At 31.2% G+C, this 288,358-nt stretch overlaps 13 protein-coding genes and 2 long non-coding RNA genes across 24 annotated transcripts; 8 read left to right on the top strand and 7 right to left on the bottom strand.

Annotated features, from left to right (window-relative positions):
- Positions 1–18,736: 18,736 nt before the first annotated feature.
- LOC126835138 (uncharacterized) lies at positions 18,737–20,463 on the bottom strand. The gene is made up of 3 exons (XR_007685165.1): positions 20,352–20,463; positions 19,695–19,746; positions 18,737–18,886 (listed from the first exon to the last, which is right to left on the bottom strand). It is a non-coding gene; the product is annotated as an uncharacterized LOC126835138 (long non-coding RNA).
- A 21,357-nt stretch (positions 20,464–41,820) lies between these two features.
- LOC126835947 (mucin-13-like) lies at positions 41,821–42,878 on the bottom strand. Its single transcript, XM_050568848.1, has 2 exons — positions 42,369–42,878; positions 41,821–41,835 (listed from the first exon to the last, which is right to left on the bottom strand). The coding sequence occupies exons 1-2, from the start codon at positions 42,876–42,878 to the stop codon at positions 41,821–41,823; spliced, it is 525 nt and encodes a 174-aa protein (XP_050424805.1).
- Positions 42,879–56,164: 13,286 nt separating this feature from the next.
- Positions 56,165–59,580, top strand: LOC126835918 (protein lin-32-like). The gene is made up of 3 exons (XM_050568798.1): positions 56,165–56,279; positions 57,569–57,978; positions 59,179–59,580. The coding sequence occupies exons 2-3, from the start codon at positions 57,632–57,634 to the stop codon at positions 59,429–59,431; spliced, it is 600 nt and encodes a 199-aa protein (XP_050424755.1). The 5' UTR covers positions 56,165–56,279; positions 57,569–57,631; the 3' UTR covers positions 59,432–59,580.
- A 205-nt stretch (positions 59,581–59,785) lies between these two features.
- On the bottom strand, positions 59,786–63,789 carry LOC126835919 (GTP-binding protein SAR1a-like). 2 transcript variants are annotated; one of them, XM_050568800.1, is made up of 6 exons: positions 63,654–63,789; positions 63,447–63,555; positions 61,681–61,737; positions 60,537–60,656; positions 60,167–60,465; positions 59,786–59,961 (listed from the first exon to the last, which is right to left on the bottom strand). In XM_050568800.1, the coding sequence occupies exons 3-6, from the start codon at positions 61,721–61,723 to the stop codon at positions 59,845–59,847; spliced, it is 579 nt and encodes a 192-aa protein (XP_050424757.1). In that variant the 5' UTR covers positions 61,724–61,737; positions 63,447–63,555; positions 63,654–63,789; the 3' UTR covers positions 59,786–59,844. The 2 variants fall into 2 exon arrangements, with proteins under 2 accessions (XP_050424757.1, XP_050424756.1); XM_050568799.1 differs by having other exon boundaries at positions 63,650–63,782.
- Positions 63,790–66,746: 2,957 nt separating this feature from the next.
- On the bottom strand, positions 66,747–91,666 carry LOC126836165 (protein dopey-1 homolog). 7 transcript variants are annotated; one of them, XR_007685293.1, is made up of 26 exons: positions 91,183–91,666; positions 86,729–86,819; positions 80,665–80,851; positions 80,368–80,533; positions 79,046–79,411; positions 78,831–78,972; positions 76,815–78,326; positions 76,635–76,755; positions 76,299–76,428; positions 73,337–75,553; positions 72,885–73,068; positions 72,675–72,805; positions 72,446–72,599; positions 72,255–72,380; positions 71,941–72,195; positions 71,754–71,877; positions 71,479–71,650; positions 71,181–71,392; positions 70,940–71,092; positions 70,599–70,794; positions 70,464–70,475; positions 69,968–70,135; positions 68,179–68,346; positions 68,005–68,110; positions 67,265–67,509; positions 66,747–67,090 (listed from the first exon to the last, which is right to left on the bottom strand). XR_007685293.1 is itself a non-coding variant. In XM_050569332.1 (25 exons), exons 1-25 carry the CDS (start codon positions 91,236–91,238, stop codon positions 67,318–67,320), a joined length of 7,341 nt encoding a protein of 2,446 aa, XP_050425289.1. In that variant the 5' UTR covers positions 91,239–91,666; the 3' UTR covers positions 67,107–67,317. The 7 variants fall into 7 exon arrangements, 6 of the variants coding, with proteins under 6 accessions (XP_050425289.1, XP_050425290.1, XP_050425294.1 ...); XM_050569332.1 differs by lacking the exon at positions 66,747–67,090 and having other exon boundaries at positions 67,107–67,509; XM_050569333.1 differs by lacking the exon at positions 66,747–67,090 and having other exon boundaries at positions 67,107–67,509; positions 69,968–70,132.
- Positions 91,667–92,102: 436 nt separating this feature from the next.
- Positions 92,103–92,977, top strand: LOC126836167 (CDGSH iron-sulfur domain-containing protein 2 homolog). Its single transcript, XM_050569340.1, has 3 exons — positions 92,103–92,363; positions 92,451–92,536; positions 92,611–92,977. The coding sequence occupies exons 1-3, from the start codon at positions 92,267–92,269 to the stop codon at positions 92,800–92,802; spliced, it is 375 nt and encodes a 124-aa protein (XP_050425297.1). The 5' UTR covers positions 92,103–92,266; the 3' UTR covers positions 92,803–92,977.
- On the bottom strand, positions 92,918–103,139 carry LOC126836166 (uncharacterized). Its single transcript, XM_050569339.1, has 3 exons — positions 102,722–103,139; positions 95,451–95,844; positions 92,918–93,051 (listed from the first exon to the last, which is right to left on the bottom strand). The coding sequence occupies exons 1-3, from the start codon at positions 102,792–102,794 to the stop codon at positions 92,964–92,966; spliced, it is 555 nt and encodes a 184-aa protein (XP_050425296.1). The 5' UTR covers positions 102,795–103,139; the 3' UTR covers positions 92,918–92,963.
- Positions 103,140–107,374: 4,235 nt separating this feature from the next.
- Positions 107,375–115,384, bottom strand: LOC126835272 (uncharacterized). 2 transcript variants are annotated; one of them, XM_050567747.1, is made up of 3 exons: positions 114,594–115,384; positions 112,770–112,925; positions 107,375–111,922 (listed from the first exon to the last, which is right to left on the bottom strand). In XM_050567747.1, the coding sequence occupies exons 1-3, from the start codon at positions 115,045–115,047 to the stop codon at positions 109,965–109,967; spliced, it is 2,568 nt and encodes an 855-aa protein (XP_050423704.1). In that variant the 5' UTR covers positions 115,048–115,384; the 3' UTR covers positions 107,375–109,964. The 2 variants fall into 2 exon arrangements, with proteins under 2 accessions (XP_050423704.1, XP_050423705.1); XM_050567748.1 differs by having other exon boundaries at positions 107,375–111,919.
- Positions 115,385–124,648: 9,264 nt separating this feature from the next.
- On the top strand, positions 124,649–125,968 carry LOC126835523 (uncharacterized). Its single transcript, XM_050568179.1, has one exon. The coding sequence runs from the start codon at positions 124,651–124,653 to the stop codon at positions 125,113–125,115; it is 465 nt and encodes a 154-aa protein (XP_050424136.1). The 5' UTR covers positions 124,649–124,650; the 3' UTR covers positions 125,116–125,968.
- A 4,906-nt stretch (positions 125,969–130,874) lies between these two features.
- Positions 130,875–131,878, top strand: LOC126835522 (succinate dehydrogenase [ubiquinone] cytochrome b small subunit, mitochondrial). The gene is made up of 4 exons (XM_050568178.1): positions 130,875–131,055; positions 131,134–131,234; positions 131,308–131,510; positions 131,582–131,878. Exons 1-4 carry the CDS (start codon positions 131,016–131,018, stop codon positions 131,757–131,759), a joined length of 522 nt encoding a protein of 173 aa, XP_050424135.1. The 5' UTR covers positions 130,875–131,015; the 3' UTR covers positions 131,760–131,878.
- A 101-nt stretch (positions 131,879–131,979) lies between these two features.
- LOC126835520 (set1/Ash2 histone methyltransferase complex subunit ASH2) lies at positions 131,980–136,042 on the bottom strand. The gene is made up of 10 exons (XM_050568177.1): positions 135,779–136,042; positions 135,207–135,405; positions 134,828–135,006; positions 134,585–134,757; positions 134,259–134,427; positions 133,754–134,143; positions 133,538–133,682; positions 133,310–133,439; positions 132,822–133,088; positions 131,980–132,757 (listed from the first exon to the last, which is right to left on the bottom strand). Exons 2-10 carry the CDS (start codon positions 135,383–135,385, stop codon positions 132,659–132,661), a joined length of 1,731 nt encoding a protein of 576 aa, XP_050424134.1. The 5' UTR covers positions 135,386–135,405; positions 135,779–136,042; the 3' UTR covers positions 131,980–132,658.
- Positions 136,043–136,459: 417 nt separating this feature from the next.
- LOC126835541 (coatomer subunit epsilon) lies at positions 136,460–139,274 on the top strand. Its single transcript, XM_050568205.1, has 7 exons — positions 136,460–136,658; positions 136,734–136,843; positions 137,260–137,423; positions 138,235–138,384; positions 138,508–138,643; positions 138,730–138,954; positions 139,012–139,274. The coding sequence occupies exons 1-7, from the start codon at positions 136,652–136,654 to the stop codon at positions 139,123–139,125; spliced, it is 906 nt and encodes a 301-aa protein (XP_050424162.1). The 5' UTR covers positions 136,460–136,651; the 3' UTR covers positions 139,126–139,274.
- A 28,527-nt stretch (positions 139,275–167,801) lies between these two features.
- LOC126835728 (uncharacterized) lies at positions 167,802–169,974 on the top strand. The gene is made up of 4 exons (XM_050568495.1): positions 167,802–167,905; positions 168,610–168,681; positions 169,025–169,208; positions 169,544–169,974. The coding sequence occupies exons 2-4, from the start codon at positions 168,619–168,621 to the stop codon at positions 169,834–169,836; spliced, it is 540 nt and encodes a 179-aa protein (XP_050424452.1). The 5' UTR covers positions 167,802–167,905; positions 168,610–168,618; the 3' UTR covers positions 169,837–169,974.
- Positions 169,975–179,143: 9,169 nt separating this feature from the next.
- On the top strand, positions 179,144–180,558 carry LOC126835729 (uncharacterized). Its single transcript, XR_007685244.1, has 3 exons — positions 179,144–179,241; positions 179,955–180,026; positions 180,393–180,558. It is a non-coding gene; the product is annotated as an uncharacterized LOC126835729 (long non-coding RNA).
- Positions 180,559–184,336: 3,778 nt separating this feature from the next.
- LOC126835644 (uncharacterized) lies at positions 184,337–287,643 on the top strand. Of its 2 annotated transcripts, none has more exons than XM_050568369.1 (7): positions 184,337–184,614; positions 222,317–222,430; positions 270,070–270,272; positions 277,411–277,624; positions 278,368–278,545; positions 285,328–285,473; positions 286,892–287,643. In XM_050568369.1, exons 2-7 carry the CDS (start codon positions 222,361–222,363, stop codon positions 286,996–286,998), a joined length of 918 nt encoding a protein of 305 aa, XP_050424326.1. In that variant the 5' UTR covers positions 184,337–184,614; positions 222,317–222,360; the 3' UTR covers positions 286,999–287,643. The 2 variants fall into 2 exon arrangements, with proteins under 2 accessions (XP_050424326.1, XP_050424327.1); XM_050568370.1 differs by having other exon boundaries at positions 285,328–285,464; positions 286,892–287,641.
- Positions 287,644–288,358: the final 715 nt, after the last annotated feature.

The following is a 288,358-nucleotide window of genomic DNA, read 5'->3' as shown; positions in this document are numbered from 1 at the left end:
TTTATAAGGGTGTCGTTTTTTTTTTTCTTACCAAAAGTACATTAACATTTTTGTATCCAGTCATATTACACTACTATAATATGGAATCTATAAACCTGCAGTGCATTTCATTTTTTTCATTTAAAAACTCATCAATGTAATAATAACGTTTCTAAGTACTATTATTTGCGTAGTAACGTCGTGTCTACGGTTTTTCTCTTCACGGTTAGTTCCACGGTATACAGTGCAGATAACACTAAGGCTTAGCCGGAAAATCCGCGGACAGGAAATTGAAAGCGCAATAAGACATAATATAACGAATTTCACAGTGAACACACAATGTACGGCCGGAGGTATGAAATGAATGTAATAACTTTGGCCGCGGTAAAGGAAAAGACAAATCATAAATAATAGGGAATTATCCGAACGCTAGGTGACAGATATTATATTGTGTGCGGCCAAGATGATTGAGCAAGTAAAGTAGCTTAGCGTACGGCATTTTTATACATCATCGCTAACCGTAAAACGTCTACTACGCGGATTTATCTTTTTCATCCGTAAAATGATATACAGTTATTGGACAAATATTACCGAGGAAAACGCATTAAAAATACATGACTATGCTATATTATGTCTCGTATTACTTACACAATACACAGAGACCGGATATACGTACCACTCGAAGGAGATATTCTTGTAGCTATATAATAATTACAATACAATAGATCAGAGCTTGGTTTTTTTTTTTATTATATACTCCATTTTTAAAAAAAAAACAATAAACACTAGCTACAAATACGTTTCAGCCACTATAAATTATAATGTATTCATCATAACTTTACCGTGGTAGTTGTTTACAAATGGAAACATAATGTAGAAATGCTTACAAAAAAATAACAGATACATATTTTTTTATTTTATTCCCACTAAACAATTGAAAAGCAATAATTGAATTATGACTTCTCTGTGAAAATAATAATAAACGGCAGAGGTTTGTTTGATATGCTCTGCTACTCCTAATAATATAATGGCTCCTACTGACTTGATAAACATTTAAAAAATTGAATCGATTGTGCCAGGTTACAACAACAGGTAGACATTACTTTTTCCTAATGCTGATTGTAAGATAAAGTGGCTGTGTTGATACACTCGGTTGGGTTCCGAGTTATGGTCTTGATCAACTTAATTAAAAATCTGCTCTTAAAAGTTCGTGAGCTAATACAGCTTGGTATGATTGATTTGTGGAAACCTAACCTTGCTGTTATTTTTATAATATAATCGTATAAAAAAACTAAAAAAAAGCTTGAAATTTCATCATGTTTTTTTATCAAAAAACGTTTAAGCTATATAAAATTTAACGGTTTGTACATTTGTACATTTGTACAATACATTTGTATTTTAGGATCCAATACGAGGCTGTAGTGAATTACTATATTGGTTTCTAAATGTACAAAGTTTTCATTTAGTTGTGTAATGAAGAAACTCCATAGGTTCAGTGGATGTGCGTCAGCGGTATGGCGGTTCTGGGAAGTGTTCTGTTCGTTTTACAGACGTTGCTTACCGTCAGTGAAAACTGAGAAAATTAAATTAACGTGATTAAATGGGATCCAATTAGACGGAGGAGAACTTAGACGGCCGAGTGAGCTGTGAAAGAGGTAAGACCGAGTGAGCGCAATGGGAATTTAATATGAACGCGCATTAATTAATAAATAATAAAAAAATAATATCAAAAGTTGAATATTCTGAAGAGCATTTTTTTTTTATTTGCGGCAAACAAAATGAATAAAAACAAATTAGTTTCTTTTTTTCTTAATGAAACTTACTGGCGGAAATTCAATTAAGAGAAAAGGAAGACGATGAGAAAAACGAAAAAAAAAACAGCAGACAGGGTAGAGCGCGACACCCACGTTGGCTTGCCCTACCCCGCTAAAGACAGCCGCGCCGGCCAGCAACATCTGCGGGGTTCTCCTTCTCCAAGACGTTCCGCTCCGGCAGATCCGAAATTAAATTTTACCCGTGTCTTCATCGAGACCAACGTAAAACACCGATTGCTTAAATTTCGCTTAATATATTCCGAGTGCGAAACTTTATTATTTGCCCGTAAACAAACAGAAGGGGAGGCAGAATAGCACGTGTACCTCTTTTCCCCTCTTTGCCGGCTCCGTCGGGTCTGCGCCATCAAAAAAATATAAAAAGCAATTCCACATCCGCACCGACGTCGCGCCGGTTGTCCGTGTACCTTATGTCGTATTATAGTTGGAATAATTTAATAAATTAATATTAAATAAGTAACAAAAACAAAAACCGACTAATATCCACAAAATACGCGAGCGAACGCTTCACAGTCTAGAGTGACCTTAATTCGTTTATGGTTCAATGTGGATAACCACTTTGGATGATTCGTACAAACCCATCGCCTTAAGTGAACCGCGTGAACGCCATTTCAGATACATATTATCAGAGTTGCTCGTCGAAAAGTTTATGTCACTTCTTCTTCTTAAACTTCTCGCGGTGATTTACCTCAAATGATTATCACAAAACAAATTGACTTCTTCTCTTGGTCCCTCAGCATATTATGTATATGTATTTTGATTTACTCTGTATGGTAGTCTATTGAGTACATAATATACTTAACAAAGTATTGATATTTAAAAAAGTAACCAAGCAACCACGTTAATAACTCTACAAATATATTTATTTACTGTACAAGTTTAATAATAATGGAAAACATTTATTCAATACATCACATTATGTAAGCCGGAATAGGAAAAAAGGGACCTCTTGTCGCGATAACCCAAACCACAGGAGAGGCCAAAGCATCAATCCGGTTTGGAAACATATATAAGAAAAAAAATATGTCATCTGCTTAAGGGCACATTATTTTAATTTTTGGTTAAGTATGTAAAATACAAAGTTGGCTACATTTCAAAGTTTTAAAGCGTTTTTTCTCCAAAAAAACCGTTTCCCAAAAATAAATTCAAACAAATATAACTCGGCCAATTTTCAAGATAAAAGAACGATTCTGGTCACAAAATGTTCATAATTTAGTGCACAATTTAAAATAATCAAAAACTTAAAATTTTATTTTTTACGTATAATTTATTAGACTCAGCGGTTGTCTGCAAATCCTTTTCAGTCAATAATAAATAATATATTCAAACGTTTTTCAGGAAAAGTCTTAGGTTTATATAACCATTAACCATAATAGTCAAAGGCTTTAATTACTATATTTTATAATAATTAACAGGCACTTTGGGATACATATAACATGATATTAGTAATATGTTTATGGCATTTATGACCGATTAGGACCAAAGTGACTATGAAGTAATAATAATACAATGTAAACGACTATAATTTCTAGTCGAGTAAAATTTATTCAAATCGATTAATGATGAAAATCATTAAACAATCTGTATCAATATTATGAATGGTCATTAATATATTTTTATGATTGTAACCGTATTAGTCAAATTAATACCTACAAAAAGTGAACAGCGTTTTGTCCGAAAATAATGTAGAAGAAAATAATACACTTAATATAATATAAAGCTAATACTTCATATCTATTTATATTACACGGCACATCATTCTAATTTTTTAATTTTAAAAGCTTCGCTCTGTAGTTGCTTCTGTAACAGATATTAGCAAAAAAACACAAGCTGTCACACTTTAGGAAATTTAGCCGCTATTAAATAGTTGTCATAGGCAGAATTGAGTTAACAAAATTTAAACGCCAAAAGAATTGAAGCTGAACAATTAGGTGAACTAAGTCTGTTATCATCATTATAATGATTCGCTAAAATTAAAACTGCATCTTTAAGATCACTTTAATTTATAAATGACACAACAATTGATAACATTATATTTAATGGTTATTTTTATTGTAACTAAAAACAAAGAGAAGCAGCTGATTAGAGATGAATACTAAGAGACAGAAAATCAGCTGATTATATCAAACATATTCATGGTCCATTGTGTTGCTTCAAGGTAAAGATTGGTATAATTATTTTTTAAAGTTATTAAATATTATTATAGAACAAAACAATATTGCAGTAGTCAAATAAGCGTTTAACTTTATATTAGCAATAATAGTTTTATAATTTTTTTTTTTTTTTAACTAATACTTTAGAAATAATAAAAAGGTAAATAAAATTATTGTGAAAATCAAAAATATTATTATTTAATCAAATTATTGTACATGCGCCCGGCAGATAGTGCGGTGGCCGACGGAGACGACGTGGAATACAGAAGGCCCTACAGGTGGCTCAACTGTCGAGCATGTCAGTAGATGGCGCTGATGCAGCTCAGTTCAATCGTAGGCAGCCGATCGCACGGATCGATTGGTGTTACTTAATTAAAGACCTTTTGTACGGACCTTAACTTTGCATAAAACACTAAATTAAGGTACAAGCCGTACGCCAGAAAAACGGCTGATTAACGATGGGACATCCGGAAGTAGATTAAAATGCGTGACGCTCCCGACATTCTCTCGTATTGATTACCGGACTGAACGCAACACAAATAGCAGCCGATTGCACTTGTAAATTTGCATCAGTAGTGGTTACAACTTAACCATTACAAATCATATGATGAGGCAACCGACATGATCCTTGATGATTCTTTAAACGTTGCGCCAATGGGAACTTCTCCAGAGGGTCCCATTGGAAATCTGATGCTCCTACTGATGCCAAACACCTGGATGTTGATAATATGTATATACTAGTATTATTAATAATCCTCTACGTTCCACAATTTGAAGTAATATATTAATTATGTCACAATTTTAGTATTGTCTGTGACGAATAAAGCATTTGAATTCACATTAATATTTTAGTCTTCGAAAAACTTAATTTTTTCGATGGAGTACTATATAATTTCTTTTTCTCCTGACTGCCTTTTGTAACCATTGTTTTTTCGAGTTACTTACACTAATAAGAACTGTTCCACAATCACCTCGAGACTGAATAATAATTAGTGTTCATACTAAACTCGTTTGCGCGAATTCGATTACAGTTTTATTAGCTGTGTAATAAATCTATGCATGCATTGTTTTTAATCAGTATCATAAAGTACTAGTAATTCTGACCAAGAAGTATACGGTTATTGAGAATTAAGCGCGAGGCGTTAATGTTTTTCAACAAATGTTTTTAAGCTTTCGTGGGAATGACGGCCACTCGTCCGAGGGATGTTTTCTTTCCAGAATGATTGACAAGTTTGTATGTCCATTAGATCCATTATATTGTATACAGGTTTTTGCCCGAGCCGCTGGGTCGACGTGAGCTGGTTTAGCCGAAATCGCCCCTACGGCGAATGGACGTGGACGGGGCGGCGGCAGACGTCGTAATCCGGACGAGCCCGACTTAAATGACAACAAAACTGAATAGACCCTAAGCCGGCATTAAAGTTAAACATACGCAAGTTTTAAGTCCTACGGTTTAGACGAGATAGAGCAAAACAACCAGACATACACATATACATATACCTACTACTAAAATATAATAATACCGCATTAATAATAATTAATAATGTGAATTATTCTCTTTGTCATTGTGAAGTGTTTTTTTAGATAGTTTTATTTTTATAAAGCGTATCCTAAGCTCGACCGTCAAAACGTTGAATTAGCACCACGTGATTCGAAATTAACGGCACCATAAAACATGGGTCGTTTATTGTGTAAAAGTGGTGTAACTGAAAATTTGTTAAAATATACATATTTTTGCTCAACGGAGTCACATTTATAGTATACATATCTATCATTATAAAAGAGAAGCAACTCCAATAAATGCAAACATAGAAAACACTAAATGAATAGATACTTGTATTGTTTTTCATACACATTGATTTACAAAAAACTAGTTATTTCAAAATTCAATAAACTATCCATATTAATTTCAAAAACTATATTATACCCGATGAGGCTGTTTTCGTTGACACGCTTTGTCAAATTTTTCGGATTATCCAACGAGATACTGTTGAACCAAAAAATAAAATAAAACCTTAAATCAATCTACATAATATGGTGATCGTCACAAAATACAAATATACCAAAAAAATCAAACAAAATAGAACAACACCAATCGATTGAAGTTATACTGAATATTCTCCCCGAGATAGTTGGAAATGAATAGCACACGTAGGACTACACTATTGGTGTTATATTATATTATAATTCTGATAAGATAACTGCAATTCCTAAGGTTTTGGAGTTATTTAAATGTGTTTTTATAATTGCGTTTATTGGTCTAATAAAAAATAAAAAATTAACCACATTTTTAGGTCGCGCTCTAAGGAATATTTTCCTTGGTAAAATAAAAAAATTAAGAGTTATTTTTTTTTATCATACAGGGGCATGTACGATTGAGCATAGTGGAGAGACGGGAAAGACGATTGGAGAATTAAGAAATTATTATAATTAAAAGTAATAAAAGCTGTTTCCGGTGTAGTGTCTATGCGGAGGTTTCCTCAGTTTTGAAGGGGAGAGTGTGAATTTTTTTCAACTTTGATCTTATTTTGTTTTTTGTGCGCCCAAAGCCAAGGTACTTGTTTTTGGCAGACCTTGAAAGACGGTATTTCGGTTTTCCGCAAAAACGCATCAGCTGCCCGTCGCCGCGCGGTGCATCGAATCGGATGGTGCGACCGGAACGAATTTCCACAGAACGGTTTTCTATATTCGTCCCGGCGTGACTTATGAATGTCAGTGCGGCTAAGTCGATCGAAAAACACCGCACAATAGTGCCGTCAATCAACGAGCACCGTGAAAAATTTGCTGGCCAACAAACAAATGCGTTGAGTGTTTGTCAACCGAGAACACCTGGTAGCACGGCAGACACACCCCGAGCTGCCCAAACAATGTCCACGTTATCGGCGAATCGCATTTACAGAAAAACATCTTATCTGTTTGTACGCTGGTTTTTTTTTTTTAGAAAAAAAACACATTTTTTTATGTAGAAAATGAATCGCTAAAGTAACCGCCTAAACGTTTGTGTTTCACAACAATTTTTGCTCTTCGTTCACCGCGGTACCAAATATGAAATATATTTATTTTTGCCATCATAGACACACTCGCGAGCTCGATAAAATAGACTGTACTATCTTCACTTTTTATAATTTTGACCTCTACGTTCTCAACCAGCAAAGTCCGGCTGACAATAGAGTCTGATTTTTTAAGTAATTCAAGCGGTGTTGTTGAAACATTACCGTTCTTCTTTGCTGTTTGAGAAATAATAAATCTGTTTTAAAAAGTGTGTTCCCAGTGAGCATTATTTATCAACGTGTGATCAATAATTGAAGTATGTACTATAATTATTTCTTAGCAGTTATTGTCACATATGGTACTGAAATAAACGGTGAAAATCTTTGATCTGTGAAATTAGTATATTTTTATTGTTATTTGTTTATTTTTATATTTTTCATTCCCACGCCAATATTAGGTAACCCAATGTTTTTTTATCTGTGATACCTACCGTGATTAGACCCAAACTCCGAACCGATAGATGCTGCAATGCTTAAACCAAACGATCCTGACCAATCCTAAACGAACGAAATGACTTTGCCGATTTTGTCACCGAAGCCCTTTTATTTATGCCTATTACAAGTATTGTCCATTAGATACGACCGCCAGTGGAGACAACCCGTCTTTGTACCTGAAAGTGATCAATACATCAGATAACCCCTCTGACCGCTTGTGGTGATATTCAAATTTTCTTTACCTTAATTATTACTTATATTGACCGCAAACGCACACTCGTGGCCAAGACTCGGTCAGAGGGCACCAGACAAAGATATAATTATTGCTGCTATTATTGATAAACGTTATGGCAGTTTCAAGAAGTTGATATTGACGCTATTTCTCCATCTTAACACTATCATCCGTCCAACTCTAATTAATATCTCATCTTGTTCTATTTTATTATCATCCCACGTTCATTAAAATGATAAGTTCTAATCAAATTTTTTATCGTTGCTTGTTTCTTGAAAACATAAAATATTAACTCTTTCTCTTCTTTATTTTTGTTACATTTTTTTATGCCTTCCACGTGTATCACAGACAAATTAAAACCAATAAAGTTTTATTAGGAAATCCTAACTGCCATCAGAGCACATCTAACCGAATTAATACTCACCCCATGGGTTAGATGGCAATGCGGGTACGGTACGGTTTACCATGTCATTCACAAACTTGTACCAAATTATTGTTTAATTGTTTGTCCAAACAGTTTTTTATTATTATTTTTTTAGTAGTTGATAAAAGGAAAACTAGTAATGTCACACCCTAACCATGTGGTAAGTACTTTTTTTTTTTTACAAATTAACAATGTGTATCCGTTTTTAAAAACTGAGATCAAATGAAACAAATTACATTGTACGATATTACTGCCGTTTTATTTCCCCCAATAGTAATAAATTGTAATTGCATTATTTTTTAAAAGTTTTTATGTGATAATAATGTTTTTTTTTCTCCAACGGTTGATGAAAAAACTGTTATGCTATGATTTTCCCTTTAATATAGTTCAGTTTTAACAAGAACAACTACAATTACTGTTTCCCATTGTCAAGGCAGCATATTAATATCTGACAATATATTTTATTTTGATTAATCATTAAAACTTTCTTAATCACGAGTAGCCGCTTAATGTTAAACATTAATCAGAAGAATGCTCAAATAAGTTTTTTATGCTCAGTTACACTAATGCTTAAATATCTATTCTTACTGGTAATTGATTTTTGCTTTCATTGTTTTAACTATTTATTATACATTGCAGTTAATCAATACATTGTTCAATTCAAATTTTTAGTAGATTAAAGTCAGCCAAGACTAAAGAGAACTCTTTTTCTTTGTGATTAATAATGTATTAAAGTAAATGTATAATTAAATAATTTGTCTCATATTTAAACCATCTCGTCACACTTGAAATGAATAAAAAATATGTATCGTTGACATAATTATTAAGTATAATATTACTTGCTGACACATTTACGAGGTACCCATAGGCATGATAAATTACTCTACAATAATAATAATATATTACCCATGAGAAATGTGCAAACGTTTTTCTATTATTATAAATTGTTATGCCTGTATGCCGCCTGGCAAATCAGAGAAATCTCATATTTTACAAACTTTAAAAATATACTTTTAAATTGAAATATGAAGATGCAAACATAATTATTATATAAATAAAACTTCATCTACTATCTCATACACTTCATCGTTTACAACTATGTGAGTTGAAAACATGAAGTTGAAGATAGAAAATTATTTGTAAATCAAACGCAGCTCAAAACCATTATTATTTAAGTAGACAATTGAAATTTTTTTATGGCTTTTTCAACTTTCGTAAACTTCTTTTCATTCATATTATGTATAAATAATAATTTATATAATCAAACAACTGACATTTTATCTAATAATCTATCCAAACATTAAATGTTTAAAATAACATCATATAATATACATGCTAATCGAATGTCGAGTAGCTCAATGACTTAATATTAAAAAAATTTTAAACATTTATTAGTAAATTATTAATTTATTATCAATTACCATATTACTAAAATAGCATGCTATAACTTTGCAGCAAATAGTTCACAACACTAAGAATAGTTATAATGACTGTACAGGTAAAAACAAAATGTTATCAAAATATCGGTCTCCCTGAACATGAAAATTTAATTATAACACTATTTATGTAGTTGTCATAAATTCTTGAATTGAATGATAACAGTGGCGGCATCTATCGTTCGATACCGTCCGAATTTGTTTCCATCTCCGCGGACAGAGCCATGGCGTTCAAAAGCTACTGTATACTTACTGTAAAACGGAGCAGGCTTTATGCAAAAAAGATACAGCGAAGTACAGCTAGACGTATCCAAACGGTTTCACGGCGTCAGAAGTTTTGGCGTATACCAATTGTCAGAGATACTAATACACTGCGAGATCAAGTAGTTAAGCGATATGAGCAATTTATACATTTGGTTTTATTAGTTGGGTATGCAATATATATAAGGAACTAGAATAGAGTAAGTACGTTGGCACGATAAAGCGCGGTTGAAGTGACAGCAAGAATTTAAACGGTGTCAATTAAAGTGAAAACATAATTTTATAGTATTTTAGGGACTTGTTGTGGCACTGTGGACATCTCGAACTGTCACGCAGCACTTCAAGTTAAGCTGTGTCCGTTGATGTTTGATCCTGGATGGGTGACCACCGGGGATTTTTAGAGGTGACCCATAAAAAATGACTTTTGTCCCCTTTCTGCAGTCAACGACTCATTTATTCTTAATTAAAAATTACACCTTCTTTTCGTTTGCCTTTATCCCGACTATTGGGGACTAATAACAAACGTAAGAACGGGGAAATATAATACTAGAATATTCCTTTTAAATAAATCGTAAGACCTACATATTTTTTTCTGTAGCAATCATACATGGTAGTATATTATGTAGAAAGTGTATGCGTTTTATCGTGTTGTATTGATTTGTTTTTCCTTTCATTATTTGTTTAAATTGGCGATGACATATTATTTCAAACAGTGGTTTTTCAATATCAAAATACAGCAAATACTCGAAATCAACTATGTTCAATATTATAATATAATTCAAAAAGTCTTAGTGTGGAAAATTAAAAATAAAATAATGTTAATCACATATTCACAGTACCCAGACTTTATACAAGGCGATTCATTTGATGTAAGACACTTATTTTTTTGGAAAATATGAATATTTTGGAAATTATATTTTTTTTATACACGTAGGTACATATTTCACGATATTTTTCAACACTTAAAAAATGTTTACCTTCGTCCCTTGTACGTGAAATAAGTATGGACTCCGTTATTTTTTTTAATGGAACATGTGTTTTTAAATTCCACAAATATGTAGATGAAAAATTTCTAGGACAAGGCACCCTTAGCCGACCCCAAAGTTGAGACGAAAGTGAAGGAGAAGAAGAAGAAAATGTATTTCTCATATGAGACAAAAATCAAGGTATTTTTTTAATATTTAAGTTGTATATTTTGAGTTGTATATTACAATTTGGTCCAGGTTCAAATTATAACAAACCGTTAATATTTGTGGAGCAGTCAGCTGATTGAATGGGCACGCGTCATGTGCTGGATTGGCATTCGACAGATATTCTCTGCAGTATTCCATCCATCTATTAACAGCCTGATTTGCAAGCAACCTAAACTGCTCTAACGATACATTGTCTGAAAAATCGCAAAAAAGTAAATTAAATTTAAAATTTCAACATATACTTATTTTTTTAGAATAAAGATAGCAGATCGTCAAAAAAATGAAAAGTAGTTATGGACAAAACTATACAATAATACACCATATTGTAAAAAATTCAAATAAAAACTCTTACTTGTTCTATTAGATATTTTTTGTTAACTCACTTTTGAATATCCTAATACTTTATTCAAGAAAAAATTGGCCGTTTTAAGCAACTTTTATATTTTATTGTATTTTTTACAATTTTAGTTTCTTTTATTCAGATGATAGTTACGAGTAATTTTACACCGTTTTGTTAATTAACAAAACCCGGGAAAATACATTGTAATATACTTAAATTATTATTTAAAGATATTGTTACCGAGTGCATTAAATCAATAATTGTTTTATCAAAATAACATACAGCCCTAATACATTTATGTTGAATTTAATTTGTAATGTATAACGACCTTTTCAGAAAAATCACCACCTATCATTTAAATTTATACTGTTTTCCAAATTTTTTTATGATTAAAGTTATACTTGAAAGTAAATATATAAATGATTTATTCCAAAAATTGTATGCGGTGGAAAAGCGAGTGGGTTATAAGTTATAATATATATGAAATTAAAATCATTAGCAACTAACTACTTAAAATATGATAAAATATATTTAATTAAAAAATAATATTGTACAATATTTATATAGTGAATTAAAAAAATTCTCACACACATGTTCAGAGCATATATTTTGCAAATAAACTTTTATTAGGGGTTTTTAATTTTAAAAAATTAAAAAAATTCTATATACACCTATGTAAACCTGTTGCGTTGTATCCACATAAAAAGGCGTATAATCTACCCTCACACACAATTATTTTAACTTAAACGTTAAATATTGTAACAGTATAATTATTATTATTATTAATGAATAACATAAAATGTTGATCGCTCTGCTCAAACAGTACTAATAGAAAAACGGAAGCTCTAGTCGAGTTCCCTTGATAATATGAGAGGAAGGTCTAAGTCATAGCATTGATTATGTATGTCTATTACATAATCAATGGTCATAGCTTTGCATCAACAATAAATAATTTTTATAAAATTAAAAATTAAAATGTCTAATGGTTACCTAGGTCTGGAATATTATTTGTTGCCGCTAAATTTTCAAGTTGCGGTACGGTTATGTAGAAATGCGTTGCCATTGCGGATCTAGTACTAGATATGTTGCCCAGGCACGAAGTACCAACTGAAAAGTTTTTTTTTACTTATTTAATAAATTTCATTCACAAACATTTTTTGCAGACTAGAGAACAATATGCAATTAACAATCAAACAGTTTGTGTATGTATTATTATGTACTATGTATTATAATTTCCTGATTCTGGAAAAAATCAAATCTAAAAAACTTTTGTTTTTTAACTAATTTAGAAACTGTTGTAATTGTAATAGAAGATATGTGTACTCCACATTAGTTTTATAAGCCTAATTGTGCTAGTACACAATATACAAATTGTACAAATAAATTATTTTAAACGTTATTTCATTGTTGGCTAAAGTTCACAAATATTATTTAGTTTAATGGAAATCACTAAGACAAAAGTTATGCAAAACTATACCCAACACACTTAAAGACTTTTAAAATAAAAATAAAAAATATTAGTACCTATATTAAATCGGACAGTGATGAGGCTAAAAATGATTACACATTTTACGTGTGTTATAAATGATTTAACAAACAAATAATGTTTAACACTTGCTGTGCAGGTGTCCCACAAAGACATATCAAATGAAATCAGTTTTTATTCTGCTGAGTTTTTTTTTTAAATTAATTTATATTCATTTGTGCTATAAGCACCATAGTTTGTATTAATTTTATTAATTTTTTTTGTTACATTTTTGAAAATTTCAAAATCAACCATTTTATTGAGAACAATTTCCAAAGCTAGTCAAAATTTGTCATGTCTTTGTGGGACACCCTGTATACCTTATATTAGAAGGAAATCATTTTAAACTAATAGTTTTAGTCAAAACAAATTATTTAAACTCACTTGTGAATTATTTAGTGTTATAGTGGATTCGACAAACATCAAACAAGTTAGAAGCAAAATAATTGAGATTTTGAAGTACATTGTATCTATCTATTATAAACCGATGTTTAACAGTGTAATAAAACTATTACTTTTACTCTCAACAGTTATAGGCTTATAAAGGCCAGTTTTATAAGGAAATGAAAATAAAATCCAAAACAGTAAATAAATATATCAAATACGTTTCCGACAAGTATCCAACTGTGGCATAGGTGCAAAAGTCTATTTACACTGTTTTTATCAAAAAAAAGTATTGAGGTCATAATGCACAAATGTGAAAGTATGGCTTCCTGGTAATACCTGACAAAATTATATAGGCGCGACATATTATATTTAGTGAACTTCTTGCCATCTTATATTCAAATTTTGCATTTTTTTAAAAACAAATTAATGCCAAATTGGGTACCCTATCGTACAGTTAAATCCCTCATGTCTTATTCAAGATTAACTGTATAATATGCACAAAGTCTATTCAAAACAAGTTTTCCAATAACATTATTATTTTAGGCCTCAAACTAATATCTTCTGTTGTTTTACGCTTGCATGCATAGTAAATAATGTGTGTCTATTATGTCTATTGATAGCTACCCGGATATTTTCCGGCAAAAATACTGTATGATTTCTATCGATATTTTGTTTGTTTTGTATGCTTTGAATTTCTAGTAAATAACCGTCTTCCGTATTAACAAACCGCCTGTGTACCCGGCTTCGCCCAGGAAAAGAAAAACCATTGGAACAATATTTTTTATTTGCTAAGTTATACCACGACCTAGAATAGATTGCAAAAATAAAGTCATCCTTCATATGAGTATTAAAATGTTGAATTTACTAATAGGTAAAATAACCACAACAATATTTGATTAATTATACTTTGAATTTGTCTACCCTATATAGATAACCGTGTTGTACTCGTTGTAAATTATAATTGAAGGGCACAGGGTAAAAACGGTAGTTGTGACATTATGAAAATTTTAGAGTATAGCAAAAACAAAGTTCGTGAATTTCTCTACCTCTTACATGAAAACAAAAAAATCACATTAAATGCCACTCTAATGATAAATGTATTTACTTAAATAATCTTTTGACATAAATAAAAAAATTATTGGCATAAATTGAAAAAAACTATTAATTACCTCTCTGGAATCTGCAATTGGGATTTTTGTCCATTTATTCGTTTAGAAAATGACTGGCTTTTTTTTACATGAGTCAGGCACTCTTGACGTATATGTAAACAGGAATCGTTTAACCATACGCGTTTAGGCGGTGCCAGTTCTTGTGTTCAAAACTTTAAAAAGTTCAGTTTGAGGCCCCTGGATACCGACCGTTTTTTTAGCCAAAACACATAATTTTTGGTCCATCGCACAGACTGAACCAGTGATCCGATAAGCAATCTAAAACCAGATATGAAGTCGTCATGATGTTTACTTGAGATCACTTTTTTCAATTTTTAAGTTTAACCCTTTCCAAATTTGATAAAATGTTCAAACGTGTTTTATGCGTAGTAGGAGTAAGATATCAAAAATGTACGCTGATCGATCTCAAGTAAACTTCATGAAGAATTCAAATCTGTTTTCAGATTACTTATCCCTTATTTGATAAACTTGTTTGACCCGTTTAATACCTTTCAAGTTATTGACTGGGCCATAGTTATCGATATACCATATATGATATAAATGATAGATGTCCAAAAAGTCCGGAAGAGTGTAAATAGAAATACTCGGTATTCGTACTTATATGTACAATAAGTCTAATGAAATAGTACAAATAATAGTACAAACAAGCTATAGTACTTTGCTGCACGACATGCATTTACCTGTGTTTACACACTGTGCTGGTTTTATATAAGGTTAATACAAATTAAAATGGAAAGTTTTCCTAAAATGAAGCGATTATCAAAAATAAGAAAAAACAAATAAAATATTAAATCACTCCTCAAATGGAAAAATTATAAAAACTCAATAAGTCAAAATAAGTATCAATTACGATTATTTCTTACTATTTTTAAATTCGTACGTACATAGGAAAATTCTGATGCTTCGACGTCGCAGAGCGAGTCTTGTGAAAATGAGTAGCAAGAAAGCAGTAATGATCAAAGGTTTGACATTACATTTACTATATTTTTCTGTGATTTTATTTATAATAAAGTAAAATTAATTTAAATAATATTTTATAAATGGATAAAGTGGAAGTATTCGTACATTCCGTATTCACTAATAAAAATAATCAATATAAATTTGGAAGTAATTCTACTATTTTTAAAAAAGTTATGAAGCATCGTAATTATAAGTTGAAAAATGTGTACAATTTTTTGGTATTTTTCTCGATTTTGAAAAAGAAGGAAAGACTTTTTTTAAGTTTTGGTCCAATAAAGTATATTTCAGGTACGATTTATAATCTATACAGTTGCATACTCGAAGAAATTGGTTCAGCGGTATCGTGTGCCAACAGTTAACAAAACTAAATAAAAATTAAAAATTAATATGAAAAATTAAAGTATCTTCGGCCATCAAAAAAATGATTAAAAATCAGTGTCATACATAAAATGATCTTCTTTCTTTTTGCTTTCTGAAAACAATTTTGATTTTTTTTTGTTATAGAAAAACACTAAAGTTGAGTCTAAAAAGTTGGTTTTTTCGTGTTGCCTACAAATTTGTTTTATTTTACGTTAAGACTTTTAAGTACAACCACAGTTAAATGAAGTGCGGTATGACATACCACACGTCACTAGTAATGTTACAAAAATCCACGTCACTAGTGAAGGGTTATACTAGGCAGCTTTTTATAACTTATAGAGTTGTGAAAGAATCTATTCTAATGATAGGTACTTGTAGTTGTCAAGTTTTCATCAAATGGTATTTATATTTCCTAACCATAAGGTGTCTAATGGTGATCCAACTCCATTATACCAACCCCTTATGTTGGTTTATTCACGAGCTACAAGATTGAAGGCTGGTAAGTGGTATAATTATTTTATTTATTTAAGTTCAATACATACATGTAATATGCATACGGGCAGAGGCTCAACTTTATTTATGAATAGATAATATAATGTGTAATGTGCAGGCGCGTGGCGGAGTGAGATAAGGCGGCAGTGTATCAACGCACGGTCGCCGGTTCAAATCTCTGCCACTGGCGGTTTGTTCCTCAGGGCGGGCAACTGTCTGGGGGAAAAAACAGCCACCTGCACTTCTCTCTGGGGACTTGTTTGATAGCGTTAGGTCGGCAGCCAGCTCTAAACCCAAAAATGCCAAATCTAAGACCGTCTAAGCCCCGATTGGCGAGACTAACGGACGTTAAACGTGAGAGAGAGATAATGTGTAAGAACTAAGAACTAAGTCTGTATTAGGTGATGTTAGTTTCTGGCGAACTGAGCATATTTAGCACGTACTTACCTATGCTAAAAGTAAAGATTAAGAGTTTATCTACACATTAGCATATGTTTTGTAACGAAAATGATATACGATTTTGAAAAAAAAGCCCATGATCTATAACTTGGTCCCTAGTATTATTATTGAAAAAAAACCTACATTAACCTATATATAAACTCTTAATCTTGCATTTTGGTTCATAGGTAAGTATGCGCTAAAACTGCTCAGTTCACGAGGAACTTGCATCTTCTAACACATATTTTACGCGCTGAAAAAAGTTATGTAACGCCGTTGTAATCCGTCCAGCGAAGATTTTGTTCAGGCTAGCTCTTCAAAATATTATTTTGTCGATTATATAATATTTTCTTGGTAGAAAAAAACAATTTGACCGTCGCCGGGTGGTCTTATTGCTATAATTTTATGACCACTGATAAGAGTGGTGCTGTAGCGGAAATACAACGGCACGCACATTAATGTTTGTTTACACACTAACACAAGAACAGACACTTTCGTACACGCAAAAAATATTGCCTATACAAAACTCCTTAAAAATGGTCGGTATCCAGGGGCAAAATGTTTTAAATATTACTGTTATAACTATAAACTCTTATTAAATAATACAAGTTAATTTTATGTAAATAATAATTATATACACAAACATTTAAATATTGATAGAAAACTGTGTTCTTTTAAGCCGTTGTATTCAAAAAAACGTTGTATCTTGTAAGCATACTCCTCTTGTGTGAAAGAGATGGCAGTGTCTTAAGTTTGATCACAAGGTGGTTGACACAAATAATTAGTATTCATTTTAATTTTCTATATAAATATATTTAATCATTGAATTTTGAACATACAAATTATAATAAAGGTTAAACTATTCTGGGTCATTCCACGTGAAATCACCTTTTAAGGACCTATATAGAATGTATGATAACAATTTTGAAATATAGTCGCACACCCATTAAGTGATTTCACGTGAAATGACCATTGTACAATATATTTTTATAATCGAAAAAAAAAATACATAATAAAAATAATGTAAATATCGTTGTTATAATTCAAAAAATCAAATCAATAGGTCACAAATGTTACTTCAGAAGGTTTAAAATGTTAAATATTATTTCATAGATATTCTATTCGTGTATATTATTTGTTTAATTATCCAGTATTTGAATTTATAAGAAATTAAATATAGATAAACAATTTTTCCAAATAAAATTCATATTAATTTAACATTTCAAAAAATCAAATCTACGAGGGAAAATCACATTTCCAAAATTTACAACGGCTGTTTTAATTTAGAATAAACGATTAAGACGATTAAAACGATTGTTACACGATTTATTGTTAAATTTAAAATTGTCAAAAATGGCGGATAGTTTTTAGACTTTTCTATAGTGTGAGATTTTGGGTAGTACTAGTATATTATTTAATTATTTTGTATAGCTACTGAAGATTTAATAAATATAATACAGCATGTAATAAAATATTTGTTTGTATACTTCTCAAATTTTCAATTACATTTTGATGAATACTAAATAGTAAAATCTAAAAAAAAATGATATTAAATCACTTTTAAAAAAACGCTTTGATGCTTGGCAACAAACACACCACATTCACAGTGACACACATGTTTTAGGCGAACTGTATAGGTAAACTCCATCAACGCACGTTAAATTGCATCATTTAGGAGTTAAGTGCTCGTTCTTAATTATATACCTAATAAATATAATACATGGATAATATTATTCGTCCTATAAATAACATTAAAAATACAGAATTCTTGATTTTTCTCAATATGGAATCAGTAAAATTCATAATCAATGAAATGCCCTTAACATGTTGTCATTAAAACTTATTACAGTTCAATGTACACAATAACCAATATGTACTGTATTTCTCAATTATAAGTATGAGGACTGGTCGTGTATGTAAAGTTGATGGTTGACCGACCTCATAGTTAAGACGAAGGCGAAGGAAAAGAAGATAAAGTATTTCTCAAAAGAGGCGAAACAACAATCGAGGCATTTTTTAAATATTTCAGTTCTATATTTATAAGTTGTATTTTATTACAATTTGGTCCAGGGTTGAAATTATAACAAACCGTTAATATTTATGGACCAAATGGATTGTTTATTTGGAGATCATAGGATGAGTCGGCATCCTCTTCGATGTCACCATCCACTTCGACAGACTCTACGACAATCGACTTAAACTGCTCATAACTTATAACGTCTGAAAAATCACAAAAAAGTAAATTTAATTTTAAATGTCAATATATACTTAAATGTTTAGAATAATGACATCAGAAAATTAAGAAACCAAAGTTATTTATGAGACAAAACTATACAAAAAACACCGAATTATAAAAAAACTCTTGCTATACTTGACATTATTCTATTACTTACTTTTGAATATTTGAATACTTACTTAAATATTTGCAATAAAAAAATACAAATTTCAAATCACCAGAATAATGTAAAATTCATCTTGATATTGTAGTACTTTATTTTAGAGAAATTGGATGTTTTTTTGTTGTAAACGATATTTGTTTATTGTATTTTTTAGTCAGATTTCTTTTAATAATAATATACTATTTATATTTCACACAGTTTTGTTAAACAACAAAATCCAGAAAATTACAATATTTAATGAACAATATATAAATAAGAGGTTTTTAATCTCAGCAAATTTGAAAATTTTGATACACACCCATGAAAAGTTGATACATTGGTATGAGTGTATAATCTATACTAAAACACAATTCTTTTTACGTTAAAGATTGTTTTTGAAATTGGTAAAATATACCTAAACAGTATTGTTATTATTATTAAATAATAATAATAATTCAGTTTTATAAATTGATTTCCATCTTTTTTTTATTGTTCCAAAAATTTGGATCACTATATGCCCAAACAGTACTTAAAGAAAATCGGAAGCTCTAGTTGAGTTTCCGTGACGATATGGAAAGGCCTAAGTCATAGGTTTGCGTCAACACTAAAAAACGATTTTAAAATAATAAACAAAAATGTCTAATGGTTACCTTTTATATTTGTGTTCTCCATTCTTACAAGGTCATTGTATAAGTCGCGTAACTGAAAAGTTTTTTATACTATTTTTATTATTTTTTACAGACTAGAGAACAATATAAAATTAACAATAATTAACATGCATCATAGGATAAAACTAGCACTAGAGTTATAACCAAGTGTCCAGATAAAGTTCCTGAAAACAAATCATACAAAACCACATTTATACACTATGTCAGGCCCCGGACGCTTCTGTGATATCACGGAAAATTGTAGATTATATTAAAAACTTGTTTTGATCATCAATAGTTATGATAAGATTTTAATTGAACCTCTTTATGCTAAAATAAAAATAACTTCACAGAAAACAATGAGTACATAGTAAAAATTTGACTTGTGTTATTAATGATCTAGCTAACTAATAAAGTTTAATATCTTCTATATTGGGGCTAAAAGGCCGATTTTTTATATTTGTTTCCCAAATTTACTTATTACTGTTTATATTGATACTCTTTTATAGCATTTTCAAATGAATTAAAATATTCCTGGTCTTTTGATCCCTACTATGGAGGGGCCTCATAGTAAAAATTTGACTATATTACAAATATGAACTAGCCAACAAAAAACTAATACTATCAGAATAACAGTCAAAACAAATTATAAAGACAAACCATTTCCTCGCTCACGACAACGGATTCAGCAAATATTAAACAATTTAGTAACAAAATTAAGACCTTGAAATGCATTTTATCTAACTACTAAAAACTTATATGTAACTGTGCGATAAAACGATTAATTTTTACCTCAGTTGTATTAAGAATTAAAAAAAAAATTCAAAACAGTAAATAAATATTTATAAAATATGTTTGGCGATATGTATTCAGGCTGCTTCATTATTGCAAATATCTATCAACACATTAGTAACTTCCATTTATTCATATTATATTTACTGTACATAATTTATAAAAAGGTATTTTAAAAAAGGGTATTTTAAAGGAATTATAGACTATATAACTGAACTACTGAACTCACCTTTAATGCTACAGTGCAAATGAATTATGAAAAAAAAAATCAAGGTATAAAAAAATACAGTAAATTGATAAAATTATTAATATCTCAGCGTACAATCGCCAAGAAGAAAACCATACTGAGCAAACGTGATCTTTCAATCGAAAATTTAGATCGCGGTTAGATAGCATTTGCGTTCGCCCAAGGGAAACCGTACCTTAATCGTCACAATTTCATTATTTAATTAGCATTTAAAATTTGTTTTCAATCTTATGTTTACACATAAGCTAACAATGTATTGTCTTGCCAACAGGTATTTGTAGTTTGTTTACATTGCTACAATCATTGGATAAATACTGTATTTTATGAAAACATATTGTTGGTTTTTGTACAACACAGATATTTTAACTAAAATTCAATATGCAAGCTAAATTATAATATGAATGATAAGAGACAAGGGCCTTGCGTCCAGAGCATTTACAAGGGGGGATATTGTACGAAAATCCCCTCACTTACTTCAAGTTGAAATATTATATAATTGATTAGACTGTAGAGACAAGGGCGGATGCTTGGGGATGGGGGCTAATTGTGTTCAAGCTTTTCCCATACGTACTTGAACTGTGTGCATTAAAAGTGTATATTTATAGGCTATAATTTTTTTTTAAATATAAAATATTAGAATATGTGTTGTTTTCTCTATAATGTAAACTCTAGTTAGGTTTTTTGTCCTTAAGTGTTAAAATGTCTTCAATAGGAATTGTAGCCATTTGTAGGGAAATCGTTATGATTTTTTTCTTTTTTTACTTTTTTAGAGCCAAAATTATGCAAATTATGTTCTTAAGTCGTTAAAAATTATAAGTATACGATCTTTAGAGATATTGTGATATATTTACATCACAACAGTCGTTGTAAAAAACAACATGTTAACTTTGCTAACAACATGTTTGCATAATAACCGCGCAATTTTTAACAATACAAATTGTGGCAAAATATTGTATTAACCCTTCAATGCGCCGTGTTGCTTCTGAGCAACAATTTAAAAATACGGTTATAACACTTTTAAATTATGTACATAGTGACACCAACGACATCTATGGGAATAACATATGTACTATTAAAGTCGGTAAACACATTGTGGCGGATGCAGGCAAAAGGTTGCCCGGCCGGTGTCCGAAGACATTGGGTCGGTAGTTGTCGTGTGCGTATTTATATGTGCGCTCTGGGTGACTGATCACATGCGAGAAGTTCGCTACGGTTCGTCACAACTACCGAGATCTGGCGATCTGACCATGTGTTGAGGCGGTATCGATGCTGACAGCTAGGTTGCGCTAATTGACTGATTGGGACAAAATTGAGAATGAATTTGAACATTCTGATGATGAAAATGATTTTGATAATAATGAGGTACAAAATACATTTGAAAACATTAGTAATGTAGAATTTATTGATGACGATTGAATGACCTTTTATAATCAAAGAATACAATCGATTTATGGGAGGTGTGGACACATTAGACAGCTTAATTGGTCGAAACAAAATTCAAATGAGATCTCGAAAATGGTTTATACGGTTATGGTACCATTTACTTGATTTGACTACAGTCAATTCGTGGCTGTTATATAAACGTGTGAGAGAAGAAAAAATGGAACCCATAAAATATACTTTGGCGGACTGGAGAAAAGAATTGGCATTTTGTCTAACCAAAACAGGTGTTATAAAAAAGACTCGTGGACGCCCTTCATCACTTGAAGGAGAACTAAAAAATGTAAAAAAAAAGAAGACCTACCACTTCTACTCCGAAGGATGTGAGGCAAGATATGTTAGGCCACTGGCCAAGATTTCAAGATAAAAAAGGACGATGTAAAATTCCTCACTGTATTGGCACTACATTTTGGATGTGTTCAAAGTGTAAACAATATTTATGTCAAACCAAAGACAAGCAGTGCTTTGAAGACTACCACGTGAAATAAAAATAAGAGTTTTGAATTTCATGAAATTAATTTTTTTGTAATATTTTAATTAAGAGAAAAGTAATTAAGATGTAATTAATTAGTAAAGATAAGTAGTATAGATAGTAGAGAGTAGAAGATAGTATTTAAGAGAAAAGTTTGTTTCATTTCATTATAAGTAATTAGCGCTCACGCGCGGTGTTGCTTAGAAGCAACAAATAAAAAATGCTCGATTTGAATATTAAAAAATAATTTGTGAATTTTATGAATATTTTTCCCGAATTCCTGACTCATTATTTAGTTTAAAAACAATATAAAAACATTTTTTAAAAAAATTGCGCATTGAAGGGTTAAGTTTTAGAAAAAGTATTGTTAGCTTTTCTGAAAAAAGCTCGACATTCTATCTAAAAATGCTTTTTAAGTGTAATACGTAAAATATTACTGATTAGACATATCAGGGCATTTGCTATAATTATTGAAACATCGAGATTCTACCGTGCAAGAATTAAATTAGGTCAAACATTTAAACAGAAAAACAACTGCAAAACAAAATATGTTAAGAAAAAACACCTCGTTTTCGATAACAAAATAAATAATAGAACCATACAATTTGTAAAGTACGAAGATCTTATAATATTCAATGTTTGTGATACCTATAGGAATTCTCCATTTGTTTACATTACAACAGTCTGTGTGGAAAACAGCTTGGGTTTGATATACAATACTACAATATTGGATTAAAGTTTACATGATAAATGATTTTACAAAACTTCGTTGTAATAAGTTATAATTATAAAACATTTTTGATTTAGGAAAACGCAATACATTAACGGAATGTAAATTTTAAAAAATAGGTACATGCCAAAGTTAATATAACCACAATAACGTTCTACAATGCATTCAAACATAAGCATAAAAAAAAATTGTTTACAAAAAAATAGCTCGTATTTTCATTTGTATATACTGCCTCAATCGAAGCAGATGACAATTTACCTTTAATAAAAAAACTACAATTTATAGAGTTGCTATTCGTAGACAACACAAAAACACACATTATGGTAAAACCAAAGCATCTCTGATTTGCATCGAAGCTAAAAACTACAATAAAATTATACACATTTTCTTGTAAAAATTGTGTTGCACCAATCGAGGACAAAGTTGTCCTCGGAGTTGGCCACAGGGATATAAGAAGGTATATATGTTCTAAAAAAGTTCTAAAAAATTATGGGCGGTTAAATTACAGAGTCGGGAACATGAGGTGTTTTGGATAATTTTTTTTAAAAATTGCCCTACCTAGGTCAAAAAAAATTTTTTTGTTTTTAAGGATCTATATTAATTTAACATTTCAAAAAATCGAATCTACGAGGGAAAATCACATTTCCAAAAAGTACAACTGCTGTTTTAATTTAAAATAAGCGATTAATACGATGTTACAAGATTTATTGTTAAATTTAAAATTGCTAAAAATGGCTGATAATTTTTAAACTTTTCTATAGCGTGAGATTTTGGGTAGTATATGTTTTATATACATACATTTAAAATAAAAAATTTGAATTATGAATACTTAAAATATGTTAAAAATATATAATGTATTGTTATAAATAATAATAAATCAACTTTTATGGACTATGGTTAGATAAATATCTAACTAATTTTTTAACCTTTTTTTTTTTAATATTTAAATAGAAAGGGGAGATTTCAAACAAAAATTTAGGTTTGAACTTTGATACCACCAATTACAATTAAAAATATAAGAGTACCATTAGCAGAGTATTTAAATACCAACTAATTTGTAAAGTTTTTAGTAATTTTTTTGTTTATTGTAAAACAAAATCATAAAATCAACAAAATCACAAAAATCATATTACAAAAATGTATATACAGGGTCCGGCAAAAAAACCTCCCTTATTTAGAAATGGCTATCGATCGATAGCTGTATACATGCCATTTTCTTCTGACCTAACCTAAACCAATTGCTAGGAATCATGATGAGGGAGAAGTCTGGTTGGAGAAGTAGACAAAATAAAGGCCTCTGATTGGCCGACCAACTAGAGCGCGGAGTCAGTAATTAAAAAACACATAAATACGGCGACGATTTTAAACCGACACATTCCATCTCCAGCCACCGAAACGTTCAATTCAACACTTCAATCGAATTTGGACAAGTCGGACTACTGGACCTCTTCAACCAAAGACGATCTCGCCATCAGCCAAGCAGACAACGAGTTCATCCGCCATATAGCAAGCCACCGACGTTTACCGAAGAAGCGTACGCGACCAGCCGGACGACACCGAGAGCAGACGAACGGCGCCGACACCACGTGAAACCACGCCACCGGCCATCGACCTTCCGAAGACCGCCGCACGAACGCGTCCATCAGCGCCGCCAACTCAACACTCGTCGCCGACACGTACTAGCTGCCACGACCGCGCCGCCGACGCTGCCAACACCAGCCGCCGCACATTCGAATCGTCGTGGTCCTAACCACCGAAGAGCAACGCGTGCATCTAGCATTAAAACAGCCGTTGTCACGGCTACTTTAATCGTCCGTTCCAAGACGCTAAATAGGAGATAAACGCCTTCTGGTGTAAAACCCTGGTTACGGTAAAACTAACCATCTCTCGGTCCTACTCCGACCATAATAAATAAATCTAGTCCTAAAACAGCCGTTTTCACGGCTACTCTCTCCGTCTGGTCCGAGACGTGAAACCGGGACCACACACCTTCGGGCGTAAAACCCTGATTACGGTCAAAACTAATCATCTCTCGGACCTACTCAGACCATAATAAATAAATCGAGTACTAAAACAGCCGTTTTCACGGCTACCCGCCCCGCCTAGCTCCGGCGTAAAATCAGCAACCTCGTGCCCCGGCGAAGACAACGCGGAAGAATCGACGTACCACCGAGGACCGACCGCGCAGGCGGGCCTTCCCGCCACCGCCGCCGCCGACCGCCGGTCGTCGACCTTCAGAGACCAAGGCCTGAATTCGGCTGCCCGGCGTCGTCCCCCGGACCATTCTCACCTCCACGGGTAACCAGCAACGGCTGCCACGCTATCGTCGCTCCTCCCATCGAACAGCAGCGAGACCGCGGCACACAGACCGTCAAAGAACGGAGAATTGTACGTGTTTCACTGCCGCCGCCGGGCTCCGGCAAACCAACACCGGTCATCGACTTTCAACGACCAAGGCTCGGACTCGGTCGTCTTCCGGACTCCTTCCATCACCGCGGGCTATCAACTACGGCCGCAACGCTACCGTCGCCCACCGCATCGACCAGCAGCTAGACCGCGGGACTCGGACCGTCGAAGAACGGGGATTTGAACGCACTCTACCGCCGCTGCAGGCCTCTGACGAACGACCGCGTCCTTCCGTCGCCGGCACCCAGCCCCAGCGTTGTCCGTGCCGAGACGATAAACCGGCATTACACGCCTTTGAGCGTACATACCCTGGACAAGGTAAAAAACTGACTATCTCTCGGTCCAACTCAGACCATAGTAAAACGAGTATCAAAACAGCCGTTTTTACGGCTAACATAACCGCATAATTGTGCGTGTGCCCCGATAGGCCGGCGCTTATTTGAGCGTCGCTTTAGGACGTATAGTCGTACGTCTTGACCCGCAGATACTAACGCTTATTAGAGCGCGCCCCCGTAGGACGGCGCTTAATTGAGCGACGCTCGGCCGCATAATCGTGCGTGCCCACCTCCCGCCGCTACCAATACCGTAAGCGGATCCCCGGGCGATAGGCTGGGCTAGAGGGCTTAGTTGAGTCGCTCTAACAGTGAGGGTTGCATAGTTGTGCAGACCGCGGGCGAATTAGGCGACCCACCAACCCCACAAATGTAATTCCCAATACGATTCTCGAACCCTGACACCAAATGTAAAAAACTTTGTAAATTATATTTTATAAGAATAAATTAAATAAATTGTTCGGAAAAACAAAATAGAGTTTATCATTGAACAAAAGGAGTTAGGTCCAACGGTAACAACCGGAGGACCGCTTCAGTGTTGTTTTATACAGTAAAAATACAACTCAGCAACACCGATAAAAGCCTAAGTTTTTTAGCACTAGTTCAAATAGTAATTTACGGTTTGTGCGAAGAACCCAATGTATAACAACATGTTTTTCTAAGCTCGTGTCGCTATTATCGATACAGGGTGTCCCGTCATGATTTAACATGATTGAGAACAATCTAGCCTGAAATGCACAAAATATTTTTTATCAAGCAAATTTATGATGGTCATTGTAAGACAAGGAACAAATTAACTTAGATTAGACTTTAATGTATTTCGATAACAAAATAGGTATACTAGTTATTAATTGTATACTATGTACAACGCGAGTATGAAGTGTTCACAAAAACTAAACGCATCTAATTCTACCGGGTGATTGGTTAACTATGGACCACTCAATATCTTAGAAGATATTAGACTTTTTTAATTTTTTTTTTTTTGTACTATTATAGTTATAAGGTGGGACAAATTTAATGTATTTTTCAAAATTTTAACACCATCCCTTATGCGTTAAAACCATATCAACTTTGGATTTTTAAATGGCAACCCCCAATTTTTTTTTGATGATCGTGTTTATTTTTTTTAAATTTAATTTTAGGCGTAAAAACTAGGTAAATTGATTGAGTAGTTAACGAGCTACACAGTTTTAAAATTAAAGGAAGTATAAAAAATAAATTAAATATCTTGGAGACGCTAACATATTAAGGTGAAACTTGACTGCTCTCTGTTATTATTTATTGACAATTAACTTTGACAATAGCTATAGTAGCGTTTAAAAATTATTACCGTACCAAACACTATTTACTTTAGGTAAATAATTCACCGATAGTAAATAATAAAGATAACTGCCATATCGACTGACAAATATACCACCACTACACACTTTTACATTTATTTTGTAAAATAGTAGGTATGTTTAATTTGTTATCAATACCTTGTGTATATTTTTCCAGCATTTAGAAATTATTTGTTTTGGTTAATTTGACACATTTTGTTTATTCATGCGATTTGTACGTCTTAATAATTAATGTGAATACCGAGATGGAGTTTTGCTCAAGTGACAAGTCTAGAAAACCTTACTTATAAAATGTATGCTCATCAAATATCAAAATTAAAGGTACTTATAATAATAATATGTTATTTAAAATAAATAGAGTAATTTGAATTATGCTTGATGATATTTTAAATAAAACTTTTATTTTTACAGTATTATGTCTGTTCTGAGAAACTTATAAATGTGTAGTTTTGTGTTTTAACATATTGGTATCTGAATTCAAAGAAAAATTATAACATTTTTTATGAAAAAATTGAATCTTCAATCATCATTTACTGAATCAATAATAGGTAAGATAATGTATTTATTGATATAGGTGTATTGTATAAGTACATTTTTTTATTAGAAAAATATAATTAATCATTTTTTATTATTCATGAACATATAAAATGTTTTTAAATAATAAGTTTTTTTGGATTACTTATGTTTATCATACTTAATATGTTTTATTAAAATGCGTTACTTAAAAATTAACGTTTAACTTAAAAATTATCATACTTGTATAATTATAAAAAATATGTGTAAATACTGATATTTGTTGCTTAACCATATAATTATTTAAGTACCTAAGAAACTTATTTAATTTTTTTAATTATATGTTTCAGTATGTTCAATATTAATATGGACTATCTCAACTTAAATTGATATTTGTTGTTGTCTACAACTACACTACTACCAACGTCAAATTTGGTGTACTATATTATTGTAGTCAATCAGTCTAAACCAATTCCATCAATACATTTTCGAATGTTGTGGTATTCAATTTTCAGTAAATTTATAGGTGTTTTATTTTAAGTTAAAATATATAAGATCATCAGTTTGCAATAATTTAGTTAATTTCTATGAATTCATCACTAACAATTTATTATTATTTTTTTTTTTTTTAGTTACTGTGGCACACTATTGCAGATAACGGTTTTCCATTAAGTCAGTAAAAAGAATAAGATGGATTCACAAGTTCAAATCAAATATTAGACAACTATATATATTTAGTTATTCAGCTAAAAATGTAATTCAATAAAATAATTTAAAAGTACTTTATCATTTTGAAAGTGACATAAAGTTTTTAAACTCTAAGTATTTAAACACACATATACTTAACATATCTATAATTATTATACATTATTTATTAATTATTAATGATGAATTCTTTATTTAATATTAATTTAATCTAAAATGCTGCTGAGAATGTTAATATTTCTAAAATATGTTATTGTCTTAATCCAAATCTTGAAATTATTTTCATGATGGCATAGTTTTGGCATTAGCTATTACAGAATTTATTGACAACTTTCTAGTGGTTTACGATTAAGTTTTTATAAGTAATAAAGTAAATAAAATTATAAAACACAAAATAGAAAAAAAAAAATGTTAACTATTGGATTAAGTGTAAAAAAGTAAATTGAATGAATATACTTATAAATATTTTTTAACTTAAATATGTAAGTGGAGATGGATTTCTTCTAGTGGGAAATTATCAAACAAACTTTACCGTCCAAGGTAACTTCCTATAAAGATATCACTATATACAGCAATATGTTGTACCTCTATTATTTACAAGTTAATTATAGATATGTTAATTTTATTTAGTTTTAGTTTTTCAATATGATTTAGCAAATAAAAATGTTTATTCGTATCTTATAAGCGTATTATTTATCTTGTTACTTGTTTTTTTATTTTACTATTATCATAATAAACATAATATAATATAGTATTAAAATGTTTGTTAGTAATATTATTATTGAATTTTAAGCTTATGACTGTTTAAAACTTTTTTACACTTAATCCAATAGTTAACATTTTTTTTTTTCTATTTTGTGTTTTATAATTTTATTTACTTTATTACTTATAAAAACTTAATCGTAAACCACTAGAAAGTTGTCAATAAATTCTGTAATAGCTAATGCCAAAACTATGCCATCATGAAAATAATTTCAAGATTTGGATTAAGACAATAACATATTTTAGAAATATTAACATTCTCAGCAGCATTTTAGATTAAATTAATATTAAATAAAGAATTCATCATTAATAATTAATAAATAATGTATAATAATTATAGATATGTTAAGTATATGTGTGTTTAAATACTTAGAGTTTAAAAACTTTATGTCACTTTCAAAATGATAAAGTACTTTTAAATTATTTTATTGAATTACATTTTTAGCTGAATAACTAAATATATATAGTTGTCTAATATTTGATTTGAACTTGTGAATCCATCTTATTCTTTTTACTGACTTAATGGAAAACCGTTATCTGCAATAGTGTGCCACAGTAACTAAAAAAAAAAAAAATAATAATAAATTGTTAGTGATGAATTCATAGAAATTAACTAAATTATTGCAAACTGATGATCTTATATATTTTAACTTAAAATAAAACACCTATAAATTTACTGAAAATTGAATACCACAACATTCGAAAATGTATTGATGGAATTGGTTTAGACTGATTGACTACAATAATATAGTACACCAAATTTGACGTTGGTAGTAGTGTAGTTGTAGACAACAACAAATATCAATTTAAGTTGAGATAGTCCATATTAATATTGAACATACTGAAACATATAATTAAAAAAATTAAATAAGTTTCTTAGGTACTTAAATAATTATATGGTTAAGCAACAAATATCAGTATTTACACATATTTTTTATAATTATACAAGTATGATAATTTTTAAGTTAAACGTTAATTTTTAAGTAACGCATTTTAATAAAACATATTAAGTATGATAAACATAAGTAATCCAAAAAAACTTATTATTTAAAAACATTTTATATGTTCATGAATAATAAAAAATGATTAATTATATTTTTCTAATAAAAAAATGTACTTATACAATACACCTATATCAATAAATACATTATCTTACCTATTATTGATTCAGTAAATGATGATTGAAGATTCAATTTTTTCATAAAAAATGTTATAATTTTTCTTTGAATTCAGATACCAATATGTTAAAACACAAAACTACACATTTATAAGTTTCTCAGAACAGACATAATACTGTAAAAATAAAAGTTTTAATTAAAATATCATCAAGCATAATTCAAATTACTCTATTTATTTTAAATAACATATTGTTATTATAAGTACCTTTAATTTTGATATTTGATGTGCATACATTTTATAAGTAAGGTTATAGGTTTTATAGACTTGTCACTTGAGCAAAACTCCATCTTGGTATTCACATTGATTATGGATATTTAATATCAATGTTGTTATTTAAAACACAATAAATGTTGACAAGTTCATAGATCTAGTAAGTTATGATACTATATTATTATAATATACTATAAAAATTAAGACGTACAATTCGCATGATTAAACAAAATGTGTCAAATTAACCAAAACATATAATTGCTAAATGCTGGAAAAATATACACAAGGTATTGATAACAAATTAAACATACCTACTATTTTATAAAATAAATGTAAAAGTTTGTAGTGGTGGTATATTTGTCAGTCGATATAGCGGTTATCATTATTATTTACTATCGGTGAATTATTTACCTAAAGTAAATAGTGTTTGGTACGGTTATGATTTTTAAACGCTACTATAGCTATTGTCAAAGTTAATTGTCAATAAATAATAACAGAGAGCAGTCAAGTGTCACCTTAATATGTTAGCGTCTCCAAGATATTTAATTTATTTTTTACACTCCCTTTAATTTTAAAACTGTGTAGCTCGTTAACTACTCAATTGATTTACCTAGTTTTTACGCCTAAAATTAAATTTAAAAAAAATAAACACGATCATCAAAAAAAAATTGGGGGTTACCATTTAAAAATCCAAAGTTGATATGGTTTTAACGCATAAGGGATGGTGTTAAAATTTTGAAAAATACATTAAATTTGTCCCACCTTATAACTATAATAGTACAAAAAAAAAAAAATTAAAAAAGTCTAATATATTCTAAGATATTGAGTGGTCCATAGTTAACCAATCACCCGGTACAACATTGATTAGTCAAAGCTGCTCCATACAAAGACAATAACAAAATATAATAGTCGGTATAATAGGGAAATAACTGGATAATAACTCAACAGTTTAGAGGTTTTTAAAAAATAATAAATCCAGTTGCCGTTTAACATCCAAGTAATTCTTAAAAGTTAAAACGATTTTATTATTTTCGCCGTATATCATAAAATCTTGATCAGTGGCGCCAAACTAATATTTTATTGGAGGGGAAAAAACATATTATGGGCAACCACCTCAAGGTTGAGTTCTTAATCATCGTTGAGTCTGTTTTCATGACCCAATGGCCACCCACCCTCCCCGAGAAGAAGGTTCGGCACCACTGATTCGGATTATTTTCATTGAAGTTCAAAACCCAAAAACTGGCTTTTACAGTTTTAAAGAAAAGCCAATTTATTTTCCTATCAACTGTTCATTGTCTTAAATTGAGCTTCTAGGCCTACAAGAGACGAATAAGAGAAACCAACTTATTAGAATCTATATGATAGTATGATATTTGAGTTATTAAAATATACTGATGGGATACCCTGTATCGATAAAATCGTCGAAAAATATGTTTTTGGGCATTTGTTTTTTTGTACAACCGATAAGGTATTGTTTTAAGAATCTGAAATGTAGGCATACCGCAGATTTTTATACAGTAAAAAAACAACTTAAAAACTCCTATAAAAAAATATAAAAGTTATGTCGAATTTCAAGTTTTTGAAAATCCATAATAGTATTCAAAGTCCACAATTTTTCGTAATAAAGTCTAATTTTGTGTTATTTCATCATAAAAAGACTTTTAGAAAGATTTGTTTTTACATATGTTATAAATGTTAGATAAAAACTTCAGACTGAATTTCTAATTATTAAAATGATGTTTATTTTGTATTGTAGTGTTGCAATAAAGTTACTAGTATTATTATTAATAAATTTCTACTCTTAAGTCCTAAAAATGCACCTATTTAATAAAAAAAAAATTCTATCCCTACCCAGGGGGCAGTGGGTGGTCAACATTTGAGTTTAAGGGCACATGTGACAAGCCTAATCGAGGTTTGTTTAAAAGTTTCGATTTGATTCGACTTGGATTTACGGGATTAAAGAAAAGCCTAAGTTATATCCTATTAATTGTTCATAGTCTCGAACTGAGCTTCTAGGCCTCATAAAAGACAAATAAGAAAAATCAACTAATTAGAACATATATGAAAATATGGTATTTAAGCCATTAAAATATACTGATATTATAATATTATAATATACAGAATAACCTGTATCGGCTTTAGTGTCGAAAAATATGTTTTTGCGCATTTGTTTATTCGTACAACCGATTACAACCTAACCGATATGGTGTTCTTTAAAGTATTCCAAATGTAGGCATACCGCAGATTTTTTTACAGTAAAAAAACAACTCAACAACACCAGAAAATCAGGTCAAATTTCAATAGTAGCCTTCAAAATTCACATTTATTAGTGTCACAGCCACTTTTTGGGTTATTGGAAAATTTACTACAGACTTTCTTTTGCATATGACATATCATGTTAGACCTATCCTAGAACTGAATTACTATTTATTAAAATTATGTATATTTTGTATTGCATTAAACTCTAAAAATGTGCATCAATTATTAAAAAAAAAAAAAAAACCAGTACAGTGGGGTCGGTGCATAGTGGGGACGGAACATAGTTGGGTCGGGGCATATTGGGGACGGGGAGGTCACAGGTTTACAGGAATTTTTAAATCTGAAAGTGATAAAATCACTTTCGAAAAAACGCTTCGATGCAAATCGGTAGTTAGTATTTTCAAGCCAGTACAGTCCAAACCAAGCACAGTATAAACCAGCAAAGTTAGAAAGTTTTAAATGAAGGTTCTGTATTTACAAATGAGCATCAAAGCGTTTATTTGAAAGCGATTTTATTCAATTTTGTCACTTTTATTTATAATAATTCTTGTAGACCTGTGACCTCTCCGTTTCCTCATTGCTTTGATTACATTATGCCAATACTCTACTGTACTAGTCCTCTCGGATAAAATCACAAAAAGCGTTTTTTCGAAAGTGATTTTATCACTTTCAGATTTAAAAATTCCTGTAAACCTGTGACCTCCCCGTCCCCAATATGCCCCGACCCAACTATGTTCCGTCCCCACTATGCACCGACCCCACTGTACTGGTTTTTTTTTTTTTTTGCAAAAACTTAGTGGACCAAATAACACATATACAATGTCTTGTTATATTTTGTTGGAATGGTCGACGATTCATGTTCCAATCGTTTGTACTCCATAGTTTAAATTATAATCGCTTATTCTCAATAAAATTAATATTTATGTATTATATACTTCCATTAAAGCAATCTCACACAAACTTTTTATACTTCATAGATTATATTATTTCAAAGCTATATTATACTTCTCTTTTAATAGATTGATAATGTACAAAATAAAATGCAACTAAAAAAACCTTTTCATAGATCCTTAAAATGTAAAGGGTGGGATAGTGAAACGGGTTTTCCCATTTAAATACATTAGAAAATCGCCGTTTTGCTGCCTCATCCTGTATATTAATTTCTTGTTATTTTCTAAAGAAAAATCGATTTTCTTACATTTAAATTAAAATAAATCGTAAACTGATACTGTGATGGAGAAAACAATAAATTTTACCTACATATATTACTTATTAGTTAAATATTACTAACGTGTATAGCCACTAGCGGTCGGCTGTTGCCTGTTATTTAACAATAACCTTTTATGGAGATTTTAAAAATTGTGTTTTTTTAATAATAGCATAAGAGCAGATCATGATGTTAAACGTTCACGAGATTTGATCTAGTCATAAAGTAATGTATTATCATTTATGACTTAATTATTATTAAAATGTATCTTAATAGTAATAGTACATAGTAATAAAATAATGAAATATTTTACACAAAATTAGAGCTACAAGTTGATAAACTAAAAAATTAAAATTAGCACGAAGCAGATTATCTAATATTAGACAATTTAAACAATCAAGCGTGAATCTCTTTAAATGAATAACAGTATAACAATATACAAAACATTAGTTTTCCTTAAAAAATATTGTGTAATAAAATATACATTTTGAGGCGGTATACTGCATAAAAACCAACACTTAATCTGAATCCAAAAAAAAAACAGTCCTCTTCATTACTTGCAGGTAGTTGGACCTTATATACTCATAGTTGACCTTCGGTAAGGTTATATAACGCAGGCTATAAAATAACGAGATAACGACAGTGGTTTTGTCGTATCAGAATCATTAAATGTCTTAATAAGTACACGGATAGGTTTTTTTCCTAATAAATCGATTGTCTACTATAATCAGCTGCACGATTTAGTCGTCAGTGATATCATGTAATAAACACAATATTATGATACCGATCATTGGGCCCTAACCTAATCTAACACGGATAGACGTTACCAACTGAGTTATTAGTGTCTGTTCGTTTCTCACATCTGGTACACCGGGTTTTAACAGTTAAAAAAAAAAAAAAAAACAGCAAAAAAAAAGCCCACATCAGAGTAAAACCAATACCTTCTCGCTTTGCATCGAAGCTAAAACATTTTTCTGGATTTTTGTGTAAAAGACATCAAAAGTGGTCAAATTATATGTTTTTTGGGTCGGTGATTACGAATTTAATATCAGTTCTCAATTTTAATCATCCGGAAAGAACTTAAGTAAAAAAAAAAAAAAAAATTGAATTTGTGAAAACTTTAAGTAAAAAGTGGTACTTGAGCACAGAACCTAATAGTATCATTCTGCATAGATATACATAAAATTGTTTTAATGATTTGATCAATTTTTTTTAAAGATTTTAGGTGTTTTTGTTAAAATATACGAAATCTGCGAAAACACAGTTTCCCGGCAATTAAAAAAAAACTATAGTGCCGAATTTTTTTCCCGTTTAATATGTTATGGATACATATGAGTCCCAACTACTGGCAAATTTTCAACCCAAAAGTTTTAAAATTACGGCTAAAAACCCCGAAAAACAAAAAAACTTGTACCCCCCCCTAGAGGGGTGGGAAATGGGTATAGTTTAAGTTTGACACTACTGACGTGTGCGGGCATACCAAATAATTATTCCTTATACATTTCAACTCGATCCGAATCTTTTTCTCGAAATTATAGCCAGTAAAAATTTCTAACTTAAAAACTCGAACGGTTTTTTTTTGTTTTTTCAACTTTCGTCTGTGAAGAATTAAACTTTTTCAACTTTTACCCCTTAAGTACCAACTAGATGAAATTTGCGATTTACAGAGTTGCTACTCGAAGGAATTGGTCCAGTATTAAAAAAGTTACAGTGTATACAGATAAAAAAAAAACACACACCAGAGTAAAACCAATACCTTCTCGCTTTGCATCGAAGCTAAAATGTTTACCTTCGTCCCTTGTACTTGAAATAAGTATGGACTCCGTTATTTTTTTTAATGGGAACATGTGTTTTTAAATTCCACAAATATGTAGATGAAAAATGTCAAAACAATTTTTGCGTTTGAATTTTTAATTTTTAACAACTTATTCGCTTACGATGACTATAAAGATTTGAATTTGTATTTGTTCGGTGTTTAAAACAGTAGCATTCATGTTTAACAATAATATTGACACCCGTCGATAACAATGTCATCTGCGTTTGTATTTGAAAAACCGCTGGTCAATAGCTGGGGGTTCTACTGCGTCTTAAAGTAATGTCGTTATAATACATGGTAAATATAATGATTAGTATTCTTTATAAGATGCTTTATAGGGCTTCTCACGACTCACGAATAGCCTAAGTATGACTCGAGATAGTTACTTCAATAGAATACAGTGTGATGAAAATAAACTAAGGGGAAAGATGAAAAGGAAAAAAAGGGGTTTGATGCGATTGAGAATGATATTCGAGGATTTTCGGTATGTGTGAAGTTGATATGGAAATCGTGTCGAGTAGTGGTTAGGACAAGGCACCCTTAGCCGACCCCAAAGTTGAGACGAAAGTGAAGGAGAAGAAGAAGAAAATGTATTTCTCATATGAGACAAAAAATCAAGGTATTTTTTTAATATTTAAGTTGTATATTACAATTTGGTCCAGGTTCAAATTATAACAAACCGTTAATATTTTTGGAGCAGTCTGCTTATTGAATGGGCACGCGTCATGTGTGGGTTGGCATTAGTAAGATATTCTCTAGAGTATTCCATCCATTATTAACAACCTGACTTGCAAGCAACCTAAAATGCTCAAACGATACATTGTCTGAAGAATCGCAAAAAAGTAAATTTAATTTAAAATTTCAACATATACTTTATTTTTTAAAGAATAACGATATCAGATCGCCAAAAAAATGAAAAGTAGTTATGGACAAAACTATACAATAATACACCATATTGTAAAAAATTCAAATAAAAACTCTTTCTTGTTCTATTAGATATTTTTTGTTAACTCACTTTTGAATATCCTAATACTTTATTCAAGAGAAAATTGGACGTTTTAAGCAACTTTTATATTTTATTGTATTTTTTACAATTTTAGTTTCTTTTATTCAGATGATAGTTACGAGTAATTTTACACCGTTTTGTTAATTAACAAAACCCGGGAAAATACAATGTAATATACTTAAATTATTATTTAAAAATATTGTTATCGAGTGTATTAAATCAATAATTGTTTTATCAAATAACATACAACGCTAATACATATATGTTGAATTTAATTTGTAATGTAAATTTATACTTTTTTCCCAATTTTTTTATGATTTAAGTTATACTTGAAAATAATATATAAATGATTTATTCCAAAAATTGTATGCGGTGGAAAAGCGAGTGGGTTATAAGTTATAAGTTATAATATATATATGAAATTAAAATCATTAGCAACTAACTACTTAAAATAGGATAAAATATATTTAATTAAAAAATAATATTGTACAATATTTATATAGTGAATTAAAAAAATTCTCACACACATGTTCAGAGCATATATTTTGCAAATATACTTTTATTAGGGGTTTTTAATTTTAAAAAAATTAAAAAATTCTATATACACCTATGTAAACCTGTTGCGTTGTATCCACATAAAAAGGTGTATAATCTACCCTCACACACAATTATTTTAACTTAAATGTTAAATATTGTAACAGTATAATTATTATTATTATTAATTAATAACATAAAATGTTGATCGCTCTGCTCAAACAGTACTAATAGAAAAACGGAAGCTCTAGTCGAGTTCCCTTGATAATATGAGAGGAAGGTCTAAGTCATAGCATTGATTATGTATGTCTATTACATAATCAATGGTCTTAGCTTTGCATTAACAATAAATAATTTTTATAAAATTAAAAATTAAAATGTCTAATGGTTACCTAGGTTTGGAATATTATTTGTTGCCGCTAAATATTCAAGTTGCGGTACGGTTATGTGGAAATGCGTTGCCATTGCGGGTCTAGTCTTGATATGTTGCCAGACACGATATACCATCTGAAAAGTTTTTTTTTACTTATTTAATAAATTTCATTCACAAACATTTTTTGCAGACTAGAGAACAATATGCAACTAACAATCAAACAGTTTGTATATGTATTATTATGTAATATGTATTATAATTTCCTGATTCTGGAAAAAATCAAATCTAAAAAACTTTTGTTTTTTAACTAATTTAGAAACTGTTGTAATTGTAATAGAAGATATGTGTACTCCACATTAGTTTTATAAGCCTAATTGTGCTAATACACAATATACAAATTGTACAAATAAATTATTTTAAACGTTATTTCATTGTTGGCTTAAGTTCACAAATATTATTTAGTTTAATGGAAATCACTAAGACAAGAGTTATGCAAACTATACCCAACAGATTTAAAGACTTTTAAAATAAAAATAAAAAATATTAGTACCTATATTAAATCGGACAGTGATGAGGCTAAAAATGATTACACATTTTTCGTGTGTTATAAATAATTTAACAAACAAATAATGTTTAACACTTGCTGTGCAGGTGTCCCACAAAGACATATCAAATGAAATCAGTTTTTATTCTGCTGAGTTTTTTTTTTAAATTAATTTATATTCATTTGTGCTATAAGCACCATAGTTGGTATTAATTTTATTAATTTTTTTTTGTTACATTTTTGAAAATTTCAAGATCAACCATTTTATTGAGAACAATTTCCAAAGCTAGTCAAAATTTCTTATGTCTTTGTGGGACATCCTGTATACCTAATATTAGATGGAAATCATTTTAAAATAAAAGTTTTAGTCAAACAAATTATTAAAACTCACTTGATTATTATTTAGTACTATAGTGGATTCGACAAACATCAAACAAGTTAGAAGCAAAATAATTGAGATTTTGAAGTGCATTGTATCTATCTATTATAAACCGATACTGAGCAAACGCGATCTTTAATTGAAAATTTAGATCGCGGTTCGTGTTCGCGTTCGCCCAAGGGAAACCGCACATTAATCGTCACAATTTCATTATTTAACTAGCATTTAAAATTTGTTTTCAATCTTATGTTTACACATAAGCTAACAATGTATTGTCTTGCCAACAGGTATTTGTAGTTTGTTTACATTGCTACAATCATTGAATAAATACTGTATTTTATGAAAACATATTGTTGGTTTTTGTACAACACAGATATTTTAACTAAAATTCAATATGCAAGTTAAATTATAATATGAATAATAAGAAACAAGGGACTTGCGTCCAGGGCATTTACAAGAGAGGATATTGTACCAAAATCCCGTCACTTACTTCAAGTTGAAATATTATATACATTTTTAGACTATAGAGACAAGGGCGAATGCTTGGGGATGGGGGCTAATTGTGTTCAAGCTTTTCCCATACGTTCTTGAATTGTGTGCATTAAAAGTGTATTTTTATAGGCTATAATTTTTTTTTAAATATAAAATACTAGAGTATGGTTTTCTCTATAATGTAAACTCTATTTAGGTTTTTTGTCCTTAAGTGTTAAAATGTCTTTAATAGGAATTGTAGCCAATTGTAGAGTAATCGTTATGATTTTTTTCTTTTTTTACTTTTTTTCTTATAATATTCAATGTTTGTGATACCTATAGGAATTCACCATTTGTTTACATTACAACAATCTGTGTGGAAAACAGATGGTTTGGATGTTGGTTAAAAAAGTTACAGTGTATACAACAAAAAAAAAAAAACACACATTATGGTAAAACTAATAGCATCTCTACTTTGCATCGAAGCTAATAACTACAATAAAATTATACACATTTTCTTGTAAAAATTGACAACTGTCATTATGTTAAAACATAAAAGATTATAATACAAACTAAATAAACAAATGCTCTAATTAATGTATCTGTAGACTTTGTATGGTGAATGTAATCCAGCCAGTTGCATTTATTTTATTGGACTAGATCGGTCCGGGCTGTGTAGAATCGGACTGAAAATATTTTTAATTACTAAAATAAAATTATTCTACAATGATATAAGTAGGAATTACAACCTATTTATAAATGTACATTATTATACAATTATTCGAATATTGGAATATTTAAAAAAAGAGGTATTCTATTCTAAATTACAGCCCTATTGGATATCTTGTATTCTAGTTAACATGTAATTTTATAATTATTGTGTTCATACATTCAGATTCCCTTATTATCTTACATTACAATATAATATAAGTTCAAACAACAAACTTATTTTTCCAACAACAGAATACAACAGTATTTTATGTAGTTAACCCTTCAATGCGCAATTTTTTTAAAAAATGTTTTTATATTGTTTTTAAACTAAATAATGAGTCAGGAATTCGGGAAAAATATTCATAAAATTCACAAATTATTTTTTAATATTCAAATCGAGCATTTTTTATTTGTTGCTTCTAAGCAACACCGCGCGTGAGCGCTAATTACTTATAATGAAATGAAACAAACTTTTCTCTTAAATACTATCTTCTACTCTCTACTATCTATACTACTTATCTTTACTAATTAATTACATCTTAATTACTTTTCTCTTAATTAAAATATTACAAAAAAATTAATTTCATGAAATTCAAAACTCTTATTTTTATTTCACGTGGTAGTCTTCAAAGCACTGCTTGTCTTTGGTTTGACATAAATATTGTTTACACTTTGAACACATCCAAAATATAGTGCCAATACAGTGAGGAATTTTACTGATGTGTCGTTTTTTAAATGACCGATAAAATTACAAAATAGAAGCATCAAAGCGTTTATTTGAAAGTGATTTTATCCAAGAGGCCTAGTACAGTAGAATCTTTATTCTAATATATTTTCCATTATGCCTATGCATAATGGAATCAAAGCAACGAGGCGACGGAGTGGTCACAGGTCTACAGAAATTATTACAAATAAAAGTGATAAAATGAAATAAAACCACTATGCCCCGACCCCACTGTACTGGTTTTTTTTTAAATTGAAAATAATATTTTGACTGATCGATAACCAGTTTTGTATAACTTATTTTAAAGTTAAAAGAGCTTTAAAGTTAGAATGGGAGGGGAAGTGCGGGTGGGAAATGCGTGCAGATAAAAATAATACTACACTCCACCTTTCCTCCTGCCCTAATTTTGAAACTTCAACAACTTCAAAAATAGTTATCCGAAACTGGTTATCGACCAGTCAAAATTCTTAGTACATTATTCTCAACATACATAGTTAATAAAATATATACGTTACCATTAAGTTTCAAAAGTTGCTATCAAAAAAAATAAGTTGGGAGAGGGGTAAAAACAAAAAAAAATGTGAAAAATTGAGATCACATTGTAAAAAAACAATATGAAAAAAATATATTGTAATTTCTTATTAAACCCTATGAGATATGAGATATTGAGTGGCTCGTTATAAAAAAATCACCCTGTATTTTAATAATAATTAAAAGTCATGAATGATAATTCTTTATTTTATGACTGGATCAAATCTCGTGAACATTTAACTTTATGATACTGCTCCTATACTATTATTAAAAAAACACAATTTTTAAAATCTCCATAAAAGGTTTTCAACCCACATAAATACAAAGAACACAGCTAATAATGATAAATTTGCTTTTGTGGTTTTTTTTTTTTAACTCCTTACTATTAAAAATACTATATAATTATATAGTAGCTATAGTTGCTCTTAAATGTGAGTTTCGGACCCTTAATAAACACATAACTGCGAAATAAAAATAACATTATTAAGATACATTTTTTATATGCATATTAATTGCATATTTTGGTCAACAAATATCTGATTTACTATCTGTCGAATGGCGAGTTTATGGAAAACAGAACCTGATCAATAAACGAAGAAGAGTAGTTCTTGTTAATCACCAGGATTTTATTGATGCACTAGGTGAATATTATATAAGCATATTACTTATTAATTTATGTCAGGCTGCACAAAATATTGATAATCTTCTATATAAATGACATTAAATTTACATCATGATTCTTCATCATCTTCTCGCCTCCCCTTCTCTTCTCGAAGTTTCTTTTTTTTATTATCTTTTTTTTTAGGCGGTATCCCACGACACGTATTAGGTGCCTTATTTCTGTACGATTCAATGCACAAATAAGTCCGTATTTTCGTCCGTTCCGCCGGGTTTCCGGATTACATTTCTCGATTTGCTGAACAATAAAATCAAATGTTTGCCCTCGATCGTAAATGTTCGGGACAAACAAGTGAAAATTTTCTTCAGTAATTACATTCCAATCTGCACTCATGGCCGGTTGAGGGGCGGTCCCAGAATCCGTTGCCGTAGTCTTATCCGGTTGAGAAGTCCCGGAATACGTGGCCGTACTCTTAGCCGGTTGAGGGGCGGTCCCAGAATCCGTGGCCGTAGTCTTATCCGGTTGAGAAGTCCCGGAATACGTGGCCGTACTATTAGCCGGTTGAGAAGTCCCGGAATACGTGGCCGTACTCTTAGCCGGTTGAGGGGCGGTCCCAGAATCCGTTGACGTAGTCTTATCCGGTTGAGGGGCGGTCCTAGAATGCATTGCCGTACTCATGGCCGGTTGAGGGGTGGTCCCAGAATCCGTTGCCGTAGTCTTATCCGGTTTAGAAGTCCCGGAATACGTGGTCGTACTCTTAGCCGGTTGAGGGGCGGTCCCAGAATCCGTTGGCGTAGTCTTATCCGGTTGAGCGGCGGTCCTAGAATGCATTGCCGTACTCATGGCCGGATGAGGGGCGGTCCTAGAATGCATTGCCGTACTCATGGCCGGTTGAGGGGCGGTCCCAGAATCCGTTGCCGTAGTCTTATCCGGTTGAGAAGTCCCGGAATACGTGGCCGTACTCTTAGCCGGTTGAGGGGCAGGTGCGGAGGTCGATGTCACTGCCGACTGTTTTGGAAAAAAAAACATTATTATACTTACATTTTTATGTCTTATTTCTGGCACATAACCGATAAGAGATTAGAGATAAATGATGAGGGATGGGGTAGGGGTGGGGGTGTGAATGGATTTGGGGTTAAGGGTAGGGGTTGGAATGGGAGTGGGGGTAGTATATTACTTTGGCAAATAAATCGAAAAAAACTGTCACAAAAACACATAGGTATTACATATTATATGTTAACAGCTTGCGTACTTTTCCGCAACACCACGTGATACATTTTTAATAACCAAACATATTCGTCCGCGAATCGTAAGGGAAGCATTTCATTTTATGATAATGGCCTAACAAATTATATTTTAAAACAAATTATTGACCACATAATAACTCTTTGGAACATATATTTAACTTATCAATTACTTCTGGAATTTTCCCACACGTGCTTAAGGAAACTACTATAATCCCAGTTTATAAACCGGAGAATAAAAATATCTGTACTAATTATCGTCCGATATCTCGGACTTATACTTTATCCAAAGTATTGGAAAAATGTATAAAAATAAGATTGTATGTGTTTCTGGAAAAATCGTCTATTTTTTTTGAAAGACAATTTGGTTTAAGAAATAATAAATGTGCTTTTAAAGCGTTACAAAGTCGAATAATTTCTATTTACAAAAAACTTGATGAGGGTGACGTTTTAGTACTTGGAATTTTTTAGATGTAAAAAAGGCCTTTGACTCAGTAGACCATAATTTGTTACTAAAAAAATTAGACACATATGGCATTCGTGGAGTAGCGAATAATCTTAACAAAACTTTTCTAACAAATTGCACACAGCGAGTTAAATTAAATAATACTCATAGCAATTTTTGTAGTCATATCAAATCTGTTGATTCTGTAAAATACCTTGGTGTGACTATTGATCGATATTGAAAATGGGATATAGTTCTTCTAAAAAGTTAGAAGCATGTTCTATATTTTCAAAACTCTAAACAATATTTTATTGACCAACACCACGAGAATGATTTATTGTGCAATTGCTCAGTCAGTTTTCTCTTATGGAATTGCTGCTTGGAGAGGAGCTTATGATGCGCATTTAAAAAACTTATAACAACGATAAATTCCTTACTCAGGATTGCTTTCAAAAAACCCTACTATACACATACAAATATTATATTCAATACCTACAATTTACTTAATCTAAAACAACTCCATGCAAATTAAATTTTACGTAATTTGTATTACTCCAACCATAAAGATTTTAATTTTAACCATTAATTTTAATCTAACCATTTGACGTGTATTATATTAAAATTGTTAAAAATGTTTTTACAATTTTTAAATGTAATAGTGAATTTTGTAAAAGAAATCCGTATTATATGGGTTTGAAACTCTGTAATTCTTTGTGTATTGATATAAATAGTTTCCATAGTTTTAACCCTTCACTGCACAATGTTCCATAATATGGAACGATTGTATTTATTGTTTATATCTGCTCATGCTATACATCTTTGTATGCACAATGTTCCATAATGTTCCAAATTCTTAAATTAGCGTTTTCCATGAAACCAAAACTCAAAACAAATTTATTTTTATTTTTTTAAGTAGTATTAAGTACATTTATAGCATATGGTTAAAAAAAAAATTATGCAGTGAAGTGTTAAGTTATATAAAAAATATTTCATCTATAAATTACGAGTGTCAAAATTTTGAAAATGTATGCTTACACGCTAACTTACTTACTAACTATTACAATCTACTTCTTTTTGTTTTTTATTTGTTCTTATAATATTGGTATATTATACTGTTATTTTTCATTTGTAAATTATCTAAATATTGAAAACAGAAAAATGTATAAATTTAAGACATGAGATATGAACTCTTGTCTCCTCCACAAGCATCAGGCTTTTGGAGACAAACTTTTTCCTTTATTACTCATGTATTGTAAACTATGTATGTTCTGTTTGGAAATAATAAATAAATCATCATCAAATCTTAATTGCTAAAAAAAAAATAAAAAAGATAAATAACTGAAATTAACATATATAAAATTATAAATTATTAAATAGACATATAAATAGAAAAATGTGCCTGCAACACACGTATCTAGCTCTAAAGGTGAGCTTCCAGGCTACTTAGCCAATCTTGGGCCTCACTGTTAGGGGGCATACCTCTGCAACGTGTTTGATGTTTTGTACCTGTCCACACTCGCAGAGTGGTGTATCTACAATTTTCCAATTATTGTAAACGAAATTACAATTTCCCTGTTCTGTTCTGATCCGGTTTTGAGCGGTCCACAACACGAGTTCAAATCCTGGGCCTCTCTGATTCGGATCATTGACGATGAGGCCATTAACCACGTTTTCATCTCTCCAAATTTTCTTCCACAAATCCTCCGGATTATCTGTTGTGCTGTCGATAGACCAAATAGTGCGAAAGTCATTTGCCCTACACTACCAGCTTGTTCCGGCTAGCTTACTGATTATATTGCTTCTTGTTTTTATTTTGTTTTTTACTCCTTCTAAATGTTGTTTGAAGGTCAAAGTCCTGTCTAACTTTAATTCCAGGTATTTCGGAGAGCCTTCTCATTGTATATTAACTCCTGAGCCTCTAAGTTCAGTTTTCGTTAGGTCGAGGAAACCCGCCTCTGATTTTATTTTCTTCTGAAATCCGTTTTCTACATGCGTGACAAAACTTGCTCACAACAACTTTTTCCTGATCTGAAACCTGCTTGTTCCTTCGGCAGATTCTCTTCGGTTTGTGTTTTGAACTCTTGTTAACAGTACTCTTTCAAACAATTTATATACCACTGATAATAATGACATCGGTTTATAATTCTTTGGGTCATTAGTAACAATCTATATAATATATAAAATTCTCGTGTCACAGTGTTTGTAACAAAACTTCTCCGAAACGGCTTGACCGATTCTTATGAATTTTTGTGTGTATATTCAGTAGATCTGACAATAGGACGTTAACTATTTTTCATACCCCTAAGTGATAAGGGTGGTCCACCCCAATTTTTTTAAATTTAATATGATTATCGATAGTATCAATAGTTATGAAAAATTACACCGTAGATCTATCTACGGTGCCATTTTTCATACCACAGGGATACAGCTGATTGTTTGTCTAATACATGACCATGTCTAATACATATATACCCGGGAAACGCCGGGTCGGGACAGCTTGCATAATTTGCCACCCTCCATTAATTTCGAATTTTTAAGCGGCATTCGTTTTGAGAAAATCGCAACTTTCAGAGACAGAGACAACCTTTTAATAGATCAAAATTGTATAAAGCCGGTGTCAGATGCTGTTTAATTTGTACTTACCGAATACCATCGGTGGTAATACCACCCGCCTATTGCGCCGGCTCCAAACACCGCCGCTCCTCCAGCCACTATCTTCCAGTTCACATATTTTAACATTGTACTGAAAAATTATAGAATTATACTGACGTCAAATATTAGATAACAATCAAAATCACACAAAATGATTAATACATAATCAATATTTACCTTAACGACAATTTGATGCCACAGTAACATCATACAAGTTTTTTTCAGTCAGAAGTAAAAATTAAAGAGGATATCTTATGAAACTAAAAAAGAACCGTATACATTTAACTAGTTTTTCAAATTAAATATAATCCCATGTACGTCCAAATACGAAAATGAAAAAAGTTTATAGCACACATTAAATCCTTACAGACAAGATAGCTTACCATATGGAAAGAAAACGACGAAGCTACGCAGGGCCGTATTTAGGAGGGGACAACAGGGGGCTGTTGCCCCGGGCGCTGATTATTAGAGGGCGGCTAAATTTTATTATATTGCATTAAATTTGTATTATATTATAATAAGGCGTTTTTTTTGTTGCCCCAGGGTGACAAATTCCTAAATACGGCCTTGAACCTACGACTGTACTTGAATATTGGTTAAACACTATAGATGTAAAAATAAGTGAAAATTATGATTCAAAGGCTGGTTTCACAAAGACAAAATACCAACGACACAATATTACAACTAGAAAATTACCTAGAATCCTACCAACAGTATCAAGATTTGTCAAAAACATATCAAGACTCTCAAAAACTAACTATGGGCTTAATTATCCACGCATACTGGTTAGGCATTAACCAAACATCATTAAAAGAAAATCACAAATTGGTACTTTTTATAACTATAGAGTAAATTGTCTGTTTTTAGATTACTTGCGCAACAAATAGATTTTAGAGATCCGTATGAAAAAAATCGATGCTATACAAAAATCGTTTGATGACAATAAATCAATTTTATTGGAAATGCGCTTAATTTCGTTGAAAGATCTAAGCAAAATATTCCACAGAAGGCTGTGGAAACCACGACAAGAGATCATGTAAATCTCAACGGTATAATAAATTCCAAGTAAGTTGAAACGTTACTGAACAGTGTACATTGCAAATTAAATGCATAATATTGTTGTACAAAATTTGTGTACATATTTAAACAGTTTTACAAATATTGTGTTGTAAAAAAATAGACTAAAGAGCATATTCAATTTTATCACTTTTTTTATAATAATTCCTCTAGACCTGTGACCTCTCCGTCCCCTCGTTGCTTTGATTCCATTATACCTATACTCTACTGTACTAGTCCTCTTGTATAAAATCACTTTCAAATAAACGCTTTGATGCTTATTTGTAAATACAGAACGTCAATTTAATACTTTCTAACTTTGCTGGTTTATACTGTGCTTGGTTTGGACTGTACTGGCTCGAAAATACTAACTATCGATTTGCATCGAAGCGTTTTTTCGAAAGTGATTTTATCACTTTCAGATTTAAAAATTCCTGTAAACCTGTGACCTCCTCGTCTCCACTATGCCCCGACCCCACTGTACTGTTTTTTTTGGATCGGTGATTACGAATTTAATATCAGTTCTCAATTTTAATTATCCGGAAAGAACTTAAGTAAAAAAAAAAAAAAAAAGTTGAATTTGTGTAAACTTAAAGTCAAAAGTGGTAATTGGGCACAAAACTTAATAGTATCATTCTGCATAGATATACATAAAATTGTTTTAATGATTTGATAAATTTTTTTTAAAGATTTTAGGTGTTTTTGTTAAAATATACGAAATCTGCGAAAACACGGTTTTCCGGCAATTAAAAAAAAACTGTAGTGCCGAATTTTTCACCCGCTTAATATGTTATGGATACATATGAGTTCCAACTACTGGCAAATTTTCAACCCAAAAGTTTTAAAATTACGGCTAAAAACCCCGAAAAACAAAAAAACTTGTACCCCCCCCCTAGGGGGGCGGGAAATGGGTATATTTTGAATTTGACAAAACTGACGTGCGCGGGCATACCAAATAAATATTTCTTATACATTTCAACTCGATCCTACTCGTTTTCTTGATACTATAGCCAGTAAAAGTTCTAACTTAAAACTCGTACGGTTTTTTTTTTTGTTTTTTCAACTTTCGTCTGTGAAGACTTAAACTTTTTCAACTTTTACCACCCCAAAGTACAAACTAGACAAAATTTGTGATTTATAGAGTTGCTATTCGAAGGAATTGGTCTAGTATTAAAAAAGTTACAGTGTATACAGCGAAAAAAAAAGCTCACATCAGAGTAGCTTTGCATCGAAGCTAAAACTACTCTACCAAACCGTCCACTAAATAAGTATTTAAAAAATAAAACGAAACGACTATAAAAGCTAATTTGTATGGAAACACATTTTACATTAACTACAGTAACGACTACCTGTTTCATATGTCCGCTTTAAAAAAAAATGTTAACACAACTTTTGTAGATTATCACTTGTAATTATTTAATGTATTACATCCAAGGCCGTGTTCGAGTATAAAAAATTGCCCATGTTAACAGTTAACATAACCTAACAAAAGCAAATAATATTAAAACACAGACTTTTCATTTGTTTTATCTAGAAATAATAAACAAAGCCATTAATATTACGATATAGGCTCTTTTTATTACCAATCCAATTATTATTATTGGAGTAATTTGTAATTGTATTATTATTTAATCATGCTTAACTTATATATTAGTTGGTCTATAGTGTACCTAGTCCATACTATTGCATTAGTAGACATATTAAGGAAAAAACATCCGGGATAATTAAGCGTGTCTTGTGTATAAATAATATCAAATGAAACACCAAGAGCATTGTAATTTGTAGTTAATTCAAATCTTAGAATTTTATGTGTGTCTAACATAAGGCCAGAGAAAAACATAATATTTTCTCTGTTGTTTATTGAATACATTGAGTACATTTGCATCTATCCCGTGCTGCCTAGTCCAAATTCAAAGGTCATTAATTCAAGGTGGTAAGATTTATTGGAAAAATTATATTATAGTTCAGTGTTTTTAAGGCGAATTACGGATACCTGAATAAAAAATGTATATATATATATATAAACTCTACATTATTAATAAAAAATCGAGAAGGGGAGGAGGTCGCCCCCCAATATACGCCCTTGTTACCTATACTACCCGTTGAAATTGTATATTGAATTTTTTTTTTATTATTATTATTGTTTTTTATTAGACGCCCAACTCGTCGACCAAATGTTGGTGTACGAGGGTTGTAGAAATGTTTACGAGTTCGATAAATAATTGATTTCGTCGTGGCATCCGGACGATGATGTGTTGAAATTGGATATTATACATAATAGGTAACTAGCCCGATACGGTTAATACACCAACAACAGTTACACCTATCTGTTCGGAAGAGTTGCACGGACTGATGACTTGATGTATTAATACAATTATTATTATTGTACTCAAGAGTTCAGTGTAGTATAATATTGACCATATGGCAATTACAACAAGGCGGTCCCTATTTTTCGTATTCATTGGGGTGTACACACATAACAAAGTCGAAAAGGTATCCATGGGTATTTGCAACGAAAACCAAATGACGCCCTATTTAAAAAAAAAAAATAAAAAAGCCTCTGAAAGCACCTATTTAGAGTTGTTTAATAGCAGCACAACGGATAGTGCAGTACATTAAACGAGTGATGAATTGAATGAAAACCGACGACTGCCGGACATTGTTATGTCGATTAAGGTCCAAGCGGGCCCCAGTATAGTATTCAACACTAAAAAATTGTTTATAACATGCTCTCTATAGTGCGTTCAGTAACCAGAGTTGGACATTATTCGGTTAAAAATAATAATTTATTATTGGAACAATGTAATTTATTCGATTGCGAAAAAAATGATGATTAATATTTGTACGTTTGAATGAAAAAAAAAAAATTAAATAATATCTTGGTGTATATTATGTAGCCTTAAGTTATAAGATAGTATCTTAAAAGTTACAATCTGATGTGATTATTGTTATATAAGTTAGTAAAAGAGTACTCTAAATTAAATCTAGTAAACGCTCCTTGTATTTAATCTATAATGCACAGTATCAGTACAAGTTCAACAATTTAATTGTATGTTGTTACCTTATGTTGAGTACGACTTATAGGTGAACTATTACAAATAACTGCTAAATAGTAAATACTAACATTGAACAACCATAACCATATGCTATAACCGTAAACGATACCTACTTTTATTTAATTATATATTTTCTACTTTTGACGCGCCAATGAACGGAGTAATAACTTACTTTCGTTTAACCGAACTGACAACAGTATTTTACAATCGTTTCATTAAAAAAAAAATATATATAAATGTACATAATAAATATAGGTATAAGAATACAGTCACATACTTTTTATTTCAACCATTTTTAAGCAGTTAATTTGTGTTAAAAATATATATTTAATACATAACAATAAATACTTGAACCAAAAAAAATTGAGAAATACTTAGGGGATTGCATGCGGTCCGTTTTTGTGACGTTTTAGACCAAAGAGCCAGACAAAATGTCGACTACTTAGAATGGTCCGATTTCAATTATGTAAAGATGTTTCTTGGGCAGCTCTATTAGGTTATATAGGAAACAGATTTTTAATTTTTTGCTTTTTTGTCTGGACTTCTGGTCTAAGGTAAACCAAAAAGGCTTTTATTGAGTTTCATTTTTACGGGTATTTTATAAGTAGTTATCTGTAATTTGGCATTTGCACAGCTTATGAAGTTGACTGAACTCGATCAATCAAACTTACCTTAAACTTTTATACCTCGATAACAGATCAATTTAGTTATGTTAGCAAGGTATAACCAAAATATTGAAAAAGTTTCGTATCTATGATTTGGCAGCGGTTTTTTAAATTGTTTTACATTTTAACTTTTAACACGCAATACAGATCAGAAACGCTTGTCTAATATTTTAAGTAAAAAAGTGTTACTCAGTATATTTATATACAACATAATAAAATTCATATTCTTAAAATATAAATATGATGTGTGGTTTATACGTGTAGTTTATATAATATTATAATCAAAACAATATATACATCGACCCCACTATACCGGCTTTAAATAAATAAAATTTAATAATATCTTTGTTATCCATACTTACTATAAGAATGATAGGCCCCGTTAGTTGACCACCTACCTATTTTGAAATACTCCAATTGAAGGGGTGAGTGGACAAAGATGTTAACTGTCTATTTCAAAACTGTTCATGAGGCAACATTTTAGTCAATATATATAAATATATTCAAAGGCTTAAAACTTTTTTTAATTTCTAAGCTCAACACACATTCAATTGTTAAAATATTTTGCTAAATTGTGTAATTTATCCTAACATTTTCATTCGTTCAAACTATTTTTATAACAACTATTCAAACCAAAAACTATTTTACCAAAAATGTCATTCAACACCTTTGTCCTCCACTCACCCCACCCCTTCAATTATCGAAATAATGCTATCATCTCCGTCAATTCAACACGGTATTTTACTAAAACTATAATAATTGCCTCGTGTGATTATATTATAAATATCAAGTAGGTGTACGTTTATAATACATATGTGTGGCGTCAAATAGCCACACACTATCTATAGCCTCGTTCCTTGTAGGGTTCAAGGATCGCCGTTACATCTCCTACACGGTTTTTCGGTTAAAATATTAAAACATACACACAACATACATTATTATACCAACGACACATTTTAATTTATACCGCAAAAAAAAAGTGTAGCATCAGGCGCGTTTTGATGAACCGGTTTTTTCCTCGGGGCACGCGTCGCACCAGCTGCCACCCCCGCCACCACAGTCATTATCATAATTAGACACATGAATTATACATTTATATGGTCAAAAAATATATAGTGTGCACGTTAAAAAAAAAAAAACCAATGAGAATCTATAGGTATAATACATAAGCTTATCTAAGGTCGATCGAGGAGCGACGGTTTTATAATGACATGTAGGCAATTATTATTTTTGTCTATAACATAAACCGCCACCGTACGCCCACCGGCGGCAACAGGATAAAGATGGTTTTTTCGGAGGGAGGGAAATGTAATATTAAATAATATCATACGCGGTATAGGTAACAGTGTATATAAAACAATAGGGACCAGGCGACTCGTGTTGTGTGTGTGTGTGAAAAGGGCATTTAACTAGATGTAATAAATTGCCAAAGAGATGATACCTGCAGCGGTTTTCGCCAAATATCGTTAACGGGTGCATAATAGCTGTTGTGGGTTTTATTGTTCCATATATAATATACGGTTGTATACCGTCGTCACCAGTTCGTGTTTAAATAGATTCAGGTTAGGTTAAAGTACACCGAAAATCCTTAGCTTATTTTGGATTCGGTGTTAGAAATATTATCATGAAACACGTCCTCCTAAAATGATTTAGTCCACGTTTGAAATCAATTTTGCTGGAAAAAATCCATTCTATTTTCTGACGGGCTTTTTTTTTATATTAATTGTTAATAATTAATAAAAATTAATAATTTTACTTTATACTCACAATTTTTTCTTTTTATATCTACTATAATATTCATGTATTATTATATTAAAATTGAAACATGTTTTAAGTTAACTATTATTCTTTTTTATGCATTTTCCTAACGATTTTACGCTGAAAATAGCTACTTGTTTTTTTTTATTCAAAAGTATGTATAGATATTTGTTTAAAGTACCTATTAAAAATTACCACTATTCATTTTTAAGTTTTGTAGTATCTAAGGCTAGCTATTATTATACCGAAATTTGTTACACGTTCTTTTAATATTATCGGATTTCCCTTTCTTTTTTTTTTTGTATCGGCGAAGAAAATTAAAAAAAATTTATCTACTTCAGTCTGTTTTTATGGATGTACTCCAAGTTACACCACTGATCAGATTAATATACGACTTAATAATTAAATAAATGAACACTCTTGGCATACTAATGAACACAAAAATAGGACAGCCAAATCTCAACCGTTGTCATCCTCCAAATATGATCTATGAATAACACAGACAAGAAAACACATAATTAAAAAATCAAACATCTAATAGATGGATTGTATTCGTAATACAATAGTTTGATTAATTTTTTTCGATGGCAACATTGTTTAATTTATATTTTATTAGTGTGGTGAACGAACTACGCCATTTATCTTAGAAACTATAGTTAAATACCAAGATGGATATCCTAAATTTGAAACATAATCCAAATACTTGTTTTGTGAGTGCCAATATTTTTCTGTTTTGATTTTAAGAGCAATACAAGTAAAAACTTAGATCATCGGCATATTTTTTATACAGTATTAGGCACATTCAGTATTAATACTAATGTTTTTTTTTAAGACGGTGTCTACTACAATTGCCGCTGAAATATAGATTACATAATAATAAATTATTAATAACTGTATGATGTAAATACTTTTACTGAAATCATTGTGTTAATTATATGAATATTCTGTTATTATTATTATCAATTAAATACCTAAATAATTATTACAAACATGTTGTGATTACTAGGGGAAACCTCCATTGCGAGAACTGCTTAAATAATTATTGTAATCTACGTGATACAACTCCTATTATTCCGTAAAAAGTAATTATTATTTACATATTGTGTATACCAATATTTATATTCTATTCGTAAATCTCCTAATCTTGATTGTTACGAACAAAGTCCATAGTTTTTTTTTAAACATACTAATAATAATATGCGAAGTAAAAAATATATATATATATATGAGTCACAACTCACACCGCATAGTAATAATTATCATAGGTAATAGTTTATAGAACCTAACCCAAAGTTTAATATAAGATAATAGTATTTCGCCTAACGTTGTGTTGATCATTCCTCATATCGATTAGTCCTAACAACATTAGACATGCTGTATATTATAATTATTACCTATCAATTTTTATCGGTTCACAATAATCGCATTACATCAAAGTTTAAGAACCTATTTTGTAATCATTTTATGTACACACCAATATTAATTTAAGCTTTATCAACATTTTTTTTTTTTTAGAAACGATCAAATTAAAAAAATATATATACCAAAGCTCTCTTCTAAAAAGACACTTGAAAATTCTCTTGAAGTAGGTGGTGCGAATTTTATTATAAAACTACGTGACCAAATACACGGCGCTAAATAATGTAATAATATGTACAAACTAAATACTGTCTTGTGTCACGCATATACAATACCTATAAGCGTGTTACATAAATATATTATAACACTGTACTTCACAGAAAAAAAATTGTTCTATCGAGATAAGCAAACGATCTGGCAGCGAAACTAATTAATATATTACTTGTTGACACGTTTATAACAGCTGTTATTATCAGATTTAAATGGTGAAGGAATTTAAGAGTTTTAAAAATTAGAAATATAAGCCCAATGGCGCAACTAGAGGGGGCTAGAGAAGTTCAAATTCTTTTAAACTTGTACAGGCTCTTAAAAAATGTCAGCAACCAATCAGGCACAGTCCCCGAGTAAGGTTTATAATTTTTACTGAAATTCTGGGGGAGCTTTCAAATTTTTTAAAACGTTTGAACTTCCTTAACCCCCTCACTAGTTGCGCCAATTTGTAAGCCTGCGGGAATATATTTTTTTAAAAATACCTATTACACAAATTCTTGGTTAAATAGACAATTTTAATTTTTTACAAGTTCAAACTGTAATATTAATCAACAATAATACGTATTTACTATTAAAAGTATTTTTTACTTTTCCATATTTTACTGCCTTTCTTTACCTATTTAAAACAAAATCCAATATTGGTACTTATCACTGGTGCGTATTTTCCCCAATAATATATTCATTTGAACATAATAATATGTGATTATATTAATTATCATTGACTAATTTAAATCGTCCACTATGGAGAGCTAAAATAATTCAAACCCGATATCCGTCTGTTGCCCGGGGTTTGCCGATAAATAAGCCAATTAATTAAGATCTCGTTTAAGTAGGTATATAATTATTTACCTACATTTTTTTTTTTTTATATAAAATATTACTTTCGGTACCAGCCAACTTGTAGGTATAACAATAATGATACACACGTTGATATACATATTATTTTAGGTAGGTACGTTGTTATTAATGAAGACGTTAAGGTTTTCTGGTTTGAGTTTTGATTTGGGTCTAAACTCATTTTTCTCTGCCAGCAAACAGACAAGGGCGGATTCGTATAAGGAGGGTGTTTTTCGCGCAAAGTATATTATTCTGGCCGCGTACCTCTACCTTTTACATAATATTCTTCTTAATAGGTAGTGTATAATATATTTCCATGTACAGGACCACTGCGCGTCGTATATGCCAACATCTGGCCGTACATTATAACATAATATAAATAATTATTATACTATTGCGTTTTCGGCACGGGATAAAAATACAATACCTATATAGAGGTAGTATACGGGGTCTCCATACCGATATAATAATTATAATTGACGGTGGTGAATGTATGCAAAATAATATCTCAACCTTCAATTAAACAAAAAAATTATATACAATGAAAACATACTTATAATAATTGCAGTCACACACACACACACACACACGTCTTGGCCGCGCACACTTAACAAGTAAGTACTTTTGGGTAAAGAAACCGTTAGACCGTTTGAAATATATTTCTGTTTTTTTTTTACTTTGGGGGATGAAGTCACACGACGTAGGAGGGGTTAACGTTGTATTATATGTGTATAATAATTTTTTGTAATGACCGTCCAACGAGATAGGAGATCTAAGCGGCTCGTGTACAGATGCCATATGTTGTCTGTGGCCGCGCGTGCCCTTCAATGAGCGTTTGGGACTCGTGCCATCCGGAACTCACTCCTCTCTTCCGCGCCGTGAATTGCAGCTATACACAAGGGTAGACGGCCAGCGACGTACGTGTGCACTCGCCGCCACAACAGGTATTTATACCGCCGGTTTCGATCGGCCGTCGCTCGACAATCAATTGATTTACTTGTAGTGTTAATATAATACATTTTTATTTTTAATTAAACTAATTACACATCGGACTTCGTAAAAAAAAAAATCTATTTTTTACTTTAAATTAATAAAAAACAACCAGCATTCGCATAGAGTATTATTAAAATTAAAATAATTTAATTGTAATAATAAATAAAATTGCATTATGCAATTGCCAATTGTATTCGGTTGGCCTGAATTACAACTAAAAATGAATATTGTAATTGATGTTTAATTTTCATTCGAATAATTTTTTTTTTTTTTTAAGAGGTCATTTTACACCTACACATATTTTTTGTAAAAAAAATCCGGTTACTACACCTATCAAATTGTATATAGACATAATTAATTTTAGAGTAAAAAAAAATTCAACGGTGGGTGGGTGTAATCCTTTACAATTTATACATGAGCAAAGATTTTGGGAAGGGAGGGCTTAGGATACTAAAAACATTTAAAATTTATTGATTTTCAAAATACCTACATTTATTTTTTAGCGAGAGATTTGTTTAAATAAAAATTAACGTAACGCTAATTTTAAGTTTTTAATGTTTTTTAGGCAAAGAAAATTTCTAAATTATCTGGTTTAGATAATTTGTTAAATTTTTATCAATAAAAATAAATTAATAAAATCAAATCAAATTTATCTAAATAATAACATATATATTTTCCCAGATTAGGATTCATCAAAATATGGACTATAAAATGTACTTTGATTCTTGTTAAATAATAATGATAATAATAGAAATGGTAATTTTAAGTTCATAAATTATTTAAACAAACGTTAAAATAAATAATTATTTTTTCACTTCAAAAATTGAATTTGATAACTTTTTTATATATTACAATACATTATATAATAAACAAACGGATAACATGTAGTTATTTTTTAAAACAATTTATTTGAATTGTTCAAAAAATACATTATCAATTTAAAATACATTTAAATCAAATATTTTTGAGATTTTATAAAAAAAACAATTTTTTATTTACAAATTATCACTTGTTATTTAATTCAAAATTGCACCCATTTTTTGGCAGTTCATAAATTGTGTTAAGTGGTAGTTTAATTTAGATTTTTTGGAGGATAATAACAAAATGTAATGGATTTTCTTGAAGTATTTTACAATGTACTAAAATGTTTATTTGCAGAATTTTTCGCTATAAATATTTAGACAGTTAAATATAAATTATTAGTAAACAATTTGTTTTTCTGTACAAATATCCATTACAGACTAAACCGTCGAGCAATTAAAATTGCACCGGGTTCGCAACATGCAAATGATCACGCGCAATAATGGATCTAGTGCACACGTCTAACACACACGCTGGGTTTGGCGGCGGCGGCCGTTACGGACTGCAGTTGTTGGCCAGCGATTCTCATGCACACTCCGACGGTTCGGCCGAATCGCCGCAGCACCACCGCGACGCCGGATCTACTGCCTACTGGAACTGCTGGCAACAGTTGTCCGTAGCGGCGGAACAGCATCAGTTGCCGCCGTACGGAACACACCCGCAGCACCCGCCGAGCATATTCAACGTCGATCACTGGCACGACAGTCCTGGCCAACATTCAGACACTGCTGTCCAATCGCCACCTTCCAGACCGAACAGTGCGCCCGAATGGGACAGCTCATACTTTGGGTGGGTACAGTTTGTTTTTCACACTATATTTTGGATATTATATTACAATAAAATATAGTTCAACAAAGAATCCATATGGATCGCCTAGTTCAGAAAAAATAGGTACCTACATGTCTTGAAGAGTAAATTTTACCTAAAATGCATACAAGTTATCTACAAAGAAATACCATGTTTTGTGTGAAAAAATATTCTCTTTTTTAAGTTTTGTTTCCAACATCTTTCAACCTTTAAAAATTAGGTATCTAAGTTTATTATCGGCTTTGTAGTATTTGAAATACATAATTGGGTACTATCGTGCTCCAACTGTCATGGTAACCATTAAAAAATATTCTAGGGGCTTAGGACAAAGTTTTTCCCGCCCTTGTCAATAACATTTCCACCCCCTTCGTCATTAAGTATTATAGGTACAATAGGAAATTCGATTAAATATGTATTAATCATTTTAAATAATATTTTAAAGCCACAGTTAATCATGGTCACAGTAATCATAAAAAAAAATTGTCGATTAAATAGATGCTAATCTAATGAATACAAAGAAATGTTTTAAAATCCAACATTAAATATAGGTACGGCTACAAACAGTATAACAGATAATTCTATTTAAAAATATTTGACAATTGTGCAGAAAAGTGTAACGCAGCCAAGAAACATTATACATTAATTACTATCAAACAGATACAATTATTTCGAATCGCAAATAACAAAATAATTTTCAGTCCTGGCTCAATTATGCCGTACCCCTCCACAAATTTTTTTTTTTTAATGATAGGTATCATCTGTTAAGTATCGAGTAATAAATAAACAACCCAATATCAAGATTATAATAAATACACAAATTGCCTTCATACCTAGCAATTTATATGCATACATTAATTACTTTTAACCACTTTTTCTAAGTGATTTCATTATCACAGTACTGAACGTAGCATTGATTAGGTTGTAAGTATTAGAATACTTCAACAATTGAACAATAAGATGTTAAAAACGTATGCCTATACAATAATACCAAGTAAGTACCCACTTATCGTGTTGCACCGATAATATACCAAACAAACAAATTACCATACTTCATTCTATAAGCCATTGTTCAATATTTATGAGTTTCATGACATTTGCACCCGCCCAAGTGTTTGGACAACCTATTGTTTTAGTTGTTTTCTTAAAGAACTTATCAGTCGTTTGCAATTTGTTGTACCGTAGAACGTCAAATACCCCAAAGAGGCCAAGTAGCAGAGAATCGCTATCTCCGACTGTGGCCCGGAGAAGACGACTGGCCGCTAACGCCAGGGAACGCCGTCGGATGAACGGATTGAACGAGGCATTTGATCGGTTACGCGAAGCAATACCAACTACAACAGAGGACGACCACAAACTCTCAAAATACGAGACGTTGCAAATGGCTCAAAGTTACATATCGGCATTATGCAATTTATTGGAACATGTTCACAAATAAGACTATTAGAATTAAACCGTAATTTAATTCTCGATTGTATAATTTTTACACATGGTTTTTTTTTCTAGTCACATAACACAATATTTATAAAAAAAATATATCTATTATACCTAAAAATAAAACGATTGAAAAAAATAATCGATTATATTTATTATTATTAACTGTACACCTAAATAAAAAAATATTATGTGGTACAACAAAACATGTGTTCGTTTCTAGTATAACATACATTCAACACTAGAACTGAAAATCTTTTTTTTTTTATACATAAATAATTATTTGATTGTAGTTTAAGGCATTATATATTTGCATAATTTATACTATTGAGGGAACAAATACAGTAAAAAAGAATAATTAATTTAAAATAAAAATATATTTGTTGAAAAATATATGTAAACAAAGTCGATTGAGACTTAATCGATATATTGTGCTAACCATCTAAATCCTTCTCCGTAACCTTGGCGTTTTAAAACCGAACACATAAAAACTTCTAACGGACGTCCCGGCAATTCTGTTCGAGCCACTCGTCCCTAAAAGCGTACAATCAATTAAACTATTGTTTTATTTTTTTCGATGGCGAAGCCGTAAGGGTAAACACTGTACGTAAATTCCCATTTTTCTATTATGTGTGTACTCAGTAAAAATGTTAAGGTAATCAAAAGTGTATACCCTACGGCCACACCACTCTACTAGCCAACATCGGCCTAATGATTATTATTGAAAATGTTCACACACCTTTCCTGTAGTTTGGTTCAAAGCAAAAACAGATCTCAATTCGGGTTCAGTAATCGCTCCTTGTCTGTCGATTTTATTGCCCAGAACAAGCACCGGACAGTTTGACAAAGATTCATCGAGCAAAAGCGAGTCCAACTCTACTTTGCTCTCCATTATTCTGGATCGATCGCATGCGTCAACCAAAAAGACAATTGCGTCTACAGCCGGGAAATAATCTTTCCACACTCTTCGAGCTTGAGAATGGCCGCCCAAGTCGAACGTTGTAAATTTAATATTGCCGACTGATAATTCTTCAGACGCTATAAATCGATAGAAAAGATATGTTTAGTTAGTCGTACAAATTAATGTGCGATTGTATAATGTCAAGTACTTGGATGTAATGTAGGTGTGTGTTGAGCTAGACGGTCGTCTTTTAGCATATGCAACAGAGTAGTTTTTCCGGCATTGTCTAACCCGAGGAAAAGTAATTTTCCTGATTTTTTCCATAATCCTGATGCAAAAAAAATATATTATTATTATAAATTAATAGCAGACGCGTATACAAGGGGGAGGCCATGGTAACAATGCCCCCCCCAAATCTAAAAAAAAAAGAGGCTGGTGAAAATTATTATAGGTATACACTATAAATATAAAGTAATAATACTATATTTAACTTTATCTTATATAGGATAATATCAAAACTTGCACGAGAAAAACATAAAATTATTCTTATTACATATTCCTATATTTTATATAATATTTTGTAAAAATGATATTGGTTTTCGGTCAATTCTAATTAAAATTTGTTTTTGTTTATTTATTACAGTAAAAATTTTAATTATTTATTGAAGTTTACTTTTTGGAACTAAAATATAATGAAAATTAGGGCACCAATAGTCTGCACGTAATATTTTCAATTTTGGTTTACTTTAATAAATAATTTCGAGGTAAACTTCGTCTCAATCATAATTATCCTGATTTCAAAAAATGTTAACATGTAAACCCTGATATACTCTATTGATATTATTTGATAGCCTCCCCCCCAATCAGACATCCTGAATCCGCGCCTGATTAATAGAATCAACTAATCATTTGAAAAATAATATAGGTACAATTAAATTATTGTAATAATTAATACAGTTACATTGACAAACTTTTAAAATAATAAGTCATATAGGCAAATCAAAGATTATAAACGAATAATGATGTGAAATGAATGGACAAAAGTTAAAAATAATAATGTCACACATAATATGTGACAGTATTTTAATACAATACAAATTTATTCAAAATAGTCTATTGGATTATCTCTCAATAAATTTACATTAATAATTTTTTTCAGAGTTTAATTGTAGTTCAATAACAAATGATCAGTTTTAAACAGAATAAATATATGTTTTTTTGTTAAATTTGAACATATCTTGGTTTTAATAAGTATAACCTAACAGTTATACGTATAACTGATGCCTAGTAGAATTTATGTACAACATTAATAAACAATCTTATTTTCATTAATTAATTACTAAAAGACTTACCTAAATACCCCAAGACACCTGTAACCCAATCCCAAAGAAACATTTTCTTTCAGTTACCTAAAAAAAAAAAACAATATTGTTAATAAAGTATGCATTAAACAATGGTTTCAACAGAAAAATAACAAACTAATAAAAGAATCTAATAATAGTAAAAGAATGTACAATTCATAAATATTTACTGACATTAAATGTATAATGTTTCTTTGTATCAGTAAAATATATCCTATTATATAATATAGAGACCGAATATGAAATTATCAATGTTACTCATATTCTATTTAAGGACCGAAAAAATTATATTTGTTCCTGAGCAAATACTAAAGGGAGTTGAATAGGCACTAGTGCAGGAATTAATTGCAGGTCACTACTGATATATATGTAACACCGTGCAGGCGGTGTAGTGATGAACGTCTGCTCTTTTCTTAAGCCTAATGCAAATCTATGAAAAAATTACTATATTTGAAAAGAGAACTGTTTTATCAAATTTATTAGTGAAACACTAATTAATATTAAAACAAAAAAATTTATTTTTTTAAAATATAAATTTCAAGAAATATATAAATAAGTAAATTTTAATTTTTTAATTCTTTTCATTAGGTTATTATGCTATCTATAAAGTATTATATTTATAAAATTATTTTATTATAATACAATATCATTAAAATAAATTATTCGTTGACTAAGTTATGTGACCTTGTGGGCTTACAAAAAGGCACCTACTTGTATAATTTGAAGAGAAGTATCGTACTTCGTCTGGTTCGTTTTCTTTATGGTTATAAAGTAATTAATTTCTGGGAAATACATTAAAATGAAAATAATTTAAATGTTAATCCAGACATTAAATATTACTACTTACTAGAAAAGAAAATAGCTAATGATTAATGTAACTATAGTTTTGCCTAGGCTATAAGAATTCAATATAATTTAATATTAATTAGGATGTATTAACTAGTATAAATAAAGTAGTAATATATTGTTTATATAGAATTATTGTTTGTTGTTAAATAAGTAAGTCGATAACATAGTTATACAACACTCTAATTATTTGAAAATATTAAGGTACATTAATAATATAATATACTTAAAATTAAATTAAAATAAAATATAATATTTTAATAAAACCACATATTATGTCAGATGAATACATGAAATGAAACTAACTAGTTTAGTCAAAGTGGTTTACATTGTAAGACCTTCATAACTAGTTCCATAATATTATAGCTAGGTAACTAACTACTAAGCAATGTACACTCGTTATTAAAGTTTCAATGTCAAAAATAAAAAATGTAAGTATATAACTTTTCTGTGAAAAAAAGAAACAATAGTAATTATCTTTAGGAAATTGTCTATGTCTTTATGTATATTACGAAAAATAAATAATTCATAATTGCAAATGCTATCACATGTATATAATAAATGTAATACAACAGGGCAAAATAGATGAGAAGTTATATTTTTAACATAATACCCAGCAAGAAACACAACATACATGCAAAATACCTATTATTTATATTTTAAATCAAAATGTGCCATCATGATTAGGTACTATAACATATTTACACTGCGAAAAAAGTGAAAGACAATGAAAATTAATTTGGACTAATAAAAAAGTATTGATTTAATAAATTAAATTATTAAATAGTATTCGAGAAGTGGCATTGCCCTAGTAAAACCGATTTTGGATTTAACGTTGTTACCTTACTACTACGTGTATTATATACGGTTTAATAATAATAATTATACAAAAATGATACTCGTTCACATACCTTTTGATTATAAACTTTAATTAGTGTCACAAATTTTGACTGTTCATTTGAATTAAGGACATTGTAAGTGATGCCTATCGTGATGTTCTGTTGGCTGTACTCCGTATCACTGCAAAGACAAAGCGATGTAATGTATTTTTACAACACCGAAAACAATGACATTGTTAATAATTATTACTAAAAAAACACATATTATAATGTACCTACTACTGCGAAAACGTATGATTAGCCAATAACGGGCAAAGGATGACGGCTGAAAACTGAATGAATGACTGATGAAGTCACACAGACATTGAAAGATGGTATGACGTGCGGTGCAGGAAAAAGTGATTATAATTTGATATGATGTGGTGGTGGCGGCGAGAGGGGGTTCCAAAGTGTCATAGTCACATCGTTGGCAACGATTACCGGAATAACTAATGTCTTTGGATCTATTTGGTTGGAGTGCTGTCGTTTTCGGACATATGTCGGAAATGTCTACGTGTGAACAATTAGTAGAGTGTACGGGCTGTAGACGTGTACGGTGTAAGACAAATATAATTAGCCTAGTTATTCTACAAAATCAATCTAAATTTGTAATTTTTTTTTATTAACTTTGAACTTTTATTTATTTATTCGTATGGTATTGACTATGAACCGCCTAACTATGACAATAATTTGTTATTTGTAGTATAATATATTATTATATTTAGTCCTAAAATCTAAATGGACTGTAAAAGCTGTGAAGAAGAAGAAGTAATATATTATGTATTATAATATTATCATAACAGTTGAGATATTAAACTATGAATTTTTTTTTTAAATACAAACGGTTATGAAGATATTTAAACTTCCATTTTTGTCGGAGAACAAATTTTTAAAGTTACTTCTTATACTTATTTTTTGAAGCTTCGAGGGATATACTACAGACAGAAATTAAATTATTTTTGGTCGCATAACATTTAAAGTTATAATCGAGTAGGTCATTTGTAGACTTTTTGCACAACGATCTATATTTATCTTGCGTACGCCGTGTGACAAAAGGTGTGTTTTTTCAAGAATATTTTTTTTCCCCATCGACTATATAGCTTAATAGAAACACTGATGTGCTCATGTACACTTACCTCGCTGCGATATATTGTTCTTTTGAGATTGTAATCAAAAACGTCATCCGGTAATTTTAGATCAAACGCGTAATATGTGCGACAATAGTGCTTTTGGCAAGTGAAAGAATGGCGCGTTGAAATATTTGTATCGTTTACTTGGCCAACATTTTTTTGGAAAGCGATTGCAATAAATTTCGACGTCACCAAAAATGTCGGTTAAGTGAAAATATTTGTAATTTGAACTCCAAAAACTATGTTTCGGGGTACCGTTTACATAGTAGAATACCCATATTTGCTGTTTATTCAAAAGCCAAATTCGTTTCATTTTCGTTTTCTAGAGCAGACTGCAGTAGCATGTCATCTGTTGAGGTTAAGGTGTTGCCTTAACAATTAAAATCGTCTATAATAATAATAATTAATAATTATATGTATAGTCATAAATTATTCACGACAAATTGCCGCTCGTTTAGGGTCTGTTTTTTAAACAAAATAGTAAACCACCTAGCTTATTAGCAACGCCAAATTTGAATTTGATTTCGATATAAAAACGTTTGTGGTACTTTAAAGCAGGTACCTACGTGCGCATTGTCGATTTGTAAATTTCAACAACACGTTTTGTTTAATTATATTTACACGGCGGAACGATGAATTATAAATACCAACTCGACGTGATGTAATGTAAGTCATAAAGCCACCTGCGCTTGTTTTTTCATTTTTTTATTTAGCATATTATATTATTCAGTTTTACCAACTACCGAGTATTATGGTGTTGCTACGAGTCGACGTAAGGTGTTCGCTTAACATTACAGAGGAAGTATTAAGTATAGAGTAGTATAGATGGAGTATAATATCTAAAGTATAGAGGCCATTGCTTTCAACAGCATAACAATATTATACGTTTTAATTGTTATTAAACACTGAAAATTCCAAAACGGTTATTTCAAAAAACTGAAATGGGTAGGTATAATGAAAATACCGAGTTGAAAAAAATGATCAAAATAATATTGATACAAGTTAATAATTTATAAAAACCATAATGACAATAAGTCCGGGGAATACAATAATAAAAAAAATGTATTTTGTTTTAACAAGTTATCCTGTCCGGAACGTTTCATTAACATAGAAAAAAAAAATTTTAATCTACTTACTTTTTTTATGATAGCTAAAAAGAGATTTAATTGTTTACGTTTCAAACGAAAGTATTGTTTAATTTATATAAATAATATTAAATTGGTTAAAGTAAAAAATGTAAGTTTTGCAGGAACTTGTTTTCCTGAAAGGCCATAATTAAATTCTAAAATCATAATACTAACGTTCAAAAGTATTCAGCCTTGGTAAATTAAGTCAGTATTTTTGTACACCTACCTAAATAGTTAATACTAACTGAATCGCCCATTGCCAATTTATTCTTTGTGTTAGCTAACTTACCTGTAAATTGATTGTACAATTCGAGAAAAATATTTTATTCCAGAAAATTCCATTCAAATACATATATTAGATGATCAAATTGAAAATATACATAATATAGATCATTTTTGATCAATAAACTCAAGTTTACTGTTAACTACTGTAGTTTACCAGGTTTGTTGCAGAGCTGAGAAGATATTGGTTTAACAGGTTCTTTTTTCACTTGTGTTAAATGACTTCACAAATTGAATAATTAAACAGATCGACACAGTGATTCCATTGTAAGGCAAAACGGACCTTTTTCGAAATACACATATTTTTTTTTAGTAAAAAATTTGGGGGTAATAAAAACAATATTTTCTGTTCATGTGTCGTATTTTGTCAACATTAAACATCATTTGGTTATTAATATTTAATATTATATTAAACCCCATTATGTTTTTTTTTTAATTTGCAACTGATTCGACAATAACATTCAGCCACTATTAAGCTTGAGTGTTATTAAGGTTATAGCCAACACATGGCGCAATTTCAATGTAATCGCTAAAATTCAAAATAATAAAAGGGTTAGTTTAAGAACTATAAAATAGTCATCAGTATTGATTGTGTGTGAAAGGGCTGGTAATTTATGATTCACTGTGTATTGAAAAAATATAAGTGTAAATTTGTTCAAGAAAAAAAGGAATGATTGTGTAAAAAAACTATAATTCTAATGAAACATTTGTAGAAAATATACGTATAGACCATAGATTGTTTCATAAACTGAACATCACATTTATAAAAAAAAAAAAAATAATAATAAAACCAATTGATAGAAAGCCATATTATTATTTATAAATATAACCATTTAGAACTTTTTAACATATATTGATATATTATCAGTTTAAACGATTATAAATGACAATTGACAATACATACAAACTAATCGAGGTCCTAAACATGATAAACTTAACAACATTAACAGGTAACATAGAATTTAATAAGTTAATGTTTCATGTGCTCGAAGCAAGTGTATTTTTCAACAATAATTTACTAAGTAGTGTTAAAAAAAAAAATATATATATATATATATTATAATGTTATGGATTGCAGTAGGCATTTTTAATGCGTATTCATTTCACTAATTAAAACGGAATGATCGTATCACCAACTCTTAAATAAAAAAGAAACAAAACTTCAACAATCAGAAAAACCATAATAATAATAATAATAATATTTCATGACATTTAAACAATCATTGCAAAAATAACAATATTTAAAATTATTAATTTTTTTTTTTTAATATATATATTTTACGTTTTAAAATAACTTAAGTTTTCTATTTACATGTACAACATCATCACAGTTTGTCGTAGGTACAGGCTGTCTTTTACATTTGCCTATCTGGACGGTATTGGCTCTAGGAAATCCAACTCTAGCTCGTGCTCTAGTTGACTAATGGTACTGTTTAAGGACGGGTGGGGTTCACCGGTGCTCAAGGCTGAAAAGAACGGATGCAGGTCTTGCAGCGAACGTGCTGACGAACCGGTCGGCAATAATGTATCAGGATATGCTTCTATTGGACTTCCGTACTATAATTGATTAAAAAAATAATACATTAAAAATATTCAATAAAAAGTTGACTGTATCAACGAAGTCACAATCAATTTTTGCTAAAAAATACATAACAGGCCATTACATTATTCCCATCTAAAAATAATTTTTTTTTTAATGCTATGGTGGAGAATGCACATCAACCTAATAAATGTCTCCGTAGAATAGTCTGGCGCGATTTTGTTTTTTTAAGCTCTTGTAATAAATAGATTGGGTTAATTAAAAAAATGAAAAACACATTATTTTTAGGAAATTAAAATTTGAATAACTTTGTTCCAACATTTGTATCGATTATTTAAAATATTGGAAATTTTTTTAAAAAGTTGAACTTGTATAGGCTATAAAAAAACTGAGATAGATTAGCACTAGACTAATCTATGGGGACTTTTAATATGTTAAAGTACATACCTCTAACCAAGCACTTAAAATCAAATTTTGATTAAGATTGTTGTCTGCTATTTACTAAATTTTACCTTCGAATCCATTATCCTGGCTATCCTCATTACGTGGGGAACAAATTCTACTGAATTTTGCTCGTTTGGTGTGAATTCCGGTCGCCCGACAAAAGCCCATTTGTACCTAAGCACATAATTCATAAGTGACACCACTGTATATTTTTTTATGAAAAATTAGACAAATCGACTTACATTTGAAATTGAGGTAGAATATCGGCGGGAAGTTGAATGGCGACGCTAAGGAGCTTTACTGCAGCCAACTGTAGCTGTAACCATTGAGGATTACCGGTAGCATGAAGGCCGTTGTTACTATTCACAACCCATGTCCAATCGAGACCCGACAATAGCCGTATATGAGAACTGAAATTCAAAAAACCATGTAATACATACATCTACATAAAATAGTAACTAAACGAAAAGACTTTTTATTACATAATAACTTTTTATGTATTTTTTTTTTTTTATAATCAAACACTATAGTCTAATTAAAACTAATTCAAAAACTTTTAATGATTTCTAACAAAAAAATCTTATTTTTAACAACTATAAATAAAAAACATACAAATAGGTTTTGAAATGAAAATATGAGAGTACACAAAAGGTTTTTGACAGTCTTTCAAGTTCATTAATGTTCTATAAAACTTGTTTTATACAATAATAGACTACCGGCTATTTATACTGTATATACCGTATTGATAAAACAAGTTAATCGATTTTACTACAAACTTATGCAAATTACAATTGACTATGTTTGTCAGTATATAATTTATTATGTTAAAGTAAAACATTTTGCACTCATTGTTATTATAACTGTGACATTTTTTTTTTAACAAACAAATAATAAATTGAACTTCATGCTTTTAATCAAATCACAAACAAATAATCATAAAAAAAAAATCATGCACTATGCTATTTGCTGCAACCATAAGCGTAAATGGTAGATCTGCGATAAAGTAATAATGTAGATAAAATAGTATCTAACTTAACAAAATGTCAAGTCAAACGTTTATAGTACGAAATTAATATGTATATATGAGCGGGTTTAATAATTAGTGGCAATAATTTATTGTAACAATGTACTCATTAGTAATATTAGTTTACATATTACCTTAATACTTTAATATAGTGCAAACAAATTCTTCAAATAATTTTATTTTAGTAATATATAACTGAAAAAGTATTATGTAAATAAGTAGTACGTCAATAAAAACATGTTTGTTTTTCAATGAATTCTAAGGTGTCTACATTTTAAGGGTTAACTCATTAGTTTACTTTCTCTTTCACATTAATTATGAATTGCTGTTATAACTTTTAAACATAAACAATTAAAAAAAAAAATTATTTTGAAATTAACTTTACATTTTAGGCAGTGGCATAGTTGTAGGGTATATGTAGTGAGTATTCACATCCCACATTTCAATGTACTCGTGTATTCAAAATGAGTACCTCAAAATTGTGTACACTCATACATAGAAAAGTGGTTGGTTAGGTTACATTTAGAGATGTTCTTATACCAGAATAAACAATTTAGTTGTTATGTAAGTGTTTGTTTGCGATTTCAATTAAGTTTCGAATAGTAAATTCTATGATACTATATCTGTAAATAAGTTTATTCAATTAGATATTAGAACTCTTTGGATGAGGCTACTAAAATTATTACTCATTTACAAAAAAAAAATGTAAAAATACCGGTAGCTAATTAAACTAATATGTAATGACTACTGACATTGTATATATTTTCCACACACCAAAATTAAAGTTATTGATCAAGGTCAAGTCAATATTTTTTTAATTTATTTTTTTAGTTAGAATGCAATTAATTAATAAATACAATTTAACAACATACAATCGATTAAGTGATATTCTCATTTCAACAATAACAAGTGAATATTATTTTGAGTATGCTTTTATAAAAACTAAAAAGTGTTCTTTTTTTTCCTCATTCGGTGTTTTTTTTTTGTTCATCATTATTAGAACTTACTTTTCTATCGAATGGTTGGCAATGACAGTAGATTTTCTAGAATTTGCTGAACTCTGTTTATTTTCCGCAGCTTGTAAATTATATTTGTTTCGTTGATTCCATTTTTTCCGCCTCCTTGATGATGTAATCACTTTAGGAGAAGTCTCGGCCATATTCAATTCTTCACTGCTATAATAATTAATGGGAAATCAAGGAATGGATACATTGTGGGTTATTGGAAAAAAAGAAACACTGATTAATTTTTACTGGTTTTTCCAAACCATTAGCCTTATTAGTTTTAATTAAGTTAAATTATGTTTTTTTTTTGTAAAAAAAAAATTAGGTAGGTAAATAGAAGAATATCAGTTAAAGACACCAAAAACACATTAAAAAGCAGCGACATTGACTTAACCTTGGTATAATAAGATGTTACGACATTATAATGAATGAAACTACATTAGGACACTCAACATAAAAGCATCATGACAAACCAGCAACAAGCGTACTTAAAACATACCTGGTATTTCTCCTGCAATAAGCCAAAAAATGGAAGAACAGCCAAATGCCCCAAAAAATAGTACAAATGTTATTTTTTGAAAATGAAAATTAGAATTATTTTCTTTTTGAAAAGAATTTGATAGTCTTTAAATACCTGAACTCTTCTGTGTCCGTACTCAAGTTGTGCTCAATGTGAATCATGACTTGAACCATTTCACTAACAATAATTGGCCACATGGAAGTTATGTGATGGCCGGACATCCGTAACAATAAAACCCTGAAGCATAGGAACACTTGAGCGTGGATACCCGGGCCCGAATTCGGCATTCGAAGCGTGTCAACGAGTCTTTCTACAGGTAATAAAGAATATTCAAGTTAAATAATAATGTTCTAGTTTTGTTCAGTAGTGTTGTCCCTAGAGTAAACGCAGTGTGCATCTGCCTCGAGGTACACGTGTACCGTGGCTAGTGTACACAACTACACCAATGTATATACCTTGTATTTCAGGAACATGTTTATGGAATTGATCTTTTTCACTACACAGTAAAACAAACGCTAACCGCTTTAATAATTGGGCTCGCTGTTCGTATTCTTGTTCTCTATTGGAAAACAAATTCAACGAGTTTGCTTGACTCATATTCACTCGACCTTCAACAATCAGAGACAAATTACATACAAAAATCAATTTAATATAAGTATGTATGAAAATTGATATTAAAAAAAATTATAAACATACCCATAAAATCTCTGAACGTCGTTGTATCTTGCGACATTAAATTATCAATAATAACTTTCCAATACTGTAAGCTGCGGTCTTCCATTTGGAACAATGTAGAATCAAGAAGTAACTCCATTGCGTCTTTTTTCCAAGCTTTACGTGTATACTGATAGGTACTTATACTGGCCAAAATTTGAGAACAAGCAAAGAAACTTGGCATATTTTTATTTCTAAATTATACAAGACAAAAATAAAAAAATTGATGGTTTATAATAATATTTAATTATTTAAATTAAAAACATTAAAGTTAACTTACGTATGGTTCCTTAAGTAAGGCGTTACATTGTACATTACCATTGTAAGTATAGTACACACTCTCTCTTTTTCTTGATTACCAAATGTTATATCTAAAAGAGGGGCGAGGAGTTGTGCGAGAACATTTTGGGCTGGTATACTATACTGGGCGTTAGTTCCACTACCACTTCCAACTAAAAGTTTGTATAGTATAATAAAAAAATTAGAAAAGAAACAAACAATGATTTAAGCAATTCAATATTATCAAGTAATACCAAACTGATTATTAGTAATTACCTTTGTCTATATCTTTTTCAGTTATAGCCGTAGATAATTCGTCTTCCCTCACAGACACATTTCTTCGTAACCACGAACTTTGTTCCAAACAAGCACCTGCTATTTGTGAACAACTTTCGACCATCTAAAAAATACAAAATTTATCTTATTAAACTATATAAATAATTATAAATTGTTTTCAATATACCTTTGCCGTGATATCTTGGAGTTCTTTTTGATCTTTACGTTCGACCAACGGAGCAGGAGCTCTGTGTACAAATTGACTTAATACGGACAACAACATAAACTGAGAAGGTGGCGACAGTGTTAACCCTTCTTTCAGTAGTCCAAGAAGTGAAGGCCACGTTTCAGCCAAATAGTGACAGGGAGCAAGTTGTACGTAATGAATAAATAGTTCTAATACACTGACTTCAATACTAATCTGAGTATCTTGCTGACCCGCCTGACAAAAAGAAAATAATTAATACCCTATTAATAAATAAAAAGAATAATTATTCTCACTTGACTGAGAGACGGTTGTTTAACAACTTGATGAATAGTTTGTATGAGAGAATCTAGCGGCATAGATTTTATAGAGCTTAACAACTGAACTAGTATTAACTGCATTTCAGTTGCTTCGGGAATAATCTGCATTAACACAATTAAATGAAATTCAATGTATTTATTGAATTAAAAAAATATTTTATTCTTACCGATGGAGACATAACGGATGAACGTGATCGTCTTTCTTTCCACACAATTGAGAATGCAGTCAAAAAGCTGTTTCCGTGGTGTTCCGCTATTGGGCTTAATAATTCTAATAGCTGACCTTTTACTAACCTAGGACATCCGGCTACATTGTTTTCACTTTAAGAATAAAATATTAATACATTTTAGAAAAATAAAATTAAAACAAGAATGAAATTTAATCATAATACGTACCTCTGTTTACCGGTACACAAAGCTCTCCACAATAATGAGACACTTGCTACTATTCTCGGTAAGCTGGCCAACAGAGATCGCCTGACTCCCAATTGTGGTTCACTTTCGTCATTTAACGATTGATCTTGTAGCTAAAAAGTAAGGAGGAAAACGTTAAACTGGCTAAAGAAATTACTAGTAACAAAAAAAAAAAAAAAATGTAATAATTACGGTTAAAAGAGGAGAGGGTATAAATACATGAACGAGATTGTTGAAAAGTTGAGCTGGGGTATTTGAATTTGCACCAGAGTTTTGATCTAATGGATTATTAAACGGTTGTCCGGTATCAAGTAGACAAAAATGACATAGAATAGTAAGTGCTTCTAGTTGTGTTATCGCATAATCTGCTGGTAATCTACAAAAAAAATGATAAAATTATTAAACCTTATCATTATTTTGTATCCAGACTTTATAAATTTAGTGGCGTAGTCATAAGGGTGTACACATAATGAATATTGTTTCCCCCTGAATTTCATCGAGTACATGATTTTCCTACACACAGTATACACATGTATACTGTATGATATATGTATATGTCATATTGTTGTTTCATTTAGAAACGTGGCAAGGTGAGTACACAAACCGTATACCCTTACGACTACACTACAATAACTAATAGTTACCTCAAATTAACATTTTTGCTACTGTCAGCGTAGACGTCAGCTAGAGTTTCAATATTTGCGCACAATTGACGTACAGTAACAGTAACGACATTAACTAAAGCTGGCCCCAGATATGGTAATGCAGACGTCACAAGTGTTGTCCAGTTGATGTGGGAATGTCTCATACGAGCAGATGGGTGTAAAGCAGCAACTAGTGCGGTTACAAACATGGGTTGCATAGGAATCGGTCTACCAGATAAGTATCGTACGTCGGTTCCTTCGACATTATCAGCAGATATATCTGTGTGAGTATCGGACAACACATTGTTACCTCGATGCCGGCTGTTGTCTACTTCGTGCTCTAATATTATTAACGATAGCAAAAGTTGCAGTAACAAAGCTTGGAACGCTTCGGATTCACGGTTCATCCTACCCTCAATAGCTCCTTGGTCAGTAGGATCGTGATTATTGAATGATAATATTTCAGCTGTAAAGCTGGTTGCTTTGATTTCCGGACCTGAATTTTCTAGTACACTACTCAGCAAACAGTGCAAAGCCACTTTTTGGGCCTTACATCGAGCGAGCAATTCCGCCAAATAACAAGCCAGGCCGCGGCCGCTGTCCCTTACGATGCCACTTAATTCCAAACATATCAGACTTAATAGTTCTACACTGGACATTTGAACTTGACGATTGCCGGCAATGTCTTCTTGCGTAATTTTCGACTGACCCAAATTAGGATAGTAACTTCTTATGTAATAAAGGCACATTGATATAAGCAACTCTAGGTACATGCTGTTTCCTCGATTATAGGGTATTCCAGTCATATCGATTTCTCCGTGAAAACCTCTGCCAAACATTGACTTTCTGTGTCTAGAAAGAAGGTTCAGTATTTGAGATTTCACTGGAACAGAAGTTGTAGCGGCTGCACACAAAAGTGCACGAGCGTTTGTTTTCAACATATTTGTCAATGTACAAAAAGCGTACAATGTCCTTTGGACGTCGTACACTCCACAATATAACAACAAATGAGAATGTATATTTCTTACATTTCCATCGATATTATACTCTGGGGGCGCTATAGAAATATCTTCCTTGATTGATTCCGAGACTTCAGTCAAATCATCTTCTTCTTCGTCATTCAAAGGAACAATGGTTTCATCGACCACTGCGTCTAAAACACTATTAAGTACGTCCCGTATAACAGACATTTCGTCAGATTTAGAAGGGTCAAAATATTCATCGGCTGGTGTTGATTCGTCTGTGTCTATTTTAATTTGTTCATTTCCGCAAAACGAATAACTTCTAACTAAATCGCTTTCATTCTCTAAATTGTAATGACCATTCATATCGGTCGCCGAGGCTGATGTTCGAATATTGTTACGATAAGTTTCGCCATCAGTTACTCGGGCAAATATTGTGTCGGATATTGACGACAGATGTAATAGATCAATAGATGACATCATTGTTGTTGAGTTCATGACTGGGTTAGTTTTTATCGAATCAAGTGATGAATATGATCCTGTTCGTTGTACTGATTTTTGAACATTTTTACTTTCAGGTTTTCTCTTAGGCGAGCGACGTACAGTGTTTTGAACGTTTGATTTAAATCGTTTTATTTTATTCAACATTTCTAATGTGTACTGGGTACTCTCTTTTTTTTCTTCGGAAAAATCTTCATCAAACTCATTGCTATTGGTTACATTAGGATCCACAGAAAATGGATTGACAAAAACAGAAATATTTTGAAGTAGAGACATGTTTTTATGATGAGACTCTGACATTTCTGCTACTGATGGTTCGTACCGTGTCATCATTTGACATTTTTTGACAGTTACATAACGATTGAAGAGATTAGATGAATCTTGATCAGCTAAAGTTGTTATAGCGAAAACACGTTTACTTCGATTAGGAGCCACAGTTGTTGCTTGTTTGCATTTATCAGCAACATGATACATAGTGTTTCCATCAACTGAACTAATGGCATATATTTTGGCGGATGGGTCGGTGGAATTGGTATCGGAATGATCCTGTGCTTCGTTACATTGTGTTGGAGTAACTTTAGCATGAAGAACACTTAATCTTGCTGTACAGGGGTCGAGTAGTAATAATATAAGAGGGTCTACCAGACGGCCAATGTCGCCTCTGTAAAGCGAATGTAAAAGCCAGCTTTCTGCTTCTACTTTTATTGCATTTCTTTCACCCAATTCCAAGTTATCTAACATTTTTAACATTGACCTAAAATCATATAGATAACATCATATAAATACTTGGGACATAAGTTTATTTTTGGCATAAATGCAATTTAGCTTCCACTCCCAAGCAATTTTTTTCTATTTATGACAAATATTTTGTACATGAAAAATACAATATTTTGGTTGCTTGTAACTAGCTTGATTACTTTGCTTGGTTGTGGTTAACTTAAGTTATGAACCAATAACTTAAAAAACTTAATTTTCCAAAAAAAACATTTAAGTTAAAAAGTATCAAAATTAAAATATTTTTGAATTTTTGTTCCTTGCATAATATCAATAAATAAATGTTTCTAAATTCTTGATATAATGCAAAAAAAAACTATTTTGAGAAAACAAACAAATAATAGATAACTTTTGCCTCAACCAAAAACATTAAAATAAAAAAACAAGTAGATTGAAAATAAATTTTTCATAATGTTAAATTATGACAGTTATTAAATTTTTAAGAAAAAGCCAGCATTTTTACTTAAACAAAAGTTAATCAAATTATAATTAATATTGTATTTTTTTTTTAATGTCTTGCTTATTACTTAAAAGTATGATTTTCAATTTCTTCTCATATTGTATTTTTTTAAGTTCTTTATACAAAATAAGATATATTAAAAAAAACATTTTTAAAATTTGACAAAAGTAATTTTGAAAAACATGTAGATAAATGAAAATAAAATATCTTGGGTGTTTAACTGCATTTGTTCCGTATTTCTTTATTAAATACTTAATTAACTTACTTATAAAACATATCGCTAACATTTTGAGAATTTGCTGCCAATTCTCGACCAACATGCCACAAAAGAGAAAACTTCCTAAACGAATTCAATTTATGAAAATCCGAAGCCTTTCTGGATGTTAACTCTTCACCTATTTAAAAAAAAGAATGTGTATACTTTTAGAATGTTATTTTTTTTTATATACAACTGATTGATTTTAACAATGCAAAAATGTGTCACAAATATATTAATTTACTGTAAATTTAATAAAGTTATTCATGAATAAAATGCATAATTGTACATCTGAATGATGTTATTTGACTTAAAATTTATTGAATAATGCTCATCTCTGCTTACCTATACAGTTTTCAACAATATCACTAGAATGTAAAGAGCTCTGTAATAGGTAAAGCAATTCAACGCAACGGACTTGATACAGTGGATTTGCTAAATGAAACCAAAGCCAATGGGCAATAACCTAAAAATCATTAAATATTTTAATTGAATTGAAAAAATTATTTCAAACAAGTTACTCACGTGAAAAACATTTGTGTGATTTTCAATGTAATACAGTTGTACAGGTTTCAACAATGGCAATAGAACTAATGAAACTACGCCGTTTCTCGATTCGTTTGATGTAGAACGCAGTTGCGAACTACGACAAAGAGCCACTATATCCACTAGAGTGCCAATAGTAACTAATTGTAGAGAAGGAGCTGTATTTCCCAACCAACAGCAACACACAATGATTAATTTTAACCATTCAGGAAGTACATTGTTGTCCAAATCTTTCATATCAATGTTACTGATTAGTGACGGAGTGGAGTCGGAAAGAGGAATTGCTTGAAACGTTGATATATCAACAAGCACCCGACAAGCCAACATTACAGGTTTCGTCCATTCAAGGCCAGCACTGCGCTTATTATTTAAAATAGTTAAAGGTGATAGTTCATCGGCACCTTCGTATTCATAGTTTTCGTCAACTGATTGTTTTTGGGTGTTAAGTACAGTTTTTAAAAGTTCTTCTAATTGCCTTGCTCTATCTTCGGCGGTTGCTTGGGGGGACTTCACTTTTAATGCATCCATTAATACTGATAAACCTTTAGTTTCACCAATGTTTGCTCGTACACCATAGACGAATGTGACGAAAAATTTCTCATATTGTTTGACGCATGATTTGTAAATACTTTGTTGTTCCTTATGATTAAAATGTTGTACCATCATAGCAGAATTAATCGAATCACCATCAAATACTCCACTAGTGGTGTCTGAATGCAAATCTAAAGAAGGGGTGTCTGCTACGATTGTTGATTCCGATTGGAGACTTGAAGTGTCTGACGCAGTCCTAGATTTTGGAGATGGCGCTCGTTTGACTCCACTTATTTTTGGCACTTCCACGTTTAACTGAACAATTTTCCCGGGCTCAGTGGCTTTCTTTGGTGGTTCAATAGTTTGATCCATTGAACTGTACCCTAAGTCTGTCTGAGGTAACAAAGTCGGTTGGACTTTAGAGAGTATTTTCAAGAACAGCATTAACGATGTGCTAGCCTGATCCGCAGTCAACATATCACAATGGTCCGTCAACGTACTCGCTATATGGATGAATAGTTCGAGCAAGTGTTCACTAGGAGTTTCGGTAAACGTTTCAAACGAGATAGCATCTAGTAAGAAATCTGTTAACGAACAAATTTCAATCAGGGTTAAGTCACCGCTACCGACTGGTTTGACGGTACCCAACGAGCCTTCACATTCCTCGTCTTTAGTCAGCGACTGACACGCATTAGAAAACATATTTCCCGTATATTCCCATAAATATTTCGGTTCTAAAGAGCTAAATAATAAATTTGCTGATTTGATTAGCTCTGACGATTTGTCAATTTTAGTATCTTTTTGACAACATAAATATAGAAGTCTAAACACCTCGTATAATATATCGTCTAGAATTACAGGACCAATTTCAGTTTTATCTAACAAGGATATCAGTAGTCTGTATGGACGTAGATCGTGAGGTTGATTGCCCGTAGCTTCATGAAGTTTGATTTTAATAGCCTGAAAAAAAAACATGGTATAAGTTTACCTAAAACCAGTGAAACACGTTATTTTTCAATAAGCAAGATCTCTTGAAGTGTTAAGATTTTAACCAAACGTAACACTTATTAACGTAACACGCCTTATTTTTTCTCATACAGAAATAAAAATAAAAATGTTATTAAAATATTTTTTTTTAATATTTAAAAAAATAATTATTTGCAGAATGAATAAATGTTTTAATTATATTTTAACGACATTTATGAAATATTAACCCAGCAAACAATATGCTTAAGTATTAAAAAAAAACTTTGGATTTTGAACATTTACATTATAGCATTAATACTTGTTAAGTATTTTTATTAAAAAACACCTAAAAATAATATTATAGACAATTTTTTATAATTAGAAATAGTAATTGCCTTGTACGGCCATAAAAATAATATAAGGACACAAGTATAATTATTAAAACACTGTCTACAATAAACAATTTATAGTAGGTAATTGTAATATATAGTAACAAACCTGTACAAGTAAGTCTCTGGAATACATTTCAAAATATTTTATAGTAGTGAACTGTCGTGCTTTTCTTAATACTACCAATGGATGCTCTGGACTCAATAGAGTTAAATTAACTTCGTTTCCAAGAAGCCACGCATACAACCGCCTAACAAGAAACAACAATTAGATAAATCACATTTTCGACATAAATCAAAATGTATAATAATCAACAAACGTACCTATTTAAGGACATATCTCTACGAAGTATAGTTACTAAAGATGCTGTGACAAGACGAATCATATCGCTTCTAGACAATTGTGTATTATGCATTGGAAACCCAACTAACAACAAATCTAATCCACTTCTTTGTACTAGAACCATGGAATCTTGTACACAAGCACATATGGCTGTCACCATCGTGTCAACGTTAGTGCCCATGATGTGACTTTGGTTTTCTATTAGTAACTTTCGGTCAAATCGAGATAATACATATAATATTGCTGGGAGTCGGACGGCCAGATTGTTAGCCAAACATTCCCAAAGGTGACTAAAAAATATCCGAGCACCGACACCGGCACATACGTTGTCCAAAAGACGATTCGTCCTGCAAATTGAATGATAACAAAATGTGTATTATAATAAATGTGGGAACGGTGCATATGTTGGTGCTGAAGAATTTCTCAGAAATTATCATAACAACTGTAAGTGTTAAAATCACTTTCAAACAACAGCTTCAATGCGAAAGTATAGATGGCAAAAACAGAAATAAATAAATATTACGTCTTAGGTGGAAATGGGAGGAGAGGGGCCTAACCACCCAAATATTGCTGCACTCTCTCAATTTTGTTTTTGTTTATCTGTAACATTGAATTTAAATAATATGAATAAAGTTTCCTATTGGGGGAAAAAATAAGATAAATTTAAATGTTTAAATTTATTCCTCCTTATAAATAAAATTTCTGCAATAGTGACTCAATTTTGTCTATGTATAAACCATTGTATAGACAATAATTATTGTTATGAAAATCATAATGTTAATTAATATAAACTAATAACTATATTAAATTGTATAGAAATTATTGTGTTTGTACATTGATTTGGCTTATGCTTATTAAAAAAATTGAGTCGATACAAACTTTTGAAAAAAAAAAAACAAAATATTTTGTAGAGCCATACTAGATCTACCTTCAATCAAATTTTCAAATCTCAAAGTTGTTTTCTTGGTTTTAATTGTACATTGGTAGTACAGTTACAATATTCGACCATTTTTCAAAAAGCATACCGAATTTAAGTTATAAAAGCGTACATAGATTTTAAAGGGAAAGAGGGAACTCTTTTCATTCGTGACCTTATGAAGTACCTACCCTTGGAGGACCTGATCTGATCTATAGATACATCAAGAAATCGTTCCTGCGGTTTAAAAGATATCGCTGGCCTAGACACGCAAATTTTAGAATACATTTAAAAAATATCAATGTACATAGTTTTAAAACCGATACCTTTTCAATTTCGCATCGAAGCTATTATAAAATGTTATCATTAATCGTTTTTAACGCTAACCTATCAAAAAAATCAGAGCCTTCCTCAAGGCCAAGTAAAACTCCACTGAGAAAACCGTTCAACCCGGGTATTAATCTTTCGCCCAACGGTACAAAATGATTTTCGTAGATGTTCAAAAGATCTGGCCTGACGTTCATGGCCGCGTAACCCATGACTGGAAATAGTCCTATAACAAACACGTTACGTTAGTTAATAATGACAATTGTTGTCAATGTAATTACTATAATTGAGTCGTTGTATCGTTTATGCGATATTACGTGCTAATAATAATAATAATAATATGTTCGAGAGACAAACCTGCACTATAAATAAAGAGGTCTTGGCTCAGTCGGTTGGTGCCCATACACTTGAATATGATGTCATATGTTTCTAGAGCCTTCAAGTGAACCCCGGACGGCAGAGCGTGATGCATGCATTGTGCTAAACGTTTGCTGATCTTTATGCCTCTCGGGACCACTGGGTATCTGGTGTAACTTAGGAGTACCTATAAATACAAAAAAATAAAACGTCGTTACGATTATACATTGACATTTGCGGGCAGTTTTATATTGAATTGCATCGTCAGTGACATTTCGAGAGAAAACAAAATTGCCGCTAGCAACGACCATATTGCCAAGAAAACACAATTACATTAATAATAAGTAGGGCCCGAACTTGACGACCTAAAAATCTTTAAAAAATACACTAAAAAAAAAAATAAAAATGTTAAAAACGACTAAAAATATTGCTTTAAGAACCTTTATTTAAACTGTTGAAATAAAATTAAATAAATATTTTTTTACGAAACTAAATATTAAATAGTTTAAAAACGATATTTCAAATGAAAACTATACCCCAAAAAACTAGATATAATTATATCGCTTGCGAAATCGGGATCCGCATGTAGACTTTCTAGATATTTCATTTTTGGATAATTAATAAATTTAATTAAAAATATATTTATAAGTATGTTTCAACTTTTTATTTATTTATTCATGATATACAACTTAAAAACTCTGTAGTGAATGAACTAAAGTTAGTAAACTCTTCACTGTACTTCTACATGCTAAGGATTCTAATATGACCCTAAACAACAAAATCCGTTCATCGGTGTCGGAGATCTGCAAGTGGAAAGAAAAATAGCTAAACTTGATTTTTTAAAAATCAAGAAAGTAACCTGATAACGTAACTCCAACAAATGTTTTGGAAATCCAAACCGAAACTGTGCACACACAAAAATAAAAATTATATACAAAATAAAATAAAATATATAAAGAGAATAATGTACCTAATTAAAAAAAAACAAGATTACACATACAATAACAGTCCCAAATTATAACCTATTTGGGTCAATTATTTTAACATACGAAATAGATAATGAATCATTGTGTTGAAAATAAAAACCTCCTCGATTCCAATATTCAATAATTACTATGTTTTAAAAATATGGGAAATAAACTAGAACACATACTTATGTTCAAAATACCATTCAATACGAGCATAATAAGTGTGTTTAATTGTAGGCTTAGAAGATATCGACAAATGTAATTAACGACCTCCTAATTTTCAGATGTATTATTTTGTCACTAAACCATCTCTGTACTCCCTGGGAAATATTTTATAGAACATTTTCTAGTCATAATACATTTCTAGAATTCCTAATTAATACCCAAGTCCTAAATTTATTCAAATTCCCGGTTGAAATACAATGACGTCAAAAGCTTAATACTTAATAAAGTTATAATGATAATACAAATCAAAACTAATAAAATGTCAATAAAGATATTTTTTAATAAAATCGGATATAAAAATGGTATTTTAAGTTGAAATTGAAAAAAAAAAATATTATAGATTTAAGTCAAAACCCTACAAAAATAAAATATATAATGGTATTGAATACTAAAATCTAAACTCAACGCGATGAAACAGTATTGTAACATTATTATAACATAATATAAGAATATTAAACAGTACAGTAGGTATTTGTCATATCATATAGGTAATATTGTCTTTAAAAAATGAAAAAAGTAATAATATAATAGCGACTACGTAATATATTATATTTTATTATTATTAATATAAAACAATGTGTAACATCATCGAAGAAACGCCAATCATTCACTTTTAAAACAATATTGATTTCGAGTTAGGCGTGGCTCCAAATTTTATTTCTAAAAATATCCCATCAAAATCGAGTAGCCCGGTAGAATTTTTTTTGGCAGCGAGGACCTTAATTTTGCCATTTAGCAAGTTGTTAATACACGCGCCAATTTTTAAAAAATTATGAACGCTCTACCAAATATTTTCTGTCAAAAATATTTAACTTTATTAAAATAAATGTAGCCAAAAAAATTTTAATTTTAATAACAAACATTAAATTGTTAGATATAAAATATAACATCTAACTCGTATAAACTACTAATATATGTATACTATTTTTTAAAAAAAATTTTTAGGGATGAAAAATGTGTAGTATATTATTACGTAGACATCGCAAATTGGGTAGTTTGTCGACGACTTCATTAAATTACTTGGAAAACGTTTTGCAGTTGGCAAAAAACCCAAATCCGAACCACCCAGCAAAATGTCGGTATTTACCCTTTATATACGGGGGCAAAGCGGTATGCATACCACAATAAACTTAACTGGGTTGAGCTTTTTTTTTTTTAATAATTATTATTTTTGAATAATTCCAATGTATACAATGTAAATTCGAATACAATTCAATTTTTACCCAAATCACAATAAATAAATAATAACATTAATGATAACGACAGCACTTCGTGCGATGACGGTTTCGATAGCGTGACTATTATAATATTATATACTATATATCTACACTTGGGGTCAGGCCGGTCGACCCTGAAATGTTCTCCAAGTGATAGTTTAATAACTGCCATAATATGACTTTATTATTAATAAAGTATACATTTGTTTACGGCTTTTCGTATACATATTGAATGACATCTAATAATAAAAGGTCGTAATTCAAAAATTTAATAATAAAACAATAAAGATAGCATCCCCAAGATCCGAGTGTGAAAATTATGTCGGTAGTCGAGCGATGAAAGGTCGAATAAAAAAATGCTCGAGAAAGTAATTTGATAAATTGCCAAATTGTCGACTATATGATAACTCTGGGCGGTACCTTGACTAGGGAAAAGGTTTGTTTTAAATACATTACTAATGCAGTTTACAAGCATGTATTAGTTATTACACATTATATGCGAAAACGACGTCCCAGAACGTTGCTAGTTGCTACCATGGTGTGTACGATAATAGTATGAAAGATATAATATATTATACGGGACAATTTATCATAATATCCAAGGTTATTTTTGATAAGAAAAAAAAAGACGAAAAAAATCTGTGGGTGGCGAGAGACAGAGGCAAAGGAGTATAATATTCAATTTCATTTTAGATGTGAAGGCTTGTAATAAGAATCGGTACAAGGTGAATGTTATGTACACTTTTTTTTTGTGATTTACTTTAATGTACTATAAGTAAATTTAAAAAACTCCCGAGCCGTCACGTGCACTTAAAAGTCAACGTACATATCAAAATATAAAACTTATCATACAAGTACATAAAACGAAATAATACTGGTCACGGAATGGCAATTCTGATAAAATATTTTTGTAATGCAAAAAAACGTATTTATTTGCAGGGTGAATGGTTTTCACTTTCCGATAGGAACGTACTTTGAAAGCATTGGCGTTAGTGAAAAATTATAACGCCCTTTAGTATCTAAACAAAAAAAGCCATAGGTTACCAATCGATTTCCTATTACATTGACCCCGCAAAGGCACTGAAAAATTATGTGTTCCTAATAAAATAGGAGCTCTAAACAAACACAAAAAATAAAATAACACACTATGTAGTGCACATACCAAACTATAGAACTATAACATAAAATGTCGTCTATTAAGCGCCTACTCAATCCGAAAGGGACAAAATATCTAGGTAAACGTCAAAATATAAAACAACAACGTATTAATGATTAGTACAAGCTTAATAATTTTTACCAAATTAAATTCTAGAATAAACCAACTTTAAATTACGGCACAATTGTTAAAACAGTAATATTAAAACTAAAATGCAAAAACTTAAAAAATTTTTTTTTTTTAATCACTAGATTCGAATTTGAACAATTCATTTAGGCATCCACTACAAAAAATTATCATTTAAGCATTCAAGTTGAAATATCACAAAAATTATTTAAAATAAACAATACGTTAAATGATTTTTATTGGTGAAATGTAATAAAAAAAAAACGTATTAGATATTTAAAAAAAAACATTTTTAAGTTATAAGTTTAGTCATGAGTCATGACCAAATGTGAGACATAATATATTGCGTGTAAAATACTACGAAAATGAACTCATTGTAGCTCTGTCATTACTGATATGGGAACTTTTGTTCCAATATCTTATTTTTTTCTACGGAAAACAGTACCCACTTACAGGAAATCAAGATTACACTTGTACACACACACACACCTACATTAAATATATATACGTCATGTAAAGGATAAAACGGAGAAGAAAAACGGTACTTTTTTCTTGTTATTTTGTTGAACATTTAAACGCACAAATCGATTGGACTTATTGATTCAATACATAAACTGCTTTAACTTTAATATTAAACGGAATAAAAAAAATAAGCATATTATAATAAAAACTATTGTTAAGTTGTCAATAATACATTTTCAAGTCTTTTGTGTAAACAAATGGTAGCAAAATGTCAATACTAACCTACGGACGATCAGAGCAGATAAAGCGTCCCCCAAAATAAATCAAGGACACACTTTTAAAAGTTATTGTTACGATATTTTATTGTTGAAAACACTTATGATCAGATTTAAGGACAACAAAAAAAAATTCCTTGTTTGCCAATCGCCATTACAATGTTCAAGCAAGAATTTAGTGACATATTTAGTGACTTATTGTAAATATCTATAAAAAAAATTTGTTATACCGTTTACAACATTTATCCTTAAATAATATGTAACATAAACGTACAGAGTATAAATATGAAAAAAGTTAATAAATTATATTGTTACTCAAGTTAAAACATATAAATTATACAAGTCAGTAGCCAACGATGGTTTTTATAGCTCACCATTGAAGGAGGGAGGAAGGGGCGAATTTTAAGCCAAAACAGACTCTTTTTTTTTTTTTTTATAATACGTATAAAATAATTTTTTTTTCAAAATAAATATTTATAAATTATAACTAATAACAATGGGCCGAATTCGATAAGTTCACGTGATAACTTCAGAAGTATAAGATAGTAAACTATCAGATCAACTATCTGTGCTATACGAACGTGCAAATTATTTTATTAAATTATGTTATTTGTAAATATTATATCAATAAACTCTTCCTTGAGAAAATGGAAACATTATTAATACCTAACGAGTGTAAAATTTGTAATAGCAATGTTGTATAAAAATAATTGTTTACGGAAATGTCAACAAGATGAATAACACCAACCACGAGCAAAATATGTTGTATACTCTTTATAGTCCATGTCATATTTTCTGCGTCTTACTATTAACTATTATATTTGTACTATGATTGTAAATAATTATACAAACGAATTTATAAACAATTATTTTCTCTTTTGTTCAACACGTTTTGCTTTGAATATAGTTTGGAAGCAAACCAATTACATTTTGTTTCTATCATTTAAACACTTTAATAGCAGACAATTTATACTATAATGCCTTGCGTTTACATTGTAGATCGATATAGTATTCGTCTGGTATTCCTTAAGTGTACAGGCGAATTCGAGAACATGCGAACTAGGGTCATGCAAAAAATGATATTCTGTTTTTCCAAATAAAAATCGCTTTTGTACCATAAATGGATATTTAGGATTTTAGAATCATCTTTAGTTTACATAAAATATTAACCGCATTATTACAATAAACATTGATATCCATCAAATCAATTAATATTGTCTTATTAGTACGTTTGATAGCTTTTTTTCGTGTGGCTTCGTCATTTTTAATATTTTATTTGCAACAATCAGATATCTTAAGTCTTAACAGAGTAAAAATAGAGTCTGTTATTTTCTTTGACACTGGAAAACTTGTTTCAGATATTATTAAAAAATTTGGTTTTATCTAATAGAAAATACGATACCAACATTTTTCGATTTTTTTATGCTATCAATTACTATGTTAAGACTATCACCACTCTGGAATACCTGTTTAAAATTAATTTGTTTTATTGTAGTGTTTAATATTCATGATTAAGAAGTATTGTATAAAATCGTGGTAAGAATAACTACATACCACATACTAATGCGTAAAATAATAATATAGTATAAATTCAATATTTCAGTATTAAAAACATTATATAAATATAATATTTACCTTGTTAAGTTTCCCTAATGCTGATATTAAGTCTGCCCATTCACTCGTATACTCGAAACTTTTCAGTGCTTTATCAACAGCATTTACATACCTAAAAACAAACACATGCATAAGTACTAAATTTTTTTTAACTACCTTTTTAAAAAGCTACTTTTTTAAATCAAGTTTCAACATATGAATATAATCGGATAATAATGGTAATACTACATTGTATCTTAGTACTAAGTCAATATGAATAATTTCAATTTAAAAAACAATTGCTGCAATTAGAAAAATTATTAATATAACCTTGAAATTTATAGTAAATAATTCTGATTAAAAACAATATAGAAAAGATCAAAACTTCATTATGGTAATGTGCAACATAAAATAATGATTTGAATTAAAATTATGTGTACTTGAATTCTACTGAAAATAGTATGTAAATAAAATAACAGCAAATACTGTTTTTTTTTCTTACTAACTTTTAATCAGTAACGTAACGTTCGTATGCGCTAATCCAACATAATTATCTAGGATTTTAAATGCTTTAGATAGGATAATTTTTTTGTGATTTCTTTATTTAAATATTATATTTTGACAAATGACGTTAAAACAGAGTTGTATATTAAACAAGCTGATGTTATAATAGTCTTATAATTACGATTTTAGAAACTGGTTAAAAATATAAATCATTGAAAAATCAATTTATATAACTCAAGTAGTAGAATAATAGTTAAAAAAAAAAATTGAAAGAATTCTGACAACTTGAGAATTTGCACTTGAGTTTTAATATTGAAAGACCTTCATCATGAAAGCAAACATAAAATATAATGATAAAAAAAATACAAAATTATGTAGGTAATAGAGCTTATTTAATTATTAGAATTATACATATTATTACCATTGAGTTAAGTATTATACAGTAAATATATATTTGAGAGAAGTACTATTTTTCCCCTTAGCCGGTTGCACTTATTTTTTCAACTAATAGTTATACATTATCAGTATTCAAATTGAAAAAAAAAAAACAAAGTAGAGGACCGCAAGTAATATTTTACAATTTTTGTTTGAAACATACAATTATAACACACGACTTTTGGGGAATTTTGTTTTCTAGACCCTCGTTAATGGTGCCCAGGTTTTCTTATAGATACAAACTTGGACTCAAATCACTATAGTGTACAGAAGCAAAAGTTATTATTTCCATAAGAAAACATTGAAAAATTTAATATTTACATTTTTAAATTTGATAGTGTAGTTTTCTATACTGATCAAGATGTATGTACATCTGATGTACAAATATTATAGATAAAAAGCATTAGTTTTTCAATTATAGCGCTTTTTATAAGAAATACCTATAATACGCATATTAAATCCTACTAAAACTGCATACACTGACCACTATGGCGAACTGTTTTCTGGCAGCTGTACAGTGTCTATAACTGAGTACCATTTATTGTTAAATTTACATTTAGCTAAGCAAGTCAATTAACTTTTATCGCATATTTTTAGCTTTGGTGCGGAGCACAGAAGGTGTTTTATTTTTAAACACTGTAAATTGTGCTTATCGGAAACAGCTTAAGCATGCCTAAGATGGTTAGGATAGGTTAGGTCCTTGGAAGGTTTTCTAATAGATTTACTATCCTGGACGGTCATCTGTCTATCGCCGGAGAGAGGTATGGCAGTTCTTTTTACCAGACAGCTTTTCTCCCAGCAAATAAACAGAGCGCCCTTGATCAAACTATCAACAGTGAGCGCCAAGCACACTTAGCCAATTATTCCCCTGATAAATTAGTTTCTAGACAGTGCATTGTGTTTATATTTCTGATAATTATGGCTACGTCATTCCAGAATTAGTTTTATTGGCTTTTACATTCCTATGAAAAATTATTTGAGGGATTCAAAACAGTGAATTTCAAAGATAGTAGAAGAACTTAACCTTTGTGTTCTCATATAGTTCTAGCACTGGATATAAGTTTTATTTCCGTTATTTAAGACACACTGTTAGAATTACTAAAAGTTTAAATGATTACTTATAACGCTATTTCGAGACGATATTTTATAAGTATGCTATTTTTATGGTTGGACCTTAGGCTAAAGCTACCAAACTTTTCTTGCTAGTGGCATAAGGTTTCAGCTCATCTTTATTACATAAATCTTAATACTATTTAGTTATCAAGCTTTTAAATTAATATTTCGACTGCCCCAACGAAAAGGGTCGTATCTCATTTTTTGCAACTTTTCAGGATGAACCAAACAAACATTCAAATTTAAATTCTTATTCTGTTTTCAAACTGATATGTTAAAAACACAGTAACAATTTTAATTTGAATGTTTGTTTGGTTCATCCTGAAAAGTTGCAAAAAACGAGATACGGCCCTTTTCATTGGGGCAGTCGATTTTAAGGTACCAAAAATTAAGTGCTTACTACATATTATTTACTACTTTTCACAAATCCTAAATCTAAATGATAATTAAAATATTTTTTTAAATAAAAATAACAAATATTATATGGTTGTTACAAAAAAATATTTAATTAGGTAAAACTTATTGTATTTAAGATCAGATGCCACGCTAAATAGACCTTTAAATGAAATATGTTTTTATGTTTATCATAAAAATGACTATAAGGAGTGTTTTGTTTAAGTCAATGTAAAACAAACATAAGATTTTATACACCTATATTTTTTTAAGTTTAAAAATAGTTACAGTATCATCAAGATAATATTACAGTATTCTGCTATAAATTCGCCAGCTGATACAACAACAATTATAAAAAATATAATACGGGACATTCAATGTTTTTCCTTTTCATTTGGTACTGTAATAACCACACATCAGTAAATTTCTAATTAAATAGTGTATTTTATTTAGGAATCAGACGTTTTAAAATGTCATCTTCCAAAATTCATAAATCTAAGATGTTTTTCAAGCTATTTATTTATTTAATAATTTATTATTTTATTTATTTATTGAAATTTTAGCATATAAACAAACTAAAACATCTTGATACTTAAGAAATAGCAGCTGCTACATACCAAGATGCAAAATTGTTTTATCATTCTAAATATTATAAACATAATATTTTGCTACCCCTGAATAATTTTTATTTGTCGAAAAGAAGAAATGTTTAAAATTCCAGCCTTTGAATTGTTTTCTCTGTTTTTTTTATTAGTTACAACTGACTTAAAATTAGTCAGTTCAACAATAAACGCTGCTAAAAATGTATTTATAAAAAATCTTTAAACCATTGTTTCTATCAATAAAAATTAACAAAATCAAATAATTAGTAAATCATTTTGAAGGTGAAAGTGTCAGCTTTAAGAATCTTTTTTTTTTAATTAAAAAAAAAATACTTTTGAGTTTTAAAATTAAATCAATTTTAATGAAAAATACATTTTTTATATGTTAATCAAATGGTTAAAATATGGTTCTATAGGAACATTTCTTCTTTTCAACAAATAAAAACGATTTAGGGGTAACAATAAACAATTTTTTGTCTTGGACTATAATATATATATATGAATTTTTTAAGAAATAATATACCATAAGCAATACAGAATTTAGTTTTAGATATTATCAAAAATTAAGTAAAAACTGTTAAATAAGACTTTTCCTATGTTTTTTTATAATATATTCTAAAATATACAAAATTGAACGAGGGGGGACTGAGAACATTATTTTTTTGTAAAAATTGTAGTGTACCCTACTAATTTTTATAAGTGTTGGTTTTTTTAGGGGTAAAATAAATGTCAGGTACACTTTTTTTTTTAGTAAAAACTTCACCTACTTTTTTTCATAATTCGAGCACTGAGTATAGTACAAAAATAAATATCATATAAAACAAAATAGTAATTATATATTTGTATTATGGTCTTTTGTTTTAAGAAGCATTCAATGCCAATAGTAGTTAACAATGGATGTTTTTTGCTTAAACAATATCACATAAAGTAATTTTTAGCACAAACTTTTTAAAAAAAATGAATAATATTACTTGTTAATTTTATTACAAAGTTAAACAAATTTAAACATAACAATGTAAATTTATGATTTTACAAAGTTAATATATAGTTGGTACTGGGTGGATACCTTAAAGTTTGAAATCATTTAATTAATCTTTATCATATTGAGTAATCAAATATTAGGTGTTTTGAGTATGACTCATACACAAGCATTTTTTGTTAATATTTATTAGCCAACATATTTTGAATATGATATAGATATTCCTATTATTTCAAAAGTCATTTGTTATAACAAATACATCATCACAAAGTTGGTTTAATATATATGTATTGGTATTGTTATAATTAGTCTCACTACTTATAACAACTTCAGTGTTCATAAACTCACATGTAAAAGAACACAATGACTCATACAATAAGCACTCAAGATTGTACACAGTGAGTAATATTAACGGCATCAATTTGTGTCTACGGAATAGCTATATAGTACGATGCAATAAATTTACTCACATTCGATATTTTGAATCCTTCATGAGATCAAACTCTTCGGTGGCTATAGTCCCCATGATGAAGACCAGTGATAAATATTCCGTTCAAGGGTTGCAATAGAACAATACCGTTACAGTGTATACGATAATTTTAATAGTGCTCAAACGATATTATAGAATTACATTGTATCTTATTTTGTTTCTGTCTTTCATGTACATTATCAACAACAATTACAATAGGTACGTTTAACAGAAGCACAACACACCATCATTTTAAAAAAACGTAATCAATAAAAAAAACATAGAGTCTTTTGCTGTAAATTTCGAACTGTTACAAAGTAAAATCAACAATGAAACAATAAAATAAAAATAAAATAAATAAACAAACAAATATTAATTTAAACGAATGTTTTTTTTTAAATATAATAATTTAAGATAATACTTAATCCTTCTTATTGCACTTGGTCAGTACTGCTGTACCGTGTATTAGGAATAACTAGTAAACTTCTTTCGTGGTGATTCTCGAGTTGATGACAAATCAGCTGAAAGTTGACTACAAGATAAAGTCCCAGTGCTACCAACTTAATAAATATCGAAGTGTATGAGCACGGAAACTAGTTATAGTAATCGATTAAGAATAATAGTTAATTGTACTTATCTCTTCTTTTACGCATCCTCTCGTATTATTAAAACTATTGTGTGAACATTACCATTTGTAAAACAAGTGCTACTCCCTTTTTAACAATAAATGTAACTATGTTATTGTGATTTGAACCACGAACATGCATACTATTATTTGAACTTTAATCGTTATCACTTATCAATAGTACTACGCATAAAAAAAATCAGCCTTGCGGGCTGCTGTTGCCACACTGTATAGTGCTGATAACTCGAAGCAAAACAAATAAAAAAAAAGTCAAAAACCCATCTAACCTAACCATGGTCTGTGGCCAATAAGCGATCACATTAAAATATCAGGTGATGACCTATGTTCAAAATATTATTTAATTTTTTTTGTAGTTTAATTTTGTGTTTGTACTAAATTGTTAGCTAATAATATTTATAAATTTGAATAATTGTTGAGTAATTATAGTTAATAATAAAAAATGGAGATAACTTCCAACTTGGTGAAAGTACATTTAGCCAATTATTTATCTAACCTACCATTGCCAAATTCATTTGTTGGTATTTTTAAATTAGGCAGTAAGTAATAGCTTATAAGTATTATAATGACACAATAAATGTATATAATTAAGTTGTACTATAACTGTTTTGTTGTTCAATTTTCAGTCACTGATATTGTAAAGCTAATCCCATTTTATGCCACAATCGGGGGCGTGTGTTACGTCTCCTATAGATTCATTCGACCAAGAAATGTAAGTGTATCTAAATCTAAAAGAATGTTCTACTGTTTATTTTTATTAAACAGATATCTTTTGTTTTTTAATAGCCTGTTAACCCAGCAATAAAAAAGGAATCTCCTAAAGTTGTCGATGGCTTTGACATTGAAGAACTAGGGGATAGTACTGCATTTTGTCGCTGTTGGCGTAGTTCTAAATTCCCTTATTGTGATGGTGCCCACGCTAAGTACAATATTATGCATCAAGACAATGTTGGACCGTTATTAATAAAAAAGAAGTAAATTTGGTTTTCTGTTATTAGTACTTGTTACTAAATCATGTACCATCTTTTTAGTTTGTTACTTAGCTTAGTTCTAAACAGTTTTTTTCGATACAGTTAAAAAAAAAAATTGTTAATTTTGCATTTACTTATGTATATTTCTTTATAAAAATAATCAAACAATTATTCATGTTGAACTTGATGTATTAAATCATTCATTATGGCTTCTTCACATTCCTCAACTAGTAATTCTCGGTTGGGCAGTTTAAATCTAAAAAAAAAATAAAATATTATCTTATGTACTTAGTGTTTAATTTGCATAAGTACACATTACGTTGTATATAATATAATTTACATAATTTTATTTTAAGCATATTATGATTTTTATTTACGAGTTATATATTACTGTTTAATATTTATTTGTACTTTTTTTACAAGTAGACAATACTTTCATATCCATCAACCAATATGTGAGTAAACTAAAATAAGATCATTGATAAAATAAATATTAGAAGATAGAAATTTCTATTTCATGTGAAATTACTATTTCGCATGCATTCAAATATGCCAGAACTTAACTAATTATCCTGGTATTTTTTAAATCCTTTAATATCAAAAAGTCAGCACAGTGGGGACAGAATATAGTAGAGTCTGGGAGGTCTCGGGTCTTTGGGAGTTATGAATTAAAACTGATGTAATGATAACTTTTAAATAAGCAGTTTAATGCAAAACTGTAGATGAAAAACTATTAAATATAATCATTATATATGCCATAAATGTGTTTATAATTGTATATTTTGATTATTATTCCTTAATAAAAAAAGCAAGACAAAGACATTTTAAATAAAAATAGTAACGTATGCATGTTAGTAATGTAAACTAAGAATAATCAACTGAAATTGTTGACTAGTCGTTTGGAAAATTTATAATACTGAAAAAAACTAATAAATTAAATTTACAAAAAAAAACTTACTACAATTTCAAAATATAGGAAGTCTGTTAAATTGACAAATTTAACAGATTTTACAAATTGGTAAAAAGTTGTAACAATATTATGTTTTGGAAGAAATCACGTATTTAATTTGTTTAAAGTTTTTTCGGTTTCTTTAATAAGTAAAATGTTTGACAGCAGATTTATGAAAACGTTGTCTATGTTGAGAGCCACTCTAATGTACCTTTAGTCTAATTTTCAGACCTCGAGTCCAAAAACTACGACTAAAATAAAAAAAGGTTTCCACAACTCTTAAAGGAAAGGTTCAATGATATTTTCTTGATTTTTCACTATTATATTGGTAGTACTGTATCTAATAAAATAATATTCTACATAAGTTTAACACATGTGTTCCAACTAAAAAAGTTCATAGGTTACAAACAAAAATTAACGTTTTCAAACTTTGTTTTGTTTCTCCCTGAATATTTCTCAAAGATGATATACATTGCACACCTATGAACATTTTTCAATTTATTAAGGGATTCGGTATGGGCAAGTTTTTCCAAAATCTTAACTCAAAAATAAGTGTATTGTTATAAGTATTAAAAAAATATTGGTCAAGTACCAATTTGCTCAATCTTAAAATTTTAAAGACGCTTAAAATACAGTATTATAAATTAATTATATTATTAACAGTATTACTAATTTTTAAGTACAGTAGTGTTAGTCAATTAAATAGAAATAATAAAAAAAAACTTAAAGAAATGTTACAATCATATTTTAAACCTTTCTCGGGCCTTTATTAGGTCACCTTTACATTATTAAATGACGTCCGAATACAGGTGTGTAAGCAATTTGCCTACACAAAACCCCGGTGTATCAACAAGTATTATAATATATCTGCCGACCCCCAGCCACGTGGCAGACTAGATAAGATTTGCATCAGCATAGAATAAACGATTCACAATTATATTTTTTCAATAATATATTAAATTTCTAAGAAATTTGGTCTATATTAACTAAAAAGTTAGTAGGCAATACTTATTTAACGTTAGTATTTTATATTCATACGCTGATTATTTTATGTCTGTATTTTGTTACAATAAAATATTTAATTAAAATTGAATTCTTCTATTTCGATAAATAGTTCACTTATACTACTAATAATCGCCAAAACTAATTTGACTCAATACTACTAATAATGAAATGAAAACCTCTAAGGAGACTATCCATGAAAACTGGGAGAAGGTGACGATCGAGGAAAATCAGAAAAGAAATTTGAAACCGGACCGACGGGAGATTTATAATACGAATTAACGGTACTGACAATGAGAATCGGAGAAGGGCTGAAGAAAAACAGAAAGGAATCGCATGATCTTATACTAAAATATTCAAGTTGGTAGGTGACAGTAGCGAGAAACAAAGTGACGTCACAGCAAGACAAAACAAAGTGGAATTCCAGGTATTCTGTAAAATAATGTCAGAATTTATCAACGTAAACCAGGGAAAGTCCCGGCTCGTCAGAGTTGCGAATTTTTTAGCCATTAATTGCAGAGTCATCCCAACGACGAGTATCGTTATACTTAGCCCAAACGTGTTATAAGTTGGACAGAACATCGTGTTTTTTTTTATTTTTTATAATAGGTACATAAATGACAACTAGTGTGACAAGTAATAATGCTGTCGGAAATGAGTAGCCTTATCATTGCACTTTTTATCCATAACGTCCTAAAACTTACTTTTTTTGTTGTTTTACGTAATACGTGTAACACATTAGGAAAATGACAGCTGTTGATAAGAATCCAATGAGAATGAACCAAACCGAAGATGTACTATTGTCAACAACATTATTGTTGATTGTGTTTTCAGTGTAATTTTTAGATATGCTGAACAAGTTAATTTGTTGTGCTGCCCGTGCTGGAAAATTACCGGTGACTTGTCTTGTATTGGCCTCTTGATCTTTTCTCGTTGGACCATTCGTCTGTGACCCGGGTGTTCCAAAGTAAATAATTGGAGTTTCCGATAAGTTATTAGTCGTGTCTGACGCTTGGTATATTTTTATTCGTCCTTCCGATGGGAACTCTAATGGAGGCGTATAATTGGCATCCGGAGGAGCAACTGTGCCACAGAGTACTATTAAACAAAAACTGCATTAAAATAATATAACATATTATCACCGTATAATAATAATTGCAATGCTTTGGATTTACTACAAACGAGATAATCCATGAGGGATTTTTGGTTTATATTAACAGCTTACGGTATTTATATGTAGATATATTTGACATGCTAGTTATTATTAATTTGAATATAAAAATTCATCAAAATAAGTTTTTTGCAGAATAGTTCAATTTTAGTAGGGAGACCAAACGTTTAGAAAAAAATAAGCTCATTTTTTATAATTAAAAATAAGTGTGTTATGCGGCCTTGTTTAATCCTGCGATTAGAGATTGTCACCCTCAATGTTTTTTGGGTAAATTGCTTATACCAGGGCTATACCCAGTTGGGTGACACTACTGACATTCGTGTCTTCTAGCAACTTATTGGGTAAATAATTTTTAAGACAAATGTGTAGTAGTGAAACTTCAAAAAAACAATATACTTAATTTAAATATTTCAGCAGGCTATAATTGTGAGTTATTTATTTGTTCCTTGTTTTTTCCATAAACTATATACCACTATACTGTAGGATGAAAAGTTAAGTGGAAGAGAGATTCAAATCCAATGAATAACTTAGAAACAAAAATATTTGTCGAAAATGTAGCAAGAGAATTAATTTAAAAGCCCTCCTTCCTGAAGCTACCTATAGCTGATTGTTGGTTGGTATCTCAAATAAACTATACAAAGTTATTATTAATGTTTGTTTGAAATAATTATTTAGACAATTACATTGATGTTAGCGATGATAAGCTTACATTTAAGATATTAAGATTATTATAAATTATAATAGATGGCGTTCCAACAATAAAATAAAATTTGGGTTGTATTAGAGTACAGGCGACAAAAACATAACGCGTTACACTAAATACCATAATCAATATTTGTATTGAAGATTGAAAATTGGCTTTGTATGTTGAGATTAGATTTAGTAAGACATTTAACTACTTAAAAACTATTATCGCATTCATTCGCAGTTGCCATTAAATACAAAAATAGTATGATATAATAACATTTTTGTTGATATGTATTAAAAATAATAACGCTACTAATAAAAACAATGTAGTTAATAATAATATAACGAGTAACTATGACATTGCTTGCAAGTCCTCATGCGAAATCACGTGTAGCATAAGTTTTTCTATTTTAAAAGCACAACGGTGGCAGTGGTTTTGTATTATTGAGACGTATTATTTCACTTGAGTTCTATCAACAAATATAAAACAGAATAAATTTGTTATGCTTTTTTCGATAAATAATAATTCGATTTTCAAATTTTAGATACAAAGACAGTGTGTGATCTCAGCACACTAGTTGTATTATTGAAAACAAATTAAATAGTTGCTCTACATTTACAACATAAGGTCACTATTATGTAGGTATAAAAATTCATTAACCTTTGGGTAAAGCTATACTTGATTTTGGTTATGAAATAGATCTATGATAAATTCATATTTTACATTTTTCTATTTTGTATTGACTTTGAACAATGCTTTTTTATGAAGTACCGTTAGAAATTGAACTATGTGTGTAGGTATATACATTATACACATTATACATTAGGCGAAATGATGAGACAGCGACCTTTTAACTCACTGTAATAAGTGTGTTAAAATCAATATAATAACGCTTATTAGTTATTTTAATCAATTGACCAATAAAATCATTATGAATTATCATTTTATACGAATGAAAATAAATATGAGCATACGATTATAGGTTTACACTGTACAACCGTAGTGTCCGTGAACTCGACTAAGACCTTATTTGTATACATAGTAAATCCTTTTATAGGTGGATAAATATACACCTAAGTACACAACAAATAATTAGATTATACAAAAAAAATGTTTACACAATACATTATACTATTACATGAATATCTTTTTAAACTGTGCATTTTTTGTATACATACTATGGTAGTATAGGTACAGTTTCTATGTTTGATCTATGGTACCTGTAGGGGTCAACAAATATTAACATTAAAAATACTGTAAAATTAATTGGTAATTACTTTTTTTTTAATTACATATTTTTGAATAACATATAATATTTTTAAATGTATTATTCATAAAAAACGATGCAGTGATTTGCAATTATTAAATTGTTAAATTTTTAATAGAAAAAATTAATTATATGTCTTGGAATTAAAAATATAAAAGGATAAAAAAAGTATTTAACTATTGGCGAGTCATTTCTCGTTATCTATTTGCATTTAATCATAATAAAATAGTCAATTATTAAATAACCGTTTAATTACTAAGATACGAACTATCGCACAATGTTGACACTAATTATACGACAAATATAAATTAAAATAAAACATTTTTCTTCAAAAGTAAATTCTAAAAGCTATGACGTATTTTAGAAATATGTTATCAATTCCTATTTGGAATAATATATATTTTTGATATAAATACAATATTAAAAAAAAATTGTACAACATGTATAAATAATTAAATAAGATAAATAATCATAAAAAATAAAAATCATGCCAAAATTTAGGTTAAAAAATAAAGAATAAAACAATTATAAATTAACAAAAATGGAGTACGTTTATTGCCTAATAAATTTACAACCGGTTAACAATCAGTCCAGTGGAAAAAAAATAAAAAGTTATTAATAACTATTACAACATTTTACAGGAAAGCAGACTGAAAATTATATTGTCAATGTATTTTTAAATGATGATTATCAGTTTTTTTTAATACTTCTTTCAAAAATCGTCGAAAAATTATAAAACCAACACTTATAAATAAAGATCTCACTCATAATTTGTGTAATAGTACCTAAAACATGTTTTTGAAAAAAAAGTCACTTGCATGCCCTTTTGGTTCTCATCACATGATACATCAGTTTTACTCGATAATTTGAATAATATATATTACCGGTAAACTATGCACGTATATCATTAAAAATGTTACTATTTAATTAATGTATGTAACTACACCATGTAATATGGATGCAATATTAAATATGGGTACATATATATAATATATATAAATATGATATAACCTATTATCATATTGTTATTGTTCTTCTAAATAATGATATATAAGAGATACAGAGATGATATCGATATAAACTTGTTTTTATGCGCACACGTGTGGTCTAGTAATTAAATAAATTACATTTATCAGCTTATTAAATGTTGAACACACGACATTTAATGATAATGACACTGTACCATTTTTAAGAACCTCCTTGGCTTGACTAATACATTTTGTAGAATATTTCATACTAAACAATTTTATATTGTTAAAAACTGCATTATCGTATGATACAATTTTACCTTTTATTTGATACTTTTATGATTAGTTATTATTTATGTAGTTATTAATGAATAGTTATGAATCATGTTGTAGTCTTTACTTTATTTTATCTTAGTAAAAAATATTATGGTGTTATGCTTATTAAAACAATAATTATAAAAAGGATTATTTATACAGTTAAAAAGTATTGTCAACCCCAGCTAATGTAGGTGGTTTATTTTGTTCGACTCTTTATTATATATTCATAAACGTAATAAATAAAGGTTTATTTATTTTTAAAACATAGCAAGTATGTTGTATGTCTTGAATAATATTTATCATTTAAATCTATGTAAAGTAAAATATAGATCTTGTAAGTTCTTATTATATTTACGTAGATCAATATAACGTAAGTACTAAGTAGTGAAGCAAGATGTAAATTTAAGAAAGACATTTGTACGCATCGAAGATGCCTAAAACCTGAGCATCGTTTATTGACTTAAGTGAATTTTTACTTAATAATAATTATCTTATAATTATATTTTTTACTTTGCGTGTAAGTTGTAACTAAACCAATAGGTAGGTATCGCACTTTATTACATTGATAACCGTGTGTGTGTGTGTATTATAGACACACATGATGCATTTTTGTGGGGAGCTATATACCTTACATAAATTGTGAATATACAGACTTGTGGGGAGAATTCCTTACCTGTGTATTATGAACGTAGAAAATGTGTGTATTCTAATAGGGTTTGTTTTAATTTTCCGTGGATAGTTTTAAGACTCAGTGTCTTAAAGTTTGTTTTATTCAGTCGTATAAAAACCAAAATCCTATCAACTCATCAATAAAAACAGATATTTCTGATATAAGCTGCAAAGTATGTTATTCGGAGAAAAAACAATAATCTGTTCATTTTTGCTTATTAAAATGTCATTATTTTATAGTTTTAAAGTCGACATGTTATAATTCATTATTATTTCCTAACTTATCTAATTGGATAACGTACTAAAAAAAATGTATGTATAGATTCACGCTTAGAAAATTATCAAATCCAGTAAAACTTTTATAGGAAATATTTTTATGTACAAATAATGGAAGCAAAATATTATAAAGGTTTTTTGTTAAAGGGCCCTATTATTTCAAGTTATTAATACATGAAACTATTACGTTACAATGAGCATCTTAAAATATGTATAATGATTGTACATCTAAATCGTTACATTTTTATACATAATACTTTGTAATAGATAAAAAAATGCATATAATATGCAATGTGTGTTTCTACGCAAGGTACTCTTTAGAAAGAAATGTTTGATTAGAAACGTCACGTCTTAAGGAAACGTAGAATAATAAATACCTATTCATCTAATACTTGTACTGTTTGATGGTTAACATTATAAAATATGATCATTCATAACCTTTCGACATTCTACATACATTACATTGGGGTTCTAGGTCATGTACACATTTTATTATTTATTTGTTTTAATAAAAATAAGAATATTGAAAAAAATAAAACTATTATCAAAAAACATAATTTAATAATGTTTCTTACGTTAAATTCGCCGTTTTCGAGTGTTGATGTTAAATATAAAATACGATATATAAATATAGTTTGTCTATTTTTATGTATCTATTAGAGTTAGAAATCAACAGAAAATCATATTTATGTACCTACCTACACAAAATCATTTATCTTGTGACCTATGCACGGTTGTTAAATAGTTGACGTTTACACAAAACGAGAGCTAAAAGTGATTATAATAATTAAGAATTTGATAATAACATAATATTATAATGTACTGTTTATTGAGAATATTATCGTAAACTATTTTTGTCGTTAGTTCAACATTTTCGAAAACTTTCGTGATCTCTAAATTGTGATTTATTAGTATATAATCGTATGTAGTCGGTTTAGTAAACGCCTGCCTGATGCAGATCCATAGTCAATGAATCACGTTGTTTATTCCATTCTAATGGAACATTTTTGTATTGTAAATACCAAAAAATAATTAGGTATTAATGAACACCAAAATAAATGCATATCATATTACTAAACACTGTAACTATTATGAAAAAACCTAATATTTGCGTATTTTTTCTAATATTTATATATTTTATAGAATAATTGAAGTTGTATTACCGAAATTAAACTGTTTATTTTTATTAAACTTCTTTATACTTAAATTATTTCTATTATTAATATATAATGGAATAGTATAATTGTGCGTAAAGACAAGAAGAGTAAACAATTGATTTGGATAAATATAATAGATGAAAGTTTTTTACATTGTATTACATTTAAATTTATAGAGCGTTATATTTTCTCAAAGGAAAATCTGGCGTAGATTTGATAATTTGAGAACGTACAAAGAACTATGTATAATAAGTTTGAAGTTGAAATGACTGCTATACATTTTTTCGAATATTAACCATGACAATGATTTAGAAACCTAACTATGATAAGCCATAGGTAATTATTTTAGCTATAAACAATCATACATCTCCGATAAGTAATCTGGTTAAATACCTAACCATGTGTTTATATTTTGTTTAATGGTCTACAATTTTTTATAATTTCAACGCATGTAACATTTAAACGTAAAACTTAATAAAACTTAATGTTAGGTAAATAATAATCAGCTTTTCAAAAAATATTTACCTACTTATTTCTATTATCTACCTTATTTTTTTTTTCGATTGAGTTACATTTATTTAATTTTGTTTTTGTTAAAATTAGTTATTCTGTAAAAACTAGTTAAACAAGATTTAGAAGTATGAAATAATTTTTAATCGAAAAAGCTGTAAAAATGTTGCAAATTACATCAAAGTTGACTGTATTGATTTCACAATTATATATTGGGAATATGGCGAATCGATCGAGTTGCAACTATATATATATATATATATATATATATATATATAATGAAGTAGCATGTCATATGAATTATATATATACATACAGATTCTTATACTAAATATTTTAACCAATCACCTTGTACATTTATTAATTATTATGTGTATTTAAACGGTCGATGAGGTCACGAGCGATTTTGACCAGGCGATACGGGATACCGAGATAACTGTATTTGGAATGTGATTGCTCAGCGTACACATGTTCAACAATTAGTATACCAATGTTCTTCTAAATGGTTCTTTTACTAAATTAAAAACGTGAATTACTCCAAAAGTAAACTGAAGTAATTGATGATAATATCGTAAAAATAATATAAATTTTATGTCTATAGTAGTAATATATTATGTCAACGATTTCACTGCGGTCTTTTTTTTTTTAGCTTCGATGCCAAGCCGAGTAGGTGGTTTTTCTTTTAGTATGTTCGTTTTGTTTTTAATTGGTTATTTTTTGTACATGCTCTGAGAAAAATTTAAGACGTGAAGATTTTTGCTGTAATATGCGAATTAGTTGCGTCATGGTGTGTGTAAAAGCTGATTCAACACACACAGACATATCCCGTGTACAACATACGGAAATTGAATATTGTACTTAGTTTTTTTTTAAATTTATAAGTGTGGTCGAGAAAAACAAGCCATCCGAGTTTTAATTACTGAGAAAACAAAACGGTTGTGTTGTACTTACTGCCATGATGAAAACACAAAACAATGCAGGTACATAGTAACGTTGTAGACCGACTGGATATTGGGTCGTGCATATTTTTTTAAAAAAAATTTCCGATATTAATTTATAAATTTAAAATTTTAATATGTTTTATATTTCGCCGCAGTGTTTTATGGTCGACACTAAATTTTTAAAAACTTCATATTTAAAGACAGCAATGTTATAAAAAAAAAACTGTACTGAGGTATAATATAATATTGATGCGAAAAAAAGAACAACACTAAAAATAGAAAGAAAAAAAAAATTGTATTATTTAAAAAATTATTCTCCAAGAACTACGACACGATTTGTGTAACCGTTCGGCAAAACCGAAAGAAGAAAAAGAACATGTTGATGGTGTTCTTGAAAACTGCCGCCAAGTGAAAAAAAAGAAGACAAATTAACAGTCAGGCCGTATGGACGAGAACTAAATTTCTCCCACCAAGCTAATAAACAAAAGCCGTGAACTATTGAATTGGCAGCTGCTGTTGCTGTTGCTACTGATTACTGAGAATTGACAATACCTACCTATATAGCGACTGTTCATATTATATTTCTCGTCTCCTGGCTCCTTATTAACCCGTTGGTCTCATTTGCGATGCGATCTGTAGGTATATTAATTACTATGGCGGTTCGTTAGCACTTCCAATTCAAACAAATTAACCGATTTTGTTTAAATGAAAACGGGAATATAACAATTTAAGTACTGCCAAAGAGGTTTGTTTCTTGCGACGCGACGCTTCGAAAATAACTTTTAGAGTCAGAGCAAATTTTAAGCTAACTCTTTACTACTATAAAAATTGATAAACGTGACAAAAAAAAACCCATCTAAACCAAAAAAATTAAACGTTTAACATGTATATTATGTAAGTGCTCCAAAAAAAAGTGCTACTGTCTGTTTATTGTCAGTTCTGTCTTCTGATCACAAGATAAAACATGCCGGAAATTTATATACCACTTACATTTGATTAAATATTTTATATTTAAAGGGCTTCACTTGTTTGTATTGATCTACAATTAAAAAAGTATGTGAACCTTAATCTAATAAAAGTACAAAAATCCGACTACCGAATAGAGAGTAAGTAAAAATAGAAAAATCTGTTCCAGTATTTTCAGTTCCATAATTAATATTACGTAGTTCAAAATACCTAGTTGAATGCTATTTTTGAACAAGATAATAATTATAAAATGACAGATAATTCATCTTTAACATTAGTATATCACGAATAAAAGATATTTTTTTATCGGACGAATAATTTTAGTAACTACAAATAAAGTATAATTTTAATATCAATTATTACTAATATTATGTAAAATATAATCTTCAGTAATTTTACATTTCTTTATGAATAATAAATAAAACAAAATATTTTTTTAAATTAAAATAATACACTTATTTTAAATATTTTAGATTATATTTATTTATTATCTACTTACAAAAGTATATAATATCTTACAAAAAATAAATAAAAGATAACAAATAAAGCCAAATATCTGCAAATAATTATGTTCAATAAATAATTAACGAGTAATTTAAAATTCATAAGGAATTCGAAATTAATTTGTGACAATTAAAAGAACTATAAATTATTGAATAAAAATTAATTTTTTATTTATTCCATTATTCGTGTAATGCCTAATTACTAATGTTTGAAAATCAAAACTTATTTAATATTTTATTTTATTTGTAAGTATTAACTATTAAGTTAGTAGAAAATTTAGTATTCATTTTGAAAGTACAACTTTTTATAATAGTAAGTAATACGAATATACCGGGCTCTAGATGGACACCATATAAAATGGAATTAGGAGTTAGTTTTTTTACTTAAAGTTTTATTTTAATTTTATTTATTCAATTCCTAACTTCCAGAGAATTAATTTATATATTAGACTTCAGTTGTAAATTAATAACACAATTCTGGGAACTTCTTTTCTCGAATTCCAAAGGTACTAAAAAATGAAATTAGAGATTACTTATTTTGTGATATTATATTAGAAAATATATTAATAAAAATAAGTATCCCTTTTATTTTTTTCGAAATTCAAGCATCTATCTAATTAATGTTTTCAAATTGCATTTATTTTATAATAAAGAACAGGTATTATAACTTTAAAATTATTATATTTTAATATACTCCGAAAAAAAATAATCTAATCATAATCTAAATGGATTTCAAGGACATATCTCCTTTTTGCAGTAAACAATGCCTTCTTTGTATAAAATAATAACATAGTTTTTTATATTCCATACTTGGAAGTAATTTCATCATTTTTTTATAAATCAAAAACACAGTTTTATTCGAGGCTATTGCAATATTCTTTTATTTGTAACTTCTAACGTTTATTATACTTCTGATATGTTTTATTCAAAATGGTTATGTTACAAAATTGATTTACCATACCATTTTTAGATAATATATCTGTTTAAAAATTATGAAGTAATTGAGCTGCTGTTATTTTATTTTGGTGCAAGCATGTATTATGGATTTCAATATTGGCATATCATACATCAAACCTTTTGACTTTTTTCATTTATTGACATTTGTATTAAATTAAGTGGGTATTTTGTCTTAATAAATGTTTCTAAAAATCTGTTGATTTATGGAATGTGTAAAACATTTTCAATGATTTTGTGAAGTCCACCACTTTGCTGAATCTAATCGTTTCTTTTGTACATTTCATGTAAATCGCATAAAGTGATTAGGAAATTAAAGGTTATGATAAGATGGCATAATAGGCTAAGAGTTTATACAGGGTGACGCATAATGTAAAATCAGAATTCACGGTTTCGATTACCGAGACTGAGACTAATATTGTTACATAAGTTTGTAGATTGCTCAGTTTTCTAATTTTTTTTATTTTATGGGTATTGAAACAGATGCGACGTTGTTGAATTTAGCCTTGCAAATTTCAAGTAAGTTAAAATCTACCTACTCTTAAAAATTGGAAATTAGAAAAACAAAATACTGGAATCATCTCGTTTGCCTCTTTAGCTACATTAAATTATTATGTATCTATATACCTAGTATAAAGTGTGGTTAATTAAGGACAAATAATTAAACTTACAACGAATTGCCTTTTAGATGATAAACATACCATGCAGTGTCAATATAATAACTGATTAACATTTATAGGTGCGCAATATACCTTGCAGCAATTATTTTTTTAAACAATATATTTTTACTGACGTTAAACACGCAACACGGGTAGTAAACAAAAGCAAAACAATAGCAAACGACACAGTTGTCTTATAAACAACAAAATGTCGACATTTATTGTGATTAATATTTTATCTCTACAAATATGATTCCGCTATTGTATGGTAAGCCCTTTATAAACTCTTCAGAGTTTAGTGTATTAACACTTTTTGCAGTTTGAGATGTAGAGTTATAGATAAATATAATTGTACAGTTTTATAATATAGATTGACACCATAGTTTCTCATATTCATTTTACCTATACAAAAACCGTTCGCTTCGCTCGTACTAATGAGTGTAAATATGTTTTAACCGTAATATTTAACAATACAATATACCTAAATTAAATACCATTTTATTACCTATTATTATTGTTTTGAAAATGTTAAAATTGATAAAAGGTTCAAACCCGGCGATACTAGCCTGTTTGTTAATATTGTGTAATGGCCGTAACGGATTTTTTTAATAAATCCTCTGCCGAGTTTAAACGTATTTAATTTTTAATTAAACAATAATCAACGAAGCCTAATGGATTCAATACCCGTTAAACTTTGTCCGGTCTTGTGTAAAAATAATAATTTTTATTTGAAGCAGATTATTCAAGCATCCATTATTCCTAAAAAGTGTTTAAGAAGTACGCGCTATTTATTTTTAGAGATGTTGATTAATGAACTTACCGCCTTTTCTATTTTTAATCTATTGCTGATATTGAATTGCTTAAAAAATGTATTATTTAATGTGTACAATTCACCAACACTAGTACGGCTCGTAAGTCGTATCATGTTTTTACCCATTTTTTATGCCATCTGTCTAGACGAATATTTTATACTAGATTAATATTTCAATTTTGATAACGATGATGATTATAAATAAATAATTATAAATCAGTACTTGACAATTTTTTTTAACAACAACATTTATATTTTCTTAGAAAAAAACAAAATTATGCACAGATCATATAATTGAAAATTAACTAAAGTTCAAATTATTCATGGCGGTCGACTAACATTTTACATTAAATGGTAAATAATGTAAATTTATACTATAGATAATCTAAAACATTTTATTAAAATCTTTTATTGAGATTTCGGTTAACAATATATTTATAATTTATATAATGTCATTTTTTTTCTACAAACAAAAATAGATTTGGCACCAATCATTATACATAATTTAAAAGTTTAAAACAAAAATAAATATATTTGCATATTATACACAACCCACCAAAAGTTTGAACACGCCTATTTCTACAAATAAAGCTTTCATTTTACACAATTTTTCTGTATTTGAATAATTTATTTTTAAAAAAATTGTAATAAAAAAATGGTTTTTATAATAATTAATATTTCAATAGCGTATTCAAACTTGTCGTCGTTGGTGTAGATATAGGTATACATATATATATATATATATATATATATATATTATTTACTATACACAGGAATTTATATTTGATAAAACCAAATCATTTTAAAACCATAAATTATAATAAATATAATTTGATTTCTATTACTTAATATCTTAATAATTAAAATGATTATTCTATGGTATCTTAATTGATTCTGGAATTTGGGATGGAGTAACCAAATCAATTTTTATTCAAAACCCATTTTTTTTATAACAGTAGCCCTCTTTGTGAGGTGCAATAATAACAATATTTTCATAAATTCTAAACAGTTAATGAATAATTTTATCTACAAAATCACGGTAAAAATAATTTCTACTAAATAATTTAACTTTCTTATCTACGTATCTTTTGATCTATATACATGTGTGTTAGTTTTGTGTTTATGTATTTATGTCTTTAGTATATATGTTTAATAACAACCATACGTCCGACAAAACAGTAAAAATTTGGATGATCCGATAAAGTCAACCCTTTATTTTATATTATAAGCAAAAAAAGAAAATAATTATTAGAAAAAAACAATAGTATTCCTTCTAACGAGTTTGACCCTAAACTATCACTGGTACAGATGACACTCGTCAGAAGAGGACTACATGTTTTTAAATAAAATTTTATCTTCGTGAATCTACATACATCATAACCATTTTATAATTATATAATCTTAAATTTTAAACATTATAATTTAAAACGGAAAACTACAAAAACTGGCCGTTTCACATAAACGTTTAACCGTAGGTATGTACAATAATAATATAACAACAACTCTAATAAAATAAAAATAAGTGCCTTTTTAGCTATCTAGACGTTGAACTTGTTTTAAATTTGGTAAACCATTAATCGTATATTCGATATGATTACAAGTAAGTTATAAGGATCTACAGGCGTATAATAAATACATTTTCACAACCCTTAATTTTCTTCACAGTCTGTAAGTATTTAAGTTTATAAAATATAATTTGTTTTTTCTTTAAGAAGTATAAACGAAAATGAACAATATTATTTGGCTTGTCTTTCAGACGTCGAAAATCTCAATTTTGAAATAATTCTTGTTTATCTGACAAAAAAGGAGATCATTACTGGTATTGAAGACAAAATATATTTAATCAAAAGTTCTTAGATTTGGAACCATTTATGGTCATAACTAATTTTTCGATTAAAATATCTCAATTAAAAAAAAAAATACTAGGTTGAAACCTAAGCTAAACATTGTTTTTCTTAGAGACGTGACGACATAGGAATTTAATAATTTCCTATAAACGATTGAATACAACCAAAAAAATGATAAAATAAAAGTTTTTAAATTTTCTGCGTATAGAATAACAAGCAAAAATAGAGACGAAAGCTTAACACAACTATAAAGGAAGAGCGATGGGGTGAAAAAAAAACAGCCACATATTGTTATCCATAAATCAATTATGAATTAATATTGTAGTGTCGGTTGTACTTTGGGTGTCTGATATCGTCAATAAATAGAAGAAAAAAATGGATTATCATAGTCATTCTAGTGAAAGAGACATATGCGATTAAATTGTCTGAATGCACCAATTCTTATTAATAGTAATAATAATAATAGTAAAATAGTAAAAAAAAAAAAATTTTCTCGGCTTAGCGAAATCAGAAATGGACATAGTAGTTTAAATACTTTTCAGTAATTTGTATTTTGTGTGTCAATACTTTATATTTTAGGATACAAAATACTTTTTCATCAATTTGTTATTACCTATTTATAATGTATTAAGTTTTACGGTGTTATATTATAACTGAAATTATATTTATTTGGATACTATCCATGTTTAATAATATACTGTTACATTAATGGATTCAAATAAGGTTCATGCTTCGGATTACGTATAACTTAATTAATTTTCCTAAACCCTTGCGCGCAATTGATTTTTGAATGCTTGCAATACAAGGATTTAACGTTTTTTTTTTTTAAAAAAAACATGTTTTTTGGCTTATATTTTTTACGACATTTTTAAAATAAAAAAAATATTAATAATTAGTATTTTTTGTAATATTAGCAAAACAAATTTTTTTTTTACAATATATTTATAAGTAATTAGTAACATTTTTCACGATTTGTTTACACAAAATGTATTCCTAATACAATACTTCAGAACTGTTGGACATAAAATCAAATTTTTTCTTATCGCTATCTAGAACTTATTTTTTTTTATCGTCAAATTATTATTTGGTAACCCGAAAACTTAACTATCATATTTTTTAGTATTAAAGTCTTAAAATATCAAAATTATATTACTTAAAAAAAGATCCTTTTAAAGCAGCATGTACGTTTTTACCGGATTAATACATACATTCAAAATTATTTTAGAAAAATCTATATGTTTAGCGTAATCCGAAGCTTTCGATTTGTTACGCCTAATTTAATTCAACTACAAAGTATTATTTACTTTATACAACTGATATTTGTAGAGACGATTATTATTAATAAGTATAAATTATAGCTTTATTTATCATTAGAATTAAAAGTATTTTGTATTTGGTTAAAAGAAAACTGTACTATAATTGCCCATTCTCGTTGATACGCTTATCAAAATTACTGGTTTGTTAATTAACACATCTTACTATTTGTCTTGGACAACATCACTTAAACGGCAGCTTAAACATTCATACCGTAAAACATGACTGGGTTCTTTGGTGGAGGTGGTGGTGGCGTTTGGGCGACAGAAGATATATTGTCGTGGTCGCTAAATTCTTGTGGTACTTGCCTACTCCGCGTGGGCGACGTCTGTTTAAACAACTGTTGTTGATGTTGGCTTTCGATGGCAGATGTTGGTTGCATGGTCGACGGCGGCGGCGGAGGCAATTGGTAGAACCGTGTAGTGGATATGGCCGCTGTCTGGGTGCCGCGAGCTATGACAAACTGTTGACCGTGGTGGATGCGTGCATGGCCGTGCTGGTGGACGATGTACTCGTTTGGGTGCCGGACCACGGGATGGCCAGCGGCCGCTGCCGCCGCGGCAGCCGTAGTCAACAGATGGACTTGTACGGGACCGACGGCTTGGTACGGCACTCTGATGGTCTGTTGTTGGCCATGAGTCACTCTGATGATGGACCGCTGAGCGGCGGCCGTCGCAGCAGGATACGACGGTGGCGGCGGACGCTCACTCTGGATACGCGCCTTCACCACGGCCGTCGGCTGCGGTGGCGGATATCTTTGAGGTACGAAATCGGGTTGGCCGTCAACAGTCGGGTAGTAAGGCCTGTTGGCCGGTCGCTGTTGTGGCGGTTGATTTTTTATCAATATCTGAGCTGAAAATCCCGACCGGATGCCGTGCACTTCTGGTCTCCTGTTGAACCCGTAATCGTCGTTCTCGTCGTCTTCGTCTTCGGCGGCGTTGGAGGCGTTCGACCCACCAGTCGGCAAGTATCTCTTACGGATTTTGTCTAGTCGGCCGCTGTCTTGTTGAACAAAAGCGGCGAGTTCTTCTTGTCTCTGGCCAGAAGCCGACGGCTGTTGTTGAGTACCGGCCACCACATCCGGTTGCGGGGGACACTGCTGTGGCTGTTGCGGCGGCGGCGACTCTTGCATGATCGGCGGGGAGGGATGTACGTTGCCGGACACGCACGCCGTGGCCAGCGTGGTCAAAAAAGGTTTACCGGACGAGTTGGACCGAACCGGAGGTGGCGGTGGCTTTTTGCCGGTAGAGGTCACAGTCGAGTGTCCGTCGCATAGGTCCAACAAATTCGGCTTGTTCGAAGGTTGCTGTTGATCCGGCGTACCATGGTCGTACCGATTACCGCCGCTATTGCCAACCGAGTCGGGTGGTTTTTTATACGCCGGGCCAGACGTCGCCGTTGCCGAAGATTCACAATGCAGCAATACGGCATACGGCGGGTCTGGCCGTTTGTCCGCCTTCTTCGCGGGGTCTTCCTGATCCTCGTCGCTGTCACACGTCAGTCTCCGGATCTTCTCGATCAGCGATATCTCCTTGGCGTCGCCGAAATTATTTTTCTTGACCGACGTGTTCCGGCGCAACGTGCTCCGCTCAATGGTTCGGCGGATCAGATTGCTGGAAGTGCCGGTGTCGTCGTCGTCGTCGCTTTGAGGCTCTTTGTACCCGTTCAACGTACGGCTGTCGAAAGCCCGCAACGAATCCTCCGTAATCAGGTACTTGTTCAACAGTCGGGCGTCGTCGGTCTCTTTGATGCGCGTCGGCGGACAGACGAACTTTGTGCTCGGGAATAGTTGACGAACAGCCGAATTAGGATTCCGGTTATTGTACACCATCGTGTTATTGCCTAGCCTAATTATCACGTACCCTTCGTCCGCCGGTACCGACGACGCACCCGGTCCTGCGGTTTTTGACGCGTCCTCCACAACCGTTGCCGCCGCCGTCGTTGGCTTAGCCGCCGTAGCGTCTTCCGAAGCACCGTCTTGCCCAGGCCTTTTGGTCGCCTGCACGATTTGTCTTTCCGTTACCGTGGTCATGGTAATCGTTTCTACTATACATCTGGGTTGAGCCGTACTCGTGTTTGTATCACAGACTGTGTTTGGTTTCGGTTGAACAGCACCTGACGCTGAAGACGTCGCCTTGAGCTGCGGTTGTTCATCTTCTGGAAAAATAAAATACACATAACTTATTGTAATTTGGAGTACATAATATTTTAAGTTAAGACTCAAAACTTAAATAATCTACCGTCTTACTAACACGACTGACAAGTATTGTATAGTATAAATAATTATTGGTGTTCGGTCAAAATGAGTCAGATTTTTGTCGAAAATGAGGGCTTAACTCATCCGGACGGTAAAGTCTAACATACAAGTGACTCAAAATCCAAAAGAGTTAAGTCATTTTGGTTGTTAACCATTTTTTCCTCAAAATATTCCGACCACAAAAACGATAATAATTTAACATTACTCGAAAAAACATGGATTTGTAATAAACATGGACATTTAGTTATTATTTTGACTGAGCACCCAATTGAATAGTGAATTGTGCCAATAACAAATACACGATTAACCGTTTTTTATTGAAAAAAAAAATAAACGAATTTGCGTGTAAATTTCCGGGTTTTCAATGAAACGTTTCACCGTGTAACCATTGTACGGTTTCCGCTGTAACTTGTGGGTTCGCCGTTTGAATAATAAGCTGTCGACTGAAATCGAAAAGCGTAATACAAGGCTTTTGTAACGGATTTTCCCCGAAAATAGGTCACGGGCCGGGTGAACTTTCTACTCAAAGCGTTCCGATACTGTTAGTACCTTAGGGACGGATAAGCCAAAAAAAAAGAAACCTTCGCAAGAGGATAACGTACGCACACAAACACACACCCTCATATCCACATTATAATGTGTAATATGTATATTATTATTATATTATGCGTGTTGTGTATGGTGTGAAAGAACTGTGTCTACCGTTTTTCTTAAGTATCCTAGTCCCAAGTTTTGTTGTATACGTACTAGGCCGAGGTGGCGGTGTGCTTTCTGTATGAGGTTTGTTGGTCTCGCCCATGTAAGACGCGGGACAGCCGACTGAATAGTAGGGCGACATGTCGGGATGCTCGTCGCAGCAACGGTCTGTCACGTCTGAATTGTACGCCGCGGTCAACTCATCATCTGTAATACAGCAATTTTATTTGTGATTAGCGTTGAACATAAAAAAAAAATATAATAATAATTGAACACGTGGAAAACAAATGAGCACAACTTGTGGTTTTGGTTGAGTAATAAAATATTAAAAACCACCCTTTACCACAATCAAATAATAAGTACCAACTACAATACGGACTGAACATACATTAGTGTTGAATTGGTTCTATGTCTTATAGCAAGTATTGTTTTAGTTAATTTCACATTTAATCGTGAATATTATGTCCTCGCTATTCTCTCCCTTCGCCTATCAGTCAATTCTCATATCAATAATCTTTAATCTGTAGATTTTTGATCAATAATCTCTTATCAGCTGATTCTTTTAAAATGAATCGCCTCTCTTCCCTTCCCCCACCCCCACTCTACTCTTCTTCACTCATTCCTGTTCATTGAAATGATAATCTGGTGTACGTTCAAAAGCCTAAATATCTTGAGCTTAATATTCCCTATGGACGTTTCACTATTACAACGCAGTGTATACTATTTTTTAAAAATATAATATAGTATTTGGATAGTAGCATGGAATAAGTAAAATATAGAACTTTATTAAATTTTGGTTTAAATCATATGAACCTAACGAACATTTAAAAGTGCATAAAAAAGTTGAGCATATTGATTTTGAATTTTTGTGTATTTAATTATAAATGTTTATGTTGTAGTTAAATATTGTCGTTTCAAGCCATTTTTTTTCAAATATATTACCTTCTAAGATAGTAGATACTAGTAATATTTTGTACTAATAAATAATTGTTGTTATAATATAACCACCCGCCTAAATATGAATTCCATTTAATATCATTCGCTTGATAATTAGTATTTTCAATTGAATGTTATCAACATTTTTATAGCCCTGCGAAATTTCTATTATTTGGATGGATCAAGATTTTAGTTTGTAATTTTATTCAAGGTAATGTACTTTTACTGGGTACTATTATACAAAAATGTAGATGCATTGATCGATATTATTTCTTTATTCATTTACCATTAATCTGCCCTCCTAACATATATAATACAATAATACATTTGGAACGTTGTACTTTTTTTTAAAGGCACGTTCAAACTTATTGTGGCCAAACTGTTGCACGATCACTACCTATAAGGTTTATGCGGTTTTATAATAATTTTCCATACGCATTACGGTTGCAAAAAAAAAACACAACATCTAAGTCGATTTTAGCTTTGTTTCGATTTTTTTTTCCGTTGTTCCTATTGCAATCGAAATATGGGCTGGTGTTTTTTTTTTGTAACAGGTTAAAAAGGAAGTCAGTGTGACATAAATGAGTGGACGATCAAGTAGAACAATGTAATGAGAATGGAAAATCAATTACAAGACGAGATGTCGTCATTTGTGTAGAACAAAACGGAACCGCTACGTTGTTTTTGGTCGTCGGTGGATTTTTTTAATTTGATTTTGTGCCAGCAAATCTTTACGGCGTCCATTGTCGACGACCGAATCCAAATCATGTTCACTACACACTTCCACTATGGGAAACGCGTGGAATCCAAATCTAAACGGTTTGTGTGTGTGTTTTTTTTTTTGCTGTGCGCGCCAAGAAGGAAAATCAATTTTGTGTTCTGCGGTCACGCTTACCGCGCAATAGGAATACACGGCAAATGTAAATACTCGACACTTACCGTGGCGGTCGTACGACGAGGGCATGTGCCTGGGACAACCGTCTTTGTAGCCGTCCGGCGGGCTGAGCGTGGCGGGCTGTTCCTCGTACGGGTCGAACCGTGGCCGCCCGCGGGCCTCTTCGTCGTCCAGCCACGGTTGAAAGCAAGCATCGTCGCCACAACTGCACGGGTGCTGCGACCAGAAGTCGAAGTCCTCCTCGTCGAAGTCGCAGTCGTCGTCCCTAATGACGATCACGTAGTCCGATTCGAAAAACGTGTTCATGTTCTCGTTGAACTGCACGTGCCGCTTGCTCTTCGAGCCGGACGACTTGCGGCCCGTACCGGTCCGTTTTAGCGCCGACTTTATCGGCCTGGGCCCACTGCCACCGCCGCCGCCGCCGCCGTTACATTGGTGTCCGTCGTCCGCGCCGCTCTGTGCCTGTTCGGCGGCGTCTTTCTTCTTTTTCTGTTTCATCGTCGAGGCCGCGTCGTCGCGATCCGCGTTTTTGGCGGCACGATGTTAACAGCTACCGGCGCGCACACCTTTTTCGCCAACACATCCTCGCGGTCTTGACGATCACCAGCTAGCTATACCCGAACTCGTTCATCCGTACACGTTCCGGACACCAATCGGACCGCCGCAAACGGTCATAATATTAACGGACGGTCGATTCTGACAATAACGATGCGGAATCGCAATATGCACTATGCGAAATCGAATTATTACAAAAAAAAACGTACGTAACGCGCGCGTTCGTTTACTGTGCAGCTTTACGCGAACGTGAATGTGCAAACGTTTTCGACGGGAGTGAATCATATGGCAAACAGGTCGATAATGCCGAGCACTCTCGTTAGGGACGCCGCGACGCCACCGCCGCCGCCGCACCAACCCTCTGGTCGCTCGTGGAAGCCGCACCCTTCCACGCGCCGCCGCCCCCGCGGCCGATCGCCACCCACAAACATAACTAACGGCGGTAGGCATACTACAAAAAAAAATTGTACTCGCGCCGCGACCCCGAAAGCACCGACGAGTACACGTACAGTGTGGAGAAAATAGGAGAACGTGCCTTCCTTACACGTATACAAGTAACCCCCGCGACTGGTGTAGCTATTCACGCGAACACGCGACTTTTGAGCTACTGGTTGGCGCACTAAAACTCGTATTCGATGGCGGAGCTTCGTGCCGCGGAAACGAGACTTTTTTTTTTTTTGCCAACGAAACGGAATTATGGCACTGCGATCAACAGTTGCTTTATATTTATATTCACATTATGTAGGGCAGAAGCCGCAATGCGGCGAATTTGCAAAAAAACGTTTATAAATTAACAATAATAACGTTTTATATAGTTTCAACAAAACGAATGTCTTCTTGTTGAATCTAGCAATGAAAAGTCTAAACTTTTTTTTTTTTACAACGTTTAGCATTAACGACTGAATTATTGGAAAAGGATATTGCGATGCGGTCGTTTCCCATTGAGAAAACGGCATTAATTCTTCCTAATGATTTGAAAACGTTCATAAGTTCTACAACCATTATTTATTTTTCTGTGTTATTATTACTTATGAGTAAAAAAAATAAAAATGATGACATCACATTTAAATACAAGTGTTAAAAAACTATTTTTAAAAAAGGTTAAACTTAAAATATAATTTGTTGGTTAATAATAAAAAAACAAGCCGGTGAGAGAACCTAGATAAAGTTCTCATTGGTTTAAATATGTAAAAAAAAAATTGTCTACGATTAATGTTTAGCCAATAATAGAGAATATGCGTAGCTATGTTTAGATGGAGAAAAAAAAGGTCCTTATTACTGAACTTATAATGACACATCACAGCTTAACATTTAAATAAGAAACTGCAAAAAATTGCCTATATCTAACCCCTTAATAAATTAGAGTATGGCATTCTCTTCAAAGTTCAACATTTTGAAATATACCCGAATTAGTATGAATTATTTAAGGTAGTCCTCACTATGGCCAACCTTTAACTGCAAGTTTTACCATAGTACTGTTAATATGGCAATATCAGTTTGATAACAGTTTATAATTATTATATTAAAATGTATAATCGCGATTAGGCGTGAAATAAAATACAAAGTTAACTGTTTGCTCAGTATTATTTTATGAATGTTATTCCTTACATGTTAGTTAATCTATAAATAGGAATAACTATTAATTTGTACCTATTACAAGTGACATAGAATATGAGTGCATAAAAAAAACAATAGAAAAAGTGTAGAGTACTGCAGAGTGAATAACACAATGCGCAAAGTACAGGAACAGTACATTTATTAATTAAGTATAGTTTTTACACGATAGGTGCGTATATGAAAATGATATCATTTATGATAACCAATGTATTTTATTGCTTGTATTATGTTTCTGTTTACAACACAATAAATATTTTAAGCTAAGTAACACTTGCATAATTGAATTGAAAAAATAAACATTTTTTTAAAAATAATTTTGAACTATTATTTTTTTTTTTTTAATTTAATATATTTATTTTTTATTTCTCGTATGTTTACTTTCAAAATTATGCCCAAATAAATAAATCGCACAAAACAATAGCTCGAGCCAGTGATTTTATTGAGTACAGGGTTTTTGTTTTTATAAGATTAGATAAGAATTCTTATGACGACTCTTTGTAGAGTGTTAAAATAAAACTGATCCTTTCTATATTAAATCAAAATTTATCTAAATAGGTAATTGCGTAATAATTGATGTAAGCTATAAACAAATGCACCTCGCCGTTTAATTATTTTATCAATACATTCTGACATTAAATGAATATAATGCACACAATAACATGTACCTCAAACGATCAACATACCTGTGTACAAATATTTTATACTATTGTTATGTTCCTCTATTAGTGTTATTTTTAAACAATTGACACAACTATATACTAATCAATCAGTTAGGTGACGAAGAGGTTAAAAATTAGATTTTAATCCGGACAATAACAACCGCGGTATTCTAATTTTGTCGACTTTATTTACAAAGCACATGCCACTTATTAAATATTTATTTAAATGATGTCATGCATTCTGTTCATTAACACAAATATTAACTTATTCAATATATTATATTAGTACTGCAGTATGGTCCAATGATTGGTTATTAATCTTCAATAATTCAACTCTACACCAAAACTTCTGTGTTATTGGCTGTTTATGGCGATAATTCGACGTCTGCCAGCCAATGGCAAACGTTATACAAACTTACCTATACAAAGTGCAAACAACGATTATTTTTTTTAAAAAAAACATATTGTTTTCAAATGTCAAATGGCTGATTAGATCACACGAAACGTAAGATATCCCTCACGTCTTGTTGTCACAAATACAAAATGATTACATTGAGCGAAAAAATACATTTTTTCTGCGACATAAAAGTTATCTACGATTTTAGTATACACCTAAATTACACATACACAAAAAACAGTTACTTTGTTTAGATTGACTCTGGTTTTCGAGATAAACTTCATGTCAAGTGATCTTGTCCAGTGATCCAGTGTATAATGAACGAATAGTTAATAAAATCTTATCGATTTTGTCTCAGGAACCGATTAGGTATATTAAACAATAATAATTTGTATTTTGTTTAGCCCTTATGCAGTCTATTATTATTGGTGCTCTTTATCTCATAAACTAGAGTTAATTCGGTTAATCTGATATATTTTTCGTACTCAGCAGTATAGAATTATCGGTTGTCATTGTTGTCAAGAATTGTCTGTGCCTACTTATACAGGCGGATATTGTTAGAAGAGAGTTAGGCCGGAGAATATTAACTAGCCGTGCGAAAGGCAGCAATAGTATTTATGACCTAAATAGTTATAAATTATTGTAGTAACATTTAAACTGGCTTACTATAATACATACAAAATATGTTTTTGTTTTTACAAAATAATTTAGTAATGACTAATAATGTCCCAATGAAAACCTAATAATAATTCAGACATAAAAAATATTCATATTTTCAGTTTGGTGATTTTTAAAAATATCATGTTATGGAGAATACATTTTTCAAAAATATTATTTACAACATGTTGTTTCAATATCATAAAAATATTTCCAGTCTTACTTATATTTAATATGATCATATTTTCCAATATTCAAACAACATGTTGTTCGATTATATTTTTGAAACATTTGCCTATATCCAACACATGATTTCATAACATTTTTAAAACTTGTTACAAAATTTTGAAAATATAAATATTTGTTCGCTGTGTGGGATACAAAATGTCTTGGGTCATAAAGAGCCATTGTCGGTTTCACACAAAAATTAAGTTTACACCAAGTACATTATGATAATACCTACGTTGTACATCATTATAATACCACCCTTCACATTGTACAAAAAAAAATGGCTTTTCCGGGAAACCCTGCGAGTTATGACAAAAATTTGTAAACGAAATTAACACAGAGCTTTGAGTGGATAATAAAAACTTTAAGGCACAACCAACCGAGGTGTGAAAACGGTAAATAATTACTAAACCACGTTATCATCTATTATGGACCGGCGTCGACCGTAAAAACTTTTCCCCTTTTTCCGGCAGAAGCTGTTGCCATTTTCAAGGAACACGGTAGTGCTATTCCACATGATATGGCCGGTAATGGAAAATCGTGTAATATATTATTCACAACAGGGGAAAAAAATACAGTCATGTGCATTTTGTGTATAACCGTTAGTCTCGCCTGGCCGTTATAGCTATACATTACATTAAAACGATGGCTTCGAGCACACTTTCTATAGGTCCACTTTTTCCAAAACACACTTTTTCATACCAATAGGTTGGAAATTGAATGCATTTTTTTTTTTATAAAAGTTCTAAAAAATGTGCTCTTGTGTCCGACGACGAAGACTGGCATGCCGCCAGCACATCTGTTAACTGAAGAACAAGGGAAAACCCACCCCCGAAGATGTGGAAGACTCTCTGTACTGGGCTGAAAATCCCAACCCAGTAGGAGGTACGGTACCTCCTTTTGGGTTCCTCAGGTACCTAGTAACTAAATAGCAGCAGAATGTTGATGGAAGACATTATTACTTATAGTAGGCCAATATGACAGCCAAGGAGAAGAAAATTATGAAAGATTGATTTGTTCATCTATAATTAATAATTAATTAAATTTATCAACAAGAGTGAACTATGTTAATAATAATAGTATGTTATTCATTTACAGATATAAATCAGTTTGGTTTTTTTCCGTCGATTCAGACTAGTTAGGTTTATATGGTCCATCTTCAGAGGTGGTCTTGGTTCGTTCATGTAGTTATTATAAATGATCTAGTTCGTCGGTTCTTAAGCTTTGGGTTCAGTGAAATTACCGAAATACTTGAAGTATGTCAAATTTTAATGTGAATTGTACAGCTGTGAGTAATTTTACGACCATCATGCGCATGTCTAACATATTAAAAAAAACAGCTCTAAGTAGAAAGATAATTAACTTCACCTACTTAATTTTTAATAGCGGGCAACACTTTTTGTTTCTTCACAAAAAAAATGAGTTCTCGACTGTCTTACATTTGGATTAAGAGGATGTCTCAAATGTATACAGTTTTGACAGTCTATGGTGGATATATTTACCTTTCTTGGACTTTCTTTAGGTTTTGTCTCCATCAAAATAAATACTCGCTCTAAATACAATATCGAAAGTACGTAGAGATGTTTAACTTGACCACTTAAGATAGATACCGGCTAGTGGTGCTAACCTGAATAAAATCGGCCGTCCGGTAAGTAAAAACACACGTTAAACGCGAGTAACAACTTAGTGAAGATTAAATTAAGAATTCGGTATTTTTTTTTTTTTAATGGTTTTCTAAATTAGGTCCCAAACACGTGTAGTATACTTAAATCGGGAGGTTAGCTCATTTTAAAAAAAAATATCTCTCCATCGCACGCACGTGGCGAACAAAGGTCGAATATTGTGATAGCATCATATGTTGTTTATTTAAATAACAATTATTAACAAGTTAACCGAACACGAAATGTTAATACATATATTTTGTCCAAATACCTATTAACGAATCTTGAATGTTGTTATACTTTAATCTCATTCGCCTTGAACTGTTCCAGTGTTTCCGAGGGTTTATTCTCTCTCTAACCGACGATCTCGCATTTATCTTATCTATATAGCTGCTGCGCTGCACGTATCCACCGCATTAACAGCTGCAGCCAGTCGTCACTAATTAATGTGCCATGGTCGACACACGCTCGACTACTCGGACTTAACGGCCGGATTTAAGATTTTGGATTAGACTACTTTTGTCCAGTCCCGGTCGATAAATTCCCAGAGCCGCAATCTCCAAATCCCCAACATACAAAACCGCATGGTATACGAAATAACATAGGTACTATTGGACATTGAGTATTCACTACAGAGTGACGAAAAAAAAAACGAAAAAAATACTGTTACACATTGTGTTACGATCGAGGTTAGAGTTGGCTAAGGATTTGGTTTTCGATTATTTTCACTTTTGCTGCTCTCCAACTAGGTCTTAAATATCCGGTATCGTAGGAACGCCTGTGTACAAATGTGTAATTATGCGGAAGCACACGACCAAACGTTCATACACATAACAATACTACTAAAAACTTGCTGAACAACAGCTAAGTATTACAAAATGATCAACCCTCAATTAAACGACGACTCTTAGCTCTTATTCGGTTTTGTTCGCAGTAGATTGAACATTACAGGAAAATAATTGTACTTTGCCAGACGGACACAGAGTTCACTAGAAATCAATAGTATTTATTACTAGTTCACTATTACTAGGCATCGGGCAAAAAGGCGCATCCGCAATGATTTTAATATGAAACATTTCATGTTAAATTTTCAAATGTATAATATAATTTATACAACTGACAATCGAACTGAACCGCCGAAAAAACCTACTAGTAAAATATTTCTTCGCGTACATAAAATGTACCAGGAAATAAACTACTCAAATATAAATAAGAGTATTAAAATTTATCCTTTATTTGAAAACAATTTTTTTTTAGTGTACTTACTAAATAATAAATCATCACGGCGAACGTGAATCTCATGGAATTTTAAAATCGCATTTTTTCAAAGTATTTTCTCGACGATATCTTTTTTTTTTACCTGTATTTGTTTTACAAATTTTCCAGTAGATATTGGAAAAAAAACATTAATAAGAACTCGTAAAATTTTTGCTAAAAATCACTTATACTCTTTTGATTCTCATCGCTTGCATTGTAAACGACGTGTGCTATTGTTGTGTTCAGGTTGTTTAAATGCTGAAAAAAACACCTATAATAGCACAGAGTAATGTTAACATTTTTTTCTTTTATACTGAAAAAAAAGTTCAGGCCTCTTTATTAAAACAACAAGACGCTGAAGAAAAACACAGGGACTTGAACCTCATTAGTCATCGGGTCACAAGGCTGGTCGTTTACACTATATGCGTACCACATTGTTGGAATGTGTATACCCGATTCATTCTTTGTGTAAAAGCGTCGACAACACAAAACATAAATCATTTACGCGCTCATGCTACAACAATATAATAATAATGTACTGGTCGTGTGCTGCAGTATTTGTGGTGTATATACCTATGTGCATTGTATTATGTTTTTCCCCATTGTCATAAACGTCAGCGATCAGTTGCATCATTATGAAAAGATTATATTTCGATCTGCTTCCGTTGCCACTGCTTTCAAGTCTCTCGAGGCTGTCGTCGACGAACAGTCTTCACTCTTCTAAATAACAATAATAATACAATCACACGAATAATCTTTTTTACACTTTATTTTTTAGCAATATTTTCTCGCCCTAAAATCTATTGGCCTTAATAACAATATACATATTTCTCGAGTATGTACCTCGCTTTTACCAACCGCCTCGGTCGGCAAAAAAACTGGTATTCGGCTCTTTCTCTAAATTTCCATAGGCGTGAGAGCCCTCTCCCCGATCCCCTTAAAATAAGATTATAATTTTTTTAATTTTTTTGCTACTTGAGTTTTGTCAGACATCATCACAAAGCAGTACAATCATACCAGGCCGAACGTGCATACGTGAAACTAGTAATAATAATTATAATTTTCTAAAATATTTATGTATTTACCGAACACACGTGAAGAGGTCAAAAATCGTTTAAAATTTACTCTTTACTTTCAAGTCAATATGATCATAATTGATAAAATATGCGTCGTATCATTAGTATTATATTATTGCTGCTGTTGTTGTTGTTGTCGTTATTGTTCGTCTTATTGAGAAATAATAAACAGACGACACTAAACCAAACACACTGTTCATATAATATTGTTTATAACGGTTTGATACTGTCCATTATTCGGTATTATATTTATATATGGGCGACGTCCGAAAAGGACAAAATAAATAATAAATAAAACCATTTCCCATTGATGTCATATACGTTTGATAATTTAAAAAAATAGAAAATTATTCTGTAATTCATGTAGCTTATACTTTGAGGGAAAAATATAACTTATAGGTATTAATAGCGCATTCTGTAAATATAGACATATAGTACTTAATTAAAAAATAGGTAGATAATTGGTAAAAATAATGGAATCAAATCGAACAGGTTCAAAAGGCAGCGGTTAAGGAAAACACATTAAATTGAATAGCATCTGTAGCTTGTACTATATTATAGATAGTATAACTATGATTCATAATAAACGTTGAAGAAGAATGAAAAGTGAAATAGTATTAATAAATCCATTTAAAATTATCGGATAATTATTATCCTACCTGACCTAAGCCTTTTTCTACTTAGAAAAACAATTAACGACTAAATAGCATAGCTTTGAACCGGATATATTTAATTGAGGTACCGGGTTTTGGTTGTTTTTATTAAAGTCGGGTTCCGACTATCCTAAATAAAATGAATTGATTATCAGGTTTTCAGAAATCATGTTTTAAGTCATTTCTGGCTATGTTTTATCTTACAACCTAGTCATAAAATCCTTTTAAAAATAAATTTTGCTAGTTTTTTTACGCACTTGCCGTCACAAGATGACTTCTTTAACAGTATTTAATAACAGACAGTTATTTTATTTTTAGTCTCTAGGTCAAGTAGCTGTTAAAAAAAAAACTAGTTGGTAATTAAAATTTTAACAAGCACCTAATTAAAATTTATAAAGATTAAAAAATAAATTTAAGGAAATAACAAAATGATTATGAATCTCCTCTTATGATAAGGAATTTAAGCAGTAAGTCTAAAATTAGGGCTTTGCAATTTCATACAATCATAACCTAATAAGAATTCTTTTTTGGTACTTATATCTATCGTATATGCATGATCTATACCTATAATTATAAAATATTTCTTTATTGTTTACAGTATAAAACTTATTTTTCTCCTAAATTAAATTATACATCTTCTAATTTTTTGCAAATTGTCAATAAATTACTTAACAATAAGTGTGGGGTTTTTTATTTAATCAATATGATCTTTTGATAAAATCAAATAGCTTGATACTTCAAGCTTCAAACACTATTTGCAGTTAACTTTCAAGTCGGAAATAAAGTTTGTTAATTATTTATTACGGGACCAACTAGTTGTTGAATTTTAGTATTTAAGCATTTTCAATCTCAACTTAACACACTAATTGTACAGTTATTTAAATAATTTAAAGTACCTAGTCAAATAAAAAAAATGTACTTAAACAAAATATTATTTAAAATAATTATAAATAATAAAAAAACGATTGTTGTAACAATTATTTTTTTTGGAACAGCCAATAAAAATGTACTTAAAATATATTTTTATTGTATTCAAATAATTATTTGTTGAACAAAAAAATTCTTCGGGTTTGATGAAGACACGATAGGTCATTTGTGGAGAAGCGACCGGCCGGATTATGTATGGGATGAGAAAACGGAAGGACTGTACTGTGTAGATGGTGATGCCCGTTGCCCTCGTTTTCCGGTAAACCGGTCACGGGTTTGTGGGTCAGCGTTGCCGTCCTTGGAATGTGCCTTTCGCATGTGGCCGACGGGTCGCCCGGAACCGGCTTGAACGCGCGGCCGGCGCGCTGTCCGGCCGTCCGGAGTGCGGAGTTTGTTAGTGTTTTACTGACCATCATGAGGACGGTCGCTAGTGCTCTTCCACGACGGTCGTCGGCTCGGCCGCCGTCGTTGCCGTCGTCGCGGCCGTTGTTGTTATTGTTTGTGACGGTGACGGCGGTGTTGTCTTGCGTTACGGCCGACGTCGGCAAAGATCGCCAGGTGTCCGACACGCGGGCCGAGGGCCGCGGAAAAATGAAGGACATGATGATGAGCCCGATGATGCTCATCCCGCAACTGATAGCGCTGGGATTCGCGCCCGTCGTGTTGGCCAACTTGAAAATGATGATCATGTCCGCGATGATGATCAACAACATGGCCCTGAACGCGGCCATATTCATGACCATCCGGGACTTCGTTTTTGGGCCGAAGCCTGGACCCAGTGTCAAGTACGTCAATTACGGTTACGGCGGCCACGCACGCCACACGCACAGGCGGCGACGGAGAAGGCGAGACGCAAATGCGGCCAGAAGACAAACATGATTTGTAGTAGTGCGCCGCGTTCGAAAGACTCGAAAAAATATTTTTCACCAGGTGTCTAGTCCATGTTTTGTTTTTTTTTCTTTTGATTAAAACAAAATTGTTTATTTATAAATAATTATAATAATAATTAGTATTTATTAACGAATCGACTATTTTCATCCGGTCGCGTGTCATAATATATTATAATAATCATTTTACTATAATATACAGCTACTTGTATGTGTACAAATTTTGATTTTTAACTAATTATAAAACATGGAGATTGTGTTATGTTAAAAAAATCCATTTAAAATTGTTTAAAAACAGAAGATTTTAATAATAAATAATACATAATTTTGTAAATACCGTCTATGGCGATAACGAATCACCTCGCAATTGCTTGTCATCGTGATAGGTACCTACTGTATAAAAAGTTTTTTCAAATGTCCATCACATTGTTGTAATAAAAGTACAAGAACTAATTATACTTTTAATTTATCAAACGTAACCTTCGATTGCGTGTTATTATATATTGTAAAATAAAAATGTTTTTGAATGTTTAAATGCAAATAAAAACGAAATTGTTAAAACATCATTAAAATTATTAAGCGTTCGTTACAGTAATGTTTAGAATAATGTTAACGAGTTTAAAAGAATTAGGTTTATTCCTCAAAAAGTTGAAAAAACTAGTTAATAGTTTTTGTTTTACTTTTATCATGACGTGCATTTTGGTATAACGGCTAAATGAAAGTCAACAAAGAAGATGATTGACAAATGGAAAAAAACCACAACCGATCTAGGATTTATCGAAGGTATGAGTGAAGTTGTTTAGTTATTCAAATTATGATTAATAGATTATTTTTACAAGATTGTTTTACGAGGATTTGCTTGTTGTAATTTTTTTGAAAAAAGTTACCTAAAATTAGTCATTTATGTTAACTTTTTATAACTCAAAGTAAAAAATCTAAAAAGATATTTTTTTTATTTTTTGAAATACTCAAAAGTGTCAAAATGTATTTAAACGATTTACTGAAACAATACATAACGATAGTGATCTATGCAAGGGCGCCCGCAGGGAGGCGCAGGGGGACAACTCCCCCTCCTAACTTGTCTACAAGTTAAAAAAATGTATATCCAATATCTAAAATTTGTAAAATATATTACAACATCATAGGCGGCCCCAACTCTAAATTTACAACTGTGGGCGCCCTTGGATCTATTTACAATATTCTACATTGTGCGCTTAACATGGTTCTTTAGGCAGATCTCATGTTTATGGTTAAGTTTTGGCAACTGAAGTCGTGGACTTTCATTTTCATTAGAACGCACAGGTTTATGCCAACTGCCGATGTACCTTATAAGGAGCATAATTTTTTGAAAATAAACATAGGAGTTATGTCTGACATTTTGGCATGTTAAAATCGTTGATAGTTTCTAATTGAATTCGAAAGTTGTTAATCGTTTTGTTTCAAAATTCGCAATAACATATTTTGTCTCGTTCGATTACGAACTCGACTTTGTGGATTACACTAATATATTTCGATTTGTCTATTAGTTATAATGCACTCTGTACATTAAATTTAATTATTATCACGTAATCCACACGAAGATTAAATATTCCAGATTACTGCTTGGTTAATGGCTTTATAAATAAGATCAAGATTCAAGTCCCTTTGTAGGTCGTATTCGTCGAGTGGACAACTGCTTCTTATCACTGGAATGAGTTGCCGTCCTGTTGTGTAGTATTGTTCGCCTAAACAATGCTATCATACCTACAATGCCACATGTATTGTAAATAATATTTGTATTATTATACAATTTCAATTTTGTTTTGTTATAAAACAGTTATAAGAAAAATTAGCATTCGGACGTCGAATAATAGGGTGTAGCACAATTTCCAATTACTATTTAAAGGCAACCCTTTGAACAATATCAGCGGGGCGATTGGGGAAAAAATAACAATTATTATTTATTTTTTATTTTTTAATATACAAGGAGCTTGAACGATAGTACCATATTATAGTCTAATTGGAGACTTATCGCTCTGTGTATGAACTCTGCAGTGAGTTCGAGAAGTCCTTACCACCAAACTGAACGCGTGCGGACATAATAATATAATATTATGTATAATTATCTGAACAAATTTAAACCGCATCATACCTTTTCAGCTTGTTTGTGAATCGAAGCTATGATTATACTCGATAAAATATGTCCGTATACGTTTCGTCGATCAAATAATATTATATATTATATAGATATATGTATATATTATTCGGCTTGTTAAGTATGGTATAAGTTTGGCCTCTTTTCGCTAATCGCTAGTACACCTACATAAAATAAAGTAATAAAAATAACAGCAATCAGTACATAGCTAAATAGTTCATAAGTCTCCAGTGTTATGATAAATAATCCACTTTATTATGAATTACTCTAACTACTCTCATTACTTACCTACCTATATAATTAAAATGTACAGATCGAAAAATGTGTCATTGTGTATCATATAGAAAAAAACTAATATGGTAATAATTATTAATCAGTGGCAATTATAATATAAAAACAATTACATTTTTCTCACGTAATAAAAAGTTTAGTTTGGTTAAAACGAAACTTGTAAAAAAAATTCTCAACTCGTTGAATGAAGAACACAATGTAACAAGACTAATTATTATTATTTTTTTTTAAAGTTACCCACGCATGATATTGCCTCGCACGCGGGTGACACGTTTACTTGCTTTTTTGGTGGCATTGACAGAGAAAGTATTTTTTTTTTGTTCACTCGTTGAACACAATAAAATGAAACATATTACATAGGTAGATAACAGGGCGAAATAAGAAGAACAAAATTGGTTTTCAGCTAGAAGTTTATATTATTTGGGGCGACCGCAATCGTTTACCACAATAGTAATAATATAACAGCCTAACACATTAACAATATAAACAATTTATAGATTTTTTTTCTCCAAATTTCGCATATGGTCACTGGTCTATGATTTTCGTTAGCGTGTCAATTTGTTTTTTAAATCGCCTGAATAAGTGTAAACAACCAAATCAAAATATGCTTTAGTGTTGAAAATAGGAAATTTCTACTTATAATATGTTCCGAGATCAATTCTGAATTTAACAAAATAATAAAAAAAAAACTTAGTTAAACAAAAAATGTAGAATACTATTCTAACGGACTGGACACGCTGAAAATACCACATAACGTTGTAGTGGTTTGGACAACTTTAATGGTGATTTAATAAACAACTAGATGTAATAAAGAAAATCTAAGGCCATAATCGGTTTTGGTGAAAACATACAAAAAAAAAATGTAATTCAGTTTTTTTTTCTTCAAAAAACAGTCAATTTTTGTACGGCTATGTTTTTCCAAGATCATGAAGTTAAAACATAATAATTGGCTTACTACTGTGCCATCTATTTATTATAAAAAAAACATTTTTTTCTTCAAATAAGCGGATCATCTTATTTATAATACACTTACATATTTTTATACACAGGTATAATATGTTAATTTTTAGTTTTGACGTATTGAGGTTGATGAATTAATTAAATAATGAGCTCGTTTAAACTGGAAACGGTAATCACGTAAAATACTGTTAACTCACCATACAGAGTGATCTATTTAACACTCTTTTCTCTCAAAATAATTGCATATTGTAGTTTTTCTTTTTGAAAACATTTGTGTCTGTCATTTTCTAATGTCATAAAATTACCAAATATTTATCTTTTTAGTATTTTCTGGAGCTTCATCAACTTTTAAAACTTAAATGTATATTAAATTTAATTTTAAAATGATGGTTTTAATTTTAGAATAATGTTGATTAGTTTAAAATATAAGACGGGAAGAAGAGCGGGGTACAGGATTTTTTTCAGCGCGCATTACAGCCTAACCGCACACCATCTCCACCCTGTATAATATGCTGTACGATTACAGTAAGACATAGATTTTTTAATTTTTCGACCACTATAAATAGTGTATTTATTGTTTAAAACACAAACTTGAAATAGTTGTTATTGTAATCGCGTTATTGTCGTCACACACCATTATAATATGCCTGAAGCTTTTTTTTTGTTAGGCACGTATATCACATTCAGTAGAACATAAAAAAAATATTGTAATTTTTTTTGTATCCAATATGTGGTATCTGAATCCTAGTTTGGACTTATTATTCTCGATACTAAAATATTTTTAGTCCAACGTATAGTCATATCCTAATAGATACATTTTTATGTCATACCCAAATTATTAAGAGTAAATGTTATCACATAAAAATACAATCTGTTTATAAATTATTGAGATTAATAAACTAATTTTTTGACATACTTAATATCTATGACGTAAAATTCAATTAATATAATAATTAATAGCGATGTAGTATAAGAGGATTTTTTTTTTAAATAATGGAGTTTTGTTTGCATCCGGGTAATTTACAAGTAATGTAGATGGTTTTTAGATGTTAGAAAGTATGTTAACGTAATATTTTAAAATATCCGTCCAATTAAATTTGATAGAGAAAGAAAGAGTGAGAGAGATGTAGAGATTTCCCTAAGCAGTATATTATTCAGAACTTGTGGGCGTTCTCACAAGTTTGGCTTAATATTTACCGAAGTACAGTAACCTATAATTCTAGCATTGACCATTGTTAAATAAAAGTTAATTTTTAAGCTTACTAGGGAAAACGTCCATTAGTAACACATAATAAATATTTGCTATTTAATTTATATCAAATTTGTAATCAATATTTTTTAGTCGTATCTAGTGCTACCGATGAACGTTGACAAACCAAACAAATATCATTAATCTTTTTATCTAGAAGGGGTAGAAACTTTTACCTTTATTTAGATTTTTTAGGTGACGTTTTAGGATAATGTCTGAAAATTAATCCTAAAATCTAGAACGAGGCTAAAATATGTATAATTGTCTCAAAAATCTGTAGTTCAAATATTTTTTTATTAAGGAAAACCAAAAAAAAAAAAAAGGGAAAAATTACCTTCACTTTGAATGTAATCAATTTCTAGGTTGTGTTGTGTGAAGCCTGAATGAATCAACGGTCAAGAACATTGAAAATATTTTCATTATATTGTTAATTACGATGTATGGATAAAAACGGCATTCAATTATTATGTACAGATGGTCAACCCTGTTGAGAAGTACCTACGTGTATTGATACAAAAAACATTCAACAAATGGATTTTTCTTAATCACGATTTAATATAAAACAACAGTGAACTATAAGTATTAATTGTGTTTGCAATTTTGTTTAATATGTACAGCAGAATCTAACCTAATGTCGGAAAATGGCTTTTTGGCAGTAAATTCAAATTTTAAAAGTTTTTTTACTGAGTTTTGATTGGGTAATCTTGGCTACTTGAGAGCTGCTAGTTGTATAACTCGCAGATAATATAACAGCTGGTTCTTCAGACTTCCAACGTGAATATCGTTCATATTTTTAAGCAATTCGCTGTGTTATCTTAAATCATGTTATTATAACTATACAACCAAATGCTGTTACCAGTTACCACGGCGGTGAGAATTTTTGTTTTTCCATTTGTGCTCATGATAAAATGAATAGGTATGTCAGCAACTTGTGATAACTACAAAATGGCCGCCGGTTTTCTCGGGCGGCTATGTAATCCTTACGGGAGCAACCATACTTAATAAATTGATAACACAAGTGCTAAAATACATATTTGTTTTGTCATGCTATCACTACAAATGTCTGACATATTCTTAGTTTGTTAAACATGTTATCTATTATAAAATCATATGATTCTTATATTTTGATATTTTTTTAAGTAAATGACTTGATTTTTCACAGAAAGCTGAACGTTAAATTCCAAATTGCTTATTAATTAAGTTTTTAATTGCTTTATACAATTTCAAATTTTTACGAGCACGACACGACCATTAAATAATGTTGGGCCTGAAACTTTTACGTCAAACCAATAAAATATGTAAGTCAATTTGTTTATTTCTAGACTACCTAGATATTATTATACCTAAGATAATGTGTTATGTTTTATTCATTAAAGGTGTGGGGTTGGCTGCTCAAAAGCAAATATCATTTTGCATTATGCCGAGTTGTGTCAAAAATTTCACTGCCATAAGTCAATCGAGCAATAAAACAGTAACTGTAAATATTCTTACGTTATTTGATATTCTTAGATATGAAAAATATCCAACACTATAAATACAATTTTTTTCAGAATTCTTTGGCAATCGCTCCAATGTTTTCTCGTTGTGCTGGTACTGCTGTAGCGGCTAAATCTGAAAAAAATTATGCAAATATGTGGAAAGCCGAGCGTATTGTGTCTATCGCCTTGTTACCGTTATTTCCAGCAGCTATAATGTATTCGTCTCCCGTTATAGATACATTATTAGCCTTGAGTATCACTTTTCATTCATACTGGTATGTTAAAGAATGTCTTAAATAAACTATTCTTTTTTAATATAATAAATATTGTTTTAAATTTAAAATAGGGGATTGGAGGCTTTAGTAGTGGACTATCTACGTGTGCCAGTTGTTGGTCAAGTAGCTAACAAAGCGGGTAAATTAACAGTTACATTTTTGTCTATTATCATGCTTGCTGGATTTTTGCAGTTAATTTTTAATGGCGACGGTCTCGGAAACGCTATTGTTCAGCTATGGAAAGTATAATTCTTTATGATTACTTAAAATTATCATTATTACAATAAATTGTTGTAATAATATTTTGCTTATTGTAGTAATTTTATGTAAATATATGTATTTTAAATAAAAATATGTTAATTTCTAAATGGTCATGTTTTTTTTATTGGAAATATTAAATATAGACAGATAATAAATGTACATAGAATAGAACATTGTTAAATAGTTTTTATGAAATTACATTTACAATTATTATAATGTTATTAATATATTGATAATACTTCTACACTTAAGAGGATGTGATACCCCCCATTTATTAAGAAGTTAGGTAAAGACAATTTTTTGCAAAATCTTTATTTAAAGCTTAAACTGGAATGTGTAATTATTAGGTTAGCAATTAGGACTATTTTTTTGTCTACCGCAGCATCTTTGACAGCGATTTAAAGCATTTTTTAAATTTTAAGATAGCTACGCAGAATGCGTAGGTCCATAGTTGTTTAAGAGCAAAAACACCTTCTAAGAAATCGTAAGGTAACAACATTGAAAAAAAGTTATAGTAATTTAAAAAAAGTTATGACATTATCTCCAACATTTTGTTTCTGTTATAAGTATTTTTTAAAATAATCAGGAGCGAGTAAAACGCATTCTAATAAGATATGTTTTAGCACTGGAAAATTTGAGTATAACATCCTCTGAACTACTTACAGTTTTCAAATGGTTTTCATATAGCATAAGCCATCACTTTGATCATCATAAGTTATATCATAATTTTAACCATTCATAATAGAGCAAAAAAAAAAAAAAATAAATTACATCTTTTTAATTATTACAAATTTTTACAAGTGAATAATTGAAAAATATTTTCTTAACAACAATTATGTTTATTGTTTTTAATTTAAATACAATTACTTATAAAATTACTCTAACGTTTATAGGTCACTCAATTTCAATTTTCCTTCGTTCATAGTTAAATAAACAACGTCGGCCAAAGTTTGCTCACATATTGCTTCGCCAGCTCTCTCCCACATCTATAAAATAAATATTATTGTACATAAATAAAAATTATCACAGGTTGTATACAAATACACATACTCCTTTGTATTTAAACTCATCAGTTTGCGGTGGCGGATATTTAAAATCTGGTCCAAAGTTCACGGAAACTGTACAATTTTTGTACAATGATACAGTTGGAAAATATTTTCCTTCATACAAGTCGATTGCGCCAACGTTTAAACGTTCACCATTTTTATAATAAACTATTTTGCTGCCGATAAGTGGTTTAAGACTTTTTAATGCATCACGGCTACTATCTTGAGATTGTTCTTCATAATACAAATGACTTTTGAATTTAATCAGTATCTGATAAAATAATAATATACATTTTTTTTTTTGTTAAAACATTAATATGTGAATATATAAATTTTAAACAGTGCTGTAGTAGAGAATACACCTTGTGTTTCATTATGTACTCTATTGGCGGGTACACAATTATTGTTACAAAAACATTTGTACGTAAAAAAACAGGGAGACAAGGGTACACCCTTACAACTACACTGCTGATTATAAATTGAACAAATTACCAAATTTTTATGAGTTGGTGGCAGCTGTAGTAGATCATTGGGTAAACTTATCATAATGCCTAAAGTGTCTCCTTCGCCATAGCTATTACTAAAGTGCTTTCCTCGACTTTCATGGAACACCGTGCCTTTTCTTTTTATCATGAAATATATATATATATATATACAAAATTGATTGAGTGCAATATAACAAAAGTAAACATTGAATGTTACTAAAAAAATTAAATTTACCTCGACCTCCATGAATATCCAAATTTATCGTATCCCAGTGGAGCTTGTATATTAGCAAATTCTTGGCTCCATCCGATTCGACACGCTGAATTTTCAGGCATTTCATCAACAGTCATTTCCCAATACCAGTTTCCACTGCTAACATCTAAATCGGAATAAACAACAATTTTTAGTCATACTAAAATCCAAAGCATTCATAAATATGACATCACTGACAGTGGGTAGCTCGAATCATACAATATCCTTTTTCCCCGGTAACTGACAATCTGTCTTCGGAAACGTGGAGTTGTGGAGCACGATCATGTAATGCTAATAGCACCTGGTTCGGACACAATGGACGGTACAGCCAGCCAGGGATCAGTTTTCCAGCCGACTCGTTAGATTCATCGAATTCTTGCCTGAACGGCGCATGAGGATCGGGCTCCGCCAAAATGTATTTATAACCGTCTTTGTTGAAAGGATGTTCGAGTGGATACCCGTGTGCAGGTAATTTAATGTTCGACTGGTCGCCAGCACTTCTTCCTTTTTTACCACTACCTGGACCACTCGTTCCGTCACCTAATGTTTTTCGTTTAGCTCCACGACCTTTGAGACCACTCGTTATGGCTAAAATTTAATAAAAACAAATTGCACTTGGTACAGCTGAATAAGATTTAGATATTTTCAATTAATCTAACTAAAATAATATATTTCATTATTGCTATTGTAATATCATATTTACCAGGTTGAATTCCGGTTTCTGTAACTTTCAAATGACCACCTTTGATCATGGCTTCGTAATTGGGTTTGATTTGGGGTATATCAATTAATAATTTGTAAGAGTGACCGCCATTTTCATCGGTTTGTACTCCAAATAAAGCATCCGTCTCCTTTATTAATGATCTGGTAATCTAAAATAAACAAGTATATTTATTATAATCTATTACATAATATTTCATTTTTTTTAGAACTGTTCAATTATATTAACATGCAGCAATTCAAAAGGTGAGTTTTTTCATAAAAAAGACTATAAAAAGAAAAAGAAGGTGAGTTTCTAATATTAGTTACTGTCGAATGCCAAGATTGTGTGACTCTTCTAGCCGTCGTGGTCATACTTTCCCAATGTGATTCGATAAATGGAATGATGTCTTTGTCCCTAGAAAAATACACCTGAGGGTTTCCGTTTTTGTTACTTTCTTGCATAAGATTTCCAATCGCCGTTACACACATTTGCGGAAACACTAAAACACAATATCACATTGAGTAATTGGAGTGTAAAAGGTAGAAATTATTCCAAAAGAGAAAACTAACTAGCAGGATTTTTTTTGAAACTCTCAAGTCCAGTGGTTGAACAGTTTTTGCATACAAATATATAGTTCACCATAAAAGGAACCAACTTTCCCAGTTGATAACCAATACACGATTCATGATACCAACGATTGCAATTTGCACATAGCAACTCGATTATATTGTAGTTCCTGTCTTTGTTACTAGAAAATAAAATAATTTTACAAACAATACTTCATATATTTTAAATTTAGGTTAAGAAAAACCCTCCATAAGTTAGATAGGTGTGAGTCAAATCAGACCATTCCAACAATATAATACCGTGCACCAAGTTGATTGCCGAGCCTTGTACCCCGAGATCTCGCTAATATATGATGTGTAGCGTTTTTTGTTTTTAACTTACCAATAGCAGTTTCCAACATTTGTGTTTTCCACAGCTTTTTCAATAACCGGCGACGGGGTAGTACAGTCTTCTTTTTGAACACCATTATTGTCTTCGTTCTCTTTTTCATTAGTCGAAACAGTTTTGTTAGGTATGGTGTCTGTAGAACCATTTACTGTTTCCATAACTGAATTTTCCATAGGTAATAAAGTGAGAAAATCTATAAAAGAACAAAATAAAAAAATACAATTTAAGTAGTAATAATTATTAATTCAGGAATGCTGGCTATATTATAGAATATAATGTACCTAGATTATAATTGCAGTACAAAACGATATTATTCTATAAAATATCTACAGATAAAATATTTCTAATATTAAAATCTAAAACTAATCTCACAATTTGTTATGGACTTTTTGATTTAAAATACTGTTATTAGGGGGGTTATTTAAAGTAATGTTCTACAAAAATTAAATTATTTTTTACAATCTGAATATTTTTATTAGAATTGTTCAAGACTCAAGTAAGAATTAAGATAAAATGTTTACATGTTATATAATAAGTTATTTTCATAGTATAATTAGTATACTTACTGAAAATTAAAAAGTCTTGGATTCTCCTAGGTAATGTTTGAAGTAAAACTTGTAATAAGTGTAAGTGACCTAAAGCGAAAAACTAAAAGGAAAGTGTTTAGTTTTATTATTTTACTTTCATCTTTTATTATAAAGGATAACTTTATAAAGAAAAAAAAACGCTTGTGTAGTTTTTAAATGTTACTTAAATTCAAATCGTTGTATTATCTAAAGTTTGCACCTGGCGGCTAAATAGTAAATAATACTCGCTGGTTAATAGCTACCTGACTGTTGATTCTGCTAACGCCCTACAGAAAACACGGTTGCAAATAATTTTTATAATCAATCGCTTAATTGGTTATAGTCTATTTGTGCGACAGTATAATACATCTAATACGACAGTTAGGTATCCATATCAAATTCAAAGAAAAACAAATTTTTACTTCTGCAAATTAAGTTAAATAAATGTGTTTATATACCATCAATAATTATGATTAGACTTATTTAATAGAAAAGGTGTTTTTTTAAGATTGTTTTTAATTGTAAATGAGCTAAGGGTATTTTACCCTGTATTTCATTATAACATTTTGTTGTCTGTTCGCACATTTTGTGTTTGGAATTTATGAACTGACTAACATATTGTCACCAATCACGAACGTGGTAAAGTGATAACTGATAAGTGATAACACAAGTCGCCAATTAATAATTTTACAAATAAGAAATTTAACTTTGTAGTTTGTAGTCTGTGGACTAAAGTATCTAAAGTACAACCTATTATTACAAAAAAAAATAATATTTGATATTTTACGAAATATTGTTAAATATCAAGTTTTAAATAATTTAAACAATAAATATACAGTTTGTGTCAAGTTTCCTGTATAAAACCGAAACAAAATGACAGGTGGCTAATTTTTTTTCCTCTTTCATAGATGTGTACATTATTACATTTATTAGATTTTTTGTCTCTGATTTTCAGATATTGCAAAACAAGCTGAGTCGTACGAAGCAAATGAATTGTTTGACATAAAAAATTCTTACTATATTGGAAATTATCAACAGTGCATAATCGATGCTCAATCGGAACCGGTACATATTTCACACCTCTACTTAATTACACCTCTTCTCTTCTTATTAGGCTTGAAATAGGCCAGTTAAGTCCTTCGCCACTTCTACTGTGTTCTTCCACTATTCTCTATTAAATGTTACTCGTATATATCCAGAGAAGCATTGACTCAGTATGTGTCTTTTTCCATGATATCATACATTCTCTGATGAACCTACCTCTTGGTCTTTTCCCGTTATTTTGTTTTCTGTCACCTTTTTTTAAGACAAACAATTTCACATACATAGCTAATTGTGTATTACTGTAGGCCGTTGTTAGTTCTTCATTTTTTAACCTAGTGGATTTTGTTTTAATGTTACTTGTTTGCCACACTATAATACAACTAAAAATGACACTATTAATTTAAAAAGTTGTTTAATATAATTTATATTTTTCACAGCCAAATTATGGAAATTTACGTTTGCAGCGGGACATTTATATGTACCGTGCATATTTGGCTCAAAAGAAGTACAACATTGTCATAGCTGAAATAGGAGCTAATTCGCCAGCAGAACTAAAACCATATCGTTTGTTAGCCGAATATTTACAAGGCCAAACTCAAAAGTAAATATTGTTGTACCGGCTGATTCTTTTAACACCCTACACCAGTTTTCTCTTAAAATAATTGATGATTTGTAGTTTTTTAGAAATATTTTTGTTTATGCTTTATTAGAATATTAATTAATATTCAAGTTTACAATATTTACATATTTTTCAGTTATTCCCACTTGAACAGATTGACTTGTCTGCCAACGTTTCAAGACACTTGCACGTTCCATCTTCAAGGCTTTGGTTCGATGTTGCTCGTACCGTGTTTGCCAGTATACTCAACAGGCAAACACAAACCACAGCCTGAAAATAGAACATGCAAGTGTTCTGAAACGTTGCCAGACAAGTCAATCTGTTCAAGTGGGAGTAACCAAAAAATAGGCAAATACATTACCCCATTCAAGTTTCAATATATTTTTAATATTCAAGTTTTTACCTTCAATGAGTCTGTAATAAGTTCGATTTCGACTTCAACTATGACAATAAATCTAAACTTTGGTCTTGATGTTTAGTGTTTAAAGATAATTTAGATTAAGAATAAATAAATTATTTATTATTATACTGTACTTAGTATACAGCATAGATATTTGTATTTATTAATTTATAATTTCTGTTTTTGTTATGATTTCAATTGTCCTTAAGGGCGTAAATAAATTATTATTACTATAACACAATAAAAAATGTTAAAAAAAAACTACAAAATTGAAATTATTTGAGTAAACTAGTGTAGGGTGTGAAAAGAACCATCCGGTATAATAATTAAAATACAATATTTTATTGTTTGAATTTAGTTAAACTAAATATTAACTATAATTTTTAATTTCAGAAATTTAATACTACAAAAATTAGAACAAGAACTAGAAGCCATGTATGAAATTAATCATTCCCTCGTTATTGTTGCCGCTACAATTTATAACCACGAACACAATTACGAATCGGCTCTCAAAGTTTTGAAAGATGACGATACTCTCGAGGGGTAGGTTAATTTGTTTTGTGTACAAAAGATAATATATAATCATATATTATCTAATATCTATTGTATAATATATAATATCTATAATACATAATTTTCTATTTAAACTTATTTTGTTTGCTTTAGTATGACATTGTCTTTAGTCATATACTTGAGAATGAACCGATTAGATTTGGCTACCAAAGAATTTAAACAGTTGAGAGACAAAGACGAAGACGCAACATTGACACAAATGGCTCAAGCCTGGTTGAACTTAGCAATAGTACGATTCGATTTTCTTATTGTCAAAAAATAAACAAAATTCTAGTGTTTTAATGGATAGTTAATAGTAACTGTTTTGTTTATAAGGGTGGAGAAAAATTGCAAGAAGCATATTATATATTTCAAGAGTTGACCGACAAATATGGAATCACTGCTTTGCTGTTAAATAGCCAAGCCGCTTGTTACATCGGTCAAGGAGATTATAAAAAAGCCGAGATCACATTGCAAGACGCTTTAGAAAAAGATAGCAACAACATTGATTCATTAGTGTGTTCTATATTTATTGCCGGTCATTTAAAACTATCGTCCGACGTGAGTTAATTATGCAAATACATTTTTATGAACCGTTTTAACTTATTTCATTTGCAGGTTGCTAAAAGACAATTTAATATGCTGAAAGACTCCTTTGCAGATTCTGATTTTATCAAATGCTACAATGAAAAAGAACTCGAGTTTGATTCACTGTCACAAACCTATCAATAAATTATTTATTTTATGTCCGATCTATATTTGTACTATTATTATTTATATTATTATACTGTATGTTTTCGAAAGAAAATGTTCAATATTATAGAGTAATTTATTAAGCTAATTTATAGTTTTCAGTTAATATATATTAAAAAGGATATTAATTTGCTTTATTTTATGAATGAAGATAACGTTTCTAAATTGCGAGTTTTATTTTAAAACTTTGTTAAAACATTATTCGGTTATTGTTATGAATTATTAATAATTTGAGTTATTGAATAGATTGGGGTTATAGTGTAATGTATCGTTTTTGATAAAATTTTGTCATCAAGTTAAATGAATTTTTATGCAGTTTTGGCTAATTAATAAGCACTGAAAAACGGAAATGACATTGGTTAGAAATTAAAAACTGCACTTAAAGCTTTTCTTACTCTTTGGGTCCTAGTTCTTAATTCTATTTCCTCTCCCAAGTTGGCTCGTTAATACTTTTCTACTGTGTAATGATTACATATTAACACGGATGCTTCGACGAGGAACAGTAAAATGGTATTTGCTTTTACAATGTCGTTTGTTTTTTTTTAGTTTTGGTCTTAAAATTAAGAAGATTTAGTGTGCACCTAGAACATAAAAATATTTCAAAAAACCGTAGTAAAACATTTTTTTTTATTAAGGAAAAACCTCAAGAAAAAAACTAAAAACAAAAATAGGTACAATAATTCATAGAATATTCAATATCGTTTGGTATGTACCTACATATTTACTTCTGTGATTTTTGTTGACATCAATTACTGCGGTTCCCTGGAATCACTTTTTTCTAAAAACTACAAAAGCTGAACATGAACTAGGGTTTGACCATTGGCAACATAAAATATATTATTGGGAGTACATCCAACCTCAATGGATTACTACAAAAGGATATCCTTTAAACCCTTTGTCGCGGTCTATTACGTACCCATCTTGCCCTAGTGCTTTCCTTTTAGCCAAGCTCACCACATTTTAAATGAAACAAAGACTTTCAGTAAACCGAGCTGTACATTTCTCGTTTTTCCAGGTTAAATATTAGGTACCATCACAAAATACTATTATAGAATATTTTTTGTGGAGAGTGCGCTTTCCTCCTTAAAATCACAGCCAACAAATCTATAATTATTGTATTACAAAATACAATAATATGTACTTAGGTACTTATAACTGTGTAATAGGTGTGAACAAATAACAAACTAGCGCGCAACAACAGCGTAGGTGAAATCCGACAGATATAAAAATATAACATGAATATTAATTCACTACGATAACTATAATAATATTACATAGAAAATGGTCTCTTGGTTGTCACAAAAGACAATCATATAAAATAAATAAATCCTCGTTGATTTAAGTGAAAAAAAAAAATCTATAAGTCCTCTACTATAATAATAATTCGGAACTGCCTTCGTGGAACTCTTATGTATTATTCATAGAGTGAATAGCATCAGTTGACTTACATTACTTTGATAGTACAATAAAGTGAATTCTAGGCCCTTTATACGGATTTTATATCTTAGTCGGGGAGGTTAAAGCAATAGTAGCTCATCAATGGTATATCACATACAATTTATTACAGTACAATATTATAGGGGTGTAATAAATAAAAGTATTGCCAATTAGAGTTGCTATCACGCCTATCATCAATCTTATAAAATCGAGAACATTTTTTTTTGCCAACTCGAACAAGTTGTTTTTTCCAATGTAGGTATAATAAAAAAAAAGCAGTATAGTCCTAACCAAGCACAGTATGAAAGTAGTAATTACCAAAGTGGCATGTAGTGTTCACGGATTCGCAGCGAACCGTTTTCTTGAATGTTGTTTTATTATTGCATCCAAATAACTTGATTGCAATTATATGAAACTAGTGCTGTAAAAAATTTGATACGCTTATGTTCTTTGCTCAAATGTTGTGACACTAACCACATTATATAAGTTTCCTTTGTGCTTAACAGTATAATATTATATTTGTTAGAAAAGCCTAGGCCGGGAGATTGACGAAAACTCACTATTATTATTTATCGTAAAATTCGTTTTCCTGTAAAATCTTTCAATTTTAGAAAAATGGCTTAGCATATAGCTTACATATAGGTATATGACTGCCAAAAATGTGTGTATTGTACGCGAATCTCGTTTCTCGAAACAGCTATGCAAGTTAAAGCGTCTATATATATGTATATATACATTTTAGTGTACCGCTACTACCTATGTAAGATGTGACTACATTTTAAAATAAAGTTTTTCCTTTGTTCCACTATTCTAAATTGGATATTTTTCATCGTTAAAACTTTACTGTTAAAACTTTTCACAGCAACCCTTACTCTTGGGGCCCTAGGAAATTAAAAATGTAAAACTCCAATTATATTTCTCTAATTTAGAAGTGTAAAGCTACAGTAACGATTTTTTATAAATAACATTTTAGTTTAAGTGTTACAACTTTGCAAGAGTTTGATACAGATTACCCGTTGGTCGTTGTTCTTTTTCGTACCTTTTATATCTGAAAAGCTGATAATATATTAAGGGGCGTCGCACCGCCCATTTTTAAGGAGTAAAGTATAGGCAATTTTTTTACAAAATCTTAATTTAAAGGTTAAACTGTGATGTGTAATTATTAGTTCAATAACTAGGACACTTTTTTGGTGGTTAATTTATTTTTTGGGCTATCACAGCATCCTTGAAAGCGATTTAAAAATGTTTTTTCATCTCTACATGTTTAAGCAGACTGAAAATAACTCGCTCAATTTTGGTTTTATAGTTTTAGCACCTATTATAAAACTAAAAGAAAACAATATTCCGGAGGGCAAGACGGTGCGTTTTTTTCATTATTCCAAGTATAACGCTCAATACATAGTTTAGAAATAACGACTATTTTAACATTTTTAAATGACTATAACTTTTCAAAAAATGATTTTTTTTTTTAAAAACTCACCATCTTGTCCTCCGGAATATTGTTTTCTTTTAATTTTATAATGGTTGCTTTAACTCTAAAACCAAAATTAAGCGAGTTATTTTCAGTTGGCGTAAACATGTTTTTACCACTGAAAATCACCGGTGCGACGCCCTCTTAAGACTTTCAAAAATTATTTTTTTTCTTACTTTTGCCGTTATTGGTTTGAACTCGAATTTGATGTATGTTTCAACTGTATGACTCTATCGCTAAGTCCATGGTTAGTGAATCATTCCCTGTATACTATAACAGCAATGGTTTATTTGAGTTATCGGCCACTCAGTCGCTGGCCTTCGAAATACACGGATGTAAATCATATTGCCTATCTACCAAGTGAAACGGCACCATCAAGCATTTTTTTTTACAATATTATGTAATATAATATATATTTTGTTTAGTCCAAACAAAATGTGTTTTCTGCAAATTAATTTTCAACAAAATTGTGATATAACTATCACGTTACATAAATAATAAACGATTCAGATATGGAACATGTTTGTTGAATCTTTAAACTACTCGACGACTGGAAAGGGTAAAAATAATATCTTTTTTTTTTAGCTAAGATTTGTTTTATTTCAACTGAATTACAAGAGCAATCATATTGATTAAGTGACATATTTTACTGTATTGCCGGTTATTGCAATGGTTAGATTAACAGTTGTACGCTCATAATGATTTTTATATCATGATCAATTTTAACAATTATTTTGAATAGTACATTACAGTAGACAATACTGCTCACATTCTGAATTTCCAACATTACACAGTTTACTTACTCATTAGGCACTTAAATACATATCTGCTCGGTTGCATGAAAATTGGTAAAATTAAACAAAATAAAATCAATAAAACATACGTAATTATCATTTGGTGATATTGACTGACACCAAGAGCTGAACTTATTCAATTATTAAGAGGCTACATTACGGTTTGACACTGTACTTGTATGAGATTGGTGTGTTTGTGTGCAATAATAATATTATACTCTTTTCCAAACTACCATCGAGGTAGAGTATCAGGCTCGTTTTTTTTGGCGTGGTTTCCTCTCTTATAACAGCTTTGCCGACAAATCAAACGTTTCACTTCCACGTTCGATGTGTCGCTCAAAACGTCTAAGAAGGCCTAGTCCACGACTGAAAATACATTTTTAAATTAAATGTTAACGTTCATGTAAATATTTTAATTAAATTAATTAAATTTTACCAGTTCTATGCCACATTTCACATTATCACTGGTCTTACTACCCCAGTCTGTATAACGGTTTTTTACGGTTTCTCCCATAACAATTTAGATCCCATTAATCTGGAGAGTGATTTATTTTGCTTGTGTTGGCACCTAGATATATACTTAAAATCGTTTACTTCTGCTGTTTGAATCGATTTTTTACCATCACACGCTTTAGAAGTGATCAGTAAAGGTAAGTCGTCCAAACGTTTAACACTAAATTGTCTTTTGTTAGACGCAGAAGAAACCCGAAGTGTCTTGGTTATCTCTGTTGCTACTATTACATTTTCTTATTTAAGACTGCAAACTTCATCGGTTGCTACCTCTGGAAACTAATAATTTTTATGTTAGTCAATATGCGTTTTACAACAACAAACATTTACTTTTGTCAAGTCTGTTATCTGTTGCTAAACCACTTATTTTCTTTTTTCCCCAACACAGCTAAAATATTTTTAAGAGTTATATCAATTGACTTGGTGGTAGACACACCCTATATCTACCTATACGACTCAAATAATTAATACATTTGGCATAGGCAGCTGTTGTATACTTACTGATAACATACGATGTGACGACCCACCATTGTCCTGAATGTATGCACTCCGGCCACTATGTTCTTGCTTGGAGAAAGACCACAAACTAGTACATAGGAAGTACAAAGGAACATGGATATTTCTTAAGATACAAAACAACGCACGCGCGCAAAAAATTACTGAAAATTAGGTATTTGGTTTATAATACACTTACCTTACATGGACTTATGGAGTCCGGTGGTTGCCCAAATGTATACTTACCATACTTGAATATTATTGCAATCGGCGTACGAGTTGAACTTTATAAGTACAGTTTTCCACATTAAGACGTTGCTCGTGTCTTACCGACGACACACTATTGGCCCCCCCCCCCATTCCTTGAATGTATACACACTGTTCTTTCCCTGGAGAAGCAAAGTAAGCAAGCCTAAGGCCAGTAAGTAACATGCTAAACATTACAGTCGCGTGTTTTTGTCACTCTGTCAAAAAAAGTTACAGTGTATACAGACAAAAAAAAGTCCACATTATGGTAAAACCAATAGCATCTTTGCTTTGCGTCGAAGCTAAAATAGTTTTTTCTTTGTTGAAACAATGGTTTTTTTTTATAGAATTTAGATAAAGCTAGGCAGGCGTAACAGTATAAGTTGGATATTCTTACTATAATAATAACAACACTTGGAGCTTTCATCAGCGTATACCGAATTATGTAATAGTATTTATTACAAAATCAGAGATAAAACAAGCTAACATTCCCCTAAAGTAATCGAATTTAATAGTATTATAGGTTTTAAAATTTAACACTGTAATCAGTGTCTATAGTGCATAAGTGCATCTGAGTGTGGTTTTTTAATTTTAATTACATGAGTTTATTAAACTTAGCTATGTCATTAATATTTTTCACTATTAATCAACTTCCTCCGGCAATTCATTAATGTGCACTATGCCATCGGTAAATTTTATTTCAAACAAAACAATACAAAATATTTTTGTAAGTATAGTCAACACCATGGCTATATAAAATACAATACATCCCATGAAAAAGGTAAAGCTTAAAAGGTTTCATTAAAGAGAAACGACTTTCTGAGTAGGATATAAAGCACTATCTCACCTAATAAATAAAGGTTAGCGGTAGGTAACGTGCGAAATGTCATCCAGGACTTAGGGCCTTTAACGGGTGCAATAACAACACCGCCTGCAATGAATTTATCATAATTCTTTATAGGGTTATGTGGTATTATTGTAAACACATGTCCAATAGGTTAAATGTAAAAGAATTAAAAAAAACATCCACACTTTTTTTAATTTGATTATGTGTATAGCAAATAGGGGTCAGACTCCCGGATTCGTTGTAAGACACTATTTTTAAGTCTTAAGCAACTCCAATATTAATAAACAGGTGTTTAGATAGAAATAGTGTACAAAACGCAATTCGTTTTAAAACAATACTAATAGAAAAAACCATTTCTTCAAAGTTTTTTTATTCTCCATTAAGTTTTGACTTTATAATAAAATTGTTAGTAAATATTTTTAACATAGCTACTTGGCTACATATTTTATTTAAATGTGTAGTTATAATTATTCGAAATTTACACATATAGACTATAGATAGGATAATTTATTTAGAAAAATTGAGCATAGTCATTACTCATTACTCAATTTGACTATATGGTAGTTCTTCTTATATCATTAACCTGTTACAGAATCATTTATTTGCAAGTGATAATGACTTAAACTGACTTGAATTATAATGTCTTGAAAATTATAATAATTCCTGAAAAACTGTGACCTTTCTGTATCAACTGCGCTGGTTATTTTAGTTCTTTGAATATAACATAAAAAAAACAAAATTGAGTTAAGACTTAAATTGCATTGCTATTTAATGCAGTTTATTACACAGTGTAATTGTAGTTATTATTATTTTTAAAAAGGATAGTAAATGTTGGACGTTTCCAAATGTATTCTTCAGTTTCTTTACAGATAATTTTTTTTATTATTATTATAATTACTAAGAGATCGTGCTCCGATTAATCAATAATTTAATTTTTTAAGTATATTATATTATATGTCTAGTTAAAATGTTCTTATTTTTATTCCTAGGAATAATAAGTTTTTAACTTTGACGGTTGAAGTATATTAAACATTAAGTTTATGACAAGTTAATGTATGACATGTAATTATTTTCTTGTCGAGATTATTTATAATTATTTGTAACCTTAGTTTACATTAATAAAATATGTTAACAAACGTCAAAAATTCAAAGTGACACACTGTGTTAAGTGCTAACTGAATTAAGTAATAGATTATATTAAAAATAAAAAAACACATTATATAAGACCTTAAAATATTAACCAGAAAATTAAATTTTTAATACAAATAAAGCAAAGGAAAAGAGGATAGGCATCTTGACCCACTTTTTCTCAAATTATTGAAGAATTATGTAACAAGATAGTGCTTTTCAAGTTTTCTTTTCTCTACCTCGTTCTACAGCCTCTACAATGTTAAACTTAAATAATTATTAAAATTAAATTCTTATTACAATGAACACTTAGGAGTCAAACTCGTTAACTTAAAACCAACAATTATTTGAGATTTTCAAATTCTCCACTTAAATGTGCTAGTTTTTTTTTCATTCCATCTAGTGAATGTTTTCATACGCCCGAAAACTGTAACCCGTGATTTACTGGACAATCAAATAGTAATGTCTAATTTTAATATTAATTTAATAAATATCTAACTGTTGAATAACCAACAAACCTCGGCACACCAACTAAAACTCTTCTATGACATCTGCCAAAATGTTCCCAACAATCCCAGGATTACCTATTTCAATGTCAAAGTATTTCATCTTAATAAAGCAGTCACGTGTTGATTTTCCTTCCGGTTGTAAATACTAAAGGTATCTCCAAGTACTATAAACTAATAGTATATTTTATCTATTAACTATATTACCTAGCAATATCATAAATAAGAAAATTCCATCATCCCATCTTAATATTTTATAAGGGTGTACGTGCGTTAGTATTTAATTGTATTATTAAAAAACAAAAACAAAATGGTATAACTACATTGAAATCATTTAATTTCCAGTTATATTAAAAATATAGTATTTATGAGAGTAGTTCTGTTTTGTAAAAACATACATTATATTATTAGTTTTTTAAGTTATACTTCATGCAATTGTTATATTTTTGAAAATACATTTTTTTATGGTGAACGACATTCCACTCAAGTTTTTATTGTATTGTCCATTCAGGACAATACCAGTGTTATAAAATTGAAGACCAAAATAAATATAGGTCCGTTTGTAAATTCCTAAGGATTTTGAAATATGAGACAAATAAAAGGAAAAATTGATCAGAATTAGGTTCAATAAATAAAAGACGTTGTCCAAAACAAATAGCAATAACCATAACCAAGTCAGCATTTATTAGGATTGTAACTCTTGTTCACTCATCCCTTTTGTGGTCGGTTAAGGTAAAGAAGCATTGAATTTCCTACACAAACCATAGAATTATGCTATGGATTATAGAAAATTATTTCCTTTACGTCTGCACCATCGTTACAATAATTTATACTTTTCGGCAACCGTTAAACCAAAATTGGAATCCCTACTATACTATCCATATATATAGAAGGTTGTGTTCATTTTGGTTCTTCTATTGTTCGTTGCGTATATGTAGCAGTGCTATTAAGTATTAAAGTTGTTACCTATATAGTATATAAAATAATATATTCACTATAATGTGCCTACAATGAAAACATTTTAAAACACAAGACACTATTTAACAACATTAATTACCATTCAATGATCTATTTTATAGTGGTAAATGTGTGACAATCCATTGTTAAAATACAATTTATAAACTCTCACAATTATTTGACAGATTAAAATCGATATACTTTTGTATTTTTCTTTGAAAATGTATTAAAAAAAAAACGCCTAACTGGTTTTTTCAACAATAATTTACAGTAATTATTAGACACATTTCCTAGTGGTTAACTTTTTCTATTAGCATTATGAGTAGGAATATTAAAATTACAAGGACTTCAAAAATGTCGCAAAAATTACGTAATATTTATACTTTTGTACGTGTAAATGACAGATCTCGATAGAAGTTCAAAGTATACTCAAACTCATGAAATCAACGAATTGGACTTGATAGGTTTAATTTTTAATAGTGTATTGGAGTATAGATTCAAATAGAAGTTAAAACTCTAACAGATACTACATATTATTGCATTTCCCAATTATCTTACAGTGCATATATTTGAACTCTTTATACTTGTGTATCATATTACTGTGTCATCTGATATTTAGTCTAAATAATAATAATAGTTTTGATAATGTTAGACCTTAAAAGATTGATTGAGATATTTGCATTCGTCATTGGTTTACAATTTATATGATATAAGATTTTACAAAAAATCCATACATTTAAGTAATCATTATAGTACATATTAACATTTAAAAACACAAAAAAAAAAAAAATTTGTTACAATAAATAGCTCGTATTTTAATTTGTTTACACTGTCATAATCATAGCAGAAAATTTTGATTATATTTGTTTTAAAAAAAGTAGGGGTTTGCATTTTTTAAAATCAAAAATAGATGTCGAGTTTTTGAAGAAGGGAGGAGATACAAAAAAAAAATGGTGGACAAATAGTTTGTATTTTATATACAAAAAGGTTATTAAACCATTTTTTTTTGTAAAAACTTAAGTAATTGTTGAGTACATTAGTGTAGAGCGTTAAAATAATCACCCTGTATATCACACTATGCCTTTGGTGTATGGAAAATGTATACTTGAACCCTATAAAATTGTTTATCATATTACGGTATCTTCTGGTCTCAATACACATCGAAAGATCCTTTTTCAATACTTATGACATAAGTTAATTTTCTACGAAGAATGCATTATTCATGTTGTGTACGAATATGATGTGCGTACATAAATGTGTTGCCAGAAAGTGTATACGATGCTCAATGAAGGGTCAAACGTTTCATATTCACTATTTTGGATTAATGATTTCTCTAGAGTAACCCGAAATACTGTATTACACTTCACGTACTTAACCCACAGGATCATGATAATGTATATTCTAACGTGATGCGAATTCGCCATCCAATTTAAACGCTTTTGTATACCCACCTACATCCAATTGCTATAACATCGGTGTGCTGTGTCTATCATATATTATGCTTAAGCTGCTTTAAATTTAAATTGATTTAAAAAATATAATATTATTGACTCTTGTCAATGTAAAAAAGCCAATTGTATTATTTATATTATATTTTACAAAGTTAATTATTTATTTATTTTCAATAAAAAAACAATTTCTGATCTATACAGTTGCTATCGTAAGTCCAGAGACAATACAAACACATCATTGTAAATACAATACCGTCTCAGCTCCGCATCGAAGCTAAAATAAAAAAATAAATCTACTCGGTAGATTAATGATATATATATTATAGAAATCTGTATGTATACTCACTTGTACGTTATACTATATTTGTCAGGATTATGTGGTAAGTAGTTTCTGCGAATGACGCATGTAGCACAAACAGAAAATACCTAACGAAATAAGTGTAATTGAGTTATACTACAAAAGCGTCCCAGATTAGACCTTTGCGTTTCATAGAGGGTCCGAAACCCCATCAAGGGTTGTGTGTACATTTCTGTAGCTAATATTTGGACGGCAGTTATAATTATAATGTACATTGTGCCTTTACTCAGTTATTAGAGCGAAAACTTGTATTAAACAGTTATCCAAATTATTGTCGTCGGTTTCTCCTAACTCAAATCCCAGTAGCTTCTCTTTTCTCACAGTCTATGCTACAATAGGTATGCTTATAAATCTATTTTTGAAAATGTAGTAATGCGATTATCGTAGGTAGGCATGTGCTTTAAAAGGTTTTATTTTGTATGGGACTAAAATAAATTATTCACGTATAGTATTCTTACCTTAATTGTATGAAAATATAATAGTAAACAGGCTGTAGTAGTAATTTAAGTACAATCATTTGCACTCTTTGTATAGGCCAAATATAGAAAGAAAGAAAGAAAATCGTCGTGAAATGGCAGGTCAAATGAATATAGCTGAACAAAAAAAATCATCACTTATAATAACTTACTTTCATGAGAATATATATAAATATTGATTTTTATACAAAATTGAGTTTTATGATGGAAACAAATGCGACGAGTAATTGTAATTTTGTTCAACTTTCTAAACAATTTAACATTCTACACAAACTTACAAAATACACCCGTAACGTTTTTGAACATAGATTGCTCATATCGAGGATACTGACAATAATATTATAACAAATGAAATATTACATTTTTGTTTTTGTTTTATGTAGCGGTCTAAAAACAAACTTAGAAAAGCCATTAATGATTTATCATTTTGTATGTCGATACATTACGGTAATGGTGTTTTATTAATTCTCGTTAAGGCAGTGGCAAAAAAAAAATATATGATATTAATATGATATCTACTTAGTGTCTCACGCAAACATTTTTCCTTATGAAATATTTTTTTATTTTATTTCCATAAGGTGATTTATAATTTTAATCTATTTTGATACATTTAGCATAATATGTGCTATAATATAAATTATAATTACACATATTACACATAAATATCTGAACTTAAAGAAAACCACCCGGTAATGACACTTACATACATATTTTGCTCTTATTTATTTAAGATCTCACGACACCATTTGCACTTTAAGTTCCTTTAAGCTTAGATTTTTTTATCGCCTTTTTCTGAAATCATATAAACGTATAAGCTATAATATAATATGATATAATCGGCTATAAGATCTCGAAAACAAGTCTCAATTAAGAAGGAAGACGTGGTGATCATTCATTTGGAAACAAGTAATGGCCAACATAGTTTACACCGCAGTACTGTGATTTATCAATTACGCATCACAGCAAGCTCCCTAAGGATGTTAGTTTCTTAATTTTGTCTATACTTCATCAATGATAGTTTTCTTGCTTTGTGTTAGTTGCGGCTTTGAAAGCAACAAGGCGTGTGTGTCTCTTTCATAAAAGCCCTTTGGCATTTGTCCATGGCTGTTCGCTATTCGACCGCGGTGAAAATATATTACATCTGAAATTGTAATTACTTTTACGAGCTGGAATTATCGTTTTTTTTTGTGTAGCGTTTTTAAATATCACCTGCCGGAGACCTTACAAGATAAGTCATGTCTAACGTTCACGTTTATTAACTATAAAAAAAAAACCACCCTTAAATATGTGTGGGAACCATCGGGGAAAGTGCCGGCGTGCAAGTTGCTGATAATAACCTTCAGCGGTGGCGGAGAACACCTGTAACGCGATTTAACTCAGTAATAACACGAACCGTTTGGCTGTCCGACGCACAGTGGTCTGAAAATTAAATTTAGGTGGCAAAAATGGGCCATTAAAAATGTACAAAATATCAATTTTTTTTTCCTAGGATCTCATTAGTATATGATTACTAGTGTAAATATAAAATGTCAGCATAATAACATTTTTTGAACTGGAGATATAGCCAAGTGAACTAAACACATATTGTTTTTGTCTGTTATTTTGAAAATAAAAATGCCATAATTCATTAATTTTTTTGGCTATTGAAATATATAAAATAAAAAAAAATAAAATGCTTGATTGTTAAGTAACATATAAAGATTAAAAAATTAAAATATATTTTTTTTTAAGTCTCTAACGGTTATGAATTATAAAAAAATCGAAGGTTTTTTTTCAAAGTCTTCAGTTAAAATTTACTCAATTTTACCCTAAACCCAATATTTGCATTTTTTAGAGGAAGTTCTCAGCTATAAGAATATGTAATTTTTTATTGCATCCCTTTACATCTCCAACGCACACAAATCATATTGTCAGAAAAAATGGTGTTTTTTTAAATTTTTATTTTAAAATTTTTATAGAAAATTAATTATCTGTATACAATTAAATACAACTAAATAAATATACAATAACAAAATATGTAAAATTGCTATTTACAAGTACTAGACGTGATGGTTTGTTGAGGGGGTAATCAGTAAATATAAAGTTATATTGGGAAATCGAGTATTTCATTTAACTTATTTTATGAAATATTAGTTTTGGTTTAAATGCTTATATTTATATCAGAAAATGAATGATTCAGTGAAGCATATTCGTCGTTGTTAATTATAATTAATGCAAGAACGTCATCAGAAAATTCCTAGGAATAGTACCTAAGATTCGCATGTACCTGGAATATCATATACATAGTATAAAATACAGAATTTATTTAATATAGTCAGGCAGATCAAAATCATCAGCTGAGTGCACGGACATCATAAAAAAGGGCATTAATGTCAGATAGAAAGTGATTATGTGGCAGAGTTTTGGTCATTTGCGGTTTTGCAAGAATAAGAGTAGTGGGTTTTGGGTTTAGGTCGCAAGGTAGTTAAACTGTATTGCATGACGATAGCCAGTACCCCAATGACATTATTTGGCAATAAAATTAACTGCATATAGCGTTTTTTTTTCAAGTATCATTTATCATGTAGTGTAATAAAATTAGAAAAACCCGTGAAGCACTTATAAAGTTATTTATTATAAGAAATTATTAAATTTGGTTGACTTTAATGGTATCGAATAAACATGACCCTTTTCTATCCGTCACTCTAATCTAATTTCAAAATGCCCATGATTGTATCGACTGATCCATTTAACGTACGACATTCAATTTCTCGATAAATGATTTTAGTTATATAGTTTTTCTTTTTAAAAATATTTGTAGGTATACAGGGATTGTACAGTGTTATAAAATCGTCAAATATTTGCCTTCTTAGTATTTTCCAGAGCACTATTAACTTTTGAAACTTAAACGGAAATGGCTACATTTAATTAATTTTTAAAAATAATTTATTGGGAATTTTGATTAGTCGATGACAACTTTTCAATAATTACTTTTTATGTTATCGGTGTTTAATATTTAGGACGGAAGATGGAGTATAGTCAAGTAATGTGAGCAAATAAAATGAATACTTTACTTCCGTCTCAAACTTTAAACTTTAACAACTTTAAAAGTAATTATTCAACATTGGTTATCGATCAATCTAAAAGTTCAGTTATTTGTTTTTGTTTGTTAATTATGTACTTTTCTATTAAGATAGGATATCGCTCTGAACAATGCTAAAAAAAGTTAATATTTGGTAATAATATAATATTGTACAATAACATGTTTTCAAAAAGAAAAACTATTAAATTGTAATCGTTTTCCGATTATATGTCTTACGTTAAATGGATCACAAAAAATAAAAAACAAAATATATATTTTTATATAAAATTAAAAATATTGGCTACTCAAAACAAACAAAAAAAAAAAATCATCAGTTAAATTAGTTTTTGGAAAGCGCGATTGTGTGGAAAATATTAAATTCTAAGAGTTGTACCCATGTGTACTGTATATTGTATACAGAGGGTAGGTAAATTTGGTTAACTGTGTTTTATCTCTCATACGTGACTTGCAAATAATATAATTATTTATTATTTAATGGTACAAAAAAACTCGGTGGGGTTAAAACACATAACTCCCGCGTAAAAAAATGATAAAAAAACGTTATTTGTTTTGTTTCTATAAACTCCACATTTCATTATTTCCTATTCGGCAAACAAATCGGTCATATAATATTTGTATTTATTAGAAATATTTTAAAATGTATTGGATATATTTTGTTAGCCATATTTTCTACAAGTACTATGCAGATTTATTAAAACGCTGCGTTTTACACATAGTTAGAAGATGATTTCACAATTCTGATGGAAATTTAAACAGTATTTATTCAATCATTTGAAGGTTATTTCAAAATCCTAATAATTAATGGTTTAACTTGTTTTAAAACAAATTATGAGTGTTAAGAAATACATTTAAAGGGAACATTTACACAAAAAAAATTGTTTTCGTTAAATTTTAATGGACTAGTTTTATTATATTAACAAAAAAAAAACGTTAATGTCAATACAAAATATAATCTCGCTTCGCAACCTTTAAAAAAAAACATTATAGACTTAAAGTAATTAAATGTTATTTTATTGGTTAGTTCAAAATTCCCAAAGCTGTTTAGGTATTCATTAATTTTTATAAAATTTTAATTGTTGACCATTATATAGGGCAAAAAAAATATAAAATTATTCCATGGCAATGGGGTCGGTTAACTACCCATAATGCATATCCCTGAATGTCTTTTTCACTCTGTTAGCCCCTCTTTGCTGCTCATCGATTCGCAAGGGTCTGTGACACACAGGACGATTTACAGTTATAATAATGTGCCTATAATTTGTTCTCTTGGATATGGCTTTATGAAAAAAGAACTTTAATGGCCATTGGACGCAAAAGTATTAGGACGTTCCATATTTTATGAACCAAACATTTATTACGTTTATGTTTTTTTTTTGTGTAAAATTGTTTTTTATAGGTATAATATAAATTATGTAATCTATCAATATTTTGTAGTAAATAATAAATAAAACTTAATTAAAATATAATGTATATTATGAAAATATTGAATCCAAAATCATTGAATGATATCATGAAATAATGTACAAGTAGGAATAATAATGTATTTTTAAAAACATGCAGCAAGAGGCACTCACAGGCTATTTTGTAAAACGCAGTGGTTTTTAAAAACTTGACAACATGCTAAAAAAAATATGCACGGGTTATCAACTTTTGAAATAAGTAATTCATTTGTTTAATCAATAATTTTCTATTTAAGAAATGAAATACAAATAGTAAGCTGTTTGTGCTTGTATAAATACAGAAACGGTTCTTCCTCTGAGTTTGAAAATAAATCTGTTAATGATTTATCTGAGCAAAACCACTTGGTTGGATTAGTTTAAAAGTTCTATAAATCAAAAACCAGAAAAATATAACATCAAAAAGCAGCATTGAAAAATTTGATTTGAATTAATAAATGTCAAGATAAAATAACTACATTTTATATTGAAAAATTATATTTTATCCACAAAAACAATCTCTACTATTTCATTATTTATATTCTACGATCCCATTTCACTCCCACATTATTAGTACAGTCTGAATTATTAGTTCTAACAAATTACTCCTCTCATAATAAAAAAGTTTATAAGTCGTTTATGACAAACGTCATTACAGTGACTGGACCAAGTTTAAACTAAAAACGCATTCCAGTAGTTTTTTATCAGTTTGATTTAGAAATACATTTTTGGAAAAATTTCGTTTTTGAGAAAAGTTCTTGTTAAGATTTAAAAAAAAAATCACTGCACAGTTGGTATCGAATTTTGCATTTTGTTGCTAAGTGTTATCGACAATAGCAGTATTAATGACTTAAGACAACTGTACATTAATTATTGAAATGGGTTTACTGGTTACACTTTTTTAAAACAATTTTTAACCTATATTTTATAAAAATGTAAGCTGTTTTAGAAAACAAATATTTTCAATTTGGTTTTCGCAATTTTGTGGGATTTTCTTGATTACACAATGCAATTTCGTTGTTATAATTTCGCTGCTGCGTAAAATCATTAGTCACTCGACCGAAACATTGTTTTTTATTGCAACGGCTCTAATATTTCGCCACAGGGACCGGACTAGTTAAAACGCTAATGAACAACAAGGGTCACGTTGACTGTGAAAATACATTTTCGACTTAAATTTTATTTTAAACATTATAGCAGTTTATTGCGCTCGAAGTTCATAAAGCGTGACACCAACTGTAGTTGGTCATTTGTCCTAAAAACAAAATTGTGAACAATTTATTCGAATTGTTGGCAATTTTCGGGGTAGTTCAAGAGAAAATAACTAGATATTGTTCATAATTAAATTGGTTCAAAATGTATTTACTAATTGGACATTGTACCCGAAACTGTGACGTCGTTTAATTGCACAAGTGCTTCTGCGTGCAAAGTTTAACTGCATTATTATAATAATTAAAATAGCCTGTTAATTTTACTGTACATACAAATTAACGATAATATTACTATACGCCTCCCCTAAAATCTTTACTTTACAAACCAAAATAAAAACATTATATTTGCAAACGAATTGGAAAAATCAAATGATCTATAATTATCATTTGAAATGTTGTGTTGTTTTTTTTGTTGATACTTTAAGTAGTTGCAGTGAAGTATTAAAATTTGTTTAGTGTCACCTGTTTGTAATAATTACTATAGGCAAATCGATCATTGAAATTTATCATTGGATAACATGTTTTGTGGTGAAAACGACCTGGCGGAACTGTTTGAATTAATAGGGTTTTTTTTTTTTTAAAGATTTTAGAGTTGTTTTTCAAAATCGATATACATTAGCATTAATGTAAAAGTTTGCGACTGTGATAACATAATTTCATTATTAAACTTGGTTGTGATTAAATATTTATTACAGTAGTTAGTTACACTTATATAGGTGAAGTATTGCCGTACAACATCCTTGTTGCTTAACACTTTGCGTTCCACGCTAAGTGTTCCGCATCGGCCAAGGGAAGTTAAAGTTTAACTTTGACCAGTACATTCTGACATTTACTAATTACATATTTTAACGTGATTTTCGGCAAGCCTTATCTACACTACAGTTTTGCACTTAGCCAGTACACTTTGGCCGACATTAATTTGGCAAAAGCTACGCAGTCGAATAAAGAACTATATCCGAATGAAAGGGTCAACGTCGACGATGAAACACATTACAAACGCCTTGGTATTCATGAATAAACTTCCGGAGCCTACTATGTTTTATTTTGGTAGCATAATGTGTTTTCTTGTAATAAATTAAAAAAAAAAGAAAACTTAGATTATTTCTTAAACCGATATCGAATTGCAGTATTTATCAATAAACAAAGACCTACTTTTTAGATGATGATTACCCAAATATCTGGTTTAGTTGATAAATCAGTATCAACAAAATATTCTGGTAATCTAAAAAAGCCCGGTGAAATAGGGATAAAAAATGTTATTTTTGAAGATTTATTGAACGTATACGATTATCTGACAAAAATATTTATAAGACAACGTATTTAAAGGATTTTTATTTATATCCGACTAAATATTTTTTATAAAATGGTAATCGATAGTGATTTTACAATCTCGAATTAGATTTAATTGAAACCGACAGTTATGAAAATCGGTACACGTTTGTTAAGTTTAGTTACTGTATAAACTTTTAAAATCGAAATAAACTGTATATTTTTCAAGTTGTAGTTCTTAAATTTGGAAACGCTCTACTTTTTTTTCGCTTGCACAACCCAGCAGTTGTTTTTTTTAGCACGAATTCAATTGATTATTGTTATTATTATTATATTATATACTACCGTTTAACGTCTCGTCAACATTTTGTAATCACAATGTTATGTGTAATAAATATATTTTACAATAACAGAATAGTGACATTCAACTGACATATTGTGTGTTTCTTTAGTTATAATTTTACATAAGCATACACAAAGATACATAAAGATGACTCAAGCTGACCATTTGTTACCCAATCACTTCACATGCATTGCACGTTGCGTTAGTATAATGTGTCTATATTGTGCTACCAGCTACGTTAACTCAGCTATATATAATCAAATTAGCATTAGTAGCTTCCAACTGCAAACACAGCTTTCGTTGAATCTAAGATACTGTAGGTTTCATACACTGAATAGTTAAGGAACAGATTCATTGAGATAATAATTTATCTAATTACCCCTGTCTTGAGTTTTATAAATAATCTTCAAAAGTAATTTGGATCTTACACATGATATCAGGTTTGACTAAAATTAGAGAAGCTTAGATCCTGAAACTTAACTACCTACAAAGATCCGACTGCCTTTTCATTTACAGTTAATTAAACACGAAAGCAATAAGAGCTAATAGAAATAACTTGTACAAACTGTAACGCACTATAAAAACAAGTAACCTACTATTGAAGTCCATGCAAATAATTTTGAACCATCTTAACCTTACTTAATTTCATTTTCATAGCCGTTTAAATATTTGAATTAGTTAACCTAATGGACATTTTGGAGACTAATGAAAACTGTAAAAGATGATATAATATTGCTTTCAATTTTTGAACTATTTATATGGTAAATGTAATCTGTGTTTTAGATGTTCAATGTCTTCATTCTCTGTAAGAATATTCTTTTCCTTCAGACAAAAGAAATTAAGTGTAAAATATGATATTCCATAAAAATAAAAGTTTATACCTTAGGTGTCTGTTTTTTTTTAAAACAAAAAAGGTTCTTTTTATTTTTTGATATTCTTCCTAAACAAAATACTTTTTAAACATACCATTTTAAAATCCTTTTTTTCATGTAACAGTAGGATTCAGCCATAGAAATTGAAATTTTACTTAATTGTTTTTATTCTGGTAGTGTTCAATACTCTTTAGTATGATAATATTTTAAATCTAATTCGACACCTGTAACTCACAAAAACATGAGCCATATATAAGTAGATATAATATTATAGCAAAACTATTTAGTAATTAGTACATCTTATCAAAAGAGTTTATTATCGAAAGGACAAGATTCTCGCTATATTCCTTGTACAGCTGGTATATACGAGTAGTTGTTGACTTGCTGTTGATCATTGACACCCTAAAAGCATGACTTTATGAAAACTACATTATTGGGTGAAGTTCCCGGCAAAGTAAATTTACTTACCATCGGGAAGTTTCTTTTGAATATTAGTTGGGTCTTAATGTGAGACACCGTGAGAGTTTGCGCTGTTCAGGAACATAATTCCACAGTATACTTATTACTTAATAGGTAATTGTACTATCTATAAAATAATATATTGATTTCTGATCATTACTTGTAAGGTTTTTTCGTTATTTTTTTGTTGCGTATTTTAACAATTGGGATTTTTTCTCTCAACGGGGAACTAGAATTTAAGCAAATACAATAATTAAATATCGCTTTAGATAATTAAATACACTCTCAGGGATGTATTAATTGAAAGACAATGTTCACGATTTCGATAGTAAAAAAAAAAAACGAGATTTAAACGAACGAGGGGAGAACTAATAAAAAGTAATAAAAAGAAAAGACTCGGTGAGTTGGAAAGTTAAATCGTTAAGCAGTAATCTCGCTCTAAGTTGGCGAACAAGACATTTTAAAATTGCCACTTACTGACGGCCAACAGTGGTTTGAAACAAAACTTAGTATTTTTTTTATAAATATACCTTCTACCATTGTTGTTGGTGTGCTCCATATCACTTAAAAGCTAACGGTATAAGACTGTCACAAAAAACGACAGCAGTAACTATAGCTGTTATTGTACACATTAGTAGTGTAGTGCAACGCCTTACCAGTCAGTTAGTTGCCGACTCAGAAAGAAAACAATGCGTACACATCATGCAAGTAGATTTATCGTCTCGATACTTCTTGCGAGGTGGCTTATGTGATGTCGAGAAGCCGAAAAGCGCCTATATTTGCATTTTAAATGTATTGCATATTCGTATATAAACACTAAAACCATGTATATATTTTCATATTTTATGGAGAGGAAAAATGAAAAACCGTTGCGATATTATTATTATATTTCTTAGTATCTAGATACAGCGCCGTATATATCGACCAAATGTGTTTTATTTTATTTGTTTACAACGAATAAAATCGTCAGTAGGCATATTTCCGGAATATGTTTCACACGGGCTATCCAAAAATTATTAAATTCAATCAGCCCATTTTGTTGGACCGTACCGTCCAGAGAAACCCATAAGCAATCTAACGCGCCAAGGGAGAATTCGCCTAACCGGAAGGGCAGAGGCGTGTGACGCATACGCGATATACCTACACACACGGTGGCTTGTCCGCTGAATGAATTATATCAATTGGAATTGTCCGTCAAACCGAGTCAATAAAACCTCGACGGATAAAACAATAAAAATTATATATTTAAACTTGGATTCACAGTCGGGTGTGATTTATTACTGAAAAAAAGCGACATAATAAATACTATACACAACATTATCAGTCAATCGACGTGGGCGGTTTTTCGTTTACCTATATACATGTTTGTAAATTCGTCTGTTTCGAATTTCATAGAGGCTGTGTTATATTTGGATACTTGTATACTGTATAAAAAAAAAGAAAAACAGACACAAGTCTCAAAAAAGAAACGGCTTATATAGCGCACGGGTCATTAGGAAGTGAAAAATCACGTTTAAGCGAAAGGAGTCATTCAGGATTTCTTTCCTTTGGTTTTTGGCCCTAATACCATGTCACGAGGTAGAACAAGGGAGAAAGTCGCCGTAAATTTAAAGCACAGCAATCCGCATCAGTATCATGTGATAATGCGACAGTGCGTTTTAGAAAATGAACATTGTGTCCAAAAAGGAAAACAGATTCTTTCACGCGTGATATTCTGAGTATACAAACTATTATTTTTATATTTAATCTAGAATAAGTGCTAAAATACAACACTGATCTCGAGCAATCTCAAGTAGTGTCAATATTTTTAAACAGAGGACAAAAACAAGTTTGTACTCCTTACCAATGTTGGGCATTATATCTATGTAATAAAATGATCTTTACTAAACATGTATTTAATTTTAATTGATGAACAAATTATTCGACGAATATTTTTTCATTTCAAGTACAAATTTCTTTTTATTCTATCTTTGTTTACTGGTTTTTAATTTGTCAACATTGATTTGCTATATTATGTTAGCGAAACCCCTGCCGCTGGCTATAGAGTTTTTGTTTATTTTTTTAGGTGCAATATTAAAATTTAAGAGCTGGAAATTAGTCTGAAGATAGGTCTAACATATACCTATAACATGCGTAAAAAAATCTATAGTCAAAGCTTGTTTTTATAAAAAAAATCATATTGTCATATTTGTCTACATTATTAAACGATACAAAACGTGTCGACGGGTTTTGTACAATACCGAATTTTTAATTAGAATTAAAATGTTAGTTGAATATATACAAAGACAGATTAAAATTATTAGGTTCATCACTTTCAAAAATCATTTCGATGCGAATCCGTCGATAGTAAGTTCAAACCGGTCAGTCCAAACCAAGCACAGTATAAATCCGTACAGTAAGAAAGTACTTAAGTGAGGTGCAGTGTCCACAGATTCGAATAAAAAAGTTTATTTGAAAGTGTTTTTATCACTTAGGTATTCTTGAATAGTTGTGACCTCTTTGTTTCCATTATGCTCCGCCTACTATGACCCGACCACACAGTACTAGCTTTTTTATATTCTAGGTGTGAATCATATAAACAAGTTTTGTTTTTTTCATAGAGCTTGCTGTTTAGTTTATAAGGTATATACATTGTAGAGTAAAATATTCAGTTGTTTTCTGTTTGCTATTTTTTTTTATGATACATTATTGGGCCATAACTGTTCAAATAGACTACGATTTCTGAAAAACTTGTTATTGTAATAGACTCACAGCAGATGTTCTTTTAATATTTGTTTTCAGACTTTAGTCCTGTACCTACTATACATAAAAAAGCGTAATAAAGAAAACATTTGTACTTCTTCTAGGAGACATAATAAATAATAAGAATAATAATTAACAATAAATGTATACTCTATTATTACTCTTTACTAGCACCACAAAGCACTTACTAGACAATAATTGTTACTGATTGATAGACATGTTGATCAAATAAATTAACCTAGCGGTTTTTAAGTTAGATACAGACAAAAAAAAACATTAGTTTTGAAGTTAAAAATACAATCTAGAGCACAGACATTAATTTAATTATGTATTCAAATAATAAAGTATTTAATTATGTATTCAAAGATAAAAAATTAAAATTCATATTTGTTTAGTTTATTATAAAAACATGTTATTAGTTGAATAACACATGTGCACAGTATATCGTAGTACAGTTTAAAATTGTTTAATCTGAATGTGATTTCATCACAATCAAACACTTTGATGCGAATTTAGAAATAGTAAGAATTCAGCACATTTAAAACTGATATTAATAATGCTCAATTAAAATGTCCACGCGATCAGACCGTTTTTCACGAATTTATATCGAATACAATTTAAAGAAAACAAATTTGCAATTATTTATTTATTTTTTTTTTTTTGGGGCCTATATTTTTATGAGTGAAGAAGTGAACGTTTCAAATTTTACGTTCCCCTCCCCAAAGCGTAAACTAGACACAATTATTAATGCTTGATAAAATTGCTGATCAAGTAAACTAATCCAGCGGGTTTAAAGATAATTACAGACAAAACAAAATCAATAACAAATAAAAGATAAAAAAATAATTTAATAGGTTTGCATTTATTCAAAAACAGCGAATATTTTTTATATTTTATTCGTTATAAGAACTTTTTATCTAGATAACTATTTTGCCCGACACGGCTTCATACCACTTATTTATTAAGCTGTAGAGCATTGCCCGTCTTTCGTTAAATTATGACTTGAGGGCTAAAGCTAAATTTAATATCTTGAATACATCCTAAATTGTTGGCTTATCATGTAAATCCACTACCCGAATAATATTAATAACTGACTAGATAGCTTTAAACATAATATTAACTATTAACAATTAATCAATATTTAAATGTATGAACAATTAATCATTTTTATTTATTACAAAATTTGTATTTAATCTAATCTATTTCGATAACCGAAATTATCCGGATGTCAAATAAAATTGATATAGGTGTTTAAAATTTTAAAAACACTGTTTGTATCAAATTTTACATCTTAAAGGCAAGATTTAGTAAAAAGTTTTCCTAGATTTTTACAATGCTTAGAAGTATTCAGAGCGAATGTGAATGAACAACGAATAAGTATTTAAATTTTTTGAATTTCAGTAGAAGGTAAAATGTAAGTGTTGCAATATAAACGCCATGTTTGCTGTACAACTGAATAATATGACATGTTAAAATTAAGTAACTCGCATAAGCTGAATAGGAAAACATGATACCATTTTAACACGGAAGGAAATGCGAAAATGTAAAAGCTATAGAAATACTAATGCAGTACACAGAATCAAAATAATTTATTAACCACCATTTGATTTCGCTTTTTATCTCATCATAATACAAGTTTTCGAAATATGTCAAACGATTGCGAGAATTCAATGTCATTTCAACAAAATATCTAAATTTATATTCAGTAACATTTCTAAAGTTTACATTAGTAATTATTTAGGTTCTAGCAGTTTAACAATGAAAAACATTTTAGGCTGTTCGCATGAAACGACCGTTAAATTTGTTTACTTGCTGTTCTTTATTAGCCTTAAGTTATTATTGAAACTTATTAACTATTTTATTTTTTATTTATATCATTTTTACTATTAAAGATACATATTTATAGTGTAATCATGTCCATAAAACATATAACAATTATGGCGATTAAACTATACCGTTAATCTGCACCAATTAATTTTTAGTTATAATAATTTAATTAATCAGCATTATTTAATAAATGTTAAGTAAATACATAATTGATTTAGTTCCAAGATTATAAAAAATACTTGTAAAAATAACCGACAACCAAAAACTTTGTTTTTTAAACGTTTTTTAATTAGATCCCCCGTTCCAATAGGCTTGATCCAATCTTATTTTACTGTTTTTTTTTTATAAATACAAATACAATATTTCTTCTATTCTGTATTTTAATAGATTTCGGAAATATATTTTTAAAAATATGCAATTTTCGAGTTTATTAATTAAAGTTTTATCAGTTTAATGTTGTTTCAATTTTAAATAAATTGAATACAAAAAAGAGTATTTGCAAACATAGGTTTTCAAAAATAAAAAAATGTAATTCCATATCAAGTTAGTTCGATTTTTTCTCTTGGTTAAAAAAATGGTCGTATTGTGTTCATTTTAATATTTGTAGTCATTGTCTGTAGCTTTTGTATACATTGTTTTTCTAAAATTTAAAATTTTTCTTGTAAATATTACCTGTTTTGTGGTTATTGACGTATTTTAATGTAACCTTCGAATATTTACAAAACACACATAGTTTTGTCTACGTATATTCAGGTGTGTTATAGTTAAACTCTTAAACTTAAAAAAACGCCAGTACAGTGTCTTTGCGGCATCTTACTTGCAAGGTTACATATATAAATGTTTTCAACAGAATATCTGATAACACATTCGGATTCAACGTCCAAAATCCTTAAAGACATATATCAAACGGGTAGAAAATGTTTGAAATGATCCCCAGCAATAAAACATATCGATGTTAAAAATATAACTGTATGGTAATACTTGACGATCTTAGGCGATCTGTAAACCACGGTTATCAACTAGATAACTGTCTACTAGTAAACTAAGGGTGTATACTGATTACTGTACACGACTTATTGATAAGTACACCTAATATATTGCAGAGAATGCCTCAATTTATTATGCCATTTTTACAGATATTGTTTTAGAAGAACACAATCATACGAGATGGATATCTAAGTCATATGTTCTGTGATCTTTTCCAATTAATTTCTTTAAAATTTAACGATATACCAAACATTTAGAATCATATTATTAAGAAAAATCTAAACAATTGACAAACACAAAGTATAAATATATACATATTTGTATCCACCATTGTAGTTGGTATTTTATGTAAGAACTTTGATACTGCTTATGTATTAATTTCATACATTTTTATTAGCGACAATGACAAATAAATATATATAGTTATTTTTGACGTTATCATTTAAAACTACGGACTGAATGTATCTAATGATTAAAACTGCTTCAAATGTAAACAACAATCAAAGTTAATGAGGAGTTATAATAATACCGAGCTATCTTTAGTTTTTTCTAGGTTATTTAGCTATTAAATATCACAGCACATGCTTTGAGTCGCGTAGGAGTAGGTAAAGAAATCACATTTTACTGAGTTTACCTCTCACAGCAGGTTTGACGCATTGCACCACAATGGTTTTTTTTCAGATTAAAACTTATGATCACACGGCATTTTCTTTTTCTTAATAAAGTATAGGTTGGTGTTTCAATGTACCCGTTGTAACTATAATATAGATACAAAACAACCTATAAAATTTGTTTTATTCTTATGCTTAGTATAGCTATCATAAACAAAGTATTTGCTGATTTTACCTACAGATTTTAATATAGTCACAGCACAGTATTTAATTATCACACCTCTGCCTGCATCTTAAGTGGTTAGAATAGGTAATAATAGTGCAACATTTGTAATTCAAGTGATAAAAACCAATAGGGTTACGGGTCACAAAAAGCTGTTGTCAACATTTTGATATATTCAATAAAACCCAAATTAAATGGGAAATCAAATTTTAATCATATTAATTAATTTCTAGGTTGCTCTGCGAGATTGAATCAACAGTCAATAGGTGTTTGCAAAATAGTTTCATTATGTTGTTAATTACAATTTATGAGAAACAGCGGCAACAAATGATTATTAATTGATAACCAACTATAATCGTATCCGCCTTAATACTATTTTAAGCACATAATTGTCATTACAATGATTTTGTTGTTATTTGTACTTCTGGAGATTAAAGCATATTTTTTAAAATGACTTTATCAATTTCATATTCAGTTATAATTATTTTTGTAGTTATCTTATCCTCTTCAGTTCAATGCTGTTTTAAAGAAAATATTGGAATCCCATATTATCATGTTAAAAAATTTAGCCATTGTCGGTAACTCGCATACTTTGTTTTGTTAAAATTTAATATTTTTTTTTTTTACAAATATTCGTCGATATTATCTGTTTTGTGGTTATTGACATATAATGTAACCTTCGAATATTTACAATAGAAGCATACTCTTGTCTATGTATATTCAGGTGTTAATGTAGTTAAACTTTAAGGCTTAAAAAACGCCAGTACTGTGAGTTTGGGGCATAGTGGGACGGGGGAGATCACGGGTCTATAGGATTTTTTTTTAACCGAAAATGATACAATCGTTATCAAATAAACGATTCGATGCTTATATATGTATATATTATAAGATATGCACAATTTTTGCATTATTTAAACATTATTTTGAATTAATTTCTTAAATATTTCAAGGTGACTCATAAGATAATACATTTTAAAAATGTGGTTATATGTTATGAATTTACGTCGAACTGGCTGAATACTTAGAAAAAAGGCCGTCACAAACAGCTGTCAATCAAGCATAAATGTAAATGACTCTTTAAATGTATATTTTTAGTTCATTTTTATATAAGAAGTCTAATGTGTAAATTGAGTTTTTACAATATTTCTCGCATTTCTAGACACACTGTTCACTATTTGACGTAGGTGCTTTAATTGACTATTGTTCACAAATACTTTTATGTCTATTATTTTCATACATTTTGGTTAGGTTAGTTAAAATATTTTTCTCTCTTAACCATTGTTATTGATTGTATAATACATTGAATTTTTTTTCAGTTTTTTATTTTAAGAGTTACTAGAACAGTATATTTCAAATATTGAATTTTTTGTGTCTCTATAATATATATTATAACATTTGTTTCCGTAGATTTTGTTCAAACTGCATTAACTCCTAACCTTTTAAAAATTATTACTTATTATTCTTACTTTACTCATATTTGGTTACACATTACATTACTTTTAGTTCCCACTACAGCTATAGCTTAAACCAAAAAGAAGGTGAAAATGTCTATTTCAATAAATTCAAAATTTTTTTACAAACATTTTAACACAATTTTTCGATTCTTAGGTATATGATGGTTTTTTAACAAATATATTTTGTCATTATTGTTGCCAATTGGCATGTTATTCAATTGTTATTATTTGAGTTCTAAACAGCTATAATCTTATGTAACACAAACATTTCACTAATAATGTCTTATTTTTTTTTATTATAAAACGAATGAACCAAATCTTTTTAACCATTTTAATTTTGCCCTCGATGCTTTTTATGCTCATAATTCAGATCACTACGTACTCAAAATCTGCGGTTGATTGGGCAACATTTTTTTTAATGTATAAAGCAAAGTATATGATTCCAAATCGTACAAACAGTTCGTTCCAGGAACAACAATACTTTATACAGGCGTAACTTAACTTTAGCATATTTTTAATTGAGTTTTATTTTATTTGATAAAACCAAATGCAGTCAAAACTAAGCCACCAAAATATTTTACATTTCGATTTTTTTTTTTTACACGGTTTTTCAATATGTTTGTGGTGTTCAGTAAAAACATGTTTATTCGTTAAAATCCTATCAAGAAGCATTTCTATAAAGTATATTGAAGCAGATAATTTGGTATCGCTTTTATAAAATATATACTGGTAAAAAATTATCTGTTGCTTTTTTTTTTTCAAACCGACAAATTCGTACATAGGTAACCTTCATATTTTTTGGTTATTATAAAAATATGTGATTATTCAAACAATACACGCGCACATTATTTTTCTGTTTTTGTATTACAACTTAAAACATAACTACAGTTATTTAAAGTTTATCTTTATATAAAATAAAAATATTGTTGATTAAAAACATAAATGTTGAATTTATCCAATACAATGCGAAATAATACAAAAAACTCACTTTCTAACGATTCAAATAATTTATACATATTGTATCATTTTATAAATCGCGCTGAATTTCTGACGAGTCTTTTTAAAATTATACCATATCCAATTTTACATATTTAATACTTTTAATTTGTTCTCGATACCTTTTACTGTAAAAAACTGGTTTAAAATTAAATGTTATTTATCATTAGTCTCTAGTTTAATCAAAATTGATATATTTTTTTCGATTTTGGGCTCGCGGCAAAATGGGTGCGATATCAAAACATTTATAGGCGTGTCAGATTTGAATAAAAACCGCATTGGAACAACCGGACCAAGGAAGGGGGGGGGGAAATGAAGAGCCATTTTACCGCCTACAACAGAACCTGATTGGTTTCCGTTAAGTTCTTATACATCTGGAATAAAGTATGTTTATCCTATGTAAACACAATATTGCAAAAAAAAATATTACACGCAATTTAAGAAAATGCGGCGAGTGTAGGAAAGTGGCCAAACTGACTACATAAAGTCAAACCGAACATAAACTGCTTTAGTGTTATTTTGAGTCACTTACACATAACTTGTCCAATAAAGTTTATCAAACAAATACGGAGTAAGTAATATTTAAAACTATTTTTCGTCGATGAAGCTTTTATATTTTTTTGTATTGTCATTATAGAACCTTTGTTCTGAAGTTAACATTTACACACTGTGATTTATCTGATGTAAGACACTCATTTTCTTGGAAAATATGATATATTTTGAAAATTATTTTTTTCCCATACTTTAGTTACATACTTAACTATATTTTCCAATACTTAGAAATCTCATTTCTCGTTTATGCGTAAAAGAGATATATAAGTATAGACTTCGTATTTTCAAATGGAAAAAAATGTTTTTAATTTCATAAATATGTAGAAAAAAATTGGTAGGGTTCGAATTTTTAATTTTCATCAATCTCTTCGTTTGTTCTGACATTGTAAATATTTGGATTGAAGATCAATATTTATTCGGTTTGACAACAGTAGCAAAATAACTTCCCATTAAATAGTAATTTTCACCCCGTCGGTAACACTGTTATCTTTATTGTGATTAAATTCAACGTAACGAAAAAATTGGGAAAATGTAGGTGGGTAATTACAAGAATTAAAAAATCAATGTTTGATAAATATTGGTACCCTGTCATTTTATTAAAAAAACTCTATGGAAATGGTTAAATTTGCGATACTTGCTCAGGATTTTTATTTCATACCACCATTATTAAGTATGTTTGTCGATTAAAAATAATAAATATAAATGGTTTCTTTTTTGTTACAGGTATTTACCATGAACTCAAACATGCGTCATCGTTGTGTCGTGTTATTTGCAATTTTTTTCTTTGGCCTCATTGTAAGTGATAGATTCCATTAAAACATAACAAATATGAATATTATTCGAATGTATTAAACTATTGGTAATTGTTTTGTGTTAAAGAAACATACATTTTTTCACTAGGTTTTAATAGTATTAGTATCAGCTGTAACTAATGACTGCAGTCATTTAAGTCATAATATATCAGTCACTGGGCAATTCCCACAGCCTCTATAAGTTCATAACAAATTTTCTTTGACCTATCTTCGCTGAAGCTGCAAAACTGTTATACTTTAATACAACTGATATTTCAGAATAGTTGTCAAGAACTCTATGATACTACTAATAACACTAATACTATGAATGTATGTATGTCATTCAGATTTCGTTAGATGCGTCCCCGAAGCCGGCTCCGAAAAGCGCGGAAAAGCGAAAAGAGGGGTCCTCTTCAAATGCTGCAACGTCCGAGAAAGAGGAGGATTCGAAGGCTATAAAGAATTTGGAAAAAAATATTTTATATCCACGTTTATACAACTGTTTTTCAGATAACAAAATTAATGAACCCTGTGAGTATCTAAAACATTATTTCGGTTTATTTTTGTCTAATCGAAAATAGGAAATTGATCAATTTTTATTCAAGTGATCAGATTTCCGTTCTGTGGACTCCACTGCTTTCTGTTTTTTTTTGGTTTTTAGGAAACCTATATTTATATGAGTAATTTCGGATGAGCATTTTATGGCACATTTCATTCGTGCGTTCAATGCATATTATTAAAAAACGATACCCTACTATCTTAAATAGGGCCCTGAATCTAGCGATTTCTATTTGATGACACAGTTTACTTATAAGTTATACAGTAGTACAACAGTTTTAAAAATGTTGTTTAATATTTGTGAACAGCTGAACGACCTGTATGGAAACCAATCATTCTTGTTAAGGTTTTAGCTGCACAAAGATTAATATTAACCGGCCAACAAGACGAAATAGACCAAGCGACTCTAATATTAAGTATGGCAATACAATCTATGGCTATGGGTGAAGATGAAGTATACACTGATAAGGAATCACTGGATCACAATTGGTCAAGGTGGGACGAAATCCGAAAAGATGAAAAAGAGAAACTTATAGTTTACATGAATAATGCCATCGGAAATTTTGTAAGGGACTTAGGAGGAAACAGAAAGAAAAGATAAGAAAGAAGAGAAAAATAAGAAAAAAAGTGGATAAATTCAAAATTTATGTTTTTAATCAACAGTATTTAAGATAAACTTTAAATAATTGTATTTATTACATGTTATTATTTTGTCATATATGAGATATTAAACGTCAAGTTGCACACTATTTAACTTTTGCATTTTAGATTTTGTTCATTTTTTTTTCATACGTAGTTTTATAGACGAATTACTATATTGATATACCAAAAATCATAATCTAGAGCATATCTATTAAATGTGTGACCTAAAAAAAGTGTCGTTACGCCACATGGGTATATTGTCATAACCGAACAAAGATAGTGAAAAACCACTTACACGAAAAAGTGAAAAATACAGCCGGCTACAACTTTGGAGTTAGACTAGGTTGCATAGAACGTACACTTGCATAAGTAAACGGATAAGAGTAGATGAAAAACAATAACAATGAGACGCTAAAACAGTACTGTTAGTTATTATAGAACAATTATATATATATTATAAATTAGTCGATTATTTTTTTCGTAAAAACTAGACAAGCAAATACTTGTATATAGTTCCCATCTACGCAACACAGTAAAAAAAAGGTAGACTTGTACTTTGTGATTCTAAAAAAGCATCTTACGTTTCTAAGGTGTACGTTATTGTTTATAGAAACAATAACATTGGCACTTTTAGTACTACAGTCAGAGATGGGCAAAATGGATACAATCCGTAATCGATTACAGACGGATTACGGATTACTCGTAATCCACGATTAATAAAAAAACTGGACTACATTTATTTCAGTAATCCTACATTTTTGGATTAAGAATTAAATTTAATCCAGTAATCCTTAGTTAACGGATTACGGATTACATTATTAATCCAGTAATCCCTAGTATACGGATTACATTATTAACTTAGGATTTTTGTTTTATTCCAATAACCCAAATTTAAAGATTACTGTTTTTTTTTCATTCTAGTAATCCAAAACATTGTACTTAAATAATATATTTTTAAATTAAAATGTATTTAAATATTTTTTTTCTTTTATGCAGAGCTGGGAGGTATTGTTTTTACAATAATGTGTTTTATTTTTACTAGGAGTAAAACTAAACCACTGAGCCGATTTCTGCATACATAAGTCTAAAGATTTCAAAATTTTAAATATTAAATGTTAACTTGATTATGGTATGATATCATACCATTTCAGATTATAAAATTAAACAATAATAACAAAATTATTTATATAAAAAATTTAACAAATTGACAAAAAAAGTGTTTAAGCTAGATAAACTTGAGCTTTGTTAAAGTACCTACTAAGGCAGAGTATACTAATTAATTATTATTTGTAATAATTAATTGCCATTTTGAATAACGGATTACCGTTGAATAACGGATTACGGATTACTGGATTACTTCTAATCCATGATGGAATAATTGTAATCCGTATTCGATTATTTGTAATCCATAATTTCGATGTATTGGAACAACGGATTATTTTTAATAAACGTAACCCGGGATTACTTGGATTAATTAAAAAATAATCCAGTAATCCGGGATTAATAATTCTGCCCATCTCTGACTACAGTTCATATATTTCTCCAGACCCCGCTTGAAGTTTCATGTTAACAGGCGAGTGGATTGTGATAGGTTTGAAGTAAATTGCAAAATTATAGTAAAAGTGCAATATTAAGTTAAGTATTAATATAGACATTATTTAAAAAGGCAAATGTGAATTGGATGACACTTAACATCTAGTAGAATAATAATAAAAAATTAAAACAACGGTAACAGCAATAACAACAAATTATTTTATGATATTGCAGAGTATTTACTATTTATAATGACAATATTAAAATATGTTTATTAAGATTTTTTACCAAAAAAACTTTGTTTTAAATTTGAACACACTAAAGTAAATCTGAAAATTAGTATTGATACGGTAAAAATAAAAATAAAATGTTTAAACTGACTTTAATTAAGTACTTAAGAACATTTTAGCGTGGAAATTTTAGCCTTGGCCCTCCAGCCCGAAAACGACACTAAATAGTTACACTAAATAGCGATACTTAAGAGGACGCAACACCGGCCATTTCTAAGGAGTAAAGTATAGGCAATTTTTCGAAAAATGTTAATTTAGAGTTAGAACTATTAAAGTTTATTAATACAGTAATGAGGATACTTTGTTAATTGCCATTTTTTTGTCAGACTATCACAGTCATTTCTATAGGATCAAATACAATTGTTTTGCCATCAAAACTGCTTTGCGCGGATTAATTTTTCTCAGTTTTTATACATATTTAAAGAAATAAATTCATACATATTATTTATGACAAAATTATCTATGTTCAATCTTCTGTATTGTTTCGATATATCTAATACAACCAACGCTATATCATTTTTTAAAAAGTCAAAAAAATCCTATTTTTTTTTGGAAGAAAATAACGGGTGTATGTATGAAGTCCTTTTAAGTATGCCATCGAAACAATAACGAGTCGTCGTTTTCATGCAAACGTTTGGCCAGAATATATAATTAAGACTATATTATCATCAACTAAAATCACAAGAAGATTATAGATCAGAAATAATCAATATTCAGGAGCCAGCAAGCTAAGGCATGTTCCATGTTTTTACGTTTTAGCCGTTATGCTTTAAGTAGACTGTAACTTTTTTTTAAAATATTATTACGTAACCTGATTTCGCTCACCTTTGTCTCGTTATTATTTTTTAAAACTTAAACAAAACAAAGTTTTAAGTTGGATGAAAATAAAAATCTTATGGAAGTGAAAGTCTGACATAAAATAAATTTATGACGCTAACTCTATCTGGACCCCTCCGTCCTTTATGGCTCTTGAACGACGTGGGGAAATTGATGGAGCTCCTGCTGGTCTGCCGGCTGGAGAAACATCTGGATGAGAGAGGCGGACTCTCCGATCGACAGTTCGGCTTCTGGAAGTGGAAGTCGACGAAAGATGCTGTGCGTATGCTCCGGGATGAGGTCCGGACAGCGATCAACGCGCGTAAAGTATGTGTGGCCGTCAGCTTGGACATGAAGAACGCGTTCAATTCGATTGGCTGGCGCCACATCATGCGGGCCTTACAAGAGTGGGAGGTGCCGCTGTACCTGCAGTGCATCTTTTGGTCCTACTTCTCGGAGCGAACAGCCAGGATCGCGTGCCCAACAGCCGATGGCGGCGAAGTCACTGTCGAAGTATCGCGCGGCGATATCCCGTAAATCACTGAACCGATTTCTTCGTGTAGCAACTTTATAGATCAGAAATCATACCTGAAAGGTACTTTACAGGGTTAAAATTTTTAAAAAGTCACCCCTTCCCCATCAAAATCGAGAAAAACACCCAAAAAACATTAACAAAACAAAAAAATTTCATTAACCCTCTCCCTTAGAAGGGATTGAATTTTTTCTTTATTTCTCTTTTTCAAACAAAGTTTTTGAGATTTAGACCTGAAAATTAGACCGAAGGTAGATCTAAAATGGAACTATAACATATAAAATGTTCTCAAAAATCTGTAGTCAAATTTTTTTTTATTAAGGAATAACCCCAAAAACAGGGTAAATTTACACTTTGGCCGTAGTCAGTTTCTAGGTTGCTACGTGTGAGTGAATCAACAGTCAACAGGTTGAAACGGCCCAATAGTTGTATAAACGGTCCTTTTCAGAACCAACACATACAAATTAAGTATATCGTGGCGCCGTACCGTACAGTAGACAAAATAAAGGCCTCTGATTGGCCGACCAACCAGAGCGCGGAGTCAGTAATTAAAAAACACATAAATACGGCGACGATTTTAACAACCGACACAACACACATTCTTCTTGCGTCTCTCGTACCGATCACAAGTCCTCTGACTAAGTCTCGCTACCACAGTGCCGCATCTACCCAACTGCTGAGGGACCGCGCTCTCTTATTGCCGCAGTATCTTTCGCACCCTATGCTGTCGTGGAGCCGCGCATCCACATTACCGCAGCACTACCCAGTAGACCGACATCCCGTCGTCGTCGGGCCGCGCCCCGACATTGCCACGACACACGCCGACTCTACGCATCCGTACACTAAACCACCGCCGTCGCACGCTTCTCGCGTTCGCCAGGGCTCGCCCCTGCCGACGGACAGTGTTATCTGTACCTCAGTTCCGCTAACCACGATGGGTAAACCACGCAGTGGGAGAAAGCGTAAAACACCTCCACCACGTGACTCGCCGTACACGACCGCGAAGAGAAACATTCCGCCGTCGGGTATAAGTGACAAACGTAAAACCGTCTCAACCTCGGAAAAACCCGTGCCGTTAAGTGACACCGCACAAAAACATCCGAGTCCAAACCACAATACCAATACAACTCCAGAAGTATCAGATTCTGAATCTACCTCCGGAGAATCAATTATGTCGACTTCATCTGGCAAATCCAATGCAACTCACCCTGATAATAAACCGGTAAGCAAACCTAGTTCACGTATTCCACCAATTTTTGTACAAACTCTACCTAGCTGCCCCTGGCGCACACTCGCCAAGAACATGTTTGCAATACCCGGCCTAGATCAGGTCACGGCAAAAACCACCTCAACACCATCCCAAATACAAATCAACTGCCCAGACGAATACTCATTCAGAACAGTACAATTGTACTTGTCAGATAACAAAGTCAAGGCTTCATACCACACATTTGCTCTGCCGAAAGACAAAAACATCAAAATAGTTATAAAAGGACTTCCACTAGACGTCACCGAAGACGAACTTAAGGATGTATTAAACGCATCAGGTTACGTAACTAACTTCGTCAGAGCGTTCTACAAAAACAGCAAAAGAATCCCTATTCATATGGTTTCTCTGAAGAGAACAGCAAACGTGAAAGTGTCACCGACATTTTTCACCTCAGAGTCAGCATAGAATCCTACAAAACATCGGGACCAGCTCAGTGCTTCGGCTGCCAACGCTTCGGACATTCCTCTTTACAATGTGGCCATCCTCCCAGGTGCGTTAAGTGCGGAGGAGACCACCAAAGCAAGGAATGTATAAAAACCAAAGAAGAACCACCGACATGCTGTAACTGTAAGGGCCAGCACACGGCTAACTACCGGGGCTGCCCATACTACACCGAAACGAACAAAGCCACCCCCACGAAGACCGTCCTAAACCAAACCAATCAAAAACTCGTGGCCGACCGTTCAATATTACGGAAACAAACCCACATCAAGCAAGTACTAGCCATACAGACACCGCCAGTAGCTCAGGTACCGCTAGCTCCACTGGTACAACAACCACTCCAGATACCGGCGACCCACACAACAACCATGACCTACGCCGAAGCCACAAAACCAACCCCACCAACGGAACCCGTCATCCAAGCAAATGTAATATTAAAAATAATAAAAGACCTGCTGACAACAGCCCAAAAATGTGAAGACGCCGCATCTAAAGATGCTATCATAACAACAGTCATGAAAATATTAAACGCCATACCAACAACTCAAGATGGATGAACTAAAAATACTATCATGGAATTGCAACGGGATTGAACAAAAAATACCTAACTCACAGCATTTGTCAATGAAAACAAAATTGACTTAATTTTACTTGGAGAAACCCGTATCAGACCAAAACGCAAATTGACAATCCCAAACTATTTTACATACAGAACCGACCGTCCGAAAGTAACAAACGCACCAAACGTTGGAGGTACAGCCATACTTATCCGAAAAAGCATAAGCCACCAACACGTAATACTACAAACTAAAATGGACTCCACAACAATACAGGTTAAAATAAACAATAAGACAGCGCAAATTTCGGCCGCATACAAAAGTCCCACTGCCATACTCTACGTTAGCGACCTGGACACGCTGACCAACCACGACGGACCCTTCCTGATAGCAGGAGATCTAAATTCAAAACATCCGAGCTGGAATAGTCGGTTAGCAAACACAGCGGGAAGAAAACTGTTACGACACTCTGAGATAAACAAGTACGCTATAGCTGGTCCTGACTCACCGACATACTACCCATATAACAAAAAACACCAGCCAGATATGTCTTAGACATAGTTCTATTGGACCTCCAGTCAGCCCAGTACAGAATAACCAATCACAATGACCTCTCATCGGACCACAACCCGATACAAATAAACATTAAAGGAAATCCACTCTCAAATTACCCACCAAAAACTACAAAGAAAATAAAAACCAACTGGACAAAATTTAAGGAGGAATTAGCACGAAAAACTAAAATCGAACGAGTTAAAACACCGGCCGAAGTAGACAGCAAAATCGAGCAACTAACCAATTCCATCCAAAAAGAAATAAAGAACGCCTCCTTCACAATTAAACAAACAAAATCAAAACCAAAACTTCCGGATGAAATATTACTCGAAATTGAAACAAAAAGAATACTCCGTAAAGTGTGGCAAAATACGAGAGACCCAAACACGAAAAAACTGTGTAACGCGCAAATCAAATATGTCAAAAAACTACTAACTGAACATAGACAAGAGGCATGGGACAATTTCACAGAAACGTTAAATTTCAAAAATAAATCACTCTATCAACTAAACCGCCGCCTCCTGAACAAAAAACCTGCAGATACTCCGCTACAAACAACAACAGGGGTCAAAATATATGAAGCAGATGAGAAAGCAGAACTATTCGCGGATACAATGGCAAGCCAATTCACAAACAACCCGGGAGAAGATATACGGGAGGTGACTCAAACGATAGCGGAAGTGGATCGGGACTGCACCGAAATAACTGACTATATCTCACCAAAACAAATCAAAACCATTATCAACAAATTACCAATTAGCAAAGCACCTGGACATGACAATATATCAAACTTGGCCTTAAGGAACTTACCGGACAACATAATAACTCAGCTATCTTACATATTCACGGCAAGCATCCGAACAGCCTATTTCCCAACAATGTGGAAAAAGGCCATAGTAGTAATGATCCCAAAACCAAATAAAAACCATTCAAAACCGGAAAACTACAGACCGATATCGCTTCTGACCTCCATATCTAAAGTCTTCGAAAAAATTATACTCGTTTATCTGAAAAAACACATCAAGCCGAGACCAGAACAACACGCGTTCAGAGAAGGCCATTCCACCACCACACAGCTCGTCCAACTGCTTCAAGACATCCAAAGCAATAGAAACAATAAGAAGCGAACCGCAGCAGTATTTTTAGACATAGAAAAAGCGTTCGATCGCGTATGGCATCAGGGGCTAATCTACAAACTAAAGACAAACACACAATTGCCGATACACATTATAAAACTAATAAAATCATTCATAACAGGGCGGACATTCCATATCCGTGTAGCCGACCAAATATCTACATCCCGCCACATCGAAGCTGGTGTACCGCAGGGTTCGTGTCTGTCGCCAATACTGTATGTACTATACATTAACGACCTACCGCTAACCGCACACTCCAAGACAGCAATATTCGCGGACGACACCATGTTCCACTCATAATATTTTCATTACCTTGAAGCAGTCCTCCGGATTTTGGAGTGGTTCCTTCCACTGTTTTTGTTTTTAATGACTCTATTTCATCTTTTAAAAGTTTGATCTCTGATTCTCGCTTTGCTTTTTCTAATATTATGCTTGTGTCCGCATCGTTTATATTTTGTTTCAGTTCTTCGTGTATATCATTAATCATCTGTCTTAATTCGAGCACTTCCTTTTTTAAAACACGATTTTCTTTCTCTAACTCGGTATTTATAAATTCCAAGTGATCTAATCGAGTGGACACTTCTTCCTTAGATATATCCATGTCGACTCCAGACCTATTCAAGCTATTCTTCTTTCTTGTCATCTTATCGGGTCTTGGTTCGAGCTTTTCGTTGGGCGCCAGTTGAAGCGGTCCTCCGGTTGTTGCCGTTGGACCTTACTTCTTTTGTTCAATGATAAACTCTACTTGGTTTTCAGAACAATTTATTTGATAATATAAAATATAATTTACAAAGTTTTTTACATTTGGTGTCAGGGTTCGAGAATCGTATTGGGAATTACATATGTGGGGCTGGTGGGTCGCCTAATTCGCCCGCGGTCTGCACAACTATGCAACCCTCACTATTAGAGCGACTCAACTAAGCCTTCTAGCCCAGCCTATATAACATTTTTATAGACAGAAATCAACCCTTATCGTATCCACCCTGCACAAGACTAAATATTAAATTTTAAATATCTTCTAAACCGCTATAACTGGTTTGAACATACTATCCACAAATTCGCATCGAAGCGTTTATTTAAAAGTGATTTTATCACTTTCAGTTATAATAAAATGTGTAGACCTGTGACCTCTCCGTCCCCACTATGCCCCGACCCCACTGTACTGGCTTTTTTGATTTCGTTATAACATTATGTTAGCATGCATATCTAAATTAATATGGAGGTAGCTAGATGAGAGATTCCAAAAATCCCTCCCTAAATTATCTTGCAGAAAGAAGAAAAAATTACATAGACCTAGAAATATCATTGTATAATAAAAACCAAAAATGATTCGCATAGATCGTTTTTTTATAATTTTAGAAAATCTTTAACAAGTCAGGTAAGCCATGAAATTTAGGAAAACCTTGTGTTTTTTGACGTTAGGTACACATTATTATAAAGCAAGTTTAATATGAGTAGGTATCTTAATAGTGTTTACAGTCTTTTAAATGTGTACACATTTTTTTTACAAACGGTTAGGTACTATACTGGCAAAAAAATTCGATCAACAATATTTTAATTAAAAAAAAGTCCTACTTTTAAATGACAGTTTACTTTTGAAATCGATGAAATATTTAAACAAGTGCGCCGATGTGCGAAATAATACAAAAAACTCACTTTCTAACGATTCAAATAATTTATACATATTGTATCATTTTATAAATCGCGCTGAATTTCTGACGAGTCTTTTTAAAATTATACCATATCCAATTTTACATATTTAATACTTTTAATTTGTTCTCGATACCTTTTACTGTAAAAAACTGGTTTAAAATTAAATGATATTTATCATTAGTCTCTAGTTTAATCAAAATGGATATATTTTTTTCGATTTTGGGCTCGCGGCAAAATGGGTGCGATATCAAAACATTTATAGGCGTGTCAGATTTGAATAAAAACCGCACTGGAACAACCGGGCCAAGGAATGGGGGGGGGAATGAAGAGCCATTTTACCGCCTACAACAGAACCTGATTGGTTTCCGTTAAGTTCTTATACATCTGGAATAAAGTATGTTTATCCTATGTAAACACAATATTGCAAAAAAAAATATTACACGCAATTTAAGAAAATGCGGCGAGTGTAGGAAAGTGGCCAAACTGACTACATAAAGTCAAACCGAGCATAAACTGCTTTAGTGTTATTTTGAGTCACTTACACATAACTTGTCCAATAAAGTTTATCAAACAAATACGGAGTAAGTAATATTTAAAACTATTTTCGTCGATGAAGCTTTTATATTTTTTTGTATTGTCATTATAGAACCTTTGTTCTGAAGTTAGCATTTACACACTGTGATTTATCTGATGTAAGACACTCATTTTCTTGGAAAATATGATATATTTTGAAAATTATTTTTTTCCCATACTTTAGTTACATACTTAACTATATTTTTCAATACTTAGAAATCTCATTTCTCGCTTATGCGTAAAAGAGGTATATAAGTATAGACTTCGTATTTTCAAATGGAAAAATATGTTTTTAATTTCATAAATATGTAGAAAAAAAATTGGTAGGGTTCGAATTTTTAATTTTCATCAATCTCTTCGTTTGTTCTGACATTGTAAAGATTTGGATTGAAGATCAATATTTATTCGGTTTGACAACAGTAGCAAAATAACTTCCCATTAAATAGTAATTTTCACCCCGTCGGTAACACTGTTATCTTTACTGTGATTAAATTCAACGTAATGAAAAAGTTGGGAAAATGTAGGTAGGTAGCGTCAGTTACAATAATTAAAAAATTCAAATGTTTCATGAATATTGGTACCTTGTCATTTTATCAAAAGAACTCTATGGAAATGGTTAAATTTGCGATAATTTGCTCAGGATTTTTATTTCATTCCACCATTATTAAGTATGTTTGTCGATTAAAAATAATAAATATAAATGGTTTTTTTTTTGTTACAGGTATTTACCATGAACTCAAACATGCGTCATCGTTGTGTCGTGTTATTTGCAATTTTTTTCTTTGGCTTCATCGTAAGTGATAGATTTCATATAAAAAATAACAAATATGAATATTATTCGAATGTATAAAACAATTGGTAATTGTTTTGTTTTTAAAGAAACATACACTTTTTCACTACGTTTTCATGATATTAGTATCTGTAACTAATGACAGAGGTCTTTGTTAGCACGCAAACCATTTAGGTATTTTAATATATCAGACACTGTTCAATCAGTAATTCCCAGAGCCTCTATAAGTTCATAATACATTTTCTTAGACCTATCTTCACTGAAGCTGCAAAACTGTTATACTTTAATACAACTGGTATTTAAGGATATTCGTCAAGAACTCTATGATATTAATAACACTAATACTATGAATGTATGTATGTCATTCAGATTTCATTAGATGCGGCTCCGAGAAGCGGGGAAAAGCGAAAGAAGGGGTCCTCCTCAAATGTTGCACCGTCCGGGAAGGAGGAGGATTCGGAAGCTATAAAAAATCTGGAAAAAAATATTTATATTCCACGTTTAGACAACTGTTTTTCAGATCTCAAAAAGGATGAACCCTGTGAGTATCTAAAACATTATTCCAGTTTATTTTTGTCTATTCAAAAATAGGAAAAGGAAATTGATTAATTTTTATTCAAGTGATCAGATTTCCGTTCTGTGGACACCACTGCTTTATGTTTTTTTGGTTTTTAGGAAACCTATATTTATTTAATGAGTAATTTCGGATGCGCATTTTATGGCATGCGTTCAATGAATATTATTAAAAAACACTAAAGATACCCTACTATCTTAAATAGGGCCCTGAATCTAGCGATTTCTATTTGATGACACAGTTTACTTATAAGTTATACAGTAGTACAATAGTTTTAAAAATGTTGTTTAATATTTGTCAACAGCTGAACGACCTGTATGGAAACCAATCATTCTTGTTCAGGTTTTAGCTGCACAAAGATTAATATTAACCGGCCAACAAGACGAAATAGACCAAGCGACTCTTATATTAACTAACGCAATACAATCCATGGCTATGGGTGAAGATGAAGTAGTCCCTGATAAGGAATCACTGGATCACAATTGGTCAAGGTGGGACGAAATCCGAAAAGATGAAAAAGAGGATCTTATAAAAGATATGCAAAAGGCCGTCGAAAAATTTGTAGTGGACTTAGGGGGGAAAAAAAAAAGAACAGCTAAGAAAGAAGAGAAAAGTAAGAAAAAAAAGAGTGGCTAAATTCAACATTTATGTTTTTAATCAACAATATTTTTATTTTATGTAAAGATAAACTTTAAATAATTGTATTTATTACATGTTATTATTTTGTCATATATGAGATATTAAACGTCAAGTTGCACACTATTTAATTTTTGCATCTTAGATTTTGTTCATTTTTTTTATACGTAGTTGTATAGACGAATTTATTACAATATTGATATTGACCAAAAATCACAATCTAGAGCATATCTATTAAATGTGTGACCTAAAAAAAACATAGTAGAGTGGGGAACCGGCAATACGTCGTTACGCCACATAGGTATATTGTCATAACCGAACAAATATAGTGTAAAACTACTTACACGAAAAAGTGAAAAATACAGCCGGCTACAACTTCGGAGTTCGACTAGGTTGCATAGAACGTACACTTGCAAAAGTAAACGGATATGAGTTGATAAAAAACAATAACAATAAGACGCGAAAACTATTCGAGGTTAAATTAATTTTGAGTAAGAAAAATAATTAATAGCAAAACAGTAATGTTAGTTATTATAGAACAATTATATTATAAATTAGTCGATTTTTTTTTTTGTAAAAACGAGACAAGCAAATTCTTGTATACAGAGACCATCTACACAACACAGTAAAAAAAAGGTAGATTTGTACTTTGTGGTTCTAAAAAAGCATCTTACGTTTCTAAGGTAGTACTACAGTTCATATATTTCTCTAGACCCCGCTTGAAGTTTCCTGTTAACAGGCGAGTGGATTGTGATAGGTTTGAAGTAAATTGCAAAATTATAGTAAAAGTGCAATATTAATTTTAGTATTAATATAGACATTATTTAAAAAGGCAAATGTGAATTGGATGACACTTAACATCTAGTAGAATAATAATAAAAAATTAAAACAACGATAACAGCAATAACAACAAATTATTTTATGATATTGCAGAGTATTCACTATTTATAATAACAATATTAAAATATGTTTTTTTAAGATTTTTTACTAAAAAAACTTTGTTTTAAATTTTAACACACTAAAGTAAATCTGAAAATTAGTATTGATACGGTAAAAAATGAAAATAAAATGTTTAAACTGACTTTAATTAAGTACTTAAGAACATTTTAGCGTGGAAATTTTAGCCTTGTCCCTCCAGCCCGAAAACGACACTAAATAGCGATACTTAAGAGGACGCCACACCGGCCATTTCTAAGGAGTAAAGTATAGGCAATTTTTCGAAAAATGTTAATTTAGAGTTTGAACTATTAAAGTTACTATTACGACACTTGATTTCGCTCATCTTTGTCACGTTATTATTTTTTAAAACTTAAACAAAAGAAAGTTTTGAGTTGGATGAAAAAAAAAATCTTATGGAAGTGAAAGTCTGACATAAAATAAATTTATGACGCTAACTCTATCTGGACCCCGAGCTCTAAACATATGAATGATAATACAGCTATTATTTTTTTCATAAATTAAATGACCCTTCTTTTTTGAATATTAAACTAAATTTAAAACATAGACCATGTTAAAAGTAACTGAACAAAATCCAAGTAACCTAATCCAACTTTGTATTTTGGTTGATATGACATTTAATTTTTTTTTAAACAGGGATTGAAATGTTACGTAGCTAAAATTTATATTATTTCTTATTATTACAAAAAATGTTGATTAAAACGAATAATTGTATGATATTGTCATAGCTTAACTGAGTTTGAGTTTGTAAAAAAAAAAAAATTATTAAGAATATGTTTTAGCTAGTTTAGGCGTTATGGACGTATAAACAGTTCGTTCACAAAACACTATTATAGGCGTTACTTAACTTTGGCATGTTTTTAATGGCATTTTTTTTAAATTATTGTATTATATTTTTGGTGTTAAGTAAAACATGTTTATTCGTTTGTATCCTATCAAGAAGTTAATTAAACTACGCCTAAAATCTGCTAACTAAGCGTACTTTACTATGGTTCCATTGTTCAAGTCTAGGTTACTATCAAGAATGTCCAAAGAGAAACTGTACACTGTTTATTTAAGACCAATTGTTACGTAAGGCTGCAACACATGGGCCACAACAGGAGGAGACTATAATAAATTCGACGACAGTGAGCAAAAATGGATAAGGAGGTCAAATAAGGAACTAAAGAATCTGTATAAAAAAGAAGATATAGTGGAGTTTTCAAGGAGTTCTTCAAGACTTGCTTGGGCTAATCATGCATGGAGAGCTGATGGTTTTCTTATTAAGATGGTAATGGTAAATCAAACAGATCGGAAAAGACCAAGGGGACGTCCAAGGCAATGATGGCATTACTATATAGTATATAGTATACAGGGTGATTCTTTTACCATGAGCTACTCAATATTTCATAGGGTTTAAAAATCATTTTTTTTTTATATTGTTTTTATACAATGTAATCTCAATTTTTCACATTACTTCTTTTGTTTTTACCCGAAACCGGTAATCGACCAGTCAACATTTTTAGTACTTAATTCTTAATTTAAAAAGTTTATGAAATGTATGCGCTACCGTTTAAGATTTAAAAGTCGATATATACCAATTAGTTTGGAACGGTGGTATAAACATAAAAACTCGAGGAAAACCGAGATCACATTATATTACACTATGACAAAAAAAAAAATGAGTTATTGAATTAACCCAATGAGATATTGAGTGGCACATGATAAAATGACCACCTCGATCACTATGTTAATATATGGTTTATTTTATAAATTGTCAATATATTTTAGTAGCCAAACTCGCCGGATCACATCTCGGGATTTATTTTCAATGAAAAACCTAAACTGTGTCGGTTTTCAACTCAAGAATTGAGATTGTCTGTAAGCTTAAAAAAAAAAATACCGTTTTCTTGTAAACACAAACACGTTTTTACATTGCGCCCTGTCCAGCCGTACAACGGTTGATTACAATATTGGTCATAATGGACTTTCAGCTGGAACTTGTGCTGCACAGCTAAACGACGTCGAATTTTTTTCTTCTGTTCTAATTGGCCGTGTGTCGGCTGCGTTTTTTTGCCAAAATCTCTCGGCGAGAGCGCTCCGACAGGGATGGAAAACCACCTTATAGTTGCCGTCGCCGTTAGACCAGCAGTGACTAATTCGGAGCCACCGTCGCTTGACTTCGGTAACGTTGCGCCGACCACATGTCGTATCCCGACCCGGAAGTTTGATCCACGAGAACATAATTATACACCTTTACTTTCTACTTACTTATTACTTGTTCACGATTTGGATTTTTGACGATTTTTCGCTTCAAGTTCAACACCCGCGTTTTTTTTCGGCCGATAACTTTGGCGACGCGCGAGTTTCACGTTTTGTGCCGCTTATTAAGAGCACAGTATACATATACATACATACATAAATATATATATATATATATACACCGTAAGTACAATCATTTATTATTAAAACTAATTATTGTAACGATAATCGATTACGCACCCATATAACGCGTATTGGCCGCGGCGGATAATGCAATTTCTCGAATAAAATATTACCGTAATATAATATATATAGTACATATACAAGGTAATCCAGTCAATATCTCATAAGATATAATAAGATATTTAATTATTTTTTTCATATTGTTTTTATACAATGTGCTCTCAATTTTTTACAATTTTATTCGCTTTTGCCCCCTCTTAACTTAGTTTTTTTAAAGCGACTTTTTTTTTTAAGCGAATCCTAGGTACTTTTCTCTCAATATCATATTGTGTAAAATAAATGAATGTATATTAAATATATATACAGGGTGGTAATTTTATCGTCAACCACTCAATATCTCATATAGGGCTTTATAAGAAATACATTTTTTTTCCATACAATGTGATCTCAATTTTTCACAACTATTTTTTTGAATTTACCTCCCTTCCAACTTAGTTTTTTTGATAGCCACTTTTGAAACTTAAAAGGCAACGTATATATTTGATTATTTTTTTAAATTGAGAATAATATACTAAAAATGTTGACTGGTTAAACAAATCACTTATGAACAACTATTTTTTTTAAATTTTACAATATTTATAATTTTCGTGTCAGCTTATGTGACATGTTATTCTCAAATCTCTGGTCTTTAAAGTAGTTTTTAGTAACGACAAGAATCAAAACATATTCAATCATTATTGCCAGTAAATCTATAGAAATCAATTCAATTTTTGAAACATATTATATCATTATTCATAATATTTTACCTTTAACCCCCACAAAGAATATATATATATATGAAACGGCGACATGGATTTTTATACGTCTCGTGCAATATGTATTGTTTTGTTGACAGGTGCGTTTTACTGTGCCGGTCGAATGGACTTTTAACCTTTTGCCAGTAATGGCCGTTATTATTTAAGCTTGTTTTCCGACCGTCGTAGCGCTCGCACTTAACCATGTCATAGCCGCATGACGTTCGTATAAAACAAGCAATCTTATGTAGGTAAATGATGTGGTCGCCTATATTCTGCTGTTTTTTTTTCTTCTTCCAAAAACGACAAACGAACCGAGGACACGAGACGAGAGTCTGCGTGGCGCATGTTATACCGCTTTTGGGAATATGGGCGGACAAAATTTTACTACATGTATATAAATATACTTACATATATATATTTTTTTGACGTTAACGCTAAAAAATAAAGTCCATGTCAGAATGGTTTGGCCAGGGTTCACGTTTCACGGTGACTGCCAGTGGACTCTGGGGAATCAGCGTCTTTAATTATACTGTACACGTTCTCATACCGGGCATATCGCTCAAATGCAAATTAACGTTTCGGCGTTGGCGGCGCCAGTCCAACGGTAATAGGCGCATAATGTAATATCTCTTGCTGTTTAAACGTCTCGCTCCTCTTGTACATTAAACGACCGTGTCCCCAGAACCCTGCGACACAATTAAAACGTTATCGTGTAATTAAATCGCAATTCTTACCGAGTTAAAATACATCATTAACACGCAAGTCGTCCGCCGTCACGGCCAAGGAATCTTTGGCCGTACACGCTGATCAAACAATATGTATTCTAAGCAATCCATAACAATCACAAGTCCATAAGCTCAGTAAACGGATCTGTCAAAGCCACATAACTGTGTATTAAAAAAATGAATAAATACAAAGTACGATGTTAATCTCCAAATGGAATGTGCAACGGTTCCTTTGGAGCTAAGTGCGTCCGCAATGTCAACATGACACCAATCGGTTGAGATTAACTTTAATAGGGTCGAAAATAGCGTGGCAGTGTTAAATGTTAATAAACGGAAATTGCATTCGTTTTTTAGCTTCAATGCGGAGCTGAGACCAAAAAAAAATATCATAAGCCCTTTCTCCTAGAAGTAATAGAATTTTTTTTTATTTCACTTTTTCAAGCGAAGATTTAAGGATTTAAGTCTGAAAATTAGACCTGAGGTAGATCTAGAACTTTAACATGTACAATTATCTCATACATTTTTTTTTTTTTTAAGAAAAACCAAATGAAAAAGGAAAAATTACACTTTGACCATAGTAAATTTCCAGGTTGCTATGTGTGAGTGAATTAACAGTCAATAGGTAATGAAAATATTTTTATTATATTGTTAACTACGATATTTGAGTAACTATTGCAGTACATTTTTATAGACAGACGATTAATCCATATCGTTTCCACCCTAATAATAAAATTTAATTTTTAAGCACATAATAATTTCATTAGGTTGTACTTGGCTTTTATCGATATTTGTGTTATATATATACATATATATAAATTTATCGCACACTTACAAGGGACAAATACTAGAAAATACTTGCAGACCTTTGGTTACGTTTAAGTACATCAATGATGAGTACTAACAAGAAATCAAATGACATTAGTTATGAGAGTGTACATGTGGTGATTATATTTGTCAATTAGCTATGCATTTGCTGAATTATTTATGATTGTATAATTCAAATCTAGTGAATTCCATTGCTCACCTCTGAATAACGTCTAATGAATTGGGACACATGATGTTATCTACCTATACAAATATAGATAGATACCTGGTTAATTATTTTTATTTGGATATCTTCAATTCTTAATATTACTTATTTTGTATTCATTATATACTCATATATATTTTAAATATTATATTTGTTTAATTTCTTTTTGCTTTTTTGCGTCAGCGGTCCCATCGTAGTTGGTTTTTTTCCCCAATATTCCATAAAACGAGCAACCGGGTTTTGTGAGTGGTGTTCAAAGTTGCAAAAATATGATCTCATAATAAAAATTCAATTCAATTATGGAGTATTGTCAGAGCTCTAATATATATATATATATATTTTTTGTTGGGGTTCATTAAAAAACTGGTCCCCGCAGACCAAGTGCGAATCCAGAATTGTTATTTTGGGAGATGCGAAAACCGTTTCGGTATAATTTATGCTACAAAAATATGCACGGATAATTTGAAGCACAAAATTGAAATATAATTAACAACATGAAAATAATTTTTAGAAAAAAATATTTACTAAAATTAATTTTTTTATATTAACTTTAATGAGTGCAACTTTGGTATTTACGCAATTCGTGTACATCTTACTTTCGCGGAAACATGAAAGAAGAGCTCTAGTTAAAATTAACTTTAGTCCGTGAACTCTTAATTAATACAAAACATACAAAAACTTTAATGCCTATTCGACAAAAATTACTCAAGTATGATACAGATGTATTCAAGCTTGTCCACCGGGACGCTCAATTTCGTTTCCATCTGATTAACTTCCGAGACCTCTCAAAGAATGAGGTAGAAGTATAAATTACTTATAATTACATAACTGTTCAAATTATGTTAATCAGTTTCTTGTCAATTTATTTTCTTATTCAAAAGTTACAATTGTTTTAATGATACAACCGTAATAACCGCAGCTTAAAAGCCAAGTGGGTCAAGTAAATTTGCCAGATTTGACTATACATATTAGTTTCTTAAAGAGATTTAAATATATTTAGTGTACATCTAAAACGTTTCCAAGGAGGTTTTCTGGCTTTAGACCGTTGTCTTCTTACAAATTGATTACACAAATTTAAGTAATTACTATTTTTACATATTTTTAATTCGACGACGGGCTATGGTGGTGACCATTTAGTTCCAGTACTACTGGCTACTAATATATCAACAATAAGCCAAGAGCCTCAGCAATTGTTTTATTGTTGAAATAACAAGTTGGAAATCTGTTTTATTAAATTTAATCGGTTATAACCCGGATAACCCGACAATACTACCGATTATGACGTGTACTCGTGATTTTGTTTTAATTGATGCTAGGATGGGCTGATCGGCTTAAGGAGATTGTCAAAACATATTGAAACGTTCTTATGTACGCCGGCCCAAAGGTATACATCACGATATCTTCCTAGTAGTAGTGATAATAAACAATATCCTTAACAAACAAAGGAATTTTTTTTTTAATTTCGAGTGGGTTAGTTGGTATTTTCTGTGCCAGTGCCAGCTGCTGTTGAATGGTTTATCGAGAGTTGGCCGTAGAACGATGGAGATGGCCGCGAGAGACGTGAAATTCCACTTAGCAAAATGGACAAATCTCTCTCTCTCGAAAAAAAAAGTATGCGCGTATCCATTGGAGAAAAAAAGCAGACATATCCGACTCATTTGCCGAGCGCGTGCATAGTGTGGATATCCATTTGCCGTTATTAATGATTCACCCTGAGCCGGTTAGGACTAGGAGACAAGTTTGCAGACACGGCTCGACGGGATTTAACCGTTTCGGCAAACGTACACGCATTACAGTATTTTAATGTGACGCCCTTTGCGATAATTTATGTGCGTCGAGAGTTCGCAGTATTATCGCGTTGCCGGTTCGATATCAATTTCACATCAACGGCCGCTGTACTTTTTCGCCCATCAATAATACATATATATATATATATAAAGAAAAATAAATATATATGTTTGTGTACGTTCTACATACTTTGGAAAATACCGTCCTTCCGCGTTAGGCGTCGTAAATTACCCACACGCGACGTACTTAAAAAAAAAAAATATACACATTTATAGGTGTGTATAAAATGTACAAGAAAAAAAAATACACCGTACAGATCTACAACGATATCTACACCTGTAAATCGCCATGATAATGATAGCGCCTATACCAAGTACTCATCGATTGAGTTCCTTTGGTAGTTATTAATAATATGTTTAAATGGGACTTAATTATATTCCGAGGATCAAGATTTGTCGACGACGGATGCCGGTCGCGGATCCGTGATGTCGTTTAAAAAAATTGTAATTTTGCTAAAACGAGCAAATGGCCTATTTAATAACTATGCGGCACTCGAGTTGTTTTTTTTTCTCGAAAGCCACACCCTTAATTAACCCGTATGTTCAACTTGAAAACGCCCAGGACTTTGTATTATATTACCACGAACGTACAATATAGTTACTGCACTCTAATTGGTGGCTGTTTCATGCCCTTTGAGCTCCAGGATTCGGGCTCTTTTGTTGCCGCAATACGATTGTAGTGTATTGTAATACCCAGTATATACAGAAAATAGCTATTGTACAAATATTATAGGAATTCTTCAAAGTACACGCGTTTTAGTACAGCGGTACCGGCTGTTCAGGCGTAAACAAATTATTGTTAACATATGTATGTGGTTACGGCCTATGTATGAGGCGCAAAAAGGATAAGGCGTTGAACCCGCGACGTGCATTCAAATATTGTTCGTATGGAATTGAATAACCCCTAGACCGCAACTGCGGAACAGAAATTGGCGCCTACGCGAGTCCTGAATAAGAATTTGATTTTAAACAAATTATTAAAAATATCAGCTATACTTTCAATGGAACCTGTTTGATGGTCCAAATGAAACCGCTTTGTCAGTCGTCACGATAAATCTTAATTTGATAGCGTTGCTCACCTATTTATTTATTAAGGTTTTCTTTTTTCGCCGTTCTTAATTACTCGCGTTGAACTGTTGATTTTTTTTTTGCTGCAATATCTGGCATTCAAACCGCTGCCGGCGGAATCCTAATAACCAACTGAATAAAACCCCGGGTTCGGACGCTGGTGGAGAATAAGTAATGTCGTCCGGACAATAGAGCCTCGGTTCACTACATGATATGTGGTCCCGCCCGTCGAAATCAAGACATGTGCATCTTATCTCTATGGTCCTGCTTTCAGCTAAGCCCCGGCAACAACGGCACAGATCACGTGGGACACGCCCACGTCAGCGTAGCTCTTGTATTGTATAAAGTCAGTTTTGAACATCTTCCTATATTAAATTCACGTTCTAAAGCGATACCCGGCGGTGCGTGGCGCGTTACAAGTTCAAAGACGGGTTTCCGGTAATTGCAGCAAGTCTAGTGTTAATAGGACAGTGGCGCAAACTTGCCATACTTGACCGAGGGGGGGAAAAATGTTGGTGACCTATATCTGGCCACTCGACTACGGTACATACACAAAAAAAACGGAAGTTTCCACTGTTTCCGGGACGGTCCGAGGCGGTAACGTCGGTTATTTATGTGCATTGTGTACCTCTTGAAATTAGACACGTGAGTCCGGTAAATTCTTATACCACTTAATAATGGAATAATTACTCAACCGCAGAGTTTGTACGTTTGTAGGATAATAATATTTATAACACAAGTATTGGGTTTTATTAACAATCTTGTTGCGCTTTATTGTTTTAGCTTCGAAGCGGAACTGAGATCATTTTTACAATAATGTGTTTCTATTTTTGGTTACGGACCTACGATATTTTCTAAACCTATTTCCATAATATGTACCGTGTCTATAAATATTATATATCAGAAATCGTATCCAAAGAAATTTTATAAGGCTGAACATTAAAAATATTCACCCCGTCCAAAATCAAGAAATGCACACAAATGTTTACATATTTTTGCACTTAATTTACGATAGGTATGCGATTTTCTTTTTTTTTGTAAAAATAACCAAATTTGTACAGAATATACCATTACAATTGGTTTCATCGATATTTAATATTTATACCTACCATCGACAGACTGCATCGAATGAAATCCTGTGACACTCCGAGCTGCTTCCGTTACCGCTACGTGCAATATTTCTATTTGCTGTTTGGTATTCGATATTTTGTTATAATTTTAGTTTTGTACGTACTATGATAATTTCGAATTCAAATATTGTACTGAACTCTGATGACTATAGCTGACTGTGTCTGTTGTCGAACCGCGAAACACGAAGTTTACCTAAATTTTTCCGTACAATATCAATTTGACAGGCTCGCTACTGGGGACAACGATATTATTATCTGAAATTCGCCACTTAAGTGCCGTTAATTGCAACCGTACGACCACGAGTCTAAGCGAGGGATTTCAGATAAATAATCTCACACCCTTTGGCCGCCCCGGTGTAGGCGTGATTGGCGGATGTTTGAAATTAATCTTTGGTGAGTTCGGTAGTCTGAAACGTTGGGATTGCAATTTCCAAGATGATGGCGGTCGCGGTCTTGGTCGCTATAATACGACCGAATAACGTTAAGACGGCGGCAACTGCTGGGCTAATACGATTATTTATGTGCCGTTGCATTGAGAAACGCGGCCTGCGGTGTATGGTCTGCCATGGTAATAAACGTGAGTGCTTTTAACGACATTCCGCGGGTAATTGTTTGGAAAAAAATTCGCGGCGCCGTCCCGGCAGGTGTCCGTGGTGCCCGGGTTCGTCCAAAAAAAAACCCACAACAATGCACGTGTAGTGTATAAGACATATACACTATTATATTCTTTGTTTGCCGAACTTTGGCGAAGAATCGAACCAACGGATAGGTTGTATTCCGAGGCGTTTACCAACCAACTTGCACTGAACTCACTCAATATAAGGAACGCGCGTATTGCCCGTAGTAGGCTGCTAGAGTTATCATCATATTTTCATCACCTAACCTAACATTTTAATATGTATCATGGAAAAGTAATGTAGAATTTTTACTTCCCATGAAATCGGTGCACAAAATGGCTGCCTGGCATAATAAAATATGTGCCGCCGGTACACAAAATCGCGTACAAATGTTATTAATCTTTGCACTATATACTATTAGGTCATCACAGAATACATAATCCAAATGAAAATTATTCGAATAACTATCAAACATGAAACATAATTCAATAAATGTTGCAAATTTGAGTGATTTTGGTTAGAAACAATTTCGAAAAATTATGACATAATATATATATCACATATAAAATAAAAAAATTCTGAAGTACATATCTTTTTACTAATCATTCAAACTAGATTTCACTTTTTTTTAATACATTTTCTCACCAATTATCCGAATACATTGTGGAAAAATCATTCGAATAATTTTGAGATGACGATCGATGCTCTGCAGATGTGCAATGTCAAAACACAGAAAAGCCGCACAATACTCGTAGTGGAATTGATTTTTTTTTTTAATAATAATTACAAAAAGTCGTTTTTTCTTTTACGTTTATATTTTCTTTGAATTTTAATATTTTAAGTTATTACGGAAAAAAACTGTTGGAAACAAACCATTGTACTGCTCTACTTCAACTTTATTTCCAGTATAGCAAAGTTAGTTAAAGCTAAATTTTACATTTTTGTGGCTGTAAGTATTTTAATTACTCAAGTTGGACATATATACATAATTTAAATTGTTTTTTCACGCTTTCCGTTGGCTATGGGACAGATTTAGTTAGACGAAAAAGAGCTATTCAAGAAAATACAATATCTTCGTAGAAATATTTCAGTAAGTATTATTCACAATTTCGGGCTAATATTTTTTTAACAACAAGAAGTAGAGAAAAACAACACTACCGCCCCGAAATGATCAAATGACAATATATTTCACTATTTCGCCAATTTATTTCGCATAGAATATAGAATATAATGTATAACCGATTAGCTGTAGTGTGCTCTTCTCTCGGGTACCACCGTGTGTGTGTTGGTGATCGATTTCGGACGTTAAACCCACCGGCTTGACGTTAAAATTGCTTTCGTATTAAACGCACAAGACGTACGCGCGTACATGTCGCCAAGAGATAACCGCAAGATCAGCGTGGGATTCGTCGAGTGCGGTGATGAATACCTAGTCTGTGTACACGACTAGTTATAGTCCGGCACGGCCTACGACGGCTTCCTACGCCCAGTTGGTTGTTTATCTGGCAAACATTAATTTCAACCGGTAGGCCGGTGATAATGAATGACAGCTATTGGTTTTGGCCCGGGTGCCGAAATAGAGATATAGGTAATTAATCACCGCGGACACGACCCATCACACGTAGGCCGGACGATCGGGAGGATAATAATTATTATTATTATGGGTTTTCGTCAAAGTCAAATAGCCGGGGTTAACCCTTTCGCGCCCCCACCGGCACCGAGGAGTGGTCGGTCGGTCGCTTGTAAAAAACGTGTGTCCGGGCAGGCACTTGGCAATAAATATGTCGGTCCGGTCCGGGCACACGGCGGCGGTATAAAACCGCTGGAAAACCATTAAAAGTTTAACGGCCGGACTTAAATCACGGACGAACCCGTCGACACACGCACAAGATAACAATTTTGGCCCAATTCCATCGACCGCAGCAATACTGCACGGCACAACGAATAAATCGAGTGCGCGACCGAGGTTTTTGTTCAAATTGAAAAACATAGCGATAGAGTGTACACATATTATATTGGTCGTCCGATCTACTCAAAGTTATGCCGGGGGTTAGGGTTGACCTCATAATATGTGCAAAATTGCCAGAGTTCCGCCGGGGAGAATGTTGTTCCGCACGTACCGCAAAACGCGTTACCGCATTAGTATCATCTCGGTAGTAGCCATCATACCACAATGATTATATTGTTATATTATTACAGTGCAGAAAGTCTTCTCGTGAGCTGTAATGAAAATCCGGACCGTCTTTTATATTATTACGTTGAGCTTCTAGCAAAAGACAAAAAGCCAGCACTGCGAGACTGCAGAAAGTAGTGAGCTCGGTGTAATCCCAAGACTGTAGGAATTATAACTACAGAAATCGATAAGACCAATCCGAGAAAAAAAGCTTAAATATTAAACAGTGTAGTGAGAATATCTTCAGATGCCTAATAGGTCATTATAACTACTAGTCGAGTTAAGATTATTTAAAAATTAATTGTGAAATATCACTTACCTAATATCTAGTGTCTATACTGAGAAAAAATACACTAATAAAAGGTATATATTAAAAATAACTTCATTATTCATCAACAAAGGAAGGTTCGTCATGATCATTAACACATCAATGGTTTTCAAAAACTTTTGTTAATGCTTTGGGTTATAGTTTTTATGTATAATTCTTTAAAAATACAATATGGTCCAAGTAAATAAATAAGATTTTACTATTTTTAGATAGTTGTGCATACTGTTTCATGACCATAATGTCTAAAAAAAATTGAATTTTTGTAAATAGTTATTGGCTGTTATCAAAATGTACATAAAAATATTTTGTTATCTAGAACTTTAAAATGAAAATGTATTAAAAATATAATAGCACAAACAAATTAAATTACTTGTTAAATAAAGAATATGTAAACCAACAAAATTTGAAAAATTTATTTGTCTAGAATAGTTTTTTTTAAAATTAAAAATAACTTTGTAAGCTATTTAGATTTTAAACCTTAAATTATTTGAAAATTACAATTTTGTATATTGTGTTTTTTGTTAACATTACCAAAATAAGATATGATGAGTGTATAACTTAAATTATTTAATTAAAAAGAAAATTATAGATATGTATAACCTATATAATACATTGTACAACAAACATATATAATCTGTAAAATTTGTGGTTTCTGTGAAATTCCTTTTATTGAAATCCAAAATAAATTTTAAATATAATATATGATATGTATGCTGTTGGTTTGATGGAGTCCATTTAAAAAAACTGAATGACAAGGGTATGACTTTCATTATAATTCTATACCATGTTGGGTGTAGTTTAAAATATATATATATATTGGGTCGATTCTGTTTTTATTTGTAATTTCGATTATAAAATACAATGATAAAAAAATACATTTGAAAAAACAATAATACTATTGTAACCAAACATTCTATAGTATTATATATTTAGGTTTTGAATTTGTAACATTTGATTCTTATAAGCTCATTTATAAAATATCTAAACATTTGTGATTTGTATGCATATAATACATGTACGTTTAAAAAATATATAATATTTTTGTACCCATAATATATAGTATATTATATTTTTTTCTAACCAACAATACAGTATACTATTTTTGCTTGTGTTTGGATAAAACTCCTAGAAATATAATAAAATAGTTTCATATAATTATGTAAACCAAAACGTTTTCTATAAGTTGAGTACTTTGTAATTATTATATTATTCTTTAGGTTTTTTAATAATATTGTAATATAAAGAAAAGTTCAATAATTAAAAACCATCGTACAGTATTGTGAAGGAGAGAAGTGAAATGCAGAGATGATGCGGCCGTTTTGCTTATTTAAACTGTGTCACTTTGATTGACATTGTTAATAAAACTTTTAATGAGTATTTAACAGAAAAGTTGGAAAACAATAGCAAATATTTTATGCATTTTCTTTAAAATTCTTTAAATTTGCCAGCTTTATTTAAAGAGTAACAAATTGTATAGATAGTGTTGCAGACATTAATAATACACCATCATACAGTACATATATAAATAAAATCTAAGTACAAGTTAAGGCAACCATTTTTGATTTTTTTTTACTTGGATTTTGGTCGGCTTACGCAAATACAAATGGGATATTGGTAGTCTGATTTTTTTTATAGCAACAAAACAAAAAAATGGCATAGTATTTTACAAAAACATGATATGGAAATTATTATGACAGAGCGCTAACTTGGAAGCTGAAAGTGCCAAGCATTCTCTAGCTTCTCTCAGTTACGCCCACATATATTAACTCTATAACTTTAAGCTTTACGACACACGTCTAAGGAGGTAGGCGTGACATCGTATCTCCAAGTACGGTGTAGAATGTCCAACGTCATGCGTAAAATATGTATTTTATATATTATTATTATTATTTTCCCAACAAAAGCCGCGTGCTTACGACCAGACCCTAATGGTTAACGGTGAATTAATTAAATGCAGGAATTTATTATATATAATTACAAGGCGTTATGGCGGAGTCTTGCCCTTTACTTACAAATGCAAAAATAAATATTAGAACATGGTGAACGCTACACAGTCCGTCATCGGATCCGTGTACAGCTTGTGAATAATATAAACCGTTAATTAGCCGTCTTGAGTGTGTTTGCTCTGGAGGAAAGCCTTTGTGATCTAATAATTAACGAAAATGGAATACCGCGACTAATTAGAGAGAACACAGTGATGCGCGATAATTATTGCAGCACTTATAATGATGTCGGAAATAGGTCCAATCGTATGGAATAACATATTAGCTGTTCATACAAGCATGAAAATAGAAATTATTTATTAATTTTAATTTTGTGCAAGTACCGCGTTTTGAACCTTAATGGGTTTCTGGAAAAAAATTATGCCAGTCGTGTTGCATATGATTTTCTTATTATGAAGAGAGTAATTGATCTGTTGGTAAAAGATTTAGAACTATAACACATTCTATTATACGAGCTTTTGAATTTGCCCTCTTATTTTTCCCCCATGAATAGCATGCCTTATTATTATTTCACTTACCGGTTTTTATGAGTTTTGCTTGAATAAAAAAAAATTACACATTGTTACAATAGAAGTCAAACCCTAAAGCTATAAATTACCCCTATTTACTAATATGTGTATATATTACATAAAATGTCGCTCGAACCCATATTGCCTCCGACCAGATGAAGCAAATTAACAGAATGGAATCGATTATTATTTTATGCACTTTAAAAGACACAAAAGGTTAATTAACATAGCATAATCAGCTGTATGCACATATTTGATGACAGGTCATGTAACTAAAGTTGAGTAATTTCATAGCTTGTAAAATTATTATTTTGGTAATTTTTTTCAACGACTAGCTGAAAGTGCCGTTTGAAAACTAATTAACTAATTAAAAAAAAATCGTTATCAAGTTCGTCGTATTTTGTAATGAATTTAACATTAACTGATTGTGTTGTACATGCTATACACAGTGTCTGGATAATTGTAGAGTGATAATATGCATATAGTTGGAGTCGACCACTTCGTTATAATAGTTTTAATTCATAAACGAGACAAAGATATGCACGGATAATGATCACCGAGGCCTAAAGAGCAATGACGTTAAAGAGGATGATTGCTGAACAGTCGTTTGATTATATAATGAAAGCATTTTCAAATGACTGACCAGTTTTAAATACTTGTTGTAGTTGCTTACTGACGTCTTACAAAGAACTTTTAACAAGACTGAGTAAAATTCATTCTGTCAGATCACTTTCTAACCCAATTAAAACAGCGTAACAGTGTATTATTGTATACACTTAGTTTTATAAACATTTTTACACCAGGGTAATATTTGAAAATATGTTTATAATAATTATTAAAGAGTACAATCCGTAATTAAATAACTTTCTCGCATTATAAACAATCATCATTCAAAGTTTGTTGATTTATAACTAAATCAAGCACATTTTTATGCACTTACTTTACTTAAAATTTAAAGACACTTTAAAAAAAACTCGAATAATTATATACGGGTTAAAATGGACTCAAATTTTGAAAATTGTTTTTGCAAACTACCATTAGGAAATTAATATAAACAGTTATACATCACTAACTGACATCAATTAAGACAAATGTAAATAAACTGGGCAAAAATGAATGTTTTTTTTTTCATTTAAAACTAAATAATAATAATCGTGGTTTATTATGTTATAATACATTAATATATTTTATCTCTGTAAGCTTTTAATTGAAATTCATTCTACACTGTTAAATAATAAATCGTTATTGCTTATTAAAAAATGTATTTACATTTCCGTAAACTTTTTTCTAATTACAAATCGGTTTAATGATTAATAATTATAAAATTAATTTTACCTACGTTGTCTACGAATCATATTTACCCACATCTCATTGTTTTAATGCGAACCTCTAGCAAGCAAAAGAAAATACATGTAAGCGGGTACAGGTATAGCTTAACAAAGGTTGTATGTGCGTAACTAATCTGTTTGCAGCCGAGACTATTTTAATAAACGCTTTTCGCATTGTTTTCAACGGAATCGACGGGAACTAAATTCCATAAAAGCCGAAGTTGTTCAAACAATACACACATAAGGTCGACAAACAGGAACAATAATAATATTTAATTGTTCAGAAATAATTTTCAGTTTTAAGCGCGTACAATATCAAGATTAATATTGTCCTATGTAAACCGTCATTAATACCTTCTGTTAGATCGAGTAATTTCCATTAATTAGTAAATACAGCTCAGTCGTTGACTCCGTTTTGGATTTTGTTAATGATTATAACGCTTGTCGATCGCTGAAATACACAATGATAATATGAGATAATATACTGTACCGGAAAGGCTACCACGTTGCAGGTCGACAAAAAACATATTTTTCTATTTTGTCGAATAGCCTGTGTAGTTCTTCGAAAGAAATACATACAATCGAAAGCGTCCCCAAATGTCCGGGTAGTCGATTACCGATGCTTGTACTATATTCGGTTTCTGTCTTACAATTTGTGGAACAGTCGGGTCGTTAAAAGAAGAGTGTAAAACCCAATAGCAGTTTTTTTAGAACTATATGCGTGCGTCACTGGTCCCGATTTTTTTTACTCCAATAAATATGCAAAACTCCTCACGGTTTATATATATTATTTTTTTCACCCCATACATGCTTATCGTCTCGAGTCGCCCCCCAGACATTATATTGAACTGTTATCGATGCGATCTACCGTATAAACAGTGTAAGATCACGAAGCGCAGATTTTCGATAACGCACTATTTGTATACATTATACACACATGAACACTCGTGCGAGTTAAGTATTTCTCGTGCATAATACTCATGCATAAAAAACACAGAGTTGAAATTATACAATAATAAAGATTATATTTCCAACGGAACATTTTATATACCCGTTTTATTATTATGTGTAGTCAATAAAACTATAAAAAAAAAAAAAATAATAAAAATAAAAGACCAGTCCCGATCAAATGCAAGTAGGTAGTTAAACTGTTTTGGATTTCTATAATATTTTTATATTAGTAATTATCCATCAGCGTATTCGGTCAGCTGTACAATCTTTGTAAACTCTTTCTTTAGCAGGATGAAGTTAATGTACTAGTATAAATTTAAATAATACTAAGTTAAGGCACATCCGCTTTAGAACAAGGTATTTATGAATAATTTATAAATACATTTTTCTTGTAGTTAGTTGTTTACACCAACACCAAACGAACTTGCTACTAATAATTAGATTATTTTATTAAGTTCGAAAAAAATCTAATAAATGTATTTAAAGAATAATTGATTGGAAAGTTTCCTAGAATCTTGATTTGACGCATTACATCGAGTCTGTACTTCAAAAGTTTAAAGTAATAAAGAAGAGTAAAAGTTTTCCGAATCAACCTTTGGTCTCGCAAGTCGCTATTGGTTTCTTCTGAGATATTTCGGGCGTGAAATTTTGGAACTTTTATCTAATGTTTTTTTTTATACAAAATATGACGTGAACAAAACTTAACTGCTTAACTTTTTCGACGACATGAACGGCTTATCATGACTTTAAAAAAACGCTAACCAGATAAAACACTAAAACGTACAAGCTATAAATATGAATTAAAACGTTAACTAAATATGACAATTTATTCCCGCGGGAAGCAAACTTCCTCTATTTTCCCTTTTTTTCATATATGGCACTACACTACAGCGGGCTAATTACTTTTTTAGAGTGCTTAAATTAAAAAACAAAATATTATGTAAGCGTTCTTAATTTGAACGGTATTCTACGATAGCAAATCGTCAGCTATTGTAAATTACTAAAAAATAACTTATTTATAAATATATTACCTATTTGACAATCTTTAAAGCAATTCAGTAATGTATTTGCATATTAAATAACATGTAAACAATATTTATATAAATTTAAATATGAAAAACAGTGTACTGCGTTTACAGTGTAAGTAGTGCGGATTTAGATAGATTCTGTATGTACATTTTTCAGACCTTTTTGACCCGAGACAAGAGTTACAGAACCGATCGGATTTGATTTAGATTACAAATACCCAAGAAGGGTTTAAAGTTAAAATTCCGCTTGAGCATGATTAACAGATTCCACACAGCCATTTGATATATAATGCTCAATACACGCTTTGTAAAAAAAAAATAATTGAACTATTAATCAAGACCTGTACATCGATTAAGGATTTATCACACAATAACCGTTACCGTTCAAATTACAACGAATATGTATCTATTTAGCATACAAGATACGGTTGTTTGCAGACGTTCATACTTATAAAGTATAGAAAAAACCCCATAAACCTATTTAACGTTCTCTTGTGTATGCCATCGGTCATTCTTTCAACGCTTTAATTAAATAGACGGTTATCCATCTATTTTATGCGTATATTATAAAGTAAATCCGCTTTGAACGTTTAAAACGGAAAACATTACATATTTGGGAATCGCTAATTTGTATGATTATATGATAATAAATAGCAAACAATTTGAATTAATAAATACAATAAGACAGCTGTTAAAAATGTTTGCAATTATTTTGATTTGGTCAATCAGTTAAAGTATCATCAATGACCAATGTGGTTTTGTTTTAACATAAACCATAGAAATGTGTACGTTGATTTAAAAAAAAAAGTTTTTTTTAAGAAGACGACAGTATGAACTTTTAAAAGTTTTGAAAGAAAAATGTTATATTTAAGTGAATACCACGTTGTTGAATAACCTATATATATGCTATAGCCTTATACTGTAATTTTCTCATGAATATATTATATTTTATAAAACGCTAGTCGATATCCAAAAACATGGTTTGTATCATAAGCAGTACAAAAAACGAGTCAGCTAACTTCAAGAACCAAAATAATATTTTTGATTTATTAGTATTATGTTTTTCGTGCAGTGTATTCAAATTAGTTTAGTCCCGTCAAAATTCCAAACGACAAAATTTGACGGAAAACACATTTTTTGGTTATAGATGGCCGCGGTGCGCATGTTATAAATTCAGAAATTCATTTTAAGTGTGTTGCCAACCTGAAAATGATTTTATTCGATTTAAATGAGCTCTTAGTCAAAATCTGAAATCCGATGAATTTCTAATTTACCTCCACTTGAATAGTTGTAAGTGGTGTTCCAAAGTAATTAAAACAAACTATGTAAATACGTCCTTAATGATAATAATGATGTATTGTAATTATTTAGGTTATGTTCAAGTTCGTCATTGAATACATAGGAAATCATACGCATCACTTATTAACATAGAGGACTGACATTTTTAAAGTATTTTTTCCTACACAAAAATATGAAACTCATCATTTTACAATCAGAGTTTCAATTCTGTTGCTAAAAAGTTTCGATTATAAATAAATAGAGTATTTATATATTTTTTTCTTAAATTCGAATAAATAATTAATCATACTTTCAATTAAAATGCAAATTACCAATTAAACTTCTGTGGATATTCGTTTTAGTTCAAAAACATTTAAGTGTTATTTTACCTATATAAAACTATTGTATTGTTGTTATTATCTCTTGTGAACCTATTCAAACAATGATATTTTTGCCCGGAAGACAGAGTATAGAAAACAATATCACACACGTATCACACTAGGACAACGCGATGAACCAGGAGAGTATTTTTTTTTTTTTTTAATAATAGTGTATATGTCACACCTATGGGCGAACTTCTTCCTAGACAAACACCGTTGTTATACAAGGGCGGCCGTACGAGGCATAGACAATTGGTCGGGATAACGAATGTTTTTTTCCCCCCCATACAGCCGTGTATGTTTGTTTATACGGGACGTGTGCGCGTTAGTTGTCACAAAGGTTTCTGGATTAAAATAATATAACATCTACATATTATATTTATATAACATGTATGTATGTATTTGTTCGGCTGTTGTTGTCGGACGGACATTCCCTTAGAAACCAAGACGGTCATCGTTAGATAGCCCGAGACGTGCGTGACGTGCACATCGGTCGCCTTATTATATTTTGTACACAGCAATATGGGGGATGTGAAAAAAATATATAAAAAATAAAAATGACCCAGTACGGTCTACTCGAAAATAACAATGTTCCGTCATACACCGACGATCTGCGTGCTCCATATAATGTACACGAAAGATGCGGAAATTATATTATGATGGAGGCAAGGAAGTTCTTTTCTTTTTTTTTTAGTATCGTTGCGGCAGGAAGCGCTATAATTGGAAATTAGACGGCCGGCGCGGCGTAAGCAGAATACCTAGCAGATATATTAAATATAATAATATGATATTTTTCGAGCAAGTCACAAAAGAAAACGGCAGTGTATAGTATAACATAAGGAGGGGGGGGGAGGGGTGAACGGACCTAGCCAAAGACGAGGATTTTTAGAGTTTAGTATAGAGATTAGTATAGAGCATTAAGGCTCCGACCGGGGTAGGCAAAGTCCGTAATAGCAGCAATGCGTCTTTCCGCTTAATCGGAATGCACTCAAACCCTGCTGGCGCGCATACTTGGAAGTAAACAACAGCCGTTGCGTTGGTTAAGTCGATGCCGGCATACCTAACTCGGCTAGAAACAGCAGCATGTATGTATGTGATTAATAATATAATTATAAGCAGTTGGGTACGGTATAAGGCGAACGAATCAACTAATACAATGGAATTTTAATAATACCAAAACTAAATTGCAAAATTTTCGATAACGCCTGAGAGAACAATATTCAATTGTTGTCAAGTTTGTGCAGAGTAACGGTCATTGTTATACGTACACTATACTATATTGAATGTTTTAATATTTTCACCGAATTACATTAAAAAAAACATTATATAAATGTTGTTATGTATGATAATACATTTAGAAATTATATGACAATTTTCCATTTCTTACTTCAAAAATTAATATAATTGAAGCAATATCGGTCGATCAATGCGTAGGAATACTTAATTGGTTTGAAAAACAACAAATTAAATTATTACGTTCATTCGATAGTGTAGTTTCTCAGTAAATGATGGTTTGTACTTACTATGAAAAATATATAAACCTCGATTCGAGGAAAATAATAATATTGGATTATAATTTCTAATCAAATTTCGCAAATTAATTTGCAGTTCCAAGTATGTACTAAATGATAAAACACATTCATATTTCAATCCATATTTTATAATGGTAAAATATAAATTTTAATCAACTGATTATTATTTTTCACCGACGACATATATATATATATTATATAATATTGTTTGTCAAATTACCTTGTTAACCGTTTAAATTTTTTAGACTTTGGTAAAAATAAATCTAATAACGATACTGGCGGATAACATAGTTATATGTGTTCATTTTATAAATATAATCTGAAACGGCTGCTCGAAGGACTAATACTGAGTAACTTCCAGTTTAATTGTTCTAAAATAATTATATTGCATTTTGTACGTCTCGTGTGTATTAAAATATGCGTGAAACATATACGGTTTACTCGGTGACAGTTTCACCAGCAACAATTGCCATCGTGAGATGGACGTGATAGCTGTCCTACATAATATTTTGATTACATTATATATTATATAAAAGCCAAGTGACCGTGCGCGTCATCTATGTTAACGCTTGGTTCGCACGCGGGAGTCCATGGAACGTGTCCGTTTTTACATGTTATTCAAAAAGTGTATGTGACAGTGCAGTGACATTGTAAAATACTAATAACATTGTTGTCATTCATACACGTGCAGAGCCGTGTCTTGAGGGGACCTTATATAGACTTTTGAACACCTCATCGGCGCATCCAGTCTTTGTACGGCAGGTAAAAGTCTCATATATATATATATATATATATAATAAAATATTGAAGGAAAAAATCAGATTTATTAAAAAAAAAAATGCATAACGGCTAAAGCGCGCCCGTCAAACTTGATATACAAGAAATAAGATGCAACAATCAGGCTTAAGAAGATTCGGTGATTTTCATGTTTGGTTTTGCCGAGATTACATTTGCGTAACGGCAATTTTGCATTTAAAACATAAACACGTCTCGCAGTGCCTAAATTTATAAACATGGTTTATTGTCTCGGTAATGGCGTTTTCACGGCTCTTTTAACATTAACTTGATTAGTGGCGCGCTTCGTTTTCTTTTATTTATATACCCGTACAACGCTTGTGTACAGCCGATAAATTTTCAAATGTTTTAATTAAACGATTAAATGAAAAAAAAAATAGATATTGCAACGGCGCCAACGTTGTTTGCGAAAAATTCAATAACGCCAAATTAAATTCAACCACACACAGGTCGAACACAACTCGTTAAACGCAGTCTATTCCACGAGTCACGACGTTATATGCACCAAATGTAAATTAATCAAAATGGCTGTCGTTTAAGTATATACTTATAATAAATTATGTTTACTGTTGCTCATTAATAGTATTACGAGAATAACATTTCTACTTCGAGTACCTTTTTAAGTAGATAATAACGTCGTTAATGTCTTAAGCTGTTTAGTTTACAAAAAAAAAAAAAAAAATGATATTAATCAATAAAATAACAAGACCATTTGACGGAAACTCTCGGCTGGAATATCGACATAAAGTGCGAACCGAATTAATGCGAATTTAAGTTTGTTAAGCTTCGTGTGATTCGGCCATTTGAATATTTTGCTCGTTTATAATTACATTTTCCGAGTCATTAAGAGTGTTGTGAATCAGAAAACAGACGTATACATAATTTTGTTACTAGACCGTATACGGATACACCACGGATTTTGCCAAATGAATAAAATGCAAATACACATACAGACGTAAGCAAACTATATAAGATGATTGCTAGTCGATAGACAGTTTAGAAGAGAAATACTTTTTGAGTTATTAGTATTTAAAATTATATAGGAGAGGAGAGAAAATACGTGCGGACAGAAATAACAGCCTTCCTCTTCTTCTAGTATCATTATCTTTTTAATTGGCAAATATATTATGTAACATGCTGTTTAAAAATAATCATTTTATATCACAAAGGTTTTATGTTAAACTACATATATTTTTGTATATACATATTATGTATACATTTATATATTTACATATTTGTATATACATATTTTCAGCGAAAATAGATTTTATTTTTTAAGTAAAGGCTACAAAGATCATTATCCAGAAATGTGAAGTCACAGTTTAACTTTTGGATAAAAAAAAGAAAAGAAAAAAGTATTATTTCATTTAAAAAAAATTATGACTCTAATACAAAATATTGATCACCCTGTACATTATAAACACTACATACAAATTAATTACAAGTTATGATAGTTATTATATTGTAATAATAATTTAATTTAAATAATATTTATTCTTAAAAAAATGGCAATCGTTGTACCACCAACAGCATTTACGGGCATTCGTGTACCCGAATTGCCTACACAACACGCCGTGTTAAGCGATCAACGTTTTTTACACGGATTAAATAAAACCGGATAGCGCACTCTAAAAAAATCCAAAAAATGTAAACAAACTTTAAAAGTCTCAGGTCAGTGAGGCCAAAACTTGAAAAAAAATAATCCTTTCGTTCTACAGTGTGTAATCAGAGAAATGTTATCAAGCATCAGCTGTTATGTTATTGTTGTAATAATAAGGTGTACAATATTTTCGGCACTATAATTTTGTCCTAGCGCATTAAGTTTAAGCCAATCAAAATTCGTTTTTTGAAAATATATTGTTTTAAGCACTATCTGGTTTTTTATATTTTTAATCTGTGGTTTTTAGGCAACCGTCCAATTCGCAATAATCAATTACCGCTATAGGTAGACGATATTTAATTAAATAACAAATAAAACAAACTCAATAACGTAGTAATAGTTGAAGTAAAAATAGGCAATATTTTTTATTCGTCCATTTTCCAACAACATCATTCGAATAAGAAGAGATCCATCCCTCTTATCCCATATCAGCATTATGTAAATATACATGTAACCTATTTTGTTTTGGGAGGAAAGAAATATCCCTACTAAAAACACCTCGTCGCGTTTTTCTAGCTTTTGCAAACGCTTTTTATCACGGTTCTAAGCGGATTAAACCCAACGACACAGCAAAAGCAAAGGCCGGCCTTTAAACCCTCTGGTTGAAGGTTTTGCGGAGGTTACTCGGTAGTGCGTTTGTGAACGGCGGACGCTGACCACATTTTTGTACAACCGTGATTTCCAAAACGAAATTAGTCATCAGCTTTTGCGCTGTGTCCGGAATGGCATTCATTCGACACCGACAAGGTAAAACCTAAACTTTTCGGGTCGACTTTAACGCGTAAACTTCTATTTATATTATGTGGATTGGCGTCAGCTGCGCGTGATCCGACGAATTTTCCACAAAATCCATTTGGCTTACCCAAATGAAGGGCGGCGAACACACACACATTAAAAACTTCACCGCTGCAAATGGCCTTTCCTAGATTACCGGGTAGGTTTTTTTTTTTTACACTGCCGACACACAACATTCGCTATAGTCAATACGAAAAAAATACAACTGCGATTCCGAGAGGAACGGTTTAAAAAAAAAAAATCTGCAAAAAACTTGTTATCACGGTCAGCCCGCAGCTGTTGCTTTGGCGTGCAAACAGCGGGAAATGTCTAAACGGATACAAGAACCGCCGCGCCCACAAGGAAAACAACTGCTTTTTGACAATAGTAATTTATCAAAGACAATCTCGCCGAACGCCTCATTTGCGTCGCTAACAATCTTCTTAATCCGTTCATTCGGTCGCCCGTCTTCCGTATCGGGGGCCGTTAATTTTCATACGACTCGTTCGGTTTAAAGTCACCGACATTTCGTTATCATAAAATACCTTATAAATCCCCAAATGAATGTATACTCCAAGTACAATTTGTTGTGCAACCGTAAAGCTTTTAAGAAGATACACTCGTCTGAGTATCGGTTTTTATTTCTCGCTTCAATCGAGTTAGATCTAAAAACAACGGTTACGTTTCCCCCGGAATAATAATTGTAATTGCCACACATTATAAATATGCTGTTAAACTAAAACTACTAAAACGCGAATGACAAAAAAAAAAAAAAAGGTTTCCTCTCTAATTATAAATGCGTAATTATTAAAGACACCTTATAGTAATTAATAACGCTCTAGCAAAGTGGTATAATTAAAAATGTAAGCCGATGGTTTTTTTTTTTTTGTAATACCTAAAAGCCAGAAGGCACAAAATGTTTTTATGTCTTTGATGAAAAATGTGTAAAAAGTTTGTGTAACTACTTAGTCTTAACAAAAGCAAATACAATTTATTACCCTATTAAGAGGAAATAGCAATTACATTTGCAGCTTGCTACATCAATATAGAAAATACTTTATTCAAAATATTATAATATTGAAAATTGTCAATTTAAGTTTTTATTTGATCATAATCAACTATATGATAAAATACAGAAAAGAAAATGCCGTTTTGCTTATAATACAAAATTTAATATCATGTCTATTTCCATAAACGTTTGATATTACTTACCATTAAACTCTTTGTTCGTTTCAAATTCAGTTATTAAAATGTCAAGTCCATTGTTCGATGTCTGACTAGAGGAACTTGTTGTGACTAATTGACAGTAATATCTTTAAGTAAAAGGCTAAAACAATATTACAGTTACATCGAACGGCTAACGTACAGTAGCAAAATGTCATGTACATTATTAGAACTTTTGTCCAAACCTTAAATTGATCAATGACTGTAAACAATCTGAGGAAAACTTTGTTTAGAAAACTTAAACCTTGTTGAAATTGATTACATTAAAATAGTATCTTCTGTTGATATTGATCTATTAAACTAATATAGCGCTATATTCCAACTTTCATTTCATATATGTATTTAATGGGGATAGTACAATGTATAATAAAGTCAATAACACTAATATTGAATTAATGTAGTCGTCAAACATACATTTTTACTTATCATACAAATATATTGTGCATTTTATTTTATATTGCTACTGAAATAATTTTTTAAAGATAAAATTTTAGATTAAATTTACAGTAATTTTTAGTTTAAATAGTTTGTAAAATCGAGGTAAACTAAAAATATAATTCTTTATTTAAGAATCCGCTTCTTATAATTTAGTAATTATATTACTTTTATTAATTAAAAACAAAAGACGACAACTATTGTTTTTAACCCGACAAATAAGAAGATTAAATTATAAATAACAGAATTTGTTTTCCGTTTAACTAAATAATAAATTCCATTTAAACTCTTATAATTTTACTTTGTTATTAAATGAAGAACCATTCTTACTACTTTACAATATTCTTAAAATAAATATGTTTTCTCTTATTGCTTTATAAAACGAAAAGTTTTCACCGTCTGTCATAATTTTAATTTTGTCATTATGTATTTCGAAAGAATGATTTTTGACAGTTGTCCAAGTACCAGCAAATTTGTTTGTGAATTCGACAGGATATACACAAAAGTACCTCGTTGACAGTTTTCATCATTTTAATAATTTCGTTTTGTCAAAAGTTGCATAAAAAAAACTGTAAAAGTATACCACTGGCTCTTCTGGTATTCTTGTGAAAGTACGACAAAAGATGTTATTTTATTCACGGTCATAGCTGTAATCTAATTTTATTGAAATAACAATAAACATGAACCGGCCAGAGTCGAGTTTAAACTTAACATTAGAGTACTTACGATTAATCGTTTTAAGTGTGTACGCAATTATAATGTCAGTCGAAATTTAAATTTCAGCATTTGTCTAGACGATTTTTAAACTTAGATTCTTGGGCATATTAGCGCATAAATTATCTATATATATACCGTGCGATTATTGGACTTCTAGAGAAAGTCTCACGACGTTATGACTTTTTGTTAATGCGAAAAAAAATACTTCTAGCTTATTGAATTTTCTCGCGTGGTACGAACATAAAATGTGTTTACTTAAGAAAAAACTGTTTTTTCTCTCCCCCTTTTTTTTTATTACTCTTGCAAGGGATACACCGTTGAAACGGCGTTTTAATCGAATTACTTTTGATTTTATTTTCGTGCCATAGTATTCGGCAAGTGTCGTCGGCCCTGCTCGACCAGTAACTATAAATTACACCCGTTCGGTCCGACCGAAAACAATATATAGCGCTGTACGGCTTTATATACACACCGCCGTTGACCAAGGATGGCGCACGCATCCGTTAACTTTGTCCCTGTATTTTTGTGTATTTACAAACGAAATGGGCACTAAGTAATCAAGATCGATTGATGAGTCGACGCCACAGGACCGCGAGTGAAAAAAGCTAGTCTCAGACAGAGAGCAAGAAAGGGCGGACACGTGTGCGACCATATCTTTTGGCTAGAATCCAGTAGAAATCGTTGTGATCGAAGATGACACTGCACGGGGGTGGAAGTCCGTCCAAATGTGTTTTCCTTGTACTCGCACCGAAGGTCCATTGTGATTAACAAGTCCCAAACTGTTTTTTAGAGGACTCTTTCAACGTGGTCAATGTATGAGCGCGATAAAGGGACGCGTTTTAACAACAATATCATAAGCGACCGCAGCGGTCGTCAGATGACCTTATACTATATCTAAAAATATATATTATACTTTATACAATAACGGTCGATCGTCAAGACCGCGGGTATATAGCATGTAGTGATGGGAATCCGAAAATCCGGTTTTTTCAAAAAAACTCTTTTTAAGTCATTTGAAAATCATATAATTGTTAAATACTATTACAATATAAAGATGTGTACCTAAGTAAAATTTGTTGATAAAATTTTAAAAAAAAAACTCTGAACTTTGTCTATAAAATGCTTTCGGATTTCAACAAATCCGAAATTCAAAAGCAGTTTATCTCTTTGGTGTTTTGTTTTATTTTCACATATTTATCAAAAAAATGTTACTTAGATATAGAGCTTTATATTGTAAAATTATTTAACACTTATATGATTTTTAAGTAGCTTAAATAGCGTTTTTTTGTGAAAATCCGGATTTTCCGATTCCCATCACTAATAGTATGATCAATTCAACAATAATAATATTATGACAATATATAATATATTTCTAGAAAAGTAATTGTAATTTTGAAATTTTTCTTTTTGAATACATTTTTGTCGTTGTTATACTAAAATTGTATAGAATGTCCAAAAATGTAAAGCTGGTCTATAACTTAACGAGATAGTTTGTTAACTGTATACCGCCGCGCCGTCGACTAATAGTGAAAAGAACAATAATTCATTTCTCTTTTAGTCTTTCCGTACATTTTGAAATATTTGTTCTTTAAAACGTAGTATACTAGAAAAGTTTTACTACACATGACATGTCCGTCAAGTTTTTAATATGTTTCCACTGTTTGTAAGCCCATTGTGTGTTCTCCTCTTCAATATGTCTTACGCACATTCTGATTACTACATAAGTAGAATTGCATAAGTAGAACGTGGTTCATTTCTATTTGAACACAAACTCAATTATACGCTTTACTAATAAATATAAATTATTTTTTCCAATACGCAGTGAATTATTTTGAGTTGTATTTAATTTCATTATAGCTCTAAGTACTAATGGTTGCAAAATACTTGAAAATTACATTGTTCTATACAAAATATTATTTTCATAATCAGTGCGTGGAAAATTAAATGAAAAATATTTTTTTGAAAATCTTTTATTCAATAAAAAAGAGACCACTCAAAATCCTGATTGGATTATAAGTATAATTAATAATGCTCTAAGTATAATAAAAATAACGATGGTATTGTTAGTGCACTTTTAATACGTTTTATACTCATAATATTTTATTTTATTTCTATGATTTTTTGAGTTTTTGAAAAAAAAATTGACTTATCTGTATCACCAATTAAATTATTCTAAAACAGAGGATTGAAAGTGGGTATTATTGACTCCTTATTTTTTTTTTGGTCATTTTGGCCTAATGACAATTTTGTAATAACTGAAATGAGTTCATAGTGAACTAATTTTTATTAACTAACGTGAAGTGAGGAAAACTTATGACTGCAAATGATAACCGTCCCAGATTTCATTCCTTATCCACTTCTGTTCAAATAATCAACTTACAATATTACTTTAATTTTAAAGCAAACAGTTCAACAATTTACCTGATATAATGTACAGACAGTTTCAATACGAACAGATAAAACTTTATGAATTTACAGTTACAACTTAAAAGATATCAATGTAACAGTTATTTAATTAGTGAAGTTTAATATAACAACAATTTACAAAGATAATAAATATCAAGTTGAAGGAAATAATATTAGGTCACGGTAATTTTAACTATTCGACAATTTCAATTTTGTCTGAAAGGATATAATATATAGTATTATGTTCGTGTTTAAATGTCACATAGTTTCTAGAACAATAAATGAATTGGAAAGAATATTAAAATATAAAAGTAAAAATGCCGTTTGTGCTTAGGTAAAAATTTATAGGGCAGTTTGGATGTGAAATTAGCACTTCCAAAATTGTTTGTGTTTCATGCCAAAAATGAAAATACACAAAAGTGATTTTCTAGTATTTCCATTGTTTAGATTTATGGCTATTAAGATAGCGTCTAGTAGATTTATAGTTTGAAAACAAATAAATTCCAAAATTCCTAACACCTTTTGACTAGAAGAAGTGGAAATTTAGAAGGTAAAATTAGAAAGTATCTAAAAAAAAAAAGTACCTATATATTTCATAATATCCTACAACGCTTCCTTCTCAGATGATTTACCGCTAAACTAAGTCAATTTTTTTCGGTTCTGCGTGAAAACAAGTATTTAATCAAATAAAATTATGTATGATATATTACTTAGACCCTAAATTGATTTCACAACTTTTCTAACGTATAGTTTTATTCTTACTTGGCGAAATTTTACACTGAGTTTGCAAAGTATTCTTGTTGGGATATAACTTATTTTTTATGCAGTGTATAATATATTATCTCGCTTTTTTATACAATTATATTATATAATATTTCTATTGAATGTCATTGTTTTGGAAAACTCAACCTCTTTTCGGCGTTTTAAGTAGGATTTCAGTCGTTTGCGCATAATCCACCGGTAATAGATGACACTAGGTTTATTTAATTTAAAACTGGGTTATTGTTTTTGTGGCGCCACGCATGCACGGCAACCGCCTAAACTACTGGCACAGATACACTCCACCGGCAATGTTAACCGGCCGCTTCGAGTGTATGATTTACAATCTCAAACCGGCCCGTTTAGGGTTATGACACGCTCTATGGCCGCTCTTATAATATACCATAATATTTTGTGTATTATAATGTTTGCACAAAATGTGTATTGTATTTTCGATCCTATCCAAATCGGGTTCAGCGCTATTCCTGTAAATTTGTCAGCCATACTCGCGGTTATCACGAGTCGTCTCATCTAATCTGACAGCGACGATTAATTATTTTTTTACAACCACTCGGTTCGCAATAGCTAATACCGACATTATCGCCGCATTCATATCGAAATAATTGAGAATTGACATGTTTTATTATAATGCTCGCCCGCGGTTTCAACGGAGTTTAGCGACCAACACGTCTACCGTGCTGTTGTTAACATAGTATATACACTATATATAGTTTTTGTTTTCTCAAATCGAATTACCGTTACTAAACGAGCGAAACCCCGGGGAGGGACTCGAGTGTTTTGTAGTTCTTCACTCGCCGTCAGTTTTTTTTTTTTTTAATTAAAATAAACCGTAAATGTACGGTGCTTAGTGTCTGTAATCCAATGAGAGTACTTAATTAAACATGCAGCGTCGGCGGCGAATCCGAGAAGGGCAACTGAATTTAACATTGGACGCCGGACCGCGTTGTTTAAAGCACAGGCGCTGGTTGCTGGTGTGTTGCGGGCCGACCGCCAACCGCCTTCAAGAGAGACCCAAACGCGTTTAGTGCGGTAAACAAATATATTATATATATACTCAGCCTAAGTATTGCAGATGGTAACAGGAAGCGGGCAAAGCCACGAGAACATGTTTTTAATTTCTAATAACAACGTGTACGTTGTACATTATTTCCATTGGGTTTCTATCCGACAACGATGACACGGCGATTCACTATGGATAGTACACAAATTTTTCCATAAAATAATGGCAATGGTGTAATTTTTTTTTTTTTGTAAACATTTTTGTTTATGTAATTTTACAAAATTAACAAAAAAAAACATACTAAATATTTACCCTTTTTAGTATTTTTTAGATCTCTATTTACTTTTAAAACTTAAACGGTAACACGTATATATGTTTAATTAACTATTTAAATTAAAAATAATTTGCTAGAAATGTTGATTGGTCAATAATAATCGGTTTTGAATACTGATTTTTAAACTTTAGTATCTTTGACAGTAATTACTTTCAAAGAAAGTACCAATAATTGACTTATCCGACCGAGAATTGATTTATATAATAATACGACCAATATGAGCTTATGGAATTCAAATATGGGGACCAGCTAAAACTTCAACAATAAGACCAATACAGGCGTTCCAAAATATATCACTACGAATGATTGAAAATGCCCCTTGGTACATAAATAACATTAATTTACATAAATACTTACAAATAGATACCGTTACCGAAATTGCCAAATCATATTACTTCAGATTCCACTTAAAATTCAATTTAAACTCAAATCCCCTAATTAAACGTATGCACACGACCAGTATCTCTGGTAACCCCCACGCAGACTAAAACGTAACTAGAATAGAACATAAAATAAACAACTTAACAAAATAACTTAACTTTACACATAGATGTGTTACCAATGGGTGGCTTTCTTTTCAAAACATTCAAACTTTGTAGTATATTTAGAAAAAAAACTTACTGTACGTCATATTTTTATATAGATTGTTTTTTGTAAAAAAAAAATATATATATATATATATCTTAACATAGCTACGCATATTTTCTATTATTACTAAATAATAACCGCAGACCGTTTTTTTTACAATTATAAAATAATGAGAACTTTATCTAGGTTCTTTCATCGGCTTTTTTTTATACTATTAACCCATCGTTTACAATTTATATTATAATGCTGAAGTTTTTTTTTACTGTTTTTGTATTTAAGGTAAAATTTAAGTATTCAAAAAAAAAAAACCGACGAGAGAACCTAGTTAAAGTTCTTCTCTTTTTAACGGCGTCAACACTTTTTTTCTATGACCATTTCGCTTTGATGTACACACATTTCCATGAACACGTTTTTACGATTAATTTTAATGGGTATAACGTCCTCGTAACTAAATGAGCTCTGGAAAATAGATAACAATTCGAATATTGTTTAAGTTTGTAAGATGACATAAACTAAGTGTATCCAAAGAGAAAATTTCAATTATTTTAAGAAGAAATGAGTGCCTAATCCTTAATGAATCACCCGTATACCGACCCGAGCCTTTTTGAAGAGAAAATAATATTCATATTTTATTGTTGTGTCGCGAATCATATTAATATACTAACAACACAATATTTCCATTAAATTCTGAACGCCATATGTGTTCTTATTCCAAGAGTCTTTGCTTTTACTGCCATCAAACAAAACAATACCTTCTCGGAATCGCCTTTAAGTCAAAATTGTCATAAAGAACGTACGCGAAAAGAGCGAAACGTAAAAATTAGATATTTTATGTACATTTCCCATTCTGTCCAAACGAGGATTAGCCTTCGCGCGGAGTACGTTACCAATTAGGCACGTTCATTTCTAATTATTGTCCCCAATTATTTTTGCCAGGGTCTATAACACTAGGCCGGGGTGTCGTTGTAAGGATATTATCGTTCATCGGGGTAGGTAATTAACGTCACAAATGAAAAACTTATTTTTCAATACCAAATAATGTGTTCTACGCTGTAGTGATTTTGCCCGACCAATACTATATAATGACACTAGAGTTCTATGCTTTTTTAACGATCATTTTATTGGCTATTGGCTATGTTTTTTTTCTTTAAAACCCGAATCTCAATCCCATTCATTAACGACTTTGCTTTGTCTGACCTAATGAGGAGAGAGTTTTTTATTAAATACTTACAAGGTTTTAAACTAAAATTAATTTATCATCGTTAATATTATTGCTTGCTTTTTTTTTTGACAAATCAAATTATTCTTCTTTAATGAGTGTTTTTTGGCGCAGACAGTTACAATAGCTTAACGCAGTAAGTAATACCACACTCAAAATATTTTGTAATTTTCTCTATTTAATAACAATACATTTTAACAAATTTTACATACATAATAACTGTTTACTTCTTTAAAAAAAAAAAAAGGTAACACTCCTTTACAAAATTGGCACAGTTTTTAATAAAAATTATAAAACACAAAATAAAAAGCAGCGTTCACATCACCTTTAACAAAGCACAAAGTGTACGGTATTGAATTTTTGTGGGTTTATATTCCGAACGCAGAGTATAAACCCAACCTGGGGGGGGGGGGTGAGTTTTGTGGCCGAAGGGATGATACTGGAAAACGGTGTTGGGTGATTTCGGAAAACAGCAGCGATAAAATACAATTTCGATTCTTGTCGACGCCATCGCGGTGTGCTGCAACCTATTATCGTACGCTATCGAACAGTGGAAACGAACCGGCTTGCTAATTAAATTATTACCGTCGTTTATTGGGATCCGCTCACTTTTATTTTTCCGGCAGAGGGGCATGAGTTTAAATTTATCGTTTTTGGGGGGTGCTCCGAAACAGTATCGTTGTTCTGGCAGTGCACGACGTTAAATGTACACCATTGTACACCTATCAAAACGATCCAGCCACAACCGTGGCTTTATTAATACCGTTCGTTATTTTCAAAATATCATTTTGTTTTTAACAGGTAACCAAATAAGTCGGTTGCGTGCTATTTGGATTTTAAATGGTGTCTTTTAAATTGCGTCCCAATAGAGAAATATGTTTTACTTAAAATATGTTAAATATCATTTTTTTATGATATTTTTTATCACAGAAAAAGTACTGTTAATATAAAATTAGGATAACACGTCCGTACACGTTATGTACAATAATTACAACTTGCCAAACAAGTTGTAAAGCCTGCGTTAAAATCCCTATTCAAAAACAGTGACGCTTTAAACGCAAAACAGCGGTACATACTGCCGAGGTATTTAATTCAATTTTCCAAAGGTTTTACCGGGAATACTCACTCGTCAAATTAAGTTCAACGGAAACCATTTAAGCACTGCCAATTATGTGTTTTTTTTTTTTAATAAAATAATATTACATCCGGGGCTTAAATTTGGAAAACAATTGTATTTTAACGTTAATACAGGCGTTTAAATGTTATCCAATTGTATTGTTTAAACGTTACATCATTCAATGTTTAACCGAGGGTTAAAAATATAATATATTTATTATAATACAACTATAACCAACCAAAGTAGGTAACAATATCGATTGTATATAGTAGCTATTGTTCTAGGAAAAACCACTCCAAAATGCTTTGATCCGTTTATGCCCAACGTTTGACTTTATATCAAACTAGTGTATTTGTATATATTATAATACATGTTTGATATCAAGTTGAACAAAGTTGATACAGACACTAAAACAGTAACCAGTCTGGTGTACATGGTTAAATAAACAATTGCGAATTTCTTAAATTTAGTATTCACATAATATTATATCCTAAGAAAGTGTTGTACGAACAAACAAAAAAAATCAACGTTCATAATATTATTGTAAGAGAATCACACAAAAAGAAGTCATCAATTAAACTTGCCTAATAATGTATCGGCCCGCCATGGTAATATAATATATTAAAATTGTACAACTGAACTCTTATTACAATATTGAGATACTCTTAAAATATATACGTTAGTTCTCTCTTTTTTACAGACGAATTTTATTTGTATGGATTTGGAATTCGAAAAATATACATTACATTTCCGGGAAAAGAACTTCTCGGTTGATTATACTTAGTTTTTTTTTTTGTCATCTAACTTTCGAATATCTGTACAAATATTTTGTTTACCTTTAGTCTTTATTCAGGTTCGTGTTATAGCGTTTTGATCGATTTGTGTCGTACCCTAAATATATATATATATATTTTTTTTATTAGTTGGAACCTAGAGTAGAAAACCCGAAATGTGTGAACGCGCTCGTAAAATAAGTTTGGCTCATTTTGAACCATGCGATATTCGTTTTTTTTATTTTACAACAATATAAAGGCTTAACTTTACTTCGATAAGAAATCTTTCGCCGGTTTCTTGCATGAATTATACCCGAAAAATAATTCATAACTTTTCGTTGTTTACATTTAAAGCGTTTTCAAAAGATTTCTTAATATTTCCGTCGTTCGGCATTTGTTGTTCTGTGAAAATAAATACTGTACTGGACGTTTTGTATAGGCATTTTCTGCTAATTTCACGGAAAATATTTCACATTCCCTTTTAATAAACTCCCATAAAAAAAGCGCTACACAATATTATGTGTTTATTGCCATAAATAAGTAAAAGTGGTCTTTGCAAATGCGAAATTCTAAGGAGTTGACAAACGAAAAGCACTGTATAACACCATTTGTAGTACAGTATGACGTGTACAGAGGAGAAAGAGAAAAAGAACGACGAAGCGTAAAGCAGACGGCCAATCGTACAAGTTAAGATTCGTCATAAATTAATTCAATAACAGTCATGTCGCGCTCAGACAATTTCAAACAAAACAATCGCATAAATAAAAATTATGTAAGATACTCAAATACTGTGTACCACCACAACCGTATTGTCAAAACATTATACATCAAATATCTTTGCGATACGGAATATAATACACCAATATTGTACATAAGTATGTTTATTTAACTGCACAAGGCTTAGACGTGTGTTAAAAATGTGTTTCAAGCACTCTTCCCTCGATAGGAGTACACGTGTTCGTGACTCACGTCACCTGCTCGAGGGGCCTTCAAACATAAGGAAGACGCCGGAACCTTTTACAAGTGAATGCGGAAGAAGTATTGCACTTTTCTGCGGCGCAGAATACTCGGACGTCAATGTTGTAAAATGTATTTCAACAGCGACCGAGCCATATAATTTATGCATCGAGATAGACGCTGTAATTCACTAGAAATACAAAGTTGGTTTTTTGTGTAAAAAACTTGCGAAAAAGAATATATTATTGTAGGCGGAAAGTCGCGAGAAAAGTTTCTTTTAACTATTTTTTTTTTTTTGTAAATTACTCTTTTTTTTTTTTTAATCAAAATCTAAGTATAAATCAAACGAATTTCGCACATAGTTCTTATATTAAGCGTCGTACCACTATCGTTAAAATGTGTATTCAATTCTCGACGAAACCGTTAAGAACTTTATATAGCTTTGTCGTGTTCAATAAAAGTGCAATATAATAATGGACATACCACCAGAAGCACTTTACCGTCGACTGCGAACTCTGATAAGACACAATACAACCGCTCTTGTACTTAAAAAAACACGCATGCAACTGTAGTACACTCGCCGTGTTGTATAAAGTATTTACTTTTTGCGTTGAACTTAGCTAATCAAAGAAGTGAACCAAAGTGGATGTTACGAAGAAACGAAACGACTTACCGGGTTTGCCGACATATTCGTTTGTATATTGTTCCATCTTCAATTAAGAATATTCAATTAAGATGTGTACGCCCGTGGCTGACTGTTGGAAACTTTGATTAACAATATTTCTTCAAGCACACAACTGATTGTACTTGTATAGCCATACTTGTGTGTGGAAGGAATTGTTCAAAACTTCAAAACGAAATATGTGATATTTGACAAACGTGCGCACGGATAAAATATATTGTCTCACCAACAACAACAATTATTGTAGTTCTATTGTATATATAAATATAGTTTACAATAATCAGCGTTTTAATCAACTATGTTTATCTTTTCGGTACATTATCGTTTATCTATTATTCTGCTGTATACTTTATAAGTTTACCATCCAAAATTAAAGCACACCGTGTTTTCAAAAGGATTTATTTTACCGCAGTACACAGCCCATTAAACCAAGAAGGATTATCGTCCCTAAACCCTCCCATCTGTATTACATTTTTTTAATAGCCGATGACTTTCGAAAGATCTAATCCTTAATAGTTTGTAAAAGTAGGTATTCGATAATTCCACGTGCTTACCTTACTCGGTCCATTGTTTAACTCATCGGCTAGCCTTTCTTCACTATATATTACTCGTACGCTCATGAAGATTATCGTTTTCCAAAAAAAAAACCATGTTTTTCTGGAATAAAAAAAAAAAAACGCCAGATTTTTGTTGTACTCTGTACAATAATCTTTTTTGACCTTCATAAATTGCATCGTCCGCATGACGCAAGAGCCGTGTGGGTCGTGCCGCCCAACTCGAATATCGAAATCGGACCGAGGAAATAAAATATGAATAGTCGTGGGGGGGGGGGGGTGGAGCAGAATATAACTAACCGAAATATTTTCCACTCTACACCGTCGCCGTTTACACGACCCTTTTGACCGAGGAATACAGCTGCTGCTCCTGTGTGTACACAAAAGCGCGCGTAACGGCACTGCGCGGGCATGTGTGCGGGTCGACTCGGGCGTGCAGACCTAACCGGGAACATCCAGAAAAGTTACGCTCTCCCGGCGGATGGTTATGTTTGAAAAAAAATAACGGCGCGCGACAACGACTTCGAAACGACTTTTAGCAAAGGCTTTTGCGACCGAACCATATAAATGCGTTATGGCCGCAATCAAAAACGTTATGATCAGCACTTTGAATTCGGAAAAGAATACACGACCTCCAGAAAAAAGCCGGAGGATGTGCGCGGCTGTGACGATAATGGCAATATAACGTACCGAAAAACGTTTAAAGTTGAGAAAACGATAAATCGTCACGGGTCTTGGTGCTGCAAAGGCGGCGGAGGCGGACGGCTTTTTATTATTTTATTTTCCACAACAGATCTGGGACGCGCGGAAGATGACGTTTGAATTTTGTTTCTGAGAACATATTTTATGGCTTGTAGTTTTTGTACAAAACACACTGCTGATAAATCTTCTTTTTTTAACATTCCCCCCCCCCAAAAAGTGTTTTATAAAATAATGCGTGCACGCAACTTTAAAGAAACAAGACAAGAGAAATAATATTCCACTTGAAATTGTCCCGAGAATGTCGTCCGGGTTATCGATGGATATTCACTTTTATGTGGACGGAAATAAAATATACATTTTCTAATAATTTAATTATATCCCCAATCGTTAACGTGTAATATAATAATACAACCTATATTCTCTCTCTCTCTCTCTCTCTCTCTCTATATATATATATATATAAAACAATATTGTTTACCAACTAAGTGCACGAAACGTCATCACAATGCTATAATGTCGTTTTACTGATAAAAAGAAACGCGCAGGAGACAAAAATGTTTTCTCTGTGTTTTCAAATAATCTAAGCTTCGAGTCAATCTATGTTTTTTTTTATTGAAAGCCATTCGACAATATTACGGTAATTCTATATTACTCTATATGTATTATGTACGCCTTTATAAGTTTCTTTTGGCTATAAACTTACCAAAAAAAAAAAAACCGTTTGAAACGTTATCTCTATTTGCTACGACATGAATAAAAAAACCGCAATCGTATGATGATGAAAATGCGTTCAGGTCGTAGTATCGACTGCCCCACGTTATTCCTACTATATAATAACATAATATTATGTTTACTGGTTCGTTATCAGAGCATCGTACATGATCCTCATACACAATCATCCACATAAATTCGTACGCAATACATTATTTTGGAAAAGATAATATTATACTGCTTGTATATATAGGAATAAAAAAAGCAATTTACATTGGCATTGAACCTAGAATAATTCTGTCTCGCGTGTAATCGAACATTATAATATACACAATATGTATACAATACACATAAAACCCCTATCGTGATTTTATGATGTAGAAACTAAAAATTTAACTCATTATTACGCGACAATTATCTCAGTCTATAACTCTTAAAATTATAAGATGCCTTTTATTGTCTTCAGATACCGAGTTGAAATAGTATAGACATCTTTTTGAATTCAGCTGAATACTAAGATCAAGGGATGGGCTACATTATACATTCATTCACCTCTATCTTACATCGGACAAACATTTATTTTAAAGCAAATAAATATACAATTTTGACAGTATAAATTATATTCTCTACATATTGTGTAACAGAGGTATCATTCTACAATTGATATGATCAAAAACTCGATTTTAAATTAATGGTCTATGCTCCCTCTTGATTATTTCATTTTCCCTATTAATAATGGGACAAGTATATAAATATTACTCCCAACCGGACTTATACTGAAATAAAACAAAAAACATTAAAATTCTAAATTGTTAGGACAGAAGGGGCAATGCAAAAAATACGATTATGCATTATTTACACATCTTGGGGCTACTTCCATTTGAGGAGATTGACTGATCTACAACACCCCACTCAAGCTTTATTAATGTGTTAAATAATTTTGTTTTTAGCAATTAATTGTTTACATTTTGGTAAAAAATTATGGCAAATACTTGTACGGTAAATTAAACCATTCTTTTAATTTTTTTAATTTTAAGGTTAAACGCTTAATTATACTTTCTTAGCGAAAGCAAAATACAAAAGGATTAATATGGGATCGTTTTCTTCTGTCCGAATACCTGTTTAATTTGCTTATGTAGTATTGGTAAAATAATTTTGTATATATTATTTTGTTAAAATGTTGTCACCTACACTCCAAACCGTCGATTTTCCATTTTTACCGGAAACGTCATATTTGATATAAATACAACAATAATGATAAATTGACCGTAAAGTATTAGAGAAAGTTTTTAATAATTGCGCCAACCGAAAAACAATCGGGTAAAACGTATGTAACAACTTGATAGCGGACCGCTAGGGGTGCAATCCACAAGGGTGGGTGGGAGAGGGGCTGAGGGTGAGAAAAACGAAATTTTTAAGTCACGGCCGTGCTTATGGTAAACGACACGTTCTTGACACGACGTCGACGACCTCTCGCGCCGGTTAGGTGTGCAAACGAAAAGCGTCACACGAATGTTTCTAATGTGTTTTAACAACATATTGTGTTTCAGATGGAGGGAAAACTTTAAATGATTGCGGTCATCATCTGGCAGTGATGGAGTCGGTAACAACGGCTACTGCGGCGGTATTCGCCGTAATTCTTTTATACTTCATTGCCGTAACCGGTAAGTTTGTCGCATATATTTTATCGTTGAGAGTTGACAATAGAGGTGCAAAAAAAAAAAAAATGTCGGCTGGTGTTATTATATTTTCTTTCTATTCCCGGCACTATATAGGTACCGCGCGCTGTATATTTTTACCTTATATATTATTATTGTATACAATTTTTTTTCGCAACCCAGCCGTCGGAAGGCGACGTGACAAGACGGACAAAAACAACGTGATTCGGTTGTGTACATATACATATATATATATATATATTTATTTATATTATAAAATGACATAAAAAAAAAAAATAACGCATAACCTGGATTCCGCGTTCGGTTGGAGGAACAGAAAAAATTGGATTTTTAATAAACAAAAAAATTATTTACATATTTAATATACAGCGTGATTTTTTTTTATCGCGAGCCAGTCAATATATTGCAATGGATTTAATTAATAATTTAATATTTTTTCATAGAGTTTTTTCATATAATGTGATCTCAATATTCCATACATTTTTATGCTCCTATCCCGTCCCAAAATAATTTATTTTATATCGACTTTTGAAACTTATTCGGTAACGCATACATTTCGTTAACTCGTTGAATTGAAAATAATGTACTTACAATGTCGACTGGTCGATAACCAATTTTGGATAGTTAGTTTTGGAGTTATTGAAATTTTTAAGTTTTGGCCAAGAGGAAAGGTGGAGAGTATTATTATTTTTATCTGCGTGCACTTCCCCTGTCAGTAAACATTTTTAGTAAGATATTGTTTAACTAAAAACATGTTAATATGATAATACATACGTTACCATTTAAGTTTCAAAAGTTGATATAAAAAAATTAGTTTGGGGGGGGGGGGGTCGAAAACATAAAAATTTGTAAGATCACATGGTTTAAAAACACAATATAAAAATAAAATGCAATTACTAATTAAACCCTATTGGATATTGAGAGACTCACGATAAAACAAACACCCTGTAGTAGATAATATGTTATTAAATAAAATAAATCTACATAGACGGATATTATTATATTTATGCACTTTATGCACAACCGTTGAGCGTTTGCAATCGGGCCAACACGCCACTACGTATATTTTGCTGTTTTAACAGGAAAAAAAAACTGCACAACGGTCTTCATTAAAATGGTATAATCGTCCAATTATTCCTGTACGGTTTAATTTTTAGGTCAACATCAAGTCAGTCGACTAAACGTATCAATTGTGCGCCAAACAAGCAATTTTAAGTTCAAACGTGATGACTAAAGCATTGGAATTAATGCACGACGATCAAATTTTATTCGCCGTACATAGAACCCTTGATTCCTTAATATTACCGCTTTGGCTTTATTGCAGTTTTATGTGTCGTAGAAAATTAACTTGGTCGATGGTCTAATAGAGAAATGCGTGGAAACATTAGCGAGTATAGCTTTGGTTATATTGTTTGCAAGACAAACAGCTATTATTGGCATTTCCATCAAGGTCTATTCATATAGGGACAATACTAAACGAAATACAGTCTGACTAAAATCACATTCTTCGCACCACGTGGAACTTTTATTGACATAATCAATACAGCAAAAAAAAAAAATTTAATAAAATGGCAAATGTAAATATTTTTAATAATGTTTTAAATGTTATACAAGATGTTTCAGCAATTTTATTTACCAAGTATTATGTCAAACGCGAAAAAAAAAACCAAAATTTAAAACATACTGAAAACTTGATTTTTGAAAATATTTAAATTGTTTTGCTCTATGGGGTTATCTAAACTTTATGTTACAGTTATTTTTTTCTATGGTTTAATTAAATAGGCTACAAATTGTTCAAATGAAATCTTTACTATAATTAATGACCACAAATTACACACAATATTTTGTCAAAGCATATTATTTTTAAGGATAGTTTAAAAAATGTTAAATAGCAACTAAACAATGATTGGCCGATAACTAGTTTTTTAATAATACTTAATGAGTTATTTACATTTAAAGTTTATAACAAGGAAGTGCAGATGAGTGCTGCTTGATAAAATAAACAACACTAGTCTTGCTCACCCCCCAGCCGATACCTTTCATCGCTAATAACTTAAGAAGTGTCCATTAAAAACTGGTTATCGACCAGTTATTATTTAATAAGCGTATCAAATGCGTACTATGTTGTCATTTGATTTAAAAAAAAAAAAAATTGTCAAATATATAATAACGATTTTATTTGAAACTTTTTAAATTAAAACAATTATTGTTTAAACAACACTCCACGGATAGTAATTACATTTTTCTATCTCGGATGGATATAAGATTTAAAATAATCCTCGCACGTAATAGCTATACAACTATGAGCGCATTGTTGTTGTTATTGTTTCGGTCGACTTGCCGCCGACGACGGTGGTTAACCTAAAGCTGTATTTATGTGTTTGTACGTGGCCACAATGATAATATAATAATAATATAATGTGTACTGCGGCCGACGGTCTCGTTAAGGTCCGACATCGGTGGTTTAAGTACCTCTATCGATTTTGGTATATAGGTCTGTGACAATTATTATTAGCGACCCATGAGTAATTTGGACCCGACCAAAATATGATCAGACCCCGTTTACGTCGATGCCTTTTAGCCATCCAGCCGCGTTGAAACAATAGCATAATCATATTATATACAGGGTGTCCCACAAAGGTTTAACCTTATGGTATGAAGTTGGTACCGACTACCATCGCACCATCGTCTTAAAGATGTTAAAGAGCCTTCACGTTAAGTGCTTGTGTGTGTGTGTGCGAATGCATTAGAAAATGTCCGGCCAACGGTCGACTAATGTAATATAGCTAGACAAACGCGGATGAATAATGTATGGTAATTTTATGCGCGTATGATAACTATACGGCGACGACGGTGTTTGTAATATTTTATCCATTGAGACCTCTTAAATTATGCGCTTATAACCCCGCGCACATTTTTGTATACATATATATATACAAGCGCTATGTTTACTTACTCCTCATAATGTTATACGTTAGACAAAACCCCGACGTCGTTTGGCCATTGTAAACCCGTTAACGAATGGGTATCTAGTCAAGCGTGTCGAAGAATCGTTAATTATAAATTAATTATTTCTCTACGTTGACCTAAATTGTTTTGGACGTACAATACCTCTTATGTACACAATACTTAACAGACGCATTAATTTTACACGGAAGAGCAGTTTTAATAAAACAATAATTACAAAATACAATTTTTCATTGTATACTTTTAGGTATTGTTGCACCTTTAACGCCTGTTTTGAACCGATCGCCTTTTTTTAAATAATAAATCAAATGTATAACAACACACCGTTGAACGGTCGTTTTGCCGTCTGGACTTTGTGTCCTGGTTTTACTGATTCAAATAAACTTGCATGAAATATGACAAATTAAATAAATAAAAAAAGATTGATGCAAATAAGCAACGTGACGTATTGAAGGGTTATTATAGTCTTTATTAGGTCGATTTTTTTTCCAGAACAATTATTTCTTCTGGTATGACAACATTGGGTAATCTGATTAATGGATTGATCTTAGTGTTGTTTGGTCAGAATTGTACGGTTTAGTCTTCCATTCAGTCAATCCTTTCAATATTCCCCAAAGAATCTTTTGTTAGGAGACACTATTCAGATTTGCTTATGATGGATTAATTATGGCCACTGTTATTAGAATGATACCCTATTTGTGCATTAGGTATACTATTGTATTTTCATTGGTTGATTCAAGTCATTCTATTTAATGAGTTCTCTGTAAAGCACGTAGCAGATGATAAGTATATTTACCCAGAAAAGAAAACTTTACCAATCAACTGAATCATGGACGTCAAAGTATAGGCATATAAGTGTGTTTGGTTTTAATTGATTCTCTAGGCTGAAATCCTTATTATATAATTTAATAACCGTAATAATAATTGTAGTTTTTTGTTTTTTTATTTTCTAATCAGGAAAGTAATCATGAAGCTAAATATGTTTTACACACTGGTAATCAGTTAATAATAGTTTGTTATTGAGTTTGATCTATATAATATGATTGTTCAATGCGATAACGTTTCACAATATATATATTATATTTATATGTTTTTATTAGGTTGTAAACAAAAGTATAAATAATATTAATAGTGTTCTGGGTCTGCTAACACCGAAAAAGAGCGAGGAATTATTTACCGTTGTTTATCTATACACGAACACCATTTAGCGGTAGACGGCCACGGTCCAAAGACAATTATTTGTTATAAAATGGCTTTGTTTCGACCACCCCGTGTGATTTAGTAACATGTCGGTTGTAGTTACTATTAAAAGCAGCTAGCTACCGAGTCCCTTTTCCGCAACGCCCGGGTGATAAGTTAAACCAATGTGCGGTTACTATCAGACAAAATAATCACCAACATTAAAGTCTGCAGTACAAAAGTGGGAAAAAGTTAGTGTTAGGTTGCAATTAACAAGCTGTTATACCAGCTATTATTGTCTACGCACGGTGTGGATAATAAATGTGTAGAAATGACACACTATGATGTTTATATTACATTTACAGTAATATACGAAATCAACATAATATGATGTATTCTTTTCTCTTTGTGTATAGTTAAAAAATATATTAAATGGAACGGTTATTGTCAATATAATTTTCGCAACGAGAATTTAACCAAACTTTTTTTAAGGAACTTTCAAAACGTGTATTGCTCTAAAGGTGATCGTTGACAAATTATCATTTGTAACTTATCTTTACAAAAAAAAACACCTTTAAATATATTTGATTAAACTTGCTTAATTAAAATAATCAAGTACAATTCGTATTGGACTCGTGAAATAAATAATGTTGCACAAACTTAATAAAATTTGACTCATTAAAAAAACCAATAACAATTAAAAACAAACGTAATCGAGCAGATTTGCATTAAAGCGTCATCGTGACAAATCGCGTTAACACTTGACATTTTACAGAAATAATAAAAAGCCCAAGTATTTTCTGTAAAGAACTCTTATAGATCAAAACGAATTTCTTGGTCTAAACGTTGTGTCGAGAAACTGTTTGTGTTTGCATTAAAAACTTGTATAATATTATGTGATCGTTTTACAAGAGTGCTTATTATTATTAAACAGACACCAACGCTTAGCTCGCTATCAAACTTTTAATAGGTGTTACTTATAATACCGGGGTTTACGGTTTCAGTATTGTGTAGAAAATACTAGGTAAATATTCTCACAAACTAATCGGATATTATAATTAATTTTCTGACTATTTAATTGAATTTTACTATCAGGCCAGCCGGTTATACGAGCACTGACAATTTTATTAGCAAATCAAATAGTTACCGTACAGTGTTGGTAACAGCTCATGTTTTTACTGTGTTCGGTTTTTACAACTAGAATTTATACCCTTCTGGCGAATAAAGAACGGTGTTATTTCTAAGGCGAATTGCCGAGTATAAGAAAAAAAATTACAATTTGATTACAGATTTTCCATTTGTTCAGTTACGCAAGAAAATTAATCTTGAGATTTATTTTGCGACTAGAAGAGTATTTTTTTTTTACTTATTTGAATGAGCGCCAAAACATTCTCGGTTACCCAAAACAATACTCTGTACTTTATCGTTTATGGGGGTTTGGCCTTCGCCGTATATGTAACGGCTACTGCGTGTTCCGGATGGTTTTCGCTTTTTGTTTTCGTGGACCACTTGGGTTTAAAAATAAAGTAAAAATGTAACACATAGATTTGACCGACTCGCCATTGCTGCAACACATATACATTTGCGACTACCGATTGTTTAACGGAATTGGATTAAACAGAAATTTGTATCGTATCTAAGCTTGGGAACATTTGTAAACACAATCATTTTATTACTATGGCCCATTTAAATATGTTTTCAGCTGTTTAACTAATACTTATATTTATAATCAAATGTGTAGTCTCATTATTGAAGTGAAGTATGACAAAACACAAGTGACCTACTAGTAAGATAGATTTTGATTGAACTGAACGCAATACAATATGATTTATTGAAAATTAAAATGCGCCAAACAACCATAACAAATCGTATCAATAACTTCTAAATGGAATATATTTTTGGAACAAGTTATGGTTAAATGAACTGCACAATAAATTCACTTTTTATACAATTCGCCCGTGTATAATTTTGTTCTTGAACTGAATTCTTCCAATTGGTGTTTCAAAATTAGCTATTGATAACATTACTATATTAATATCGAACGCGTTAATGCAAAATTCAGTAAGTCCTAAACCGTAGTTAATGGACTTGCTGGAATTTGTATAACCTCTTTGGCATTGTAGGATGATAAACAACGTCTTAGGTTCAAAATTCAGTTACTCTTTATAATAACAATAATTATTATCTTGACATAAGAAAAGACGGTTTTGGACTTTGTGTGTTTTGCTTGATGAATTTAACGGTGTCAACGCGTAGGGGTTGAATTAATCTAGTTACCTATGTATGTATACATATATAATATATTCAGCTGTACCTTGTCATTTGGGAATGATTTTAGGTTAATGTTTATTATTCGCGGAACCCTTTAATAGGCGTAAACGCTTTAAACTTATCATACTCCTTGTATTTATATTCAGTACCGACTTCCCTACAATGTGCGTGAAGGCCATTATATAGAAATCAAGATTTCGTGGTTCTTGTATTTTCTCAGAAAAGACAAACTTCCCAATTTGAGTCGGCTTATATATTATTATAATATCGTTGATGCTTTCTACCGTGTAATTTATAGCATTATATCTTTTCTTCGACTCAATGCAGCAACAAGTGTTATTCTAAAAATCATTTTAAAGTTAAATTATAAACTTGCGCTAAAGAAGTAGTTTTGTAAGATATTTTATTTTTTATAACACATTATCTCTTTATAAGTGTGACTTGCGAACCCCGAGCACTCAAACCATTCGAATTATTATCGTCCATTATTAAAAACAAAAACAAAGACTCGTTGTAGACGTTTGGTGATCTACTCACTCTTTCTATGGCAGTATTTTCCCCTTGGGCAAGTGCGTATACGCGCTATTACCAATTTTCCTTAAAACTTTAGTATAGATCCGCCATTATTTTCACATCATACCGTCTTGGCACGGCCTCTTGATTCTTAAAAATGTACAACAATGTTCTTGTTGGAAGCGTATGCTTTTCCAAAACTATAAACGTCTTTGCCAAGTTTTGTTTTCTAAGAAAAAAGGTCCTATACGCCGTTAACTACCTTGCGAACATTTGAACTCATTATTTTCGGTATACACACAGCACCGGTACCTACTCTTAAATCCTTACTAAATCCTGGCAGGCTGCTCATTTGTTGGTATTACATTTTGTTTTTGCAATTTATCTATAACAATTTACTTAATTAAAAATGACATTTTAAAAGATGATGACAAATCATTTGTTTTTGGACTGCATTTTTTTTTTTTTAATAGTTAATCATGAAATTTTCTAAAAGTTTACTATTTTAATTTTAACAATAAAAAAAAATGTTTAAAAATAATTACAGTGAAACGTTAAGTTGTCAAAAGTCGGTGTAAATTGATACAACGTACAGCGTTCAGGCGAAACATTTTATCATATAATATATTTTATTAATTAAACCACGTTATACATGTAGAGACGGGTTCACTCAAATTGCCCGTCCTTTGTAATCTAGACTTTGTACGGACATTTATTAGACGGTTTTATGCACACGCATTACTTTAAGATATCCCCGGGGTGTTCAGCTAAATAACAACTGCGTATAAACTTAGTATAGTGCCGTTTTCGGGATAAATGATCCGAATAGTAATGAGAGACCATCCGAAGACGAATGATGGAAGTCGACGGCGACGCTTAAAAGCAAAAAGTCTCATTATATAAATTAAACGCCGTAACGACAATAAGTGTGATCAAAACAAAACAAAACAAATTAACATACGGCGACGGGGTTGTATGTATAATAAGCATTGTCAGTACAATACTGCCGTGGAAAACGTTCATGGTCAAGTTTGAGTTGCCCGTTTTTACCACCGCAGTCCTCCTTCAACTTAAAAACTTCCCTTCGAAAACAAAATTTCGAAACGTTTTGCCGTAGAAAAATATTCATCGTTATTATTATTATGGATTATTATATGTTCACCGTGCAAAACGGGGTAAATTATGAAACGCGGTGGATATAATAATAATTGTTATTGCCATCATGCGAAATTGGTGTTTTTTAAGTGCGTAAATCACAATGCCGGGGATTGTTCCGGGATACACACAATGGTTGCTAATAAATTAGTCATGAATTTTTTTTGAAAAAAACGAGAGAAAGCGGGTACATACAGCGCGCACCTACTAAAGTAAAAAAAAAACCTGTTTAATATTACAAATATCGTTTGCCTAATTTATTGCTTTTTTTTTTTTTAATGTATTGTGCTGCACCACTGCGGTTAATATAACGTTTAAAACGCCCTCGACCAAAACTGTAGACGGCTTTTGTGCAACTTCCCGTCGGTTTGACGCATTCACTAATTTACCCGGACCATTCAAAAACCTTTTTAATATAAACAGCCACTACTGACATATACTGCCCGAGCATGTTCTCGTTAAGCATACATTCAGACTAAAAGTTTTCAGCTACATTAATTTAAAGAGATGTAAAAACGTTTACAATATATTTTGTTAGTACAGATAAAAAAAAAAACTGATAATTTTTCTGAATAATTAAATACACAAAACACAGTATGTGAATGTAAATGTTTGCATTTATAGATATACTGTACATTTATAGTTTTTATTTAACCATTCGGTGTGTTATATTATAATAATATGCTAAGCATTAAAACACGTCTCTTATAGTATTTTATCTTTTCATTAAATTTAATAGAAATGTATACATTTGTTTATAATACTTGTTATTACAACTCACCGTTTGAGGTCATTGACTAAATAATAAAAAAACGCTTTACAGGATTTACATTGAAAGCTGTAATTACTGTATTAAAGTAAACGCAACTTTGACTATTTCCAACGAAGTCCATACATTTACTTCTTACTTTGATGCAAAATCGACCAAGTTTTGTATAAACTATAGTTTAACGGATTGACTTTTGCACTTTCCCTCAGATTGGGGTTTCCTACAACTAATGGCTGAAACCTATTGATGTTTTTGACATGCTGCATTGACGGGCTTTTTACCTAATGTTGTTTCTTCCTATTTGTAAGAGTAAGCAAGAAAAAAAAATTCACACTGCATAGATTTTCGCTTGGCTAAGTACATGGCATTTACTTTGTCATATACGGAAACCGTTTTATGGTAACATATAGCCAATAACTGTCTCACAATATACTCTACGGCAACTCGCCGTAAAATCCGTATTATTATTTTATTCTTATAAGTATTCCTGCAAAAGACAAACGCTTACGCTATCATATATTATGTGTTTTCCATATCCAGCAAACAAACAAAAAAACAGAAATTTAATTGTATTTGCCTACAATAAACAGAACTATATCCGATTTTTTAGACCTTAAGTCTTATAACAACGCCCAGACTTACATCGGCAATACCTAACCAGAAATTGTTTAGATATATTATGTATAACATGTGCATGTCAGGTTATAGAATTTTTTTATATCAGTTACCAGAAGTAAGAATGCAACGGTGTAAATAATTTATTAAGATATAAATTGCAATTAAACATTATCCCATTGAATGAGCAACCCAATTTTATAAATATCCATTACTAATGAGGCAATATACTGCAAATCAAGTATTTTGTACAAAAAACTAAAATAGATTATCTTAACGGGATTGTTAATAAAGAGGCTAGTTGATTGATCAAAGTTAAAGAGTAAAAAAAGTTTTTTGATTTTTGCTGAGATTATTAAATAAAAGTTTAGCTATTTTGATTTTGGTGTCATGCGTTCATTTACGGAATTCTCAAAACATACAATATAGTATTAAAAAGTATATCTTTATTTTATTTTATTCATATTACAGTTGTGTAATTTCTCATTTTTGATAGTTCAATGAATTATTTTAAATATAATTTATTTTAGTTAATATCAATTGGAACCTAGTAGTAGGCGCAAGGAGGGTTGTCAATACTGAATAGTGTCCCTCACATGATAGCCTTTTTTAGACTCTGACCCATAAGTCAAAATATATTTGCAGGCCCGTTCCCATAAACTGAATAAATACCTCCACAAAAATTCATTTTTCCATTTACTATTATATCAATACTACTAAGAACCACTCGAATGAGCAAATATTTGGGTTTTTATATTTATTTTTTTATCTGACCTCTATTTTTCCGCGTTTAACACTAATCCAACAAATAGTTCATTCCCATATTACCCGTTTGAACCTGCCCAGCTAAGTTAAAGTTAATCTCACAAAGAACATTAACAACGGTTTGACAAAGAAAGTAATTTTAAAACTATAATAGGCATCAAATCATAGAGTAAGAATATACAGACGGATAGACCTGTAATGAAATGAAGTATAATGCCCTGCATTCAGCAACAGAGTAATCCAGAGGACTAGCGACATTGTGTGTGACACAAAGTATAATAAATACTTTTTATTGAACACTGCACAATATAATACTGATAAATTATAAAGATCAATAGATAAACTCAGTAATATTTTGTAGGTAGTTTTTATATTTATTTTATTAATTAACAATAATGAACACACATAAATTACACAAATAGTTCAAGAAAATAACTATTCAGATATTACATAAAACTAGTAACATACATATAAAATTTTCAAACAGCTCCAAATTTGTTTTATTTCTTTTCTACTCAATATTGAGAACTGGCGTTAAGAATAATTAGTACTAGCATTTTTTTATAAGGTAAAAGAAAATATGGATATGATTGTTTAAATTATTATGAAAGGCTGAGTTAGAGGACAAGATCGTTACTTGCAGACTATATTGATAAAAATCTCAAATCTAAATAATTGATAAATCTCACATGTGTGCCATTCGAATGCCGAGTCGGTTAGGCCATGTTTAAACGGGTTTTTTTTTAACATGACATACGTGTACGCACGGTGTTGTACCTATAATATGATGAAATCGAAATCTCGCGGCGTGCTTGAGTATTGTTTTCTCGGCAAAACGGCAATGCTGCCACGGAGCATTGCTTGTGACGGTGTACCATATTATCATCATGTACATACACATTTTTACTCTTGTATCAAGAGCGTTGCCGTCAATTTTCCACTTGGCACAAGACCGTGGCAAAACGCTGATGATGGATAGCGTGACACGCGGCGTGTCATTGCAGCGAGCACACGCCGTATTCGTATTTGTGCTAGCCGTTGATGCGTTTTATACCATACACACGGGCTACACTAAAACATATAATATCATTGACCCGGCCGGAAAACGTTTTCACCAAACGACACGTCACTTGAATCGGTATCCTCCCCTACCCCCCAGACCCGCAAGCATTACCAAGGTTATTGTTAACGCCAGATGTTCTATTCACAGTCGTCCAAGTGCACGTGTAGTTCGTCTTCGTCAACGAGTATACGTCGCACGTCGTCGCGAACATAGTTAATTCAAAAACACTTAACACCGCGTTCATTCAAACTCGAGTCTTGTATAATATGGTATTATGGGTTACAGATTTTCATCGAGCACGACGGCTCCGCTTAATATATTCGATTTGGAATTATTTCACCTAACATACGCGTGTCGATAGAACCCATATGTGTGAATCAGAATTTCCAAAAAAAAAAAAATAAGTGTTTTCCGAAAAAAAACGAGAAAAATAATAATTGGGGAAAATAACATGTCTTAGTCAAAACGTTTTAAAATATATAAAACCTAAGAAACCGAATTTTATTAGAAAAATATTTATAAAATTAAAATGTATAAAAATAAAAAAACAAGGAAATCATAAAAGATAACGATTTATATAATACTACTGCTTGGTTGCATAAATAGACCACTATATTATGATTAAGGAGTCACTAAACATCTTTTGGTTTTAATAAACGTTTACGCAACGCGGCATAAACGTAATATATTATTTTGGTAATTGATTTTATTTCGAATAACACAAAAATTAAAATAATAATGTTTTCCAATTTCCCGAATGGTTGAGGATTTTTTTTTTTTTTAATGTATATTTCATACATTTTCTAATTTTCCCGGTTTTTTTAGATTCCGGGAAAATTGGTCATACTTATTTTTTAATAAAATATATAAAAAAAAAAAAATAATCGAATGAAAATGCTAAACAGTTTCAACCTTCGCCACCGATAATATGGTAAAATTTCATTTACATTTCCGAGTCACCGAATTTTTCCGATATAGTTATTTTTTCCATCAAATATTATGGGTAAAAAATGTATATTTTAGTTAATAATATAATATTATTACAGTATACGTATCGATTCCAAATCGCCGAACATTAATATGAACGACACCATCTGTGCCAGTAGAAATCGCTTTTTAAGGATATAACGGCGAGTTGGTATTTTATTTGCAAACAGACATGTTTGTAGCTTTATAATATTTTAGAAAATGGCGCAATAAGCATGTACATTTTATAGAGCTCCCGTCAAAAAGGCGCATTTCTGTTGCGATACATATTTTTTCAAAAGCAATCTAGACCTTTCCATTTGTCTGTGTGTGATTTTCAAAAGAAAAAATGCTATACAATATACGAATTCTATAACTACGGAATTCGTGGCTTTTTTTTATACAAAATTATGTAGTCAAATGTTTTATTCGACGAGAGAACATATGTATCTCGAGTAACAAAATACCAAATTTGTACCTCTGGTGTTAATTTGAAAGACGGTAGGATAGTTTTTGAATGAAACGTTAAGCGGATTTGGTAGATATTTCATGTTCAAAACAGTATAATATGATACGGTGGTAATATGACATTATATATTTTTTATCATCAATATAATAAAAAAAAAATATCTTCAAAAGTACCCCCCGAAAATAAAACAATACAAATTTTACATTTTCATTATGTCAATGTCGCCGGAACGATTGGAACGCCACAACATTGTTTCAGACACTCGCTAAATTGCATTAGGTAGGTGTAATGCAGGTTTTAAGTAGGTAGAGCGTGAAATGCCGGTCGGTAAGTTTGTTTGAAAACAATATTTACGCGATGGGTCGTTAAGTAAACTGGATTACGTGAAATCGGCTCAACCGATGATTAGGAAAAAAACGCCTTGCCCGTGGCGGGCCTTTAAGAGGAAATTGGTTTTTATTATTACGGTTATGATTATTATTTCATAATGGATCACCAACCAGATGGAATTGGCCACCGCGGCAGTTAGTTGAAACTTATATTTTTCCATCGCGGATGTATCCCGTGTAGCGCGATGGGCTCGTAAAATATAAACGGTTTTTTTGTCGGCTGTAAAATAACAAAAGCCCCGCGCGTTTTCCCTTTTACATTATTATTCGCCAATACCAAATTGTGTTTTTTTTGGTTAAAGGAATTCAATTTTTCCGGGCCAGTAAGTTCACCGAAACCGAATGTAGAATATTATACACTCACACAGATGGAGATAAAATATACACTAGATTGTCAATACTGTCATTGTATTGTATTGGTCAGTATGTCAACATTAATACTGCCAAGAGCCACTATTTTTGTGAGCTTGTCAACGATAGCTAACCATGTTTAAAGTCAACCGAATCGTCATAACTTTGGAAAAATTGTCCTTGGCAAAAATGTCGGACACAGGCGTTTCATTTTGCCCGTAACTAGCAATAACACAGTATAACCTTTGACCGCAACCGAGTGAGTTGTACGTAATCGCTTTTTGTATAATATTGTCAAGCTATAACTGTGTAAACGTTGACTTTGATATTAATTTATATAACCCCGGTGGAAAATATGTTTACCTTGCGTTATTTCTATGCGACAAGCCGTTTTCGTATGGTGCGCGGTTTTGAAAGCTTTCGAAGGCATTGAGTGAAAACACAAAAAAAAAAGTTGTTAAATGTTAATGTAGCCGGCTTAAGCGTACGGGCAAAACTTTTTACCGGCATTTTATGTGTAATAAAACAAACAATACGGGTAAAATAATTATTGTTTTGATTATGCCGAGCACTCTTTACAGCGCGGTACACATAAAAGTAAATCCGTTATGAAGTAATGGCACTTTTGTACTTTGGGCACACCTCTAGCGAAATCAAACTGCTTTGGGTCTCGAGAATAATATAAAACCGTAAGCAGCCGGCAAAAAGAGTTACCGAGACATATTATATTCAATTAAGCCACGCAAAGCGAGTATCATTTTTTGTTCCAAAGAAAATATTTATGAACTTCTTTCAAAAAAAAAAACCCAGTGACATAAATTATTATTAGTAGGTGCAGTTCTACGTGGCGCTCGTTTTACCGTAACAAAACGCTACAGTTGGAAGTTTGTTGTTTAGCTTGCGTTGAAATTTAATACCAAAAACGAATGTTTGCTTTTGATAAAAAAACACCCATTGTAAAGATTTCTATAAAGTATAAACACTATCAGTAACAATTATTATTTTATTAGTAAAAATTACAACTGTGTATAATAACAATAATATAATATGCTATACAATAATTATTGTGGTGATTTTTAATTGATGATGAGCATAAACAGTTTAAAACGGAAAAAGGATCTATTGTATACACAAAAATAATGTTCCAAAAAAATAGTCATATGAAATAGCTTCGCCTACTCTATTTTCGTACATTCACAAATAAACACTTCCCGTCAAAACTACTGCACGTAGTCGACTTAGAAATAAGCTCATCCGATGATCGGATTAAAAGTGTTATGTTTTTTATTTTTTTAGCGTGATTTATAAGGATTTAAAAATCGTATAAGACCATTCCGGCCTCTGCGGTCAATTATAGTCATTAATTTATAAATAAAAAAAAAATAAAAAATTGAACTTTAACGCCAAACAGAAACAACCATTGCTAACGACCACATTATTATAATGAAACTCTGTGAACAATTTTAATGGAAAAACTAATTAACTTACTGACAAATTATCAGACTCGTTCGTGAGCGACAACAAAGTTTTGACTGGCACTTAACATCATCTTTATACAATTTACATTGAACTGTATAATTTAAATTGAAAAATGCACATTAATCGACGGTAAAGTAGTAGAATATGTCATTAAAATATTTTTACTTCGGTACAAAAGCTTTGAGCTAAAAAAAGTAATCGTCGAACGGAGAAATTATTAATTGAACTTTTATTTCTCTGCTACGAAATACAAACATATGTTTTTGATATTTATCTCAGATATTTTTTATTTTTTATTAAAGACCTCTAGAAAAATTGTTATTGTAGCATATTGAAACAAAACAAAAATTGATTGCAGTAATATAACTGTAATAAAAAACATCTTTTGTTTATTTAGTATTATTGACACGGCGAAATGTATAGGCAATTTAAGGGCATGGGTGTCATGCGTGTACACACATGAGGTTTTTTTTTATCCGTCAATTTTATAGTATAATAATATCAATAGCTATTAGTGCACACTTGTTATAAGTAGCAAATTTGATTTCGTTCAGGCGAGCAAATTCAATTTTTTACAGAAAGCACTACAAAGTTTTTATTGTACATGTAAGTGTCGTGACAAATATAAATTTGAGATTTAAAGAACTTTTAAATAAAAAAAAAATAAGCATTCAATTTTCTATCTTTTGGTATCAAAAAGTGTATTGTGGTAAAAAGTGGCCTTATAACAAGTGTGCGCTAAACCATCGACATATACTATACTAAGTAGTGTCCTAAGTGAACATATTATGTGTATAAGGGTCACACTTGGAGACTTTGGCAATTAGATGCCCGTAGGCTAATTATTGTTAAACTTTAAACGCGACCGATAGTAATTTATCAACGTTCTTGCATTTTGGATTGTATTTATTATTACTATTGCTTTTTGTGTGTGTATGTATATGTGTATAGAGGAATAGTTTTTTTTTTTTTACAAATGATTTATGTGTTTTTCAATAACGGGTTCTACGTGCGAACGGCGGAGTCACGGTTTTAATGAAAAATACAATCGAAAACCCACAGCGGACAAAACGTTACTATTTATAAATTTTATTTTTGCGGTTCTGTTTGTTAGTACTGTTATAAAAAACGTTAACCGTGTTTGTATACATTATGCAGGTTTAGATTTTTGCCACACTGCCGCGTTGGCCGATATTTCATAGTAATAACTATTATTAAAACTACTTTACTCCAGGTTCCTATACAAGGTTCCGAGAATTATAATGTATACTATTTATAATTTCTTTGTAATTCTGTATCAAAGTTGTTCAATCATAATATATACTGGATTTAAACTCTTTATTAACTGTTAAAAAAATATCTAGTTTAGTGTGATGGTTTTTCATATAAAATAATAAATTATATTATTACACTCGGCCCAACGTCAACCCTTATCAATAACTTGTTACGAAAGAATAGAATAGTAAAAAGAACAACATAAAAAAAAAAATCAGAATTTACAATAGAAAAGTTTTGGACACGTTGCAACTGTTATTATGAAAGCTTTATATGTTATATTTTTGATGATACAAATATTAATGTTGGTACTTATTACTCAACGCAATGAATATAATTATTGCTGAATGATCTTTGGGCCGTGATCACGGATTAACAAAACACCGGCAATAATTATAAATTCTGAGCAATAATATAACACATGTTATATCTATTTTAAAATGTTTACCATAAACGCACGAGATACCCTTCCTGTCGGTAATTTTTAACACCTTTTTTTATTTGATGTTGCGGAAAATATATGAATAATTTATCGTACACGCCGAATTAACGGTGTAGTTTTGAATATAAATTAAACACCAAAAACATTGTTTGTAAAAGTTTAATTATTGAAACGTTAACATTAAATCAGGGAGTGAGCGAGTGAGAGAGAGATGGAGGATACCCATTTTAATTAAGGGCCAATGAAATAACTATTTTTTTTAACCATTCCTACACTATAATACACCCCCACTTTACAGGTTAAAGAATTGCAAGCTTTTTTTTTTTTTACTACGTGAGAAGATAATTTTACATTAATAACCTTTCTAAATAGTACTAGTAATATTTATCAATTTGAAAAAACTTACTTTCCACTGCAATTCCAGTCAATTTGTACTAAAATAATGTTATGTGTAGGAAGTCTACACTCTTCTTTGTAACGCAATTATACTTACGCCTACAAGTAACATACTCAAACGCTTGGCAAAGGATATTATGTATTTTCCACAGACACTGATTGATATTTATGCACCGTCACTTTTGTTTACACTAAATCACTAGCATTATACGGTAGTTTATAGTATGACACAAATACATCATTTTATTAATAAAACTTTATACTTGTAAGAAAGGACTGTTTTTTAAATTATACTGTTCAGATTTTATTTAAACACTTTTTTAGGTTTTTAATTACCTAAGTTAAACGTTCAACCATTTCCGCTACCAAAGTCATATAAGTTTTTTAGTCAGTTTGTTTTGTAGTTCTGAGAAAAGTTTTATGCTTTTATATATTTTCTGAATTTAAAACACTTGAGTTTAAAGTACTTAATATTTTTCATTTACATTGCCATTAGCTTTAAGTTAGGCAATTATTTTTAAGTACATTATATTAACTATATAGTAACACTTTTTAACAACAATATTGTTATTCCTTTTTTTTTTTTATAAAAAAACATTGCTTTTTATTTTTAAATAGGCCGAATTCGATCATTTGTTTACTGTTTGGAAATTTGACGAGTCCTATCAATATAATATTATAATCTAATGGTTTTTGATGTCTGCAATTCACGCGGTGGCGTCATAATTGCAATAAGTTTCAAACTCATTAAGATAGCAACCGTCCTATACTCGACTAACGATCGTTTAGATTTGATTACAACTCATCATTGGAATACTAACCCTGGAAACTCGTTCACCGTCCGAGTCAATATTATGACAATAATGTATAAATACCGTTGTATAATGTCGGCCATGATAATCGTATCGAAACGTCAAAATAGCTATGCCTATTGGCCGTTGGTCTCCCGGCGATAATCATTGTGGCTATTATTAAAAAAAAAGTACTAGCACTGGCACCCAAAAAGGTATACATGAAATGTACACCAAGCTCTACAGGCATATTTTGGTAGCTACACAGGCGTAGTACCGAATAATAACAATGACGGACCGCATAAATGGACCCAGGTCTTTTACAGACAATTATGTCGGTATACAAACGCCCAACGATTAAACTGAAACTATAATAATTAATTCGACCCGGCAACAGCTCAGGTATACATTTTGTATGTATATACTATATACTACACTGTCGATAATATGATTGATTGTCCGTGATTATTTTGGACAATGAAGACTATTTGTTATAATCTCCTCTTCCAATCCACCCCCTTCGCCGCAGTCAGTTTCAACGACAGAAATTATTGCGTTTTCGTTTGTATTCATTGCTTTACATTTGTTTGTGTACACTCTTCCGCTTTTGTCGTCTCGTCCACAAAACTCTGTATTATAATAATTTCATCTTGAATGCTTTTGCTAAACATAAAGTAATGTAGCACAGCTGAAAGTACCTAACGTGAGTAGGGCAGAAAAAATAACTCTGCCACGGAGTTTTTGTATTGACTGTAATTTTTAAGAGCACACGGTGCAGTTGTGCGGCTGAAAAAAGTTTTTTCCCCCTCAAACGTTTGCCAACATATAAATTCGTCAAATATCCGATCAGCTGTCACTTAATTGGATAAATGGTGATGAACGACCTAAACTAAGAAAAAAACTTCCTCGATAATAACCCGTGAGAGAGTTTCCACGAGTGGCCGTAGTGTGATAATAGCTCGAGGCCATGACGTACAGACTTTCCCCTAGCTGTTTAGATAACCTTTGGTCGACCTTGTGTTTGAACAACTCAAACCAAAAAAAGTTTTTTCAAAATAAATTTGAATACAACAAAATAAAATTCTACCTATTTCCAAGTTGTATTCTTTACTCGGCTTGAATATTGAAATTAAAAATATGTAATACTTGGCAATGTAAATATTGTGTAAACTGGGTCATAGAACTTTAAAACCATCAATTTTCCTGTCTATAAAGTAGGTCAACACCTTATGAGTAGTACAAGAACGGCCACAATTTTGGGTCGCAGGTCGCACATTATCATCATCTGCAGTACTTAAAAATAGCTTATGTATCACGGCGGTTATTTTCGAATCTTACTACGGTTACCACCGGCCATGTTATATTTATGTATACCGGGTGATTTTTTTAACGTCCCACACTAGTTTACTCTTAAAATAATTGCAGTTTTGTAGTGTTTCTTTTTGAAAACATTTTTATTTATGTTCTAGTAAAATGTTAGACAATATTCAATTTTTGTTTAGTATTTGCTGGAGCTTTATTACTAAAACTTAAACGAAACATATATATTTAAATGAATTTTTTAATTACCCTTTCTCTCGTCCTAATTTTTAGACTTAAATCATTTGAAAATAGTTGATTCAAAATTGATTATCGACCAATCAAAATTTTAAGAAAATTATTCTAAATCTAAAAAGTTAATAAAACATGTACGTTGCTATTAAAGTTTCAAAAGTTTGAATATTGCCTAAGATTGTAATGTAGCATAAACAATAATAACGTTTTCAAAAAGACAAAACTACAAAATTGCAGTTATTTTAAGAGAAATCCAGTGTATGGCAAGTGTAGGAAAGTATCACCCTGTATATACAACTATATATATTTTATCTTGGTTTGTTAATGATTTTCCAACGGCAATCAGCAATCACATCATATGCGTTACTCAATACTACCATATTTCGTTCCGGACGAACAACGGTTTTCGCGTGCCTCCCGGAACAATCTCAGGATCTTAATGACATGGTTTGTGTCCAAAAAGAAAATTGTTTTGTTACAAAATTTATCGTCAGAGTCTTAACGATACCGACTGGGTTCGGAGTGCAAGTTCTAAACGATCGCTTTTTAAAATCTGTTAACCCATTTCCACCGTTAGTTCAAAACACAATAATAATATGTAAGTAGGTACCTAATATTATGCCTCTGTGTTACTAACGTTGGCGGGCGCCCATATATATATATATATATACCCAACGAACCGCATACAGACCTTCAGTCGAAAGTTAAGTCAAGTTACTTCCTTTGAACCGCCGTTCATCGTTCAATTACTCAAAAACGAGCTCATGAGTGACTTACTAACTTTGCACGATTTCAAAGAAGAAGAAGAAACTTGGCTTTTTTCAATTAAATCTAACTTGTTTAATTTCCTCAATTGAAATTTATTTACTTTAACGTTTCTGTTTGTTTATTTAAAACTTTAAACAATTAACAGTTCATCTGATTAGATATTCACCAGTTCAAAGTGATTTGTGAAATTTTAAATTTTCATTTTATTAAACTTGATTTTCTAAATTTGCCAAACTGTAATAGCAATATGATAATTATAATAAAAAGGTAAATAACTACCTATGTTAGATTTTTTTTTATTCGACATTTGATTAACAATGATAAAACAAACATTTCACTTGATATTTATGTGAAAAGTATTCCTATAGATCTACTTAAGTGCTACACGTGTGTTTTACTACTGTTTCATGGCTCAAATCCATTATCGATTATATGCACACACATATATATATTGTATTTGCCAGCCAAATAATTATATTAACCACCAAGATAATCTACAAACAGCAACCCCATATCGGCCATTTCCTAAGTGATTTAATTTAAGCAATTTTCCACAAATATTCAATTTCTAGCTTAAACTATAGTGTCCACGTGGAAAAATGATTAAATATAAAGATCTTGTAATGGAATGGCGTGTAAAAATCAGTTAACAAATAATCTGATTACATTTTTCAAATTAAAAGGAACTAATCAACTTTTAACACGCTAAAAATAATAAGTAAAATGCAAACTCTATTGTTGGAAACAGTTTTGTGCTTTTAACGACGTGTATATTGAACATGTTCACACTGTCCTTTACCAAATTTATCGGTTATATGAGCTTTAAAGTAAATAAATTGAGTGTATTCGTGTCTTGTTACATTATCATCATTATTATTGTGTACTATAACTAAGCTTTATCACTATATACATACATAGAACGTGTAAGTTTGTATAAGCGTTCGGACCATATAAGACATAGGTACTATATGTATAAACAAGCAGTATTATGTTTTATGTTCGTTACGTGCAAGCTATAATTCACGATGGGAAATTATCTCACCCCATCCGCGCTTTAATGTAGTAAGTTTTAAATTCGAGATTAAACGAAAATCTTATAACAATAACGCTTTCGCCAACCAACGTGGCGGCGTTAAGCATTCGGCAATTTAGTTTTATATTGAACTTTCGTGTTACAAGTGAGTTATATTATAATAATATATATCTTTCTGTCTACTATATGTGAGCAGTTTATGAAATTTAATACTTCTCCGACGCATACTTTGTTCTGTGGCAAGACTTTAGTAGGCATATAATATTATATGAGTATAAGATTAACAAGAAGAACAAAAACGTACGCCTGTATTCAATTCGCACAAAGTTCAATAAATTATAACTTCATATATATATATATATATATATTATACATATATATGCAATACATATACTCGAATGGTGGATAAAAGGTCCATAAATTAAAGTTTGATGTTTAGAAATATTGTTTACTTTAAATATTAGGCGGTTATATTATGATGATCGGGAGATGTTACCTACTTGTTCACTCTGTTCAGCACATAGTTATTATTAAACTCGCTGAACTTCCTGAAGGTTCAAGTACTCGGATTCCGGAAAGAATATAATTACATACATTTTACAAAGAGCACAAAGACAACGCTGAACTACTTATATTACTAGGCAGCCGCACAAAGTCTCTCTGCAGAGACAATACATATTATCTAACAACCTCGTTCTATTTGTTTGTGGCTTGAACATAATATTTTAATGTAAAAAAATACAAGAATATTTGATTTCACTTTTGTTATTTTTGTTCTCTTTTTTTCCATACTGCGCTTTTTTCCCACAACCACTTTTAGACGGCGGTTTCATTTTTTTTTTTTTTATATAAACATTATAGTTATACGTTTTAAATGTTGTATACGCTTTTTGCTGTCTGCATTAAAAATATATGAACTCTCGAGTACGCGGCATTACTTTGTAATTTAACTCTCAATTTTGCTTCGTCATTTATTTTTTACCAAAATTTGAAAAAAAAAAGCAATGAATATTGAGTTGCTATTATGACTGAGATCGCTGTTTGGTGGTTGCAAAAGTATTTTAAAGAGAACAATAAACTTGGTAAATTATTCAACAGTCATCGTTCACCATGTACATATAGATAGATACGTTTTGTTCAAGGAATCATTAAAATACTGGCAAAGCGACCGGTAGGGGAAAAGTTAACGTTTGTGGTTTCAAAAATAATACCGACCAAAACTTTTTCGATAATTCAAATTTGGTCCAGATAGATGCATCGTTGCGATATCATTATAGGGCGCTTTCTGTTAAAGCTAATCGATGGGGCTATTTATTTTTCCAATATAGATATACTCTGTTGACAAATAAAAAGGTAAAAGTAATACATTATAACGAAACGCTTTCTAACTACCGTAGGTCGGCTTAAATGTATAATTTTAAGTGTAAATCAAGCTTAATGGTCATTGTTTTCGAAGGTCTGATTAATTTTGATCGTCGTAAAACCCATTTTATGTACGAAAATTGGTATCGATAATACCAAGTCGGTAAATTAAATGACTATAACGGTTTTTTATTAAAATTTGTGTTTAATGTAAAATATTTAGCGTAATATTCTTGGAAAAAATGTGATGTATTCGATAACGTGGCAATGAAATGTTGTAAACATATTTAACATTTTGTCACCGTTATTATTCAATGAATTATTAACTGCTAAATATATTACTGCTGAATTATTATCGGCATGTCGTTCAGACAGAATTGTTAACTTTAACAGCTTCAGCAGATAATAGGTACAGCCCTTATTACAATCGGAAGTCTGCGTTCTTTTACTAGTAGGTATAATAATATAACTGTACTGTGTGGTCGTTTCATCTGAAATAAACGAGACTCGTGTCGGCAATGCGCAAGCGGTCTCTCCCCGGAAGTAAGTATTAAACAGAAAAGAAAAAAAAAAGGTGTAATAATATATTTTAGGTTAACTACTACACTTATGGTTATTACAATTTGTTCTGTCGTCTCTGTTGTCTCTATTCTATATATTATACTATTGTGTGTTGCCGAGAACAATCGTTGTAATATATTCTCAGCGAACAAAACACAATAATTTAACGCCCCTTTTAACACAAATCGCAGTTGGGCCGTTTGAGAATTACATTTTTTTTTTTAAAGCATTTCCCTTAACTATAGAAACGACAGAGGTATGACTTATGGAAACATTGTAACGGTGTGGCGTGCAAACAAGGCAAAGGTAAGAGAGAAAAAAAATGTAATAATAATATAATCGTTTATGAAATTCGCGTTGCCGACAGGATTGTTGTGAAAGATCAAATTCTTCTTAATTCTCGTTCCCTTACCGTTATTTATTCATTCCTCATTTAATCTTAAAAACCTATTGTTATTTGCTTGTATGTATATAGTGTGCTATAATGTCACAAAAGCAATAATATAAAAAACAAATACACTCTCATTAGAAAAAATTCCATAAACGCAATTAATATATGTATATTTTTATGTTCTGCAGTGGAAAGCCAACGTTAATGTAGTTGATGTCGTTAATGTCCAATTCAACAGGAATATAATACATGGTAATATACACCGGCGCGTTTTCCCTGGATAAGTTTAGTTGGATAGTTTGCTTATTGAGAACAAGTGCTTGGAAAAAAGCCGCGTTTACTTAACCATCACCGTAGGCTCGTCCCGTACCACGTTTGTTTTGTCCGTTCGTTGTTTTTTTTTAGCCACATGATTAGCGTGTTATCCAAACAGGAAGAAAGTTAAACGTACGTGCGACCGTCTCTTGTAGGCAGTTTGTAGTTTGTAAAGAAACAAAATACCGGTTTTTAATTCATTTAACCTTACTACCGGACTAATAGTTTGTAAAGTTACTTTTGTTCAATAACTAAACACAACGCACGAATACAGTTTCTTAATTCGATTTTTTTACCTTCTTCATTGGGTGTTTTTTTTTTTGCAATTACTTCAATAAGCCGTGTAGAAAAAAATAAGCGTTAATGCCTTGCGGTATTTTTTATTGTTATTTTTTTATTTTTCTACAAAGCGAAATGCTAATCCGGTGCTTCGGAAAAAGGATTATAAGCGCCAAGGGTAGAGAAGGCCAAGGCAAAAAAAAAACGCACCCAAAACAAATAAACGCAATATTCTCGCCTTAATAAATTACACTTTCGGAGCTACCCCGGTTACCGGGAACGTGACCTTTCACCTATTGTTTGCCGGCCCTGCAATTGGCAAGCATGCTCACATGTGTACCGGACAATCGCATATTGCATAACGCCCGAAGTCCCTTGTTGTTATTTTCGGTCGCCATTGTAGTAGGTCTCCTCAAGAAAAATATTATTATTTTACTCGAAAACCGCAAAGCCACTTGCTCTTCTATCGATCAACTTTAAACGGGGGGGGGGGGGGGGTGTTACATATTTATCAACGCCTTTCCTTTCATTCTATAATCTCCTCCCCGTCCGATTTACAATATTGTCTCTACCGCAGCCCGTGGCCAATAATATTAATTAGGAAGTCTAACAAACTGCTTAACTGTTGTCTATAATCGCGTGGGCGAAAGCCATAAGCTGATATATTGGTGTAAAAAGTGCAATTTTGATGATTTACATCATGTGTGTACATTTTCTTGTGTCAAATCAGTAGCTCTAAACACAAGTGTGTTGGATATATTTCATAAATTAATGGAAGAAACATGTGCTGTGTGTTCTATTATCATGACCTATGAAAGTATAAACAGTAATAGTACAAAACGTTGATTAATAGGTTAAACATTTTGTTTTGTATAGTTTTTTTAAAAAAATGTTTAGATTACTTTCCTGAAAACAATAGCAGTAAACGCGATAACATTTTTGTTTAAAATATACAAAAAAAAAATATATATATATTGTTTTACTTTTTGTGTCTGGTTTTTGTTTAACGAGCTCATATTTAGATATTTTTTGCGCATAAAAATGTGTATAAGACTTGAGCATGACGATAATACAACATAAATTTTAATGTACACGGTAACCGCAAATTCCATCGCGTACATCAATAGCCGACCAGTTTTTCAATTTCCTGCAATGTTAGCCACGATATTAATGCATGATGATTTATATAAATATATTATATGTAAAGCTGTAATGTATAGTCAAACACACACAACACAACAGTACGAATTTTTGTGAAAATATTTTTGTGAACGTCTCCATTATATTGTTATTGCGGTGTATACAATAATGTAAACGGTACATAATATCGTATGAAAATATATGTATACACGTAAAATTTGTATATTAAATAATGAACATTGAACACTGTACGATACAATTTAATTTAATTAACCGGTCTCGGCGAACTAAGTGTACAATACAGATATTACATAAATATTATTAAAATTTTATAATGAAACGCTCAGTTGCGCTTTTATAATATATTTATTTTAAGAGACAAAAACCAATTTGGTACCTTGTAACTTTATCGACTTGTATTTAATGCGCCTTTTTATGGATATATAAATATATATATTCCTTAGGAAAAACGGTCTTGTAATAAGAGAAAAATATGTCTTAAACATTCACAGGAATTAAGTGAAATTAACTCTTCTTCTCGTCTTGTAAAGTTTATATTTTTGTAAATTGCACGACAAAAATGTTTTATATGCTGAATAACTAAGACACGGTAATTGTTATTTTATCTTATTTGGCAAATTTGAAGTATTTACATGGAATTATTGGAACAGTTCGTTTGTTTGACGTTTTAATAAAAAACGTTAATAATTAATTTTTGAAGCGAAAATCATTCATCCGAATCGAGTAAACGAAAATAATTTTATTCTAAAATAATACTAAAAAAAGTAAAAGCAAGTTTTATTTTAACTCAATCAAATGAAAAACTCAAGTCTGTGATATTTTTACTGATATCAATATCGACTAGTATAACAGTCTTGCAAGGTGTATTGTTCCTTTTTAAAATTCGAGCTTTATTTTATGTTTGTATTGCAAATAAAAATATGTTATACACACACACGTTGTACAAAGCACGTGAGCAATGTTGGGGTTATAAACTTTACTTAGGCGCAAACAAAATGTCTACGGCCAAAGTTATAAATAACCAATATAATAATACAAAGTCTCCTCGAGTTGTATAATACTTCGGGCACTGAGATCCTTTTCTCAGTGCACCGAACCCTTTGAACCACCGATTTTTCGTGAAATTAATAATAATATTATTATATAACACAACAATACCATTGACAATATATTTCAAAAGAGAGATTTTTATCAAGCTACTATTATTTTATAACAAGTTCGATCTTGTTGGTTTTCTAAGAAATGCAATACAATGCCTGGAAGAAGATTTGCTATCTTATTACACCAAACGAATTGTGTAATACTATAAAGGAATACAGTAGAAAACCATCATATTCGGCATCTCGTACATTTTGTTTTGTTGTACAAAGGCCTAAAAAAATTAGATAATATCGATATCTGTTCGAATAAGTGAGAAACGAACAGATTTAAAAAAAAAAAACTAATAAAGTTAAGCAAACGATGTGGGATTCATACGATTCCTTTGCAAAGGCTTGATAATAAAGTACTAGAACTTTTGTTTATAAAAATATGTCTATAAAAAACAATTGTTTGCGCTATTTAAGAGTAAAAACTGCTGTAAAAAACAAACGTTCAAAAAGACAAAAATCACTGACGACCGTCGTGTCTCGACCAAGTCAAAATATGATTTCATCTCAAACACCGCAGTGTTACATAAGACGTTCAACTCCCAGCCATTAGTAACCCAAAGACCATTAGTTGTGAGAATATATATTTTGTTTCTTTTGGGGGCGCTAATAATGGTTATTAAGAAATTATAATGAACGACCGACGGACGTAACCTTGACTTAAATGACGTTTCAATTGCCGAATTTCGGTTGTAACCGCACACGTGTGTTCATTGAAATTCAATATGTATACGGTCCGCAAAGGCGTTTCGAAGAAGAAAAGGTCGACATGACTTTTCTGTGGGCACTATCGATACTAACAACGGCAGCATGTAATACCTAACTCGTTCGAAAATACGGTGTTATTATAATATAATAAAAGAAAAAGATTAATTCGCTTATAATCGAGCTTTTCGGTATAGGGGTTGAATAATGAATGTCGCGGTATTCAAACTGGGAGAACGGTTTTTTTTTTGCCTCCGAATGATTAATTAGAAAACGCGGTTATAGCAATATAAGTTAGACTGGCGGTTGACGAGGGACGGTATAAGGTCTTACGGTTTACGAGCTCAAGTAATTTTGTCCGTTTTCGCTTACTGAATCCTATTAATTGCCGATTTAAACGTCTAAGCGGCAAATTGACGGACCTCTCGCCAAAGGAGTTTATTAATATTATTAAAATATAATACACACAATATATTATATTGGGCGTTTAAAAATACTTCCAAAACCAATAAGTTCCGGCGGAACTCGCTTTCTGTCTGACTAATGTAAAACAGACAATATAATATAATATTACAACTGCACACACACACAAACTCTATTTTTGTTTTTACATAAATGCAAAAAAACTAAAAGTCATGGGTATGAAAAAACAGTTGAAACGGTTGCTAAGTAATTGTTCATATAGTAATAGTAACAAAATATTATACCAAAACATATTATTGTTCTCAATCTTTTTGGCCGGTATGCTATATGGTTATTTGTAGGGGCATTTAATTTTGTCTTATTAGTTTTTTTTTATTATTTTGCTTCTTTTTTTTTTTGTGTAAGTTTTTCCTTTCCGTGCTGTTTTTTTTATGTTACTCGGTTTTTTCATCAATTTTTTACTTGCCCGCAGTTGAATTAATTTACGTTATACCGTATCCATTGTCCTAAAACTTTGGCAACATAACACATTACAGGGTGCGGCCTTTAACAAAAGCGTACAATATTAATACTTCAACGTACAAAGCTAATGCTATGGAAAATACCCTGTGGGGTTTAGTGGAAATAAAAAAAGTTTTCAAGAATTTTAATCTGTAAATTCAAACAACCTGTTATAACTTGAAAACTGTTATAGAGTGGAAACATCTAGGTCCGAAACATCAACAATAGCTGTTTATACAATGCACCAGATATAGTCTATTAATTTCTTAAACAAAAAACATAAAACCTTATAAGATGCCGTCATTAAAATAATTAACGTTGCCGAATGATACAAATATCGTAAAATAAAAACGCAACTATATGATTTCATTTTCCGATTTGAAATTCCAAAATTTTTAATTATAATAATTATTGTGATAATAATAATTCATTTCTGTAACTTTTATATATTTTTAATCTTGATCATCACCTTAAAGGTGTATTGTAACGAATTCGTATTACTTTAGTCTTATAATAAGTAACTTTGAAACAAAACGTTTTAGTAAATTTATTTTTCTTTGAAATAGTTTTTACAAAGCCAATCCTTTTGATTAACAGCGAACGCCGTTTTTTTTAATTAAAAAAATGTAGTTTATATAAGCATACCTGCTTTGTGTAGTCGTACAGTTTTTTCTCGAGCTTGTTATTTTAGATTGTTACAGCGAAACAATTTTCTTCCTATTTATTCTACTATCTAAAAATCGCAAAAAATATTTAAAAAAATGAATTTATTTAATGTATTAAGAAATATATAAAAAAATTCTTACAAAACGCTAATATAATATATTGCAATGAGACGTGAAAGTTAAAACTATAGCTCTGTTCAGAACAATGACTTCAAATAAAATACTAATAAAGTTATAAAATAAATGTTGAAATGTTATTGATGTATAAATAAATAGTATAATTATATGTAATAGTAATTTATTATTACATTTAATTTTTTAAATATAATGGACATTTTTTAAAAGTAAGCTTTGGTCAAAATAAACTTTTTTACAATAACATTTTTTTTTTCTGCATGGGTTTATTCGCTAACTTTTAATGACCTAAAATATTCCGTTAGAAACAAATATTAAATTATCTTTTTTAATAACTTTTTCGTCGAATATCTTAAGTATATAATATGTTATAGAAAACAATATACTATCCCTTAAAATACGGGTGTATTTTCTAGAAACGTTCTTGTAGCCAACATACGACTAAAGATAAACATAATCAAGCTACCACAATCAAGAGAGTTGAGGTGTTAAAGTCCTTGTATATCTTATACAAAAAACTGTTATTTGCTAATTAGTTTCATATTAGTAGGTACGCCATTGTGTGCCTCTCAGTAATTCCTTTTGAAAACTTATTTACCTGTGTACATGCGGGCCATGCATCGTAGTCTTACTGCTTACTCAACAACCATACGTTATTGGTTATTTAAGTCCTTGTCAAAGGAACAAAAACAAATATGTGTACGTGTAAGAGTTCATCCACAGTAAGCACAAACTTGTTTTGAAAATATGCAAATCAATTTTGAATTTGATGTTCGATACGAATTTGAAAAATTCTAGAAATTTTTTAGAAAACGATAAAAGCACAAAGTACACATTTTTTTCTTGAAATTAAAAACAATTGGCGGAGTGAGATAAGGCGAATCTCGGCCACTGGTGGTTTGTTCCTTCGGGTCAACTTGTTTGGTAGCGTTATGTCGTTAGCCAGCTATAAGCCCAACAGATTTAAATCCAAACCGGCTAAGCCCCGATCGGTGGGAATAACGGACGTTAAACGTAAGAGAGTATATTATGTAAGAGGGCACTTTGAAGTTGTTCCATTGGCCGGATGATTGAAATAGTTTTGAGAGTGTTCGAAGCATATGGAGGGAAACAACAATAATTAGTAAACAAATTAAACTGACAATAATTGGTAAAATAGATCAGTGCAGAAGGATTTAGGGATAGAATTTGACGGAAAAACAAGTAGGAACAGTGTCTCCGTTTGTACCAGTGTCAGTAGTACGGTGGTGGCCCGACGGTATAATCTGTGCGCCTAGTTGTGGAGTTATGTCGCGCGTCGAACATCGTCGTCACAGGTCGTAAGACGGAACGGCACGTCTCTGGTGCGAGATGAAAAATACATTATACGTCCGGAGTTTTTATTAATTTGTCGGAATTTTTCATCTCGGAATACCGCCGTGGTGGGTATAAGACCGCCGACGAGGGAGGCAAGACGTGAGCCATATATTGAAATGTAATCATTTTCGGCCGAGCGCGTTTCTCGCGGTACAAGCCGTGGAATTCTTCGCACACACAATCGCTAATGTGGACGTGTGTATACATTATGTGTATGACGGACGTGGCAAAGTCGGCTTTGTATCGACTTGACGGGGCCGGAGTCAAGCGATCATAGTGGGTGGGGGCAGATGATTTGTAGCCGATGACTGGCGACGCAGAAGAGAAGCCTTCGTCTTACAATGAACGTCACGCTCGGCGCGCGAACACGAGGAATGTAATTATTATATGATAAGCGTGTTGAGGTGTTGTTGTCGCGTCATTCATTAGATTTGCTGTGGTTTTTACCAATACCCCGAGATTTCGCCCTTCAACCCGGCCGCTTTCACCGCTTTCTCTACCGTCGGCTGCCGTCATCGTCACACTACCCGTCCGCCCCGGGACACTTTGACTTGTTTGTCGATTCGCCGATCAGAGCCGCCGAAACGGGGGACTTAGCCGATCGCGTATAAGCTGACATCCGCGACGTTTCTTGGGAGGGCAAAAGTAAATTCTGCTCCTCCTCCTCCTCTGCCTCGCTGTATAATCGAAAACCGAATCACTCTCGACCAAGGCAGGCAGAATAATTATTATAAGACAACCGGGAAGCGAGTCTAGCCCGTAATGATCCACACCTCAATAATACCCGCCACGACCATAACAAGTATATGCAAACCAATTCCGTATTAATTTCAAAACTTTATTCCACTTAAGGTATTAATAGATAGGCAAATAGCGTTTCTTCCTCTCTCTCTAATGATTGTTTGTCGGTGCAACTATTACTACCACTTTCACTAATTAAAACTTGAAAAAAGTTAAAGGTTTTGTGTTTTTCTTGAATTTAATTATATTTAAATAGGCGATTTTCCAGGCGGTCTCCTCAAAAATTACAACATTTATTTTTTATAGACTATATAAAGGATTCGGTTTGGCGATTTTCAAGACAACGTAACCACTGGCACGTAAAAAAACGCATTATTCTTAAACCAACAATGTTCACAGCTCCGCATCGAAGCTAAAACACAACATTGCAAAATCAATACCTGCTCGAAGCTAAAAGATAAACAGCGACAAACAAGAGTGACAATTGACCGACCATGAGTATTTCAATTTAAGAGAAAATCAAATTGAAAATAAAGGCCTATTTACATTAAAAAAAAAAAAAAAAAATACCACATAAATAATATCGTGTACGTTTTTGAGGTGTTGTGTTGTTAATGAAACGCGAATTACATTTCATTATGTGTACTATTTGAAAAAGATATTTTGTTAATTCCAGATTCGAGGAACGATAAGTAATTTATTTCGCTAACAATATAGCCGACAGCTCGTGCTTGTCAAACATAACAGATAAATGGAACACGCAGACGGTAGAAAATATTACAGAAATAACATAATCTCATACATAGTCGTTTGACAACATCGTGGCAGGTCAATAATATCTGGTTTTATCGCAATACACATAGAAAAAAGAGAGAGATAAGTGAGAATAAAACTAAGATCGCCGAAAATACGAGGCCGTAATGATGTCCGGGACATTTCAAAGATAATAATTTCTTCCTGTGTTTACGGTGGTCTTTATTGCGTTACCGTATAAAATTGAATGCTGCTCGTTACTTTTTCTTATTTTCGTGGCACCGAAAGTCATAACACGAATCCATCATATTCGACATAATAATAAAAATAGTAAAACGAAAATGCGTGTTACCGACCAGTAACGAGGTCGGTGTCGCTCAACTACCAAGTTAAACCGAACCATCCAATGCAGTCCAACCGAATACCTGATCGAACTGATTGTACTATTTTTTTTATTTATTATAATATCTATTGCCTTTTGAGCTCGTTAACGTTTTACCGATTACCGAGCGTATCACATTATAAAAAAACCTTCGCGTTTTTTACATAAAATATGATGATATTATTATTGTTGTAAAATTGAAAAAAAAACATATTATTGAATGGAATTAAGCTTGTTTTTTTTTCGTATCATTGTTCAAAGACAACTTTTATTATAACGAACCATACCTCCACCCACTACCAAACCAATTAAAAAAGGTAAAAAAATGCAAATTTATCTTTTTTATTTGATGCGTGGTTTATAGGGCAAAAGTAAACTATCACAAAGTACGATAGGGGATGGACATGGATGAAATCCACGTTGTTGCTGATATTCAGTTGAAATGGTTCCGTGAATTATACACACTCTGACGTCATTACAAATCAATATATTATATAGATTATAATGTATTACATGTACCTAATGGATAGCCATCTTCAATAGCCGACTGACGCATTATGGACTGACTGATAATGAATTAATTAATAGTGTTCCTGTGTATTCGCCATTCGTATTAACTCACCATGTATTTACATAAAATCTCTATGGTCATATAAACACATATTATACCGCTTAACAGGCTGTCGTACCTATATGCTACAAATGCTTACATATAATAATAAGAATGTATGTAGAAAATCGAAGCTAGTTTCTACGGAAATTAGGGTAGCTGCACCAACTAATAAATCTTAAACAATCTATAAAAAGTTATAATCTTATAAAATACACCAGGTGACTGTGTGTGTTGTATGTAGACGGGTTGAAAACGATTAAGAAGAAACGTCATCGGGCCAAAACCTTAAAATTGATGTATAGTCTACGGTTCGTGTACTTATTCCATTTGCGACGAAGCGATTGTCGCCGCAGACGAGAACATTCTATAGCCGGTCTTCCGAACCGGATGTGCAGACAATTTAAAATTAGAGTTATTACCATTATACACAGTTGACTTATATTACTTATTACACGAGTATAGTAGCCGTCTAACTGCAAAAAATAAATTATCAACGCGCATTTGTAACTCTAATGTTTGAGATTTTCGCATGGTGAACATTTTTATGTTGCTACACAATCAGATCGAACATTTGGTAGGACAGTGTATTCCTTAACGTTACCACCATAGTGTCCTCTAGGCCTCGTTCAATGAGCGCTGAATTCAACCGATTGCTGTCCCAGGCCAACAGTTTGACACCTGTACCCATATTTGTACCAAAAATAGCGGTTAGTCGTTTGATTTTGGTCGAGTTGTACGGAAAATGTATTTTAAGAACTTTAACAAAATATATTAATTTTTTAATTTTTTCTTAAAGAATTAACATTGGGAAAGTGGGTAAAATCTTGTACCCTCTTAACAACAATACAAATGATTCCATAAAACGGCTATATTACTTTATACAATTTATTATTTGAATGAGGTATTAGGGTAGATTTTTACATTAAAATATACCCACTCACACGACAACCTACTCGAAATATATAAATTTATTATTCCAAATAAGTATGATACAGTCAACTTTACTTAGCTACTTTTACTTTGTAACTTCTGACCTTATTAATATCCATCAGTAATTATATTATGCATAATTATTAGCTTTTAACTTATTAGTTATTAATAATTCTATATTTTTAGACTGGTTTTTATCAGTAAAACCGCTTTACCTACTGTTTATTTTTAATTTGTCGCCAGAATTTAAATAACTGTAGATACAGAATATTTTAACGGTTATGATAAAAAAATAATACTTTATGATACTCGTGCTAAGTGTTCAGTTGTAATACTATTGTAAGTAATTATGTAATTTACGAACAAATTATAGTAATTAAATATGCTGCTGGTTTCTATAATAGTATACTTTGTTTGTAGTATAAATAAATATACTTTTGTGTGACTGCTGCTTTAAATCGGTTCAGAAACCTCCTTAGCCACGTACTCAGAACTCAATAAGGTAAAAGTTGTGTGCATAATATTCATGTACATAGTGATTGGGTAAAATGAATACAATGTCTAACGATAAGCCAACAAACAAATTTTTGCCATGGTGGTATGTTTGAAGTAATATATAATATATCGAGTGGCGACTGGCGACGATCACATACCGCGCAGAAAAGGCATAGGGCCCTGACTTTATAACGAGATATGTGGGCACGAGGGACGGTGGAAAGGAGGTGTTATTGTAAAAGACCCCAGTGGAATCCTATGAAATATTCAGCAGCCAACGTTTATAACGTCCGGATCATGAAGGATTGGCGGCGATCCTAAACGTTATTATACGGTCCAAAACTCGTTGCAATTTGAATTCCGTTTTCCTAACCCGCGACCGTCGCAGTGTATATATTATTATTATTACACTACCAGGACGGCGCCAACTCCTAAGCATACATAAACATAGAAAAATTTAGAAAATGCACGAGAGTGCAGTCGCCGCCTGAAAGAGGTTACCGCCCTCGAAGAGTGGGCAAATTTCAAATAGCTCTACCGAATGTTGGTCGGAAATCAATTTCCGGTCTGAGTGTATACTTTTCAGTAGCCTTTAAGCGATGAAAACGAAATAAGTTTTACTTATTTACACTGAATTTCAAGTCTTACAACTTTACACACACGACAAAATAACACATTACTAAACAAGGTAGAAAGCCCTTTAAAAAAAAATACACATCAGGACATAGTAGGAATAAAAAGTAATCAAAACATTAGACTACAATTATTTTAACTCGCCCACACTCTACCAAACGCTTTGGTGTGATTTTTAAGACTAACCTTACAGTTTTTAACGCTATAAATTTGTATAGGGAACTTGTATTTTCGCTATAATAAACTCGTCGGCCGTCGACTTGACACGAATCCATAACAAAAACATAGTATAATAATAGGGACGTTTTGGAGCCCGAATATTGAATGTAATAAAGCTACAGTAAAAATTGATAGTACAAATTGTTCTTTTTCTTTTTGCTATTTTATTAAAATAGAATACAGCGAGAAGAGATGAAAGTATATGAATATATTTTAAAATTTTGCGAAGAGACGATTTACATAGTCCACGACAAAAGTTTCACGCTTATTCGCTGACAAAACAACGTCTAAACTATAAAGTTTTTCTGGACGGTGTTTGGAAAAGTTCTCGACCCACTGTAAAATTTATAATGTACGTCAAACAACGGGCTAAGATACCTCACCGACCGGTGTAATTATGCGCCCAAAACCTGATGACAACGCACATTGATTTTCTTAGAAATTCATTTCAAAAACTAGTTATGTCAAAAGTGCGCACAACATTCTCTGTTGTAACACCGACCGAAACTTTTAAGTAAACGCGTTCGCCGTTGTTTGGTATGATCTCCTGGAGTGTATTCAAACGGCTGACGTTTTTATTTTTTATAAACGATTTCCTCCCAATTTTTATTTTTTTATTTTTGTACAATCTTACAAACTCGAGCCATCGCATAAAACACGACAATTCAACTCGGCACGAAAGTTTTTTTGGACGCCGGACGCGCCAGTAACTTTGCAATAAAGAAAAAGTCCATAAGTCCTGTCTTAACCGATATGTTTATGTTGTTTGACGGTGGTTATGTTATAGTTTTCACTCGTTCGGAGACGATAAATAAAATAAAATATATATTTTCACATACCAAACAGCAAAATATTATTATTATATATTTTAGGTTCTCCACGGGATAAGATCATAATTTTATCGCGGTCATACGCGACGCTGTCGATGGCGTAGATTTGTTGTGTGATTTGCAAACCGACACTTTATCGAGTTACACGAAAAACTCAGTTAGTGTTTTCAAGTTGATTCTAAAATATGTAACGATGCATTTAAACCGAGCGTGGCGCATTGGTTTCTGGCCAAAATGCACCAAAATTTACTAAAATCATAATATTATATTATGTTGACCGACATGATTATTTTTGTATCTATAGTCAGTTTATTTAATCACAGTTTAATTTATACTAGTTACACGATTTTTCACCAAACACAGTTTACTGTAATTTATGCACACAGTAAAAATCCTTTAAATAGACCATGTTGTGTACAACAACAACAACTACTACCGTTTGTCCGATGAAAATATGCATTAACAAACGGGAACATGTAAAATTAATTTCGCAACACACGTTATTGTTTTTATTATGAAATATTCGCATTAAGAACAATACACGGTTAAACGGGTTTTTGACGGAACACAATGTTTATTAAACCCCGGGCAGAACAAAAAGAGTGTAAAACATTCGAGAAAGCCATTTTATTTTTATTTTTTTTTACCGACTAGAGAATGAGGGTAAACTAAGCCTAAGTATACATCAAACCGTATAATGGTAAACCCGTGAAGGGTTTTGTTTCTGGGAAATGGAAAAACGTTGTTTTTCGGCGACGCCATTCCGACATCATATTATACATACAAGGTTGATTATTTTTGCCTAACAAAATGCGACTAATTGTAAAAGCTTGTAGAGCCGGTCCGGATATGTTATTAACTACGGGGAACAAAACAGGGTGGGGAGAGGATAGTGTAAACGGCCGATCAGATCGATCAAGTAGTATATACTGATATACTACTCAATTGCGTTTATTTTGACGTATAAGCCTGCGATGAAGTGTGCCAATAATAGTATACTGTTATTAGTAAACATAGCTCAAAATGTTTATTAGAGGAATTATATAGTGGCGCATTGGCGGAGATCATAGTGGTGGGGGGGGGGGAGCTTGGGATTCTAAAACCTTAAAACCTTATTAATTAGTGCTACATTTATTTTTATTTCAATAAATCTCTCATTCAAAAGAAATATTTAGCTATTTTGAAAAGCACTAATTTTATGTTTTTAAGGTTTTCAGTACGCAACTAATACTTCAACGTTTGTTGTTATTGGTTTGTTTAAGAGTACCTAGTCAACCGGAAATAAAAAATACTTGTAGCCAGTAGTAATAATCGCACTGAACGATGATCGATTCCTGGGTTAGTGCCTAGCCATTATTGACGCAATAATGCTACTAGAGTTGTAACAATAAGTTACATTTTTATTGATCAAACGAATAAAGTGGTTATTGAAAAATAGTACAGGAGAGCAGTTACTTGTACCTTTTTGGTTTTCATCACGCCATTTATATTTAAATTGATTTAACTGTTGTGTTCAAGTTGAAAGTTGTTCTTTGGCTTTTGTTAATGTGAAAAGTCGCAATTAATAGTGCAATTAGTTTGAACAAGATCGTTGATGAAAGGCAATTGATTATTTTCATGATAAAAAAAAAACTAAAAAACGATCAGATAGGTCCATTAACCGACAAAACTTTAGATGTTAAAAACCAAAACTGTTTTTTTTTGCCTTGTAGTTTGAATTGATTTTTAATCCCATTTTAATTTTTTCATTGCGAACGTTCTTTTTTTTTTTGCCTGTAATATGTCAAACCATGATGGATTTAATGGTAAGAATGAAGAAAGTGTTCCACCGTACATATAAGTGCATAGTACAAGCATAAATCAATCTAGTTGAGTGACGGAAACCGGAACCACCTTTGAGAGATTTTAAATAAAAGAGATGTAATTTTTTTTCTATGGCGTTTTCATATCTAATAAAAGAATACTATGATACATTCAGAGGTGGCCATTGACACAAGATTCACAAATTATTATATGCGCCTACAAATGTATATCTTGATTCTTTTTTTATGCCATTGTACATTACTTTTGCGATATCATAAGTGGTAATTATTCGAATTATGATCGATCAATTTAATGTATTGAGATTTATTGATTTTTATTCCAACCGATACGAAGATAATTTTTGTTCATATCTGCGGATATAATATAATATATTATAGTTATTTACCCTTCAACAATTGGCTATTGTTCATTACTGGACAATTATTACACAAAACATAGTATACTGTAAAAATAGTTATCAGTCACAGTTATTGAACAAAGGTACAATAGAATTTTTTCAATAGGATCATCAATAACGCATTAAGACTATGACAACTTTGTAATGTCGTTTTATTGTCACTTATGTATTTAATATAAATGTTGATTTAACGGTTATCACTTAACCAAAAGTTTTACTTTACTTTTCGGCAGATGTGCATTATTGGCAAAAAATTGTCTGTAAAACAAAAAAAAAAACCATACTTTATCGATCGACAAATCTGACTTTCTCCGCACGTGGTCGGTGTGATATTTTGCTCACATCTGGCACTTCGGCCAAGGGTCTGACTAAATTATAAAAATCTATGTTGAATAATGTTAAACAAAATGAAAACTGGATAAAGTTTTGCCGAAAATAAAGCCACTACAAAGTATATGGAGTCATAATTTTTTGTGAACGAGATTGATTTTATTAAATTGACTAAATCGATTTTTTATTACACTTATATCGATAACAGCTAATGGCGTAAAATAGTTAATAAAGATTATCAACAGTGGGTTCGGGCGATACGGACGAGTGGAATGTTTTCAAAGGAGTTGGTTTTGTGCACGAGTAACAAAGCGCTTTAAAAAAATAAAATAAAAAAGCCGAGATTAACCGACTCGAGTGGAAACTATAAGACGGCCGTGCCAAAACGGAGCTTAAGAATTTTCAAAGGTTTAATCCACGAGGCACGGGCAGTGTTGCAAAAGTCTCGCGCGCTGTGTATAACTCTCCGAATATTGTCTCTCTACTGGTCCGCGGCATTTTGTCAACTTTGGTTTCCTATTGTTCGGTTGAAATGTTTACTAATATTATTATTATTGAGCTCAGGTGGCCGTTGTTGACGATTCCACCGGAACGTTAAATCCTTTAAAATTGTTTTCGAAACCGGAATTCGGCTCAGACGTTTGTGGTCGCACAATAGCCTTTGGCGTTTGTTGAAATCGGTTTTAAACTGGAAAACTGAAGAAAAAAACACCGGACGGAACAATGACGGCATAATCGTCGTGCACACAATGGATCGAAAATCTTGCCAAATGTCGTTAGTCGCTTCATCACCACGTCTCATTAAGAGCGCAGCGTCATTTATCAAAAACACTTTTTTTTAAACAATTTTTTATTATTACACACAGTCGCGTCTCGCCCTCGTGTCCAAAAATGTGCATAACATAAAATATCGTACACGTCACCGCATCGTCCATCGAATAATATATACGACGAAGGATAAAAAATAATTATATATTTATTGTAGAATAGACGCCCTAATAGGCATTAATGTACAGTGTAACACACAATTCAGCCGAAAAGAATAATTAAAAAACTAACAAAACACAAATTAATCAATTGGTAGTGTGTACGAACCGAATACAATGTGAAAAACAAAATATACAAAATTAGAAACGAGTGACGGAGAAGTAACCATGAAATTAACATCTAAGTAGAGACGCCTACGATGTAGAGAGTGAACAGAGAGTTATTATGATAATTATGATCAGTTTCAACAGGAAAATCAGCTGACTTAGGGCTTAGATATAGCAAAAATGTATTACGCTCAATTTTAACTACCCAAACAGCCTGGTACGGGTTCCAAACAATAGTGCCATATTCCATTAACGAACGGACTGAGGCGTAGTATAATAAGTTTAGTGGATTTTAACACTAGTTAAGCATATACATTTATATAGTGTTATTCTTGATGTATAGTAACGTGCCAACATCTCCCGATGTCCGTCTCCAAGGCTCCAATGTCGTCAACACCCAAGTCTGACTAGCAGTCAGTTGCAAACACGGTTAACAATCCGGGCCTTGAGAAATGTTCTTGTATTTCCAAAGGGTTAAATCCAACAAAATCTCACCGCTTTCCATTCGGCACGTGACAAATAAACAAAAACGCTTCAATACGGAAACTACATACGACGTGTTTATTCTAGACTGTTAAACAGTTTACAATGTATATGTAAACCTGTCCAGGATCAACAATGCTGAATACAACGACGGCTGAATATACGTTTGTTGTGTGTGCCATTTAAATAGGAACGAATTCGATTTTTCACCCGATGCACGATCAGATATATGGAAAAAGATTTCGATTTAATTCTGGCAAACGGTTACCCCGCACACAAGCACGTGATCGACAACGCCTATACAAGATAAATCATTGGATACATACATACATACATACATACATACATATATATATATATGGCAAGAGCGTCTTTTTTTTTTGGACCGGAAGCGAGGGGCGATCCATCTTCAAATCCTCTACAACCCTAATCTCGGTAAAACAGAAAAAAAAGGTAGGTAACGTATAATTTTTGATTTCGAAAAAAAATGTTCAAAAAAAAGTAAAGGTTTTTGAAAATACTCAATACTGTAGTATATACAATTGCAAAATGTCTAGTATCAAATCTCTAAAAAAAATCTTCGAAATATTATGGTCCTAATGCGGATTTAAGACATTCTTAAGGTTTATGTTTAAAAATTCATAATTTATGTGTTTTCATTGACATATTTTTTTGCAATATTTATATATATATATATATATATATATATATATGTATGTGTATATGTACAACAAACTCAAAGCCTTGAAAATTACAGTCTAAACCGTATATTTAGGGAGGTATAGGATGTTTTAGTTATTTACCTGGTATTGGATTTTAGAACCTCAGGCGGCATCTTTATCTGAAAACCTACCAAAAAAAAAATATTTTTACCTAATAACCTATGCAAAATACTATTACCGCTATAAAATAAACTATGTTATACATATTATTTATGATAATATTCTTTTTTTATATGGTTGTTGATTGTTGACCCAAGAAATCGGTCGACCGGTTAAAAAGTATATAATGTTTGCAATTTATTATAGAAAAACTATGACTGTATATATATTGTTTTAAATACAATGTTTAAGCCCAAATTTACAATCTGATTTTACTTTAGCTTAGATGTGAAACTGAAAATATATTAATTAAATATAATAGATCATACTATTATATTTAATATTATATTATATTATTATTATATTGTGTGTGTGTGTATGTACCTTTATGATTTTTATCCTTGACTAGAGAGAAGCTCGGATTACTTAATGTAGTTTCGTAAACAACATTTCATGATTAAAAAACAAATATGAAATAAATCACAACATAATGAAATCAATTTGAATTAATAACGGTATTAAATCGGATATATATATTTGTGTACAAATGTATCACAACACTGAAATGTTACAATATCATACTCGTATGTAAGCATGACATTATGTGCATATATTTTTTTTTTTTTAATGTCAAGAATACATTAGTATTACATTATTTTAAAACCAATACCTTTACAGAAACTGAAACAAATCTTTTTTTCTACAAATCAACAACACTACACTGTATTGCAGGTATTGACTAATGCAAAACCGTGTTAGTCTTGTACATGAAAATAAACACCAGCATATCATATTATCGAATCCAACAATCTAAAGCGCCAATGCGACGCCCCCGCAACGTTTTATACATAAATTAACCAGAAACAACTGGTAGGTTACATATAGCACTATGGCTGGCGTTAGCTCAACGGGCAACTGATATATTAAATGCACATTTACTTGCGGTGTATGCCATTCGATTCTTATCGAAATCCAAACAACAAAAACCAGCCAACTTAATAGCAAAATAATGAAAAAGCGTCTCGACGACCAACCCCGTTTCATATAATCTCTCCAATCGACCTTTCCTCGAAGAAAAACTATTAGTTAATAAAATATGGCGCGGCAATCTTTTATCTCATAGTTATACTTAACGACCCCATCAGTAAAAGTCGATCGATAAACGGACTTGTCCACAATTATATAGCTATTGTACTCTGTTTAAGTTTCATAACTGCAATAATTTGTCAATGATCATATTCCGTACGCTCGTTTACAGTAAAACAAAAATCATAAACTATTAATCTTATTAACAATAAGAAAACAAAAATGCAAATAAATCGTCTAATATAATTTGCATTGTGTTGTTCACGACTGACTTAACATTATTCGTAGTTCCGTTTAGCCATATTGTATAATAATAACGTTTATTTTAAAAACTTAAATCTTAAAGTTATATCTTACTGTGATAAATATAATAGTTACAAAAATTAATAAAAATGTTTCTGTTACATTTCCATTTGCATGTAGTTTTGTAAACTTCAAGTTCGGAGAAAATCTATTTTGTAGTAAACTACTTTTAAATATGTTCAGTAAAGACGGAAGTCATGATTTTTTCACTGTTATATTTAATTATTTCAAATGGACTTTGTATGCTTACAAGCAACGTCCAACTTGAATATGTCATAACTAAAATAAAATATAATTTGAGTTTATAATTTGTATGCATTTAGAAACAAATATTAATTACCAAATACTCATAGTGATAAATCATTTTTTTTACTATGCTTGTCCTTATGATATTTTTTGTTGACAAAACCTCATAAATCCAACTAGTCGAATAATAAATGATTAAGCTAACGCCTGTTGTCTATTGCGATTTCAATAAAATAAACAAATAACATGTCTCAGCGAACAGAATTAGATATTACAAAAGTGGATGTTCGTTGAGCAACTCGAGACAAATAAATAATCGCTTAAAATTATGGACAAAATTTTAAAATATTATTAAGTATAAATATTCGTTTTACAATCAATTTTATACTTGTCAATTTTTAAAATCCAAATTTGTTAAACTAAGTAATTATGGCTATCATGTTAGTCTGGTACTCGGTCAAAAGAATCGACCATTAGTGTTTCGACTGCAGAACGTATGCATTATTCCAATAGTATTTTTATCTTTAAAAGCAGAACGTTATGTGTTTAGTGTTGTCCAACGCCGTTGTCTATGTAATATGATCTATTGAGATATTGTTGGATTTTTTTTAAAGCTTCTATCCGTTCTTGTTGCCCCGGCTCCACACACACACACACACACACACACACACACAGCGTCGTTTAAAAAGTGAGTAACAATATTATTATATTTTATGGCGCGCCGTTATAAGGGTAAACGGTCTACACGCGTTTAAGCCGTTATCGGGCTCGTTAGGGCTTGTGTGCGTCGGAATAGTATTGTGATTTACGATTTCTAAGTACGTGCGGATGTAATAATATTGTTTTTGCGCACAAAGTATCGGTTAATTAATATTCTCGGATGGCCCTAAGATGACAAGCACCGGGGATCGCATGTCGGGCCGCGATTGACTGTGCAGTGTCGCCTCCTCGTCATTAGCTAATAGGATGTTATACAATATTTACTATAATATAGTGTTGCGATACATCTAATTATATTACCATCATAATCACAGCCGTCATCTCGATGAGCCCGTCGGGTCAAATATAATAATAATATGACACTATAGACACTATGCATTATTCAGCAGCGGTTGTGCCGCCGTCCGGACCTGGCATAAATAACATAACTCGAGATGTGTATGATGTATATATATACCGCGGAAAGTCATATTTTACCGTGAAAACGTGAACTTGTGCTTTTGGTACTGCTCTGTCAATTACGGGCCTCGGGTTCGCCGTTATAACGACAATGTATACTGTCGACCAGTGTGATTTATTAGCTCGCTCGTCTTGGGCGCTCAACGCACTTTGGCGATCGTTTTTCTAATTATCACAATAAAACGAAATAATAAATTTATATTATCGTATTATAATAACGTGACTACTGTGAATCGACAGACGTTTGCTATAAGTGTTATTATTGTATTGTATAGTAACTGCCGTACAACGGTTTTGTCGTTCAAATAATGACGGGTTAACACCGTTAAGCGGCCGCTTTATCTTGAGATGGATACAGCGCAACATCGAAAAACAAACCCACCGTCTCCTATTGAAATAACAATATAATATCCGTCACTTGACTACACCGTCAGCTCGTTCGAATTAGATTTATTAACTTCTTAAACACTGCAGCGTTGCCGGTAAACTGACAACGACGACTTGGTGTATCCGTTAGAAATAAATTGTTTTTGTTTTTTTTTTAATTAAAGTAAATATGGAAACAGGTGAACGACAATTGTATTGGACCTTTGCATAATTTACAATGTACACTCACAAAGTCAAACTGCGTGCTTTCGCTGAAATAATTCTAAAACCTATACACAAAAATAATTGATATTGATGTCTGTTGTCGGAGCACCATATACATTTAGTACGGTTTGATTCCATTTGCAATTCGTTCGCTGTATTTTATTCAGACTAATTGAATTTACTCGGTATTTGTTTTTTTCCACGGCGTACAAAGAATATAATTCTTGCATAATTTGTATATAATATAAATACTGAATATAAAAGCTTGATGAAGTGCGCAGACAAGAGACCGGATGGTTTAAATCCAATGAGATTTTGATGAAAAATAGAGACGGTATTTTGTGTAAACTCGCCAAATAAATTGTATGTATCGTTGTGTACGAAAAGCAATCATTTTATACGGTTCAGCGTAAGCAATCTCTCACGGTTGTAAAGCTATAGAGTCAGTGGTAATACTAAGACCCATTACATAATACGGGCAATGTATATTGACAATAATACGGTGTACCTAGTTTCAATAGTCGAAACGATGAACCTTGTACGGAGTTTTGTATAGGCAAAACAACAACGTTACTGCGTCGGTGACAAATCCCGAGTATCCTACGGTATATTAATAATGAGTTCACCGTTCCTTTAGAGGGTCGTCCAAACGACCTCGGAGATTGCAATACGTTTTATAATGAACACAATGTTACACGTCGGTTTGACTCGGCACAGTATCGCCACACGGTTTAGCCGGCAAGATTGAACCGTCGGCTAAACTACAATATTGTTATTATGACGTTGGCGTTCAAGTCGCTGTATCGGTTCTCATTGGCGAATCAGTTTTGCGCGCATACATTAACTTTCGTCTGCTTAATGAACCGAATATTTTCCTACACCAAGTAAACACCGGTCCTTTGTGATCCGGGCTCCGGGTTAATAACGGTCGGTTGGCGCGCATGTGGTCCGGATTCTTATTTACACGCTAAATTAGGTCCGCTAATTACCGAACGAATGTTGCGGCGTCGATGAAATTTCACCGAACACGGATGAACGGTAATCTAACCTACTGTTGTCTACGATCAAATGACTATAATAATAATAATTATAACTCCGGGTTGCGACCAATATTATAACACCGCATATGCGCTAAACAATTATTGGTACAAGTAGCTACCAACGTCGTGTATACAAACATCATGTCGTTTTCGATATTTATTTGTCTACAATCGCCGCTCTAGGTCCAAAACACAATACGCTCGTCGTACAATAAATTACCGAGGGATAGAGATGGAAAAGACACAGAGAACATTAATCAATGGAAAAAAAAACAGTCGGTATTATAGTAGTGTAATACACAAGACGACGAAGAGGCATGGTTACAAGTTGCTACATTTAGATTTACATCCGTTTGCAGAAAATTACTGTTGTCCAACTATTTTCGATTCGCAAACTAACTTAAATTTATATGTGCACTATTACTATTCTCATATGCCATAGGGTAACAGCACCAGATGAAATATCTTCTTTTTTTGATAAAATTTATTTCAATGATTATGGACGACACAGAGTGAAAAAATGTTCAGACCGTTCAAAAGTAATTTCGAAAAACAATATTTGTCCTTGTCGGGTTTTGTTGTCAAAGTATGCGGTCGAAGCCAATACAAAATTAAAGTTTATTATCGGAGTACTGCGGTGGTTTCCGTTGTTTAACACTTCTAAACAAGTTGTATTCGGACGTAATTGCAAATGAAACTAGCGCGTGAAGTGAATAATAATATTATCATCGTAAACACCACCAAGTAGTGTCTGATAAGTACAAGCGCGCACCAGATTTCTGGCTGCTAAAAACTGACCGAGAAATAACCCAAGTAATTTACGAGCGGACGTCATCAGCCACGGGTGGATGGTCACAAATCCACCAGTTAACGGGGTCCGGGTACTTGAAAACTTTTTCGCCGAAACCGTTGGAAATTCCCAAATTTATTAACGTCGTTTATATTGAATTTTGATTTATTAAATCATTATCTTCTCATTACGGATTCCGGGACGGTCTTTGTTTTTGCCGCCGCCGCCGATAGCAGTCATTATTCTATCAAAAACCGTAACCTCGACAATTCGCTACAAATCCTTTGTGAATCAACACATGTTGGTCATAAAACATACTATACATATACATGTACTGAGTTTTCGATTATATTCTAATCGGGTTGTCTTTCGGGTTGTTCTTATTCCACGCGATTTGCTACCGGAACAATGCAAAAGCATCGTATTACTGTCTTGCAGACACCAATCCCTGTTAATCTATTATACGGTCAGCCAGTCATTAGAGTCGACCACTAGAGATGCACCAATCGCTACTCTGCTAGTTATCACAATGATGTAAAAAATATAAAGTTTTTAATGTTACATAATATTATCCTATAAAAAATCGTTCGAAATACATTGTTGTAATCTTTTAAATTAAGTAAATTTTATTTTCTACTATTTATTTCAATGGTACAACAAATTAGTCAGCTTTGTTTTCATTACTTTTTTTAAAAAAAAACAACGCATCTCTACAACTCAACACTGAACATAACATCAATCAATGTCAATGACATGTCAATTAATCGATAGTAGATGTGAAAAATATATTGACAATATTTATGCATTTAAGTGGGAAAATTAAAAATCGTACTACATCATAATTTACGTTATTAATAACGAGTCCACGTTAAATTCATACTGTACATAGTAATATTTAAAACCCATTTTTTTTCCACTGAATATTTTCATTCGGGATTGTGTTATAGATATAGCCGAATTGATTATACTCACATTGGGCCGAATAGAAGAGGGATGACTCGGCGGGGAGGTTAAACATTTTTACAACTATTTTGCGACAGATTGAACGACTTTGAGGAGCGTAAACTCTGTGTGAAATAAGTAGAAGTGTTTTTTTTTTTTTAATATAGAGAAACGCACATTGTACAGATTGCGCATTTATTAAAGCACGACATATTAAATGTGCTTGAAAAGTAATCTCGTATTGTTGCACTGTCATGCTTGCATTGCGTTCCTTACTCGTATATAGGCAAAGTGTACATTGAATCGTTAATAAGTTGCGGAACGCTAACTTTCCACGCCAACAAATTAAACCGTCAAACTCCTTCGTAATATATCAAAAACGTTAACGGCTTGGGTTGTTATTTTTCTGGATAGAATACACATATTTAGTACTTTTAACGTAGCTGCAGAGATATTACTTTGGTTAACTAATTAACTTTGTAACGTCTTAACTTTCAAAACTATTTGTACTATAAATCCCTAACGGATGTACACTTATTCGATTTTAGGCTTCAGCTCGCTTACCCCGTATATTACACGGGATAACCTAAACATAAATGGTCGATTGCCTGTACAAATTGTTATTTAGACACGAGACCTGATGGCTTTTAAAAAATATAACCGTTTTTCGATTTATTGGCGTTGTTTCAGAATCGACTTACGACAACGATGCGAACATCGAAACGTTATTGAATCACGTTTTATGGGAACCGTCGTCGAGCAGTTCACCGAAAAAAGAAGAAGACAATATCCTACCATTTTTCGAAGAGGCGTCGTCTCATGTAAACATTACCGTGCAAATCGGCGCCAATATCGATCTACACTGCAAAGTGAAACAACTCAATGACAAAACGGTAAGAAAATAAAACATTGCTACTTGTAATTTATGAAACCGAAATAATAACGTGTGTATACAAAACAAACATTCGTCAAAAACCGTTTAACAACGGCAGCGTTGGGACTTCAGGGCCTGTTAAGCTACACGGTGATGATGATGATGATGATGATGGTATTATCAATTAGTATTCATTGTATATGCTAAACGTTATATTGTCTTGGTGAATTTCGCATGTTGACTGTATAAAAAAATATAGCTGAGGAGGTATTGTTTTTTAAAAAAAATTTTTTTTTTGAATAGTCATCACCCGCGCATATTAACCAATAAAAATGTATTTGATTAACGTATAATTTTTAACATTTTTACTTTAAAAAAAAATTAATTTAATTTTAAATGAACTTAGTGACAATTTTTAACGTTGGACGTCAGTAAAATAAATCACTAATGCCAAACGTTGGGCATGGAACAATTATTCGAATACGTGACTTAAGTATAGATCAAGCACAATTAATTTGTCTAGGTACTACATTTTTTAGTTAATCAAAATTAAATTAATTTCGATACAGTCACCGAACCTATATCTAACTAAATAAATTTTTTTTTTTTTTTTTTATTAATAATACAAAACAATCTATACAATATATGTGTACAATACATTTTTGTTTTTTTTTGTTTTTTTATCTATATTACAAGGCTTGTATATCGTGAGGAGAAATAAATTTTACACAGAATATGGTGTTTTGGGTATGTGAACGTACATAAATCAAGTAATTCAAAATAAACAATTTGAAGATCAAAATGTCATACATTTTTTTATTTTTTTTACTTTGGCGCCTCATTTCTAGTTTATCTTGTTGGACGAACGGTTAACCGAAAGTATAAGTTGTGAATCATTCTTTTTACTAACCGTCATTTCTCAAAACGGTTTGCCGCAACCAATCATTTGACGTGAACGTTTGCCATAAAGATTAAGTCTTGATATTAATGTTTGACGAGTGGATCTATACATTTTTAATGTGCACGCAGTAGTGGACTTAGAACAAATCCGATTGTGTCTGAGCTTAAAATATTCTACTTTATCGTACAAGTTGATGATCGATAAGTATTTTATGAAAATGTGTTAAGCTTGATTCGTCGAGAGAGAAGGACTAGAAAATTAAAAAAAAAAATAGTGCTCACTCAAATTGTACATGGTTTACTAGCTCAGCCACATTGGCGCAAATAGGAGAGGAGCCTAAACGGGCTTATAACCGAGAATTTCATTTTAAACAAAAATAGGTTAAGAAATTCAAGTACCAAGTAGAATGAACTAAAATTAAATTATTATTATCTTCATTTTTTTTTTTTTTTTAATAGTTCATTAACTTTTAAAAGAGATATTAAAGAAAGCCATTGAACACGACTTTGTGCTCCCGAGACTCGTTGCTAACTAAAAAAATGTGGAAAAATGAAAAAAAAAAACAGGAAATCAAGAACCAGGATGGGTAGGTTGGGGGGGGGCGGGGCAGTATAGATAGTGTTGGAAAAGCTGATGTAGAAAATCAAAAAACGTTCCTTCCAAGGTGTACGGTGTTTTTGCATCCGAGTGATTTCTCTGGTAATTATGTCGGCGTTAACCCGGCGGCTGCGAATACACGCGAACGTGACAAGATAAATATATCCGTGAGGGCGTACGCACAAGACAGTAGTAATCTCCGGTTACGAGTCTTTAGGGTTCGACGCCGACTGATTTATAGGAACTGCGAGCAACGCTAAGACTTGTACGCGCCGCACGCGTAATCAATCAGACGTTTTCCACCGAATACAATAGTTGTGTTACTCCGTTACGACATTCATACAGCCTAGCAGCCGCACCGCAATCGACCAACTTTATATTAAACTTTATACACACACACACACAATTCCACCAACGTGTCTGCCGGTCGACAATTTATGTGCGCCTTTCAAACTTTGCCAGCCGGCGGATTCTCTGCAAAAACCATTATTTCGGTCAATTATAAATAACGCTCGATGCGGCGCAAAGTGGCCGTCCTAGTTGTAGCCGTTCTGCGAACAAAACGGTCGTATAAGTGCGCAAATGTTATTCCGGTTTCCTCGAAAAGCCGACTCCGGTTGTATACTTAAGAAAGGGTAAGCCGCACGAGGAACCGCGACGGAAGAATGAACAAAATTAAAGCTGCGTATTCGAAGCTAGTATTGTAATATAGTTACATGAAATGAAGAAGGCTAATTTAATAGTAATAAGGTGGAAAAAGGAAAAGGTTAAACAAATGCGGAAAATGAAAAACTAAGATAGAAAAATGAAAAGGGTAAAGAAGGTAGAAAACTAAAGAATAAGGCTCGAGGGAAAACAGTAGACGATACCCCAAAAACTCAAATGTCGTTATTTTCACCTCTATATAAGAAATGATCAAAGTTGTTCTTAATTCAATATGTTACAGTGCATTCTAAAAAGAAAAAAATACTATTTTTGGCATGAACTCTTTGAAATGCTATTACCTACATAAGTGTCAAACATTTTAGAACATTTAAAAAATAATTTTGTTGTTTCGTGGAATCCCATCAATGCTGACACGTTTGAGCCTACGCTTTAAACCTGTTTAAATTTAACTCGCACATTATTACCATCATGATGACTTATGTGTCTGGAGTCCAAGAAACTGTACGACGTGTACTCGGTGTTTGGCGTACTTATCGCAAAACAACACATAATATGTGAAAGGATATAAACAGTAACTATTTAAAGTTATAAGCAACAAGCAAGCTATTTGTACACGCACACACACACGCATTAATGTATTAAATGTTTTCACCCAGTTCGAGACCGTTATCTGTATGGTATGTTGAAATCACTAAGTTTGGAAAACTTACTAGCTGACAATCTTTAGTGTGTTTTTAGTACAGATAACGCCTAATGTAATTGGACACTCTAGTTGGTAGTTTGAAAACTTTTTAAACCCGTTCCGGGAAAATGGATGAATATATTTACACACAGTACGTTTTAGCTTGGATGCGAAACGCGGTAAGTCAAAAGCACAATTTGTATACAAAATACAGTGTGAGCATTAAAAGACATCTGTACTTATACGGGTATATTACAATACATCATTTTTCTTTATTACACACATCTTAAGATTCCTGTTTATCTTATTTTATTATCTGTCTTCTCTGCCTGTAACTATAGTTGTACAATTTTTACATAACAATGTCGCTTAGTGTGTACAAAGGCGCAGTTGTAGTTGTTAACTCCAAGATCAATCTCCATACAATCTAAAATAAAGCTCGAAGCAATGTGTGCGCTTCGCCCATCATTTATATGTGCCTCAGGGGAATCCTATGTACCCTTGTCGTATTCGTTTTATCTATACCATTAATTAACTATAATAAGTGAACTACGCACAATAGCCATATAGTAAATTTACAAAATTATAAATATAAAAAAAAACATATTGCAGCGTTTAAGCATATGTGTAAATATAATATATATACCTACTCATTTCTAGGAACTGTTGTCCTTAACCTAAAATATTTCACACAAATATCTAATTTATAAAAATTATAAATGAATAAATTAAAATATTGACTGTTATTATAATTATTATAAACATTGCAAACAAATAGAACGCACTATTGTAGGCCTTTTTTTTTTTAACTACCGGCGTATTAAAAAATTAATCATTTTAATTCGCTGTTTTTTTAATAATAATATGTAAAACTCAGCTTAGGTGAGTAAAGTTCTCAACACTATACTTTGTTTCTATTTTTTTCATTGTTAAGTGTTTTTTAAATATATTTAATATTATATATATTTATTTATGTTAAGTTTTAATCAAATTATAATGTTATCATATATATATATATAATATATATATATATTACTAATGACTAATATCATTTTGCAATGAAAAAACATCTGCGACCGTCTGGATGAAGCCGCAGCGCATTTAACACATGTTGCATACCTGCACAAATTACTCCAACTGTAATGGTGCTAATAATTTCTATAACCCTAAAACATTAACCGACATCAGCAGTAATGTAACGACCGGCAGTAAATTTTCCGACCCGTCCATAATAACCGAACCTAAATAATAATAAATGTCGTTCTAATTTATTAGAGCCAATTTTCCGCGGTCGTATCCTGACAATATTTGGCTTTATCTGCAATCCTTTGAAATTAGACAAATTGCAGCGCTCGTCTTCAATATAATTTTCTTCGTTTTTTATTTTTTTTAATTTTCTTCGTTTTTTTATGAGATCACCTCCTTTCTACTGCAAACTTTTTTTTTATTCGTTTCATCAACTTATCATTCGACGTCACCGTTCGAGCGTTAAAAAGCATTTTTAAGTTTTCTGTGTATTTTTACATTTTACATTTTCTCCGAAACGATTTTTCGTATTCTATGTGATCCAATAGAAAATATTATTCAAAATAATAATAATATAATATCACCAGCTGTACGCTGACGTTTCGTACAAATGTCAGTTTAATGTTTGTGTTCAATGAAAAATGCCCACAAAATTTCAATAGAGAAGAAGGTTGGTAAATTAGCAATACATGGAAACCAATAAATACTCAAAAGGAAAAAATCAAAAAAAATCAAATCAAACCGATTACCGATCAATGTCAAACTTAAGTTTTTAATTTTTAGCAAATACAGAAAAGGAAAAGCATTATTTAAAAATTGCCAAAAAAAATCTCAAAATACAAAGTAAGTCAAGTGACACATGACAGAACACGCAAGACAATGTTTACTATCATTGGTGATGTCGAAAAATAAAATATTATTTTCTAGTCAAGAGTAAATTTTTATAATAGAGAATGAAATGTTGTGTTAAAGAATGTAAGAAACACAATCAATTATTTAACCCCCGTCAATGTAAAACCAAATTATAAATTACCTAATCACTCTTTTTTCTTTAATTTCCAACTTTTTAGCTTCAATAATGAGGAAATCATAATTTCATCTGTTCATTCTCTATTTGGTTGAACTCCATTAATTGTTATCTGCAAGTTCATCTAAATTTGGTACACTATACGATAAACAATATACCAAACCAATTATTAGTTTAAATTATTTCGGCGAAATTGTCTATAGGACAGTTAGTTTGCTTGCCCGCGTTATCATATATATTACAGAGAGAGAGATAAAGAGAGATAGAGAGAGAGTATGTATACAGACAGTATATATACAGAGAACAATATCATAGCAAGTGCACTGTACAAAATGTCCACATAATACTGCATCGAGTAAACTGCTGAAACGTTAAAATGATATTATACTTTGCGACTTATATAATATAACGTTTTTGAATACTTAAGCACGCAAAAAAATGTAATAAATGTAAACGCTGCTGGATGGCTTTAAATTAAATTTAGTTTGGTAGTTATAAAGTTCCAATTTACTCAGTTAAGCTGGTAAAATAATAAGATAACACTGTTGAGCTGTACAGTATAACTACAGAACTTTGAACAAATTATACCTCCATCTTATAAGTTAGTCGACAACTTTGATAAGTCTGAGTAGTATAATATGTGGTTGTTGTCGACCTAGTATTAATAGTAATCGTTATATAAATCCGATTATAATACGTTTTATAAATAAAACTAAATTTAAAATAAACTAAGTAAACCTCTAATAGTACATTATTGTAAAGGTAATAGATAATTAATAAGTTCAATGAGTAAAACACAAGATAATCCATAAAATAATTTTAATATTTGAAATCAGGCAGGTAACAGTCTCTGTTATTTAATAAGAAAATGTGCGGATCAATCAAATTTTTTGCAAATATTTATTAAGATTTTAGTAATAACACTGTAAACCAAAATTTGAATTTAGATTAAGAACTACAATTATGCATCTATTTATTTTTTGGGTTAATCCAAATCCAACACCAGAATATTTCTCGTTATGAATGTACACGTGTTGCGGTTCTTATTCCAAAATCGTGCTGAACAGTGTAAATAATAATAAGAGCACACGTCGAGCATTTGTGATAATTCTCAAAACTACCTTTTTGAAATATATTTATGTAGTCTGTGTTCACGTGTGTTTGCACACATTTACCCCGGATATGACATGCATAAGTAACCATAAAGGACGACCGACGTTTCAAGTATTCGTTTGTAAAGTAACAAACAAACGGTTTTGTGTTGTATCATTTCGTTTCTATTTAGAATGTTGTTAAACGAAAAGTAGAATAATCAAATTTAAGTGTCACTAATCTTCTTCTCTATCAAATGTATCGCATGTACAAAACATTATAGATGTACTAGCTGTACCCAAATTGTGTCCAAAATTGTATACATTCTATATCTTCTCAATAAAAAAAAAATAATAATAATATAGAATTAAAATTGGCAAAAATAAAAGACAAACAAAATAATATGGATAAGCGCTAAACTTTCTACTATAATTAATTTTTGAAATTTATAGTCCCCAAGTGGTGCACTTTTTGTTTACGGATATTTACTGATGGACCACATGGATTTGGTCATATGTACAGCAAATCAAACTTTTTGGCTTGACGATAAATCCAGTACTTTTGACAGCATTAAATTAAATTTGCCATTTCATACTTCAGGTTGATATTATTAAGTCTTACACACGTCTTGGTAATTTTCGGTAGAAAATCTACGTGGGCGGTGAAACTACTTAGTTTAGTTTAATGTAACCTGGAGGTAACTGAGACAAAATCTGAGATCATGATCAATTTGAAAAACGTCGAGCCACACAAGTCAGGCACGGCTTCCAAACAGGCGACATTATAATATTATTGATTTTTAAAGCGAACTGTTTTAGCGAGAAATGTGATTTAACAAACACAATAGAATGGATATTATGCTTAGGTGTGAATAAGTGATTTGTTGTTTTATTTGAAAAAGAAGACGTGCTTAATTGACGTTTAAATTGATTTCACTATGTAGCTTTCCGCCACCAACGGATAGTGTATATGAAAAGCAATCAGGACAGATACACACAACGGCTATGTTTGATTTTATACGAAAATTCAAGTATAATTTAATTTTCTTTTCGACGGACTTTCGTTTAAACGGACTCGTCCCATGTTGGATACACTTAACAGTTATATACACTCTATAATTGTAAATCAATTTGTTCTACATTGAATTAGGATTTCGTTGTTTGCAGGTTTCGTGGGTCAGAAGGACTGGAGATAAAATGCAACTGCTGTCTTTTGGCCACCACGTGTACAGTACGGATCAGCGTTATGAACTTTTATTCAAAGACCCCAACGACTGGCAGCTGCGTATATCTTACCTAAACGAACGAGACGCAGGCCATTACGAATGTCAAGTGTCTACCCATCCGCCGATCGCATTTACCGTCTACCTATCAATTATAGGTAAGTGATGAGATTTACAAATTTGTTCATTCACTCACCCTACCGACAACCGCGCCTTTCTTAAAGCACATTGTAGACCTTAACAATTGTTTTGGGTAAAAAGGCGACGGATCAAAGTATATAAGAAAAATAAACTCCATACGAAAATCATGAAAAGTCTTAGTTTTGTTTTCCTTTTTACTTTTTTTTTAAACGCTAAAAAAAATATATTACATTTTTACAGATAAAACGCTGTCTTTTTTGTTGATCTCATACGCACGTCTAACATACAGACTTAGTAGTTTTTATTTTTCATTTATTTTTAATTCAACTAGATACAGCTGAAAAACGTTAGTGTAGAAAGGAATTTAATATCTCTCGCAACGAAACGAAAATAAAGAATTTAACTTGTTTATTTATTTAATTGACCTACAATTTCATATTACCTTAAAATTATTCTAATATAAATATTTTTATAAATCTTGAAACGATATGGTCTATTTTTAGCTAAAAAACTTCCAAATAAAATATTCATTAGGTATATTAAACAATTACAAATAAATGCTAATGAATAACTGTAGTTCTGAAGGTAACATTTAAAAGTTTAATAAAAAACTATACTTTAAAATAAACGTCATTTTTATATTTTCCCTTTTCTTGTTTTGATATTGTTATATTGGTTATGAGTATGATTGTTAGTAGTTCTAGAATAATTGTTCGAATTCATTGAAAATTATCTCCAACTACTTTTTTGGTTGTTATAGTACCCGAACTTGAAATCACGGACGAGAGAGGTGTGCCAGTAAAAGATAAATTTTACTATGTGGGCAGTACAATAGAACTAAAATGTTTTATCACTAAAGTGCCACAACCAAGTCAATTCATTGTATGGCGTCACGAGTCGACGAATTTAAATTATGACACAAGTCGAGGCGGTATCAGGTAAAATATATACTAAATAACTTATAGAGAAAATAATGTTTATTATATAAGTATAGTGTATGTATTATTGATGAGGTTCATTTATCAGGTGAAACAAATATAGGGTCTGGAATTGATACTAAAAAAAAAAATGTCATAAATATAATGTATATAGTTATAAATTACCCGTGATTACGTTGATTTTTTATACAATATGCAAACCAAATTCCAAAATACCTCTAAATCGATATTTGTATGTAACACAAATATTTTTTTAGTTTTTTAGTTTCGATGTTATTTTGTTAGATAAAAACTAAATAAAGATAAACGCATTCCTTTTTTTAACTACAACATCATTAAATAGCCTTACACAACATTTATCTACCATAAATGTAATGTCCACGTGTCCACTATTTAATCAGATTCACTACAACATTTGAAAATAAATAAATTCTACATAAATACAGGGTGTCCCATTTTAAAATACTAATCGATTTTTCTCTAAAAATACTAATCCAATCAAAAAGTTGCTTATTAGAGACTTTTAGAGTACAAAGGGAGACGTTATAAAAAAAAAAAAAATAGGGTCCAAAATTCAAAATGGCTGACTTACGGTCAAAAACGTGTTTTTTTTAAATAGAAACCATTAATTTTTTGTTAACCAAAGAAATGTTCTTATCAAAGCTAACAACTTTTGTAAGAAATTTTTTTCGGTAAAACCCATAATTTGTAAATTAAGTATCTTTGGCTATTTTTAGTTTTGTTATTTTATTTTAATGCATATGGCAACCTTGCATGTATGGTAACCATGGTATGTGTGTCTCGTTTTCTGTGTTTCATCACAAAGACAAAAACCATGGTTACCACACAAACCAAGGTTACCACACATACCAAGGTTACTACACATGACAAGGTTACCATATGCATCAAAATAAAATAACAAAACTAAAAATAGCTAAAAATACTTAATTTACAAATTATGGGTTTTACCAAAAAAATTTCCCTACAAAAGTTGTTAGCTTTGATAAGAACATTTCTTTGGTTAACAAAAAATACATGGTTTCCATTAAAAAAAAACATGTTTTTGACCGTAAGTCAGCCATTTTTAATTTTGGACACTATTTTTTTTTTTTTATAACGTCTCCCTTTGTACTCTAAAAGTCTCTAATAAGCAACTTTTTGATTGGATTAGTATTTTTAGAGAAAAATCGATTAGTATTTTAAAATGGGACATCCTGTATATTGGTAAAAAATAAAATCTGAATTTAGTGTTCTATTAAATTATGGATGGCTCCATATGCTTTATGTACCTTTTTAATGATAATTTTAAGACTGAGATAAAAAAATAAATAATTCGAATTAATGTATATTAAACATTTTTATTTTACCTTAAATTGTAATCATTTTATTATTTAAATATTTTTTATTTTGTTTGGGTAAAAACAAATTGAATACATCTAATTTTTATTTCTATCAGTTTTTATTTCTAGCACAAAAAATGTATAAAAAAAAGTAAGTACCATAAAATATAACGTTAAATATTTAATATTCAATAGTAAATATTGACAGTAAATATTCAACTCAAAATAAAAATAATAATAAGTGAACTGGAAGAACAATAAAAATACATTTCATAAATATTAAACCAAACAATATTTACTTACCTATTCTTGGTAATTAGGTCACTATATTTTATAAGTAATACTTACGTTATAAACAATACCTTATCAAGACAGAGAAGTACTGAGAAATATATTGAACTAATTATGAGAAGGATATAACTGTACTTATCCGATATGAAAACTAAACAAAAACATATCAAATATAACTTTTTTGTTTTTCCTAGAATATAAAATACACAATAGAAGTGCTTTTGATTTAAGTGTGTGTTGTTATTTCATATTATCACATAATAAAAATGACAATAAAATCAGCAATAAAAAGACCGTCAAAAATAAAATTATTTAAAATTTAAGCGAAATCTAATAATTTGTTTTATTACTCGAATATTGCCAAACCCGTGTGGGTGCCATTTTAATGTTACAATCGAAGTAAGTGCCAAACGAATGTTGAAAACTGACCCGAAATAATATATTACTTTAACAAAACAAAGATTGATGTACAAAGACGGCAATCCAAAGCGGTCAGCTACTCTAACTAGCATCACTTAGCGATAACAGTAGCAAGTGTTTTTTTTTTTTTTTAGAGAAAAAAGTATAAAAAGACAGATATGAAACGTCGATAACACTTTCGGACATTTTATTTATTTTCGTTGGCTTCTTTTGTCGAAAATATCGTAAATAATAATAAAAAAAAATAAGGTTTTTTTTTAAAGGAGAAATTCCAACAAAGAAAACACACACGTTTCTTATAGCGGTTTTGTTATTCTATGACCAACAAAAATGAGGTTCGATTTTATTTTCATAACTCCTCGGCCATAAGTTTCCCGTCGCTGGTAATAGAAACCGCTTCAAAGCTTCTGTCGAGTAATTCGGTAAAATAATAAGAGACATAAAATGTCCACTCAAAACCGCTCTGAACAAGATCATCCGGCGGTCTTTGAGCTTTATAACCCACACACATAAACGTGGTTATCGTTGCCGACAAATTCAATAGCACTTACATTTCATAATATCTTCTAATACATACCTTTGCATTATGTTGTTTTCATTTTGGCCAATGCCGTGCTCGTGTCATGGTGTTTAGGGACACCTATGTACTTGTACTATAGTAATTGGAACAATAGTTTTTTTATCACCCCTCGTTACTGCTTGAACATTGTTCGCACGTTATTTAGTTATAAATTAAGACAAATGCTCGCATGCGTCCAAAACGGTCCAGTTTTTAATAAAATATATCTACTTATACACACACACACACACACACACCAGCACTGGTCACTGCGACACAGCTTGCATACAAATTCTCCTCGTTTGTGCAGTCGTTTTATTGAATATTATCCCTAGAGAGTAATGAATTTCAATCACATAAACCACGCTGTGTAAGTTAATAAATTATATGTTTAAAACCAGACGACAATGCGAAACATATTCGCGTGTTTGAAAAGTTTAATAGTGATTACAAATAAAACCCAATATTTTGATAAAATAAAAATATTAAAAAATCAAAAATCTGTTTCTCACATACCTTGTAAAGTGACCAAAAGACTTGTATATTTTTACAGAATTGAAATCGGATCATCCTGAGTAGTCGACATTTTGTCTGGCTTTATGGTCTAAAACGTTAAAAAAACAGGCCGCATGCAACCCCCTAAACAAAAAATATTATTATATAAACTCAAAATCTTATTTTCAAGCCTATTTACTTTCTTAAGCTGTTGGCATGGCTTTTAAAGTATAAATACATAATAACTTTGTGTCAACTCTAAGTAAGAATACTTTTTCTTCTTCAATAACTTCTCCGTCTTTCTCAATTCACTACCCAGTCTGTTATTGCATTCTCGTCTACCTGTGTTTCTACTTGAATTACTGTGATTAATTCTATTTGATATTCTTTCGTTTATTTCCTTATTCATGTTATTACTGCTATATACATAGCTACCGTGTATTTAAATCTCTTGGTCTTTTAAAAACTAAGATTTCTCACTTTTACACATTGGATTAGTCTACATCTCTTCTAGACAAGACCATACCTTTAGTCTTTTCCTTATCGACGGATAGTACCATGTTTTACCTGCTTCCATTAGGTTGAAAAATGAAACTTACTGTATTGCGTTGCCCAAAACTACTATTTCATCGGTGTATGCCAATATAAATTTCCCGTCATTTATTTCCATTCTTCGTTGTGTATAAGTATCTCGTTTAACTTTTTCAAGTCCCAAGCTAAACAAAGTTAAAGAGAGCGCATCTCATTGACGCTCACCTGAGTTGTCTTAAAAAATGTATGACATTTTCTGTAGGAAGTGTCCTGGCGTTCCACATTTTTACTAAATTTACATTTTTTTTTTCAAATTCTACCGCAGCCTTCCATCATTCCCTAAATATTTCAGTTGGTTGGTAATAAAGCTTAAAATAATTCATTTTAGGTAAAATACTTTTAAATCTATTATTTCCAACAGAAGAGTATCTGTCACACGCTTTTGGATGCTTTTAGCTAGCATCAATTATTCAAAACTAATCGACCAGCCATTTTCTAGAGTTTTTTTTTAAATTAGTATTTTAAATATTATTTGGATTTAAATTTTCCACTTGTAAAAAAACCATTTGAATATAATTTATTTTAGATAAAATCAATGTCTTACGTTAGGTGTAAGTTACCCGGTAAACTAAGTGAGTATCTCTAACTAAACTAAGGAGATTTTTCCTTCTCATTTTATGTTAATGAATAATGTACCCGTACGTTGTTGGCTAAACTATTTGAAAAACTAATCAATATACCTAAAAACAAGGTTCTAGTAAGCAATTAGATAAATTTATTTCTTAATAAAATCATAGCACAAAACAATTGTTAGGTTGTTCAAATTTGTATGAATTCCATGTGGCAAAACTCAGTTAAGAGACATAATTATTAAGAAAGTTAATTTAATTTGTACGAGTCATTTTTAAACGAGCAATTTTCACAAAATTACGATGGCCACTAAGTTTAATAGCACTGTAACAAAAGTTTTATTAGCCGTAAATACTCAACGAATCGCTATTGTCGGTTTCATTACAACCACTCCGCTTGTCACAGTCCAGGAGAAAATGTCCCATTAAAACTGTTCTCCCTTTGAAACTTTTAAAAAGTCTCAATGGTATAATATATAAATAATTATATTATATAATATAGTATATAAATTATAATATATAAAAAAAACACATGCATTTTTTTCCCTTGTACCTTCTTTTGAAATGCTATAAAAATCATTAGAGTTCATTTTTGAAACTTAATTCCACAACATTCCCAACCGGTAAAAAAAAATGTATGTAAACAAATTTGTTTTTATTTTTTATTTTCTTACGAAATCTGGTCAAAAGCTGTTCTGCTCTTAAACCTTGTTGATTGGAGTGAACGCCTAGTGTATACTATACTTAAGGGTGGGCTTAGAGGCGACAGCGTGGAATGCTAAATAAAATATTTGGCCAACATTAATCAGCTGCAGCAATCTACGCCGCGCCGTGAGGTACTTATGGTTGGATCCGAACACTCGAAACGGCAAACTTTAGGGTTTAATTTTTTTTAAATAATATTTTTACAATAATTACAACTTCCGACCGGTTGGACCCCCAGCCGTTTTTTTACTTCCGTATGGTTTCAAACGATAAAAGTGTTATGGCAAAATAAAAAACAAACGGGACATTAAAAACAATAGATATTATAACGATTTTGATAAATATTCAAATCGAGTCTGCAATGTCAAATTATGATATTTTTTTTTTTTTTAGAAAAAACCCCTTTTGGAAATTTAATTTTTTTTTTCTATATAATTGCAGCTGTTATTATTATAGTATTGTTGAAAAGTATTTCCATAATAATTATGTCATAACACTGAATACATACCATTATAAAATTTAATAACCGTCTTCGATGAAAACATTTGCGAATGAACACCGCATATTAAGTTCCAAGATATTAGAAGCAATCAGCGACTATTCCCTCTAGGACTTGCATAATGTTATGGTTTTTTATTTTTTATTTAATATAATCTACATGACCATCAAGTTGGAAATATATTCAATATAATATGCCCGTTAAGGTTAGCACTCTCCTCCACATTAATATTCTATTTGCAGCGCTTGGTCGCCATGTGTTGTTCGCTGTGCATTTAATGTATTTGTGTAATATTATTATTATACATACGGTGTACATACGGTTTTTACCCTATTTCTATATTATAGTTTCATGTTTTCCAAGCCACATGCAGCAATAACAATTACATCACGTTGTAATAATTATTATTATTTTGTCGCTGGATTGCGCGGTTATAATAAAACATTATTAAAACTCCAGGTATTTCTATAACAGCAGTAATTATGCCAAGCAGATAATAAATATTCAAAGCGCATCGAGTAGAATCATTTTTGCATATACAACGGGGCCGATGGCGATTAAAATTATTATTATTGATCAATTATGAAAATAAGTGTACAAAAATGACCCAGAATCAGAGTCAAACGTACGGTCGCACATTTTTAATTTCGTTTACTGTTTAATTATACATTTTATAATTAATAATCTCTACTTAATTACTAAACACAAAAATAGGTAATGCGTTTCGTATAAAGTGTTAGAAATACATTTGATAGTACAAATAGATGACATTTTTGTACTGGAAATTTTGCATTTAGTATTAATTTATTATGTATTCTTTGAGTCGGTGTTTTAAATGTTCAAAAAAAAAAATAGAACCTGAGAATTTGTGTTAGTTTTAAAACTATAGTTTTGTTATCAATTTTATCGTCTAACGTTCTGATAAAATAATGAAAACGTTTTATTTTTCTACTGACTAGGATGGGTTTGTATTGATATAAATATGTCTAGTCAAATTATTAAATGATTTTTATAAATTTATATTTGTTCACCTTTGTACAAGCCTGTCACACCTTTTTAGCTAAATGACTCGGTAGATGTTTTTTAAGACAGCCGACTCTGCCAGGCCTCGGTTTTAAATGAACGTTCCCATCACATTTGTAATTTGATGGGCGTCGACTTACATTTGAGTTGAATTTCACCTAAAATGCGTTAATACTGTTAAAATATACTTCATTTCCGAGCTAAACTGATTAAAACTGCCATGAGTTTTATAAAATATAATTATTAGTGTTGTGTATACTCATTTGGGGTTCGTTGTATTTTAATTGCAGTGTCAAGACTGATATACTTACCAATGGAGCCAAGAGCAGGTTGTTTGTTGCCAACGCACAAACATCGGATTCGGGAAAATATACATGCTCGCTAACAGACATAGCACGCACATCAGTCACGGTTCATGTCCTCAATGGTAATAATGGTACATTGTTTTTTTAATTTCTTATCTACGTTTAAACATTGGAAACCTAAGACGACCCCTAACGCATTGTAGCAGTGTTGGGCGAATTATAAGCTCAATAGTTGAAACAGTTGAATAAATTAAGATAGATTAATGTGACCATTAATCAGCATCTAGCAAAATAATTCAAATACAATGTATGTTTACAATAATAATTATGGTTACTTTTTTTTTAAGCTAACGATATCTAATGTTTAACTTATAAATATATAAAGCATTGTACATTACTTATTTGATAGAACACATTAATAATAATGAAGCTTTACTGTTTAAAAAAATCATATCATGATCTCAATGGTATTCAATAATCAATGAGTACAAAATATGCAATCATGATTACTGTTTAATGTTTTTTTAAATGATTTACATATAATTCATTAATTTTGTATAATCGATTACTTTATTTAATTACATAGTAATCAAGTACACCCAACACTATGTTATAGTATTTTATTTTTACTCTTATGAACTCTTAAGGGCAATATTATACAGGTCAATGATCAAAGAACTTGCTTACAATTTGATAGGTCTATCGAAAATGTTGAACGAAAAACCTCGTTTTTTAGACCGCAATAGATATAATAAAAATGTATTATTACTTTAAGAGTCGAGCAAACATCAGTTTTTTAAGATCTCGACAAAACGACACGAACAAAAAGTTTTAAAATATATACATTTTTACATTATGTTTGTATCTAAATTATTTACAAAACTTGCGAACAATATATGATGGCATTGACTTCCCCGTGAGTACGATAACTTTAAGGGTGTGTTTGCGTGGAGCGGGACATAATGAATGAATATAAAACTTCCCCTTTCATCTTGTTTATGTCGTACTTTTGTTTTAAATTTTACTCTTAACATAACATGGAGGTGATTACCAGAGAAATATAACTTAATAATAAAAAAAAAACTTCTGAATTACTTGCTAAAAAAAAAAGTCATTATTGTTTAGTATATTTTGATACAATTCATCGTGAAGGGGATTTTTGTCAAGTAAATCAATTGTATGGTAGAAAAAAATAAAAATATGTAAAGCAAATATTTTATGCTCTTGTAACTTTTTAAACGATTTTTTAAAAAATTATTGGCGTATTGGATTAACAATGATAGGCGGGCTTATATTTGTATTCTATGTGTTATATATCTTTGAGCTTATTAAAATAAAAGCGTTAATTAATTAATAAAAGCGAATTAAAAACATAAATAAACCACTCAAGTTTGTCATCACTTTTTGAATATAAATTTTGATAATGAGCTGACAAAAACTTTTTGTTCTGGTCAATAAGATTTTTTTATTAGACTTAAGAATTTGCACAACCCCGTTAAGAAGTTACTTGTATGAAACCTGAGCTAATGTTGATGAGGGTTTGTTTTAGGCGAAACCCCGGCCGCTATGCAACACGGAGGCAGCAACCCGTGTAACCAGCTTCACTCCTTGTGGGTGATCACCACATTTGCATGGATACTGTTTCGGTTAAGTTGACATAATTAACATAATTGAACGTTTTTGTGCCGCTAAAACAGCCGTGTTACTTCTTATACATGTTATAATACGTTCAACCGTACTTGTAAGTATTAAACGAGAACACATTATGCGACACGGCCAGTTGTGAACAGACACACATATTGATCTCAGTCCGTCGTCCGAGGACCGTCAGAACGTGTGTCTGTGTGTTAGTAGTAGATTTTACAATTTTTGCTGTGTATCTATACATTTGTAAAAATAATAGCTATTTTAATTTTTTTTTTTTTAAATGATATAATGCAGTTAAAAATATCTTCAGTTAAACCTATGTACATAATACGTATTAAATATAAGTTTTTAGCCGTTGTAAAACGTAAGAAATAAAGTAACGACTGGTTACATCTTACACATTACCTTTTGTAAAATATAATAATCAAAACGGTTTGAATTACTTTTGTTATTGCGTTAAGTCGAACCGTTTAAACATTTTGTATTTTTCGAATGGCAATATTATGTCAGTTTTAAAATAGTTCTTATTGTAATAAACGATTTCTTGAATCCGTGTCAATGTGAGAACCACAAAAAAACGAGTTGTACATATTATAATACATTTTTCTTTTTAGATAATTATTTATTATATGTTAAATCATAATTTTAATATTTAATTACGCATGTTATTTGTTTAAAAATAAATTATAACTGTAAAATATATAAATATATAATAAAAATTAATTATTTTATATATTGTTTATTTATTACAGCAAGTATCAATTGCTACAATAAGAATAATAATAAGATTTTTATGTATACCGATAAGCGGTGCTACATACACAAGAATGGCGACTCATAATATGCTGAGTGTATATTTTTTTAAATTAATGATCATGACAAATCGATCATGTTTAGCAATGTCATACAAGTTGGAGTTTCCAGAACTGCATGACCCTTCTGTTTATCTTAATGATAAACTAAAAAAATGAAAATATAGTCTTTTTGGTTTTCATCTAACACTAATAATTAAACAATTTTGTGTATTTTTTTCAGACGGAAGACAGATTTAGGAGGGATAACTTTTGAAAATGTAACAATATTGTATACATAAAATAAGTTTTAAAGATTAATATTAATTTTCTGAAAATTTTGACCGGTCGATAATTAGTTTAGTGTCGTCTATTTTTTAGTTATAATAAGAATTTAAAATTTAGAACTGAAGGTGAAAACGTTGGAGTGTTGTGTTGAGTAATGTGCACAGATAAAATAATACTACACTCCACCCTTTTCTCCGTCCTAAATTTAAAACTTAAATAACTTTTAAAAACTGGTTAACCTAACTTAACCTAACCGGCCTGTAGAGGACGTATCAGGTTCAGTCTAGATA

Source organism: Adelges cooleyi, unplaced genomic scaffold, assembly GCF_023614345.1.
Source record: "Adelges cooleyi isolate 19-005CV unplaced genomic scaffold, UGA_ACOO_1.1 ACOO_flye_CR_arks_rails_tigmint_CR_PRNA_23, whole genome shotgun sequence".
Taxonomy (NCBI): Eukaryota; Metazoa; Arthropoda; class Insecta; order Hemiptera; family Adelgidae; genus Adelges; species Adelges cooleyi.
The sequence above is the reverse complement of the archived record's forward strand: the minus strand, read 5'-3'. Positions and strand labels throughout refer to the sequence as shown.

Bases quoted from the DNA above. Each gene is read 5' to 3' on its own strand.
- LOC126835947 (XM_050568848.1), bottom strand. From the start codon at position 42,878: ATGAGTACGGCAATGCATTCTAGGACCGCCCCTCATCCGGCCATGAGT.
- LOC126835918 (XM_050568798.1), top strand. From the start codon at position 57,632: ATGGATCTAGTGCACACGTCTAACACACACGCTGGGTTTGGCGGCGGC. The intron at 57,979-59,178 runs GTGGGTACAGTT...GTTGTACCGTAG, and splicing joins TGGGACAGCTCATACTTTGG to AACGTCAAATACCCCAAAGA.
- LOC126835919 (XM_050568800.1), bottom strand. From the start codon at position 61,723: ATGTTTCTTTGGGATTGGGTTACAGGTGTCTTGGGGTATTTAG. The intron at 60,657-61,680 runs GTAAGTCTTTTA...TTTTTGCATCAG, and splicing joins AGGTGTCTTGGGGTATTTAG to GATTATGGAAAAAATCAGGA. The intron at 59,962-60,166 runs GTGTGTGAACAT...GTACGCTTTTAG, and splicing joins TGAACCAAACTACAGGAAAG to GGACGAGTGGCTCGAACAGA.
- LOC126836165 (XM_050569332.1), bottom strand. From the start codon at position 91,238: ATGGGGACTATAGCCACCGAAGAGTTTGATCTCATGAAGGATTCAAAA. The intron at 80,534-80,664 runs GTTTGTCTCTCG...TGTTTGTTATAG, and splicing joins CCTCTTTATTTATAGTGCAG to GACTATTTCCAGTCATGGGT. The intron at 72,381-72,445 runs GTAAGAATAAAA...GTGTTAATGCAG, and splicing joins CATCCGTTATGTCTCCATCG to ATTATTCCCGAAGCAACTGA.
- LOC126836167 (XM_050569340.1), top strand. From the start codon at position 92,267: ATGGAGATAACTTCCAACTTGGTGAAAGTACATTTAGCCAATTATTTA. The intron at 92,364-92,450 runs GTAAGTAATAGC...TTCAATTTTCAG, and splicing joins TGGTATTTTTAAATTAGGCA to TCACTGATATTGTAAAGCTA. The intron at 92,537-92,610 runs GTAAGTGTATCT...GTTTTTTAATAG, and splicing joins GATTCATTCGACCAAGAAAT to CCTGTTAACCCAGCAATAAA.
- LOC126836166 (XM_050569339.1), bottom strand. From the start codon at position 102,794: ATGCACGACCCAATATCCAGTCGGTCTACAACGTTACTATGTACCTGC. The intron at 95,845-102,721 runs GTAAGTACAACA...TTTGTTTAATAG, and splicing joins TTTGTGTTTTCATCATGGCA to TACTCTGTGGCACAGTTGCT. The intron at 93,052-95,450 runs GTAAGTTTTAGG...TTTTTTTTTTAG, and splicing joins TACGTAAAACAACAAAAAAA to ATTTAAACTGCCCAACCGAG.
- LOC126835272 (XM_050567747.1), bottom strand. From the start codon at position 115,047: ATGAAACAGAAAAAGAAGAAAGACGCCGCCGAACAGGCACAGAGCGGC. The intron at 112,926-114,593 runs GTAAGTGTCGAG...GCTGTATTACAG, and splicing joins CTCGTCGTACGACCGCCACG to ATGATGAGTTGACCGCGGCG. The intron at 111,923-112,769 runs GTACGTATACAA...TTATTTTTCCAG, and splicing joins CACACCGCCACCTCGGCCTA to AAGATGAACAACCGCAGCTC.
- LOC126835523 (XM_050568179.1), top strand. From the start codon at position 124,651: ATGAGGACGGTCGCTAGTGCTCTTCCACGACGGTCGTCGGCTCGGCCG.
- LOC126835522 (XM_050568178.1), top strand. From the start codon at position 131,016: ATGTTGGGCCTGAAACTTTTACGTCAAACCAATAAAATAT. The intron at 131,056-131,133 runs GTAAGTCAATTT...TATTCATTAAAG, and splicing joins ACGTCAAACCAATAAAATAT to GTGTGGGGTTGGCTGCTCAA. The intron at 131,235-131,307 runs GTAAATATTCTT...AATTTTTTTCAG, and splicing joins CGAGCAATAAAACAGTAACT to AATTCTTTGGCAATCGCTCC.
- LOC126835520 (XM_050568177.1), bottom strand. From the start codon at position 135,385: ATGGAAAATTCAGTTATGGAAACAGTAAATGGTTCTACAGACACCATA. The intron at 133,440-133,537 runs GTAAATTTAATT...CATGATAAAAAG, and splicing joins GGATATTCATGGAGGTCGAG to AAAAGGCACGGTGTTCCATG. The intron at 132,758-132,821 runs GTATGTGTATTT...TTTATTTTATAG, and splicing joins ATGAGTTTAAATACAAAGGA to ATGTGGGAGAGAGCTGGCGA.
- LOC126835541 (XM_050568205.1), top strand. The intron at 136,844-137,259 runs GTACATATTTCA...TATTTTTCACAG, and splicing joins TCGATGCTCAATCGGAACCG to CCAAATTATGGAAATTTACG. The intron at 138,385-138,507 runs GTAGGTTAATTT...TGTTTGCTTTAG, and splicing joins GATGACGATACTCTCGAGGG to TATGACATTGTCTTTAGTCA.
- LOC126835728 (XM_050568495.1), top strand. From the start codon at position 168,619: ATGAACTCAAACATGCGTCATCGTTGTGTCGTGTTATTTGCAATTTTT. The intron at 168,682-169,024 runs GTAAGTGATAGA...TATGTCATTCAG, and splicing joins TTTTTTTCTTTGGCCTCATT to ATTTCGTTAGATGCGTCCCC. The intron at 169,209-169,543 runs GTGAGTATCTAA...ATTTGTGAACAG, and splicing joins TAACAAAATTAATGAACCCT to CTGAACGACCTGTATGGAAA.
- LOC126835644 (XM_050568369.1), top strand. From the start codon at position 222,361: ATGGAGTCGGTAACAACGGCTACTGCGGCGGTATTCGCCGTAATTCTT. The intron at 277,625-278,367 runs GTAAGTGATGAG...TGGTTGTTATAG, and splicing joins CGTCTACCTATCAATTATAG to TACCCGAACTTGAAATCACG. The intron at 278,546-285,327 runs GTAAAATATATA...TTTTAATTGCAG, and splicing joins ACAAGTCGAGGCGGTATCAG to TGTCAAGACTGATATACTTA.